Source organism: Chenopodium album, chromosome 14 (assembly GCF_948465745.1).
Source record: "Chenopodium album chromosome 14, dcCheAlbu1.1, whole genome shotgun sequence".
Lineage (NCBI taxonomy): Eukaryota > Viridiplantae > Streptophyta > Magnoliopsida > Caryophyllales > Amaranthaceae > Chenopodium > Chenopodium album.
The window spans coordinates 52,158,072-52,428,303 of NC_137847.1; the positions used below are offsets into that span (position 1 = coordinate 52,158,072).

Genomic DNA, 270,232 nt, shown 5'->3' on the forward strand with positions numbered 1-270,232 from the left:
AAAGAGCCGTTTTTTAATTTCTTCATCTCCAAAGATGTGTTATAGTGGAGGAAGTCCACTCACATACTCCCAAAAAAAAAAAAATTCTCCCAAAAAAAAAATTCACATACACATATATGATACGTGTACCAACCCAAAAAAATAAAAATTTTAAGAATATTAATATTGCATAGCGGAAGCAAAATTTTGAATCCCACCAGTGGGTTTAACTTTCTAACCCACCGGCAGGGGGGAAATTTTTGTAAGCGGTCCCAAGATTTAACCTGCTCTTGATACCATGACAAATTAGAGAGAAATAGAATAGAATGGCTTGATTATTATTCATCAATAGGTTGAGTATTTATACAAAACCTAAGCTCATAAGATAGGAAACAATCTTCCTAAAAGATATACATCTAACCATAAACCCTAAAGATATATTCTCAAAATAATATCTTAACATAAATATCCTAATTAAATATATTATTCTCTTAAATTTGATATCTACGGAAAATATATCACACATATATTTTCCGATATCTCTAACATCAATGTTTGCAAGTCTGTGGACTTATATATAACAAGCTATTAAATAGCTGTAGTGAAGTCGAAGAAGAAGTCTAATAATTGTATGTCACTCCTTAGTATGTGGTTCATTGTTTACTTAACGAACTATTATTAATTAATAACAAGCAAATGGTGATCAATAGATAATCACTAGTACAATATTTATTTGGAAAATTCTATTATGATGAAAACGAAAAACATTCTTTTTAAAGGAACAATAAATAAGTTGCATAACACATTATGCATATACCCATAGAATAAAACATGCTTTAATTAATTGACGATATCTATAGCCACGCATGACTATGTTGCCGATGCTTAATTAACGCTACCTTTTCATTATTACTCAGATAGCATGATATTCATGGATCGGAGATAATAAAACTATTGTACTACAACTTTTTATCGATTCACGCCCCTATCTCGGGTCCATTTCAGAGATAGAGACGCCATTCACAGACCAAGGCATAGAGGTGCTAGTTGACTGATCGGACAAAACTGAGCTTCCAAAGTTTGATCCTGTCCTATTTATGATAAAGTAACCCGGGTGTTGTGGTACTGGTAGAGAGACGGAGGAACTATCTAACATGAGGACTATTGTTGCCATTGTAGGCCTATTGTCAACTGACTCTTGAACACACAGCAAGCCAAGGTGTATGCATCTTAGGACTTCATTTACCGAGCACGAATCCCTTATATTTGGATCCACAAATTCCAAGGGTGCCCCATCATTCCTTTGCTTCCATGCCTACAAATTCGACAAGAGTGACATATGTTGGAATAATTGCTTGAAATTGTTAGTGGTTAGTTAACTACTAATGTATAGTAATATACTCTACTTTTAGTTTGTGTTAGTAGAGTCATAATAATAGTGGGTTAGTTTAGTGGATTAATGTTAGCATGATCAATGATCATGAGATCATATTCCTCACTTATAGCTTAGTTATTTTGTACTATATATATGTTATTATGTAGTACTTTTATCAATGGATTGAATACATAAAGTTATTCAGTTGTTTCCCTTCTCTCATCTCTCTCATTATAATTTTAACAACATATACTGTTGGAGAACAGGTCTCCCAAGTATCACCACATGTAAGTGTCCCACATTGATTGAAGAAAAGAGAGTTAAACACTTTATGAGGCTAAGAGGCTACTCCTCCTATTGCTATATGGTTTTGGGATGAAACCTTGAACTTGTGAAGTGAACTTTCTCTCTTGGTTTGCGGGTGCGGCCTAAACCCGTATTTGACATGATATTCAGAGTCAAGCTCGCGATATGGAACCTCAAATGGCTAAAGTTCAATGGGTCAAAGTATGTCCATGTGAGGGAGAGTGAAGAAGCACTCTAGCCCGAAAAATCACATGAGATAAATTATAAAGGGGTCTTACATGCATGTGAGAAGGAGTGTTGGAGAATGGTCTCCCAAGTATCACCACATGTAAGTGTCTCACATTGATTGAAGAAGAAAGAAGTAAACACTTTATAAGGCAAATTATAAAAACTCACATAGCCTAAAAGGTCTCGGGCCTCCCCTGATTGGTAGAAACCAACATTCCTCTTGCCACTAAGAATCTCCAACACTAGTACACCAAAGCTGTATACATCTGATTTGACGGAAAATTGTCCTTGCATTGCGTACTCTGGAGACTTGTAGCCACTGCAAGAAAAAATTTATCTACGTGTTAGGATTTATGTATATTAATTACACTATTATAGATCGTTTTGATTTAATCCATGGTAATTTGCATATGAATACATAATTGAAGAAATATATACTTACTAAGTTCCAACAACTTTGCTTGTGTTTCCTTGGGTTTGGTCTACTCCAAAAATCCTAGCCATGCCAAAGTCTGAAATTTTAGGATTCATATCCACGTCTAATAACACATTGCTTGCTTTAAGATCACGATGTATGATTCTAAGCCGAGAATCTTGATGGAGATAAAGCATTCCTCGAGCAATCCCTTTTATGATTTCATAGCGTCTTTCCCAATCCAGTGATGCTTGTTTGTCCGGATCTATTTGTATACAAGCAAGCAAAATACAAAACAATAATCAGTTTCATGCATTATTATCATAAAAATCTGACTTCATCTATATATTAGAGCATATAATATACAGGTCACAGAATATCATACCAAAAAGGAAGAAGTCAAGACTTTTGTTGGGTACATATTCATACACAAGCAGTTTTTCATCTCCTGCTATGCAAAATCCAAGTAACCTCACTAAATTTCTATGTTGAAGCTTGGCCACCAACAAAACCTCGTTCTTAAATTCTTGTACGCCTTGCCCTGAACCTCTTGATAACCTTTTGACCGCTATTTCTTGTCCATTTGATAGAGTACCCTGAACCAAAAAATCAAAAATGGATTACTAATCAACATGACAAGTCCTAGCGATTATATCCATACTCGTTCCATCCCAATTTAATTGTCAAGCCAACTATGCACAAATTTTTATGCGATAAGATATAGCGAGAGCCTATTCTGTACACGCGGGTAATTTACACATTAATTTTTGCTCATTTATTGAATGAGCAAAACTTAATGAGAAAATTAACCGGGTGTATAACAAATTCTAAGTTATAGCTTTTGTTTACATATGATCTTAACATAAGTTAGGGTCTCACCTTATATACACCACCAAATCCACCTTCACCTAACTTATTCTCATCGGTAAAATTCGTAGTTGCTAATTGAAGTGAACTCAAATCATATTGCAAGGAATCAACAGTAATGAAACCTTCATTTTCTGCACCACAATACAGTAATTACTGAAGTGTTACTATCACCAAAATGAATATTATCAACTTTGTTCATGTTACTTTTGTAGTGTTCTTACCATTTCGTGGCGGGAGAATACCATATTTCTTAGACCGCTTTCTAATAAGGCAAATTCCTAAAGCAAGTACTACCAATGATATAACAGAAACTGGAGCAACAATGCTGGCAATGATCCTGGCTGATATTTTTCTATGTCCTGCATAGATAAAATAAGCCAGTCCGATTAATTAAGTTATGTATGTACAATAAGAAGTTGTGTTTATAAGAAGTCTTGACAGTATAGATCCATTTCACTAGCTAATACGTCACTAATCAGCAGATTTTATAACCACGACGTACTTCCTCAATAAACATAGAGAACACTTCTTCTTAAGCTAAAACTTATTTGTTCGGTAATGGAAAATTTATTAAAAAGGTCATTTTAAGTAGGCATTTTTGTTGTAAAGGTCCTTTAATAAAAAGGGTGGCACAAAAGGTCCTATTATTGCAATTAGGTTGTGACGAGGGTTCTTTAACTAGATTTCGACAGTTGACTTTATTTGGCCAGGAAAAAAGTCAATGGTCGGAATCAAGTTAAAAGACCCTCGCCACAACCTAAGTGTGATAAAAGGACCTTTTGTGCCAACTTTTTTAATAAAAGGATCTTTACAATAAAAGACCTACTAAAAAGAACCTTTATGATCACAAATTTTCTTAAGGTAAAACCTTCATACCAGTGGGCCAGTGGTGGATTAATATGGTTCAGCTACTAGACTTTGGGAAAAGTTTGTAAATTTTGAAATAAAAACAAATTAAGTTATAACAAATTGCAAGCTATTTTATCTGTTTATGAAGTCCATTGGTTCAGGGGTCAAGTTGCATAAATAATACTCCGTAGGAAAATTAGTTGAAAACTACCTTTTTAAAACTAATTTTTTTTTTAAAAAATTTCCTCTTATAGAATATATTTTGTCAAAACTAACACACCTGTTTAAAAAAAATAATAAAAAATTGTTGAGTCCCACCACTTCCCGTAATTGCTTGAAGCAGAGGAGTTTCAAAGAGGGGAATGAATGGAGGGAAAAGGGGGAAAAAATAAAAGAAAAGTAGGGTTAAGCGGGTTACATGAAGTGCACATACTATTCAATGTCGAAAATGCAAGTTAATAGTCGGAATCTGAGGAGTGGTGGACTTAACAAAAAAATTAAAAGAGACGTGCTTTGACAATAAATAAAATAAAATTAGAAGATGATTTTCAACAAAATTTGATTTTTATAAGATAGTTTTGAACAAATTTTCCTAAATAATATACACACTAAGTATATCGTAACGAAAAAGATACGGAAGTATTAAAATTATGAGCATGCATATATTTCATAACGAAAACGATATTAACGTACCGCTTGAGTCACTTGCTGGAGATTCTCGTGAAGGTGCAGGGGGTTGCGATGATAAACTAAAGAACGGATATAACTCGTACCTGACAAAACAACTAGGCTGAAAATATCGTGCACCCTGAACCAACGTCGACAGTTTCGAAGCACCGTTCTCCAAGCACGACTTACAATCATTGGGGCTCAAGTCAGGCGTACACTGTCCCAACCCATATAATGTACCGAAGGCTGTGAAATTTGTGATGTATGTTGCGAATTTTTTCTGTGACCCTTCAAATGGAGCACGATTAGCAATCACAGACATCATGTTATTCACAAGCTCGGTATAATGGGTTATGTTCCCTTCTACATGGTCAACACTTTGCATTTGATCTGCCGGCATCTCGTCCAATTTACCAAAAAATGATTGGTTTGAATACCTTACCATACAACCTTCGTACCATAAAATGGCAACTTTACGATTGGGACACCGTGTCATAGGGAAGTCCTTGGTGGTGGCAGCGATAACACAATCGTAGCACAATCTAGGATCTAAGTCCCCTTGACAGAGAAAGTTACCGTAGATTGTTTCGCTTGAAGTGTTGCCGTTGTTAGAAACAGCTTCATAAAAGCCGGCGAGGTTGGTGGCGTTGCCAGAGAGATAAACAAATAGGGTATTTAGATTGGCTTCATATTGGCTACTGTTAGCAAACATGGTGTTGTTTGGGCAGTTAGATCTCCATAATATATCAACATTTACTGATTTGGAAATAACTGTCATATAGATTGAGAAGAATACTATTAAGCAGCTTATTTTTTTAGCCATCTCACTCTTTTTTTTTTTTATTTTTTTTTTTTTTGGGAGGAGGGGGGAGTGTGTGTGGGTGGTTTGAGTTTATGGAGATGGCTCAAAAAATAAGTTGCTTTATAGTATTGAGAAGAGTACCCTTCTTTTGTCTTTGAACTCAATTTCTTTAATTGCCACATAGTTTTAGTTAAGTTTTGGACTTTAATATATGGAAGGTGGGATTTTAAAAATTCAGTACGTGTATAAAAAGATAGTGTATATAATATCTAATAGCAAAATAAAAGATGTGAGAATGAACGAAATATGGAGTAAAAAGTAGTAGTGAATTTAACTGGGGGACTTCAAATGAAAAGAGAGATATCTCATGTCCCTTAATATTGCAACAATTACAAGACCACTTTAGAAAGTTACAATAAAACTACAACGTCACCTTATATTTAAATTACATGCTTTAATTTGGGAAATTCCCTGTTTCTCATGGTGAGAAACGGAATTTGTTTCTCATGGTGGCATTTTCGTAAATAAATCAACAACTTTTTCAGTATTGTGGGCCCCACAGTTAAAAAAGTTGAATAAAGTTGTTTTATTTACGAAAATGCCACGTGAGAAACAAAATTTGTTTCTCATCATGAGAAATCGGGGCATCCTCCTTTAATTTCTCTCTATTTCTTTCTGTTTTTGTAACATATTTTGAGCTTTAGGGTGGTGTTTAGGTGCATAAAATGTATTTCATGACTTAGCTTTTTACTCTATCACAGATACACCATCCATATTTTCTCTAGATATACATATATTAATATATACTTTGATATTAATGCAGTCCGGTATTACTCTATCACAGAAAGAAATGATCGATATAAAGAAGTTGAGAAGTAAAAGAACGATAGAGATCGAGATTAGTTAAGGTAATGGTGATAATTAATGCTTGTACTTCATTTTCTATGCAAATGACAAAGGAGCTGAGAATTGAAATAGCCGAAGAAATAATTCGATTTCATAGTTGATTATTACAAGTTTTTAGTTGCACAAGTTGAAGGGTATGAAATATATCAAGGATATTCAATTCGGAAAGAAAAAAAAGTTGTGGCCATATATGACAAGTTGCACCATTCTAGAAGAGTTCGAAAAAAACAAAATCTTTGATAATAATACGTATTGATAAGGAATCACTTAATATGATGTGAAAAAAGAGTAATGGTGAGAACTTCACCCCTTCTAATCAATGATGCTATTAAATTAATGGACATGAAAATGGTAAATTGGTCTCTTTCATAAAACCAATTTCAACCATACTAAAATTAAATGTAATAATAAACCTAGGTCTAATTTCTCTCTCAAAAAGAAAAAAAAATGAAATATTGGTAGAAGTATCTCAATACAAAATTATAAAATATGGTTGTCAAAAAAAATAAAATTAAATACGGAGTATATTATAATATAGAGGATCTTGCTAACGAACGCCCCTGGGGCGTTGGATAAACATTTAAAATATTGTCTAAAATGGTATTAATTTGGGAAATCATGACAAAATCACGCGTTGCTCGGTATAATTAATATTCATTTTAATTTAATCTTTCTACTATTAGTTAGTTTATCCAATGCCTCCGGAGCGGTCGTTGGCTTTTGCCTAATATAGATTAAGTACCTAGAAACAGGTTCATTTGCACGACAAGGGTGACAAGAGAGATTGAATGTAACATAATTGGTCATATTAGAAATAAATTTATGTAGGTTTCCAAAGTTGACCGTTGTTTGAAATTTCCACGTAATACTTTTCTTTTCCTTTTTTTTGACGGTATGTAATACTATTCTTTAGTTTGGGATACAAGGTTACAAATTGTTTAGAAATTTTGGGTTTTATCTTCTTTGGCTAACATTGCTGGCACATCCTTTGAAAAAAAATGTAATGGTCCATAAATCCATAATAGTCCGTGGACCAATATCATTATTTGGGCACATAATCAAATTTTGTGACTGAAAATAAAGATTGATGAGGTTGAGGTCAAATATTACATAGTGCAATTCTCAATTTCTCTTTACTCTAAAAATCCAACGAAAATTCTACTATGGTCCACTTTATTTGGACCATCACTGCATTGAATTATCATTGGCTGATTTTTTATTTATTTTTTTACCTTGGTCAAACCTTATTTTTAGTTATTTCCTTTTTTAATTCTTTTTTATTTTCCAAAATTTAATTACTGAATTTACGAAAATCATTTTAATTACATTTTCGAAATTTAATTATTAAAATCAGATTTTAATAAAATAAAAAAAACGATTAAATTATAAAAATCAAATAAAAAAATTGTTCATCAATGTTCTTCATAGTTCATCAATGTTCTTCATGTTTTTTCATTCATGGATGAGATTAAACACAAACACATGATCTATGTCCATTAAATTCACTTGCGCATCGAAAGCGAATAACAATATGGATCGATTCAAAAAGCAAATGCGAAATTTCAAGATATCAAAAAGTTGAAGTCGTTGCGAATTTGGGCAGCGATTTAAATCTCTAAATAATAGGTTTGGATTGTACTAAATCAGTCAATGTTTGCAAAAACGGTGATTTTATATAATCGAAATAACAATTTTTAGGTTTTACGATAATCGGGGTTTGTCATGAACATCATCATTATTTTTTCGAAACCTTGTTTGATCCAAAAAAAGGGAAATCGAAATTGAAATCTTGTTTGTGTAAAATGTTTTACCCAAATAAAGGATAGGACATTACCTGTTATGAAAATTGTAATTATTAAAAACATATGATGACATCAAGTTCTTTTGGACATTACCATTACTGATTTATAATTCATTAATATCTTGTTATTTTCTTAATTCGGTAATCTACTTTCTTCAAGATAATCTAATTAGAAAATGTATGATTTTCGAAACACTGTTTGATCAAAAAAAAAAGGAGAACGAATTCCAAATCGTATTTGTGTTTAAGGAATTTACCTACATACGGATTGGACATTACCTATTATATACATTTTAAATATTAAACGACTATGGTCATACGTTATGTTAGAAATAACCAATTATTTTAAAGTACTTTACGACCTTTGCAAAATATTTGTAGCTAAACATGTACAAAAATTAAAATGAATCTATTTTAATGATTATATATATAAAAATAAATATAATGGAATCAATATCTTTTAGGATATCTTTTAACATTAGAAATATTATTTAAAAAAATTTCAATCACCAATTATAATAAGGATATTTTTCTAATTTCTTATCTTATTATTATTGTATAGAAGATTTTAAAATCTGTATATTTTTCAAATTTCAAAAGATTATATTCTAATATAATCTAAATATTAGAATATATATCTTATTGATTTTGTCGACATATCTTATGATTTTGTAAAATTATTGATTTTTATCGCGCCTAGAATTATAGTAATATATATTTTTAATAATGCAATAAATCTGGAATGTTTGATAAACAATCGTGTAAAATGAATTTAAAAAGAGGATAAAATTTATTAAATGGAATATTAATAAATCTTAGGATAATAGATGATTTACTTTCCCTCAAATTTTAGATTTTCCTGAGATTTTGTTATTTCTTCACGCAATTTGATTAATAGAATCTTAACAAAATCTTAGGATAAAAATTTACGTACTTTCCCTAAAAAAAAGATAAAATTAGGACAATACCATAATTTAATTAAGGTTTATGATTTTAAATCTATCTTTTTTTTTCAAGGAAACACTTTAAGTCTTTTTTTTTCTAAAATAAGATCATATTTTCTGATTTTTTTGACATGCTTATCGTAAAATAAAATCAAAATGTTGGTTTCCCTCATCTCCACGTTAAAAAAAATCATAAAGTTGGAATTTTCACAATATCCAAAATACATATGCTCATTCTTCAAACTCAATAAACTTTGTTTTTTAGGTAATAACCAAAGTACACATAAGTTAAAACCTGAACTATAAACAGATCACAAAAATCACACTTGTGTTCTACGTATCAAACAAGGTTTATGAGAAGAATATTTTTAAAAAAATTGCGTCTTCTTCCTCTAATCGATTTGCTCATTATATATCTTTGTATCCTAAAATTGCGTCTTCTTCCTTTGACCAATTTGCTCATTATATAGGTTTGGACATTAATTTTTCTTTTTTGGTTTGTGTAATAATTTGAAATTTAAACCATCTTTCTATAAGGTAAAAAAAATCATATATTTAAAGCAACCAATCAAAATTGAAATTTAGATTAACAATGGAATGTGTTAGATTTAAGATCTATTTGAAGAATATTGCCTATATGATGGCTGTTGATTGCTTATTTTTAGGAAATATTGTTACTAAATGAAACATAAGTTATCCCATATAAATTCTCGTCCAAATCTTTTTCAAATATTCTATTATAGTAATTAATGTACTATTTAGGAAATAAATCAATGATATACAATAGTGTTGTTATCAATTAATTTTTATGACACATAAAATATAGACTATAAATTAAAAATAAAACTAAACTAATAAAAAAAAGATACTCGCGGAGTCGTAGTACTAAACATTGGGTAAAAAACAAAATACAAAAAATCACATTTAACATGTAACGCTATTTTGACAAATAGGAAAAAGAATATTTTCCATTATCATTAATAAAACTAGAATACATGTATATACAAAACAGAAGCATGATATGTCCTAATTATAAGGAAAAAACTAGCAATAGTAGTATGTATTTAGCCTAAATATAAGGGGTTGAATATTGGCTTTCCTAATTTATAAATACAAAAATATATTTACTATATTTAACAATTTGTCATTGTATTCTTTCCAAAAAAAAAAAAGTTTGCCATGTAATTGCTCATCTCCACATTTTTTTTTCATTTGGTTATTATATGGGATTCGTCCAATATTAGGATGTGACATTACTTATATATTTAGAATTGGTCTCAATCTCCTTAATTATTGTAAAATTATAATAATAATCGAAGACGGTTCATTATTTAAATTAATAACAAACTAGTATCCAAGTAATCCAACCATTGGGTCACACGATAGATAAGAAGATAATCATCTAATTTGACAATTAGGTTGTCATTAGAATAGCTCTAAAGGTGGTTTGATTGAGAGTTAAAATTTTGAGAAATATGCATACAGAAATCAAACCACAATAGCTGATATATAAGTGATCATTGATACCAAACTTGGTATATGTAAATTGTGACTTGGCTAGTGAATGAGAATTGAGGACCACGATCCTATTTGCTATCAATTAAGAAAAATATTAGGATACTAATGCATGCACAATATGAACTAATTATTAACAATGTCCAAAATAACGTATGGTCGTAGACCAAATAAACAATAATATTGCGTTTTATAGGTAATGTCCTATTAGCATTTGGGTTAATACCTTATATGCAAACAGAATCGAAAACTATATTTTTTTTTTCGGATCAAACAAGTATTCCAAAACAAAAATCGTTGTCTTCTCCAATTAGCTCACAAACCCAGATTTCGAAAAATTGTTAATTTTTTTTTTATTTTCGCATACATATATATAATGACCGATTTTTCATCCCTTGTTTGCGATTATCCAATTAACACTTATTGTTTTAGGATTAAATACATTCCCAGATTCATACATGAATCCAAAATTCGAATGAACTCTTCACATATAATATGTAAATCGATGCATATTTTCAATTTTCATTGATGTGCGAGTGTATTTACGGGACAAATTAAAGATTACCATAATGGTGGTTAATCTCATCCATGGATAAACAAACTTGAAGAACAATGATGAATAATGAAGAACATTGATGAACAATTTTTTGATTTTGATTATTTTAATTTAATGTTTTTTTATTTAATTAAAAACTGATTTTAATAAATAAATTTTGAAAATCATAAAATAATTTTCAGAAATTCAATAATTATATTTTGGAAAATAAAAATTGAATTAAAAAAGGAAAATACTAAAAATTGTGTTTGACCAAGGTTAAAAAAAAATTAAAAATTCGACCAATGATAATTAAGTATAGTGATGGTCCAAATAAAGTGGACCATAGTAGAAACATCCAAAATCCAATGAGGTTATTGCGAATTTGCGACTATGATATGTGAAAGTGATAATTGATATAAGTTGATAAGCCTGCCACTTTCTCTTGGTTACATTGGACTATATATCTGGAACGCATGTTTCATGTTGTTCCATACCCTCTATACGGCTAAAATACTTATTGGAATGTAACGTTAAATTAGCCAAGAGACAACACTGATGGTTGAGTGACTGTGTTCCAATCCAATTTGTCCATGCTTTTTTTTTTAACACTACCTGTCCATGCTAACTTACGTAGTATTATTCCAAAAATACGGATTACTCTTTATATACTTCTTCTGTTTTTCATTATTGTATTACCATAAAAATTAAGTACATTTTTTTTTGCATATATACAGTATATAAAGTAACCCCTGCCGCACCATATGACTTGCCACACTAAAAAAATACTTCCTCCGTTTCTTTTTACTTGCAACACAGCATTGTGGCACGTGTTTTGAGGTTGGGTTTATGCAATGTAAACGGATAAATTATTCATTATAATTTTTACAAATGATACTTAACCCTATTCTAATCTTCGTGTAAAAATTATATTGATAAAATCGCTCGTTTACCCTCACTAATCATCTCCTAAAACTACGTGCCTAAAAGGTGTGTTGCAAGTAAAAGAAAACGGAGGAAGTATCTATCTATATATAAAATTATAAAAAAATGAATGAGATAGGTTAATTAATCGCGAGGATACAAATTTGTAATCGTCTTATTTCCTGTATATACACTACCTAGAGAATCATTATCTTCTAAAATGTTAGTACCAAAGTAATTAGGTGGCTTCGGCTTTGGGAGACAAACGGCTTGGCCATTGAGGGCTGCAACAATGGAGCTCATTCTTGGCCTTAAGGCGGCATCATCTTGGATGCATAGTAGAGCAATATGGATGCATTTAGTTACTTCATCTATTGGAAAGTCATTTTTTAATGTTGTATCAACAAAATATAAGGTCCTGTTTTCATTCCATAACCTCCATGCCTATGCAATAAACAAGAGATACGTTATTGACATTTCAAAAAAAAAAAAAAAAAAACATGAACCCTTATAAAATAAAACTTACTCGATGTAGTAATGCCTCTTCAAGTTGCAATTGCTTGCAAAATCTATTTCTTTGACCGCTCACAATCTCAAGAACTAAGACTCCAAAACTATAAACATCTGATTTTACAGAGTAATGACCTGTTATTGCATATTCTGGAGCCATATAACCACTGTATTTCAAAAATAAGAAAATTAACCTAATTAATAAGATCATATTTTTTTTCATTTAAATTAAATATAAAAATCAACAGTTAAAAAAAAATTGATACACCATTAAATAATTATGAGCTAGTTTTCATTTTATATATATATATATATATATATATATATATAAAAGCACAATTCATTAAATGGAAAGTATTTGAAAATAAGTTCTTGTTCTTGAAATATAAGTGTAGAAAGATAATAATCATTAAGTTTTATACCCGTATATAAAAGTGGAAGGGACTATATAATTTAAGTGCTACTTACTATATTCTTTATCTATATACAAGATTATAAAAATTATGGGAAGGTTAGAGATCTTACTAAGTTCCGATAATCCTTTTAGTGTCACCTTGAATTTGACCAACTCCAAACAGTTTGGCAAGGCCAAAATCTGATATCTTAGGGTTCATATGTTCATCTAGTAATATGTTACTTGATTTTAGATCTCGATGAATAACCTTAAGCGGGGAGTCTTCGTGAAGATATAAAAGCCCTCTTGCAATACCAACTATAATATTGCACCTTATTTGCCAATTTAAAGATGCTTGCTTCTTTTGATCTGCATTACAAACAACTAATAATGAGGAGCCAATACATAAATTAACAATTATATATTGTTTTGTTTACTTCTCAATACTTCGTCATTACCAAATATAAATTTGTCCAAGCTTGAATTAGAAAGAAACTCATATACAAGTATCTTTTCTTCTGTTGCCACGCAAAACCCTAAGAGCTTGACCAAGTTCTTGTGTCGAAGTTTTGCAGCCAAAACAACTTCATTTTTAAACTCTACAGCTCCTTGTCCGGAATTTTTTGATAGTCTTTTGACAGCTATTTCGTGTCCATTCTCGGGTTTTCCCTAATAATAAAAAAACCTCAAATAAATGTTACGAAAAATGGGAGAATGACATATAGTTCAGAGGATGAATTCATCATCGAAAGTCAATACTTAATCATTCTCCCCTATAGATCAAGTTTGTAACGTGATAATCCTCAATTTAAATTGTACTTGTTTTCTTTTCACGGATGTGGTGGGTGAAAATTTAGTGATAATATTCACATGTAAAATCGGAATTTAGTAAGCATGTTTACAACTTTACATACTTACCTTAAATGCCACATAGCAAGCATGTTTTACATGAAAATATCATAAAAGTCTAATTTCTTTCATTTTTTTGGCTAATCAAATGACACAAAATTTTGGGATCATATAAAAAATAAATAAATAAATAAAATTGGGATCATGTTTTACATATTACCTTGTAAAATTCACCAAACCCGCCTTCTCCAAGTTTGTTTTCTGCAGCAAAGTTGTTTGTTGCTGTTCGAATCGTGTTTAGATCAAATTGCAATGAGTCTATTACAGCATTTTTAATCTCACACACTTCCACTGAACAGAGATTCAAACAATAAATAAACCAAAAAAAAGTTATCAAAGCTGGTTAACAATGTGCATGTCTATTGTCCAAGTTTAAGCCTTACATACAACAATTAGATATTTTGGTGGCCTTCCTCTTGCGCATACTAGTCCACACTCCACACAGCAACATAATTGATGTTGCAGCGAGTATTGGTAAACTAACTAAAAGAATAGTACGCTTCCTCTTGACATCACCTGCATGTTGAATTCACCACAATCACTGTATGTAACTAATGAGGATGTCAACTAACTTAATTGGTTAAATATTGTGATTCTCTCTACAATTTAAAAAAAAAAATGCATGTATAGTAATTGTGGATTGTTGAGATTAAACATGATGAAGTTCATATGAAATGAAATCACAACATAATGTTAAAGCAATAAAGCTACATTAGATTTCACTGATTAAGATTTTATAAGAGGTAAGTTACACAACGTAATAGAGTATCATTATACACAACAATTAAAGCTTGAAATATAAGATACCGTAATCGATCAGGTGCATTAGTTATTTATTTATGTACAGTCTCAATTGTACATAAAACTGATATATGTATGAGTGTTTTAGTTATTACCTCTGTTTTTAAATAAGAGTCTCACTTGATCTAACAGTATTGATTCTAAATAAAACTCTTATTATATTAATCCATTGTCTATTATTTGTTCACTTTTGATCAATTAAATCTCATAATCTTGGTATTTACTTTTCAATTATTCTAGTCAATCAAACCTAGCCATATTATTATTTCTATTCACATTTAGTCAACCACATCTAATATTATAGTTGATTGTTAACTTTATTCAACAATAATCTAATCAGCTTTCTTATTCTATATCCCTCAAACGTTTGCAAAATTCAAATGAGAATTTCAATTGCCAAATTTATGATACCAATATGCCATACGTATAAAAATTATTAGCAAGTAAAAATTTTAACTTACTCTTAGAAAGTGATGTTGTAGAAGTTGGTGATAATGAAGTTGACAATGATTGGAACGGCTCACACACCACCCTGAATAAAGTAGTGAATATAAATTACTAGAAAACAATTCATAGAACGTAGTCAATAAAATTGTGTTACCTACACTAGGACTATTTCTTTGGATTGGACTTACTAAATTAAATTTAATAAAAACATTAATGTATAATTATAACTACTTTGTTAAATGTGGTCCAACTAAGTTATTACAAAAATACTTCATATATTTAATAAACAATTTATTATGACTATTTCTTTAGACCTTTTATATTAAGCTTAAAATACATAAATCTTTATCTTTTAAAATTTTAAAAATCCAAACATATGGAATACACGTAACTGTAACTATGGAGTAATTCGTATGAAACTTACAAAAGAAAAAAAAAGACTATGAAGTATGATGAAATTAGCATATTATATGCTATAGTCCAACTTTATTTCTAATATCGACCTCGTCAAACATTCTACGGTATGAAGATAGTGCAATTATACCTTTTAAAAAAAAAATCATCTGTGTCTAGCTACTCATTGTTCCTCCTATTTGGATAGTTTTTGTAAAAAAACAAGTCAAGTAGAAAAAACATTCAAAGACATATAAAGTATGATACTCCCTCCGTTTTTAAATACTTGCTCCACTTTTTTTTTCGGCGGTTTTTAAATACTTGCTCCATTTCTTTATTTGGAATTTTTTTACAATATTTAATTTATTTCTCTCACCTAGTGGACCCAACATTAATCATATTTTATTAATTTCATATTCTCTTTCCTTCAATTATCTCCACTACTTTTGCTTTTTATAATTTTTTATTCTTCCACCTACCCCACTACCTCTATATTTTATTACTTTTTTCAAGTTCTCCTAAAACTCTGCGCATGCAAAAGTTGAGCAAGTATTTAAAAACAGAGGGAGTATTTTAGTAAAAAGAAAAAAGCAACTAGAAAAGTCATATGAATGCACCTGGCGAGGCTAGGTGACGGGCAGAACGTAACGGTATACGACGTCTGAGGGCTGGGACAGACGAAGGTAGAATTGGCAACATCCAAGGCATAATGGTAAGCGCGAGGGCAGCCCTTTTTGAAGATTAACGAGCCAGCCGAGAAGCTATTACGTTCACAGTCATTGACATTCGTACAACAAGACTCGTTTGTATGAAACGCGTCACACGAGCTTCTACACCCTATTACGGAACCATTAGTAATCACTCTATGATCGTTGGGGCATCCGTAGTCATAGTCAAACACGCAACCAGTCAACGCACAACGGCTTCCATTGCTACCTTGTGGAACCATCGTCACCGCGAGGTTGTACCCAGCAGCGACGTTAGCGTTATAAAAATCCTGGCTACCATTTTGAGACGTATTCAAATCAATAAAATTTACCGGGGATGTATATGACATGCCCTGGCATGCTATCTTGCCAGTGCCGCAATCGCCGGTGAGGCAAGAGAAATTTCCTGTCGAGGTGTTAGTGGTGCAAAGGGTTCGCCCCCAAAGCCGGCCCGACCAACCTGGCTGTATGTTAATCACCTTCGAATCATTACGTAGTAAAGAAAATCCATTCGAGACATTGATGTTTGAGCTAGCCCCGTTGGTTGTGATTATGACTGGCCACACTGTGTAGTCGCAGTTGTTTTCTACCTTCAACATGATTGCCACTCCTGATATAAATTCATTCCCTTAAAAATAAGCTTATTAACAATCAAAATGTACCAAATATATAAATTTGTTGGTAAAATTTAATACCTGAATATAGCTGAATCATCGCGACGACAATAAGTAGAGGCAAAATCGAAGCATAGTTGGCCATATAAAATTGTTGAATTAGATGAAATTGAAAGGTGTGTTTATTAAGTAGATTTCACAATCATATAAACGAATCACATATAATAGTAAACCGTATTTCAGAAGTTGTTAGTTGTGAAAGATGCCCGATACATTTGGGTCACCGATTATGACCGTTGGCTTAATGATCTGGGTCATACTTTTCTTAAGTCAACAATGTAGGGATTATTCTATTTATGAATTGATCCTAAACATATATTATTGATAGGAATTTGGGCTGATACAAACTATAGATTATTTGTAAAATAAACTTAAACTACGACGTACAATATTATTTTGACCTCTTCTAGAGGAATTTAGTCAATTACATTACGATTTGTCGATCATGAATAAAAATAGTTTTTGTTTTTTAAGATGTAATTCCTCCAATTTTTTTTATCGCAACGTTAAGAATTTTACTATATTCACATAAATTATTTTTATCATTTTTTATGATTTACTTCATCTGTTCAACAAATTCTGTAACAAAGATGAAATTACGGATCTTGAAGCATATTTTATGTATTAAATATCTATAATTACATAAGAGTAAAAATTATAAAAAGTTGATGTTTCGAAAGTATTTATGAGACAAATCTAATAAGACCTCATATGATTATAGTTTACTTTAGGTATAAATCATAATATATGGTCAAATAAAGCGTTATGAATAGTGTAAAAATCCAATTGTGGCAATATTATTAGAACAGATGAAGTATATGTTAGAAATATCATAACATACATATTCATATAAAGTTTTGTTAGACTCATAAACCATGTTTTTTTTACTTTAATTCGACTTATAGAATACACCTAATATATTACTTTTAAAATATTAATTTTTAATAATTTTTTGGACTTTTAGTAAAGAACTACCTTATACAAGTCAATTTTTTGTGAAAAACTATCTTATTAAAAAAAATCTTGTAAGAAACTACTTATTAAACAATAGATGTTGTAAGAAACTGCCTTATAAAACAAATTAAGGTTGTAAAAAACTACCTTTTGCCGAATTATTACATCTTATAAGAGACGTTTAATGACCTATTTTCAATTATTTTTTTCTCCTTTTTCCATCCAATTTTTCCATAGCCCTCTTATAACCCTTAATTCCCCTTGTCTATCATTGTTAAATTAAGCACATAGTAGCAACTTACAACATTTAGTTTGTATAAGGTAATTTCTTACAACAATTTTTTTTATAAGGTAGTTTTTTTACATATTATGATGTATTTAAGGTAGTCTTTCACAAAAAGTCCTAATTTTTTAAGATAGTATGATTATAGATATTAATAATATAAAATTTACATTGATAAATGTGAAAACCACTACTTTGCAATTACAGAGTAAAAAAAATAATGAAATTAAATCATTACATTTCCTCTATACCATGATGTAGTACATTTACACAATTTTTAAGACATGTTTTTACTATCACTAGTCCGTATCATTAAATAAATGATACCAAAAATTACAAAATGTTGATATTCTTTCTCTCCTAGTAGTACAATGTAAGGAAAAAAAAAATGAAAGAATGAAGCAGGCTAGTCGCGAGGATATAATTCTGTAATCGATGCAGTACCTGTGTATACATCTTGAAAATTATATTGCATCTCATTATCTTCTACATTATTATTAGTACCAAAGAAATGGGGTGGTTTTGGCACTGGAAGACTAATTGATTGTCCATTAAGGGCAGCAACAATAGAGGCCATTCTTGGCCTTGCGATGGCTTCTTCTTGAATGCATAATAGACCAATATGGATGCATTTAGTTACTTCGTCGATTGGAAAGTTGTCCATTGTTGTATCTACCAAATCTAAGGTCTTCTCCTCATTCCACAACCTCCATGCCTGTTCAGCAAGAGATTATTAAGTATGTGAAGATAGGTTAATGACCTTTCAAAACATTGATATTTTATATGGATATCATAAATCATCATTATAATTAAATATGTGAAGATATGTTCATGAATTATGTGTTAAATTAAATTAAAGTTCTTACTCGGTGTAGTAATGCTTCTTCAAGCTGCAATCGTCCAAAAAATTTATTTCTTTGACCGCTCACTATCTCAAGAACTAAGACTCCAAAACTAAAAACATCCGACTTTACTGAGTAATGTCTGTTGAAATAATAAAATAGAGATGAGAGAAGGGAAAGAATAATAAAAGTTGTACTCAATCCATTTTAAAATTGTACTACATTGCAACATATATATATAGTGCAAAATATAACTAATTAAAAATAAGGAACATAATCCCATGATCATTGATCATGCTAACATTAACCCCCACTAAACTAACCCACTACTATTATGATTCCACTAACATTAGGAGTTAACTAACCACTAACAATTTGAAGCAAATATTCCAACAATGTCCTGTTATTGCATATTCAGGAGCCATATAACCACTGCATTTCACAATAATAAATAGAGTTAATTACTAAAATACAATAACAATGAAATTTATCCTGAATACTAGCATGCTAAAATCTAGGTATAGTTTATCAACTAAGATTACAACAAAGGTGATAATTAACTAAATGATCACTAAAATAATGGTTGAAGTTTAGAGAATTTACTAAGTTCCAACGATCCTTTTAGTGTCACCTTGAGTTTGATCGACTCCAAATAGTTTAGCGAGGCCAAAATCCGATATCTTTGGGTTCATATCATCATCTAGTAATATGTTACTTGATTTTAGGTCTCGGTGAATGATCTTAAGAGGGGAGTCTTCATGAAGATATAATAGCCCTTTAGCAATACCAATTATAATCTTGAACCTTGTTTGCCAAACCAAAGATACTTTCTTTGTCTGATCTGCATGCAATACAAATATGTACACAAATTATAAATGAGTGCACAAATGAATTTCTTTGTTTAATTTATGACTTTAATGATTGTAATTACCAAACAAAAATCTGTCCAAACTAGAATTTGGAAGAAACTCATAGACAAGTATCTTTTCTTCCCATTCTACACAAAATCCCAAGAGCTTGACCAAGTTCTTGTGTCGAAGTTTTGCAACTAAATCAACTTCAGTTTTAAACTCTGCAACTCCTTGTCCCGAGTTTTTAGATAGCCTTTTGACAGCAATTTCCTCTCCATTCTCAAATTTTCCCTAAAAAAATCCCCAATGCAACTAGTTACATATATCTCCGTTTTTCTTTCTTTGGGCCACTAGATAAATAAGAATTCACGAAATTGTTCATTTTATTGAATGAGAAGTTATTTGTCCCCATATTACCTTGTAAACTTCACCAAATCCTCCTTCTCCAAGTTTGTTATTTGCCGCAAAATTATTTGTTGCAATTCCAATTGTATTTAGGTCAAATTGCAAAGAGTCCACTACAACCTTTTTGATCTCAGATGCTCTCGCTGTTATAAATTCAGATAAAAGAAAACATAATTATTATATTGAAAATTACCTTATAAAGACAAATTTTATAATAATAATAAATAAAAAAAAAACTACCTTATAAATAAATTTTTGCAAAAAACAACTATTTAAAACATAAAATATTGTGAAGAGGTCCACATTGTCGGATTTCAAGTGTTTGACTGTTATGGAGCATTGACTTTTTTTTTTGCCCTTTTTAATTATTTTTTCCTTCCGTTAATGGCCCCAAAGACATTCCTCCTAACTCGCCACCTTCTATTCTGACTCTTCTCATTCAAATAATAGCAAATTTCTCTTCTTAATCCCTTCATATTAAAAAAACTCATTAGCTTCTTTCTATCTCTTTCTTTATTATGGTTGGTCTTCTTCAAGGACATGGGAGGGAGCGAAATTTTGGGGTTTAGTGGGTAGTTTATGAAGGAATGAGAAGAACGACAGATGAGGGCTTTGAGATAGATAAAGATTTTGGGTGAAAATGAATGGGGAAGTAAAAGAAAAAAGACAATAAACAAAAAGTCAATGTGGGAAAATAGTCAAACTTTTGGAAACTGGCTATAGATATCTTTTTACGATATTTTATGATTAATACGGTAGTTTATTACATTTTTTTTTTCTAGTAAAGTAGTTTTTTCATAAAAAGAGATGAGTTAGTTTCCCGCAAAAAATTCTTTATAACGATAATCAACCATTTTCGGAATAAAACAAAAAATGGTTTCAAAGCTAAGGGAAAATTAGTCTTTTACTTACAACTATTAGTTATTTTGATGACTTTCCTCTTGAATATGCAAGTCATAACTCCATACAGCAACAAAATTGATAATGCGGCCGATATTGATAAGGCAATCAATAGAATAGTACGCTTCCTCTTAGAATCACCTGCATGTTTGTTGCTTTTATTGTTAGTTTTTTCATCATTGACTGTATGCAAACTTTAATTTGAGGATTGATTGTTTTGGAGCTTGTATACCTCTTTCACAATAGCCTTTTAGTTAGGACACCCAATAGAATAGTATACTTACTTCTCAAAATAAGGAACGGAGGGAGTACTAAAAAGTATAGGAAAGTAAAAATTTTAACTTACTTTTCAAACGAGGCTTCGTGGTGTTCTTTGGAATTATATTTGTAGGGGAAGAATTTGTTGTAGGTGTTGTAGGCGATGGCAGTGATGATGGTGATACTGGTGGCGAGGATGATGGTGATTGTAATGGTTGAGATACTGCACTGGACATATTAACGAAAGTTTATTTAAAAATAAGTAATTGATGTACATACATGAATTATTAGTGAATACTCTGATGAGTTTATCAATTAGAATAACAAAATACGAACTAAAGTAATATAGCGTTAAGCTATAAAACACCATAAGACTGTGAAAGAACCACTTTCTACGCCTAAATCCCAACATCTATCAATAGCCAGAACAGAATCCATGATTATTGGTCACATTGGAAAAGTTAGATTACTTAATAATATTGTAACTTTTAAAAGATTTTGTGCATTGCATTTTTATAAGTTATAAGTAAAGACTCTACTAAAAGTGCCTAGCAAAAGAAAGTTGTGGACAAAGATGAGAGGGGATGAGCCCGCCCACCAATGAATTCATGCATGATAAAACAACGCGTTTTTGTACAACTAGTCATATTGTGTGATTGCTAATAAATAACGGACTTTGAGCAACCCCTATACTATTGACTAAACAATCCCTTATATTTATTGAGTTACTCTTGAATAAGAAGTTACCCCTATAATAATGACATAGTAAAATTTGTATTATTACTCATTAAATAACCCCCCTAACTCTAATAGAGTAACCTTAATATAAAACTAATCAAGTTATCCCTTGATAGGTACGTGGCTACCTACGCAAATATAAAAGTTATTGTTTTAATGAATTATTCTAAGTTTGAAGATAAAAAAGGGAAAATAATTATACTTTCTCCGTTCTTTTATTATTGCACCACTTGCCTTTTTAGAAAGTTTCATAATTATTGCACCATTTCCTCTTTACGAAAAAAATTATTTGTGTTCACACTATAAATACCCAACATACCCTTGCTTTTTCACACTTACTTTTTAGTTTATCAATATGTCACATGGGCAATTTTGTATTTTTACCTTTCTCTCTCTTACTTTTTTCCACTACCAAAATGTTTGTACTTAGCCCCTATGGTGCAATAATAAAAAAACGGATGAAGTATATAAAATGGGGAGGAGGGGAGTTAAAAGGAATGTACCTTGAAAGGTTTAGTGACGGGCAGAAGGTAATTTCATACGATGTCTGATAACCGGGACAATCAAAGGTAGATGTTTGATCATCCAAAGCATAACTGTAAGCGCGTGGGCAAGCCTTCTTGAATATTAACGACCCAAGTGAGAAGCTATTACTTCGACAGTCGTTCGCATTCGTACAGCAAGACTCGTTCGTATGAAATACATCACACGGACTTTTACACCCAATCACATTTTGATTGTTGGTCACCTTTAATTCGTCAGGACATCCGTGCTCGTAGTCGAACACACAACCTGTCACGGCGCAGCGGCTTCCACTCCCACTACCTTCTGAAGAGGGAGCCATTGTCATCGGGAGGTTGTAGCCGTCAATAACGCTAACATCGTAAAAGTCGTAGTTATTAGACTGGACAGTAGCAAACTCAATCAAAGTTACTGGGGATGTGTAAGGCCTTCCCTGGCAGTCCATCTTGCCAGTGCCGCAATCACCGGTTAGACATGAGAAGTCTCCTGTCGAGCTATTTGTTGTGCAATTGGTTCGCCCCCAAAGCCTACCCGTCCAGCTTGAGTTTATGTTTATGACCTTGGTAGAACCATTGGTCAAGGAAAATCCATCAGCAGCAACGACGCTTGAGCTAGCGCCGTTGGTGCTTTGTATGACTGGCCACACAGTGTAGCTACAGTTGTTCGCTATTGTAAATTTAGCTCCTTCACCTGATCAAAATTCAGCCACAATTAAAAAAGAAAAAGAAAAAAAAACGAGTCATGGATAATGCACCTAGAGAACATTCAAAAATTAACATTTGCAGTTAATACGAAATACCAAAGAATTTCTTAAAAAAGAAATTACCTAGAAACAGGTGCATCTGTATTGCGAAGACGACGACAGAGAAAATGATAACATAATTGGCCATATCAAAAAATTTGATAAAGAAAGTTCTTGAATGATAATTTACGAAAGTTTGTATATTCATTTGGGTCGCCAATTCTGACCTTCGGTTTGAAACTCCGTGTAATACTTTTCTTTAATTTGGGATACAAGATTACAAATTGTTTGGAAATTTCGTGTTATACTTTTCTTTGGTCAACATGTTTGTTGGAGGCATTCGGTCAACATCTTTGGTACCCTATAATATGGTCCATCCATTGTCAGTATTTTGACACATAATCAAATTTTGTGACTGAAAATTAATGAGTGTTAAACTAAAGTCAATAATTAATTAACTAATCTGCCCTTTTCTGCCAAAAAAAAAAAAAAAAATCAATATAAATAATACTCTCTAATAAATGTGATCGCTTAACTAAAAATAAATAATTGATTCTTCTTATTATTTTTATTTTAGTACTAGATTAGAACCTATGCAATGCATGATTTATATAAAATCTATTTTTATAATTTGTACATTTAAATTTTTTTTCTTTGTGACAAATTTCCTTAGAATTATGCACCTTAGCTTGTACAAAAATAATTTTAAGGGAATTTTGACTTTTACCACCTTCAAATAACCACTTAATTGAATTTACCACCTCCAAAAAAAAAAATTTACTTTACCACCTCATAAAAAAATTAAACATCAGTTTTACCACCAATCACCTCCAACTAATGAATTCCGTCCATAAATCCGTTAGTGGGGCCTACCTTGCACACGTGTCGCCATATTATTGGGTAAGCTTTAGAAAAAAAATTAAAAAAAAAACAAAAAAAAATTAAAAAACCCCATCCATCAACCGGTGGTTGCTGCCACCGTCGAGACCCCACCACCGGACCGACTACGACCAGCCCCACTACCTGACCGCTACAACCAGCCCCCCCACCTAACCGCTACCAGCCCCCACCACCTAACCGTTACGACCAACGACCCCACCACCTAATAACTACCACCGCACCGCACCGCACAACCACCACACCGATTTCGACCCCCTTTCCACCGATTTCCGACCTCAAAACCCTAGCCACCACCTAATCACTACGACCAACGACCCCACCACCTAACCGCTAACACCGCATCGCACCGCACCCAGCCACAACCCCCACACCGGATTTCGACCCCCTTTTTACCAATTTCCGACCTCAAAACCCTAGCCACCAAATTCCGACCACCCATATAGCCCCCCTAATTCCGACAACTCTTAAAACCCTAGCCACCACCAAATTCCGCACTCCTAAAACCCTAACCACCACCTAATTCCGATCACCTCCCTAGGTTACACCAAATTCCGACCCCTCCCTTGCCCCCACACGAAATTCCGACCAACCATGGTGTGTTAATTTCGTTGTTGGCTGGGTTGATATGGAAATCGGGGAAGATGAAGAAGAACCGTAAAAAAGGTGGGCCCTACTAACGGATTCATGGACGGAATCCGTTAGTTGGTGGTAAAATCGAATTTTTGGAAATTTTGGTGGTGGTAAAGTAAATCTTTTTTTTTTTGGAGTTGGTAAATTCAATTAAGTGGTTATTTGAAGGTGGTAAAAGTCAAAATTCCCTAATTTTAATTTTATAATTTTAGATTTTAAAAAATCGAATGAAATAAATGTTTAATTATACTTATTCCCTTTATTTTAATGATTTCCTCCTACGTTACTCATTAATACTCGTAGCTCCCGACACAGTGGTAATGCATCCCTAGGAAGCTAGGAGTAAAGAAAAGGGATTTGTTCATTCGTGGTGAGGCTCAAACCTCGCACTCCGAGAATGCAAGGCGACCCCATAGTCATTTTTTTAATTCCTTTAGTTATATGACAATCTCAACCAAAAAGTTAAGCTGATTATAGAGGCGCAAGAATATGTTTTATACTATATCACGCCCCTTCACACAATACAGCCCGTTGGATTTGGACATCGGATGAATTAGAACCCATGACCTTTGTATCACGCTACCTCCGATACCATGTTGCAATCACACTTGATGCTTAATGAGTACTCGTGTGAGATGACGTGATAAAGTATAAAACATATTCATTGGCATCAACCACCAGCTTAAACGCATGATTGACTTGGTCCTTTAACATACAATGAACCGTCTTGTATTTATATACATAAATCTGATTTGGTCGTGTATGTGGAATTGCAAATTACAAACCTCATTGTCATGTTACGTCAAAGCTAGGTAATATATATTCACACAGCCTAACAGGTTTTAGTAATAGATAACGACATGTCCACATTTAAAAAAACTACTTTTCCACAAATTTGTCCTAACTAATTAAGTACTTATAAAGTAATATTTTAGTAATTTATCTCTAAAATTTATGCCTACCAAATCACAAATTAAAGTCAAAGCTTCTTGACAACAATAATTAACATAATAATGTTCATGTTAATACATATTATTGTCTCAAAACTATTTCTGATCTTAGCTCTTTCATCACTTATTTTTTCTGCATCGCTAATCAATAGTGATCCGGGGCATACCCTTATCAGATCATGGTGCTCGCCCGCCAAATTCGGTACTGATATCTCTTACAAGAGCAATCTCGATTTGTTGCTCAATTCCCTTCCAGCAAAGGCAGCCACATCAGGTCATAGCACTAATACTGAAAACTATTATACAAATTCCTCGACCTTAGGTGCAGGCAATTCAGAGGTAATCTATGGCCTTTTCCTATGTCGAGGCGATACTACTTCTAAGGATTGTAGCGGGTGTGTGTCTACCGCAACAACCAACCTACCTTCGAACTGTCCGAATGCCAAAAGTGCGGTAATTTGGTATGATAAGTGCATGGTTCGATATTCGAATGAGTCTTTCATTGGAAATGTTGATGGCTTAAATTTGGTATGGAAAAATAACGATGGAAATGTTCAAGCCATTAAAAGTTATGTGAACGAGAGTATGAAATTGGGGTGCGATATTTTGAAGGACATAGCGTCTCAATTGGGTTCGGCGAAGAATTATTCTCGATTGTCATGGAATGAGAAACGGAAGTACTATTCGACTAAAAATGTTTCGTTTAATAAATTTGTGAGAATAAACACAATGGCTCAATGCACGCCTGATCTTGCTCCTAAGGTTTGTGAGTTATGCCTTCGAATTGTAATCGATGAAATGATGTCGTATTGCAATGGGAGTCAAAGAGTTCGGATGTTGAATCCTAGCTGCAATATAAGGTGTGAAATATATCAGACTAAGGCCTCATTACTATTAGTACCAACACCTTTGCCGGTTTCTCAAGGTATGTTTGTGATTTTATATACACCGGTTGAACTATATTGATTCGTATAATATTGCGATTGTTATATCATTCCTTAAGGAGCACCATTTTACAACCCAAAGTTTTACATTTTGGAATAGTTATCAAATAAGGTGTATCATCTATTTCCTCCTTTTCTTTTTAGTTGACATGTTTCTTTAATCACGTTTGTCAATACACAAATTCAACCATTAAGATATTTAATTATCGATTACCAAAAATTATTAAAAATTGATATTTTGAATATATATATCTTGACGAATCTAACAAAACCCCACATGACTGTATTTTTCATACGTATAAATCACAAAACAAGGTTAAAACGAAGTGTGTGAATAATGTAAAGTCAAAACGTGTCAACTAAAGAAAACAGAGGGTAGTATTTTATTCAATAGCTTGTCATATACTTGTAGGAGTATTACATTATAAAATTACGTGAAATAACACCAATAAGTTCTTGGAAAAAGAAAAAAAAAATATTGGTTTATTGAGGGTTCATGTATATAAAATTAAAAAAAAGTTAATAAAAGAAATTTTAATTGAAAAAAAATATATAATATGTAACGGTGATGCTGATAAATTCTAATATGACGTACTTCCTAAGACTTGTTCTGTTCACTTTAAACAAGTAGATATGGTCTGATCTGATCTAAATATATTAAAGAATAAGTATTAAATATTTTAAATAAGTTGAAGAGAATAAGTCCTAAGTGAAAACATGACCTTAGATCTATAGTATTTTAGTCCATACATAGATGTGACTTTTCTAACAAAACAAAATACAAAGCACAAATGATATTGTTGCGTACATTTTAACACGTCATTCAGGAAAACACCACAACAATAAAAGGCCTTCTAATGATATTGATTGAATACAAATATTTATTCTTTTGCATATTAATTGATCAGTTATTACCAAGTGTGCTATCTATTTATCTCACTTTCACTTATTTTATTTGTAGTTATTTAAGATTTATTAACCTTAATATCAACTTTAATTTTTGAACATATTTTGTTTTAAACATGTAGATGATTTAAAAAGGAAGCGTATTTTACTATTGGTTATCTTACCGATATTGGCAGCCATATCAATTCTTTTGTGTTATGGAATTTGGAGTTGTTTGCTCAACCGGAAGGCAACGGAAACAGCTAATGGTAAACTATCTTTAGCATGACATCTTCAACACACAAAAATCTATAATATACATTTCGTCTGTTCTGCAATATATGGAATATTAATGTTTGCACTATCCATAAATAAATTCTGACTTCAAATTTTAAATAATACGAGTAAATAATGTTGCTTGATTAAGTTTCAATTATTTATATTTTCAATATATTGGGACAATTTTTACATTTATACTTATATAATTAGATATGTTAATTGTCAATTTAGACACTTTGAAAAGTAAAAATTCAAAATGTTGCAGATATTTGAATCATCAAAATGTAAAAGTCATGGAAGCATCAAACTATTTTATGATTTATCTACATAGGCCTATATAATGTTTTAATTTTGTTCATTCTCTTCTCTTTGTATATTCATTTCTTTAGTAGAAGCATATGAGATTAAAAAAGCTGTGGACTCACTCCAATTTGACTTCAACACGATACGGAAAGCAACATGTAACTTTTCTGCAAAGAACAAACTTGGACAAGGCGGATTTGGTGAAGTCTACAAGGTAACTAACATATATAGATAATGAAAATTATTGATCATGATGAGATTGTGACATATATATATATATATATATCAATCAATAATTAATAACTATATATTAAAAGACACCAACACTGACACATGTCATCTTCTGGTGTGTCCGTGATTTATTTTTTTTTTAATTTTTTTTTTGAAATTTTTTTAATTATAGTTATACAAAAATAATTTCTTATATAAGTTAAAAAAATAATTACCTTAAATAAAAAATATTGATATATCTTTCCACACAAACATTTATGACTATATAAGAAAATATTAACATAATTTGCGACATATTTTAATCTACTTCAATGAAGTATTCATATTTTTTCTCTAATAAAAATAGTTGTTCATTTATTGATTAGAATTCAAATCAAAGTAGTGTGTATATTTATTAATTTTTTACAAAAATTTAATTTTTTTGTAAAATAACCAATTATATTTAAAGGTTAATACTACGGGCTATTCACATTTACTTAATTTCAGTTCAATTCAATTCAGTTAAGCTCCAATCAGTTCAGTTCAGCTCCTAATTTCCCTCTCTCATAAAATATTCATATTAACTCAGTTTAGTTCAGTTCAGCTCCAATCAGTTCAGTTCAGCTCCAATCAGTGTAGTTTAGCTCAGTTCAGTAAGTGTGAACAGGCCCTAAGTAATATTATTTTTTAAAAATTATCGTGCGTGGCACGGGACCTAAACTAGTATCTTCTATGTATAGGCCCGAGATCACACGCATAAGCTTTACTTGGACGAGAAATTATGACCACATAAAAGCTAAGCCTAGCATGATGCAAACGCGGGATGATTACAAATAAATTTCAGATCAATTTTAGCATGATGAGGTTTTCTAATTACAAATTTACAAGATTGAAGTTAATAAAGAAATTATTACAATATCATAAGATATAGTAAAGTTTTATTCCTAATTCTTTTGTTGAATTTGTGGTTGGGGCATATTTTTTATCAGGGGAAACTTGATAATGGAGAAGAAATAGCTGTAAAAAGGTTATCCAAAAAATCTGAACAAGGAGCTGCAGAGTTCAAAACTGAAGCTGTTCTAGTAGCAAAACTTCAACACAATAACTTGGTGAAACTCTGGGGATTCTGCCTTGCAATGAATGAAAAGATTCTTGTCTACGAGTTTCTCTCAAATTCTAGTTTGGATCGATTTATATTTGGTAACATCTTCACAAACTTTTAATTTCGTTACATTAAGTACAAATAACACAATGGACGGTGTTATAATACATCTTAATTCTTACACCATGATTTATTGCAGATCAAAACAAGCAAGGGTCTTTAGACTGGCAAACAAGATTCAAGGTTATAGTTGGCATTGCAAGGGGTCTTTTGTACCTTCATGAAGACTCTCCATTAAAGGTTATTCATCGAGATCTCAAAGCAAGTAACATATTGCTTGATAAAGATATGAACCCAAAGATATCAGATTTTGGCCTTGCAAAACTTTTTGGAGTCAATCAAACTCAAGATGACACTAATCGAATAGTCGGGACATAGTATGATCTCTGCACTTCTTCCCCCTCCCTTCTCTCAAATAATTTTTGTATTACTCCATATTATATACTTTCCATGCTCAGGCCCGTTTCTGAGATTTTGGTGGCCTAGGGGTAAAATAAAAAAAAAAAGGGGCCCTAATAGGTTAATGTATTAGGAAAAAAAATCGGGTGTGCAAAAAAAAATAAAAAAAAATTATACAACACTTTATTTAATGCAATTTTTTTTTAGAGTACATAATAATAATTTCTACATCAATATGGTTTAACATAATAAAAAAATTAAAGAGTTATATCACCTTATCCCGCTAGTTAGAGCCAAAATCCATCAATGATTAAAAAATCAATCATGAATTTTCGATTACACTACTCAATTCAACAATGTATGTAGAATTAGTAATACCTAGAATTTCATACAAGTAATTTTTAATGACACAGATTAGACATTAAGATATAATTGAATATTAGATATTTAATTTTTAAAAATATACAAATAATTAAAATAAATCAAAAACACATAATTGTACTAAAAAAACAGAACATTCTTATAATAATTAAGCTTTATCATAATTCAAATAAAAATTGAAACAATCATCAATATCATAACAATAGTAAAATTGAAAATTGACAAGCAAAATAGCTGAATAATTCAAACAAAATTAGTAGTATAAAATTGAAGATCTTATTTATGATTTTTAACTGTAATTGCCGACGGCATCAGTAACATATATATTGTTCTTAGATGTGATAAAATAACATAAGCCAAAACGGTGAAATGAAAATTTGAGATGTAAATCAATTGAAAGAGTATAAATATAAAAATAAAAAAATAAAAAATAAATAAAAAAATTGTAAGTATTAAACCTTTTAATCCGTTGAAATTTATTGTGGAAAATATGTATGCAGGAGAATCCATCTTTTGAAAATAAAATTTGGGAAGGAAGATAAAAAAACATTATACTCCTTACGTGTAAAATTGAATTGATGAGTGGGTGAATTTATTTGAGATTATCTACTTCCCAAAATTGAAGGAGCTGTTTTCTAGGAGATGATTAAATGTGATTGAAGTTTCAAGGGAGTTAATTAATATTTGCACTTACATATTTACAATGTACGTACATAAATTAATTGTTTTTTTTTATTTTTTTATTTATTATTTGGCACTTGCATTAGCATATGTGGGCTTCAAAATTTGGGGCCCTGGGCGGGCGCCCCGGCTACCCTGGTCCAAATACGGGCCTGTCCATGCTACTCCCTCCGTTTTTAAATACTTGTTCCACTTTTCTTTTTCGGCTGTTTAAATACTTGCTTCATTTCCCTATTTGGAAAGCTTTTACAATATTAGAGACTTAAATTAACTGCATACCATTTTTAAATAATTTGTTACAATATGTACCATGTACCTTGCATTCTTGCTAATAATAAGGTTTTCCCATTCTACTTATGTATTGCAGTGGTTACATGGCTCCAGAATAATGTATGGTTGGTGCACCCGGGTGCACCATGCGCATAGTGCACCTGGAAAGAACATTTGGAATATTTAAAAGAACATGGGCGAAAAAAAGAACATTATAGATAATTATAAAGAACGTGAGCATAATATGTTCTTTAAGTTTGATTATTATGTTCTTTAATGTATGTACATTACGCACACACACACACACACACAAAATTCAATCACCCGAGTAACCAGGAAAAAGAACATGTTCTTTAATATATTATCGTGTTCTTTTTGTAAAGACTTTATGTTCTTTGGCTAGTGGTGATCAAAGTTAGACCAACCCGGCCCGATTTTGGACGGGTTTCGGGCAGAAAATTTTTCGCCCCACAAATCGGGTCAGGCCCGTAAATTTAATTTTTTGGGCAAGTTTGGGAATGCGTTTTTACGCATTTTAGTTGATTTTTTTTTACTCAGCCCGAATATCCTGCACTACCGGAACACTTTGGGCAGTTTTGGGCACAAAAACTTTGGCCCGACCCGAGAAGTGAGCTGCTTATTTAACCTTGGCTCGGCCCGCCCAATGGTCACCTCTATTTGTCGAACACAAACATGTTCTTTTTTGTCAAATATAATGTTCTTTTTCAAACACGATTAACCACCCGAGTAACCATGAAAAATAACATGTTCTTTTTGTAAAGATTTTATGTTCTTTGTAATGTCATGTTCTTGTCAAACACAAACATGTTCTTTTGTCAAACAAAAGGTATGTTCTTTTTCAAACACTAGCATGTTCTTTTTTTTTGCCCATGTTCTTTAAAATTTGTCTAATGTTCTTTCCGGGTGCACCATGCACATGGTGCACCCGGGTGCACTATACTATTTTCAGCTCCAGAATATGTAATAACCGGTCATTACTCTGCAAAATCAGACATATATAGTTTTGGAATCATTATCCTTGAGATAGTGAGTGGTAAAAGAAATAAATTTTTCAATGGATTTCAGCTTGAAGAGGCACTACTACATCGTGTAAGTTATTCCTACCTCTCTCTCTAATTAATGTGTTTGAATCATATCCAAATGTATGTAGTTAATTTAAGTCTTTAAAATCTTAAACTTATCTACCAGGCATGGAGACTATGGAACGAGAAAAAGGCCTTGGATTTGGTTGATACAACGTTGAGTAATAAAATTCCTATAGACGAAGTACTGAAATGCATCCATATCGGTTTATTATGCATCCAAGAATACGCTGTTGAAAGGCCGAGAATGGCATCAATTGTTGCTGCTCTTAGCGGACAATCTATTAGCCTTCCTCTTCCGAAGCCACCTCATTTCTTTGGTACAGTCAGTACTTCTGAAGATAATCAAACACTTGATGAGCAAGACTCTCCATATACTGGCACTTACAATATAACTGAATTGTATCCTCGTGACTAACGTTTTCCTTTACTAGATGGTGCACAGTGAATTCAAAAATATTGGATGGCAATTTATCCATGTTAGTGAACATTTCTACATACTATGCATATATAACAAATTTGTTTTATAGTTGCAATTTTTCAGAAACGGATGGAATAGAAATATATACAAGTTAATCACTGTCTTCAGGTGAATCTGTGGGTTTCATAAACTATCCTACTGACCCCATATTGCATATTTTGATGATGTTAGAGGGGTTGATTCATATAATAATATCTAAGGCCCTATTCATTTCACTTTAGATAAATAATATTAAGTAAAAATAATTCCAGTTCAGTAAAAATAAGTACAGTTCAGTAAAATTAATTTCAGTTCAATAAAATTAATTTCATTTCAGTAAAATTAAGTTTTCTTAAAAAAGAATCATAATAGATTATTATTAAAAATAATGTCAGTTCAACAAAAATAATTTAAGTTCAGTAAAATTAATTTAAATTCAGTAAAAATAATTTAAGCTCCGCAAATATAATTTTGTTTCTGTAAAAATAATTTCAGTTCGGCAAAAATAAGGTGAAGTGAATGGAGCCTAAATATAAAAAAGAAGTGGATTACTAAAGTATAACAACTAAAACTACTACGCTAGATTGCCGATTTTGCTTTTCACAATAAAATCAAAATTCCTTGAAATCATGCATGTATCTAGTTGAAAATTTAAATCACTATCTTTTATTAGAAATTATAAATTCATAACATGAGAATATTATTCTCCCAATCTTCGTGCATCTAATTAAAAATCACAACCGTTCAAAAAAAAATTAAAAATCACAAAAGATAATAAAGTTGAGTTTAATTTGTAAAAAATAATAAAAAGTCAAAACGTGACAACTGAGTAATGTTTTAATAATTTCAACTTTAATAACTTAAAACACCTTTGTGGATTATTAAAAAACAAAAAAAAAAGTTATTTAAGGTCGAAAAAAAAAATCATACTTAGGGTTAAAATTCACCAGTAGAAACCAAAGAATAAAGACTACCCCTGACATGGATGGGTGGTATGATAGATATTAGTTGAGTTGTCAATTTGTCATAGTTCATAACTTCATACTAGAGCCTCAACTTTTAACGAGGACAATTATAGATTGACCTCAAGTCAGCCAATACAACAAAACACAGTGCGGGTCACATACTCGTATGACTTATTGAGCCTAGCCCGTCTACTCTAGGGCTGGCAAAAACTGACCCGACCCGAATCCCGACCCGAACCCGACCTGAAAAAAGCGGGTTAGGGTTGAGATTTTCAACCCGAAAACTTAAATGGGTCGACACGAACCCGAACCTGAAATTAAATGGGTTAGGTTAAGGTTGAAAATCCCAACCCGAAAACGACCCACTTAACCCGAAAAAAAAATCAGGTCAATGTCAGGTCGGGTCAACCCGAACCCGACCTGATAACCCGAAATAATTTAAGTTACAAAAACAAATAAATCGTAAAAACCATCTAAATTTCTAAAGCCCAGCCAAATTCACTAATGAGGCTTTCATATATATTATCAAAACCCTAAAAATCTTATTCATTCCCCTCATTTCATTCCTTCAACCGTTTTAGAACTTCTCGCTCTTCAATTTTCTCTCTCCTCAAAAACTCTAAAATCCATTCACCATTTTTGAATCCGAGTACTCCACCATTGTTGAATTCGAGGTTTTCTACTATATTCTCACTCTCATACGGTATTTAACTATTTTTTCATGCTTCTTCTTGATAATATATGAATTTATGCGAATAGATCTTGTTATTTTACAAGTATACAAATTATACTTGTTAATTTATGAATTTATACGAGTTGATCTTGCTAGTTTATGTATTTTTGTTGTTTAATTATTTATAATTTATGTATTTATGCGAATTCGTATTGCTAGTTTATGTATTTTTGTTGTTTATTTTTAATAATTTATGAATTTATGTGTTCTTAAGTGTTAATTTTCATCGTGTTATATTCGAAATTGCTCAAGAATTTCCTTTATTTCTTGTGACTGAAATGCATGTTATAACATGAGGTTTAATTGTTCATTATTCTAATTTATGAAAACGCATGATATGAAATTTAATTGCTCTTTGTACTGTTGGCGGGAAGTAATGTCCAACCATGTTCAATTGGAAATGCTTTGTCAATTATGAAGCTTGAGTGGAGAACAAGAATGATACGCCCTGTCGCCCCATACGTCACCCGATCTTGATCCAATTGAAAGCCCTATTGCATCCTCTAATCTTATTTGAGAACTAGAATATATGAACTTGTGTATTGAATTGTAATTTGTTTGGTACACTCTTGGTTTGTAATTGATAATTAGGCACCTTACTTAGACTATGCGTTTTATTTTGGACTATTTGTTATGATTGAAGCACTAAATGTTTGAACCTTTGCTCTTGTTTGTTTGAAAAAATGACGGTTTGAAAATTTTAGGTGGTTTGAAACTTTGAAAAATTAGGTTGTTCATTTGTTCAGGTCATTTTCAGGTTAACATAACCTTATTAAAACCCAAACAAAAATTCAGGTCAAATAAGGTCATTTTCAAGTTGACCCGAACTTGAAAAAATCAGGTTCAGGTTGAGGTTTTCAACCCGAAATGTTAAATGGATCAGGTTCAGGTCAGGGTGTAGCTGACCCGAAATCAGCTGACCCGAACACGAACCTGACCCGACCTGATCCGATTGCCAGCCCTAGTCTACTCGTCTAGGACCCAAGGCATAAATTTTTTTTTTTTAGGAAATGGTCAAAGGCATTTTTTTTAAGGGGCCCAAGTCATAAATTTTGTTTTGGTCATTGATGTATTATTCAGGATACATTGTATTTTACCACCTTAAAACACCTAATATGGATTTAACTAGAGCTGTTAATTCGGGTAAATGGATCGAGTAAGAGTGGATCGGGTCAATTCGGATTAATTCCATAACCTATGCAGGTCAGGTTTGGGTTGGGTCATGCTTGAGTCGGGTCACGTCGAGTCATACTTCTTATCAAGTTTGGGTCGGGTTAATAATATGTTGGGTTACGTTCGGGTCGAGTGAACAATAAGTCGGGTTTAATTTGGGTTTTCACGGGTTAAAACGGTTTAGGGTTATTCTCAGGTTCGAGTCGGGTTCGGTTCAAGTCAATAATTTGCTGGTTAGAATTAGGTCGGGTCATTCACGGGATAACAAATATATACTATATTTAACTATTAAATTTGAGAATGATGCTCCTTTCTTTTGCTGGCCTAGACCGACTAAGACAAAATGCTTTGATCAACAATAATAAGGTGGCCTAAATTGCATTAAGTTGATTTGAAATCGTGTCAAGAACAATTTGGGTTGAATTTAGGTTGGGTCAATAACAATTCGTGTTAATTTCGAGTCGGGTTAGTAACAGATCGGGTTAATTTTTGGGTTGGGTAAGTAATATATGTGTGGTAAAATTCGGGTCGGGTTAATAACAAGTTGGGTTAGATTTGGGTCAGGTCAATAAAAAGTCGGATTGATTTCGGGTCGGGTTTGTAATAACAGGTTAGGTTAAATTCGGGTCGGGTTAGAAACGGGTCAGGTTCGTAACAAGTCGGGTTAAATTTGGGTTTTGACGGGTTAAAAAGGGTTTGGGTCAATTTTGGTTCAAGTCCGGTTCGGTGCAAGTTAATTAAATTAGCTGTTGCAAACCAGTAAATCGGTGCAAGTTGTAAACCGGTAAATTGGTCGTTTAAAAGCAAATTGAATGGTTCCACACACCTAATTGGACTTCCGGAGGATATTAGGGACCATGGTAAACATTTCGGTAATCTTTATTTACGGGCGAAAAAAAGTCAAAAAATTCCAAAATTGAACGCTAATATCCACGCTTTTTGAGAAATTTTGGAGGTTTCGGTGCCTGGTGTTGAAAAGTCTTGAAATTCTATGGGATACATCTCGGGGTCATATAATGTCGTTTGGAACCATATATGATCATGATTTGTTGTTATAAATGTTCGTGGTATGCTTGAATTAATGAAATCAGTGCAAGTTGTAAGCCGGTAATTAAATTGGTTGTTTAAAGGTAAATTGGATGGTTCCACCAACCCAATTGGACTCCCAGAGGGTATTAGGGACTATGAAAAACATTTCGGCAAATTATATTTCCGGGCAAAAAAAAAAGTCAAAAAGTCCAAAATTGAAGACTAATATCCACGCTTTTTGAGAAATTTTGGAGGTTTCGGAGCCCGGTGTCGAAAAGTCTTGAAATTTTAAGGGATACATCTTGGGGTCATATAAGGATGTTTGGAACCATATAGGATCATTATTTGTTGTCATAAATGTTCGTGGTAGGCTTGAATTAATGAAATCAGTACAAGTTATAAACCGGTAATTAAATTGGCCGTTTAAAGGTAAATTTGATGGTTCTACCAACCCAATTGGAGTCCCGGAGGGTATTAGGGACCATGAAAAACATTTCGGCGAATTATATTTCCGGGCGAAAAAAGTCAAAAAGTCCAAAATTGAAGACTAATATCCACGCTTTTTGAGAAATTTTAGAGGTTTCGAGGCCCGTTGTCGAAAAGTCTTGAAATTTTAGGGGATACATCTTGGGGTCATATAATGCTATTTGGAACCATATATGATAATTATTTGTTATCATAAATGTTTTTGTTAGGCTTGACTTAATGAAATCGGTGAAATTTGTAAACCGAAATTGGTCGTTAAAGGAAAATTGGATGGTTCTACTCACCCAATGGGACACCTGGACGATATTAGGGACCATAGTAAAATTTCGGCAATTTTTATTTCCGGGCAAAAAAAAAGTCAAAAATTTCAAACTTTAAAGCTAATATCCACGCTTTTTAAGAAATTTTGGAGGATTCGGGGCATGGGTTCGAAAATTCTTGAAATTCTAGGGGATACATCTGAAGGTCATTTAATTCTGTTTGGAATCATATATAATCATTATTTGTTGTCATAAATGTTCGTGGTAGGATTGAGTTAATGAAATCGGTGCAAGTTATAATCCGATAAATTGGTCGTTTAAAGGCAAATTGGATGGTTCCATCCACCTAATTGGACTCCCGAATGATATTAGGGACCATGGTAAACATTTCGACAATTATTATTTCTGGGCGAAAAAAAGTTTTAAAATTCCAATATTAAAGGCTAATAACTACGTTTTTTGAGAAATTTTGTATATTTTTGGGGCCTGGTATCAAAAAACCTTGAGAGTCTAGGGAAAATATCTCGGGGTCATGTAATCATGTACAGATCAAACCAAACGACTTATACCAAACGAGGAGAGTATATTTTTTGTTTCTCTGCTACCATTGATTAGTTAAACTTTTTTTTTTTTGAGTAAATTAAAAGTTATCCAAAACTATGAATAAGAAATACATATTTTTTGTAATTTAAATATTAAGTAAGCTATCACAAACATTGAATTTTGTTAAAACCAATTGGCCTATAAATAAAGGACTTTTTATGAAAAACTACCTTATATACATCAAATCTTGTGAAAAACTACCTTATAAAAAAATTGTTGTAAGAAACTATGTTATAAAAACTAAATGTTGTAAGTTGCTACCATGTACTTAATTTAACAATGAAAAAGAAGGGGAATTAGAGGTTATAAGGGGGTTATGGAGAAATTAGGTAGAAAAGGGAGAAAAAATGTCTGAAAATGGATCATTAAACGTCTCTTATTAAATGTAATAATTCAGCAAAAGATAGCTTTTTACAACATGCATTAATTGTTTTATAAAGTAGTTTTTACAACATCTATTTTTTAAAATGTAGTTTCCTACAACATTTTTTTAATAAGGTAGTTTTTCATAAAAAATGACTTGTATAAGGTAGTTTTTCACAAAAAGTCCATAAAAAAATGATCCCTTTCCCTAATTTTTTGTCTTATGAAGACAATGTAATAGTAGATGGCAACAACCTTAGTTTATTAAACCATGAAAAAGCTTCATAACAGAAAAGTATACCTTTAGGTACACATAGCTCATAAACCCTTGCAAAGTATAAGAATTTAACATTGAACCAAATGAAACTCAATAAGTTGAAGTTTCTGAACTAAACGACAACCGCATTGACTTGCTTGAGGATGCATCGATTTCAAGGTCCTTTATTTCAGCCCAATTTGTTACAAATAAACAGACCAGGTTCTTGAGGCGTAGGAAGTTCAGAATCACTATTAAGATTAATAGCTATTGAAGCCATAGTAGGTCTTCTTTCAGCATCTCCTTGAGTACATAATAACCCAAGTTGAATGCATCTTATAACTTCGTTTCTTTTGTAAGAATCTCTTAAAGATGGATCCACAACTTCTAAGGGATTTCCCTCTATCCAGTGCTTCCAAACCTAGGAAATATTACGAAGATTTTATTAAGAAATTGAAACGAATAAATTAGGAGAAGTAATAATTAAATCCAAATTTAAACGAACAAATTAAGAGGGATAATTTCTTGTACTCACATATGTAAGAAGTTGTTCGCTTGTCCGCGGTTGTTGAAAATTGATGCCCTTTCTTCCACTTATAATCTCCAAAACTAGCACTCCAAAACTATACACATCTGATTTTAGCGAAAACTCACCACTTAGCAAATACTCTGGGGCCATGTAACCACTGTAAAACAAACAAAATTTCATTAACCCAAGCACGTTAAATAAAATTGCAAATAGCCCACCTTCCCTTCACTTGAACTTGCCAAAGGTTGTCTTTGACTTTTAGCCAATTCGCGCATAAACCTAGGGCTTTTGTAAATAGAGGAAAGATGCATGTGTGTGTAAGTATTCTAAACTTGTTAGTGATGAATTTTTATCGTCTCACCGGCCTAGTCAAATTTATTAAGAAAACATACATATTGAAGATAGCTTACAATGTTCCCTCAATCCTGTTTGTGTTGGCTTGGCTTTCATTGACGTTGAAGTGTCTTGCTGAGCCAAAGTCACATATTTTTGGATTCATGTCATTGTCTAAGAGTATATTGCTAGCCTTAAGATCTCGATGTACAATTCTTAACCGAGAATCTTCGTGTAGATAAACCATCCCTCGAACAATGCCAATTACAATCTTGTAGCGTGTTGGCCAATCCAATTCTTCTTGTCTTTTGGGATCTGTTAAGTATGAGAACCCAAAAAAATCTAGTTAACATGACATAAGTTAATATTATTGTTGTTCTTTTGTTTTGTTTATTTTTACTCATACCAAATAGGATGAAGTCGAGGCTTTTGTTGGGAACAAGTTCGTAGACAAGCAACTTCTCGTATGCAGCCAAACAAAACCCTAGCAACCTGACAAGGTTTCGATGTTGAAGCTTGGCTACAAATACCACCTCGTTCATAAATTGCTCCACACCTTGATTAGAACACACAGATAATCTCTTTACTGCTATTTCTTGTCCATTGGGAAGTATACCCTGATGCAAAATGTTACATGTAAAATATGTTAAAGGCTTTCATGTTGTAACTTGGCTGAAGATTTGTAAGGTTTCTGAATCGGAGCCTGGGCTGGCCTGGTCACGATGTTCATTAAGACCGAGCTTCATATCCCAAATTAGGTAGATAGCAGGGGTGGCAATTCGGGTCAGTGGGTCAGGTTCGGGTCAGATTTCGGGTCAATTTCGGGTTATTCTTAGAAATAATCAAAAATAGTGCAAACTTAAAATTATTACGAAATATGAAATTTTGGTCAAATCGGGTCGAATTCGGGTTATTCGGGTTCGGATCGGGTCGGGTTCGTTCGGGTTATCGGGTCGGGTCAGGGATTGCCAGCCCTAGTAGATAGATTTACCAAAAAATCATTAGGGCAAGACAAACTTTATTAGCATATTATTAATTCATAGAAAAAAAAATACAATATATTAGAAAACATTATTAGTAGAGAAGTCCATCACCATACCTTATAAACTCCTCCAAATCCCCCTTCTCCTAGCTTATTATCATCCGAAAAATAATTCGTTGCTATTTGAAGTGAATTCAAATCATAATGCAGGGAGTCAATATTCGAAAACTCTTCACCATTTACTGCATAACATAAAGTATATTTCATAATATTATCAGTCTACAACATAAAAACTACATAAAATGAACGGAATAATTTACGAGTACTAAGCAAAATAACATTGAGGTATGTATATGTCTACGTACTGTAATTTAAACTTGGAATTTGATTTACTTGGTTTAGATTATGCAATGGTATTATTTCAGCTGCATCTCCAAACTTCTTCATTTCTCTCTTCCATAATAAATAGATACATATTGTGACTTGAACCACTAAAATGGCTATTAAAACCACAATTGCAATAGTTACATAATTTGATCTTTTCTTTCCTGCATAGGCAAATTACAAGTTAAATTTAACCACATTTTTAATACAACAATAATTTAACGCAATATGGTTTTTCACTCAACATTATTATATGGAAATTTTGATTTTTATCACCTCAAAAAGCCACTTATTTGCTTTTACCACCTTCATTAAAAAAAGTTTTATTTTACCACCATTTTAAAAAATAACAATTGGCTTTTACCACCAATCACCGCCAATTAACGGATTATGTCTATGAATCTGTTAGTGAGGCCTACAATGTCCACGTATCACCATATTATTGGGTAAAAAAAACACAAAACTTAATAATGTGGTGACACGTGGACAATCCGTTAGTTGGAGGTCATAGGTGGTAAAAACCAACTTTTATTTTTATATGTGGTGGTAAAATAAAACTTTTTTTTTATGAAGGTGATAAAAACAAATTTTTCATATTTTGCAGGTGGAAAAAGTCAAAATAACCTCATTATGCTGTACAAATATGAGATAAAGGGTTTCTAAAATACCTGTAGAAGACCGCGGGGGGAGATTAGAAGGTGTTTGAAGAGGTTCATAAAACCGGTAAAGTTCGTATCTAGTGTTACAGCTTGAAGTTAACACTCTAGCACCTATACTACTACTGCAACACTCAGGAAAATAATTGTTGGCCTTCCTTAAACATATCTGGCACTGATCTATGGAAAGATCTGGTGTGCATTGAGCTGCAGCATACACTGTCCAAAAGCTAGTAAAGTTTACCTCTTTGGTTGCATATTTCTTTGGAGATGTCCCAACATTGTTAGCCAATTCTTGCATGACTTCACCCACTACTTGATTGAAGGCGCTAATGTTCGTGATATTGTTTTCATAGTTTTTGTTAGTCATAAACAATGGTGGAGATTCGTCCACGATTCCGAAGAAGGACTCGTTGGAGTAACGGACCATGCAATCAACATACCTATGGTGCAAAATAATAATAATAATAATAATAATAATAATAAGGGACGGAGGGAGTAGAAACGTAAAAGGCCTTGAAAATACGCCCAAACATAAAATTGTACGAGTAACCATTAATCTACATATGTACTCCCTCATAATGGGTCATTTATAGGGGGCATCCTGATTCAAGCTAATATGGTTTACTAGGCATACTTAGCTTGATCAAATAAATACCTATTATTTATAAACATTTTACACAATGATTATTATTTTTTTTAATAAATTAGCAAAGAAAATTATAAAATTAAAAACTTTTGGTTTAAATAGTGCAAAGTCCATTTGTGTCAATTATTTTAGAACATATTAGTATATTGATTACTATAAATTCTATAACTTACCAAATGGTAGCCATGACAGGGCGAGTTGGGCATTTATCTGATATACTCTGAATGGCTTTCGGCACACATGTTTTGCAATCGTAGTTTGAGTCATCTCCACAAAGATAAAGGCCATATACATAGTAAGAACGACCATGATCGTACCGTATAACAGTCGTATTGAAGAATTTCCTTTTCCCTAGGCTTTTTGTTGCATTTGTGGCTAGAGAAGATAAAAGGGTATTGAGATTGGCCTCATATGTGCTGTTGGGAGCATAACTATTGTTGGAACAAGCTATTTTAAGTAAAGTATCGCCTGCGAAGCTTCTATCGATGTAGGCAATACAAAGCACAAGAAGCAAAAATGTATGAAAAGGCCTTAGAATGGCAATGTTGGTAAATCTAGGCATTTTTTAAGTGGTTTAAAATTGAAGATGATTTGTTCACCAAAGAGGAAATCCTACCGAAAGAGGAATTAGTAGAGTACATAGTTAGCTTTGGAGAGCATGATTAAGTAGCCTAATAAATTTACCTTTATGACTTCTAGGTCAATTTAGAATAATTATTACGTAATAACATTGGAACTTTCTTAAAATTAACTTTTTAGTGATCATAAATTCATGGTATTCATTCTTAAATTGTGATTAAACAAATAACAGGACTAATATAAAAAGAAAATTGGATTGATGGCAGTCAGCAAATTCCAGCTGGAGGAAACTTAAGAATGAAATTTGAGAAGGAAGAAACTTCATAGCTGGTGCATGGTGGCATAGGGTCCCCATGCAGGAAGACTCAAAGGTGAAGAAAGCAATGTGAAATGCTGAATGTTTAGCTTCACTCTAGACTCTAGTACGTCTTTTCCTGCCGTGAACCAATGAATATAACCCATCCTTTACATTATAAGTTTATAATGTCATGCTTTCATCGTTTTTTAAAAAACTACCTCTATTTCATACTTCCTCCATTCTGTTACTATTGCAACAAGGAGGAAATTACGCATCCCAAAACACATTTTACATGCTAAATATCTATAATTGTGTAAGAGTAAAAATTATAAAAAGTTGATTTTGTGAAAGTATTTTATGAGACGAATCCAACAAGATCCCACTTGACTATATTTTGCTTAACGTATAACTCATATTATATGGTCAAACAAGAGTGATGAATAGTGCAAAAAGTTCATTGTTGCAATATTAATAGAACGGGGGAAGTATTAATTACAATGATTAGACATTTTTCCCTCTCCATTTTATTTTAAATCACTCATTATTATAAAAAGGAAAATTTGCAAATTGCAGCCGTTTAAAGTTCGTATTTTGCTAATTGCAGCCATTTAAATTGTTTTAGCAAATTGCAGCCCAAAAGTTCGTATAACTTGTAAATTGCAGCCTGATTCAATTTTTTCATCGGTTTACAAGTTGAAAAATCTTCGATTAAGGTTTTAAGGGCCATTGTAGTACTTAGGGAACCGAATTGAGCTCTGAATTAGCAAAAAAATAACATCGTTTTGCGTAACAAAAGTGTATCGATTTGTGGGAAACTGTAAATATGAGACATTTACGTTTTTTTTTTGCTAATTCCGAGCTCAATTCAGGTTCCTAAGGACTTAAATGACCCCTAAAACCTTAACCGAAAATTTTTCAACATGTAAACCGATGAAAAAATTGAATCGGGCTACAATTTACAAGTTATACGAACTTTTGGGCTGCAATTTGCAAAAAAAAAAAATTAAATGGCTGCAATTTGCAAAATACGAACTTTAAATGGCTGCAATTTGCAAATTTTCCTATAAAAAAAAACAAGAGTAGTAATTATAAAAAAAATATAAAATTATATACGGAGTAATATAATAAGAAAAATAAAATTACAGGACAGGCTTGTGTAACGATTTAATATCCTAATACGAGTAGCACAGATTTACAAATCGAATATTTTTTTTTTCTTATTTCCACATTTAAACTTATTATATACGAGTAATGAAAAGTTTATTACTTCATATATAATTACATCATATAGATCATGGATCACTTTTAAACATATAATGAAAAGTTTAGTATAAGTATTACTATATCCATTTATTGGTTCAAATGCATAGTTAGTTTACTATGAACATTCTTATAACGGAAGTTAGAAAGATTAAGGAAATCAACGAATAACTAAATAATTACACAAATTTGATGTGGTTCGCTAATGATGATGAGTTAGCTACTTCCATTGATTGATCTTCTTGAGAATAATACAGAATATTACTATGTAATAATAGCTAGGTCCCCTAATGATAGCGATTTTATTGATCCATACATCACAAATAGCCTTTGTTTCTTGCAGAAGAATTGACTACATTTCGCCATCTCAGGACTTATTTGAGAATTATCATAGGGAGTCCCCTGCCCTAGGTGTGCCATCGAAGTGGACTATCAATTGGAATTTCATTTAGGATACTCTACATTGCTATAATTTTTTTTAAATCCATTTTCATCTATCCAATGGATAGGACAAGTATGTATCACCATTGTTATATCTATTTTTTTAGAATCTATGTCGTATAATACAAATTACCTAAACTTTCATATGTGGCTGGCCACACCGTACGGCCAGCCACGAAGCCCACAATTTTTAAAAAGTTTTCTCTCATCTCTGCTCTCACTTTCTCTTTCTAACTTTCCCTCTTTAACCATCAATGGCCGGAACACCGACTTTCATTGTCATCTTCATCTAGTTGTCGTCTTCATCTCACCATCGGCGCTGTCGTTGTCTTCGCAATCATTGGCGCTCCAAATCAGCCCAAATCTCCTCAAAGCTCCAAACCCTAACATTTCCCCCAAATTTCAATATAATAGATCAGGTACAAATTCCTTTTCTGGGTTTCGAAATGGTGATGGAATGCTTGTGGAAATGATGTGATGTATGTGGGAGTATGGGAGATGATGCATGGTTCAAGGTTTTTTTTTTACTACCTCCGTTTCTTATTAGTTGCAACTTTGGGGTATTATTTGTGAGATATAAAATATTCCAAAGTTGCAACTAATACGAAACAGAGGTAGTAATATTTTTGAAAATTGGGTGGAATCTAAAGGGGTGAGCTGAAGAAGAAAATCAAAAACGTGTGAAATTTAAACAAAAATCGGTTAACAGTTGACAATTGTTTAAATGTGGAACGGTAAGTTTAAGGGTGAATAGTGTGGTGGAGTTAGTTTGAGGGTGGTGCAACATTAGGGGTTACCGGGTTACTTCCTTGGTAAACGGTTACTAGGTTGGAGGGGTTATTTGGTCAGGGGTTACTAAATTGGTAAGGGGTTACTAAGTCGGAGGGGTTATTTGATCAGGAGTAGGTTACTAAATCGGTCAGGAGTTACTAGGTCGGTCAAGGGTTACAAAGTCAGGGGTTACTAGGTCAGAGGGGTTACTAGGTCAAGGGTTACTCGGTTAGGGGTTACTAGGTCGGAGGAGTTACTCGATCAAGGGTTACTTAGTCAGTCAAAGGTTACTTGATCAGGGGTAACTAGATTGGTGGGGTTACTTAGTCAGAGGGACAAAGGGGTTACCAGGTCGGTGGGGTCACTTTTGTCATGTGTTAGTTGGCCACACCATGTAGCCAGGCACACACAAAACCTCCTGTACAAATTAAGATGAGCTCTCTTGACACGAAAAGAATCATAAATAAATTGATGCTCCTTATCTTAACGACAAGTATGTTATTATAAAGATGATGTCATAGCTCATAGCATTCTCAACAAGTTCAATTGATTGACCCTTGATAATCATTAAATTAAATGAATAATTGGATAGTTACATGATACACTTAACTATAAATGTAGCACCCGTGTGCAGGATGCCTTAGAAAACTTGAAAAATACTTGTACAAGAAGTTCCAACGAAACAAACGAATAATTTGAATTTTAATTAGTCGAAGATTCCGAACAAAATGACAGCTGCATTGACTTGCTTGAGGATTCATCGGTTTCAAGATCCTCTATTTTAGCACGTGGTTCAAATTGATTGCAAACGAACAAACCAGGTTGTTGAGGTGTAGGAAGTTCGGTATCACTATTAAGACTAATAGCTATTGAAGCCATTTTAGGTCTTCTTTCAGCATCTCCTTGAACGCATAATAGCCCTAATTGAATGCATCTTATTACTTTGTTTCTTGTGTAAGAATCTCCTAAAGATGAATCCACAATTTCTAGGGGATTTCCCTCTGTCCAATGCTTCCAAGCCTAAGAAAATTACCAAGAATATGTTTTAAAACATTAATCGATACAATCTTATAATTAAAGAAATAAAGAGATATAATTACGCGTACTCACATATGTAAGAAGTTGTTCTCCTGTCCTTGATTGTCGAAAGCTAGTGCCTTTTCTACCACTTACAATCTCCAAAACTAGAACTCCAAAAGTATACACATCTGATTTTAATGAAAACTCACCATTTAGCAAGTATTCCGGAGCCATGTAACCACTGGAAAAAAGTAAAATGGTTAGAGTCCTTAAAACAAGTGTATAAAGATGAATAATTTTATTGATCAACATATAGATTGAAAATAACTTACAAAGTTCCGGCAACCCTACTTGTGTTGGCTTGGCTTTCATCAACATTGAAGGGTCTGGCTGTGCCAAAGTCCGATATCTTAGGATTCATGTCAGCATCTAGGAGTATATTACTAGCCTTAAGATCGCGATGCACAATTCTCAAGCGAGAGTCCTCATGTAAATAAAGCATCCCTCGAGCAATGCCACATATAATTTGTAGCGTGTTTGCCAATCCAATTCTTCTTGTTTTCCATGATCTGTAAGAAGTACACACAAACACAAAAGATCATATCATTTCAACAGTCTAGCAATTATGAATTAGCTAAAATTGATCATCTTAAGTATTATTTTTTAAGTACTCATACCAAATAAGAGGAAGTCAAGGCTTTTGTTGGGAACAAATTCGTACACAAGCAACTTTTCGTATTCAGCCAAACAAAATCCCAATAGCCTAACAAGATTTCGGTGTTGGAGCTTGGCTACAAATACTACCTCGTTCATAAATTGCTCTACACCTTGATTAGAACCCACGGATAACCTCTTTACTGCTATTTCTTGTCCATTAGGAAGTGTCCCCTGATTCAAAAACTCAAATTATTAAAATTATTTAATGTTCATACTAGAACCATGCTTGGCTATAATGTGACAAGATTTATGCGCTTGAGATAAGGTACAAAGTGCATTCAGACTAGGCTACATCCCAAATTAGGCGGCCGGTATTACCCAATTTGAACAACCTTGATGAACTTTCTTTTTATGCATACAAAGAACTATAATACTACCTCTGTTACATATTATTTACAACAAGAAAATTAATTATGTCTTACAAATAATACCTCTTTGTTGCAATTAATACAGAGGTTGCAATTAATATGATACAGAGGTAGTACATGTAGAAGTCCAACGATACTTACCTTGTAAACTCCTCCAAATCCCCCTTCTCTAGTTTATTATCATCGGAAAAGTTATTCGTTGCTATTTGAAGCAATTTCAAGTCATATTGCAGAGAATCAACATTCGGGAACTCTTCACCATCTACATTGCATAAAGGAATGTTCACAATATGATCAAACAAAAAACAGATCATTTTTGAAAGGAAAAAAAAAAAAAAAAAAAAAAAAAAAAAGAAGCTTTTAGATGTATGTTATTTACTGTAACTAAAACTTGGAATATGATTCACTTGGTTTTGATTTTGTAGTAGTACTTCAGCATCTCCCAACTTTTTCCTCCCTTTACTCCACATCAGGAAGATACACACTGATAATTGAACCACTAAAATGGCTACTAAAGCAACAAGTGCAATCGTTACAGAACTTGACTTTCTCTTTCGGCCTGCAAAAGCAAATTAAATTGCAAAGTTAAATAACCACTTTTCAATGCAAAAACTTTTTAAAGTGAAATGAATTATAAAGGGCCTGGGCCACACCTGTTACAACTGTTCATTTTATACGACCAAGGAGGTTCCACCTCAAAATCATATGACAATGAACAGAATAGCCCCTTAATCTTATAACGTGGACACAACTTTCTATTTATTTTCTTCAATATGGGATACACATTCCAATATAAACTTTCAATTATACACTTGATTAATGTGGGACAACACGTACACTTATACAGTTATACTCACATGTGGATTTTATCATGGACTCAACATAAGAGACTCAAATAATGAGAGTTACAAAATATAAGGATTTTGAAATTACCTTTAGAAGACATTGGTAATTGTGGTGAGTGTGGTGGAGTAGTAGTAGGCAAACTAGGCACCAAGGGTAGTGGCGGTGACGAGGACGAGGGCGATGGAGCAATTTCATAAAAAGGGAAGAGCCCATATCTAGCTTTACAGCTAGGAGTCAACACTATGGCTCCTTTGCTGCTACTACAACAATCGGGAAAATAATTATTGGCTGTCGTTAAACACCTTAGGCACTCCGTTGTGGAAAGGTCTGGTGTGCATTGAGCCTCGGCATACACGGTCAAGAAGCTAGTAAAGCTGGCCTCTTTGGTTGCATATTTCTTTGTAGATGTCGCGACATCATTAGCCAAGGTGTGCATGACTTCACCTACTAATTGATTGAAGCCGCTAGCGTTTGTGGTGATGTTATTACGGTTGTTAGTCATGTACAACGGTGGAGAAAGGTCCATAATTCCGAAGATGGACTCGTTGGAGTAACGGACCATACAATCAACATACCTATTACAAAAATGTCAATGCGTTCACAAATGTTGTTACCGTGTGAGAAAATTTGCATGGACCCATTGGGAGACTTGGAAGTAAACGGACCATACAATTAGACCTTCAATAAAAGTCAATCTTCTAAGCATAATTTGTCCAAAGTAGCTGGTCTTCAAGGAAAAACTCTGTTTTAGTGTTTACATGCATCTAAAAGTCTGTAATATGGACTAAAAGCATAGAATTAATTTAGGATCTTTTTGCTAGTAACTCCGTATTATACAAATTTTGCAATTATATAGCTACATTATAATTTAATTTTTTTTTTAAATAGCTATATTATACAATGTGGGTTGTTAGCACTATCTCTAAACGAACATCATTCAATATTCCGTTAAATTTGTGATGTTAGTAATGGGCCTCACTAACACAAATTGGATACTATAAGGTACAATACTTATCTGCATAACTTGTGTTATACTATAAGATAGTTGTCTGAAAAAAAAACCCCCTTAAATCTTATTAACACATCATGAATATATAATCTAAAATGCAAATTTAACAAATGAATTAAGCCGAATGAACTATGATAAAATACTTACAAATTTATTAATCAATTACTTCGCCTTGATTATTATTATTATAACTACTAGTATTTGTTAAAAAAAACTTTTCTCTTTAATATCAATATATGTATGACTTTTAAATAAACATTAATTTTAGATGGATGATATGTATAAATCTATAATTAATAAAGCAGTTAATCAGTGACTTACCAAACTGTAGCCACAACAGGCCGAGATGGGCATTGCTGTGATAAGCTATTAATGGCTTTCGGCACACATGTTTGGCAATCTTTGTTCGAGTCATCTCCACAACAAAGATAGAGGCCGAATACGGGGTAAGAACGACCATGATGATCATACCCTACAACAGACGTATTAAAAAATCTTGTATTGCCTAGGCCTCGTGTCGCATTTGTGGCTAGAGAAGAGAGGAGGGCATTAAGATTGGCCTCGTACGTGCTGTTCGGAGCATAACTATCGTTCGAACAAGCTGTTTTGAGTAGAGTATCGCCTGCGAGGCTTCTGTCGATGGTGTTGGCTATACAAAGCGCGAAGAACAAAAGAACAAGAAATGGCCTTGAAATGGTAATGTTGGTATATTTAGGCATATTTTCAAGTGGCTTGAAAATTTTGAGTTAATAACCGAAAAAAGAATTCCACAAATAGATGAGAGTAGCTATGGAGAGTATAACTAAGAGGTCAATTTGAAAACGGAGTATAAATTTAAGAGAGAATTCTTTGCAAAATTTAAAATGGAGTTTTCTTAATTTTGCTTAAAGAAGTGGTCAAAATTCTCATTCTTGCATCATTATGTCAACTTGACTTACAAAAGTAGTCAATAGAGTACTCAATAAAAAAACACGTCATGATGGAAAATTATAACTTTCTCTGTTTTTTTTTTTTTATTTTATTATTATTATTACACTAAGAATTTGGCAGTTTAGCATAAATTTTTAGAAAGTGGAAAAAGATGAGAGAGAAAAAGCTATAAATACAAAGTTGTCTACTAGTAAGTGTTATAAAGTAAGGCTATATTAGGTATTTGTAGTGTAAACACGAATAATTTATGACGAATATGGTGTAATATATGTGAAAGTTTCTTAACAAGCAAATGCTACAATGTTTAAAAAACGGAGAAAGTATGTAAATTCATGTTTTTGGAGCAATTAAAATAAGTGGACTTGATTTTAGTCAACAACGTCCAGCTATAGAAAATTTTGATTGAAAGAAACTTCTTGGCTCGTTCAAATTGTCACTGGTGGTCCATGCATAGAGTTCGATGGTGCAGATACAATGTTTCCTTAAATGGGCCTCTTCAGCCCAAGGTTCTAGATGAATGGTGGGCTTGATGTAGCCCTTCTCCGGCCCAAGTGTTTGTTCAGTTCATAATAAAGAAATAAGAGAGGAATTAATAAGTATGGTAGTTGATTTACTTGTATATTCTTTGTTACAAATAAGATAAATTTAAATGTAAGCCCTTATATCAAGATTATTATGAGGGTAATTTGTAAAAAAATATGATTCAAAACAGTTTTATAGTAAATTTTAGTAAGTGAAACAGGAGTGATTTACACTGTAATATTGTATACTCTATAAGACTACACAACAATTGGCAATTGCTGTAGCAAACCTGTGATTCTTTGGAATATAATCAATGTTATCTAGGAACTACAGTCGAGGTTGTTAGATCATTTACAGAAGAATTACTAGCTGCTATCATACGATCAGCATCATGTCTTACAGAAATCGAAAGCACATTCGGCTGAGGGAGAGTCAATGATTCACCACTGAGTAATGAAACAACAGTTGCCATAACAGGTCTTTCTGCAGGGTCCTCTTGCACACAAAGAAGCGCGATATGAAGGCATCTTAGCACCTCTTCCATTGAACATGGCATAGCTAGTAACGAGTCAACGAATTCTAACTCTCTGCCTTCATTCCACAGCTTCCATGCCTACAAAAACAGAAACCAAGATCAAAGTTTAGTTCATTCATGCTCAACTCTGTCTAATAAGTTCAGATAAAGGCGTTTTTGGTTAGAAGTATGAAGCCTTACATATGAAACAAGTGACTTGGAATGTTCTTTGAAGTATCGACTGCTTCATATCCCACTGATGATCTCTAGAACAATAACTCCAAAGCTGAACACATCAGATTTTACTGAAAACAGGCCTTCCATTGCATACTCTGGCGCCATATATCCACTTTCACATTAGACAAATTAAATGTCAGTCATAATTCAAGTCAGCATATATAGTTGTTGATCTTAAGTTTTGATGATGACTCAAGGAACCTAAGCAAACCCATAAGGGCTTTTAACTTTTGTCTATTAGCTTTGATGTGTTGACAGGTTTTGTATGCAACGAAGTTCTAGAGTCAGAATGGAGCATGGAACAAGGTCAAAGGAAGAGCTTTGGATGAGCATAGAAGACAATCAGAAGCCAAGTTCCTTGAGTGAGGAACTGAAGCTCCAGAGTCGAAGCTTCACTGAGTTCCAAGGAGTCTATTGTATCTTTATTGTTTATTTTAGGCTTCTTGTATATATGTTAAGTACTTTCATAATTGATAGGATTTTAAGTGGATTTAATTTCAGATTTTATTTACCTTTGTTTAAAAAGATTCTATTTTATTTTCGGAAAATTATCTTTTAAAACTATCCTATTTATTTAAAGATTTTCTGTTTTAATTTTATCCTATTATTCTGGAAAAACTGACTTGGTAAAAACTCTTTTGAAAACTCTTTTGAACGGATCTTTTACTTGGTCAAGGAGGTTGAGAAATTTAAGGAAGCAGTAAACCACTTTCTTCAGCATACTTCAGCTTGTTGCCCAAGCATCCACGAACTGCACTTCCTTATTTCATGGGAGTTGTGGTGTAGTGGGAGTTAAGGCAAACGTATAGGTTCAACTGATTTCCTTCTGTATAAATAGGATTAGTTTTCTGTTTTGAAAAGTACACTTGAGCATTACAATCTTCTAAGCTTTTCGAAAAGAGTCAAAAATCCACTTAAGTCCTTGAGTGTCTTTGTACTTAGCATCTTAGAGTTTTAATTCGAGTTGTATTGGGGTAGAGTTTGGGTAAACTCTAGAGTGTTCAGATTGCTTTGAGTGAAGCAAGGAGAAAGAGAGAGATTTGAGAGCTCAACTGATTGAGGGATCAGTTGAGGGGGAACTTAAGTTCGTAGAGGAACTTAAGGTTAGAGTCTTAATTTGTAATAGGTTGTTTGCCCTATTATTATTAAGAATTGTGTTTAAAATCCCTTGTGGTCATGGTTTTTCTTCTTGATTAGGGCCAAGAAGTTTTCCACGTAAAATCTCTCTTGCACTTTAAAGTTTTTGTTTAAGTTTCTTTTAGAATTCCGCAAAAATTACCCTAGTTCCTCAACAATACAATTCACCCCCCTCTTGTATTGTTCATTCGAGTTAACAATTGGTATCAGAGCTGGTTCCTCGAAGAAATCAGGAAACCCTAACGAGTTAAGTTCCTGGAATCAAGATGAACAATCACGAGAAACTGGAAGAAGGTTACTCTACGCAGCGTCCTCCTATGTTCAATGGGAAATTCTACACCTATTGGAAGAACAGGATGGAGATCTTTATCAAAGCTGACAACTACCAGGTTTGGAGAGTTATCGAAGTTGGTGATTTTGAAATTACCAAAACCAACAGTGAAAATGAGGTAGTACCTAAACCTATATCTGAGTTTGATAAGGAAGATTTTGAAAAAATGGAAATTAATGCACTTGCTGTTAAATTACTTCATTGTGGTCTTGGACCCCATGAACACAATCGTGTTATGGGTTGTAAAAATGCTAAAGAAATTTGGGATTTACTTCAAGTAACTCATGAAGGAACTAACGAAGTGAAACGCTCTAAAATTGACTTGCTTATGTCAAAATATGAACGGTTTGAAATGCAACCAAAAGAATCAATTCAGGAAATGTTAACTAGATTTACTAACATTATTAATGAGATTGTTTCTCTTGGAAAGCAAATCCCTATTGATGAGCAGGTCAGAAAAGTTCTAAGAAGCCTCCCTCAAGATGAGAGATGGAGAGCCAAGGTAACAACCTTACAAGAAACAAAGGACTTCACTAAGTTCAACATTGAGCAACTTGCTGGTTCCCTCATGACTCATGAGTTGCACCTAGGAACAAGCAACAGTGAAGGAAACCGAGGAAAAGGCTTGGCTCTCAAAGCTGGAGATCAAGAAGACTCTGAAGTCGATGAAGAAGAGGCTGTTATGCTGGTGAGAAGGTTCAAAAGAATGTTCAACAGAAACAACAGGTCAAGGAACTTCACCAAGAAACCCTCTACTTCAAAGGCTGACTCTGGTTGTCACAAATGTGGATCACTAGAACACTTCATTCGTAAGTGTCCACTTTGGGAAACAGAGAAAGGTAAAGGGAAGGCAAAGGAACAAGTTAAGAGCAACTACAACAAAACTCCTTTCAACAAAACAGACATTAGGAAGGCTATGATAGCTGCGTGGGGAGATTCTGAAAGTGAGGATGATGAGGAACAACCTGAAGAAGAAACAACTCATCTGTGTTTGATGGCCAAACGTGATGAAAAGGCTTACAATGATAAGCTTGCTAAAGAGGTATTCCTTGATCCTAATGTGCTTAAAACTTATACTAAAGATGCTCTCATTGATTTAGTGTTTGAAATGGAAGATGAATGGACTCACACTAGTATTCGTCTAGGTGAATGTCAAAGAGCTCTCAAAGTCTGCAAGGAACACAGTACGTGGATTGAAAATCAACGAACTGATGTGCAAAGCAGATTTTTTGAACTTTTTGACAAGAATCTTCTCTTAAAAGAAATGAATGAGAAACTCAAGTTTGAAAATATTATGGTTGATGTAGAATTGACTCAATACAAACTAGCTAATGCTGAAGTATCTCCAAGTTCCTCCTCTGAATCTTTGCCAAAATTTAATGAGGATTTTGAAAAATTAAAATTTGATCTTGATGAGTTAAAAATTGAAAAAGCAAAATTGGAGAAGGAACTTGAGCTTCGAAAAGAAAGATGCATTAGTCATGTTGGAATTCCTAAGTGGATTGAGAATGCTCAAACCAAAAGAACTGAAGGTCTAGGATTCATACGTTCTAAGCATAAGGACAAGAAAAAATATGTAGACCTGCCTAGCTATAAAGTATGTACCTTCTGTGGTAAAACTGGCCATCTTGTTGCTACTTGTAACAAGAAGGAACAGTCTGTTAACAAGAATGTTAGGCAAGTTTGGGTAAAGAAATCTGATATTGCTTCAACGTCCAAGGAACCCAAGGAAACCTGGGTTCCTGAATCTAACCAATGGGTTCTTTTGTAGGTCCTAGTGAGGGGGAACAACACGTGGTACCTCGACAGTGGTTGTTCAAAGCATATGACAGGAGACAAATCAAAGTTTCTCTCACTAGAGGCCTATCCAGGAGGAACTGTGACCTTTGGAGACAACAAGAAGGGTGAAGTAATTGCTAAAGGAAAAGTAGGAAGGTCCAGTTCTCATTCAATAGAAAATGTACTTTTGGTCGAAGGTTTGATGCACAATTTGCTGAGCATATCACAATTTTGTGATAAAGGAAACTCTGTAAGTTTTACCTCTAATTCATGCAACATCATTAATGATAAAACAGGAAGGGTTGTTCTTGAAGGAACCAGAAAAGGGAACACATACATTGTGGATCTGAATTCCGTTCCGAGGAACAACCTTACCTGCCTGAGTGCCATTAATGATGATCCTTTATTATGGAATAGACGTTTTGAACATGCTAGCTTCTCACTCATGGATAAACTTAGAGCAAGGAACTTGGTTATAGGGCTTCCCTCAGTCAAGTTCCTCATACAACATATCTGTGATGCATGTGTGAGAGGCAAGCAAGTCAGGTCCTCTTTCAAAAGCAAAAACATGGTCAGCACCACAAAGCCATTGGAGCTAATCCATATGGATTTGTGTGGCCCCATGCGTGTTCAAAGTAGAAGTGGAAAGAAATATGTTTTAGTTATTATTGATGATTTTTCTAGATTTACTTGGGTGATTTTTTTGTCGAGCAAGGATGAAACTTTTGATGAATTTGTGTCCTTTGCCAAAAGAGTTCAAAAGTCAAGTGGAAATCAAATTATCCACATTCGTTCAGATCATGGAACAGAGTTTGAGAATTCAAGATTCGATGACTTTTGCAAAGAAAATGGCATGGATCATAACTTTTCAGCTCCAAGAACTCCTCAACAGATCGGAGTTGTTGAAAGGAAGAACAGGACTCTAGAAGACATGGCAAGAACTATGCTCATAGCAAGTGGTCTTCTAAGGAACTTCTGGGCTGAAGCTATTAATACTGCTTGTTACATTATTAATAGAGTTATGATGAGACCAATCATCAATAAGACTCCTTATGAATTGTTTAAGGGCAGAAAACCCAATATTTCTCACTTTCGAGCTTTTGGATGCAGGTGTTTTGTCCATAATAATGGGAAAAGGAACATAGGAAAATTTGATGAAAGAAGTGATGAAGCTGTGTTCCTTGGCTATGCATCAAATAGCAAGGCCTACAGAGTTTACAATAAAAATACATTGTGTGTAAAAGAAAGCATTCATGTGATATTTGATGAATCTAATATGTTTATGAATGTACAGGAACAAGACAATAATGATTATGAAATTGGAATGATTAGAGACAGGGAAGAAGAGGAAGAAGCCTCCAAGCAAACCAAGGAAGTAAGAGAGGAACCTGAGCAAGAACATCAAGAAAATGCTGAAGTTCCTAATCAAGAAACCCCGGAGGAACAAGAACATGGAGAATCAGGCAACGAGGAAAATGCAGAAGAAACTGAAGAAGAAGTGCCTCAAATTGGAGTTCCTGCTAGAAAGTTTCATCCAAAGCCATTCAAATATCAAGGCTCTCATCCAACAGATCTTATTATAAGTGATATTGGTAGAGGAACTCAGACCAGATCACAGATGAGGAACTTCTGTGCCTTCCAAGCCTTCTTATCCTTAATTGAGCCAAGAATCATGATGAAGCTCTAAAGGATGCTGACTGGATAATTGCCATGCAAGATGAACTCAATGAGTTTGAAAGGAACAAGGTCTGGCATCTTGAAGAGAAACCAGAACACAAAAAGGTTATAGGGCTCAAGTGGGTATTCAGGAACAAGCTGGATGAATATGGAACAATTGTGAGAAACAAGGCCAGACTTGTTGTGAAGGGCTACAATCAGCAAGAAGGTATTGATTTCGAAGAAACTTTTTCTCCTGTTGCTAGATTAGAAGCTATTAGAATATTAATTGCTTTTGCTTCTTTCATGGGTTTCAAATTATATCAAATGGATGTTAAATGTGCTTTCCTAAATGGTTTTCTTGAAGAGGGGGTGTTCGTGGAACAACCTCCTGGTTTTGAAAATCCCCAATTTCCTAATCATGTCTTTAAGCTTGATAAAGCTCTTTATGGGCTGAAACAAGCACCTAGAGCTTGGTATGAAAGGCTCTCTAAGTTCCTTCTTCAAAATGATTTTAAAAGAGGAAAAGTAGATAAAACTTTGTTTTTAAAATCTGAAGGAACTGACTTACTAGTTGTTCAAATATATGTTGATGATATTATTTTTGGAGCAACTAACGAAAACTTGTGCAAGTACTTTGCTGAGCTAATGAGTGGTGAATTTGAGATGAGCATGATGGGGGAACTCAACTTCTTTCTTGGACTACAAATCAAACAAACAGAAAGAGGTATTGCAATTCACCAACAAAAGTATGTCAAGGAACTACTAAAGAAATATAATCTTGACCAAGCAAAGACCAACCATACACCAATGGGAACAGGCACAAGGTTAGATGAAGATCTACAAGGAACTAGTGTAGATCAAACTAGATACAGAGGTATGATTGGATCTCTTTTATACTTAACTGCTAGTAGACCTGATATTGCATTTAGTGTTGGCTTATGTGCAAGATTTCAATATAATCCTAAAGAGTCACATCTTACAGCAGTGAAAAGGATCCTACGATATCTCAATGGAATTGACCATCTTTGTCTCTTCTATCCTAGAAGTGATACTTTTGATTTAAAAGGTTTTTTGCAGATGCTGACTATGCAGGGGATCTGGTGAACAGAAAAAGTACTTCAGGAATGATTCAGTTTCTTAGGCCATGCCTAGTTTCTTGGGGATCCAAGAAACAGAACACAGTGGCCTTGTCAACTGCTGAAGCTGAATATGTGGCAGCTGCTGCCTGTTGTTCTCAAGTACTCTGGATAAAACAACAACTAAGAGACTATGGTATGAAGTATAATTGCATTCCTATCTATTGTGATAATACTAGTGCCATATGCATTTCAAAAGATCCAGTTCATCATTCTCGTGTGAAACATATTCATATAAGGCATCATTTCCTTAAGGATAACGTGGAAAAAGGCTTAGTTAAATTAGATTTTTGTGAGACTGAAAATCAAATTGCTGACATTCTTACTAAGCCTTTGAGCAGGGACAAATTTGAAAAGATGCGCATGGAACTTGGTATGATACAATTGAGTTAGAAGACCTCAAGTTTCCCCAAGGTATAAGTCAATCGTGCATGCATTATATGTGTCTTACACAAAATGTATGTGTGAAAACATAGTCCTGAGTATTAGAATGTATGGCAATGCATATGGGATTGTGGCTGTATGTGAAGAAATCAAATTGCACTTGCTTATCTATATTACTAACAAGCTATGTTGATTTGTTCCAAGTTCCTCCTAATATTTTCATAAGATTTCGTTCTATCTCTTCTTGAATTAATTAGCTAGTCAGTTAATTAATTTTTATCTTCTGAAAAAAATCTTATCTTTTTTATTTTTGAATTAATCTCTCAAGTTTATCTTTTTAAATTCAAATCTATCTTCAATTAAATACCCTAGTCTTTTCGAATTCAATTCAAGTTTCTGATAAAAAACTTCTCTATTTAATCAAGACCCTTCATGTCAAATCACATTAATTGAATCTTCCTTTTTAATCTGACCAAGTGAAAAGTAATTTTTCTATCCTTCTTCAAACGACACATACCCCATGCAATTAACCTTCCACACTCTTCCACCGTCTCCCATTTCCCTAGAAATTACCTCCACTATAAAATGAAGCCAAACTCTCCAAACCCTAATCACTGTTCTTCACCTACTCACTCCGTAAAATACATACTACATTTCAACGATTCAACTTACTCTCCCATGGATATTTCACCAAAAACTCAGATAACTCCACAAAAAGACTCACCCATGGAAATCGAGCAAGTAATTCAAACCAAAGCTGTCCCTGAGAAGCCAAAGAACTTGCCAGTAGATAGAAGTGAATCGAAGAAACGCAAGCTGGAGGAACCCGAGGAACTAAGCTGGGTAGAGATGGGAGAAAAGATACTGCTAGAGAAATCTCCCTCTGTCAAGAGAATTGAAGCAAGCTCTGATCGCTTCATTCATGGTTTTTGCATCAATTTAAATTGGTGTGAGGCTAGTAAGTACACTGAACTCCTTGAAATTTTAGAAGCACAAAATTGGATTCAATTGTTTAGTGAAAGTTATAATAATGTGCTTGCTCATGCTCCTTTGAAAGAATTCTGTGCGAATTTCAAGAACTTTGATGGTGTTTGTGTTTCTAAAGTTAAAAATAAGAAAATTAGTTTTGATGATGATTATCTGAGTGCTATCTTTGGAACTCCGAATGAGGGGTTTGATGAATATTTTAAGGATGCAACAGAATTAGGTGTTGGTGATGTGTCTATTAAAGAAATTGTGGAATCAATTGGTGGGAAGCTGTCTAAAGTACAAACCAATCATAATCTGTTTTCTCCCCTGCAAAAATTGCTGTTCATTTTTGTCCATCAAGCCATTGTCCCTAGAACTCAGCATAGGCATGAAGCAAATCATCTAGATGCTATGCTCATGTATTGTCTTGAAAACAAAATCCAAATCAATTTCCCATCTATCATGATAAAACACCTTACTCACTGACTCACAAATCACCTGAAAGTTGGCTATGCAAACCTGATCATCACTCTCATAGAGAGTTTTGGTATTTCTGTGGAAAACTGTGAAAACCTCAAACTTCAAACAAATCATTTTGTCCAACCCCGAACCCTTGAAAGCAGGAACCTGCATGTTGTTGATGGTGTCACCTAGTTCCTTCCTAAACAAAACCTATCAAAAGCCAAAGAGGAAGTGAAAGTAATGACAGAGGATGAGGAGTTGGATAAGTGGTTAGAAGGAGAGGATAGTGAGGAAGAGGGAGAAAAGAAAGAAAAAATGAAAGGAGAAGATCCTGGTTCTGAGAAGAAAGAAAAGAAGAGCAATACGCCAGCTGCAGGGAAGAGAAAGAGCACTAGGTTGGCTGTGAAGCCAAAAATGAAAGTGGGAGCTCCTTCTTTTGTTGATCTGAGTGAAGAGAAAGAGAAAGTATTGATTCAGGGGGAACAGGGCACCTTTACTGAGGCTACAGTTCAAGTAGAAGATGAAGTGGGGTTGACTGGTCTTGGTTCTGTCAGCTCTACTCTACAATTGAGGGCTCTTAAGGACACGGTGCAAAAGCTTGTTGATGCTCAACCTGCTCTAATTCAGAGAATTGAGACCTTGGAGAAGATGGTGTCTGACTTGACAAAAGCTTCTACAGAGCTCTCCTCAGCAGTTCAGTAGAGTACCTCCAGCATTTCCCAAGGGCAAGCTGATATTCTGAAGAAACTGGAGGACTTGGTGCTTGAAGAGGTGCCAATTGAAGATGCAGGAGAAGAGCACCAGTCCACTGCCCCTGAAGCCTAATCCTATTTTCTTTCTGTCCTGTTTATGAATCTGTTTGACTTTTGAACTTGGTCTGGATTGAAAACTTTGTTTTATTTTGCTTCTTTTGGTCTGTAAACACTTAAAACAGGGTATTTTTTATTTTTTTATGCTCTGGAGGAACATCAGTTTGTTTATATGGATGTTGCTTGCTTGCTCTATGACTATTTGCATACTATTTCTGCCTATATGTGCTTTGTTCTATGCTTTGGACACAAACCATTATCATGGTGCTGTGTTTAGATATATATATTTGTGTGCATTAATTTTGATGAACGCCAAAAGGGGGAAAAGAAGGCAAACTCAATTGTTGACAAGCTCTCCATCCATCTAAAACTAGAAGGTATAATTTTCATTCAGTTCCTTGTTAATTTTTAAAAACTAGTTCATTTTTATTTTAAGTTTTTCTTTTTCTGATTGTCTTTCAATTTTAATTTATGAGTTTGCTTAGGTTTGTCATTCATCAAAAAGGGGAAATATTGTTGATCTTAAGTTTTGATGATGACTCAAGGAACCTAAGCAAACCCATAAGGGCTTTTAACTTTTGTCTATTAGCTTTGATGTGTTGACAGGTTTTGTATGCAACGAAGTTCTAGAGTCAGAATGGAGCATGGAACAAGGTCAAAGGAAGAGCTTTGGATGAGCATAGAAGACAATCAGAAGCCAAGTTCCTTGAGTGAGGAACTGAAGCTCCAGAGTCGAAGCTTCACTGAGTTCCAAGGAGTCTATTGTATCTTTATTGTTTATTTTAGGCTTCTTGTATATATGTTAAGTACTTTCATAATTGATAGGATTTTAAGTGGATTTAATTTCAGATTTTATTTACCTTTGTTTAAAAAGATTCTATTTTATTTTCGGAAAATTATCTTTTAAAACTATCCTATTTATTTAAAGATTTTTGTTTTAATTTTATCCTATTATTCTGGAAAAACTGACTTGGTAAAAACTCTTTTGAAAACTCTTTTGAACAGATCTTTTACTTGGTCAAGGAGGTTGAGAAATTTAAGGAAGCAGTAAACCACTTTCTTCAGCATACTTCAGCTTGTTGCCCAAGCATCCACGAATTGCACTTCCTTATTTCATGGGAGTTGTGGTGTAGTGGGAGTTAAGGCAAACGTATAGGTTCAACTGATTTCCTTCTGTATAAATAGGATTAGTTTTCTGTTTTGAAAAGTACACTTGAGCATTACAATCTTCTAAGCTTTTCGAAAAGAGTCAAAAATCCACTTAAGTCCTTGAGTGTCTTTGTACTTAGCATCTTAGAGTTTTAATTCGAGTTGTATTGGGGTAGAGTTTGGGTAAACTCTAGAGTGTTCAGATTGCTTTGAGTGAAGCAAGGAGAAAGAGAGAGATTTGAGAGCTCAACTGATTGAGGGATCAGTTGAGGGGGAACTTAAGTTCGTAGAGGAACTTAAGGTTAGAGTCTTAATTTGTAATAGGTTGTTTGCCCTATTATTATTAAGAATTGTGTTTAAAATCCCTTGTGGTCGTGGTTTTTCTTCTTGATTAGGGCCAAGAAGTTTTCCACGTAAAATCTCTCTTGCACTTTAAAGTTTTTGTTTAAGTTTCTTTTAGAATTCCGCAAAAATTACCCTAGTTCCTTAACAATACAATTCACCCCCCCTCTTATATTGTTCATTCGAGTTAACAATAGTCTAACACAAATTTATCCAGGAAATTGTAAGAACTAGGAAGTCTACTTACTATGTTCCAACAACTCTCTTTGTGTTAGCTATATTTTGATCAACACAAAAAATCCTTGCTATGCCAAAGTCTGAAATTTTCGCATTCATATCTTGATCCAACAGAACATTACTAGGCTTCAAATCCCGGTGTATGATCCTTATCCTGGCACCATCATGAAGATACAGAAGTCCTCGAGCAATTCCATTAATGATGTTGAATCGCGCCTCCCAGTTCAAGTCTACACGCTTCTCTGCATCTGAAATTTTTTTCAGTTCAGCACTAAGATAACAGCAGATAACTATACAAGCCTAGTTGTATATGCAGCATCTTAAGAAATATGTAAATTATACCATAAATATACAAGTCAAGGCTTTTATTTGGCAATAATTCATATACTAGAATCTTTTCTTGGCCTTCAATTCCACATCCCAACAGTCTGACAAGGTTCCTGTGCTGGAGATTTGCCATCAATATGATCTCGTTTTTTAATTCTTCTCCTCCTTGCCATGTCCTTCTTGCCAGCCTTTTCACAGCTAGCCTCGTTCCATCAGGAAGACGGCCCTGTAAACTTTGTTTAGTTTCTTTTCTAGCTAAAGATTATAAGGCTAAATGCACTGACAAACACGAGTAAGGAAACGTTTAAACCTCATAGACAGCGCCAAAACCTCCTTGTCCGAGCAAAAGTTATCAGTGGCATCTTTCAGAGTAGCTAAATCCATAGATGTCAATCCTTCGGTACTTACTAACTTACCTTCTTCTGTTATCACCACATCTTTAGGAATGGTTAAGGCCGACATCATCTCACTTTGATTCAAGTCATTACCTGTAAGAAATGTATTGTATCACAGTAAAAAGAAGTGTGGCCTGATACACAGCACCATTTCTATATATCGAAAACTGAAGTTGATACTTACCCTTTTGTACCTTCATCCGATAATAGACAGCAAAAAATGCAGCGATAACTATAACAAGTAATGTTGGAACACCAATTGCTATGATCAGCACCCAGGTTCTGCTTCTGCTCTCGGAAGGAACGAATATCTCTGCTTTGAAATAAAGTTCATCAGATTTAAAGTTACTCCTCAAATCATGAAGTTTTTTTTTTTTTTTTTTTTTTTAACAACAAATCATGAAGTTAAATATAACTAACTTCAAACTTAAAAGGACTTAATGAAAGAACTCACCGTTGACAGCAGTGGCATTATAAAAGCGGTATGCCTCAAATCTCATACTACAACTGAAGCTAAGAATTGATCCTCCTTGATGCAAAGAACAACATCCATCGAGATCTCCAAATGCAGAATTCAGACAATTGCTGCAGTCATCAGGGGAGATATCTCTAGTACACTGTACTAGTCCATATATCGTGTTGTCTGAAACTTTCGTCTGTCCAACAGCAAACATTTGACTAGAAGAATTAGAAGCAGCCTCAAAGGACAGTTCATGCATTAGACGCGACAAAACTTTACTAGATAAGGATTGACAGTATGATTCTCATTTTCGTACTTTCCACCATAAGTCATGGAGGAGAAAAACATGTAGTATGAGTAACGAACTTGACATAAATCGAGCCATATTGTTGCTTCTATTGCTTTACACTGTCTGAAAATTTCAGAGCTTGCGATCTGAACACAAAGTTCACAATCAGATGCTGACACATCTCCCCTGCAAAGTGCTTGAGCATATACTTTGTTAGGATCACTCCCTGCAGAACCATTGTAAAAACCTGAAATGGATGTATTCGAAGGAAGAGAATCGAGGAGGGTTCTAAGATTATGTTCAAACCGGCTATTTGCTGTATAATTTCCGATTTCATTTTCAGTACAGGAAATAGAGATATGATCTGCACTAAAGACAGTTGCTGACAGAAAATACAAAAGTAGCAAAAATAGATTAATTGATAGTATTTCGCAATTCTTCATGTTTATTTAAGGAAATGTCAAAAGGATTTACATCTTTAGTAGAGATAAAGGTTTTAAGCTTTCAGATAAGATAACAGCTGCCTAGAAGTTGGTTCTAAAAAAAAAAATCACTCGAATTTTCAAGTTGCTGTTAATTCTGCATTGAAAATAAAATCAAATGTTCAAAGAGTTGACTAAGCATATTCCTTCATAAAACACAGAAATGTTATATTTTATATACCAATTGAGCTGGATGCAATGATTTTTGTGCTTTATCTAGTTTATTATTTGTATGTATTATTTTTATGATTTTTAGGAGATGTATGATAAAATCCTGTAAACAAACTCTAGTCGTCGTGTAAGTTGTAATCAGTATTTCTCAGACTTTACATTCTCTACTAATGGATGTGGCAAACAACCTAACACATTATCAGTGAGCCACAGAAATTCTGTACGTGTGTTGTTCTTTGCTGTTTGTAACCACTTATTAAGCTATATCTTTCTCGCACTTGTTACAATAATGATTTCGACATAATTGTGGCCCCTGTTGTTAAAGATGCCCAACTGCACATGGTTGCTTGCTTAAACAATGGATAACATCAATTTGTATTTGTTTAATGAAGACAGTTTTAAACAATAATTGGAAAAACAGAACCTGTCAGATTTCTGAAGTCAAATCTTCCTTGTTAAATTTAAATCTAATGTTTTAAAGTCATCAGGGAAGTACTCCACATTAGCTCAATCTACGTAGATGCACTGCATTTACAAAAGCAGTGACGTCGATCTCTTAATCTAAGTGTCGTAATTGTTGTCCTATTGTATGATACATTCCGTGTATTTTTATAGAAGTGAAGTCATACATTGAGGACATGAAAATATTGTGCTACTAATCTATCGCGGTCAAGACTTGATACTCTCATTTTTATATAAGGATTTAGTTTCAGACAAAGATTGTACAATTGAGAAGAAACAACTAATACGTACAATCAAACAGAAAATTCTTTACAATTTACAATAAAATATAGCTTCAAAAAATTGTACATTTAATCTATGAGTCAACTATTCAACTAACTAAAGCCATATATAGGACTAGCTAGCTATATCAGTGAGCAAATGCATCACGAATCATCGAGCTGAAATATCTGAAAGAGCAAAGCATCTTAAAGGGGTTGGTGTTCTAGAACTTGTTTCATAGTGATCACCAAATCTTCCAACAGTAAAGGCAGGTTGTTTTGGAGAGTGCAGATTTACATTTTCGTGTTTTAACATGTGAACCACGAATGACATTGTGGGGCGTTCAGATGGATCCTCTTGAACACATAGTAATCCTATGTGCAAGCATCTTAAGAACTCGGTAGTGACATCACACGAATCATTACTTGTTAACATTGGCTCCATCAATTCTTTCCACCTTCCTTGGATCCATAATTTCCATGCCTGCATTTTCGATAAAATCTTTTGAGTATCAAAATATTAACAATAGGAGATAAGAAGAAGCAGGACATTTTGGTCACTTACATAAGCTTGGAGGCTAGGACCATTTCCAGTAAAATGAAATCCAATGCTTTTTCTTCCTGTTATCATCTCTAGCAGCATAATTCCGAAGCTGAAAACATCAGATTTAACAGAATACATTCCTTCCATTGCATACTCCGGTGCCATATATCCACTATTAATTGTAGCATTATCAGTAAACAACAGCTAGTACTGCTAGACAACTATTAAAAATGGAAAAAAGATCGAATTGTTAATAAAGAACTTACTATGTACCAATTACTGTAATAGTGCTTGCTTCATTTTCTGTTGTTCCATAGATTCTGGCATTTCCAAAGTCTGAAATCTTAGGATTCAGGTCAGAGTCCAACAACACATTTCCAGGTTTTAAGTCTCGGTGTATGATTTTTAGTCGCGAATCCTCGTGCAGATACAGGATTCCTTGAGAAATCCCATTTATAATCTCAATCCGTTTGCTCCATGTAAGCTGTGTACTCTTCTGTGCATCTAAGATCAGAACAGAAGTAAACAAATTTCAAGCAAACTTAGTTATGCTAAAATTTTGAATTTCTTTAATTAAAGAACTAAAAGATCTTTCTTGTTGTTGTACCATAAAGCCAAGAGTCTAAGTCACCAGACGACAAAAGCTCATAGATAAGCAGCCTTTCAGCTCCATCTACACAGAATCCCAACAGCCTGACAAGATTCTTATGTTGAAGCTTCATGATTAGCAGAACTTCGTTTTTGAATTCTTCCGTTCCTTGATCAGATGTGTTGGAGAGTCGTTTGACAGCAACTTTAGTACCGTCTTTTAGGACACCCTATAGAGTTAAAACAAAGGCAAAGGCTTAATTAATTCGCTTCCAAAATTTTGAACTGTCAGACCATAGAAACAAGGATATCTGTCTTTTTTCGTATGCTAACCTTAAAGACAGGACCAAAACCGCCTTCTCCTAGCTTGTGTTTTTCAGAGAAGTTTTCTGTTGCAGCTTGAATACTTGCCAAATCAAACAAAGGACTGTCCATTCCTCGAAAGTTTTTAGCTGCATATAATATGAGACTGCTGCTTTATCTGGCCGAACAATGAGTATGTGGACAGCAGGCAAAATTTAAACTCTTACCTTGACTTTTACGCCTTAGAATGATGTAGAACACACAAGATCCTACAAGAGTTGCAAGGGCACAAGCCAACCCAATCGAAAGAATACGAGTTGTCCATTTCTTACCTAGAACCATTAGCAACAAAAAAAATTCTCAGAGTTAAAAACAAATTGAGCTACTTGACTTAACAAAGTATAACTGTATACAAATTCAGAACACTTACCCTGAATTGCAGGATCTTCTGACGTTTCCCCTTCATAGAAAGCGTAGAACTCATACCTAAGATAACAACTTTTACTAAGAAGCCTTCCACCTCGAAATTTATAGTTTTCTGAACCAAGAACATCTACAATACCCTTATGCAAACATCGTTGACAATCGATTGGAGACAGGTCTAGAGTACATTGCACAAGACTATATACATGCTGTGCACCTGAAAAAGGCGTCGACTGAGTTGCATACATATGATCCAAGGAAGTATTATTATAAGCAGCCTTCAGAGCAAGTTCATGTAAACTGGTGTTTACAACTGCTCTAAACTTCTCTGGTTCTGATACATATTTTTTGTTATACTTGTTGATATTTCCTGTCATATCTAAATGGCCGAAGAATCTTTGATTCGATACATGAAGCAGACTTTGCTCACCCCAAACTGTTGCATCAGATGAATTCGGACAAAGTCTACGAATTGCTTGTGTTGCCATGATCATGCTTGTCCTGCAGGTCTCGAGTGTGACATAATCGTAGCAAAGGTAAAGCCCATATGATGTAACACTACCATTTCCGGAAGATGTGTTGTAGAATTTAGAGACAGAAGCATTTGAAGAGATTGTTTTAAATAGAAGACTGTCAACATTCTGCTGGAAAAAACTTTCTGATGTACTGTTGTTACTGTTAGCATCAGGGCAATTCCAGTATGGTGGATCAGCAAGAACAAGAATGTTATTAAAGATGTTGATCATAAGAAAAATACAGAGCAGAAGATTATGCATTTTAGCTTAGAGATTGTATGAAATATGAGGAAGTACTTTAATAATAATCATCTAGTTTATGCATAATAGAACAATAGCAATACAATATCTGAAGACAGTAAGACTTTTTTTGTTGACAAGCAACTAGACTTTAATCAAAGACTCCCCATAATCCAGACTTTAATAATCAAATACAAAGTATATTGATTTAAGATGTCCGAGAAAAAATTGTCACATTTTCGATCTAAGCACTTGACTGGATTTTATAAATCGGGCCTTAAACTATGTGATGAGAAGATGATAACAATGACATAGCAAAGGAGATAACTACATGTACTCCGTAATCATATTATATACGGAGTACTTACTAATACTATGTAAATATTATTATTATTTTTTTTTTTTTAATTTGAGATACAAGGGCTTAGTATTACATCTCAAGACTTTACCAACTAAGTTAGCCGATATACAAAACCAAAATCTAATGTAATATTGTTTACAATTACCACTGTTTAATAATCGGTGATATATGTGTAAGATAGTTATCCACTTATGTGATAGTTAACTACTCAATTTTATTTATTTTTTTCAAGTAGCTTATCAATAGTTGAATTTCTTATTAGATGGTACAATTTTCCGTAAAACGTTTGACTTAGGATAAAATAATGGAATACAAGTAGTATACTCTTGATCGTTGTATTATTTTATTCCATACATTAAACTTCCATGAAAGATTGTTTAATTAGTCAACTTTAATAATCTTAGGATGTGATCAGTTGTTGGCTTGTTGCCCAAAGAATAGACAATCAAGATATCATTCGTAATGCAACGAGTAGACAACCGTAATAACAGCTACTGATATACTTGTAAAGTTGTAATCTTGTACTTGTATAGTATCTTCAACTAATTTATGTGTCAAAAGAGCTATCAAAAATATAAATAAATAAATAAATAATAAAAATAATAATAATTTATGTGTATGTGGTTCAAAAAAAAAATTAGGGGTAAAGATGGGCATGAGTCATGCTGTATAGGGCCATATGCGGATCTAGCGTGCTCATGTTCAAATGGGTCATTGTTGAGACAGGCCATAAAAATTCCTATTTTGCTAGGCTCATGCATAGCTTATCCGGTGTGTTGTGCCGGGTAGAGCTATGCCAATGTCCCCCTAATAGTTTTTTATGTTTTGTTAAATTGATAAAAAAAAATAATGAGTGAGTCAACAAGCAAGCTGGCACGTTGTGCTCGTGTTGGATTCGTGCCAAATATTAAAAATGAAGCTCATGAACAGCCCATGGTCTACCGGCATTTCTCTCGTGCCATTCCGGTTGACAGGTTCAAGTCGTGTCGAGTCTTTTTTCGTGTTGTGCCTAACTAGACCTTCTGCCTAGGTGTCGTAGTTTTATAGTCACACTGACCAATTTGTGGATTCACTAATATGTTGCTCAAGCCATGCACAAATTAGATGCACTATTCCTTGTATAGTTGTATTCTCTGAGGCAAACAAACAGAAAAATTTTACATACACCTGAGTACAAGATACACTCAATGTTATTTTTTGGTTTATTTGATGATTAAATGAGCTTTAATTATCATATAAGCAGGGGGAAAAAAAAAGGTACCTTATATTTTTAGTGCTTTTTGTAGACAGATTGTATCATATGGTTGCTTGTAAAAGAAAAAAGTAATCATTAAAACACAGATCGAGTAACCCCTAAAACACTAATCGATAACTCCTGTAACACCTGACCAAGTAACTCCAATAACACTAACAAAGTGCCACAATTTGTTATTCTCATTAGCTGTCATGTTGCTCAATCATTTATTAAACCTAAATGATTACATTAAAGTATAAGGTGAAGTCCGGTGAACCGAACACACCCTTAACAAATTACATTAAAGTAAATTAAAAGTCATTATTAAACTTAAGTACATACTCCGTAACCCAATAAAAGTTAAGTCTTCTATCATTCTATGTAGGGAATTTTGTCAATAACTACCAATTAAATCGTGTGTTTAAGAAACAACTACCTATTGATTTTTTTTTTTTTTTAAGGAATTACCCTAAAATTGTAAAAAGTTTAAGTAGCATCACTATTCTAAGAATTCCAACTATTCGGTAGGTAGGTTCCATATTTTACCTTTACCTCATAAAATCATCATCTAAATTGACTAAATTACCCTTCATAATAGTAAAAAGTGCAACCTAAATGTCAGAAATTCTAACCAAAATTATTAGAGTAATTTTTTTAAAAAAAAATTAATATGTAATTGGTTTCAAAACACGTGTTTTAATTGGTAATTGTTGTTTTCTTAAGTAGTCCAAAACCAAAAACACGTTACTCACATGTTTTCGTTAGATGTTTGTGTTTTTCATTTTTTTTTTAATTACTTTTAGTTCTAGGTTGTAATTTGCCCTTTATTTATATAGTTTTCTTTGTAATTTTTTTTTTTTTTTTAATAAAAATCCAAAACCAAAAACAACCAAGGGCAAAGGTTCAAACTTTGAATCTTTCAAAAAAAAAAAAAAAAAAAAGGTTCAAACTTTGAAAACTCTAAACAATTTCACGAAGAGAGAAAAACTCAAGATCATCCATGGCATACTTGGTACGAAACTTGAAGTTGTTGATCACCAAAATCTCATCTTCCAATTCTTCATCATCTCAAATTTTTCGAGGAAAAACAAATTTACAAAGTTCTGCTTCACCAATTAACACATTTCGTTGCCTCAATACGTTTCGTTCTTCAACTTGCTCGTTTCGTTCCTTCGGATCTGCTGCTTCTGAATCTGGTAATCCTACTACTTCATATCTTCAATACCCATGTTCTTGTTTAACCACTGAAGTAATAAGGAATCTTAATTATACTTCAATTATAAGATGCACTCCAAGTGTTTGTGAAAATGCCTAAGTAACCAAAAAGTTATCATTTTGGAAATTTTTTTGCTACACATTAGTAATTAAGATATTGTATATGTTTTACTTGATTGGCCATTACGCAATTGTACAGTGTTGATCTTCTTTGGTTTGGGGGTAAAGATTGTGTAAAGTTTGGCTTTCCATTCATAGTTAAGGCCTTTAAAAGTAATTGTGCAAATGTATTTGAGATGACAGATTTTATGTTGCTTATTTGTATGTTATTTTATTATGAACATTATGTTATAGACTTATAGTATGAATGAAGATAATTTTATTGTCTTAATTTGACTTGTATGTGCTTTCCAAAGCATGACACATGGTCTGGGGTGTAATTGTAGTCAAGACTTTTAACACTTGTGTTGTTGGTGGTTACAAAACCGGAACTTGATATAATTTTATTACGCTGTTCAATTCAACTAAATTGATATTGTGGATACATTGTTAGAGACATTATTGGGTAATGGTTAAGAGAATGATTGTATTATATTCTTCTTGTTTTGAGATTAGACTATGACATGGTGAATCATCAAGGGTTCCAGATGTGGAGTAATGGAGGTGGCTTATTTCACACATCAGCTTGTATTGATCCGACAGTAGTAGTCGAAACTGGTGCTGTTGTCCACCCAGAAGCTACTTTGGGTGCAAATGTTCATGTTGGATCAGGCGCTGTTATTGGACCTAGTGTTACAGTGGGACATTCCACTACACTTGGGTATGGCTTCTTTTTTTTTTTTTTTTTTTTTTTTTTGTGCCTTGTCGACTTAAATTCTAGCTGTTTTCCTTAGCCTCCATTGTCATTATTCTGTAAAACTTGTGGATTTTATGCTTTCTTTATTTCAATATATATTTTAAGTATTCAGTTAAAATTATGAGAACATAAAGCTTAAAGAACACCATTGATAGATCTTCACTACTCCAACCTTAGATACCGATCTCAGGCAAATTATAACGAAAATTTAGAGATAAAGGTAATGGGTTTAGAGGGAGAAGCTATCTTACAGCTTTTCTTTATTAAAATAAAATATAGCTAGCTATCACTATTTATAATAAACTCTAAACAGAATGGCCTAACAGTAGCTAGAAATCAGGAATTCTGTTATGCTGTAAAAGAGGTAGTTATTTTGTTCTTTGTGCACGGTGTCATGCCAACTCACCTTCAATATACTTAATATATCCTCATAGGCTTGTTTATATGAGTATTTTCAACTGGAACACAATTTCAGCCTCTTTTTCATGTAGAATTTATTGAGGTGTGTTTAGGGCGAGAGTAGTATTATTATTTTACTGTCGAAGTGTCCAATCGTTCCCTATCTCTACATCAGACTCCATCAACTACTATGTGATCAAAATATCAACTTCTTTCCAGGTACAATGTTGCTCTGAGTAACTGCTCCATAGGTGATTTATGTGTTATCCACAGTGGAGTATGCATCGGACAAGATGGTAAAACTGGATTTTCAATATGCCTGAAACAGTTCATAGCTTCTTAACTTTCATTGTCATCATTAATTATATTCTGGGCAATTAAACTTACTTTATGGAATTTGATTTGTGGCTAAAGTGATGTAAAGCTCTTCTGGTTGTTTGACTTTGTGTCGAGGCAAGTGTGTCTTCTCTTACCCACTTGCCCATTCCTACAACTACAAGACTGGTGTCCGTGAATGATATCCTTTTTAATACTTTGCAGGATTTGGGTTTTTCGTAGATGAACATGGTAACATGGCAAAAAAACCTCAGGTTGTATTCCTTAAAACTCAATCACCGTCATTTGATTTTTGTCTATATATGAAATTTTTTTGTCCCTTTTTAGCAATGTTTTATTATTATACTTATGTATGTCAAAATATAGTCTTTGCTGACACTCCTACGCCCTTGTGTATGGATTTACCTGTCATGAAACTGGTTCTGATGACCCTATTAAGTTGTGGTTGTAGTCTTCTCTTGTGCAGCCACTCTATTTTTTCACCCTCGTATAGTGGTCATGAAGGTTTTGAGATAATCATGATATTATTTATTGCTCAACTGTTTTAGTGATGCTCAATGAACCACATGAAAATCTTCTGAGGTATATAATTGTGGGAATATCTCAGTATCTCGGTCCTTGGGTTGTAAGTTGCACTGAGTTGGCCAAAGCTACAATGAGACTGTGAGTCTTGAAATATACCTTCAGACCTAGACCCTGCCAATGGAATTTGAAGTTTGATCTGACTTCTTTTTTATGGCACTTTGTTGTTGTAATTGGTTCTTAAATTTTCTACACTTTGACTTATGCTAATGCTCATCAACATGTAGAATTTAGTCTGCAATGTGCATGAGTTGATATACTGTCCAAGACGCTTCCCCTCATCGGCTTGGAACACTATGTTTTTCTGTGGTTCGTGTTACAAAAGGGAATTAGTGTAGTATGTTAGATATATTTGTAAACTTTTATGATTGATGATGTAATGAAGCCTGGCCTACAGTTATTTTCTGCACTTTACAATTGTTTTTTTTTTTTTTTTTTTTTTAAAAAAAAAAAAAAATCTAGTTTAGCCCTTTCTAAATCCGCCTCAACTCTTTTCCAGACACTATATGCAAGAATAGGAAATCACGTGGAGATAGGTGCAAATTCATGTGTTGACAGGGGAAGGTGAGTGTTCCTTTAATGTCAAACATAGAATGGGATATATATATGTATATTTTATGGCTGATATTTTAATGTAGCTGGAGAGACACTACAATAGGAGATTATACCAAAATAGATAATCTAGTCCAGGTGCGTTGTTCTGCCCCGTCTGAATTTTAGCATTGCTCTTTGAAACGTTCAAGTTTCGTGATTAAACTCTTCTTTTGTAGATTGGCCACAATGCAATTATTGGCAAGAGTTGTATCTTATGTGGACAGGTTGGAATTGCTGGTTCAGTGACGTAAGTTTCTGTATTCTACAACTGTTGCTTTTTATTTTGGATGGTATTCCCTGCCATCTAGATAACACTCTGTTTTTGGGTGAAGGTTTAATCAATGAATAATGTTGTTGTTGTTGCTGCTTCCCCCCCCCCCCCCCCCCCTCTCTTCCTTAGGATAGGTGACTATGTTACATTGGGTGGCAGAGTTGCAGTTCGTGATCATGTCTCCATTGTTTCAAAGGTACATGTATATTGATTCAATTCTTTGCATACATAACTTAGTGGATGTCTGTCTTCTCAAATTTAAAATTTAAAATTACCCTTTTACTCATTGTCATGGGTTTTGTAACTTTTGATACACTTGAAATCAACTGCAGTGAGGGCTGCTTTAAGTTTTAGTGAAACTTCTTTTTTTTTGACTTATTATCAAAATGAGGTTTGGTTCATTTGTTTAACTACTGTATTTAACTTTCTAGCATTAGATTCCTAGATTTTCAATTGAAAACTCATAGATGTACGAATTAACTTCTTGGTCTTTTTAGGTTCGCCTTGCAGCAATTAGCTGTGTCACAAAGGACATCAAGGAGCCTGGAGATTATGGTGGCTTTCCTGCAGTATGTTTCTTTAATTCTTAAAACCAAAAAATGAATTAATCAAATATTATGGTGGCTTTCCTGCAACATGTTTCTTTTTGAAGTGATAATAGCAATTCAAGTTAATTGAATTGTTTTTATCTGGGAACTGAGATTACTCTACAGGTCCCTGTCCAGCAATGGCGCAGACAACTGGCCTCTCAACGTTGGAACTGTAAGGGCATAAAGAGCTCTTGAGACTATTAACAGCTGCTTTCTTATGATTTCCTGTGTTCTTGGTTTGAAACTTGAAAGAGCTATTATGGTTACAATTATCTGTTATTGTGACCTCCTTGGTGAAGCTGCTAGAAAGATAAAAGAGTTTCAGCTGTGAACAATCCTTCTGATGCAATTGCTGCTTTGAAGTTATATTTTGCTGATGCATGTTGGCTGTTAATACCTATTTCTCGTATGAAGCATGGAACTAAATATTTGAGAAGATTTTAAGATGCAACTTCTTGAACTTCTGAAGGGAGCAGCATGCAGTCTACAATTTGTCAGATTACCAAATTTCTTTTTCTTCAGAGGCTTCTATTTATGACAGTGCTCAAAAGGTACCGTGTACATTTTTTCTACAAATGTACTACATATATTTTTTCTACAGCAGTGAAATCACAATTCACGAGTACGTTGAATATTTTAGAGTCTGTTTTAAAGAGCTTGCTTACAGGCATACGACACTTAAATTGATTACTTTAATAAAACTGTAAACTATACTCCTTAATTAAAATGCAATGTTTGCTATACACGAACATTTATTGCTGAAAGGATAAATTCAATAATTCTATAATTACTATGTTTCCCCTGTTATCATGAACGGATAATTACTATGTTTTCCCTGTTACCATGAACAATGGAGTTGTAAAAGTAAGGATAATACTTCATACATCACAAATTAGTCTTCTTCATAGAATGATTTGGAGAAGTTATTAGCATGAACCTTAGCTGAGCTTTACCTTCTTTTCCCCTGAAATCTTTCCATCTGATCCAATTTTGAACTGACCTTGATATCTTAGATTAAGTTTCCTACTGGTACGACCCAGATCGTGATAATGAAATTCTGTCTTGAGTTCAACCTTCAACATTGCTTCAGATGAATTTGATATTGCCTTTCGAAGGACTTTCCATTGATGAACATCAGCATCAAAATGATCAGATACCATGTTTGTTTTGTGTTTAGGTAATTGAAACCCAGGTGCGATAAGATTATGTGTCTGTCCCAAAGTATGTTTATCGTAATTAACAGTGAATAGACTGTTATTATAGATAATGCCGTGAACTTTGTTTGGATTTTTTACGGCAAGTTGTATATCAATATTAAGGTGATGTTCTGAGTCAGCTGATGTTGGCACAGAAAAGTTAACGATGGTGAATGTAGGTGTTTGTGGACGCAAATCTAGCCAGAGAGCTAGTGCTAGGAGACCTAGGAGGGCGAAAATTGCGAAAATCCAAAATTGAAAGCTTTTGAATAATGCCATTTTTCCCCCCTCTACTATGTGAATGAAAAGTTGCTGGTTGAAAGTTGAAGATGACAAAATACACAAATTACTATTCTAGCTTATAATAAAGCAAAACTTCTATATTACAATATGTAGTATACTTGCTGAAGTAAACAATCAATTGACGAAAACTTGAAAAGTGGATTCAGGGAATAAAAACATAAAAATTAAATATAAAATATAATAAAACTTGTAGATTAATTTTTGGCTTGTTAGTCGTTAACAAAGATGAAGCTCCTCAGTGTAACTAGAAACTAGTGTTTTCTTTCTACATGTTAATTCGATTGTGCATTGCTATGAGGTTGGCATGCTTGATGAAGACTACATCACAAATAAGTCGGCCTCACGTTAATTAGTTTCGTCGACATACATGATATCACTCATTTGAATTGGGAAGTCGTTAGTTCCTTTTCAAGGAAGCATTGCTCAAATGAATGAAAATGGTTTACCTAATTTACACTCCCTAAGGTGCTTTAGTTGAATTTATAACAAAAATTTTTACCTGTATTGTAGACAGAATTATAACATACTTTATATCTAAGATGTGTTACTTCATTTAGGTCTTAAATTGTATGTATTATTTACTTTTATCACAAAAGTTGTGTACACAATGAGGGTTTATTCTCTCATATCAATTGGTTTGACTATACTCTTTAAGTGTGCAATAAACGATTTCTACAGCAGTTTCAGATTATCAAGTTTCTTGTTCTTCAGACTTTCAGAGGTTGCTATCTTTGTCTGTTATCTGTTATCTCCGTTCTGAGTTCATGTCTGTAATCTGTTATCTCCATTCTGAGTTTGGAGATACAGAGTTCGGGTAACATAGTATAAAATAGTTGAGTTGATACTTTAATAAAGCTGTAAACTATACTCGGTAATTAACATGTTTGCTATATCAACATTTATTGCTGAAAGGATAGTTATACAAGGCTAATACATCACAATTCACAAAGCATTTAATTTCATCTACATAGGATAACTTGGAATGCAATTTAGCATGACTTATTGCATAGCTTTAACTTCTTTTTCCCTTTCCCTAAAATATCTCCATCTGATCCAATTTTGAACTGACCTTGATATGTAAGATTATACATCTTGCTCTTATGGCCCATTTCTTGATACCGAATTTCTGTCTTGAAATCAGCCTTCAAAATTTCTTCTGACGAGTTTGATAATGCCTTTCGAAGGGCTTTCCATTGATGAAGATCAGCTTCAACATGATGAGATACCACTTCTGTTGATTCTTTAGATTTTTGAAAATTAAGTTCGACAAGATTTTGTGTCTCTGCGAATGTATGATTACCATAATAAACAGTGAATACATTGTTATCATAGATGATGCTGCGAACTTTGTTTGGGTTTTCTACGTGTAGATGTATTTGAACATAAAGGTGATGATCACTATCAGGTGATGGTGGCACGGAAAAGTTATAGATGGAGACTGACGGTGTTTGTCGGCGCAAATCTAGCCATAGAGCTAGTGCTACGAGACCCAGGACAACGAATGTTACGAAAATCCATAATCTAAAGCTTTTAAATAGTGTCATTTTTTTTTAATCACTCTACTACTATCTGAAAGAAAGGCTGGTGGTTGAAAGGTGAAGATGGACAAAATAAACAAATGGTTATACTAGCTTATTATAATAGAGCAAAGCTTCTCAACTACAATATAGAAGTATACTTGCTATTATAAGCAATCAATTGATGAAAAGTGGATTAAGGGAATATAAACATAGAAAAACAATCAATATAAGATATAGTAAAACTTCTAGATTAATTTTAAAATGATGCTTTAATTTATGACAGGAAATTTACCTGTTCTTTATCTCTAATGTTATACTTGTATTGTATATGTGCTCACTTTTATGACAAAAGTTGTGTTCACACTGTTAATTTACTCATCCTCGTAAACTTGGTTTGACTACACTTTCAGTGTTATATGATAATAGATGAACTGTTTCTACAAAGTATCAGTACACTTGAAAAACTAACAGTTACATGCAGGTCTGCTTTCAGAGAAGCTTCTTAAGAATCTAACCAAATTCTGCACTCATCACTTGTTGATTTGCAGCTAGTTTATCTTCTGATCTTGAGCTGTAAACTGTGATCGATACCTGTTTCCAGGAATAGCTGTATACAATGCGAGGATTGTTTAAAAACTCGAGCAATACAACAGTACAATATGTATTATTTCTCTGCTGTACTGAATGAGTGAATGTTTCTAACTTATCTTTGCTAAAATATTAGTCATTAACATGAAGTTAATGATCTTTTACGAGCTTGACCTTCTTCTTTTTGCCTAAAATCTTTCCATCTGATCCAATCATGAACTTACCTTGATACTTGAGATTATGCTGCTTACTAGTATGGCCTAGATTATGATATCTAATACCCGTCTTAAGCTCAACCATCAACATAGCTTCTCCTGATGACTTTGATATCGCCTTTACAAGGACATCCTGCTGCTGATCATCAACTATTACTTGACAGGTTACTGAAGTTTTTTTGTTTTTAGGTTGGTGGTTGATTACTATATCCGTCTCACCTAAAGTACTTTGGGCGTACTTAACAGTCAATACACTGTAATCATAGGTGATGCTGTAAGCATTGTTTGGGTTATTGACATCGAGGTCTATGTATATATCAGTGTGTTGAGGACTGCGGCCATTTGATGTTGGCACAGAAACGTCGACAATGGTAAATGATGGAGCTTGGTGGCGAAGATCTAGCCATAATGCTAGTGCAACGATGCCTAGCAAAAATAAGACTATCAAACCCCAAATATAAAATTTTCTGTTTACTGTCATATTTTCGGGTTTTTTTTACTGCTACAGAGAAAGGTTATTGTTTGAAGATTTGAGAAGGTTAAACATTATTGTTATTGTATTTTTATAATGAAGTCAAGCTTCTAAATTACGGTAGGAAGCTAAGTATACTTGTTGAAGGAGGCAATTAGTTGATGTAAAGTAAGTTAAGGAATAAAACTACAAAAATGGCAACCTTTTGTTTTGTACCAAAGATTAAGATTATCAGATTGGCAGAAAATTTGTGCTTTTCTTCTTACATGGTTTATTCGATTGTACATCGTTGCAAGGGAAATTGAAATAACCACTTACTTTATTCTAATGTACATACATATTGTTGTAAGGAAAAGCATAAGATTGTCCATGCTTTTAAGTTCATGAACTTTTCTCCTTTTTTTCTACCTAAAAACAAAAAATACTTTTTGCCACTTTCAAATTCTATGTCACAAATGTTTAATCGTTCTTCGAGGCAGATTACTTGTATTATTCTACTAAGGACGTAAAAAATCATTCATTAAAAAAAAAAGGTAATTTATGTCATATATAATTGCATTATATCAGATCAATAAACATGCTCGCTTTCTTAGCTTATAATTCTATTTTAAATATAACATAAAATGAGTTTCTCCACTTACAAACATTTTCTTTTGATTAGGGAGCCAAGATCGAGCTAGATTCTACTCTAACTAAAAGGGGAAAAACAACTATGTACCCTTCTTACCTTCTTTCAAAAAATCCCTTATCTTTTCGGATTTTTCATAAATCGTAACAAAGATATTTTGGAATATGGTTACCGATATAGTAACCACACATTGTTTACTAGGGTTTATGTTTCGAAGGCTCGAGCTTTATTCCCTCATCACCCAATTCTACCTTTCCACTCACATCAATGGGCACAAAAGCTTCAAGGTTAAGGGAGTGTAATTTTGTTGTACTTCCAAGTATAATGTATCTCACCTTAGTTTCCAACCCAATCTTTAAAGTGCCACTTTCATTTTGACCTCCAAATTTTATCTTCTCATGGTTGAAATTCACAAGCACCAAATATGTATTATTGCTCTTACCACTTTGAAAGAAACCTTGCAATGTACTTATACCAACCAAAGAACCATTCTTGTACAAAGTAATCTTGGATTCATCATAAACAATTTCTTTTGCTTTGTTCGAGTTTGTAATCAACAACGATAAAATAATCGTCGAGTTCATCACTGGCTTGACTTCATCGAGATCTTGCATCGACAAGGTGGTGTTGTTGTGTAGGGTGCCGGGAATAGCGAGGTTTGTGATAGTGTATGTTGGAGGCCTTGGAATTATACACAATGTTATTACAACACAACAGAAAATAAGAACAGTAATAACTTCAAGGAACCAAATGTAAAGAGGAATTAGAGAAGGATTTGTAGTTTCTTTGGAGATAGCCATTTTTGAAAATGAGTGCGCATACAATATGATGTTGCATGATGACTAATTTCATTCATTATATACATATTGCACGCAATATTGACATAACTACCACAATACATATTTTTTTTTCTAAATAAGAAATGTTTTTTTAATTTTAATTAGTATCCAAATAAGAAAGCACTAACGCGTTTAATTATGTAAATAAAAATAAAAAAATAAAAAAAAGGCACTTTTTTAATTGCAATATTCTTTCTTGTTGATGAAAAGTTTTTGTAGTGGAGGTGTTCTGATCTTCTTTACTTGTTAGATAAGGGTTTTAGATTCTTTAACTAGCTGTAATTTTCATTCTTCTTAGTTATGCAAGTATTTTCACCATTTTTTTTATTTTTTATATTCTCCGTTCTTTTTTACTTAAAACGTAGTTTTATTTGTGAAGTTATATAGAAAATGAGTAATTGCGATATTACTTTATTAGAACAACAAGCATGTTTATATCATCTCTTTCATTATCGCATAGATTATCATTTTATCTTTATTCTCTCGTTAATTACCATGCATTATTTCTTCACTATGCAACTAAAAGAAAACAAAAGGAGAAATTTCTGTTATTTACAAATGGAATAATCCAAATAACTAGAAGTTAGTTAACCGTGTTAAGATCGAGTAGGGAAAGAACAAAGAAGATATTCGTTTCAAATGTACAAACTTTAATTTATTCTGCTTAATTATTGTGTATTGCATACTACTACCGTCCTACGTTTAAAAGAAATAAAGGAAAATTACTCCATAATTGTATGAATGTGGGTTATATCTTGCATTGTTTAGTAATAATAGGATAATAACACAATTAATTAATTATTAGAATTAACATGGAAAGTGTGCTTTCTATAAAGTTAGTTGAACATAAAGAAACAATTTAGAATACGTGGACTTAATGAAAGAGGTATGAAGAGGACTTGATGAAAGAGGTATGAACGAACAGAGATACGAAATATGATTTATACTACAAATAAAAAAAAAATGGTCAGTTTCAAATCTTAAAAACCTCAAAAATTATGCAATTGGAAAATCTGACGTTGATATGACTTGATTTTTTTTTTTGGGATTTGAAAAAGGTTTTTCATCTTAAAATCGAAATTAACTTGGACTTCGAAAAATTGGTGTAACAGCTTAGGTAACGTAACTCGCTGGCTTAAATGAGAAAATAATGCTTTAAATGTTTGAACACCTAGCTTAATTAAAATAAATGAAAAGTTCTTAACAAAGAAAATAATTGCAACTCTTTTCTATGTCTCTTTGATTTACATAAACACGGTTATTTATAACATGGATAACATCTTACTACTAATTAGGGTGTTATTCTCTCTCACTTATAACTATCTCCAAATAAATTTGGGAGGCCTCTTCTCAAATAATTAATCTTTCATATGACTTGCAATCTAAAACTACTATAACTAAAGTAAAAACCAATTATATCATCTATGTATATGTGTCATTATTCATGAAAAAATTTCCCACTAAAATTACATATTACATCATCTTTTATCATTCCTATTCTTTGCTCTCCCAAATTCAAAGATAAAGAAAATAACAATTTTTTTATAAAAATGACATTGTGAATATCAATCAACCAAAATCATGTTAATGACTTTTGTTTCCTTAGCTTTCTCAAAAACTATCTTTTATGTAGGTTATGTATTTGTTGCAAAATTAATTAGTTTGCAACATTTTAATGAATTTTTTTTAAAAACAACTATATTCTAAATAGTGCAATGCTGAGTATTAATTAATATTCTAGTTAACAAGGGTGGCCTAAGGTAATTAAATAGTTTGAACTATTCAGATCAAGGAATTAAAAGGATGTATAGTCGGAGTTGTTATTTTCCAAAATTAAGTCGGGTAATTTAAAACCTTAAATTGTTGTGTTTATTTTACACTATACTAATAAAATCAAGTGAGCCATACACAAGAACTTAAACAAAAGAAAATGCAAGTATGAAATAAAATTTTATTGCTTCTTTTGAAACTCATAAACATTACTATTTAACTTGCTTCAAAAAAAAAAAAATCAATTAAGGAGCAGAAATATTACGTACAATTGACAACATTCAACATCACAATTTCTTTTAAAGGGGAAAAAAGAAACAACCACTAATTAGTAATTACAATAGGCAAAAGACCTGTCAAAAAAAAAAAAAAAAAATACAATAGGCAAAAGAAGCCTCCAAAGAATTCCCAAAAATATACTAAAATACATAAAATAAATTTTTTATAAAAATAATTACATTTAACCATCAAGTGCCATCAAACATTACAAAAAAATAATCAAAAAAATAAATTAAGTAAAATAAACAGGGCATTTTGTTCCGACTAAATGAGGCAAGAGCAGACCATTAGGACCAACTTGAGCAACACAATTAGCATGCATTTTATGTGTTTTACTCTTTGTACCCCAAGATAATATCTCGAATTTAAAAACTGATGTAATTTGAAGTCGAAATGGGACGAACCCAGCCGTTAGATCTTTTTGCATCTCCGCCCACCGTTGAATCTTGGCCGTCAAAGTGGGCCCTCCTAAACCCGTTTGAAGTATTACTGTAGATTTGGACTCTTGATCAAACTCACTCGTTACCAATGGGATTCCACCAATTTGTTGTTCTTTGTAGAAAACTGCACATTCTATTGAATCATAGTGGACTGTAACCTGGAAATCAAAAACTTTTAAGAATTAAAAGAGGTGATCATGGGTCAAGTTTTATTTTCCAAATACGTTTCAAAAGACTGGATAGCAACATCGTCAATTCGAGCTGACTTGGATTTGACATGCCCCAGATGGAGCTATATGTAGTATGATGCGCTAGATTGACGTTAAAGATTTTTAATTTAATATGCTTTTTTCATCTGAATTGATATAAATTAAACTTATCAGACCTGATTATTTCTAATTTAGGTCACTCATAAACAACCTTGATAATAAGACCAATAACTTATTTTTGGTATAGTAAACATAACACACCCATAATATTATGAGGAATATGTCAATATGAAGTCACGTATAAAGGACCAGGGTGGGAAATTAAACTTGCAACTTAAGCAAGATATATGCTTGGTGTAGTTTAACTCATCTCATTCTAGCTATCTAGATTACTAGCAAGATTACTTATTTTAGTAATCAGCAAATAAGATTAAATCTAGCATTATGGGGCAAAAAAACAAAGATTACACTACATAAAATAAGAATTATGCTTTTAATTAAACAAAAAAAAAATCAAATTTGTAAAAAAAAATGATTATGTATAGACAAATTTTATAGGTAACACTCAATGTAACTATATACTACTATGTATGTAAAGTAGTTAAAGTAGAAACTTGAGACCTTAACTAAACATAATTATCATCAATTGACGTGTAATTTTATCATAAGTTTTTAGCTAATGTTGTTTTAGTCACTTTTATAATAAACGGAGTATAATTTAATACTTTTAATTAACCCATTAGAGCTACGTAACTACTGTAAGTTCATTAACGCTATTATGGATTAATTATATGGACAATACCTTATGATTGGGATTGCGGATTGTGACATTGAAATTGACAGCAACACTTTCCGGTGGCGCAGATTGTTGGGCCTGGGCCAAAGCTGGAATGGAAAACTCTTGAATGTGAAACCTGGGCCTATGTGGACGGAGGCCCAGCCAAATGATAAAGGCGATTAGGCCCGCAATAAAGAAGATAAATAAAAAGATGGTGCATATGAACTTGGAGACTCTTGTGCTTAGGCTCTCCTTAACCCGGTGGGCGTAGTACCGGACCGTGTGGGTACGGTGGTAGTACGGTCGTTGTCCGTTATTTTCTCCGTGGATCGGGAGGTGGTCATGGTTGGGGTGGTTCATTCCTCGCGGTTATTTGTTTTTCGTGTTTTTTATATGGAGTGGTGAATTGAAGGAATGAGATGGGTTTTTAGTTTGAATAAACACATTTACACATAGGTGTTTTAAGGTTTTAGGTGTATATGTAGAGTAACACTTGAAGTATAGGATTGTTGCATGTAGAAAGAAAGGAATATGATAGATTGTAAAATGAATGGAAGTTTGTAGCAAAAGCTAGAGCCTAAAGATATGTTTTCTTACGGGATCTTGGGCAAGCATTATGTTCGTTCCAATTCTAAGAATAATGATTTCAATATTCTTATATATAAAAAATGTACGTACATGTTGGCTTGTAGAATTATAAAGGGGGGGGGGGGGACAATTTATGACTTTTTATAAAAATATACGGAGTATATACTTGAACACCAAACATGGACTATGATATTCTTTAAAAAAATTATATACTCCTTGCCCAAACATGGAGTAGAAAACATTCAAATACAATTCAATCCTTTGATGATACTTTTTTGGGTTGGTAAGGAAAAGGGCACTGTTAGACCGCGAGCTAAACACTTTGGGAGTGGGCGAAAGGGTATAGGAATCTCTACGCCAAAGTACCTTTAGTGAGATTTGATGTCACAACTTTATATTTATAAGGTGCAAAGTTTTCACTCAATCAAATCTTACTCAATATTCGATCATTTGATAATATACATACAGTTATCTCTAACGAGTACATTTAGCGGCCTATAATTTTTTTACATATGCGTATGAAATTATGTCGTTGATATTGGAATGAGACTATTCTTAAAAAATATAAACGATCAAACGAGTACAAAAGTTCATTAATAATACGAAGAATCTCTCGATCCATATCAAGCTAGTTAAAAATATAGCTAGATCTAGTTTTAATAATGTGTGTTTCAAATAAGCTAGCAAGCGGAAATAATAGTGTTTTGTGTATGATTACTTTAACAAAAATAACACAACTACGTTGATGATATAATTATAAGGTGAGAAAAGCAAATAGAATTTTATTCAATTCATAAAGTATTGAAAGGTACATATTTATAACATATTTGTTGTTGCCTCAAGACTTGTTACATTTCTTATGGTTTGGCATTGGTGAAATTCCTTGCGGATAGTTGAAAACGTTACAAGGATCAATTATTGTCTTGGCCTTAACTAATCTCTCGTAATTGTTAATAAAGTACTTCTCACCCCAAGATCTTTCTTTCTCAATTCTAGAATCAACATCATCATATTTCTTTTCTCCAAGATCTAAATCTAAGTAGTTAATGTAAGTTGCCCTAGGATTAGACGAAACGAAGGGAGTCATGTACTTGTATAACCCCCTTACCCAAGCTATATATCTATCGTTGTTCACATCATCCTCTTTACCCCAAACCGCCGAATATTGGATGTTGAAGAGATTACCTTCTCGATGAGGAAAAGCAATCGAATCGTTGGCTATTCGAGCCATTTTACCTCCGTAAGGGTCCATCGTGATATGACCCTTAGTCTCCTTGGTGAGTATGTTCATGACACCACGTACACCATCTATGGGAATTGGTGTTGTTACATAGTCCGACTTTGCTTTGAAATAGATTTTATTCCGTACAAATCGATTCTTTAGATCATCGATTGTGCCTCGTTCACCAAGGCTAGTGAAGTACAAAACCGAATTTATCCAACTCATATATTTGCACTCATTTTCCTTGATACTCAACTCGGGAAACAATTCGTTCATTATAGAGATTGCTTCAAGTTTTGGTCCGAGGTATTGCCCAAAAATTAATGCAACAATATTATTAGTATCATTTTTATCAGTATTATTGGCTTTAATAATAACCGAAAGGAAAAATTCATCTGGTAAGAAAGGCCCTACCTTTTGCCATTTGTGCACTAATTGAGAAATTTCATTGACTTGACCATTTCTTAAGACTTTAACCGTAGTTACCTTAGGAGGCACCTTCACCAAATTAATCTTCCAAGCATAGACAATTCCTAAACTACCCCCACCAACACCGCGAATGGCCCAAAACACGTCCTCCCCCATGGCAGCCCGGTCCAAGACTTTACCGGTTGGGCTCACGAGGAGGGCGTCGACCACATTATCTGCAGCCAGCCCATATTTCCTAGACAAAAACCCGAAACCACCTCCTAATACGTGACCACCAAACCCCATTGACCAGCACTTATTACCACCAGAGAATCCATATACCCCCTTAGATTGTGTTACTACGTTATAATACACTTGACCTGTGGTTGCACCACCCTCAACCCAAGCTGTTTTCGATTGTAAATTCACCTCAACTCGATCTAAATTCATCATATCAATGATCACGAATGGTTTCCCATCAGTTGAAACGGATGAAATGCCCTCATAACTATGCCCACCACTCCTAATCCTAACCTCATAACCATTTTTCTTAGAGCAAAGAAAACTGCTTACAAGTTGTTCTTTGCTCTTAGGGAGTATAATAACAGATGGTTTCGGGGTTTTAAGGGTCGAAATTCGAAGATTTTGGAGAGAAAAATGGAGAAGATTGTAGTAAGATGTTGTGTTGAAATGACTATGTGAAGTTGGTAGAAGAGAGAAATTTGTGACACGGTTTTTACTTAAGCAAGAAATGATCGATTTTGATGGTTGTGACAAGGAAACAACACAAAGAGAAGCTAAAACCATTAATATGAGTCTAATAAGATTAAAAATAGCCATTTTTATTATAATCTTGTCTAAGAAATGTGTTATTAGGAATTGATCGATTTACTATACCAATTTATAGAACAGCTTTGTGAAGAAAACTTACAAGATGTTCAACATGCCTAAAACTCGTGAGCCACTTTTATTTATTTAATGCTGAATTATGTAAAAGTTTTTCATGTGGACATGGTCAATTGAATAATTAATGTCATAAGACTCATAACCTCCTAGTGAATTATTGAGATGTATTACCTTATAAAACAAATATACATGTACTACGTATTAAATATCAATTTTAAGGGAGATATATTTATTTTTCTTAACAAATCAAGTGAGATATACTTCCTCCGTTTTGTCTTTAAAAAAAAAAAAAATACTTCCTCCGTTTTTTTTTAGTTGACACTGTTTGACTTTTACACTATTCACACAACACACTTTGACTCGCTTTTGTGGTTTATAGATACGATAAAACATATTCATATAGGGTCTTGTTTGAACCGTATCAATGTATGTTTTATTAATATCCACTTTTTATAATTTTATAATGTTAATTATTAGAGATATTAATCGTTAAAAACATGCGTTGACAAGCATGATAATAGAAAGGTGTCAACTAAAAAAAACAAATGAAGTATTGCCTAATACTTCTTCCATTAGCACCATTTCCACATTTGACACTATTCACACGTCTTTTTTAATTTGATATTCAAATCAAGAAAAAATAATTAATTTTTTTTTTGAAAGAAAAAAAATTAAAAATAAAAAAATAGTTATTATGGAGTCTTGTTGTTGCTTTTACAAGGAATTTTATAGCCAAAATCTAATAATAATAATAATAAGGGGTTGTCTGACTTCGTTCCTGGTCGTGTCAGCAGAGGCGGGACAAGTATGGGGCGCGTTGCAGGGCTATTGGCTATGGTTTTCTTCCTTTCTCCTTTTCTTCGTTGGGGGAATTAGAGAAGGATGATATTGCGTTGCTGAAGCGGGTTCAGACGTTCGCTAAGGCTCAAGATATTGGTGCTCGTGCAACTGCTCACATCTTCAACAGTATTGGGTTCGCTATAGCTAGAGGGGTGGGGGCTCAGATTGTATCTCGGCTCCCCACCAATTTCTTGTAAATTGATTGACTTTGTAGATTTTTTGCAATTTTTATAATAATAATAATAATAATGGGCTTTGCAAACTTCACCCTGGCCCATATCTTTGCCAATCTTTTTAATAATAAAGATGAGTAGACTATCATTAACCACAAATACCTTTGTGTCTTCAATTTATAAAGTGTTAGCTTTACACTCTGTTAACGTTATGTTTTTCTCTGTCTTATTCTTGTATATTTGATGTGAACTTATTTTATAATTTGATCTGATGTAGAGCATCAACAAGCTGAGCATTCAAAACGATATAGGATCACAATGACTACCTCATTTTTGTTAAGTTAGCATAAAGAATACCTTTTCACTTACCAATCATTTACACACTCACAAATTTCGGATTATAGTTTGAAATTAGTGAATAAGGTAACACTTTTTGTCTACTCCCACCATACCATATTTTCTTACTTTGTATACTTGTCTAGTTGATTAGTTGCATACAAAACAATAATAAATTTCGGATCACAGATGCATATGATCTTGATGATAATTGATCTCAAACAACATTGGATTATTCTTTCTCATTTCATCAAACATATTAATGTACATTTGATTCACAACTCATCATGATATTGTACACTAGAAGAGGGAATCCCCTGTATATGATTGAATACATTTTGTTGATCAACAATGGTCTTGACTTTAACCAATCTATCATAGTTTCCCAAGAAATATTTCTCCCCCCAAACTCTAGCCTTTTTATCAATATCCTCATCTTTATCCGTAAAATCGATTGTTCCAAGATCAAGGTCTATGTAATTTACATAAGCTGCCCTAGGGTTAGAAGCTACGAAAGGTGTCATGTAATCGTAAACTTTCCTAATCCAACTCAAAATCCGATTTTCATCATCTTCCTCTACCCAAAATGAAATGTACAAAATGTTATATAGGTTGTCTTTTCGATGAGGAAATGCTATCGAATCATTGCTTATCCGATCCATAACACCTCCATAAGGGTCCAAGAGTAGAAGTCCCATAGGTTCTATAGCAACCATTTCAAGTGCGCCCTCTAGTCCCTCAATCGAGATGGGTTCTCGAACATAATCAGACTTAGCCTTGATGTAAGACTTATCTGTCCAATACCGCGATTTTAAATCATGGGTTGTACTCCCTTTAGGAAGGCCCGAGAAATACAAAACAGACTCGATCCAACTCATTTCGAGGTACTCTTCTTCACTAATCTCCAACTCCAAATAACGTTGGTTAACAATTGACATTGCCTCAAGTCTTGACCCTAGATAAAACCCTTTAAAAGTAACATACACTTGTTTACTTGTGCTAGAAGTGAGATAGATTGAGATATGAAAATCATCCTCCAAATATGGTGCAACAAATTGCCACTTGTATATTAATTGGGCCAATTCATGAATTGGGCCTTGTTTAGTAACACTAAAACAAGTAACCCTTTTAGGAACATGGACTAGTTGAACCTTCCACCCATAAACAACCCCGAAATTCCCGCCACCACCGCCTCGTAAAGCCCAAAACACCTCCTCCCCCATCTCAGCCCGGCCCATAACCCGGCCCTCAGCATCAATCAAGCCCACATCCAACACATTATCAGCTGAAAGCCCATACTTCCGGCCCAAAACCCCAATCCCACCACCAGAAAAATGCCCACTAACACCAACTGTGGGCCCTAGCCCAGCAGGAAACCCATAATAACTACTGTGTGCTGCAATAGCAGAGTATAATTCCCCTAAAGTTGCACCACCTTCAACCCAAGCTGACTCAGATTCAAGATCAACAATCACACGGTTGAGATTCATCATATCAATGATAACAAATGGGTTTTTGCCACGTGGAATTGAGGATATACCTTCATAACTATGACCACCACACCTGATTCTAATCTCTAGAGATAATCCTCTGCAGCAGAGTACAGAGTTAGCTAGCTGCTCCTTACTCTCTGGTAAAATTATAGCCGTTGGTTTTGGGGTTGAATCTTTAGCAACCCTTAGATTTTGGAGAGAGAATTTGAGAAAATGATTGTAGTGTATTGAAGAAATGTGGGTTGAATTTGGGTGTAAAGTAAAGTTTGTGATTTTATTATTATCAAAGCAATTAATTATGGGAAAATCTGTGGTTTGAGAAAGAATATTAGTTAATTGACTAAGAAAGATGAAAATTTGAAGAAAAAAGATTGGATCTTTATGAAATTTCGACATTGATGAAAGGAATTACAAGTAGTGGAAAGAGATACTGTAACACTGATGCTAGTGAAAGGTGTTATATAAAAGGAAATTTATGCCAAGTGGTTGAAATTTGAGAATATCACTATCACGTGTTTCATGGCGAAAATATTTTTAAGTCAGAAATTTTGCTACCTGACCTGATTCGAAATCGATACGAAAAATATTCGTCTCAGCTTTAGACTCGCATGAACATAATAATATAGCATGATTTAACTTTAAAAATTGACCCAATCCAATCATTCGAATTAACGCCTCTAATTACTAGTCGTGGTAATGTACATCTATACATGATGGTAAATCTAGTTTAGGTCTTGGACAAATTTTTCTTACTCTTCGTTAACACAAGAGGGCTACTAAACCACATCCACATTTTATCAACATTCATATTTTAACATTAATGAATGAATTTACCTAAACATGTTTTTCATCTCCTAACTCACTCTAACATTCTTTCCTCTCAACAAACCACCACAAGTGCAAGCTCATCACCAGCATTAAAAGTCTTTTTTTTTAAAATTAAAGCAGAACGCCTAGGATTTTCAAACCTCTTAAGATTTATGGAGTAGTATCGTATAAATATCTTTCATGTGTTAATTAATAATTAGTTAAAGCGATTTTACTTCCTTAAAAACTTTTTGCTTGAAACTCATTAAATTTTTATGTGAACAATATTGTGAGACATATGGATAAATAATTGATAATCATTGAATTGAATTGTTTGATAAAATCATGTAGGACTAGTTTTAGAATTAAAAAATCTTATAACTCCACTATCATTCCTTGGCTCCGCTGTCAAAGAAACAAAAACTATTTGTATGATGATTCCCTGAGCAGGTAAAAGATAATGGCCTATCGTACCGACGAAAGCACAATATGGACGTCATTCTTTTGTCCATGAAATGGCCAATGTTTTTTTTTTTTTTTTTTATTGGAAACGATATAAGATACAGCAATTTGTGACAAGATTGAAAACTGAAGGACGTATGCTATACAGCAATAATGTTGTTCAGCCCTTTAATATATATATATATATATATATATATATATATATATATATAATGAGTTTTCGTATTTTTAATAGTAACAGGACTAGGATTTTAATGTTGGTAGGGCACCACTAATCCAATATAAGCACATTTTGACAGGAAAAAAAAAAAAGCAATTAGCATACAATACCATTAAGAAAGAACTATCTAATGAAGTAATTATCCATTTATCAGTCATAGAGAAAGTTATAAACCAAGTAACATTCCAAAATGTGTAGGATGTAACAATTGGAGGTAGGCATGTACTATTAAAATTACAAACAATCATGTGTAAAACCCAAAAAAAACAAATAAGGTACGTACGCGGTTACATTAATCGAAGTCGAACTAAAGAGAATTGGTTAGAAACTTATAACTAGCTAGTTAGATCTGAAATTCAGGATATAATATGTCACGTAGCATGTATCGTCCTTATATTAAGAGACCACCACCCTTTAGTTACCTGAATTTCCGAGACTCAGTTAAGTTATATCGCTTAAATTGTAAGCTAGGACGTTCATATTTGATCACCCAATGTCATGAAATGAACTACTGTATTACTTGGTATTATAGTATGATGAGTATATAATAATGGATACCGTTAATCTTCTCCCCCATGTGTTAGATAAGCAACACTTACCCAACAATAATAAAAGGTTGGTATAATTTTATTTTTATTTATTTATTTTTTTTTTTTTTGAGGAAAGAAGGTTGGTATAATTATTTATTTTTTAATCTATGTTAGTTTGGGGTTTGTAGTAGTTCTAAGTGAATGCTTTATGTATGTAATTAAGAATAGTATTACTTTAATTTGTCTGAAATTAGTTATCATATTATTTGAATCCTTAATGTCATTCATATGAAAATGTATGAACTTGAATTATTCAATATTGTTTATTCTTCATTTTTCGTAATAGCTTAATTTACGACTGTGACTAGTTCTAGATATATAAAATATAGTGAGCATACATTTACTTTTTAAAGGGTTTTAGCCTTCATTGAATAAAAAATTGTTTATAAATCATGAAGCTCAAGTAGATCAACTATACTAAGTGACAAGAAAATCATGTTCATTGGAACAAAAAGAAATATTACTTCAAGTAGCAATAACCGAATGGCAAATAAATTATAATAAGTATGTTAAGATATATATAACTATATAAGAATGAGATCATGTTTAACCCATAGCAACACGTACAATTTACAAAGCTACTACAAACATACACAAAGCTAAACCTTGTAGTATTAGAAATGGCTAGTCTTAAAATTATTACTACTCTCTTCCTTCACTTGGTGATAGTTATGCCATTCATCCTCCACGGCGTAAATGGCTATGGCCTACATCCAGGGTTTTACGCGACATCATGTCCACAAGCGGAGGCCTTAACAAAGAAGATTATCAATGAAGTTATCGCGATTGCACCATCACTTTCTGGCCCTTTGCTTAGAATGTTCTTCCATGATTGCTTTGTACGGGTATGCATCTTGTATATAATCATTTCTTATTATTGAGAATTTTATTTTTAGCAATTTCCAACAAAGGAAATTATATATATGTACGCGTTTCTAAAGTAAAGGTATCTAATTTTCAGGGTTGTGATGCGTCTATTCTTTTGGATTCCCCAATCAAACAAGCAGAAAAAGATGCACCTCCAAATCTAACTCTTCGAGGGTTTCAAATTTTTGATAGAGTTAAAAATGCATTAGAGCAAACATGTCCTGGAATTGTTTCATGTGCGGATATAGTTGCCATAATTGCAAGAGATGTTGTGGCCGCGGTAACTATACATACACTACTACTTCTATCCCCTTCTTATATAACTTAATCATGCATCTAATTTTATTGATTTACCAACTTTAACAAACATTATTGATTTATCAAGGTTTCTAGTGATATAAAATTAAAGAATTGAAGTATGAATTACAATATTGTAATTGTAATAATAACAAATTTAAGTTATACTTGAACATATATATATAACAAGGAGCAATACATTCATATTACACCTTAAGAAAAGGTTTTTTGACAAATTAATAGTCAAATTATACATTGTTTAAATACCAAAATTAAATATCATTTCAAATGAAAAGAAAATGAATACTATTATTCACCTTAGCTTGAATTTATTAATTAAATATTGTTATATATGTATTAATGTATATTTACCTCTTTATATATAGGTGGGTGGACCATATTGGGAGGTCGAAACTGGAAGAAGAGATGGTATAATATCATCCCTCAATGAAGCCCTAATTAGTCTTCCATCACCCTCATTAACAATAAACTCTCTTAAAGCAAGTTTTCAACAAAAAGGACTTACTACCAAAGATCTCGTTGTCCTTTCAGGTACTCGCACTTCCTATATAATTAAATTAACTAGAGTGTATGTGTGCTAACATACAGTATATATATAACATGTAAAATAGAAAGAAAAACAATAGAAGATATGGAATTAATGGAAGTAATTAAAAAAATGGTGAAGTAGAAGTTATTTAATTGGAGATTATAGCAAAAAAAAATGCATAAGATTTTAAAATTGGACTTTTGAAGAGTTGTGGTTAAGTGTTGAAAAATGACTCTGCAATAATATAAAATACATCATATATACTTCGTATATGATTCATATCTATAAGCATAATTTTAGTATCTTATAATCTTGTTATTACGTACAATGTTGCAGGTGCACACACAATCGGAATATCACATTGTTCGTCTTTCATAGATCGACTATACAATTATACTGGTATAGATAACACCTCGGACCCAACCCTAGACCCCGAGTACATGGCTAGGTTAAAATTGAGTTGCACAAAAAATGGTCCAAATGTATTGGTGGAAATGGACCCTGGAAGTTACAAGACTTTCGATGTGCACTACTACGAGCTCGTGTCGAAGAGAAGAGGATTATTTCAATCGGATACTGCTTTGCTCGATGATCCTGAAACCAAAGGTTATGTTGAAGCACATAGATATGATAATAGTAGAGAAACTTTTTTCCATGATTTTGTAACGTCAATGGTTAGTTTGGGTAGGGTTGGAGTCCTTACTGGTAATTTTGGTGAAATTAGGAAAGTTTGTTCCAAGGTTAATTCACTCTAATTTCAACACATAGCCAAATGTTAAACTTTTCCATTTTTGAATTATTTATTAATTAATACTATTTTCTTTTTGAATTTATCTTTTTCAATTTATCATGTTAATGTGTAAAATCAAATTGTTTGAAATTTTTTCCTTGTGTAACAAAAAATTGCAAGTCAGCAATCGTGGTACACAAAGGCCCAACGTACTTGATATTACAATTCCCCACTTAACAATTACCTCTTTCATTGTCATAATTATTCAAAAAAGCTTTTGAATTCCGCTTTGGGTATTTTAGTAATTTATATGGAAATATCTTCGACCGCAAATCCCCCAACATGAATGACAAGTCTACAAAAGGTGTCAAAATCTAATCTGGCTTATTCGACTCGAAAAATATTCAATTTAAATTTCGACTCACATAAACACAACAGTTTAGCATGATTTAAATTTGAAATAAGACCCAACTTAACCTGACCTTACCAAATCCGAATAGACCTAATCGACATGGGTATTCAAATTTACACTTTAATTAAATACAAGCAAGGACAACCAAAAAAGCCTTAGGGCCTATTCTCTTACGTTGAAATTCAGTTCAGCTCCTAATTTCCTTCTCTTATTTCAGTTCAGTTCAGTTTAGTCAATGAGAACAGTCTCTTAATTCTAATTTCTAATTCCAATTTCTAAAGGATATGTTGTGAATTTGTGACTAGCAATGCTTGGTAATAATGATGAATTGATGATGGTTTGTTTGTGGGTACACTGGGTAGTAGCTTAACATGCACAAAATTGGACCTTGAATCGGAAGCATAGTGCTGAAAATTTGGATCTAAATTCCAAATGTCAAGTTGTGTAAAAGGCCCGGCCCAATAGTTTGAATGACCTTTTAGACAAGCCCTTTTATTGTTTTCGTCTGTGCCTCTGTGAGTCTGTGGTATTAAAGGCATGTTCGAGCAAACAACCAAAACCTTAATTCTATATTCTATTACTAGTGAGAAAAAAGAAAAAAAATAAAATAAAATTACTTGACCCGCTTTGTCTTTTACACTATTTACCACCTCTTCTTTGACCATCTTTTGTTAATTATATGTAAGGAAAAACATATTCATGTGAGATTTTATAAGAATTGTCTCAGTTAGTACTATCATAATATATAATTTTTATACTTTTAACTTATAGAAAATTAAAGATATTGATTGTTAAAAAGTTACATTGGTAAACGTGATTAATAAAACAGGTCAAGTATAAAAGAACCAGGGAAGTATGAAGTATTATTTAAATGCACTCAAACTATATTTGGTGTAGTTGAAGCTAATTAACTTTTTTTAAAAAAAAAATTATGAGGTGTATTCTATTAAATTGATTTTTACTTTTCCAGACTTAACTAAACTTATTAAAACTTTTTTATTTGTAATTTGTAATTTATCAAAGTTTATTTTTCTTTAACTGAATTTATTTGAATTTAAGTGTACCTATTAAACCAAAAATAAGTCAAAATAAGGTGAACAAAATCGGCCCTTACTTTATATTTCATACAAATTATAATAAAGTTTATCAAATTTTAGTTAATTGAAATCCAAAGCAATGCTAATGAATTCAGGCAAAATAAAATAAATTTAGCAAGAATACTTTCAATTTTAAAATAAGCTGAGATAAAAGTTCAAAAAAAAAAGGTGGATTAATTAATTTTAACAAATCTGTATCAGGTATTCAGGGATAACATTTCATAGTCTTAGCCAACTATTAACTACAGTACTATACTATGAGTAATATTTAACATTTTAACTAGAGAAAATCGATCAAGATCTGATGAGCCACTTTTTAATTTGGTTCTTTTTATATCTAGCTCTTACCTCAATAAATATTACTCATAGTATAATCTTCATTGAGACATAGCTTGATTAATTAACAAACTATTTTGAAAATCAAACCATCCCTATTAATTAATTAATTAATAAGTTAATTGTTGTATGAATATTGACCTTCACAACTCATAAATGGTGATTATTGATCGAATACATCGTTTTATAATATTATATTATATAATATTATAAGGAGAATGAAATGAAAGTTGTGAATCAAAGGGCAATTAGGATGTTTTAATTTGCATGCATGCATGTGGGATGTGATCATAAATTTTCATGAGTTCCAGTCAAATCTTTACACTGCATCCTACCCTTATTTCATGGGTGCTCAATACAATATTCAACACCTTTTACATAACAAACAAACCTGCCGCTTATTCTTCTTTCTTTTTGTTTACGTATATAATGATTGTTCATTTATTCACAAACGATAACCTTGTTTGGCTTGTTTTATTTTAAATAACATGTAGTAGTAGATCATAACTACGCAAATGCGCAATATATATCTATTTACAAAAAACATAAATCTTGATATCAAAAGGAAAATTTGTTGAAAGCTATTAAGTTATTAAATATTGGAATAACTACTCCTCTATTCATACGAAATTGTCGAAATATATAAATTACATATAATAATAAGATATTTTTGAAATGTAGTACGTAAACAATAATAGAAAGTTGCCAGCAGAGATAATAGAAAGTACTGTATGAAATTTCCAATATTCATTTGGAGCTATATATGTATTGATGATATTATTTGATAAAACAATAATCGATGAAATTCAAACACCCATTTTTGGAGCTATGCATTGATATTTTGATAAAGCAAATAATGTCATTTTTTACAACTTCCTCCTATATTTTGTCTTAGCCCTAGTTTGCTAGTTTGCATTTGGATTTTTAGTTGTAATTTTGTTAACATTTGAGCTTCATCTGTCCCTTCAACCCCCCTCCCCCCCCCCCCCCAGATTATAAAGACAAGTAACACTAATTTATAGGTTAAATATTTAACAGCTACCGTATGAAATTTTTGGAGAATCATAATATATAATTAAAATTGAGAATTACTTTGGAGGGCAATTTTACAATGGCTACAATAATTATCGTATTCATGATTGGCATGACAAGCTTGGTGTGTGTTAATGGCAATCTGTTATTTTGCATCCTAAATAAATTTATTTGATTTATTTTTAAATATATTTTTAAATTTCAATGGGATAAACAATCAACATGAGCTTATGTTTAAAAATTTTAGAGCACATAAGTAAATAAAAAATAATTAAAAAAAAAAAAAAAAAGGTTATAAGCTCCTACTTTACTATTCATATCTTCAATTCCTTTTTATTTTAAGAAAGGTAATTTCTATAATAAAAAGTTTAGAAACTAAACTTGGATTGATTTTATTAGTTTAATCATTGAATATTTATCTGAACCAATACAATTTTATATTACTTTTGACGAATGTAATTGCTTCATTCCAATTGGCTCTCGATTTACAGTTTTCAGTTCTCATATTATTCAGTATTAAATTATGAAATATGTATATACCAAGTTTTATGATTGTAAGGTTATAATATAAGATCAAATCTTACTGGCAAAGTTGGAGGAATACTTCGGGTGTAGTGAGATTGCCTTAAATTAACGTACCCTCACGACCTCACCTCCAATATGCCTTGAGTCAGTGTAATGTGCATACTAGATTAGTAGATTGTAATTAAGATGAGTGGATGGAGACTTAGGGTCTGTTCACATTCACTTAATTTCAGTTCAGTTCCAATCAGTTTAGTTCAGCTCCAATCAGTTTAGTTCAGCTCCAATCAGTTCAGTTCATTTCAGCTCCTAATTTCTCTCTTTCATAAAATATTTATTTCAGCTCAGTTCAGTTCAGTTCAGCTCCAATCAGTTCAGTTCAGTTCAGCTCAGCTCAGTTCAGTAAATGTGAACAAGCCCTTATAATTGTGCCTAAAATTATAAAATTACACACAAAAGGAAAGAATAAAATACCTATAATTAATGAATAATCTAATAAATAATTTTAGGTGTATGAAAACCTTCATCCGCAACCATACTCATAGGCAGACCTATTACGAGTACAAGTTTAGAAACGTCACCAATAAATATATCCTAATTCTATGACAAATATTATCACAATATAATATCTATCTTAAAAGAGAAAAAGGAAATTTCATTACTTTTAAATAGAACAAAAAACAGAATAAATACCCCAAAAACTAACACTTACTACATGCATCTCAATTCAATTATTCTTAGCTCAATACAATACATAAAATAAAATTGTTTCTTGATTATTCTTAGAATTCTGGATCCACTACCACGACCAATCTTAATTCTTACATATAATCATCATCATTCACGAATTATTGATATATTTAAGTTTTTTGTTCTTTATGTTGTTGAAGGACAAAGTTCATTAATTAATAAGAATCTAATAAGCATTTCTCTATCTCCATGATATGATTCTAAACTTTTCTTTCTCCTTTTCAACTTTTCTTTTTGTCATTTTATGAAGTGTCCAAAACATCAAACGTAATTTGTCTTATAATAATTCAAAAATTAAAAATATCAGTTATATACACAGAATAAATTTACTAGGATGTACATGTACAAGAAAAACAAAATTATTGTAAAAAAATATGAAGATACACTAATATGTTTATCCCGTGATATATGGTTGGTCAATGTCCTACAAATACATATATGAAAAAAAAATAATAATAATAAAAAAAAAATAAAAAAAATAAAAAAAGAGATCTTATACTACTTTATTAATCAAATTATAGAGCTTGTCATTACCCTCTAACTAACCCCACCAACCAGATGATTCATATGGTACGCATAGCTGTGAATTTGTTTTTGTAATGGTAATTTTGTACCTTCCTTTCAATCATAATCCTGTAAACTAAATCAGTCTCCAGTACTTGGAAATCTCTTACTATACTACACTATATTTTTCTAGGGTTTTGCATTTTGAAAATCAATGTGTATAAGCATTTTAGCAAGGATATACTCCTTGGCCTCGGATCCTTCATTTGTTTGCATTTTGCATAGTTTTAAATGTACATATACTGCGTCTTTGAACATCAATATCCTTTGCATAAATATTTTTGGTTATATTGACACTGGCTCTATTATCTATGTACGTACTATCCTTGTCAAAAGTCAAAATGTATATCATAAATTGTGTTGCAATGTTACTCAAACTCTTCACTTTACCTCAAATACTCATTGTGGATCCTCGACACTATGACATGGATATAAACACTAACACTTCATTTTGGATGAAAATTTACTCAATTTAGCCAAACTAAACGCTTGGACACGTACTAGCTAGTGTCTGATACTAATACCCGAGCTCATGTAACATAGGTTGCAAATAAAAGAAAAGGGATGAACTTTAACTACCAAATTAAAGGCAACCAAAGTTTTTAATGATTGGTCATGCACATAGATAGTAAATGAGAAGATTAAAAAAAAAAAAAAAAAAAATAGTATAAAGCAATTATGGCTTTTATTGTTGGTAAATTAGGTGTATCAAGTATCACATCTATAAACCCTTTAAACTTAAATTGGGCCTTAAATCTAGTATGGCTTAATAATTAGGTTTAATTATTGTTCGCCTGTGATTTGACCTAACTATTATTGGTTGTATGTTAGTTCTAGTTATTGACGTTGGTTAAAATGAATTCATGATTAGCATTTTTGGATCACTTTGTTCAACATTGCAGTGGATTGGAATATATCCTTTTTCGTAAAGCATAATTTAAGGAGGAATTGGAATAAGTTCAAGTGTCTATAACTATTGTTGGCTACGTAGTTTGATGCACTGTTTATCTTCTAGGGCCGGGCGTGCTCGAAACACGGCCTACGGAGAAGATAGCCATAGCCAAGCTAGCCAGCTTTCTGCCGGCTACTAGCCTAGGAATATAAATGATTGCAGTAATGGTGCCTGGCTTGAAGATCTATCACTAGCTACCCTAAATCTTCCAAATTTAGGGTAGCTAGTGGCGGAACCCTACCTTCCTTAACTAGCTTAGAAGGTGGCCTCTCCCTATTCTTAGGTTGTTTGTACAATGACTTGTCATTTTTGTAGCATTGTATGCTCTTGATCAATTCGGTGTTTCAATACACTTAACTCTATTAAAAATGTACAGAATATATATAATATAACGTGTCTAACACTACTAAAATTCGGTCAAATTACGACCGTTTTTTTACGACCGTCATTAAAACGGTCGCAAAATATAATAATTGCGACCGTTTTTAAGGCGGTCGCAGATTTGCGACCGTTTTTACGGCGGTCGCAGATTTGCGACCGTTTTTAGGCTATTTAACGGTCGCAAAAGTATTTAAAATTTTTTTTAAAATAATATAAACGTTAAAAATAATTCTAAATTTAAACAATTTTATTGCGACTGTCAAAAACGGTCGCAAATTGCGACATTTACGACCGTTACATAAACGGTCGCAATTTGCGACCATTTGCGACCGCCAAAACCAGTCACAAATTGCAACAATTACGACCGTTATAGAAACTGTCGCAATTTGCGACCAATTGCGACCGCTAAGGGCGGTCGTAATAAAATAATGATTTTTTTTAATAAAATGCAGTATAAAAGTGCTGCCAACCCACCCTAACCCTAATTTTTGTGGAAGCAGCCGTTTTTCTCATCATTTTCTCTCTCCTCATTTTCTCCATCTTCTCCTTCCTTCTCCCTTCTCACGCCCTCCTTTCTCTTCATCTCCTCTTTCTCTTCTCCTCTTTCTTTCTTTCTCATCTCCTCTTTCTTTCTTTCTCTTCATCTCCTTTCTTCATTAAATCACATCAGATCAAGCCCCACAGTCACAGCAAGCAACGAATGAACGAGATCGACGCGCCGTCACCATCCTTTTCAAGAATTTCGGTTTTCATGGTCAAATTCGACCATGAAAACTCCAGATCTGGAGTTTTCATGGTCGAATTTGACCATATAAACCCCATGAGGAAGAAATATTAGGAAAGGTATGTTGATTTTCTGATTTTTTTTAAAATAATTTTGTTTTATTTTCGATTTTTGTTGTTTTATTTCAGTTTTTGTTCGAATTTTTGTTTGAATGTTGGTTCGAAGTTTTTTTCAAATTTTGTTGATTTGTTTTTCGAGTTTTGTTCGTAATTTTTTGTGATTTCTGTTCGTTGTGGGTTTCAATTTTGCTGGGTTTAATTTTTTTTTTATTTTTGTTCAAATTTTAATTAGTTTTTGTGGGTTATATTTTGTTCGAATTTTGATTTAATTTTTGTTACATTTTCGGTTTGATTTGTGTAATTTTGTTCGAAATTTTGTGGGTTTTTTTTTTTGGGGTTGAATTTTTTTTTATAAATTTATACAATTTTTGGGTTGAATATGGGTGGTGGTTAAAGGTGGTTGAGGCTGGGCGGTGGTGTTTTAGGGTGGCCAGTGGTGGTGGGTAAAGAGGGTTTGGGTGGGAAGTGGTGGTGGGGTAGGCTGCGAAGTTAAGGAGGTGGCTGTGTTTTTTTTTTTGTTTTTTTAATTTTTTTGCGACCGCCTAGGACCGTCGCTAAATCCATATTTGCGACTGCTTTTGTAACCGGTCACAATTTGTAAAATTTGCGACCGTTGTCTAACCGGTCGTTGAAATTAATAAAAACGGTCGCAAAAAATCTGCGACCGCCAAACGGTCGCAATAATGATTTTTTGCGACCACGTGAATAACGACCACCACCTTACGACCGTTGACGGTCGCAATTACTAATTGCGACCGTTTTTACTATAATCTGCGACCGTCAGAGACGGTCGCAATTTGGCCGAATTTTAGTAGTGTAACTTGCTAACACTTCATATCTAGTACTGCATTGACTACATTACTAGCAATTCGGGTTCATTTTAGCTACGTTAATTGCAGTTAACAATTTTTTTTTTTTTTTTACAAACAGTGTAAAAAAAGATACAGTACTTCGTACTTTGTATGATTTCAATCTCCCAAAAAAATCAGTACATTCAAATATGTGATTGTAATGAATCGTGGAAAAAAATCTCACTAGCAATCATCTCTTTTAACAGCATAACTAAGTTTCTTTGTATAAAGAGTAAAAACAAAAATATACTCCGTATTTAAGAATATAATCCGTTGAGATCATTGAATATATCGAGTTTAAGTAGTCAAAATTGTCACACTGTAAATTGCAAAAGCAACCGGTAAACCGATGCATAAACAATAAAGTCTTTTAAGGATGGTTTAAGAAGAATTAACTATTACTTCATCATCAAGTTATGTACAAGTGTATAAAATGAAAGTAACCCTGTTATTATTCTTCAAAAATTAAACCCACGTGCGGTAGAAAGATAGAATTGATTTACAACAACATCATTTTGCAATAATTTGAAATTCTTGATTATAAAACACACAACAAGCACTCCAAGAAACCTATCCAAATCAAAAATCAATTGAAGAATTGCAACATCACGATATACAATTAATTGATTAAATAATTAATTAATTAATAATTGAAAATAATTAATAAATTAAAACTTTTAGTAGGGTCTAAAAATATTAGAGAACGTGAAGGTGAATGAAAGGAATGTTGGTGGCACTTCTCATTCGGTTTGGAATGTACTTGTAATCGTGTATTTGTGGTGCGGATCATTTGCCGACCTCAACGCCCCCATAAAATGTCACTATTTTAGGGTCTTCACTTCAACTCCATCACTTTGTGTTAAGGCAATGAGTCAAATTTTTTCTTTTTGTTTTTTTCTTTAATTTGGTTATAGATTGTGTGTTTTAATATTTTTTTAAGGCTCAAATACCAAAGAGAATGATCTTTTTTTTTTTTGTTTTCCTCCTCTAATTTCTTCTCCTCAATCACCACATTCTCTAAAATTATTGGTTCAAGAGAGGTTGTTATTGGATATTGGCAATGGTAAGCATCTATCTTGATATAGATTTTTTCAATTTTTTCATTATTTTTTGCTAATATATAGTTGTCGTCTAATCTCTTTGAATTATTTTCTTTCAGCTAATGATGATTGATCTAGACTTGCTCTAATGAAGAGTATTATTCACCTTAATTGTTCAAATTATTGTGTGACAAGATTCTCATATTGATTTTCTCTTTGTGGCTTGATGGGGTACGACTTGTTTGCACCATTTATCGATTAGCTCCCAAATCTGCCCAAGCTTAGGCTTATAACAGAAGAATCGAAGATATTTGTTTGATATTTTCGTATATAATTTAAATTTAATGAAGATCATATCTGTGGTCTAACCTATTACCTATACAACATAAAAATCTGTTTTTTCTCTAACATTATGTATTCCTTAAACACTGGTTTTAATTAGTGGGGTCACTTGACACCTTAGATTTCAAAATAGAAATCCACCCTTGAATAAATTTTACTTTTTTCTATGAGTATATTTTTACGGTTCTGATATCATATAAAACTAGGTTAGCCCCGTGTGATGCACGATTTTAAAATAAGAAATGAATTATAGACTCTTTAGAGCATGTTGAGAGAAAATAACTACTTTCTCTGTACTACTTTCAAATTAAATATGAAAATACAATTTACAAAAATCAATTAAACTATATTATCAACTATTTTTAACACTATTTGTAAATAATAAAATAGCGTAATATGCGTAGAAAATCTAAAATTTACAATTCAATTTGAATTTAATTTTCAAAACAATGTTAAATAGGGTAGTTCAAAAAGGGGAAAAAAATAATATGACATCATCCTTGCATTTTGGCGGAAAAAAAATTAAATAAGAGAATGACACGTAAGCAACGTCAGCGGTAGTTACTTTAGTAATATTTATAGATTAGAAACCTTAAATTGGGAGTAAAGCCATCTCCATCATGGTAATTTTTTTACTAAATACAAAACATTTGAACTTCTTCGCTCATTAAATATTAGTCATTTTTTTAGATAATTCTCTTGCAAATAAACTTTAAATTCACATATAATTTTCTTAATTAGTACTCTAGAATTAGATACGCTTTTTGGGGTCCTTTAACTGCCCTAAGAAGCATCTCGATATACATAAACTTGTCCAATCTTAAATTATTGTTTGGAGCCTAAATTTGAAGTCTATCATCCAAAAAATTGGGTCATTTTAGAAGATTTTCAAGAATCAATGTCGAAAATTCAAATAATGACGGGAGATGCGTCCTCGGTCAAAAAGGTTGTTTGAAAATATACACACCCACTAATCAATCACGTAAAGGACTGTGGCAGCCTTAATTAGAGTCAATAACGGGAGGCATGCCCTTATATGGTTAAATGGATAATGAAGAGACAAAGTAGATTATTTCAACCACCTAAGTGACCTCTCAAACTCTTATGAATCCATGGGGAGCACCTCAATCCCTTTCCTTTTCGGGTCCTAAATGGTTGAAAATTTTCCGAAAGTAAAGGCTATAATCCACAAGATCGAGCCATTTTCAAAGAATTCAGGACCAGGTGTCAAAATTTCAAGTGATGGTGGAAGATTATCCTACAGTGATATAATATTGTTTGGAACCATATATGTCAATAATCGGTTACATATAGACTCAGAATGACTTTAACTAGCTAAAAAATTAGTTAAAATTCATATAATGTAGACAAACTTTAATCATCATATCTATCTCTAAAAAATTTAAGTACCTAATTAAACTTTTACATCTCCCTTTCTATAGCTAAAACTTGAAAATTATATTTGTACTACCCTATTAAAAAATTGAAAGATAAACCTTGAAATTATTAAATACATGCAAAGAATTCAAAATCTTTCTCTGGATATATATAATTATAAAACCCAATATTTTTTAAAACGTGATTAGTTTTAAAATAGGTTTTAAAAAGAACTTCAAATGTTCCATTATCATTTCTTCATAATTTAATGGTAAAACGTATTGAGGAGATCATAATGATGTCTTATTGTTACAATTAGTTTACAATCATAATATGGCCTTAGAAAGTTATGGTGGATGTCAAGTTATGTAGCTCAATGATTAAATTAATAGGCCATCCCACTTCTAGAGGAGTAATCGATCGAGATATGCCATTTATCATTTAACTATTAATAAACTTATTGATAGTGACCCCAAAATTATCATTACCTTGTTGAATTGATCGATCATATTCATATATACTAGCTACATGGTCAAGAATAACATAAATAAAAACTAAGGTGCCAGTCTGCCAGATAATAAATAATTCTAGAATGACATTTTTTAGGATACATATTGATGATTAATTACATGAGGTGTCAAACAGGTCTGGGTCACACCTGTCACAAGTGTCCACTTTACTCGATCAAGGAGGTTTCACCTTAAAACCATATGGCAATGAGGGGAGTAACCCCTTAGCCTTATAAAGTGGACACAATTATCTTCTTTAATTTCTTCAATATGGGATACACATCCCAATACAAACTTTCACTTATACACTCAATTAATGTGATATAACACACCACTCACATGTGGGTTTTTTTATGGGCTCAACACTTCCCCTCACATGTGAGTTGTCCATAATATTGGCCCATGTCATAACCCAACTCAACCTAGCTCTGATACCATGTAATGCGTCGATTGTTTGGTTGATTAATAAAAGTTAAAAATCAAACTAAACATAACATTAGTATGTACTTTCTTCATTTCTTTTTAAGTGACACTTGCACATATCCTAATTAATTAGAGCTACTTAAATTCAATTTATAACTAAAATTAATTTCAACATATAAGTTCATATATGTGAAATTCAGATGAACAAAATATAACATTGCACTCTCTTATTCGCAATATATCTAAATGTTTTTCAAATATTTGCATTGTACCTTTCAATTCTCAAGATATGGAGATCAAGAGCTTGTTTTTGGCTGCTTCTTTATATATGATCGCATGACTCTCAGGTCTTGCACTCACTCATGCCCCATAAGTCTAAAGGTCAAGTAGACACGTGGCACTTGCTACAAATTAGTGGCCAAAGTGCATGTATTATTTGATCGTATAGTTTGATTTCAAAACATAAATGGGACCAAAATGCGCTGCAAATTTTGGTGGTCTCTTGTAATTGCATTGAAACTTGAAATATGGGGCCAAAAAGTACGTTGATTTTTGATAGATTTTTCCCTATAGGTTGCACTCGTGTTTAGGCTTCCATGCAAATGAAAACTACTTCTTTCAAGAAAAAATCAAGATAAGTAAGTTAAGATCTCAAGATAAGTTATTTTCAGGATAATAAGCTCAAATGAATTAATACTATGGCCTTGTATTGGCACCCGAGAGGTTAAATGCTAGCCGGATATGTTAGTTGTTCACTTGTTTGTATGATGATCGGAGCTGATTTGAATAGTTTTATGAGTTAATATTATATGTTTGTGCCAAAGTGTTTAGTAAATACTGTAGTTATTAACCGATAACTACTTTATCAAGTAACTAGGTTAAGTCCCGTGCCATGCACGGTGATTTTTAATACATATCATTAGTTTAAGACTGCTATTTAATTATAAAAAAAAAAACCTAATTGCAAAATAGGATGAAAGTTCTGTAATTACAAAAAAAATTAATTAAAAAATTTATCACACTAAAGAAAACAGAGAGAATAATATATGCACGACTAATAAAAATAACTCTAAATTACATTACAAAGTTATAGATAGAAAACTATTATTGCATATAAATAAGATATACTTATCATATAGGAAGTGAATTATTATTGTATAGTTTGTATTAAAATTTTCTCTAAGAAGCTTTGGCCAAAAAAATAAAAAAAAAAAAAAAACTTTTGGAGGGAATATTTTTAACCAGGAAATGACATGTGTCATTCCTGGTTTCGCCTTTAGTATAAAGTTATAGATATGACTAATAAGAAAATATGCGTAGCCAGTTGAATGCTTAGGAGAATGGTATTCCTTTCATTTTTTTAAGTATCCTATTGAGACTTTTTGCACTATTTACTTGTCTCACTATAAACAATGTTTATAAATTGTACAAAAGAAAAAAATATAATCTTGTAAATACTTGTTGGAATCGTTTCAATGAAATATTATTAATATTCCATTGTTATAATTTATACTTATTCATACTTAAATATACTATTAATCAAAGTTTTGCATCGGCATGTGTGCCAAGTTCCAAAACAGAGAGAGTAAAATTAAAGATGTCTTATGTTTTGTTTCACTAATTTTCACTTATCAATGAATTAGATAAAAATGTACTCCATATTTTCCTAAAATAAAATCGATACTTTCTATAAATCAATTGAAAAAGTATTTGATTCATAAAAGAGGCTTAAAAAAAAATCAAAATATGGTATGGAGCATAAATATTACAAGTGTACTATATAATTAAATTCTATTTCAGAAAAATTTACTAATATCCTTGAAAGATAACAAAGATATACAATAATTTTATTTTTTTTTTGACAAAACAAAGATATACAATAATCAAAGGTTAATTGCACCTAAACCTAATAGGGTGAGATGGGGATTTGCACTTTAATTGAATCACATAAATGTATTAAGGATCATTATATATGTAATATCACTATTAATCAGTTCTTAGTTTGCAAAAATAATGTCATGTTCAACGTACATAAAAGTAATGTTTTACGGAGTTACTTCTTAATACCTCACCAACCAACTAAACTCATTGATATCCACAAGACCTTAACAAAACAAGACACAAAAGTATACACCGAACATGAAATTTTGACATGTTCATGACTTCGTTCCATGAAGAGACGAGGTAGGCATAAAACTAATACCTACTTAAGGTTTTGTACTTTAGTAGGTAAGAACTAGGAAGATCTAAAAAATACTAATATTGCCCGTGATTGGGAATTATCCTAGAAGATTATAATCACACAAATAAAATTAAATCCGTATTATTATTCGTATAACCTATAGTTTTTTATGAAATTATAAATAAGACCAACCTTCCTACTAGCCACTTACATCATCACAACCTTTGCTTCACTTTCTCTCTCCTCAAAAACAGAGGCGTAGCAGTTAGCCAGTTACACACCAAGTTATAAAAATTCCACCCTACATTTCTTTTTTATTCAAAAATTTCATCTTTCTTCTTTAAACTTTGACTTACACAAATCCAATCAACATCATAAATTACCCATCACCAATTTTATTTTTTTTTTCATTTTTCTCTACATTTTATGATATATTCTGTGTAAATATATTTCTTGATAAACCAAACCTAGCCTAAATTCTTACACAGAATTCTCATAAAAATTTGACTTTAAAGTCAGTTTCGTTCTTTTGTTCTTGAATTTTTATAAATATCCAGATTATAACTCTTGTTTTACGCTAAATTCTTCAATTTCTCCCTTATTTTGGGTTTTCCGGCAATCAAACAGGGCAAAAGCGGATTATCCGAAAATGGTAAGCATTTTTTTCAGAAAAAAGAAAAGAATACTATTTTTGGATTAACTGTTTTATTGGGTATTGTGTAAATGTGTAATCAATCATTTCAATTTATTACTAATATTCCTCCGTTTTTTCTTTTTTTTTTTAATTTATCTTTGTTTTGGAATTATTTTAAGGAATTGAAGGCTGAATTTCTTGGAGAAAATTCATTGGGCAATAAAAAAACAGGGGTTTATGATGATCAAATGAATGGTTTTAAGTATGAAAATGGCGGTGATAAATCTGATTGTTACATAGTTGACTTAGAGAATTTCTCCAATTGTGGAATTGACAAACAGAACTCAACTACTACAAATTCATCAAGAATTACTGTAAGTTCGTTTTCTTTTTCTTAATTTCAAATAGCAGTTATTGAAAGAATTGACATGTGTTTTTGTCGTACGTTCCTAAATTAATACATACTCGTATATTTTTTAAAATAAATACTTTTTCATTTTACGTTTATCTAAACCGTTTTATTATGTTATTAATTGGTGGTTGGATGGTTTCTTATTATGAATATTAATCCTACTAGGTCCATATTATGGTGTGATTATTGATTTATATGTGATGTCTACCTTTTAACTTTCGGCCATTATTGGGATAAGATTTTTTTTTTTTCCTTGGAATTTTGTCATCAATTCTATCCACTTTATTTTCCCATATTTTTTATTTTTATACTACTTGTTAAAGTTACTTATATTCCAATGGTGTATTTGAAAAGCAACATAATAATGTCAATACTCAATAGTCTTTTTGACAAACAATACTCAATAGTCAATCTTTAATCTTTGTGTATAACTCACTTATAAGTAGATGCACTCATTCAAGATTGAAGAGATTATATGTTACATTTTTGTAGTTTTGAATTTGATTTAAGGTTGCATTTATGAAATTATACGGTGTGTCGTCCTACATAAAACTTAATGTGTATCCAAGCTTTTAATTACAATAGCAACAACCAAGTATGTTGGGGAATTTGGTTTGTAACTAGTTATGTATTCCTTTTAAATTCCATAAATTTGGAATTACATGTAAAGTATAAAATTTTATATGGTATGTCCTAAAAGAGGAAAGATATGGTTAGTAAAATTTTGTAATGTTTGCATAGAAAAATGGCATTTGGCAAGGACTTGTAACGTGGGCTACTTTTTGTGTGTTTTGTATTGAGCGGTTGAAAGTAGAATTGTAAGGATTTTTAGGTGTATTTTTATTTTAAAAGTTCTAAAAAAAAAAATTTTAAAATACATATAAAAAAATTGAATAGTTTGTTATTATGTGTTTGGTTTAGGTGAATCATACCATTTGCTTGCTAATGATGTTTTCTTTTTATTGATTTTGGTTTTATTTTTTAATATGTGGACGTATAAAAGTTGCAAAGAAGCCTTTCTAGAAAAGTTCCTCAGCGTGGTGCCGAGAGGAAGCTTAATGATAGAGACACCCTTCCTCCTGCCTCATCCCCTAGAGGTATGGCATTATCTTATATCTTTTCCGTAGTTTAATGTTGAACCTCTCGGTATGTTACAGTGCACTAGATTCTGACTAATTTGAAATTGATCATAATATATGATGTATCATTGACTTAATTGTATGTTATGTAGTTTAATCTTTGATGTGACATCATAGTTTTGATTAAGTTGATGATTGTGAATATACCTATCCTTTGATGAGCCTGTCCTAAGTAGCTTCCATTGTGGGCCCATAGTTCTTACTACATCATTTTCATACAAGGGATGTGGGATGGGCAAGGACACTTTGATTGAATTGGTTAAAACTAGATAACTCCACTCCTTAAACTGTTATGATACGTGTCATAAATAAAACGTACACACCAAATGACTTGTTTAAAAGGCGATAATAAACGTAACGTAGGTAATGGTGATGAGTTACAATAATGTTAGTATGATTTTTTTATATTCAATTTCGTGTTAGATTTGAACGTTTGTAGTAATAGCTAGCACAATTTTGGCCTTTGTGGTATATTAGAGAACTTGTGTAAATTAAAGTATGTAGTTGAATGTTTTTTGGTTTAGATGAAAAAATTTAAGAGAAATGCTAATGCTCCGTTTAAAGAGGAGCTTTATAATGATTAACTTATAATTGATTTTCAAATATAAAGAATTGTTCTGATTTTTTTATACTGTAACGCGGGATTTGATCAAATTTATTATTTGATTTTTGGTAAGTCTTCTCATTTCTCAGCTGTCAGACAGTTCGAATTAGCATACTTGAGTTATATTAGAATCTTAGACTAATTAGCTTAGTATTACTAATTTATTAGGAATAAAATACATTTTAGGGGATTTACCTTCCATACTTTTCATCCTTTGGGGATTCACCTTTCACTTTTCATCGTTTGAGGATTGCCGGTAGGTATTAAGCGTTTTCCGGTGAAATATATATATATATATATTGTACAGCTAAATAAAAATAATTCCTACTACCTCCGTGTTTTAATAAGTGTTATAGTTGGACTTTTTTCACTATTCACATAATGGGTTTGGCTTGATTAATTTACTATATAAAAAAAACAAATGTTATTGTATAATACATTGTTGGATTCGTTATAACGTATACTTTCATAATATCAATTTTCCTATAATTTTATTAACATATGATTAGATAAATTAATGGTCAAAGTCGTGTCTCGGTATGCGTTTTTGGTCAAAATGTAACACTTATTAAAACATGGAGGGAGTAATAAAATAAAACACTCCTAATCAAAATAACCTAGATTAGACTAAAGTCAAGCAACTTGTAGTCCTGTATTTTCTCAAACGAGCAACGCTTCCATAGTAGACGAAAAAGCTTCTCCAACACTCTTCAAAAATATTCCATTACTCTTCATTATAGGTATATATTGAATAATCTAAGTAATATTGTATCTAAAAATATTGGACCTTACAACCACAAGGCACAATCTCAATCAATTGTATAAGAGAAGTTACATAATAAATCAAACTTGAGGTAAACCCACAACTTTGTACAATATATGCTATGGGTTTTTTTTTTTTAACAAAATATTATTGTTATTAAAAATAATTCTCATTATTCATATACATTTTTAATTATTTATTTTTTTTATTTTGTTTTAATTTTTTTTTTGGCAGAAATGTTTAACATTTTGGGGGTTATCCAGTTACAATTTTACCATTTCGGGCACTGCATGATCTTTTAATATTTTGAATTTTATCTCTTTGAGAGTTGTAATCAACAAATTTAGGGAGAATTTTTTATGAAGTGACCGGATTTTTGAATTCTAGTGACCGATAATCCCCAAACGATGAAAAGTGAAAGGTGAGTCCCCAAATGATGAAAAGTATAGAAGGTGAATCTCCAAAAATACATTTTACTCAATTTATTAGGTTATTAACATACTTGGATCTTCTCCAGTATTTTAGACAGCCGGGTTATGGGTGGAATTGAGATAAGATGGTCTAGTAATCGTAGAGAATCCTTGGTATGTTATGTCCTCGTTAATCCGTATACACGTGTCCTTCGAAAGTGGTGTTTAACAATGATATTATCACAGTTGGCATTAGGATTATGAATACTATCATCATCATGATTATCATTGTCATTATCTTTTCCCTTATTGCTGGTGCTACTTGTTTAGTTGTTTTTGCACGTAACCAAAAGTTTGTAGTCAACAATTAATCAAACATTAAACATCAAACATGACTAATTACAATTGAAAGATATGTTAGGATAACGCCTAAAGCACTACTCATTTAATTTTTGTAAAAATTTTTTGTATTATCAGACTGTACTTAGTCACATTGCACATCAATTTAGGTAGTGGCTTAGTCGTCTCTGTGCCAGGTAGCTTTATAGTCATTCTAGTTAATAAAAATTGAATTACTTAATCAAATATTTGATTTATGTATGCAAATTGTGGGGTTGGTCCACTCAAATATTTTGCAATGGAATTAAACCACTTGCTCAGCTGTATTATGTCTGAGTTGTTGTTTTCAGGCCTCATAAATAACATAGATGTCAAAAGTTGACCTTTGGATTTTTAATGAAATTATAATGCAGTGACGGTGTATGTCAAAGATGTGCTATGTTACTTAAACTCGGGTACATGTGTCACTTACATGTACATGTCTGGATGTTCTAGTGTCGGATTTGACTATCTTATGAAATTTTTTCATATTTTAGGCTCAAAATGATAAGTATTGTGTCAACTCGCACTAGTGCTAAGGCTCTAATATAGGCCAATTGAAATGAATAGAAAAGTTCCAGTAACGCAAAGTGTATCAATATGGTTGTGAGGTCCATAATTGTGTAAACATAAATTGAAGTTTCAGGACAATTCAACCTTAATAAACTTTTGCTTTCTTGTTTTCTTTTCTGGTGGTAGCATTCACAATTTCATTGATTGTATTGTTAATAATGCAGAAAATGTATTACTTGTATATTGTACCGCTTTTATACCACCAATGCAATGTTTGTGTTGTGCACTTCTGAGGGAACATTGAATAATTGAAAACTTAACTACTGATACCATATTTTCCCCAATAGACCAATACACTAAAAGTTCCTTTAAATTTTGCAGCTGCTCAAGTTATAAGCAGTCTAAGCACGCCAGAAAAGTGTCCTCCTACACTACCGATGGGGTCCCAAGATCACGCGGCTAACAATCACCAGCAGCAACCGCAGCATCAGATCACAATCAAAACAGGCGGCGTGAACACTATGGCAGATGGTAGAATGGGAAAGAGATCGAGTTTCAAACGATCTTCATACAGTTGGTATTCTGATCCTAAAAGAATCCTCCTCCTCTTTGCCACTCTGTAAGTCTTTTTAGTTATTCTGCATTCAAATCCACTCTGTTTGTCAGACTGATACTGTCAACTAACGCAATATTCTGAAATTCTTCCAACAGATCAAGTATGGGAACGATGTTGCTCATTTACTTCACGCTGTCTACGAGTAAGGCTGATGGCATAGAGGGTGTCTTAGATTGGCAGTAATGATTCAACACCAACACAAATGAGAATTGTACAGAGTATTTTGTCAGAATTTGAAACACAGTATGGAAAAGTTTCGTCTTTTTTCGTTAAGTTGTGGCGTAGATTTGAGCTACACAGATGGAATGTTGGGAACTGCATGAGTTGTACAGCAAAGAATAGCACTTTGAAAGATTCATACTTGAATTCATACGTTATTAAAGGGAAAAGCAACATTTGATATATTTGTATAGTTTTGGTCCATGCTTCTTACATACAAAGAATATGTTATAGAGAATGTTCAGAAAGCTATAATAACTTTAGCTTTTTGCTGATCTTAGCAGCCCCATTAATCTTCCTTTTAACTTTAATTTTTTTGTACTTTTGATAGTTAAAAAACCGCACCAAATTAGCTTTTTGTTATGTGTGGGTTCATGTGAAGAAGTGAAGGAATAATTTTGTGTTGTTTAGCTCTTGCAAGTTGCAACAAGAAATTCCCCCTATTGTACTCGTGCGCTTGGATGCGTATTGCTTTCTTTTTGTCTGTTTGGTAAACACTTGTATCAGTTGTATACTAGTATGTATCCGAGTGCACCTAGAAATATTATTTTCATTTGATGATTTTTGAATGAGCAAAGAATACTTTTAGGTACACTTATCTCTGGAATTAAAGTTTCGTGTTTTTTTTTTTTTTTTTTTCCTTTGTGACATTTTAGTGATGTTTTGGGTGTATTTTACTTTTAATATCCATGTGTTGAGTAGTAGGCACTCAATTTTATTCACTTAGATATGCCGTTTAACCTTTGTGCTTGCAAAAGCAACATCATTACTACTCAATATATACCCTTCTCGCTAGAAAAAGTGGGCTTTGTTTTCCCCTTGTTACTTTTTGTTGGGGGCTGCCAAAGAAAAAATAAAGTTGAGGTTACTTGTACTCACATTTTTCTGCTATTTAGAATGTTTAGATAATTAGAGAAACAAAGATAAGACTAAAACACCTTAATATATATATATAAGAAACCTACGAAAGGTATAGTTTGCAAGTTGCAAATTCGAGCCAGTAGATGAAGGTGGAAAATATGTAGAGGGATTTTTGCACCAACGGTTGTACAACCTCTATCCCTTAAGGCTTATTTTCTCTTAAAGTCGATGGAGGAGCTTTGGTTGATTAAAGGTAAAAATAAAAAGAAAGATAGTGAAAAGATGTTAATTAGGTAAATCAAAGGAAAAAAAATAAAAATAGCGGATTTGATACTTTGATTGAATAAAGGTGAATATGAAAAGAAGGCAATGAAAGAAGTTCGGTTTCCATTTGTCGGGGCGGGAATACTAATTTTGTAAAGAAGGCTTTTACTTAGAGACTGACCGTAAGCTTGAAAACATACACAACGTGTATACAATTATATAATATCCTCAAATATTTCATTTGATATTGACCTATAATTTACTAGATAACTTAAATGTAATATGTTTTTTCCTTAAAGTTTATTGAAATGTACTCAATAACGCAAATATTTATCATACTATCAGTAAATAACCAAGTATGACTCGGAGCTATTGATATCATATCACTCCATAATATTTATGGGTGTGCAAACGGTAGGAATAAGACCCTTAAGAGATAGATTCTTAAGTCATTCCATAGTATAGAGAGCTACGTACACCCAACAGTATGTACAAGTGGTATTGCCCATATCGGCCGTAAGACATACTTCATAGCACTTTGCAACATGAGGTCAATGCAACTACAAGATATAAAATTTCCACGAGACACGGGGGCTGAAGAGATAATGGTAGTTGTGCTTGTGCATCAAAGGTACAACACTGATAGTCGTATGGTAGAGATAGTTGTTAGGGACTTAGGCTACAATAATTGGGACTATAGGGTTGGTGGTTGCTTATTCACGTTGTTGGTAGTTTGGGAAGGAATGAATGATAAAATGAAGGGCCACTTTTTAATAATTTGATTGATTCCTTCATTAAATTATGTTGATTCCTTCTTAGATGATATTTGGTCTATATGTTTCTTTGGGCTAACAGATCCACTGCTAGGCCCATGAGTCAGAGTCCATTTACGCATGCGGGACCAAGCAATGGTCCAAAATACATGGTTATCTTATGGCCCATTGACCCATTTCAAGGCAATAGCCCCCCTCAAACACATTAGTATTGTACAATGTTGGTGTTAGTTGTGTAAAATGACAAATTCAATCAGATGACAATTATTATTAGCAACTACGACCTGAAATGAAAAAACAGCGATGGAGTATTTCCCCTAGAAATGTAATCCTGTTGAAAACATGCAATTAATACCACACTGCATATTTTTAACAGTTCACGGTCGATCGACGATACATATATTGACATCTTGTTATCGTTATGACTATACAAATATTGATAACAACCAAGTCCTCTGATCCAGACAATTGATACTAATATTTAACAGCCATATACAGATTATACACATAGCATGATAGCAGTACTATGGCAGTTGAATCTGATGATGAAAGAATGCCAAAATTACGGACCATATATACATAGGACTATATAGGAGTAGAGACTTCAATGATGTGCTGATGATATGTATGGATATGCAAATATGCCAATCAGCTTTGTTAAACAAGGGTTCAATGTCTTACTCTGCCTCCTTATTCACACATCGGAAACTTCAGATCAAGATCGGTAATCAACTCAACATCTCTAATAGCGTTTTGATATGCTGGGCAATGATCGCTTCTGCTTTCTGTCAGAATATAACCTCAAGATAACAGCTGCCGTCTCTTCAATGGCTTTGCTAGTCACCTCTGTCAATATTTAAACTTAATGTCAGAATATGGCTGATGCTGAAAGAAGTAAATCATCAGAAAAAAAAAAAAAAAAAAAATACAGTGCAATCCTTTTTACTCCTCGAAAAAGAAATATGCTAATTAACACGAGCTGTAGGCCTATCTGAGTACTTACCAATTACAGGCCAGCTGGGATTTTGTGCAAAAATTTTACCCGCGTGCTCCAACTCCTTTTTCACATAACCCATCTGTGCATAGTTGTGTATATCATGTTCAGCTATGCCCAGGGTCTTGGCTCGTGATTTTCTAATTGTTTGCAAAACAACCGGATCAATAGTCAAACCAAAAACTTTGTGTGGGTCTATCTCAAATAAAGATTTGGGTAATTCCACACCCATTACAATAGGAACGTTTGCTACTTTATATCCTTTTTGAGCAAGGTAAATTGACAGAGGAGTCTTTCCAGTCCGAGAGACACCAGTGAGTACAATATGAGCCTTGCGCAAGTTCTGAGGTAGAGCCCCATCATCTTGTTTTATGGTGAACTCAATGGCTTCAATCCTTTGGAAGTAGTCTTCACTCAATAAAATTCTACCTCCCGCACCACGGGGAAGCCCTGAAGGAGAAACTCCAAGGTGAGAAGAAATTGCCTCAGTTATTGGGCCAAGGACATCGGTGCATGGTACACCCCATAACTGGCAGGCTTTTCTTGCAGCATCAGCCATTGAAGGATCAGCAAGTGTATAGACAAGCAGAGCATTTTCTTTTGCAGCTTGTCTCACAATTTCTATAAGTCGCTCAATGTCATCTACCTGCTCAAGTATCAAGCACATATAATCAGGAAGCAGTATAAAGAGATAACTAGAGAAATCATTGGCAGGACAGCAAAGACATTGTTTCCACAATCTTGTATGTTGCTATAATTACTCAGGAAGAAAAAAAAAAAAAAAATCACCCTTTTATAATAGATAGTCATGTTTGACAGAAATAATTAATTAGAGAGATTATCTTACAGGTTGTAAAACAGATCACAGGCAGAACACATCTACAACAGCAACAATCATGCTTGCAAAGTTCAAATTACAACCAAAAGGTTTAAGAAAATATGGGCAATTTTCAAGTTCACGTTTAACAATCTATCTTACTCAGAAAGGTCATTCACCAAAACACTTCAACATGGCCTATTAAAAAGACACAAAACTCGTAATGTCCAGCAAATAGAATAGAAAACCATGGCAACCTTACCTTCCTTGCAATTAATAGCACACATGGTATAAAGAGAAGATCACACCTTCAGTAATCCAAGAATTGCAAATATCACTCATTAGTAACAAAAGAAAGCGCTAATTAAATATTCTATCAGCAACAAATTCATTTTTTCACCTCTATGTAATTCTTCCATACACCAGGAGGATCTGAGGAAAGCTACCCTTGAGGTTATGAGCTGTCTAACAAAGGTCTAGAGATCAGAAAATAACATAAATTCTTGTAAAATCCTTAATCTAATGATCTTTACAATTAAGGTTACTCTAACTTCCACTTGCTTAACCAACAGAATCTTAACTGTCTAAAGACAACACACATTAACATTCAACAACTAACAAAAACAATACAAAGATACATACACACAAGTACACGACACCATCGTTGCTGAACCAATGTTAATCAGATGCAGATGCTCATATAGGATTTACAAGATATATTCACACTGCCAACAGAATTTACAAGCTCAATTAGACATAAATCACAAGCTGGTTGAACACCAACAAACATAGTTATTGTGAAGACCGCCTTTTTATTAAACCTTACACAATGCCCACACCTTGTGGCACGAAATGTAACTTACTAATCTGTTATAACAGTACAAACTATTGTTCAAAGATAAATTGATGCTGTAGAACACATTATTTCACTTCAAGTATCCATGTCATATGCTTTACATTGAGTATAGACTATAGGCACTTCAACAGACCAAATTCATAGAAAATTTCATATCTCATGCAAGTCATATACTTAACACTTGAACGCGTACCCATATCCGACACGAATAAAATTAACTCATTGAACCCCGAACAACCACTACCCAATACAAAAAATGACAATTGAGAGCTTAATTTTAAAAAAAAAATTAACAAATGTTTCAGCAAAACTTACCCCAGAAAACAAGTGAGTACTAACAGAACAACCATGATCAACTAAACAATGATCAAACTGCCCTAACGCCGCACTAACGGAATGCTCCGCCGTCCAACCAGTGCCATCAGAAACCATGTATATCGTTTTTCCCTCTTTGTCATCTTCTCTCTCCGAATCAGATAAACCATCGCCGGTTCGAAACGGAGCTTCAGCAACCGGCTCCGTTGCCTGAACCGGTTTGTCGGGGAAATCCAATTTCCGGCCGGACCGGATTGATCGAGCTCTGGACCAGAGGTTGAGCTTCGCGCTACCCTTTAGTTTCCGAGGTTGAGGTTCGGAGGAGAGAGAAATGGTTGGTTTGGGTTCAGGTGGGCTCGGGCTCGGGTTTGGGAGACTGAACCTAGTCGCGGCTAACATTTTTTTTTTTGTTTTTTCTAAGCAAAAAAGTAAATATAAAAACAATTAAATTAAAAATTGACGATATTTTTTAAGGTTCTGTTGCACTTGCACAATTGGGCTATTTGGGCCTTTCAATCCGGGTGAATTGAATAGGCCTAAATGAGATCTTCATTTGGAATATTTTTAAGGAAAAAAAAAAAAGTTGAAATGAAAGTAGGAAAAACCAAAGGAATACAAATAGTATTGAAAATTTGAAATGAGAAAGGTAGTTAATGCGCGCGTATCACACCATAATTAGTCATTTTTAAGGGAGCTTTTTCGATTATTAGCAACATAATAAGGGAAAATATGTTTTTAAAAAATATATAAGTAATGTTGTCACACTATTCTTAAAATTTTTTTTAGAAAAAACAATTCACGATAACGATAGTAAGTAACTAAATCAATAATTTAGAGGGTATAATTGTCTTGACACTATTAATAAGAGTTAAATCATTAAATTATACAAGTAAAAGCTTCGAACCAATTAACATCATATATTAGGGATATATAAGTAAACAAACATTTTAAACATATAATTGTCCTCACGCTATTCACAAGTGTTTTCTCATAATTTTTAAAAGGTAGGGATTATCATATCATAAATTTGTTTGAAAAACAATAAAAAAAAAATATCAACATGAAGACATAAAGTACATTTATTTATTTTTTTATTTTATTTACGAGTAATTACATGAAGATATGAAGGACATGAAGATAGATAGGTGGCACATGAAGTTTGTACATTGATACATAAATAGCCTAGTATGTTATCCTTCAACTCCTTCAACGTGGACATTTATATGTGGGTTTTAGTTACAAATGAGGAAACGAGAAAGTCCTATCTTATGACCAAATTCTTTAACATCTTGTTGAACTTGTTGTCTGTACTCTCCAAAGCTAAACTTCCTATAAATAGAAGGCTCTTTGATACTTTGTATAACTGCATCACGTGATGGACACAAGAAATACGCAATTGAAAACCTTTCCACTCTTGGATTTGCAACAACTCGATGCACCACACTCTTATACACACCATTGCTCCAAGCCTGCGACGAAATTTCTAACAAGTTGAATGTTCTAATCGTGTTTGGTTCAAATCACATTTGCCAGGGCTAATCATATTAAACTCAATTAAATTAAGTTATTTCAAGTTAAGTATGTTTTGATAAGTACATGAGAATTGAAATCAAAAGGATAAGTTACCTGGAATAAATCTCCAATATTGACAATAAGAGCCTCGGGATTTGGTCTAATTGAGATCCATTTTCCATCTTTGATAATTTGCAATCCACCAACTTGATCTTGGTATAAAATTGTGAGGAAGTCACTGTCTGTGTGTGGCATCAAGCCAAGAACTTGAGAATATTTAGGGCATGGAGGGTACCGATTCATTCTTAGGTAGCTAGTAGTTGACAAACACTTGTTCTCAATACAGGTCAATTCATCATGCCCCAGTTTTTCAGCTAATATATTTGCCAAATTATTTGACAATTCAAATATAATATTGGCAAACTGTTTCACCGTTGAGCTGCATAAAAGAGAAAAGAGAAAAAATATATATACATTGATGTTAGTTTTCTGATAGTCAAAGAATTATCATTTAAGGCCATTCAAATCTATCTTATTAATAGTTTTTTACACTAATATAATACAAGTAGTTATTTTACACTAATATCATTACCTAAAAACAGAAATTGAAAAGGACACATTTAAAATGCTTTGGATTGGATTTTGAAAGCAAAAAACTGTGGGCCCAATATAAGGGCCTACCCTTCTGCTGCACTTGTGTACTTCACGTGGCTTCACGTGAGGCCCAACCTTTCCCTGAGGCCCAGGCCCACTTCCAAGCCATTTATCCAGTACGGAATACATTGAGTAATACTACTCCGCAGTCCATACGAGCATTGGTGTTCCATAAAAGGATAACAAAGAATTGAACATAAAACACACAAAAATGAGTAAGAATGATAAAAGGGGGTGTTTGGCAAACAGCTTATTGGGAGTAAATTAGCTTATTTGACCTACTTTACCTGATTGACTAGTTAAATAAGACAATGCTAGTGTTTGGTGGTAAGGTTATTGGAAGAGATGATTTGCTTCAATAAGCTCTTTTACAAAAAGTTGGTATGAATAGCGTTTTGCAAAGAGATGATTTGGTAGGATGAGTTAGATTACAAATTTGCCCCTTATTTATTACCTAACTCTTATCACAAATTTACAACTAGCACAATTTAATTTCACTCTACCTCGTCGTTAATGTCATGGTGGCATGACACTACCTAACCACCTACTTCGAGTTCATGTAGTACCTATGCCGCTATGCGACTTTGGGACTTTCAGAATGTCGCAGTACAAATCATACAAAACCCATGCTTAATACTTGATTAGTCACCAACACGACCCAATATCAACTGTACCATATACTATTTCAGTCTTGTTAACTTTGCCAACCTCAAACCAGCTGGTCACAAGATGGTAGGAGGACTTGGGACTTGGGAGTGTTAACATCCTAACAATAACATGTGAACTTTTTTCACAACATAGTGTCCTTTGATTTTGGTTATAAACCGCTAAACAAGTAAACAGACATGCCTACAACATGTGTTACAATGTCCACCTCCTGCCAAAAAACATTAAGGTACGCGTCTAATGCCACATTCTCCCTTGCTAAAATCTATACTTGGCTGATTGTTTAAGATTAGGGAGACGAAGTCTTTTACAACGTATAGAACAACTGCAAACACCTATCGCCTCCGTTCCAAAAATATATCATAGTTTATTGGTAAAACATTTAATAATTAAAAACGTGAATTTAATTATGGGACGGGGGAGTAGCTAGTTCGCTAATTACACGAACATCATTATATCCATAGTGCTTTATACATTTGTCTTTCGAGTTGTAAGGGTTTTTAGGTTTTCTTGTTTGAAAGTCTCTTTCATTTTCCTTTATTATATTTTTTTGAGTTTCATTTCACATTTTCATGGTTTAATTATAAGTAAACTAAGCTTTGATTATTCTAATTATTGCTCAGCTCTTTTTTCATTTCACTTTTTAAGTTGTTATTCTCTTTATCTCTCTCCTTATCGCATGAATTTCTATCTTTTACTTCACACTCACTAACAAAATTGTGCGATTCTGCCTCAAAGTTTATGTCAATATCTTTGTTGCACATAATATCAATATCTTTGTTACACATTCTGCACTAACCCCTAAAATCGAGGTATAAGCCCTCAAATTTTCTTTCCTCGGAGAGAAAAAAAAAGGTGTGATGCTTTAGCCTTTAGATACCAACAATGGCCCTCTTTGAGACTATTCAAAACATCATCATAGTGTCTTCCAATACTTAATACATTGAAGATGGCTTTAAGCTGGTTAATTTGTCGTGTCCCACAATTTGAGTTCGAACTAGTTCCATGTACCCTACTAACAATATATTGACATGAACACCTACACTGTAGGCCACCTTCTTTACTCAATTGAGTTGTTTGCCGACTACTCAAAATGTAAGCTAAGGGACCGATGGAGTTTACAATGGAGGTACCCAACAAATTGTTTTATTTGTCCGATCAATAGCATTGTGCCACGAGGATTTGAGGAAATTCATTTTAATTTTTTTTTTGAATTTTGTTTTTAAAGTTAAAACCTTTATAAAAAAAAATTAAAAAAAAAAACATTAATTACGTAGTATATAAACCCTAATATTAGGTGAATTTATAGATAGGTGTGTTATTCTAATATAAAATAAACTAGATCAGATCCCGTGCAATGCACGGGTTTAACAAAATTTTATTTTGAATTATTACAATCTTTGAAAAGTTATACAATAATTTACACAAAAGAGAGAGTTATAGTTTCTTTTTTTATATATAAAAAAATTGCTTAGTTTTATACCAGTTCTTAATTTAACAAAGACACCAAGGTTAGTGTTTCGGGGTTTTTTGTGATTCCCTCGGATACTGGTCACGCTCTGCTGGCAATGAGACTCGGACACCTGCAAAATAACGAATATTCCGGTGTACGGAATATTCGCCTCCGACGCTCAAGTTAGTGAACGGAAACGGAAAAGGCTAGAGAGAGAAAGTAGAGAGAAGTTGGAGCTTTTTAATGCTCTATATTTATGTTATGTCGCAAATCCCCCTCCCATCATAAATGATTGGGGTATTTATAGGGGTGAGAACATGTACCCCTCTAGGGTTTATGCCCTAGAATTTCGTGACATGATTGGCTGCGCAATCAGAAGTCGCCACGTGTCGTAGGGGGCGCCGTTTTACGGCTTTCAAGGTTTTCTCGGGATTTGGGCCTGAGGTCATCAGGGCCCTTTTCTCTTTCTGATTTCAGCATTGGGGCATTTAGAAATGGCTGACATGTGTCATCATGACTAGTGGACACGTGTCTTAATCTCATAGGGACACGTGTCGCCTGTTTATTGGGCCACGTGTCACTATAAAATTGGGCCACGTTCCTGGGGTATTTTTACCCTAAACATTTGCCCCTTAGAGGGGGTGGCTCGTACACTTACTGGCCGCCTCCTCTGGTTTTGCACTCTGGACGTCCTGGTACTCTGGGTTGGGTTCGCTTCCCATCTGCCCTAGACGTCCATATACTTGTGATTCAAGGCTCTTTTTGCTACGTGGACGTCCATATATTTTGCCCTGGACGTTCTCGTAGCCTGGAATGAGCTTGGCTTTTTGCTTATCTGGACGTCCAAATTTTGTACTGGACGCTCTCGTACTCTGGAAGGAGTTGATTTCCTAACTGACCAGAACGGCCACTTTAGTGGGACTGGACGTTCTGGTACTCTGGGAGGAGTTGATCTCCTAACTGACCAGAACGGCCACTTTAATGGGACTGGACGTTCTGGTACTCTGGGAGGAGCTTATCTCCTAACTGCCCAGAACGGCCACTTCAGTGGGACTGGACGTTCTGGTACTCTGGGAGGAGCTTATCTCCTAACTGCCCAGAACGGCCACTTCAGTGGGACTGGACGTTCTGGTACTCTGGGAGGTGTTGATCTCCTAACTGACCAGAACGGCCACTTTAATGGGACTGGACGTTCTGGTACTCTGGGAGGAGCTTATCTCCTAACTGCCCAGAACGGCCACTTTAATGGGACTGGACGTTCTGGTACTCTGGGAGGAGCTTATCTCCTAACTGACCAGAACGGCCACTTCAGTGGGACTGGACGTTCTGGTACTCTGGGAGGAGTTGATCTCCTAACTGACCAGAACGGTCACTTTAATGGGACTGGACGTTCTGGTACTCTGGGAGGAGCTTATCTCCTAACCACCCAGAACGGCCACATATCTTCTTTGGGGTAATCTGGGCTTCCATGATTTCAGACGTACTTCCTGGCTTTCTAATCATGCTTTGTACGTCTGAGGACTGGGCGGACGCTTTTCCTCTTAGATTTTCTCAATATTTGGAGACTAAGTGCTGAAGGTGTAAAATTCTTGAATTTTCCACTTATTTCGATTCACTTTAACGTGCCGTTAATTGTTCGTCTGGTCTTTTTCACAAGTTAACAGAACCCTAACGTCGTCCTGGCCCTTTCTTCGAGTAATTTCTCAAGAAATTACCGTTTGGATGTTTAGGCGGGAAAGACGGTTTTACCATTTTGCCCTCATGAATTCACTCTATAAATATGGGAGGTGAATTCTCATTTTCACACTTTACCCAATTGTGAATTCTAGAGAGAAGTCAGAGCGTTCTAGTGAGAGAAAGTTATTTTTCCCTTAATCTTCAAGAGCGCCGCCATGAGTTTGAGTTTTCCGGGCAATCTTCAAGAACTTCACCACCATCTTCAGAACGTACAGAGGTAGGCCGTCTACATTTTCTCTTTTACTCGTTTTCTTTTTGTTTTACTTCAATTCTGGATCCATACTCGGCTTCGTCCGACTCTTCTCATGAGGCCGGCCGTTCGCCTAGGACTGAGGAATCTAGAGTGGACGGAGAAGAGTTGTCTCCTCCTTGGAGTGAGTCTATGTCTGATGCGTACATACTCACCCCCACTTATTATTCTCTGTCCCAACAGGCAATGGCGAGAACCATGCGTACGCGTGAGCTTCACGCGGCCAGGAACCCAGACGGAAGTCTGGTTCATCCTAGGGTCCCTTATGACCCTAGTGATCCAAGTACAATGGTGGAGACTGACTCCACCACCCAAACAACGACCGCCTCCACTGGCTCTCATCACTTGGCCGTGGAGGTCACTTCTTCCTTCGAGGAACGCCTTAGAGCTGAAGGCGCCTCGTCCGCACCCGCTCCGGAACTTAGGTTCCCTCAATTTGCCAATTCAGTCATGGATGGGGCTGAACTGGTAACCTGTATGGACAACCCTTCCAATCCTGGGGCGGACGCTTCTGGTTCGTCCGTCCCTTCTTCTCAACCTCGGCCTCAACTGGGTGGGGCGGACAGACCCTTAACAGGAATCTCAATCCGTGAACCGTCCGCTCTGCCTATTCGCAACGCCCCTCCTTCGGGAAATGGGGCGGACGCTGCCAAGGATAAAGGCAAGCGTCCAATGGTCGAGGAGGACGTTCCTTCTTCAATGGGTGTTCCAAGCTCAAGGGGCCGAAGCTCGGCCGAGGCAGCAGATTTGGACAGAGTGCTGTCTTCAGAGTTTGGGAGTGCCCCTTCTCACCAAGTGGAAGAGGAGGAAGTTGAAAAAGAGGCCGTGGGTGAGACGGCCGAGGGCGAGGAGGCGGCCGAAGAGACCGTCGCCAACATTGATAACTTTAGGGACCCGTACGCCTGTACGGTTGGGGAGACAGCCCTAAAGTTTTTAAAGAAGGATTTTGAGAAGTATAAGGAGTCCCTCCATTTGGGGGAGGGATTCGAAATTCAAGTCCCCAGGAAGGCCATTGCTGTGGCTATCTGGGATGAGGAGAAGCCGCGCAAACGAGCGTTTTGCGTTTACCGGGCCGCCTTTGATGTGGGGCTCCGCTTCCCTCTTCACCCATTCGTCCGGACTGTCCTGGACGAGTACGACATCGGCCTCTTCCAACTGACGCCAAACAGTTGGTTGAACATCTTTGGGTACTTAGTGACGTGCATCGCTAAGAAATTTACACCAGACTTTGCGGTCTTTTGTGAGATGCACTCACTTACTCGGCTGGAAAAGGAGGTGGATGGTTGGCTTATCTTGAGTGCAACTAGGGATTACATGGTCGTGGTCGACCGTGTCAGTAAGTGGAGGGACTGGAAGCACCGCTTCTACCGTATCAAAACTCAGGACGCGGAGTTCAACCTCCGCATGAACAGGTGCCGTCCAGAGCCTATTCAACTCGGACGCGGAGACCTCAAGCCTGACAAGCCGCCCATCCACCCAAGCCACGAACACCAGCTCGAGTACTTCAAAGTTAATCGAGTCAGGCGGGGCAACAAAACTGAACGGGTTCCTAGCCATTGGGTTCCACTTGCCAATTGGCTTAGGGACCCTATCTTCATGTCTGCGTACGGCCTGTACCAGAACATGCCCCAAGGTGGGCACCTAGATATATAAACTTTTCTGTACGCACATAGAATTCTTCAGAAAAATATTCTAACACTTTTGCTTTCTGTTTTTGCAGCGGAGGCGTACGCTATGCTTGACTCGGCCCAAAAAGCGGAGGTTGAGATGTCCGAGGTGGACTTGGCCAGATACAAGGCTCGCTTCAAGATGTACGATCAACTCAAAGAGGTAAACACTTAGCTTATTTTTTGAATTTCTCATTTCTTAATGCGTCCGTTCTGCTATATTGGAAGGAGCCTGCTTCCTGAGTTTGCACGGACGCTTTATGTCCGTTCATGCATGCTGGAAGGGAGCTCCTTTCCCAAATCGCACGGACGCCATCAAATTGTTCTAACTTGGTGTTTTTGCAGACCTCCTCTTCCACCCCGAAGGCCAGGCGGAAGCAGCCGGCCACGTCCACTCCTGATGCGAACGCATCCAAGAGGAGAAAGACGGTTGCTTCCAAGACGTCTTCTCAAGCAGCGGCCATGGCAAAGTCGCAGACTGCTACAACGCAGTCTAAAGGAGAACAACCCCGGCTGACACAAAGCGGGGCCTCCAAGCCCACGGAACCTGTTGCTGGTCAGGTCCGTGAGGAGTCCGTCCCTTCGGACGGTGGGGATAGGTTAACCCCAGAACAAATGACCGGTCGCTGGATCGGGACGGTGCTGGTCAACCCGCCGTCCAGCGACGCTGAAGGGAGCCGTCCGGAGGAGGAGGAAGCTCCTTTACCGCCTCCTCCCGCCAATCTTTCTCCTCCAACCTTCTCCACTGGTTAGCCATCTTTTTCTCACTTTTTATAAGTCTGTTGAAAAATTCAGCTAACTTTTCTTACACGGTCGTCCGCAGATATATCAGAGGAGATGCAGTTGAAGGTACCCGGCCAGTCACTGACTGGCGCGGACAGGAAGGCCATGCGCGAGGCCATGGTTCGCGCGGTCCCACAAGCGCAGCGTGATAAGCTGCGGGGGATCAATGAAGGCTTCCTCGGCCCCATGCTAAACTGTAGCGCCGAGGTATACTTCTATCTCCTTATGTTTTTGCTTTCCAACACTTAGCCAACTTTTCCATATTTTTGACTAAGTTTCTTCCTTCTGTCCGCAGCTCTTCCTCCGTTTGAACGCCTTCCTAGATTGGAAGGACAAGGAGAACGAACGGTTGAAGAACGCTTGGATTGAAATCAGGAAAGCCGAGGACGCTGTAACTGGGACGGCTGCCGTCCAAAGGGTACACTTTGAGACCCAAATAACCGCGCTGTCTGACAAAGCGGCGCGGCAAACAGAGGACCTGGTCAAACTGGGCCAGGCACTCGAACAGGAGTCCTTGGCCAGGGAGGCCATGAGGGTTGAAAGGGACGAGGCCGTCCTGGAAAAGGAAAAATGGAGGTTGGGCTTCGAGGCGTCCGAGGCCCTGAAGAGCGAGCTGAAGATGGCACAAGCCAACCTTAAGTCTGCGCTAGATGAGGCGGACGCGCTGAGGGCCGAGGTGGAAACCCTAAAGAAGTCCCTTGCGGACTATGAGGAGCAACTTAAAACTCCTCGGCCGATCAGCGTTGAAGAAGTCATCCGCATCGAGCAAAATGCTGAAGACAGGCTTAAGGCTTACTTCTTTGATGCCTTCAACTTGATGGTGGACGAAGGTGAAGCCGCCTATTACGAGGAACGCTTCAAGAAGCGGCTTCAGTACGTCTGCCTTAAAGAAGAGGCAAGGAAGGCCGGCATGCCTCCTCTAGACCTAGTAGTTACTTCCCCTGAGTCTGGAGGGGAAGGGGATGAGGAGGAGGAGGAGGCGGCCGAAAAGGATGCCCCGGCCAAGGACGAGAAAACAGCGGAGGAGCCTGCCACAGATAATACGGCTAAGTAGAGCTCAGGTCCTCCAGCAGCCGTCTGCTCAGCTTTCCTTTTCCTTTCAGCTTACTATGTACTTAGTTTATTTTGTACTACTCTCTTTTTTTTTGTTCCTCTTCTGAGGCCGCCTGTATAAGCGGTTATGTAAACATTTCGGCCGCCTTTGTGCGGTCTTATTAATGAAATTTTTGTCCGCCTTTTGGCGGCTCTTACTTCTGTTTCATACTTAACAATTTTTTGCAAATTTTATGCTTTTTGCAAGTTTTCCGTACGTCTCAGTATTATGCCTTTTCGTACGTTCCTAGGGGTATGCCCCTTTATTCGGTGTTCGCCTAGTCCATTCTTTAAGTGGTTTGATTAACTTGGTAGTTTTTATGCCTTAAAAGGGCATGACGGCTAGCAAGTTAATCAAATCATAGTAATGATTGCCCTTGGGCTAGGTGAAGCACCGAATTAATTTAATTGGCCGTTCGGCTATCATTGTACGAGTAGTCCGTTGAATCTATCGCTCGGACGTACCCTAGAAATCCTAAGTATTATTTCAACTCAACGATTCCTTGATTGGCCGGGCTAAATGCCTAGGTATGCCCTTGCCCTATTTGTAAAGGACACTTATTCTCTGTACAAGTTCGGGATACCTTGCCTCAATCGTCCGCCTAGATTTGGGCGGACGCATTGATCTCTGAATTAAATCAGTTTTTTTTTTTTTTTTTTTTTTTTTTTTTTGTGTGGCCGAGTTGCTATATTGGGAGCAACCCTGCTTCCTTTTAAGCTCGGCCATTCAAAAAGAATGATAAGCCGTGTTACTATATTGGAAGCAACCTTGCTTCCTTTTAAGCTCGGTCATTCAAAAAGAATGATAGACCGCGTTACTATATTGGAAGCAACTCAGTGAAACATTTCATTCGGCCATTAATCATAAAAACAACAAATAATTCAACAATGCCTGACTTCATTAATTTTTGTCAAAAGTACATTGTTGTGGTCGTACGGCTTTAATTACAAGGCTCGGTCAGTAGACCTAGCTGTATAAACAGCTTTTCAGGTTAAAGAAACTAAGCTCAAACATGATACTTTTTCAGGTTATCAGTGTTCCATGTCCGTGGGATCTGACGGCCATCAATTGCCTCAAGGCGATATGTGCCGTCTCGGACTTCTTCCCTGATTCGGTACGGTCCCTCCCAGTTTGGAGTCAACTTGCCGTCCTCATTGGCACGGCCAACAGCTTCCATTTTTCTCAACACTAGATCCCCCATCTTGAGCGGCCGCTTAGACACTCGGCGGTTATATGCCCTTGTCATCCTTAAGCGATAAATCTCATGCCTAAGCGCCGCATTGCCCCTAGCCTCCGGAAGGAAATCTAGGGCGGTCTTCATGGCCTCCCAATTGGCCAATTCATCATAAAGCATTACCCGCAAAGTGGGCTCGTACATTTCAATTGGGAGTACAGCCTCAGCTCCATAGACCAAAAAGAATGGAGTCTCCCCTGTAGAACTCTTTGCTGTTGTCCGTATGGACCATAGCACATTGACCAGCTCGTCTGCCCATAGGCCGCCTGCCTTTTCAAGCTTGCGCTTGATCCCATTTGCAATCAACTTGTTATAGGCCTCAACTTGACCATTGGCTTGTGGTCGGCCGACCGAGGCGAAGCAATGGGTAATGCCTTGGTCTCCCAACCACTCTTTGAGTTGACGCGTCTCAAACTAGGGTCCATTGTCGAACACCATTGACTGAGGCACCCCATACCGAGTGATTATGCTTTTCCAAATGAAGGCTGACACATCCGTCCATTTAATGCCCCGGACGGCCTCAGCTTCAACCCATTTGGTGAAGTAGTCTACTGCCACTAATACATACCGTCTCTGGCCGGATGCAGGAGTATACGGTCCCAAAATGTCCATGCCCCATTTGGCAAAGGGAAGTGGACTACTGATGGCTGATAGACTATTTGCTGGGCGATGAATAAGGGTTGAAAATCTCTGGCACTTGTCACATTTTTTCACCATTTTCATGGCGTCCGATTTTAGGCTCGGCCAGTAATATCCCAACTGTGTCGCCTTTTCAGCTAAGGCTCGGCCTCCAATATGCGAACCACAATGCCCCTGATGAAGGTCATCCAACACATCATGCCCTCTTTCAGGAGTTATACATTTAAGGTAAGGCTTCACAAAGGCTCTTTTGAATAGTTCCCCATCCTTCATCTCAAACCAGGCCGCCTTTCTCTTCAATAGCCAACTCTCTTTCGGATCGTCCGGAAGTATTCCGTCCCTTAAGTAGGAAATAATTCCGTCCATCCAGGTTGAACTTCTATCTATTATATGACCGGGCTCGGCATCAATGCTCCTTTTTTCCTTTACTTCCCAAAACACTGATCTTGGAGTATCACATGACGCCGAGGAAGCCAATTTGGAAAGGGCGTCCGCTTGATGATTCTCTGAACGGGGAACTTGCTTGAGAGAGAAAAGCTCTAGGCCTTCGGCCTCATTTTTAACTAGCTGCATGTACTTCATCATGGCCGGCTCCCTGGCCTCAAAGCCACCATTGACCTGATGGACTATTAGCCGGGAGTCCGAGCATACTTCAATTTTGGTTGCCCCGGCCGCTTTACACATCCTTAGGCCGGCCAACAATGCTTCGTACTCAGCTTCATTGTTTGACGCTTGGAACTGAAACCTCAACGCGTACTCATACTTGTCTCCCTCAGGAGATTCACATATAATACCAGCGCCACACCCGGTCGCTGTTGCACTACCATCCACAAACACTTTCCAAACTTGGTCCCCGGCCGGCTGAAGATCAGGCCGTGTCATTTCAGCCAAAAAATCCGCAAAGGCTTGCCCCTTGATTGCCTTCCTTGGTTCAAACACAAGGTCAAAACCTCTGAGCTCTAAGGCCCACTTGAGCATGCGGCCACTTGCCTCCAAAGTTGAGAACGGCTTCTTCAAGGGTTGGTCCGTATAGACCACGATTGAATGTGCTAAAAAGTATGGCCGCAGCTTCCTTGATGCCATGTACAAGGCCAGGCCAAATTTTTCAATTGGGGGGTACTTCAGCTCAGCATTGTGAAGTACGTGACTGATAAAATACACCGGGACCTGATGGCCGTCCCTTTCAGCAAGAAGGACGGCACTCAGAGAGTGTTCGGAGATGGCAAGATAGATATATAACTTTTCATTCTTGAGCGGACTGACGAGGCGAGGCAATGTATGCAAGTGATTTTTCAACTGTACGAATGCTTCCTCGGCCTCCTCTGTCCACTCGAACAGGGCTTTCTTCTTAATGGTTTGAAAAAAGTAACGGCACTTATCCCCTGATCTTGACAAAAATCTTCCAAGGGCTGCTAAACAGCCGGTCAGTCTTTGTACTTCCTTTATTGTTCTTGGAGACTTCATGTCAAGGACGGCTTGAATTTTTTCAGGGTTGGCCTCGATTCCACGTTGATCAATCAAAAATCCGAGAAACTTGCCGGACTCAACACCAAATACACACTTCTTTGGATTCAACATCATCTTATGCCGCCTGAGTTCGGCGAACATTTCTCGTAGATCCTTGAGATGGTCGGCCGGCTCTTTTGACTTGACAATCATGTCATCAATATATGCCTCCATGTTCCGGCCGAGCTGGTCTCTAAAGACCGTATTAACAAGCCTCTGAAATGTAGCAGGAGCATTCTTGAGGCCGAATGGCATAACCTTGTAACAGTACAACCCCTGCTCGGTCACAAACGCTGTTTTCTCTTGATCTTCTTCCCACAAAGGAATTTGATGGAATCCGGAGTATGCGTCCATGAAGCTCATAAGGGCGTGTCCGGCCGTAGAGTCAACCAAACGGTCGATCTTAGGCAAGGGGAAGCTATCCTTTGGACACGCCTTGTTCAAGTCCGTGTAATCCACGCACATCCTCCAAGTCCCATTCGGCTTTTTCACAAGAACTACATTGGCCACCCAATCTGGGTAAAAGCATTGCCGAATGAAACCGGCGTCCAGCAGCTTTTTTACCTCTGCTGCGGCCGCCTGATTCCTCTCTTCTCCGTGATTTCTCTTCTTCTGGCGGATAGGCTTTATCAAAGGATTCACGGCCAACTTGTGCACGGCCAGGTCAGGACTTATTCCTGGCATTTCACCAACTTCAAATGCAAACACATCTTTGAATTCTCTTAACAGCCGCACTAACTCATCCCCAAGCAATTCCAAGGCTATAGTGCCGACACTAACTGTCCGTTCTGGGTGGTTGGAGTCAAGCACTATATCCTGGTGGCTGCCGGCCGGCTGGGGCCTCAACATCTGGCCGGCCGACAGTCATTAGTTGCTAGGCTTCCTCTGTCCTGGTCGCCTTACGCTTCTGGCCGACCTGGTATGCTGGGAGTGAGGTTCCTTCCTCCTTTACCTCGGACAACTTTGGGCCGCGTGCGGTTGGCTTCACGGCCAGCTGATTACATTCCTTGGCCATTTTCTGACTTCCTTGAATTGTTCCGATTTTTCCGTCTGACCTTTCAAACTTTAGCAACATCAAGTGGGGCACTATGACCGCCTTGGCTGCATTGAGAGTAGGGCGGCCAAGGATTACGTTGTACCCAGTCAATTCTTTTACCACAAGGAAACGGACGACCATGTCTCTTCCTTCCCCCTTCTGCCCGAAACGGATGGGAAGGTCAATCCGTCCGACTGGATGAATGATATTCCCCCCAAATCCTACTAAGGGGTGAGTTATATCTTGAAGGGCATCTTCTGAGAAGCTTAAATTCCTCAAGGCAGAGAGACTTATGATATCGGCCGAACTGCCCGTATCAATCAATATCCGTCCCAACTTCAAATTTGATATTTTCATTACAAAGACCATGGGATCATTGTGCAAAGCTCTGACCTCACCACGGTCAGCCTCACTTATGATCACTTCAGGAAATGGCTCGGCTTTAACAACGTCCGTTTGCATCACATTTGACAGGTTTCGGGCGTCCTGCTTGATTCCTTTCATGGTAGGGCCGCCTGAAGCAAAGCCTCCTGATATGACGGCCACAAAACCTGAATCAGTGCTATTCCCATCATCTTCCTTGTCATTCTTCTTTTCGCTTTGTTGCTTTTTCTCGGACGTGTTGTCTGTCCGCTTGAAGGTGAATTTGGACTTGGTCACATAGGGTTTCAGCAGACCCTTGTCGGCCAACTTATCCAACAGTCTCTTCAAATTGATACACTCATTCGTGTCATGACCCACATCCTTGTGGTAATGACAATACTTGTTTTTGTTTCTGTACTGGGCTGAGCCTCTCAAAGGCTGAGGCTTCTCAAACTCAAACTTGTCTTTTATCTCCATCAAAATAGAGTACCCATCCTTGTTGAACTCATACTGAGGCTCGTATGTCCTGGTTTTCTTTGACTTGGGTTGCTGGTCATCAGCTACCCAGATTTCTTTTCTTTTGTTTCTTTCTTTCTTTCGGCCGGCCGAGTCTTGCCGAGAATCTTCTCGGCCCCCTTGGCCGGCTGTTCTGATTTGGTGAGCGAACAAAAATCCGCGGCCTCAATATAGGCTTCGGCTTCCCGCAATACACCTGCGTATGACCGAATCTTTTTTCTTACCAAATCAAACTTAAAACCATTATGCCTTAATCCCCGGAGAAATTCTGAGTAAGCCATTTCATCCGAAAGATTATGAATTTGGGCTTTTTCTTGGTTAAACCTTTGGACGTACGAGCGTAGTCCTTCATTCTTTTCTTGGACAATTGTAGCCAAGTTGAGACTTGTCTTTCTTGGTGGGATGTTGTATGAGAAGTTTCCCACAAACAACAAACTGAGGGTGGTAAAGCAATTGATGCATCCGGCTGGGAGGCTGTTAAACCAATCCTGAGCTACCCCTTTGAGAGTGGCCGAGAAGCATTTACACCATGTAGCATCATCTACACTTTGCAAGTACATCAGATTCCTGTACGAGGTAACATGCTCTTCTGGGTTGCCCGTACCATCATAGGCACCCACTAGTACACTCTTCACTTTTGCTGGTTGAGGAGACGCTAATATGTCTTGCGAAAACGGAGGCGGCTTATCTCCCAAATTCAACAAACGCATCTGCCAATCAATGGGCTGAGGCTGAGCGGACGTTTCAGCCAGGTAGGGAGTCTGGCCGAACATCTGACCATACGGCCCGTATTGCCCAAAAACTTGGGGAGTTGGTTGCATCAACCCATTGAGTACTTGAGGGGGCTGATATGGCAACGGCTGAATTGGTCGGGGAGTAATAGTATGACTCTTGCTAGAAGCAGCCGTGTTGGTGTATTGGGAGAAAGATTGGTTGGAGACTCCCTCCGGCATGGTTGGGGTAGAGGCCGTGTCAGAGTATGCGGCCCTCTCCCTTTGTTTGTGCCGAATGTAGTCCCTTGCATCCTTAAAACGCTGGGACGGTTCAGCCTCTACTCTTTTTGGCTGTCTGCCCTTCCCCCCAGCCGACTGTGTTTTCGCCAGCAGGTCAGAGAAATTGGTCTGTGGGACTCGGGGAGACCTTCCGTGCGGACGACGGAATGGGGTATTACCAGCATCGGTTGCATTGGTCTTGTTGTTGGCTTTCTTAGAGGTGCTTCCTCCCCCTTTTTGCTGGACAGCCGCTAACTCCTTGCGAAGCTTAGTCAGCTCGGCCATTAAGGCAGCTGGGGAAGGTTGTTCGGCCTCTTCAAATGAGGCAGTCAAAGGATTGCTTGAGTGTATGGTAGTACATATGTCCTCTACATATCCATCCTCGCCTGGACGAGGTCCAGGATTAGGTGCCTGATCGTCTATTGCCATAACGGACGAGTATCCCCACAGACGGCGCCAAATGTTTCGGGGTTTTTTGTGATTCCCTCGGATACTGGTCACGCTCTGCTGGCAATGAGACTCGGACACCTGCAAAATAACGAATATTCCGGTGTACGGAATATTCGCCTCCGACGCTCAAGTTAGTGAACGGAAACGGAAAAGGCTAGAGAGAGAAAGTAGAGAGAAGTTGGAGCTTTTTAATGCTCTATATTTATGTTATGTCGCAAATCCCCCTCCCATCATAAATGATTGGGGTATTTATAGGGGTGAGAACATGTACCCCTCTAGGGTTTATGCCCTAGAATTTCGTGACATGATTGGCTGCGCAATCAGAAGTCGCCACGTGTCGTAGGGGGCGCCGTTTTACGGCTTTCAAGGTTTTCTCGGGATTTGGGCCTGAGGTCATCAGGGCCCTTTTCTCTTTCTGATTTCAGCATTGGGGCATTTAGAAATGGCTGACATGTGTCATCATGACTAGTGGACACGTGTCTTAATCTCATAGGGACACGTGTCGCCTGTTTATTGGGCCACGTGTCACTATAAAATTGGGCCACGTTCCTGGGGTATTTTTACCCTAAACAGTTAGTACCATGGAATACTCTAAGGGCATGTTCACATTTACTGAACTGAACTGAACTAAACTAAACTGATTGGAGCTGAACTGAACTGAACTAAACTGATTGGAGTTAAACTGAACTGAACTGAGCTGAAATGAATATTTTATGAGAGAGGGAAATTAGGAGCTGAACTGAAGTGAACTGATCGGAGCTGAACTGAACTGAAATTAAGTAAATGTGAACAGGCCCTTAATTACAACCTTTAGTTAGTTTTACAATAATTTACAAAAAAATAAATAAATTAAAGACAACCATAACATTTATGCATAAAATAATATGATTTTTTTAACCAAATTTATATCTAAGAACAAAGACATCCAGGTTAGTTATACAACACTCTCCCCTTATCAATTTAATTAGTTGACAAACTTTGATCGACACATGGTTTGGGCAATAATAATGAATTACCTTATATAAAAGGTATAAAAGATATGGAATTATATATATATATATATATATATGAAGATTGTTTAAGAAGATTTGACAAAAAACTAAAAATAAAAAGAAAAAACATTTTGGAGGAAAAATACAGCATCAGGAATTGACACGTGTCATTCCCGCTGTATGTTTTAGTATTATGTTATTGATTGATTGATTATTAATGGTACTGTATTTTTTTTTAATTAGCTATTACATGCTGTCCTTTTTATTTAAAAATGATTAATTAGTTGGACACTTGGATGGTGTAAATTATTTAAAGCAATTACTGTCCAAAACATGCACTTCCAATAATTTCTTACTAGTTTTTAATCTGTGCACGCGATCCCGCCGATGCGTGCGTGCACTGGTTGATTTTTGAAAACTTAAAACATTTTGTGATTTAATTTTGACCTAAGACTTTAAAAAAAAAAAAAAAAAACAAAAAAACAAAAAACCACATCTATTAATTGTATCAGGTGTAAAAAAAGCAAAGTTACGAAAATGAAAGGGAAAGAACGTTAAAAATAAAATGGAAAAAAAAAAAAAAAAATTGGTTGGAGCTAAGGTTAATGGGGATGCATGTAGTTCATACTATCTTCATTTTTATTTTTTTAAAGATAACTATTTTCAATTCGTTATTAAAAGATATTCTTATAATAAATCTTCACATATACTTCGTATATTATTCAAATGCAAATGCAATCCATTATTCGAGCGAAAATTATACTTCTAAGAAATAGCTTATCATGTCTATAGGTGATACATTCTCGTTAAAGAATGTTATTACTAATGTTAAACTCTATGGAGTTTACATTTGTCATACTACTTGGTTTTTTTCGATCTTTTCAAAAATGTTTTTTTTTTTTATTCAAAGTACTAATTTTGCTACTTTATTAGAAACCCCTTTTTCATTAAATTTGATTGATTGAATATTTGAAGATTTTTTTCTTCTAATTTTCCTATTAGCCTAATTGGATTCATTAATTGGAATATTATATTAACATTTTTAACTTGGCCAATTTGGGTAGTTCAAAAATTGGACACTGACTTTTTCACTATTTCTTCCCCCCTTGACTCCTTAAGGCCTTGACTTATACTTCGTATATAATAATATAGTTTTAAAACAACACTGTGTATATTTTTGAAGATGGGTACATTATGAAGAAGCTTACTTTGCAGTTTGCACTTTTGTAATAACAAAAATTAATCAAATATAATTGATAAAAAAAAACAAAATTATTGAAAACTTTGACATTAGAAATCGACAAGAGAATAACTAGAGTAATTTATTAGGTTGCTTTCACCACTTGATCACATTGACATGATCTAGGTTTGAAAATTAATTATGAGTTTTAATTTGGTAGACGTATTGAACTTCAATTCAACTAATAAAAAAATTAATTTTTGATCACAATCAACAATATAATGCTTTTAAAGTTTAAGTCATGACTTTGAGAAAATTGCGTAAAAAGGGGGTTAAAATTAAAAGTCGTGCTTCTATATCCTTTATTTTACTTATTCACTTCATTAAAATTTATAGCTGTAAAATAAAATTTTATTAATATGAATTTATTCTTATATGAAATTATTATATTTATCAAAACTTATTTTATTTTATTAAAAAAATAAATAAAATGAAAAGTACAATGATTAAGGAGTACTTTATTTTATTAAAAAATAATAATCATAAACCCGTACAGATATAGCTTCAAGAAATAAGGAAAACACTTTTGACAGTTTGTCTCATCCATAAAGCCTTTACAAAAAAATATTGTCAAATTCTTCATCAAATAAAATACTTGGGACATTCATTGCTCCTTATCTTAACCTACAATGTCCACAGGTAAGAATATTCAGTTTGATTTTAATCATTTGTGAAGACAAGCCCATCCATTGAAAAGATGAACGTCATATCGCACAATTTGTGGTTAGGATTATCATTTTAAATGAGATGAGAATTATCCAACACCTAACCTAATCAATAAATTTTGTACAAGGCGGGTATACGTTAATTTTATTGTAAGACAGTTAGTTTGATGGTAATTTTAACTATTTTCATGGTAACTTTAATCCCTTAAAATAAAGGTAATTTTTGATTTATTGTTGGTTTGGATGTTATTTTAATGTACTACCTTTGTTAATTTTTATGTGCAATTTTGGGGTATTATTTGTGAGATATAAAACATTTCAAAGTTGCACATAAAAATTAACGGAGGTAGATAAATTTTTTTTACATTCATGATTACATACTATAAAAGATAATATGATTTATTTAATACCTTATAAGTTTTTTGTAAGATCATATTTAATATTTGAAAAATAATGACTTTTTTAGTATAAAGGATAAATTTAAATACATTAACTCAACTTTAACCCGTCTTGCAGTAAATTAACAAACAACCGCCTTTTTAGTAAATTTGTGAACCTAACCTTCTATCACTAGAAAGATCATCATATGTAATTATACTTAATGTGCAACTATTTTTGGTTTGTGAATTTACCTATCGACAATATATACTCTACAAACTTTTATGTAGCCTCGGTTTAAAAATTAGAGATTATATGCTAGTCGTTTGATGTTTGAGTTAGTTGCTAACTTTTAGCGCGTTAATTGTGTTAGCTGGTTATAAAAAATAAAAATATAAAAATAAAAAAGTGAAAAAAAACTCTTAAATATATATTTTGTTTCGTTATAGTCGTCACATTTTCATAAGCATATTTGTTAATATAATGTATACATTATTATTAAGACGAATTTTACAAGAGTACAAGACTGATTTGTTCTTAAGTATAAGTCACAAAATGAAGGAAAAGTTTATTATGTGAATTGTGTTAGGCCAAAACATGTCAAGATTGTCAACTATAAAAAATAGAGGGAACAATTTTTAGTTGTTTGCTAGCTACTTTTAAGAAATAAAATGACTTACAAGGATATAATATGACTAATATAGGATAGGGTATGTTAATCACTTTAATTTTTTACCCATACATTCAAATTCCTCTCTTTCAAAATATAAAGCTATATATACAGCTAACTTTATCATAATTAGAATTTTGAGCTCAAACCTCTGATCTCTTTCGATTCTCTAAAAACAAAACGAGCCCGGCCAGTCGAGGCTAGGACAAATCAAACCTCACTTATCTTTTTGCTACTATCTCTCTTTTTACCACAATCCTTCCTCAAAGAATTTATAATTTTTAAGGGTTTAGTTCATGCTTACCTTAAATAATCATATGGAATTATCTTTTTAGTTCCTATTTAAACTATTAATTACTTATATTTTTTTTATTTGAAACCAATTAAATTAATTACTTAACTTTGGTGAACTAATTAATTTTATTTTGAAATAATTTAATGTAAGTTGTGAAGAAATTGAGCAATTTTTATTTTCTTTAATTGGACCTATCTTAACTTGGGTTAGTATGGCATCGTTATTTTGTTTCTAGTTTCCTTTTTTTAATGAAAACTAAAAACTAAAAACGGGAAATAAGAAAAAGGTGTTTTCACTTTTCTGTTTTCAGTTGTCAGTTTTCAAAATTATGATGATTTTAATAAGTTTAAATAATTTTTGATTCCTTATGTGACATATATCATATGATTTTAAAAAAACAAAAAACCAAAAAATAGAAAAGTACAATAGTGCCAAACGAATCCTTAGGTTTCTAAAACTTAATTATTTGAACCAAATATTTAATGAAATAAGTAAATTTATGGTAAACAGAACACAACCTAAAGCCACAACTACACATTATAAATAAATAAACAACCAAAATGATCTGATGTGAATGCATGCATGAACATGTACCAATAACGTACATGATCATGAATCTTGTAAGGTAGCACAACACTAAGAAAAGGTACGCTACCTAAAGAGAAATAGTTAAGAACGAAGCAATAGTTTTAGTTACGTACCATAAATTACTAACTTGAGGATTGCAATAATTGCCGATATTTGTTGAACCAGTGTTGCAAATATCAGTCATAGGAATGTGAAAGGCTTCAGACCAAGATAATTGTGTCAAGCAATTTGGTGTAGGAGAGCCCCAACGGTAACTTCCAGGAGATAGCCTTAAGTTCATACAATTATCTTCTTTTTTCTTGTTGAATGGTTCCCTAAACACCTTCACTTGCTCCTTGGTCATCTCCTCCAAGATATGGCGCGATATCCCATGGTTCACCACTTGGAAGAACCCCCACTCCCTTGAGGCTTCCGCGATTGCTGCCTTGCATTGTTCTCTCTCTTTGGCCGTGCCAGCCACCAGCTGCCCTAAGTCTATTAGGGGTAAGTCGTGCACTTTGATTGTCTTGGTGGTGGGGGTGGTTATGAGTGGTTTAATGTTGTGTTTCAGGAAGAGGTTCTTGTATGTTTCTTCAAATGGAGGGTCTGATGATGACCTATTTGCATTACGGTCCATTGTTGTTTGCTGTAATAAAGGAGGATTAATTACTTTGTTCATATATTCAAATAGAAAAGTTATGGAACGCAAATGAAAAATATTTCGTGTCGTGTTATATTTATTCCTCACTAAAACAAAAGATTGATGATGATGTGAATTTACAAAATCAAAAATATGGTTTTATCAACTTTTTTTTAAGTGATGATATATATACACCTTAGGATTACAAATAATTAAGTATAAGGATCTGTTCACATTTAATTAAAATAAGATATATGTTCATGATTAAAAATAAAGGCATGAGTATATATATTTTTTTGGGTTACATCTTCTTAACGACTCGAGAGTAAGGCCCCGTTCACTTCACCGTATCAATGCTAAATTGAAATTATTTTTGCTGAACTAAACTTATTTTTAATGAACTGAAATTGTTTATGCTTAATATTATTTTTTTAAGGTGAAATGAACAAGGCCTAAGTTTAAACCAATGTTACAATTATAGCTTGATTGAAGAACATCTTATATATATTAACAGACGAGATAATCAAATAAGTTATACAAATATTACTTAAATGAACCTTCCCTAAGTGTCAAAATTATTTTGGCAAAATTGTTGGTTCACTTTTACTAATTACCTCCCAAAACAACGCATTTTAAGGTTGTGTTGTAAGAAAGGAAAAAAATGGAGGAAATGACGCATTTCGTGTTCGATTGAGATTATACAATGTAAATGAACAAATGAATTTATTTTATTTTACACATTGGCTAGCTAATAATCCTTCCCTATTGCCAGTGCTCAAATTGTTTTGATATAATCAAGCGTTTACCTCCGTAATAGTGTCCGAAAAGTGTGTATAAAAGTTGTGTTACGATAAAAGAAGACATATGTGGGAAGAATTACTAGTGTTCCGTACAAAACCAAGTTTAGAACATTATAATTTGACAAAATAATAAATATTTATTTTTTCCAAAGAAAAGTTTTAAAATGGGAGACATCAGACATGGTACAATCAAACATCCTTTGAATAAAAGATATGCTTGTCTGCAAGATTATATCTACTACGTATGATCTTAGGTCGAACATGTATAAATTACATCCAATATATAAAAAGTCATAGTGTACGGAATAATGTTTACCATTATCCCTAACCTAGGCTGCGAGAAGGGCCTGCTCTACTAACAACATATTTAGCAAAAAAATCGACACATGTACTTTTGTAACTTGCTTGTATTAAATATCAACAATTTTATTTTATTTTTGGTTCTGGAATATGCAATCACAAACACACTAATGCACGACCAGAAAGAGTACTTGTTCGAAAATGCGAATCAAATGTCACATAACTCTTCTATTTCTAAAGAGTAGCCCACAAACACTATTTGTAATCAAACCTTGTTAATTTGAATTACTAGTTTTGCCTCATTTTGGATTAAGAGTTCAAGACACTTACACCCATGCCCTATGTGGCACGTCCATGTTTGGGCAGGTTTAGGGGTTTCATGTGGATTTTATTTCCTTATTCGTAGGATATATATATATATAATATATATATTTCATGTTTTAAGAACTACATATATATGTATATCCTTTCTTACGGTTAATCCTGGCTGATATAAACTCCAAAATCTAAGAGTTCTACTATGTTGTATGTCCTATCTGTGAGTTTTGAGATAAATAGCATTAGAAGTCTGAGAGTCATCACTCTGTTTTTGTTGATTGTAATTTGTTTTCTTTCAAGATCAATAAAGCTATTACTCTCTATCGTTTGCAAATGGACGTAGTCACCGCGTTATTGGTGAACCACGTCAAATATGTGCATGCTTTCTTGTTTAATATTTTTACTGGATAAAAATTTGTTCTTTCTCAAATCCCGTAGAACACATGATTTATTATATAATGAAACAACACTAGTACATAATATCTAAGAAAATTAAAACCAAAAATGGCTAAGGAAATAGTGCGAATAAAATTAATAGGACCATATATTCCTTTTACACGCTGTTAAATTTCGAAACAATATGAAATTGGTCTGGGCCATCCGAACAAGGAGGAGGAGAGTTTGGTCCACAAATAAGGCTTAGGAGCTTCCATACTAAAACCAATTAGCAATAGTAGGAGCTACTCCTCTACCTTATAAAAGAAACTATGTCTCTTCTTTCTCCAATGTGGGACACTCACACATGAGCAACAATAGGTTTCAACACCCCCCCCCCCCTCGCTTGTGAGTGTCCTTAGAAATTCATAGCTAACTGAATAAGGCCAGATTAATAATCCTCTTAGGAGTTGGACATCCTATCGAGGTAAATAGTGATTAAATACCCAATTTAAAAGAGACCCGCAACCTGGGCTCTGATACCATGTTAAATTTTGAAACAATATGAAATTTGTCTGGGTCATCCGAACAAGGAGGAGGAGAATTTGGTCCACAAATAAGACTTAGAAGCTTCCATACTAAAACCAATTAACAATAGTAAGAGCTACTCTTCTACCTTATAAAGTGAAACCATCTCTCTTCACAGCTAATTGAATAAGGCCAAATCAATAATCCTCTTAGGGGCTGGACATCCTATCGAGGTAAATGGCGATTAAATACCCAGTTTAAAAGAGACCCGCAACCTGGCTTCTGATACCATGTTAAATTTCGAAACAATATGAAATTTGTCTGGACCATCCGAACAAGGATGAGGAGAGTTTGGTCCACAAATAAGACTTAGGAGCTTCCATACTAAAACCAATTAGCAATAGTAGGAGTTACTCCTCTACCTTATAAAGTGAAACCATCTCGCTTCTTTCTCCAATGTGGAACACTCACAAATGAGCAACAATAGGTTTCAACACACGCACGTACCAAAATCATTGAGAAAGACCAACAATTTTAGGCGCAATTAATTGTACTACTACAAAGTTATATCCACTATACCCATAATAATATATCTTTCTTAGCGTGTCTGGCTTGAACATCAATAATAAGCTAAGAGTTCTTTGCCACACCTACGACAAAAAAAAAAATAAAAAAAAATCGAGTTTTGGTAGTGTGACTAATCCTTACGTACGTACCACAATATACTTCGTATAAAACTTATAATCTCCTCAATCTATATACTTTAATTTGTATATGAAAATTATTACTAGTTGCATATAAGGAAGCGAGAAAGTCCTATCTTATAACCATATTCTTTAACATCTTGTTGAACTTGTTGTCTATACTCTCCAAAGCTAAATTTCCTATAGATTGAAGGCTCCTTGAAACTTTGTATGATTGCATCACCAGATGGACAAAGGAAATACGCTGTCGAAAACCTCTCTAGTCTTGGATTAGCGACAACTCGATGCACCACACTCTTGTACACACCATTGCTCCAAGCCTAAAAAATAATTTACATCAATTTAATTAAAATGTATTTGAATTTCATATTAGTGGATAATATTGGTCATACAAAGTATCCAAGTATCTCATATCAAGTTCTTTCAAGGTGATCAAGTGTGCTATAATTATTAGGTTTTAGGAGAGAAAAAAAAACCTGAAATAGATCGCCAATATTGACAATAAGAGCCTCTGGATTAGGCTTAACTGAAATCCATTTTCCATCTTTAACAAGCTGCAATCCACCAACTTGATCTTGGTATAAAATTGTGAGAAAATCACTGTCTGTGTGTGGCATCAATCCAAAGACATGGGAATATTTAGGGCATGGTGGGTATCTATTCATCCTTAGGTAGCAAGTATTTGGCAAACAATTGTCCTCAAAAAAGGTTAGTTCTTCATGCCCCAATTTTTCTACTAGTATATTTGTTAATTTATTCGCCAATTCAGAAACTGTGATGGCAAATTGTTTTACTGTTGAGCTGCAAAAGATAAAAATAAAAATTAAGAAATGCAAATAATGAAAGATATTCTTATATCAATAAACTTGCTTTTTAATTGTTGTTAAAGGATATGAAAGTTGATTCGTTATAATGTTGACACAGTAAGTTGAAATATGAAGTTTAACTCGTCATTCGTGAGCTATTATATTGAGCACATTAATTAAAGTTGTGTATCTAATTGACCTAGGTGGCTATGTCACCCCATACTAGAACTTAAAAAATGGTTCCCAAACATAACTTAGGTTAATTCATTGAAAACAAATTTGTTTTTTTGGGGGGTAAAAAATTCAGCTGGGCTCAAGTCAATGAAAAAATGAAAAGGACACGCATTCTAAATGCCTAAGATCTCGAGAGCAAAGTGTAGCTGGCTGTAGGCCCAAAGCTAAGGCCGGGCCTACAAAGTACTTTTTTATTTTATTTTTTCTGCAATCCTTGTGAAATTCACGTGGTTTCACGTGAGGCCCAACTATTGGAGTGGTGAGTATCACGTGAGCCCAAGCCCACTTTCCAGGTAAAGAGTAAATCATGATGAAGATCCTACTAGTTTGGAGTTTTTGACCTGACCAGCTGTTACTAGACAGTAGAAAGTATTTTTCATCTATATAAAAAGCTAATAATAATTACTTCCTCCATTTCGATTATATTGCAACAATGGAACTTTTATACGAGTACTTTTTATTACTCTTATTTGACCATATTATATAATTTATACATTAAACAAATGGTTTTTTCACCAAATGCCCTTGACCTTTTCAAAAATTCACCAAATACCCTCAAGTTTTTCAAAATTCACCAAATACCAGTGACGTTTGTTATTATTCACACCGTGACCTCAAAATACCCCTGACGTTAAAGGTCCGTTAGCAATAAAATTTAACTCACCAAATGCCCTAACTTTGTTAAATAATTACACAAAATACCTCTATTTTTTTAGGTACAACGACTAGTTTGAAATTTAGAAACTAACCGTTAATTTTGGTTTTCACCCTTTTTTACATAAATATTCAACACATAGCAGCCCTCTTATTTGCTTAACCACAAATTTTAACATCATGAGTTATATGTCTAAATTCTCTTCCTCAATCAAAAAATACTTGTACATTACAAACAATTATAAAGTACATCATGTTTTCTAATAGAGAACATTATTAAATCACATATAGAACATCACAGAAAATTTATATATACCAACCCTAAAATGAATATTGTAACTATATGGTTAAAAATATGAACGAAATAAAAAAAAAATTGAAAACTAAAATTTTGAAAATGAAAATTATAAATTTAAAATTTGAAATTTTAAAACGAAATCTTAAGTTATTTTTAGGTGAAATAATTTTAGAAATTAAAAATAATTTTTTTTTATAAAAAGCATTATATAGTCATATAAAGAACCTCATAAAAAGTACATAGAACAATCATTAAAATAAATATTATAATTAAATATTTTTTAAAATTGGTGAAAAAATATGAAAAGAATATTTTTTTTAAAAAGAAAGGGAACGAAATATAGTATTTTGGATAATAAAATTTTGAAAATGAAGTTAAAATTTAAAATTTTAAAATTTAAAATTCAAAACAAATGCATTTTAATTCAGGTGTACCATGTGGGTGTAGGAACCACGTATTGGTGGTATTGACATAATCTATTTGAGGGGAGTCTATCGACTTTTAAAAAAAATGTATTTAACCAATTGACTCGTTATCATAAGAAGAAATGAGACTGTTGTTTAGAGAATACAGTATAAAGGAGATAGGAGTATTTTTTTTATGCGCTATGATGTTAACTTATCTACCCGATAAGAGAAATATCTAGTCTAGACTTAAAGAACAAAGTTCTATATAAACAATTGATTTACATTTTTAAAGCAATTTTCTATTACATTTAGCTTATGATTTTTAAGTGTCGACAAAAATTTTTAACTTTGGCACTTCAATAGCTCATGTGATAGCGTAATATGAAATAAATAAAATATTCATAATATTGTCACCTCATCACCAAACTTTTAAATGTTTTTTAAAAAATTTCCTTCTTCCACAATATTCCAATAACAAATGTAAATGAAGATTAATGATGAAAGTGAGAAGCTTAAAGTGAATTAGCTTCACCATAATTCTTAAGACAAGATTTTTCTTACACATTTACGTCACGAGTACATTTCTTGACCTATCACCTAGCTATTAAACAAATCGTGAAAATTAAATAAAAAAAAAGTTGTGACTTTGATACATAGGGTGTTAATATTGGTTTCAAATCAACGTAACTTTTGTGTTCAACAAGAAAGCAAGCCACACAAATGAAGTTTCTATAATAAAGTAATCCTTTTTGGTAAGTTTTCTTGTCATCCACAAAAGGATAACACTTTAGAATTGCCCACAATACGATGGATATTTTTCTTGGTATGTTCATCAAAGAAATTCTTGTGGCATTCTATCTCCTGCTTTTCTTATCTTATTAATCTACAAAGTCCAAGGATAAGAAAATTCTCTATTTTTGGAGGCAAACCCCAGCATTGAAAAGATGAACGTCATTTCGCATAATTTGTAATTTGGAAAAATAATAATAATTAAATGAGGTGAGGATTAAGAACACCTAACCCAACTTAGAATCACACAAAGAATATCATTATGCCTATTAGTATCTTGTGTGTAATAGTACATAACTTAGGTCATAGGGCTAAATTTCATTTCACTTGATTAAAGTTTTTCCTAAGGCCCTAATAGGATATGTCCACTTATTTTAAGAAAAAACAAGTTCAAATACAGTCTAATAAGTTTAAAAAAGATAAATTAAAGAGAAATAAGTTCTAAACTTCTAATAATAAGGATTAATTAAGTTACTAAAAGTCAATTTACAACTAAAATAGGTACAAATAGTTCGTATGAGTTTAAGTTAGTTTAGCTAATAAGTTCTATGATTGAAAATCAAATTCACACCCTTAATGAAACCATAAGTCTTAAGTTTTTGACATGTCTTCTAATATCAATGTTAAAAGAACTTAAAACCCATTGTAAATCCACTTATGAGGAGAAATGGTTACACTTTATAAGGTAGTTACTAATATTGTCACCAACTGGTTTAGTATGAAATCTCATAGGGCTTTGTGAATCAAACTCTCATTATCCTCGTTTGGATTGTTTAGGCCCATTTTATGTTATTAATAAACACATGTATACATTAGGGTATGTTCACTTCAGCTTAATTTCAGTTTAGTTCAGTTCAACTCCAATTAATTCAGTTCAGTTCAGCTCCTAATTTTCTTCTCTCATAAAATATTCATTTTAACTCGGTTCAGTTCAGTTCAACTCCAATCAGTTCAGTTCAGCTTAGTTCAGTAAATATTAACAAAACCTAAGTTCAACTATTATTATCTTTAATACTAATATTAGATTGATATTACCTACAAGAACTTGAAATTTTTAAAAATCTATGTTGAGACAAATCTAAGAAATTCTCACTTAACTTTAATTTTTATGTAGCAAAAGCATTAAAATATTATGTAGCACACGACAAATTAAATTTACAAAGATCAATCATAAATTCATAACTATGCATTTCTTTATATGTAAATTATTTTAGTGTTGATAGTCACAGAGCTATGTATTTTCTTGTTAAATATGAATCAATAAGTGCTCAAAGTAATTAAAATAAATATAAATAGATTGAATGATCAAAACGTTGCAAATAAAAAGAAATATCCTGAAAGGCAAAATTTGTCAAGGTGCAATGCAACACTACAATTGTTACGTACCATAAAGTGCTAACTTGAGGATTGCAATTGCCAATATTTGTTGAACTAGTGTTGCAAATATCAGTCATAGGAATGTGAAAGGCTTCAGACCAAGATAATTGTGTCAAGCAATTTGGTGTAGGAGAGCCCCAACGGTAACTTCCAGGAGATAGCCTTAAGTTCATACAATTATCTTCTTTTTTCTTGTTGAATGGTTCCCTAAACACCTTCACTTGCTCCTTGGTCATCTCCTCCAAGATATGGCGCGATATGCCATGGTTCACCACTTGGAAGAACCCCCACTCCCTTGAGGCTTCCGCGATTGCTGCCTTGCATTGTTCTCTCTCTTTGGCCGTGCCAGCCACCAGCTGCCCTAAGTCTATTAGGGGTAAGTCGTGCACTTTGATTGTCTTGGTGGTGGGGGTGGTTATGAGTGGTTTAATGTTGTGTTTCAGGAAGAGGTTCTTGTATGTTTCTTCAAATGGAGGGTCTGATGATGACCTATTTGCATTACGGTCCATTGTTGTTTGCTGTAATAAAGGAGGATTAATTACTTTGTTCATATATTCAAATAGAAAAAAAAAAAAAAAAAAAAAAAAAGAGCTATCTAAGGAAAGTAAAACAAAAAAAAATCTAACCTAGTAGATTTGGAGAAGAAGCTTACTAAAATATGAGGTAATTTAAGTTTTGTGTTATGGATAGCGTGTGAAAGTATAAATTTTTTTCATCAACAACGATATATATATTTATACTAGGTCATGAGAAAGAAGCTTTAAAATGATATTACAATTGGTTATAGCTCATTAAACAGAGTCAATATGACAATATGGTTTTTGTGAGCCAAGATATAATTGAAAGCGTGTCGTTACTTAATTGCCAATCATCTTGTATAACTCATGACTATTCATCACTCTAACTAGGTCGTCCCTGGCTACACACATGATACTTGGCTAATATTTTTGGATAAAAGTGTTAAGAGCATATTCATTAATATAAAGCATTGATAATAGAAGCAAATAAAAGTGATTTTGCAAACTACTCAAAAGTCATGCGCAAAGTCATACTTCGTTTTGAATACATGTATTTCTGGTTAGAAACTAGGATTGGTCGCTATAAATATCAAGAAAAGTCTAGTGACCAATTATATTATTCACGTGATAAGTTGACAATGGCAAATAGGTCCTTACCAAACATTACCTCGTTTTAAAAGTGAGAATGCAAGAATACTAGTTTATAAACTTTGCCTTGAGCCCTTTGCCTTGAGCCCTTGACATAACTATATGACACGTAGTGAATATGTTCAGACACAATAATAGACATACAATGCACACGATTATCGACATTCATTCATTGAGATACATCTACAAACATAAAATAATGTGAATAAGAGTAATCCAATATAAAATATTATACTTCTGGACTTCTTGTATTCGTTGAACTTTTTTTCTACTTATTATCACTTCCATCCATTTTCATTTCCAATTTGTAAAGGATTTTTCCTTATTTATCTGTCATGGACCTCATGGTCCTATTTTCAGTCTACTGTAATTCACACTTTCTTTTCTTTTTCATGAAAAAAAAAAAAATCTTAAATATATACATAGCATAAAAATTGACACACACTATATTACGGAGTACAATATTAGCATAGTTATGCATTACACATTTACACTTAACAATAATATAATTTCTGCTGTTGAGTGCAGTAACGTACTCCCTAAAGAGTTTGTTTCTACAGCCAAAGTAAAGTTGGTATCATAAAAAAGATTTTTTATTTTTTTATTTTTTTTTCCCTTAGTGACATAGGATTCAATTATAAAAATTGTACTTTAAAAAAAATAAAATAAAATAAAATAAAAATTGTATTTTACAACTTTAAAGTTATGGAATTAAACCTTAATTGATACATGTCAATAGAACAATATCTCTTACTCCGTATTACCCACATACTTGTATATATAACCAAAAAAATTATTTTTGAGTATTATTCAATGAGATTGGGGTTCAAGTTCATAGAAAAAGGCTTTCGGGAAAGGCATTCCTTTCCTAGTTTCCTCCATTGAATCTAAACTTTCAATAGCCTAATTTCGATTTAATTGAGAAGCCCCATCGTTGGGGCATCCAACATTCCAACACACATAGATAACTTTGTTTTTGAAAAATATGTGCTAAAGCAACTTATAATTTATAGTTTATGCTATTTTATTTTTAACAATAAATATAACATAAAATTAGTAAAAATAAATTTTAATAAGTAAAAATAAGATAAATTTAACGTCTTCCATGTATTTAACTCAGTATCGTGCGTGTGTTAGTTATGGTTACTAAACAATTGATATTTTAGGGCGAGTCGATCTTATAAGTACTTTGTTTTGTGTAAACCACACCCCATATATAATTTTATATGCTGAAGCAAGGCTTGTTTAATTGGTTGAGAATTTACTTGGGGTAATTAGTGCGAGAATTTTAATTTATTTGAATTGTCCCTATAAAGCCTTTTTTCAAGGATTGTTTCCCAACAAATCACATACAACTATACAAGTACCTTAAGGTGGTGAAATTTTAATGTCAAGCATGAAGCATGTACTTCGTACTATGTCTAGCAAACACACTAAATAAAGCCACCTTAAACATCTTACATTTTAAGATGATGAAATGAATTGAGATGTTATTTTGAGAACCCATCTAACTCTATTTTTTTTATTTAACTCTGTAGTTACTAATTGTAGATCGATGTTGCTTTCCAGATTTTATTATGAAGTCAAAGGCGTTTATTAATTGTAGATCGACGTTGCTTTCCAGATTTTAATTATAAAGTCAAAGGCGTTTTTAACAAAACCCTACCAGCTTTCTTCAAAACTAAATTAATATTTCCTTCGTTCCAAATTAGATGGCACAGTTTGACTTTGTGCACTATTCACGTAACTTGCTTTGACTTCATTTTGTGATTTTGTGATGAAAAAAACATAATCATCATATAGGGTCTTATTAGATTCGTCTCAACATCTATTTTTTAAACTAGTTAATACTCGAGTCATGCTCGGATTTAATTAATGCAGTGATATTTAATTAATACACATTGGTCATCTATTTCTTTTTTTCTTTTTTTTAATATAATACAATATTTAGTACTAAAAAAACAATAATAAAGAGAAATACGGTCATAAAAATATGGATGTAGTTCATAATATAAAGTATTCAATAATTAATAATTGAGATGTAGTTAGATGAATAATATAATGTTGCTATACATGCTTTTTAGAAAATATAAATAGATTTACTATTTTAAAAATCAACTAAAAATTAATTAACAAAATATTAAAAATAAAAAAAGAGATTTAGAAAGGAAATTCCCTCGAAAAAAGGTATCACTTTAGTACAGTAGTATAGATCAAATATCAAATTTTTGTAATTTTTGCTAATATGTAATAAAGGATATACATTATAAAGTATGCATTGGCAAACGTGACTAATGAAATGTATCATCTTATATGAAATAGAGGTTGTATAAATGAAACCCTAAACCTAGTATATAGAGAATGATTTAAAAATTCAATAGGGCTTTTTTTTTTGAGAAAATGGGGAGAAATATTTATAATCACGTGTTATGTGTAGCTGATTACACCATGTGACCGCTTATAAAAGAACAAAGTGATCCTTATAACACTGACTGAGTGACCGAGTAATCTTTGCAATACTGACCGAGTAATCCCTATAACACTGACGAAGTAACTCTCATGACGATTGGCCATATAGTGTGACCAGCCACATACCAAGTTTGTGAATGTTTATATCTTAGTAAAGAAATTGGTTCAGGATTTAATTGAAAATAGACTGTTGATATACATTACTCTAATATTCTACAAGCTAGTAATAACAAGAAAATGGGAAAATGATTCAAGTGTATTACCTGTTTAACAGCATTTTTCCTGATGTGCTCCACTACCTTAGCAGAAGCCATTTGATTCTACAAATATACATAAATTAGTTTTAAAAAAAATTTACCACACAATTATAATATAATGAAAGTATAACATCCAATAATCTATAACAAGTACTCTTACAGCATATAACTTTAAAAAAAAAAAAATCACCGTCTAATAACAATTAATCATCGGATCTTGTAGATTTTGCTCATTACTTTATATAATTATATATATTTTCTATAAGGTTTTGCTCTTATTTCCTACAAAGTTTTAATTAAAGTTTGCAGCATCACAAAACCAACAACAATAAGCTTATGACGCTAAGGTTCTTTTATAGATGTGTCTAACCATATTTCTTCACATCATAGTTCATACTATACTCAATTTACTGAATTTATTGTCAAAGGTACTAATTTTCCACTGAAAACAAAATGTAGCTTATTATTTACTTTGTCATAGAAGCTTCTTCCAAAGGTATACCTATCACATATGTCTAATATAATCTAGACTTTGAACAAGCACAAAAATTAACTAGACATCACCGACAATATTTTATTACATTTTGCAAAAATAACTCATATTCATCTTAGGCCCAAAAAATCAAACTTCAGAACATAATCCAAAAAACCAACGTGTTTTTAGTCGTTATTAGGTGTAATCTAGTGGCCTTTAGCCACGAACTTTTGTTGTTTATACTTTGTACCCTATTTTCAAGTATTCAAGTCACATCCCTCCCCTTCCCTCTCATATACTTTTGAGTAAAAGGTTATGTTAGTGATTCACTAGGATAAAAAAAAAAATGAAATTATGAAGAAATACTTGAGCACAGTACCTTAAAACGCATAAGAAGATTTTTCATACAACAATTATACCATATGACGACAAAAAAACACATGGGATTCGATTGAATCTGCTATTTATTCATCACTCGTACTATATATATCTTCATTAGTATGCTAGCTATATGCATTCAACAAATTTTGAATACTCTTCATATTTTCACGTTGTGAATCATAATTTTACATTCAAATGAGGACAAAAACCGTGGGGGGAGAGAGAATCTAATCTAACTAATAATGATAAGAAAAAAAAAAGGTCCTACTGTAATGTCATTGTTGCATGAAAAGAGGCCACCCAATGAGGAAATAAAAGAATGAAAAAGAGAGAGATCACAGAACAATTAGTATTACAATCATTACACCATTAATACCGATCCAAATATTTACAAATGTTACTATAATAAGAGAGATTTCTCTTTTCTGATTTAATATAAAAAAGATAAAAATAAACATAAAAATAAACATAAAAATAAATACTTCGTAATTAAAAAAGAATAGCATTTTTTTATTACTTTTAGACAAAAGCAAGAATTTAACTAAATTCTATTTGCCCCATGTTTCACTAAAAAGAAAGGTTAAGAAATTAAATATAAAATGGTAACAATAATCATACCATCCTACCTACTACCTACTCTAAACCCTTAAATTTGACTTTTCTGTCAAGAATATGCTTGTTTTGTTTATATTCTGACTTTTCATTCATAGATAAGTCAGTTTTGTTTATGAACCTTTATAGAACTGAACACAGACTAGTATTGTTATAGTTTAAATTACCAAAATGAGTTTTATCATTACTTCATTAGTACTCTGTATTATCTTTTTATATGCTCTACACTTTGTTATAATTTTTTTTTTTTTTTTTTTTTTTTTTTTTGACAAGACACTTGGTTATACTTCTATGTTTATGAACCCTATAGAACTGAACGCGGGCTGGTGTTGTTATACTTTAATTTACCAAAATTTTACTCCATAAGAGTTTTATCATTACATCATTATCTTTATATATGCCCTAAACTTAATTATACTTCTATTAGTACTACTTTACTCACTTACACCATTTGTCACCATATATCATATAAACAACACAAAGGTTATCAACAAAAAATTGCAAAAATATATGAGTAAGTTTAAAGAAGAAGCTGGAATCATAATGGAAAACTTACATGAATGGAGTAGTATGTAGGAGGAGAAGAGTTGGGCGAAAATTTCAAGTGAGTAATACAAGAATGATGTGAGGAAATATAAAAACTATGTATTATATTTATAGAAAAAGGATTGGTTATTATTATATACAGAAGCTAAGGTTAGATATTTCTTTTAATATACTATATAAGAAGCAAGGAAAAGAGACTATATACAGTGAATTTAAAATAGGTGATGCAAAATCATAGAAACAAGGATTGAGGGTTTATGAATATAAGAAAGAACACGCGTCTTTGTACGTGATCATAGAAAATGAAAATGAAAAAACTTTAATTTTCTGTAGGTTGTAGCTATATGTATGTAAAAGATTGCTAAGTTTTTATTTTTTTTCGAAAATTTTTAAATAAATATAGTACTATAATTCGGTTACCTATGTTTGGAATTAGATATATGAATCGTTGATATAGTGAGAATTATTTTCACTTTATTTGTAAATTATAATTATGGAGGAGAGAGAGAGAGATCCAAGGAAGAGGGAACATGAGCACTATGAGAGGGAAAAGACAGTACCCTTGCAAAGTTCAAATGGTGTGAATTGAACCAAGTACTTCAATTCTAAACCAATATATATTGTGAATATTCCTTTTCTTTCATTTGAGGTTGTTCTTTCTCTCCCTCACACCTCATCTACCTGCACAGCACACTTGTACTACTAAGAAATGGAAAATGGATTATTAAAATTAAAGATGGCACTAGATCAGACCGAGTTAACATGAAAAAACCACCATACGACATGGATATGGACACAGATAGAGCATGTAGGCACGGTACGACATGCTACTATATATGTGCACATGTTGAGCTGTGGGATGGGTCTATGTCACGTTTTTATCACAGGGAATCACGGCAAAGTATAACACAGCCCGACACAACAATACTTGATTAAAAAATGGGTTCATAAGGGGGCTGAATCTAACCGAACCCAAGGCACGAACCACGACTCAACACAACACTCAACTCATGTACATGAATAAGTAACTTATAAACAATGCAAAATTTGCGAGACTATCTAAGTAGTTGTTGCAATATTGAAAATAACAAAGTATTTAATTTTCATAGTTTTCACTCTCTTATTATGAGTTGCTTTTAATTCAAGGGTAATGATATATATAGCCTTTAGGGTTATGTGTAAGTATTAAGTATACTTCCCAAAATTGAATTAAGTTGAAAATTTATGACAAAATCACGCGCAAATCGGTGTGATTAATGTAAATTTAACATTAATATTTCCTTTTTTAGCTCATTATACATAGCCCTAAGGGCTATAGGGCTATGTTTATCATTTTTCATAATTCAAATCGATTAGAAATTTACCAACAAAATACATACACCCTCTAGCATTTCTCTCAAAAAAAAAAAAAAATTTAAAATATAATGCGTTTTTTGAATTGGTATAAAGTAAGTATAAAGTTTTAATTTGGAAATGTATTATGAAATACCATGTCAATGTAATTAATATTTGATTTGGTTTAAAAGTCCACTTTCCACTTATTATATTTTCAACCTATTATATACGGATTGGAGTAGTTTTAAGAGCAAACCCAGCTATTAACCAATTGGCTTGGTTATGGGGAGAGATAAAGTGAAAAAATATTAAAAAAATGAAGAGAAATGAAGTTTTGTTGAAAAAAAGTAATAACCAGGTTATGCAAATAACCAGGTACAAGTTTTGGTTATGGATTAAAATAATATCCACTTTTTGCATTTGATGGGTGTCCTTGGTGATGTGGTAAATGTATATGATAGGATTTAAATAAGAGATTATATGATGGAGTTGGGTAAAAGTAAGAGAGAGAAATTGTATAACCAAAAAGTTGTGGTTAACTATTGGGAGACATTGGTTATTAAATGGGTATAAGAGTGGTTATAGGTGAGGTAGAAGAGGTAGAAATTAATAAAATAAGCAATAACCACAATGGTTGTGGGCAACCATTGTGTTTGCTCTAAGAAGCTCGGTGCATATCATTTGTTTAATGAAAAAAAAGTAAAAGTATTCTCAACATAGACATCATTGTCTTAATTTCAAGCTTTTAAAGAAAATGAATCAATAATGCCTTTCTCGATTAACCTCAAACGGATGTATTTAGATCAATAACTAGTACTCCCTCCGTTTTTAAATACTTAATTCATTTTCTTATTTGAAAAGTTTTTACAATATTTAATTCATTGCTCTTAACTAGTGGATTCACCATAAATCATATTTTATTGATTTCTTATTCACTTAATTACTTTTGCTTTTTACAATTTTTTATTCTTCCACCCACCTCATTATATTTATATTATATTACTTTTTTCAATTTCTCCTAAAACTCCGCGCATGAAGTAATGGAATAAGTATTTAAAAATGGAGGGAGTAGAAGTTTTAAAAAAGAAGAGAAAAAAAAAAAAAAAAAAAATCTATCACTTGATAATCTAGATTGTTGTACTCCGTACCAAAAAGGCAAAAGTTAGGCTCAAAAATCGAAACCAACTGAATTCATTGAATTATGCCAGCTTGTGGGAATTTTTATTATTCCGTAGTTAAAGTTTTTTTTAGACATAAAAGTGTTAGTTTTGGCGTTTTGCACCTTAAGAAACATAAAGTGATATTATTATTACAAAAAAAGGTCGTACTTCAATCAATGGCTTAGGGCAATAGCAATAGGTTTGTTCATCTGCCACATCATCATTACATAAACCTCTCCCCTAACAAACCTCTCACCAACAATAGATGAACCTGCCACAACATTTCTTTTCTTAAAAAAAAAAAAAGAAAAAACCCCAAAATTTTGCCAACTCACATGATCAAACCGGTTTGTATTTACAAACCTCTAAAATACAAACCTTTACCCACAACAAGAGGTTTGTTGACAAACCTCTAAAAAATTCCAACAAACCTCACACAAACCCCACCATTGCTATTGACCTTAGGAGTTGTTCTCTTCAACTTATTTCACATACTTATTACTTATTTTTTAATAAATTCAGATTAGATTAGACCAGATTAGAAATATTCAGATCAAACCAGATAAAAACTTTTAATTATTATTTACTTATCGTTAAATATTGTTAACTGCGTATTTAAAAAAAATTATAAAAATTACATATTTGAAAAGTTCATAATGAGACAAATCCAACAAGATCCATTTTGATAATGTTTTTCTTTGTAGATTAGTATTAAAATGCGATTAAAGTTTAGTCAAACTGTTAAATCAGATCAGATCAGATCAGACCAGATAATAAAAATTCAGATCAGACCAGACTTGTTTCAGGTGAAGAGAACAAGTCCTTAGTGCTTATTTGGTTATGTATAGAATGTACTAGGAAATTGTTTCTCACATGCATATAATTTCATATGTATGAAGGATTAAATTTGGTTTGATTGATTATGTTCACAAGTTGTAAGGGTCTAAAAAAAGTTGCAAATTCTTGTGTTTTTACCAACTATGAGTCATGTGTAAACTCTGTGTAAAATGTAAATCTTCCTCTAGAATACGAAAGCTAGCCCTTGCCAACACAATTAAGTAATTAAGTAAAATTCTAATGTCACTTAGCTTCAAAATCAAAGTAAACCACTTGAATACTTAGCATGAAAAGGAATGAATGAACGGAGCGGGTGTTTCTCTCATTGCTTTCAATTTGTTTACCAAAATTATCAAAAAGTGTATAAAAAAAAAAGAGTACTGGAAAAAAAAATAAAAAAAAGAGTTCAAATTAGGTTACACATTAAAAGGTTGCTCAGTTACCAAGCTAAGCTTGGCCTTGTTTGAAAGATTGTACTTTTCAATTTTGAGATAGAGGGCTTAATCTCTATTAGAGACACTTTGAGGGTGAAATTCCTTACCTTTTCCCCCTCATTCTATAAGTGTTTGACTCGCAAATACCAAACTAAAAAAATTGTAAGGGTTGAGGTTTTGTCAAATTCCTTCTCCTTACCTTTTAAAAATAAATAAATCAAAGTTGGCTCATGTGGGACAAAGTGACTTTACATTATTGTTTTTGTTTTTATTTTACTAGTTTTACCCTTTAGGGTAATTTGAATTTGGGGCTCAGTTATAGAAGATTAGGTTCTCCCCTCTCAATTGTTACACGCGATTTTCCCTATTAAATACAACCCCAATTACTATTCACCAGCAACGAACTGGTACTTTACATTATAGATAGTTGTGATAAGATTTAATTACTATCATTTGTTCGAAGCTTAACTCTTGTTATCTGATCATGATTAAAATTCAAAAATAAAAATAACTCTGTAATTTAAAAAAAAAAACAAAAAAAAAAACAAAAAAAAAAAAAAAAAACAAAACCTTCACGAAAGTTTTAATGAAAAATTTTGATTTACTTCATGAAACAAGCAACTTTTTTTTTTTTTTTTCCTTCTTTTTGACGAGGTGTCGAGGCCAACTCTCGTGTAACAAACAAATGTAATGAGAGTATGAGACTAATGAGAATAATAACCACTCAAAGTCTCAAAATCTTGTACACTCCGTAACTATTTTCATTTCTTAGAGAATAATTGAGGATTTTCTTATGTTTTATAACTGAGTCAATTGGTGGACAATTAGAAGTGCTTCTATTGATTAGCCTAGCCAATTCAAACTAATATGTAACACCACTTGAGAGATTTTGTGAGATGGAGAGCATTGTATTTCATTTTGTTATATATCTTGTTTATCCACCATGAAAGCTACAAAATAATAAGAAAATATTATCCCTTACTCTGTAGACATAGGTCATGTTGACCGAATCATTGCACTAAAATCTATGTGTTTATTTCATCTATTTTCTACTTTACTTCTCAAATTTACGTGTTAATTTTGTTGTCTATGTTCCGTGCACACTTACCTAAATCAATCAATCCATGTTAATATTTTAACAGTTCCAATGCAATAATTTTCATTTATCAAAATATTTACATATTCCCAAATAAATTATTTGCATTATACTTACAGTACTTTCAAAGTTATTTTTCTGATACACGAATAATAACCTTATAAAAGTGACCAAAGAAGTAACAATACCTCACTTGTATATTTTTTTTAGGGTAATGTTATATGTAGCTCTAAACATTGAATACACTCTTAAAGATTCTCCTCCATATAAAATTAGGAATTTATGACAAAAACACGTGTAAATTAACGTACTTAGTGTTTATATTTTATGATTTCCTAACTGTGTACGATTTTCTAGTGTATATTTATACATAACCCTTGTATAACATTATCTATTTTTTTAAACAAATGAAACAATTTGCCTAAAACACAAGTACGAGTAGCAATTATTATAGGATCTCGAAATAAAAGCTAACCGACTTTCCTACAGTTTGGCGTGTGGGTTAATCATTCATCTGTGAGACTTGTGAAGGAGAAGGTCAAAAGGACATAGTATTGTTGGAGCCAATTAACCAAATTAAATGGCCTGCTCCACAGGTAACGCGTAATCAAAATACTACATGCAATTTAGTTTGTTCTTGCAGTATGGCCGTAATGCCGTATGACTGGATGGACTACGTTTCTTCTTCCTATTTTTCAATAATAAATTAAAGGACATTATATCTTATTTTTGCTGAACTTAAATTATTTATAATAAATTGTAATTAATTTTACTGTACTAAAATTATTTTTAATGAACTGAAACTATTTTTTTTTTACTGATTTTCTATTATATTTTTCTATAAAATTTCTAATGTTTACTGAACCGAAATTATTAAATTAAAATTAATTTTACAGAACTGAACTTATTTTACTGATATGCAATTATATTTATTGAATATTATTATATAAGATCATTAAGGTGGAAGTGATAAGAGCCCAATATTATATTTTTAATAATATTTATTAATTTTTAATTATATATATTAATGGTTAAGCTCGTGTATTCATATGTATATCAAATTATACTAATGTCAATTTTTATAAAAATCGAAAACTACTTACATTTAATATGGAGTAATTATCAAATTAGACAATTTTAAGGAGACGAATTTTTTTTTATATAAACTCGGGTATAAGGTGCATATAAGGGTATTTTCTGTTCATTTAATTTGCTCATTTTAAAATCTTAAGAGAAAAAAAAAAACAACAAATGAGCAAAATACAACATTGGATAATTGTATATCTTTGTTTGCACCCTAACAATGTAAGTGCCCCCACATCAGTAAAAGAAGATAGGGTTAACTACGTTTAAGGCTAAATGAGTACTCTTTCTATTGACATATGATTTTGAGATGGAATCTTATTAAATCTTGTGGAATAGATTCTCTTGACAAAGTATACATGCTTTCTCCGTTTTTTTTATTGCATTATATGGACTTTTACACTATTTATTTAATTGTTCTTTTACCATTTTTTATGATTATCCATTAGAAAAAATATAATTATGTAGGGTATACTTAGATTCGTCTCAAAATCTATTTTATCAATTTTTTTTTTATAATTTTTATAAAAATATAATTATAAATATTAATAGCCAAAGTAATATATTGGCATACGTGAAATCCTTCGTAATGCAATAGAAAAAGAATGGAGGAAGTGTAAAAGTTTTGGAATTTCACGGTGAGAACATATGATAAGTATGAACTTCACATAATTACATAAATTATACATATATGACCCTCTGACGATGACTTTTTTTGAAGCTACGTCGATTCATACAATTATACACGTACTTAATTGACTCGACGGTTGCAGGCAGTGGACATACAGAGTGCAGCGCTAATATTATTTGTGCAGACGTGGTGACTGTCTCACAAGAAAGGGACATTTTTCTCTTTTATATACTCCTTTATACATACATGTATAATGAATTCAATACCCCGTGTAATATCGTAGTCGGCAGAATACATATTTAAATTTTTTTTTTAAAAAATGATAGTGATCATCATAATAATTGTTTTAAAGTGTACATTTGTGGGTGATAATGTGTACAGTTGAATGACTTGTGAATAATCCATCACAATCGATACAAAAGTTTGTGTCAGTTATTATTACTTATCAATCTTGTTTGGCTTGGCCCTCATTTGCTAAAAACATACTCCCTTCATTTTTAAATACTTACTCCATTTTTCTATGTGCGGAATTTTAGGAAAATTTAAAGAAAGTAATAAAATATAGAGGTAGTGGAGTTAGTGAAAGGTAAATTGGAGGAGAGAGAATCTAAAAGTAATAATATTTGGTTCCGTTAGTTGAGAAAAATAAATTAAATATTATAAAAGTTTTTCAAATAAGGAAATAGAGCAAGTATTTAAAAACGACCGCAAAAGAAAAGTGGAGCAAGTATTTAAAAACGGAGGGAGTATACTTCCTTCATTTTCTTTTGTTTGCTCCGTCTTGTAAATCTATTTTATTAAGAAAAAAATAAGAGAAATATAACGGGAGTGGTACTGGTCCCTTGTCAATGTAAGTAAGTAACAATTATGACCCAAAATAGAATGGGGTAATTAATAAGGGAAATTCATTATAATGAATGGAGCAAATAAAAAGAAATAATGGCGTGAGTACTAGTACTTACTTATCAATTATCCATTTATTCCCCACTAATTTTGACATTGCTGTTGTAATCTACTAATCTAGAATAGATCGTGGTGACTATTGATGATTAGGGTTAAAGCAGTCGGCAATGCAAATAATTATTAATATTAAAGGTGTGTTTTGCTTACGTGATCTAAATTGATCTACTCATAATTATTAAGGTGGCTAATGTACTCGCGTAATAGTTTGACATATTCGAAAAACTTTTCAACGATTAGTAATATGAATGTGGGAAAACATAAAATTAAATATTTTTAAAGGTATGGATATACGCACGCTATTCTTAACGTCTCAAAAAAGAGTTATTAACATAAAGAATACCTAAAATTAAGAATAAGTTATATTCCCTAAAGGTTAATTTCGTCCCCCTACCGTACACAAAACTTTCAGAAAGTACGTACTCCGTAGTATTTTCTTTTACGAGTACTAATCGTCAGAGTAGAAACTACGTAGTACAAAGTGCAAGTAGTTTTTATCACTTTATGGATGGAATTTTGTATCATACGGCTATAGGAGTAATTAATTAATTAATTAAAATTTCTTATCTGGATGACGGTCCAAATTTTAACGCAGATTCTTGTACATGACTCCCCCACAACAGTGGCAGGGGCAGCCGATTGAAATTTTGATTTCTGAAATGAATTTATGTACAATGTACGAGTGCGACACTACTACAATTTCTGAGGAAAATTGTTGCCTATGTCATGGGCCTTTTTGTGAATTATTACTAGTTATCCCTTTGCAGTGCCACCACTCTAGTTAGTACTTACTGTACTACTTAGTAGTGGCACTCTCCGCCCGCGGTATAGCATGAGTAAGACCAATTCTGATTCGTACCGACTTACGCTATCTAATACGAATACTACTGGTACCTTCCTAGGGATGGGTTGGGCGATGGGCAAAGGGCAATGGGCAATGGACGATAAGAGAATATACATAATATATGAAGTAGTGAAGAATCATTCTAGTCCAAAAAATAAAATAAGACAAGGTTAAAATGGACCTTATATGTGAAAGGAAGTGTTGAAGAATTGACCTCCGTAATATACTACTGCAAGTGATTGTGGAGATTTACAAAATTGATCTAACAGGTTAATTGGACAAGAAAAATTTTAACCCGCGCAAACTTACTCTACCATGAAGAGAAAAGAGTGTGGCTGTGTGGTAAAATGAATCTACCATGCATGTTCTATATTCCCTTTAGTCCCAATTAAAGAGTAATTAGGCATCAAGTAAGATTTTCAATCGGGATACACAACTTCCTATAAGGTTATTTTTAATAAATTCTGTCTCTACTATCTACTCTCTTGTCTAAAACTCTAATTTGGATAAAATCTAAAAATCGAACTGAACCGAGTTAAGTAAAATTTTTTGTTTTTTTTAAAAAAGGCTACAAGTAAAATTTTGGGGGGGGGGGGGGGGGAATGCAAATAAGGACTTATAAGGTTCGTCTAGGATTAATCTATAACCGTCTTAAAAAAAGTTTAATCTTTGATTAGATAATAGTGTGTTACATTTAAATAATTTTTACTTTTTTTTTTTCAAAACCATTTAGAAGAATTGTTATATGAACTTAATTGAAAATATGAAATTGTCTTAAATTATTTAAACATATATTTGTCTTTTCAAATTTATCAACTACTCATCATAAAAGTTAAGATCAATAATTAAATAGATAGCACCCTTTAGTTGAAATAAAAAAAATATATTTGTAAAATATCTTAATTAGTAAACTCATTTTTTCCTCTATTTACTTGCATTTTACGCGATCACCAATACACATATTTGATCAATTATATCTTTAATTATTTATTAATGTAAATTTTAAAATTTTAATGTTTGGATATCACGCGATGCTTTTTGTTTTGGTGACTTGTAAAATTAAAACAAATCTAACAAGATTTCACGTGATGATTTTTGTTTTGTATGTAATTAGCAATAAATAACCAAACATTTTTTTAAAAAAAAAAAAAATTGATTCAATGAATAGTAAGTGAAACGGGTGTAATATTTGCTACTCATATAAATGTGAATCATATCTGGTACAAAGTAAAGAATATTTTTATTATTCTTTTATCACTTTGTTGGCCTTGCTATTTTTTTTATGAAAGATAATAATAATAATAATAATAATAATAATAATAATAATAATAATAATAATAATAATAATAATAATAATGACAGTTTTTGTTTACAAGACGAAATAATATCATTAATAAATAGTCATACGACATCTACAATAATAATAAAGATTTGTAAACCACAAATTTAGAGATTTTAACATAACTTTTACAATCAAAATCATAACTAATTTGCATATTTGTCATAGCTCATACACCACTGTTTCAAACTTGACATGAACGGTAATTTTTTATATCTTTACATCTTTTCAAATAGAGACCTTTGTAATTTACGCTAATGTTTTGATCGTAGAGTTGATGACAAACCTTTAATCTATATGAATCCAAATCATCTTTACTATTTTTATCAGAACCCTAGCTAAAAATAAAATTCTCATCCATAGATAAAAATTAAAAAACCAAAAATTTGGAAAAAACCAATAAAATTAGGACAAACTTTCATAAAGCTAGGGAGAGAACAAAACAAAGCAAAGGCAAGCAAAGAAAAATATTGAATTAAATTAAAGGAAAAAGGGTCGGTACTAGCTTATGAGGTCATGTCTTGTAAAGGTAAAGGTGACCATTTTCATTGATAATCTGTTTTCTTTATTTAATCACGGACCAGGCCCACCTAATAGATTCGTCCTTTACTTTTCATTAAGAATAGCGTATAGCCTTAACATTGTCAAGTTATTGATCGTGTTTGGTAAAAACATGAAAAATTGAAATTCAACATGTTGAAATCTGTTTTATTCATTTTATTTTCACTCATTTTATGTCTAATAAATTAGATTAAGTTCAATTCTAGAAAAATAAGTTAGGATAAAGTTGTCCAAATTATTAATTTTACAACTAAATTAAGTTTTAATAAAATCTTTAATAAGTTTAGATAAGATCAGATAAGTAATAAAACTAAGTGAAAAGAACACTCCGACCCCTTAGCCGATTTAAACTAATTGATTGAATTAATTGTATAATTATATGGTATATAACAAGTTATATTTCATAAAATAGTTTGTGCTTGCAAACATTGATACTCCCTCCGTTTTTTTTAAATGCATCAATTTGATTTTTGCACTATTCACATAATATACCATAGTCGACTTAATTTTTTCACCTCTATAAAATAAATAAATATTATTATATAATATATCATTAGATTCGTCATAATGTCTAGTTTCATAACATAATTTTGTTATAATTTTTACTAATTAACAATTAAAGCTATTAATGGTCAAAGTTGTTTCTCGGCAAATGTGCCGGTCAAAATGATGCAAATAAAGAAAGAACAGAGGTAGTATATTTTATTGTGATCGGGTTTTGGTTAAATGAGTGTATAATTGTCATTTCACCTTAAAATATTTGAATAAGCTAGTGAAAAACTCCTTTAAACAACTTATTGAAACTGAGCTTATTTTGATGGAATTTATTCTTTGAATCACCAAGTCACCAAACACTCCAATTAGCGTTTAGTAGTGGTCATGGTCTAATATTAGTCAAATTAGATCATCTTATCTCGTGGTATCAATTCTTTGAATCAACTCATCACAAAACACTAATATAGCAGGCTTGGTAAGGGTGTGTTTTTGGTTATATCATTACTTATTTATTGTTAGTGTTTGGTTGTAAGGTTGGGTAACAATTAAAGGCAAGGGTAATGGTTTCCATCTATTTATTACATTTCTAAAACATAAGATAACAATTTCCCTTATCATCCTCAAACAAAAAGAAAGAGAGTTAAGCTTAGTGATTCATTACCATGATTAAACCAAATTAAACAAATGAGAGTTACTTACATAAGTTCATCCCCCCCCCCCCCCTTTTTTCTCTTCGTTCCATTTCCAATGTTTGTACTAAATGTCTGTTCCATTTACTTAAAACTCATGACCCACTTGATTATACTCCTAACCTCTTAACCCTATTTTAAGTGTATTATATTATTTATATATATATATATAAGGTCCACTTTTCTTAAATACCATGATTAAGAGCATGTTCTAATTTAATGAACTGAACTGAATTATTTATGAGAGAAGGAAATTAGGAACTGAACTGAAATTAAGCTGAAGATAACAAGTCCTAAGTGTGTGTTGCAATTATAAAGAAACGGAGTGTATTAAATTGTAGTAATTATGCGAACAATTCTCATTTTAGGAACAATCAGCCTCAAGGTCACACCACTCATAAGTAGAGTTTTTCATCAACACCATCAATAACCTTGTTTGGTTTGGAAAATCTCATAATAGAGTAAGATTTTAAGTGTATAGCAGCTATGCGTTTTGACGGTTGCTTTTATGCTTGGCATATATGAGCATCACTACCACTTTCTAATCCTGGTCCCCATTGCAATAAAGATGCTTCTTATACTATAAAAGTCTCTCTTGATAGGTCAGATACTCATATGATTGGGTTTATTGTGTCTGCCCTCCTAGTAATTGGACGGTGGCCAAATATTTACTCAATCAATTATGCATTAATTTGGCTCAAGCCTTCGTTGAAGTGTCGTCCCACACTTATTTCAATATTTTCTATGTACAATGTATTGTGAACAACGCTGATTATTATGATTGATTTAATGATTGCGATATATGTATTTAGTTATTTATAAAAACTAATATATTTCACATTATGTGAAGTGAATAAGTAAAAGAATTCACTTTTCACTAACTCTTTCAATTTTATCACGCCTCACAACGTGTGTTTAAAAATGAGAATTTCCTTACTTAGTGTTACTCTCAAATGTTGACCTGCATAGATGGTTAGATTGACCTTGTATTAGGAGGCTTTCGTTCGTTAAGTAGTATGAGCTTAGAATTAAGAAAAAAAAAGGGTGGTGCAATTTTTATTTGATACCTGTACGTATGATATGAATCATACCCTCCATCTTGAGTATCTAAACCCTATACTTTACAGATTTAAAATGTATGTTCAGAAATTAAAATTATCATAAACAAACACAAGATATGAGTTTCACCTAAACATGCCTCATTCCAATCTCCAAATTATGAGAACCAATCACCTCAGACGTCACCATTTCGATTAGATAGGGTTTATCTCCTCATCGAAAAAAAAGCCTCAAGGAAATTCCGCGAAAAACTAACATATAAATGACGAGTTTTGAGAACAACTACCATTTAAAACTTTTTTTTTTTTTAAAAACTACCTCAAAAAACATAAAAAGTTTGAGTAGCACTACCTTATCAAGTTTTCTGACTATAATCTCCGGTTGTGAACCCTAATCTATTTATTTCCATCAATTTATTAGGGTGAGAGAAGAAGCAAAATTGTTTGGCGAACACATTGAAAATAATGTATATCTAATTTGCTTTGTAATTGACACAATTTTTCAATTGAATCTTCAAATTAGGGTTAATGGTAAAAAAAATTTGAAATTGGGGTTTCTAAAATAGGGGGATTTGAGGCAATTGTTCTGTATTATCCAATGTAGGGTTCAATACACATTATTTGTTAGGTATTTACGACAATTAATTGACTTCAACCATGAATAGATTAGGGTTTTAATTTTTTTTAACATAAGAAAAAAGAGGGAAACGAAGATTAGAAATTATAAATAGAAGAGAAAGAAATAATTTTAGGAGAGAAATACTAATTGGTGGGCCCCACAACCGGAGATTCTAGTTGGAAAACTTGATAAGGGAGTGCTACTCAAACTTTTTATGTTTTTGTGGTAGTTTTTTTTTTTAAAAAAAACGTTTTATATAATAGTTCTTCTCCAAACTCATCATTTAAATGGTAGTTTTTCACAAAATTTTCAAAAACCAACGTCATACAAGTAGAACACCTCAAAGTCCACAATCCTATGGGTAAACACCAAGTAAGTCCATAAACAATATCCCAAGTAGTTTAACCAAACCCGGCCCAGTTTTACTCAACGGCCCAATCCTAAATCAATCAAAACAAAACTGCATTAAAACCAACTACCGAAAAAAAGAAGGAAAAAAAAAAAGAGTTGAAAATTCAATTCTTAACTGTATTTGCTTGTGTTGTTGTTAGCTTTAGCTTCACTGAAAGCGAGAAGAGAGAGAAAAAATGGCGTCGCCGGCAGTGATCCGGTGTTACGCACTCACATTTACACTCTCACTGTTTCTGCTCATCACACCGTCCATTTCCATCTACTGTGATGATGATGATTGCTATGATCTTCTTGGGTAATCTCTCTTTTTCTCTTACTTTTTTTGTTTTTATTTTGTTTTGTAGTGCGAATTAATTTCTTGATTTTTGGTATAATTTTTTCTAGGGTTTCTCAAAATGCGAACGCTTCGGAAATCAAGAAAGCTTACTACAAGCTCTCTTTGAAATAGTAAGTAATTAAATGAATTAATTGCTTTTATTTAGTTTGATTTGATTCAAATTTTGATTAATTTTGGGTTTTTTGGAATTTATTTGTAGCCATCCTGATAAGAATCCAGACCCAGAATCTAGAAAATTGTTTGTAAAGGTTGCAAATGCTTACGAGGTATGATTGATGATTTTTTTTTTTTTTACAGAAATCTTTACTTGATTTATTGAAATGCCTTTTTCGTTTTTGATGTACAATTGGAATATTCGATGTGGATATTAGCTAGTTTAGCGGGTAAAGTTTGGGGTACTTATGACACGGGATTGAATCCCGTCTATGTCATTGTCCTTTGTGACTTCCGAGCACAAGAATTGCAAATATAATTGTTCATTGGCTTTCGAGCACAAGTGTAATATCTTGCTTGCTCTGACTTGAATTTATGAGATTTAGTGTTCAATTAGGTAGGAAAGTTTTGCTAATATCTGCGCCGATAGGTCTATAGGAGAGTGTGGTATTGTTTCTTTAGGCAACGAAATTTAGCATTTGGTAGCGCTTAATGCTTGCCATTGTATGGGGATCAGTAAGTGAGAGAAGAACTGAAGAAGTGTGGGTGCATGTGGTTAATGTCGTGCTGATTACGCAGGCTTATGGATTAAATGGAATCTTTTTTTATTTGAAGATTGAGAATAATTCTTGTTGTTCACATCAGTCGTCATGTATGAAAGGTATGTGAAATTATTGAATATCCTAATGCTGTTGTTGGGTGGGGCGATGCGGGGGGAGGGGAGGGATAAAGGGAACACTAGTTTTGGTAATCTTTGATAGCTGAAATACAATAGTCCTTGTGGATATCAGTTAGCTTTGTTAGCAACATTTTGGGGTGCTACCTGCTAACTACAGAATGGGATCGAATCCCATTTATGCCATTTTCCTTTTAGGTTCCCTATACATCCCCTTCGCTAAAAAAAGAGGTCAATTGCACTAGTTCATTGGTTGTGCAAAGTATAGTGGTTATCTTACTCTGACTAGATTTTGAGGTTTTAGTGCTCAATCAAGTAGGAAGGTTTTGCCAATAATCTGTACCTTTATTAGAGCTTAGTTTTGTGAGTATATTTTCTCTGGACAATAAAAATGGTGCTTGGCAGTGCTTAGTTCTTAGTGTTGGCACTCTGTCAGCCTGGTTAAAATGCTAGATACGACGATTCGTAGGCTTTTGGATTAAATGGAGTCAAGAATCTTAATTATTTGAAGGGATAGAGATTGATGTTGTGTTTCACATCCATATTAATGACACGGGTTTAAAGCTTTTTCTTCTTAGTGGAACGTGAAAGGTCAATCCCCTAAAACTAAGAGTGACATGGTTAATATGGATATACTCCTGGTGTTGTTTGACAGGGTGTTTGAGGGATAGTGACTGTAAAATTATGTAACATGTAAGTGATACTTTTCCATGTTTGTGCATCCAAAAGATGTCAACACTCGATTAATTTGTATGAATGTAAGAGTGTATATAATGGACTATTGGTCTCTAATATATTATACACGTTTTTGGTAATGAGAATTCTAAAATATTTATTGTTTAATGTGGAAAGTTTATAGCCATTGAGTTTACCAAGGTGAAAAACACTCTTTCTTGAACAAATGAAATCTATTCAAATCTAGATCAAAAACATTGAGACTATGTCAGTAGGTATATAGTTTTAAACCTGAAGTAATTTGTATGATAATGAAGAAACGTGTCATTGTCATTATGTATGTAACAAGCTAAAATTGTGATTGAGAAATCCATATCAGTAGAAAGGAGGCAAGAAACATGTGCGAGTAGTCAGACTACTGTGAGAGCATGTTAACGAATTGGAAATTATTTTGGAATCACTGTCCCTTCTTATTTAAAGAGTTTGGAAAGGAGAGCTTGAGTAAGGTCCAAGAGCAAGGATGCTTTTTTAAGTATTTATGTAACTTGTTAAGTACCAGTATTGTTCACTGACTTATGTACTTCGGATGCATGCTTGCCTTATTGTCTGCAGATTTTGAAAGATGACGAAACACGTTCACAGTATGATTATGCTATAGAGCATCCAGAGGAGGTAATTTGTATTCCACTCTTTTTCCAATTACAAAGAGAAATTAGAGGCTGAATTTGTGCTGATGATGATCTAGTTGTGTCATTAAGTCATGGTAAAAGCTACTGCATGTGCTGAATATTAAGTTATATTATACACTTGTGAACGACTGTGTTCTCTCTTGTCTGATTGTTTCATTGCTACGTGTTATAGAAAAATTATTGGTTCATAATTAATTGGTTAGAGGTGGCTGTCTCCATTTCTGCTCACTGCTGAACTTTAAAGATATTGCATTGCAATGCTATGCTGTGCACTGTCTGGATGCTGACGGGTGTTGGTGATTGCCGTACTCAATTGAAGCATCTTTGTTCTGAAAATCTTTATTCTAAATTAATATGTTTTTAAAGTAAATTAATTATTGTTTCTAACCTCATGTGCTTGTCTCCTTGATGTTCCAGTTTTTCTATAATACTGCAAGATACTACAAAGCTTACTATGGTCACAAGACGGTAAGAACTACTTTTAAGTCATCAAGTTTTTCTAGATTTGGATTGGTATGTTATATCTAGCATCTGATGATGTGGTACTCTGTAATGATAGGATCCTCGAGCTGTTCTAGTTGGTCTTCTTCTTATTCTCTCTGGATTGCAATATGTAAATCAGTGGACAAGGTACAATCAGGTATTATTGTGTACGCTATACTAAAACCATGTATTGTCATTTCATCTTATTTTTTGCAGCAGCATATTATAAGGGGTGCAATTGGTATTAGCTTTTATCTTTTTGAGTCTTTGACAATGTAACAGATATGGATGAAGAAATAAAGTAATATCACATAGGTTTTGTAGAATCTAGGGTTCTTTACGACATGTAATCAATGAACTTTAAACAAGGTACTTTGAAATTGCTGATAGTTTAGGACAGGTTATGGTTTTTTTATGCTGCAGTGTTATGCAAGAATTTTATCATCCATTTCAATTTTATATTTAAATATCTTATACGTTGCCTAATGTATGATTATTTCAATCCTTTACAGCTGTACTCCAGCAATTCTACACAACTTTCGTATTGCAATCTTCCTTAATGACTGATTCTTAAGCTGTTAAACATCATTTTGATACTTTTGAAGTCGGATAGAAGCATCAGTTGTATATTTTCCATCTTTGCTTGTGTATTAGTTGGTTTTGGTACTATAGTGAGCGATAAGTTGATCTTTGAATTTTCTTTTAGTGTTTAATGTTATAATGATGTTCGTTGTTGCTGTATTTCTGAATTTCTCCTACGAACCTTCTTTAGGTGATGTTACTAAGTCTCTAGCTTGTTTCTTATTATGTCATTTATGTATTCTCATATTCCAATGGGCCATGTGCCTACGAGTATGTTTTGTGTATATTAAAAAGACTTAATTTTTGACCTTTTCTTATTGCTTACATAGATTTCCAATTCCTGCAGGCTGTAGAGATGGTTAAGAAGACACCTGCTTACAAAAATAAGCTACGGGCATTGGAACTTGAACGCTCAGGAGGAGTATCTAATAGGAAAAAGAATATCAAAATGAACAAGTTTGTACATGACCTCATTTCATATTATGTCTTTGGCTTATTGATCTGATCCTGAGCTAATTCCTATCATACGAATGGGTTTAATTGCAGGACAGTACAAGAGGATTTGAGTAAAGAGCTTGATTTACAAATTACAGGAGCTGAAAAGCCGTCTGTATGGGGCCTAATTGGTGTTCGAATTGTCCTTTTACCATACACTCTCATCAAGGTCATACATATTCCTCAGAAAAGATTGAGTTTTTTCGTCTGGTATAATATTTTCTGTCTTGATTTTGACATATTGTTTGTGAATGTCCTCACAGCTTCTTTTGTGGCATGGGTGTTGGTTTTGGAGATACACCTTTAAGAAAGCTCCATATTCTTGGGAAGATGCCTCATACCTTACACTTAGATCACTTGGTGCATCTGCTGATGCATGGAGGAATCTTGGTAATAGTTGTTTTCTTGTTGTCTATCAATTACCAAAAAACAATTGGGTGTTTGATTGCTGATTTTGCTTGGGGTTTTGGGGTTACTCTTAGGAAATTTGTTTTATGTTCCATTGTTGGAAAAGCAAATTACCCCTGAACTTATGTGAGGGCAGTGAATGTTTTGTCTTATGTGAGGGCAGTGAATGTTTTGTCCCAGGGACAAAATTGGTTGTCAGAATTTAGATTCCCTGGGTTCTCCAAGAGGTTTTCTTATATGCAACTAATGCAAGATGATTTAAAATCTCGATTCATCAGGGCTCATCTGTTTATTGGACATGATGTAGCTCAGGTTTGATACTGATATCATCCTTGTTACCCTATTTCCTCACCGAAACTGACCTTTCCATCAAAAACAACTGCAGTCCTGTTCCATGGTCTTGGATCTTCTCATCTGAAAGTTTTGCTTTATTGCTTTAGTTGTTTAATTTGTCTCTTGAAATACTTCTATTAGCTCAATGGCATTGCTCTGGTTTGCCTGTTTGAAACTCTGTGCATCTTGCATTTTTGTTCTGCATGTATCATATACTTGAGTTCTGATAGAGGTTTTGTGTTGCTGGTTCATAGATGAAGCGACCAAGGATGATCTTGTTAAGAGAAAACTGTGGGTAAAATCCAACATGGACAGCTACGTATCGGAGATGCGGAGAGAATCAAAGCGTCGAAGATAGCTGATATTCTTTTGCTGACAATTTTGTTCCAAAATATGCCGAGATGACATTCTTTTCATTCAGTGATGCAAACCATTCTCAGTGGAAGGGGCAGGAAATGACGGTCAAATTAATGGGATGGGATTTTCTTAATGAAGTTGTAATTCGAGTGTAGATCTTTTGCGTAAAAGACTTGCTCCATCTAAGAACATGGAACGAGATCTAGAACATACTCACACCGGCAAAGTGAACTTAGGATAGTTATACATTTAGGTCTTCAATTTTGATTCTAGTAATATGAACACAAGATATTGCATTTTTACAAAAGACATTGTGATAAATATACTCACACTGGCATATACTACCAAACAAGTATTCTGTTTTTGTCTACAGTTGGCAGGTTGTGGCTCTATTAGCTGGAGAGTTTCATCTTAAGCAACTCAAGTATTCTGCATTTCGTAATTTTGCTTATTTTCGCAGATCAATAATCAAGACTTTTACAAAAGACTCTCAGGTGGCCCATGTTTGGGTAATTCCACTTTGGCAAACCAAAGTTGATCTTCCAGTCGAGCATAAAGGATTGTTTTGACAACATAGTAATTGTAAAAAATTTGTTAAAATCATTTTTAAAGATGTTAATCACCCTATGCACGCTGCCAAGCCAATCCCCAACAAAAATTAATACAATTTGTTGATCTAACAATATAATTAGCTTACAATAATATTAGTTTAATTATTTCATGCTCATAATAACTAAAGAGCAATTTAATTTAATTAATAAAAAATTATGCGAGGTTGGCATTGTACCAGAAATTTAATGGTGGTAGATAACTTAAGTCATTGATCGACTCTAATAATGTCCATCTGTAAAATTTGTGCTTATTTGATAGTATTACCATGGTATGAAAATACGGAGTACTTCTTTGTTAATACAAATGAAAAATGTAAAGTGAATTTTACGCTTGTATCATTGTGTGCACACATGTGTGTTTTTTAACTGTTGACTTATTTACCATGCTCGTAGCACACCTGCGTTTAGCTGCCCCACGGTGTCCAACTGATGGACCAAATTGCACCAATAACAAACCTGCCGCAACATAAAGGCGCAAAGCCTGACAAAAGAATACACAAACACTGAACAGCCCCAACGCCCCCAACCCAAGTATTTCAAACTTAGAGCATTGCCACTAATGGGCATTTTTTTGGTTGCCCAATCTCTCTCTAACCACTTTCTCACTCCTCCTCCCCATAGCATTTTCTTGGTCATTTTTATTCTACACCAATGGTCAAAAATTATAATCCCCACCATTCTCTCTCCTATTTTTAATCCTATACCCCACCAATATTTATCTCTCCTACACATCATTAAATTTGTAATTTAGTATTTCTTAATATTATTGTTAACAAAATTTTGTATTAATTTATTTATTTATGAGAGTAGTACAATATTAATTATTTTTAATATTAATTTATGCAAAATATATTTTTTAATAAAATAATAATATTTATTCTTAACTAATTATGAGGGAGAAATTGAGAGAAAATGTAAATACAACAAATTTATGTGAATTTTGGAAATATGAAAATATAGGCAAAATGGGTCTCTATTTGTAGAGAATTTTTTTTTCTAGCCGTTGGTAATTTTTTTTTTTTTTTTTAATTTTATAAGCACAAAATACCCGTTACAAAATTGTTACCGTTGCAATAATCAGGAATTTCCTGATTGGTCCAACTCGCCTGACAGGACGCGTGTCAGCATCTGATTGGCCGTGCTGACGCGCCTGTCAGGGCTGCACTTATATTTTTTTTTGCTTTTCCTACCCTCAAAACGCAGCGTTTTGAGGTGAAGCAAAGCAGACGCTTCCTCAAAACGCTGCGTTTTGAGGTAAGCTTAGCAAAAAAAAATTTAAATGAAACTAGCACGTGGGGCCCACTTATTCTTGGTCAGTTTTTTAATTTTGCCCAAACTTTGATCAAAAATTGATTTGCCCATGGGCATTTTTAATTTAGACCATTGATGGGGAGTAATTTTTTTTTATTTAGACCCCAAAAACTACCCATGGGCATTTTTCTCCCCATTGGTGGCAATGCTCTTATTGCTTCTTCCTGGCTAGAATGCTAGTGCAATTACAAAACCTTGCCACTTTACCGGCAACGATTTGATTTCATATTCATAAGCGTCGCTTCACTTCACTTCGCCGGAATTTCCACTCTCATTTCTCACCTACATTTCCTCTCTTTCTCTCTCCTAGGGTTCCAGTTCCATTCTCTCTCCTCTCCGCTTCAGTCGGAGCTTCTTCTTCATCTTCAATGTCGTCTTCTCAGGTATTTCTCTCTCTAACGTTTCCTCTTTCTCTCTCTTAATTTGAATTTTTGAGACATTTTTGTGCTTGATTTTCTGTGTGAAGGTAGGAATTTTGATTCCGTTGAATAAGAGCTTGGAGAAGGAGAAATCGTTGCCGGAATTGCCTGTTTCTGAAGGTGATAATGTGATCGGCCGTAGTAATGTTCCGGTGACTGATAAAAGACTTAGTCGCAAGCACCTCATTTTGTCTGCTTCTTCTGATGGTTCTGCTGATTTGCTTGTGGTATAGTTTTTTGACTTCCTTTATTTTTTGAGATTTTAGTTTGTTTTATTTTTATGCATTTTGCATGAATTTCTATTGTGATGTGTGGTTTTGGTGTGTTTCCTTTTGTGCATATTGCCATTATTTCTCCTGTGATATGCAATTCGAGTTGTATTTAGATAGAACTTGTATGACTTAGTTGAATTTTTAGAATTAATTTTTGTTTATTTTGGAGTTGATTTTTTTCTGTTGGAAATTTACGTTTGTTTGCGCAAGTACACAGTATTAAATGGAAGCTAATAGTCCATATTTTTGGTGTACAAACACGCAAAGCATAGTCTTCTAATATAAAGAGAACCGCCAAGTGCAGAGTGGACTCTCACACTAAGAATGCTAGAATTTGTTATGAGAAGTGTCTATATGCAATATAAAAATTAGGAAAGAAAGTTAACATGAAAGAATACAGTTGCGTGATACCTTGAATCAAGGTGAGAGTGCGATTCATGTCCTCAAACTGTCTCTTATATGAAATGGTAGTGATGATATTAGTAATGTTTGGCATTAGCTGCCAACACTTTGTTAGAATTTTGAGGACAATGCCTTTTCCATTAAGGCTGAAGTAATGAAGTTTGACTGGTTCGATAAGTTCTTGAAAGTCGGCTAATTGGACTTGGTTAGTTGTGCCCGATTCAAGAGGTATTGTGAGGTGTTTGAAGGGTTAGTTCAAGTTATGTTGACTGATGTTCTTTATATCTCTTTGTTTAATAGGGATGTACTATTGTGAGACTGTTTGTGTATTCCAAGGATTAATATCATCATAATGGCTTGTATAAATGGAAATAATTTGTCCAAGTAACAATGTATCTCATTTTTATCTTAGGTCTTTACTTATGATCTGGCAGGAAGGAATGAATCCTGTGGTGGTTAATTCTGGCGGTCAGAGGAAGGTTTTGAATTCTGGAGAAAAAGCTTCTGTTAATTATGGTGATATCTTAGAATTGATACCAGGGAGTCATTATTTTAAGTATGTAGCCTTAAGTAACCAGAGAAACACTGATGCTGTTAGCAGAGGGAGTAAAGGTGCTAGGGAACGGACAAATCTCGGAGATGGTAGGAAGAGAGCACGAGAAGACTTGAACTTTGGAGCTTCTACGGGACACTTGACGGTATTCTCTGCTATTTGGATCCTCATATATATTGCTCCCTTTATTGGTACTTGCTATCTATTTATCAGTGTATATGCCATGGATGTAAACTCTGTTTGCCTTTGAGCATAGTATTGTACTTCCTCCATTTCATATTAGTTGACACATTTCTTTTAGGCGCCTATGTCAATGTGTAACTTTGAATTAATAAATCTTCAAATAATTAAAACAAAATTATAATAATTTGATACTTGGAAAATAAGACTTTGAGAGGAATTAACAAGATTCCACTTGACTATTTTATCTTAAGAACAAATCACAAAAAGAAGTCAGATTATCTAATGTGAATAGCTGTGAAAGGCAAAACATGTCAACTAAAATGAAACCAAGGATGTATGTTCAATAGCTGGATATTTGCAAAAGATAGACAAAACTATGGTTGTAATTTAATAATCTTCAATTTTTTTTCATCATTATGCTGATTAGTGGTTGACATAAGGGACTCTTACTATCTCTCTTTTTCTCTCCCTCTTTTATTTATTTATTTTTTGTTTTATTTTAATAGAAATTCTTATAAATAAGATTGACAGATGTTACCTGCAAATTGCAAGCAGTGTAGAACTTGTTATTTTTTCCTTACCTGCTTTTTTGCTTTGTGTATTTGTACAGCTTCAGCACGGGATTGGAAGAAACGTAAAAGAAAATATTGATAATGTAAGTGTTGAATCTAAAAGGCAGAACCATTCAGTGTCCAGAAATACCGAGGAGGCGCTACGTGATTTTCATGTGTCTAATGGTAGTCTGCCATCAACATTTCGCCTTATGAAAGTGCAAGGGCTACCAGAATGGGCGAACACCTCTTGTGCTTCTATTGACAATGTGATCGAGGTAATTTATGACTGTGAGGTTTATACTCTAGCGTGTCTTTTTTTTAACCATCTATTTATTGTTACCATACGAAAATATATTTAGGTACATCTGTTTTTGCTGTCTGTTTTGATGCTACATCTATCTTAGCATGCAAATTGAACTGGAACATATCTTAATCAGAATATATCCTAAAGCTGGAAACATACTTCATGAAGTGATCTGGCTGATTGATTACTGGTCTTTCCTATAGGGGAATGTGATTGTTGCTGTACTTTCAAATTACATGGTGGACATAGACTGGCTGTTATCAGGTAATTACCTTGTGAATTTACATCTTGTACCGTGCTTTTTGTCATATCATGTATTACAAAGGTTAAGATATAGACAGGTTGCGTGTTTGTTATGTATCTCTTATAGTAGAGTTGGGTCACATAGAGCATATGATATTATATTTTGATGTGGTGTGGGACTTTATTTTTGAATATGCATGGTTGTCTCTTTGCTGCTATGCTGTATTTATGTTATAATATTAATGGGTTATCACCATATGGATCTAATACTGTTATATGTAATCCTATGCAAGTTTAATTTTTTTTGGATCTAAGGAGGCTCAGAATTTAAATAGTTCAGCATTCTTCCAGTAATTCTAGTTGTGTTACAGTGTGCATTTGCTATCTTATATACTATCTCCGTTTCATAAATATATATATATATATGGTCAAATGAGAAAGGTGTTAAAATGAGAAGGATGAGAAGTAATCTGATCCGTTCAAATAAAAAGATCTAATGGCTTTCATTACATGCTTCATTAATGGCATAAATGTAAATATCTCTTTTTCCTACTTCCCTTTCTATTTTCCCCATTCTTCTTCCTATTTCTTCCATTTTCTTCTCTCTTCCCATTTTTTTTTCTCTTCGAGTTTAAAAAATGCTCTAATGGTGACTATTGAGTGAAATCAAATAAAAGTTAAAATTATATATGCTTAATTTTACTAAATCTGCATTATTATTGTATAACCTATTCACATTTCTTAATTGATATGTGCATATTTATTGAGTTGAATGTGCAAATTTTTTTTTCTAAAGGTGCAAATTTTTTAAATTAAGTGAATATTGCTGAAAATTCTACAACTAATTAATCCTTATTATAAGGTTTACAAGTTGTTCATGATCATAATTACTTTCTCATCTCTAATAAAGTAAAGGTTAGAACTCTGATAAGCTTCAATGGCAAAGAGAAAGAAAGAGTGCATCACAACAAAGAGGAAAAACAATGGAAAAATGAAAGTAAAAAAAATAATGTGCATATTTTTTGAGTCAAACTTACATAGTTTTTTAGTTAAATGTGCGTAATTTTTAGGGGAGAGAAAGAGAGTTAAAAGAATGAAAATGAATCTGTTAAAGAGAAATGTCGAGGAGGAGAAAAAGTGAATATAAAGCTGGAAAATAAACGTGCATAATTTTTAAACTAATTGTGCAGATTTTTCGTATAAAATGTGCATAATTTTACAAAGATGAAATTTGATCGTTGGATTATATTAAATGGTCAAGATTCCTTCTCATCCTTCTCATTATAAGATCCTTCTTATTATAAGATTCTTCTTATTGGATCTCAACCCTATATATATATCCTCCGATTTTTATTATGTGTAACAATTACCATAAATGGGTGAGTTCAATTATGTGCAACAACCCATTTCCTTCCTTTTTTGGCAAATTTTTTAAAATAAAATTACATACATACCCTTTATTTAATATTTCATCTAATTACAAAACTAAATGATATTAAATTAAGTAAATTACCTAACTTAATTAATCAATAATTCTCATCCAATTACTTCCCCTTACTAACCCAATTTGATTTCATCTTTCTTCATCTTCTCAATTCATTTAACCTTACTCATCTTTATCTTCTTCGCCATATATTTCTCTATCCTCTTTCAATTCCATTATCTTTCTCCTGTCTTCTTTGTCTCCTCTTTCAGATCTTCTTTCTCTCTCTCTTCAATTTCTGGTTTGCGGTGGTGGTGTTCATGGGTTTGCTTAGTTTTGTGAGTTCGTGGGTTTGCTGGCTTGGTTCGTGGGTTTGCTCGATTTGTGGGTTTGGTGGGTTCATGGGGGTGGTGGTGTTCGTGGTTTTGGTGGGTTTGTTGGTTTGTGGGTTTGGTGAGTTCGTGGGTTTGGTCGGTTTGCAAATTCGTGGGTTGGTGGGTGTTCTTGGGGGTGGTGGGTTTCTGTCTATGTGGTGGTGGCGGTGTTCGTCGCGGTGGAGGATTTTGGCAGGGGGAAAATTTAGTATTGGTTTTTTTTTTTTTTTTTTTTTTTTTTTTTTTTTTAATTTTTTTAATGAGAGGATTTGGATGTGATTATTTATTAATGACATACCCTTCACATGGGTTAACTTTTCCTGATCACCCATTAAAAATTTTGCCTAGGCATTTGTGCAACCCCTCTTTGTTGCACATAATTAATCAGAGGAGGTATATATATCTCACAAATACTACACCAAAGTTGCAAATAATATGAAATGGAGGTAGTACATAATTTTGATGGTGCTTGTGGGCTTGAAAATACATTGGTTGTTTGATACCTTGGTTACTTAAAGGCAGATTTGTAATAGAGTTACAACTTTCGTTATTTCAAAAAGCTATTCCTTATCATTTGTCATACAAAGATAGTGCAAAGTCCAGCATAGGCCCTTATATTACCACACTCGCTATTTTATCTTGTTATTAAAGCCAATATCTATGCGATTGACACTATTAAAAGGTACACTTTCGAATTTACTTTTGTTATTACTATAATCTAGTGAGTAGTCCCCCAGGTTGTTACTGTTGTAGACTTGCAATTGATACATTTTATTATTAGCTTTTTTTGTTATCAAACCTAAATTGAGTTATTATTTGAGTATCTTTTTTTTTTTTTATTTTTTTTTTTATTTTTTTTTTAATTGAACTTTGTGGTTTGTATTTATGTAAAAGTTTTTACATATTGATAACATACTCCCTCCGACCCATAATATAGTTCCTATTGTGTTTTTTTTCTTAGTATTTAAGAAATGGGAGGAGAAGTGGAAAAAGTACATTAAAAGTGGGAAAAAACTTGACAAAAGTACAAGGCAAGTGGATAATTTAGGGGGACAAAAGTGAAAAGTATAGTTATAGACAAAAGTAGAGAGAGAAAGTGGAAAAAAGTACAATGTAAGTGAATAATTTAAGGGTAAATTAGGAAGATCAATGAATAAAGTCATAAAAATGAGGGTATAATAGCCTTTACATACTGCCGAAAATAGAAACGGCAACAACATTTTGGGTCTCCAAAATAGGAAAACAGGAACTATATTGTGTGACAGAGGGAGTAGTTGATATGGGCTTAGATAGTTAAATGGTCATCTTTAATATATAAAGTTGAGGGTTCGAATCTTTTTATCCTTATGTTTTTATTCGAAATATTATTGGTTTCTTTGTGACGTGGTGTTGTTTAAGTGATGATGTGGTACTATAGATTTAATTTCTTGGTGATGTGGCGTTGTTTGAGTGATGATGTGGCGTCATGAGATGTTTGAAAGGTGACGTGGCATAATGAAAAGAGAATACATGGCACATCAACGTTTTTAGAAACGCCTTTTATTATATTGGTGTAGATGTTGACTACCTCTCAATTCTTAGCAAAATAACAAGGTGCTGGAAAGTATATGTTAAAGTATGATAGATTTCATTCAAATTATAAGAGTAATGTTCAAGTAAAGAAATTTCAACTTATCAAATAATGCTGTGGGGACCAATCTTACCATGACACAGAATATAATACCTGTGTGATGCTGTCTCTGTAATTCTGTGAGCATTATTGCTGTCATGATTGTAGCTGTAGGTTTTTCTAATTTTATGTGCTTGTAGAATCCAGTTATCTGTTCTTTCCCTGTTTCAACTTTCAAGTGCTTTTCTTCTTAACTGCTGCTTTGGATTTAAAATAGAGCTTGTGTAATTTGTTCTTAGGTGCTCCTTTTTAATTGTTGGATAATTTTAATTGCACTCCTTATCTTAACTCAGTTGTGCACTTCTTGAAAATATACTGTCTCTACCTCTGGTTCCCTCTGTAGCATGCCCAATGCTTAGAAAAGTTCCTCAGGTGCTGATTGTACATGGAGAAGGTGACGGTACCGTTGAATACATGAAGGTGTGTTGTGTGGATTAATATTGAGACTTAGCTATCTTAGATGTGCTCACGTTCTAACTCTGAATTTCTGATTGATATACTTATTGAGCATCAGATATTTTATTTTTATTCTGTAGAGGAACAAGCCTAGTGATTGGATTTTGCATAAACCACCATTACCTATCTCATATGGGACGCACCATTCGAAGGCTATGCTTCTTTTATATCCCAAGGGTCTGAGGGTCATTGTGCATACGGCAAATTTGATTCATGTTGATTGGAACAATAAAAGTCAAGGCTTGTGGATGCAAGACTTCCCTTGGAAAGACCAAAATGCGACAAGCAAGGGGTGTCCTTTTGAAAGTGATCTTATTGATTATTTACAGGCTCTAAAGGTATTAATACTTTCTATATGTTGTGCACTATGTGTTTTGGTTTTCTAATTCATTTAATTCTTTATTTATCGTTTTACTTCATGTTTCTATTTTTTTTTTTTTTAATAATTGTTGAGTTTTGACACTATATTCACATGCTTTGACCTTAGTTTTTCCAATAATATATAAAACAATTAATTAGAATGTTATTGTACCTACCACAATGTATATTCTCAAATTATTAAATTTTTTAATTATTTTGCTTTTGTATCATTATATTTATTAATGATTAAATGTGTATTGGGAAATTTGAAGATCAATATGGAAATAAAAATAAACAAAACTAACGGAGTATTTTATTTTTCTTAAGAAAAATTTCCTTATCTATGTTGGAGTGGAAAGTGTTTACTTGCTCTTTTTTTATATTTAGACCGTGGACCAATGCTACTCCCATTATATGTTTTTCTATTATTGTTTTTACGCTAGTGTTGTAGACTCTTTATCATAGGAAAGTTTGAAAAAGTGGTTGTAACTTGTTCTTTTTGGTAATGAAATTTCTATTTACAAAAAAAAAAAAAAAAAAAAGGGGTTTGAAAAAGTGAGTAGTGTAAGAAAATAGTGGATTAAGTAAGAGAAATGTAGTAAAATAGTGGGTGGGACGAGAGAGAGAGAGAGGCTTAGTTTACATAGTTTTTTTACTACTCTCTTATAAAAATAATTTGTTTAATCATCTTACTGAAATTAGGAATTTGGAAAGAGTGACAATTGCAGTTTTGTACTTATGTCCTTTGGTTTGTATAAAGTATAGAAATAGAGGTTTAAGGAGTTTATGGCCTTTCACCTGATTAATTTTCTAATTTACTCTGTGACAAGATTATGTCTTAGGTGTTGGCACTTTGGCATATCAACTTGGGATGGTGTTATCTAAACATGTCCTAAGAAGCAAAGTTCATTTGTAGCTGGTCATTATATTTTGGATGTCGCCATTGTTATGAGATGGTGGAAGAAAATGAAGTTTACATATTCAAACGAAGTGGAATAAGAAAATGGGTAGAGTACTTACATGTCGTTATAGATTCTATTATGATACTAGAAAGAGGAAGGTGGGATTAGCCAAAAGGAGTAACACCATAAAAGTTAGTTGTAGAAAGAGATGATGTAAAGGGAGTGGAAGTAAAATAAATTGTAGAGGTGAGAGGAATTAGAATGTTTCAATAGTAAATCCTTGGTAACGAGTTCACTAATGGAAAACCATTCTACAAATTAAGAAAAATGTGTCAAAAAAATCTATTTAAGTAAACATTTTATGAAAATTTGTCACTTAATAGAAAAATAGTATTGTGAATGAAATTGCTGTGAGACGGGACTTTTTGGCCACATTTTTGACCTTTGATTGTCAATTTTTGGCGTTGACCCTCACTTGCTAAGCATGTGACTTAGCTTGATGTTTGTTGGAAAATTTTCCTTTCTCCTACCCAAGTGCCACACATTACCATCCAACAACCCAACATCTTCCGATATCATCCCTTTGATAATCATCTCTTCAAACTTTTGTCTTTCCGCCACTAAAACTCAACCCAACCCAAATAAAAATTAATTGAATTTGATGAAACTCATTTTTTTAAGCTTTATGATGGCCGAAGGGATATTCGATCCTTGGGAAAACACCCTAGAGTCAAACTACCTAACTACCAAATGAGTATAAGACGAGTAAAGGATCGTATCCACGTGTAATGACTAATGAAAATACTAAAAGTGTAAAACAACTATAAGCTAACTCGGTCACAAGATTGATTTTTGATAAATTAATTACTTCTTTCGCAATTAAAATAAACTAGGGGGTGATATTATGGGAGATAAACGCTAATGGGAGACGAGATCGAACTTGGGTGATAGAATGGGAACTCGCCTTGTTTCAAAGCCATAACACTAAACATTTTCTAGACTAAACAATTAACATGATAAGACACAAAGTCTTAACAATAGGAAGTGGATTTCTAACTCGAATCGGTCTTTTGATTGTTTCAAGATAACATGAAACAGAAACAATTGTTATTTTCACCTAATTACCATACTAAAGCATCCTAGATTCCTAGTCATTGAAACTAGGCAACCATAATCATGAAAAAGATATAGTCTAATTGAACAAGAGAATACTCATAACCAAACTTCATTTCTTTGAGAGTGAACCACATGAGCATAAAGTTATCACCAAAATACATGTGCAAACAATGAACTCATGAATAAACAAACATCAACCTAATTAGAACATGAAAACATCCTAATTTAATCAACTCATGGCTAGGTTGGGCCTCTACCCAACCCTTAGCTAAGGGACTACTCACGATCTATGGCTATGACGAGAAAAGTAATGGAACAGAGGTAGATTGAACATGCAAGAACAATTAACAAGAATTAAGAGAAAATTACCATTCACAAAACATGTAAAATCTGAAAATTAATAACGGTGGAAAAAAATTACTAAAGTTTAGGCTTCAAAATTGGAGTAATAGTTGAAATTAAGAGAACAAACTTGAATTGATTTTAAGGGAATCTAAGCTAATTAAGAGGAGTTCTATGCATTAACTAAGAGAATCAGGGTGTAAAAGTATGTATGTACAAAATGAGCTAAGGGGGGTATTTCTGACCCCAAAATAAAAAGATGGAGAAAACGAGAAAATGGCCCGTCTAGGTAGTAGCTGTTGATGAGACGTGTCGAATGTTGCAAGGACGTGCATACCTTGGGTGAGAGCTGCTGCTTGCCACTGTTCTGCTCTATGGCATGTCCGTGCTACTTCTTCTTCCTTGCACTTTCTCTTTTTCCTTGCTTCATTCATCGAGTCCCTTTGCTCCATACCTCTTTCTTCCTTCCTTTTTCAATGGTTCGATCATTCATCCTTTGTGCTCTTTGTCCAAGTATTCCATGGCTTGGCTAGAGCTTCAAAAAAGACACCAAAGAATGATTCCGTGAAGCTTGGGATGCACAAAAATTGCATAAAAATAGAGTAAGTAATAAACTTGGATAATGGTTTCTCACAAAATGAAGGTTAAAAACCACCCTAAAATCATACTGAATAGCTAGTTATCACATGAATATTATGTTAATACTTAAAATTTTAACCAATGGAGATAATAAAAGGACAGAGATAGGGAAAGTTGCGAATTGCGGTGAATTGCCAATAGGTGGCAAATATAGGAGGTTTGAGGTGGGCTTTAGGTGGCTATGGTGATGTTTTTGGTGGATGGAGAGAGAAAGAGAATAACGAGAGATATGAGAGAGAGTGATAAGGAAGAAGGGATATGTGGGTGTGCTGACATTTGGGCTGTAATGGGTAGTGCTTGGGTGGCACTGTGGAATGAAGGAGTGTATCAGGCAATAATGAACAAACAAGATTGCTATAAAATGCTGGAAAATGCAGAAGTGATGAAAATTATGAGAAGTGTAAAGAAGCTAGAAAAGAAGCGAAGAAAGTTGTACGCGATGCGAGAACGAAAGTGAACTGAGACCTTTATGCTAGCTTGGATACAAAGGATGGAGAAAAAAGCATCTATAGGCTTGCTCGTGTTAGAGATTGGAAGACGCGGGATATTAGAAAGGTCAAATGTGTGAACCATAAAGTTCTTGTTACAGACAAGGAGATAAAGGATATATAGAAGTCTTACTTTGATAGTGTATTCGATGGAGGTCAAACTCAAGATATTGGTGATACAATTGTTCCTCATGATATGGTTAATCGGGAGTTTATGCGGAAGATTCAAAAGGGAGAAGTCAATATGGCATAAAAAAAGATGGGATTGAAGAAAGCGGTTGGACCTGATGGCATTCCTATTGAGGTTTGGAGATGTTTGGGAGAAAGAGGAATTCAAATGGCTGATAACTTTTTTTAACAAGATTTGAGGATGTAATAAGATGCCTTTGTATTAGAACAAAGGTGATGTCCAATATTGTGCTAACTATCAAGGGATTAAACTAATGAGTCATATTATGAAACTTTGGATGGTTAAGGAGAAGTGTGAAGATCTCGAAAAACCAATTTGAATTTATGTCTGGAAGATCGACTACGGAGGCAATCCATCTTATGAGACAGCTAATAGAGATCTATCGAAAGAAGAAGAAGGATTTACATATGGTTTTTTTTTATTGATTTAGAGAAGGCTTACTATAAGGTACCAAGGGAGATTCTTTGGTGGGCTTTAACATGTATGAGGGAGCTTGCACAAGTGTGTGGACCACTATTAGGAAGATTGAAGAATTCCCAATTACACTTAGTTCATCAAGGTTCTGCACTTAGTCCTTTTCCTTTTGCTATTTCATAGCCGAATTGACGAGTTTAGTTCAAGATGATATACCATGGTGCATGATGTTTGTTGATGATATTGTGTTGATTGATGAGACGAAAGAAGGTGTGGAAAATATGTTGTTGGTTAGGGTGGTGTGGAGGGAGGAAATTCACATCAATGACGTGTTGTGATTATATATACTTTCTAAATTTATTTTCATATTTATTCTTATTTTTAGCTCATTAATGTTTTATGAATTGTATTGTTTTCCTTTGCTAAAGTTTTCTTAAACCTGTATGTTTTCTATTTCAACGTTTTAACCTCTCGTTTAAAATTTTATTCAATTTTGTTCTTGGTTTTCTTCTAAAACTCTCTTAATTTTTCTTAAATGCTCTTTCGTTTACTCACATTTTCCAAACTCTTTTAAATGATGATTTTGTTTTATCCTTTTCTTTATATTGTACGATTCCTTATGACGATTCATGTTAGCCGACCCCAAAAAACATATTGGGACTAAGGCTTTGTTGTTATTGTTGTTGTAGTTGTTGTTGTTTGATCTAAATATTTCCCGTCGAATTTGATCTAATCTATTATTGACAAGAATAAGTAATAAGTTTCTGAAATAAGTTGAAGAGAACAAGCCTAAAGACTTTCTTTATCTCGTGACTTGTTGTGAGGTTAAAATTAATGTTGTTCGTTATGATGTTAATTTGCATTCAAGTTTGATATTATTTTTATATGTTTTATTGTTATAGATTATAATTTGCATGTGTAAAAGTTATAGCAAATGGATGTACAACATCCTTTTTCCATTCTATATCTTCTTCCACTTTTCTTTACCAATGATTGTTGATATATCTTCTGGCTGCTGTTTATACTAAACCATTGATTGTATTTTTACAGTTGCCAGAATTTACTGCCAGTTTGCCAGCCCTTGGTAGAGTGAAAATAAATGCTTCCTTCTTTAAGAAGTTCAATTATGAAAATGCAGCGGTATAGTTGTTTCCCTTTGAATGGTTAATGACTTCTAGTTTCCTGGTGGTATTTCTTTTTTTCAGATAATTTGCTTTTGAAAGTAAATTCATCTGGTACTGCTAAAAGAATATGTGATTTATTTACTCCATTGTTTTTTATTTCCCCTACCTTCTTTTTGTTTTGAGTTGTTTTGTTGTCTGTTTTACCATTTCTACTTTATTCTATATATGGAAAACACCTTTTACCATCTCAACCTTCTTTCACTTTTACACTCATTCTCTCTTGTTTTGTCTACCCTTTCCACACACCTACCTTTTTACTCTTTCTCTCTTATTTGATACTCCTTATATTTACATCCACCAACTCACTTAGAAACAAGAGTCTACCCTAGATGAGTAAAAAAAAAAAAAAACAAAAACTCGGAGGGAGTTCAATGGTTCCTCGATGTATGCTCAATTATCCCTTGAAGTATATGCAATAATTCACTTAATGTATCTACAATGATTCCTAAATAATTTTTATCACCCAACGTTCCTAAATCCTCTCCCTTACATACATTTCATTGATACAACTTCTGTAAATTGTGTTCCTTTGAGTTGATTACAATTACTATTTGCACAAAGGTTAATTTGGGGGGGGGGGGGAGAGAGAGAGGCAACTAGCAAGCGAGTCATGTGAAAGAAAAAGTAGAAGAGAATGAGAGATGGTTTGTAAGTGAGGTTTATGTAATAAAAAAAAAGAGAATATTATATGTGGGGTTATGTAAGAAAAAGTAGGAGATACATTGTTCATATGGGGTTGAGAGGGGCGAAAATTAAATTAATCTTCACCAAAAAATGGATGAGAGAGGAATTGCTACCAACTTTAAGGAATGGAACAAAACGGAAACTGTAACCAACTTGAATTGTATGTTCAAATTGTTACAATATTTTGTATTTGCTCTTCCAGGTCAGATTAATTGCATCAGTTCCAGGATATCATTCTGGATCCAGTTTAAAGAAGTGGGGTCATATGAAACTACGTTCTATCCTAGAGCAATGCACTTTTGACAACAAATTTAAGAAATCACCTTTAATTTATCAGGTAATGCCTGATCATATTACTAGTCAACTAATTTCTTTGAAGCTTTGATTCATGCTGGTGCATCCAATTCCTAAATTATTTTTTATTTGATATAGGGTAAGTTACGAATCAATCATTAAAGATTTGATTACAGAAAGAGGACAAGGTGTCCTCTAAGAGAAATTGATCTCATAGACCATCAGTTATCATTCTTGTTTGCAGGTTCAATAATATTTGAGAAAATTGAAGGGGGGGGGGGGGGGGGGGATGGGGGGCTTAAATAAATTTTGGAGGCTGGAGAAGTAAAGTATATAAAGTGTGGTCATCTGGTATGAAGTACATCCAGTGCAGCGGACTTTTTCTTTTTGGTTCTGAATAAGTTCAATTACATATAGAGCGAGAAAGAGCAGATAGCTGTTAATTTTTTAATTATAGGTGATGTTCAAGATTAGATGATTTATTGATATGCAATGTTTGATATAAGAAGATTTATTCTCCTTTCCTTACTCCTTTTCTTCTGTCTTTTCCTCCCCTCTGTTTTTGTTGCTTTTTAATCTGCTATGGCTATGGACTGATGGAGCCCTATCCCAAATTCTCCAAAAGTTTTCAGAGATAATTTTGATCAGACTAACCTTAGGCTATACACTTATACCTAATTACCTACAGGCTACATCAACCAATTATAAGTGTATTATACTTTGGTATTCTGATGTAGTCATGAACTCATTATAGAAGCTATTGGGAAAGGTGATAAATAGGTGTTTGGGGATTGATGCCTTGCCTGAAACCCTTGTCATTATCCTAGGTGACTATGATGACTAACCCTAACTGCAGACTGTTATTACTCCTAGGTTGTGGCCTTCACTGGAGGCATCACTCCGTGCTTAAATAAAGTTGGTGTTTTTTGGTCATGGATAATTGCTTGGCTTGCAATGATTTGGGTTGTTGGTGACCAATTGACAGCAAAAATGTTTGGGTTATTTGATTTTATTCTTTTTATAATGGATCATTGATGTAATAGGAATTTAGACAGGAGAGGGTCCCTATCTGCTAGAATTATTAGTTTTGGGGTGGGAGAAAGTGAACTTGGTGGGGGGAGAAGGGGGGAGGGGGCTATTGCGTATAAAAAACTAAGGAGATAGATGGGGCCATGTAGTTTGTTGCCTACATGAAGTTACCGGGTGCTGTTTTGCAGTTTTATAATTTCACCTTTTATAACAATGGTTGCTTCACAGGCATCTTTCGTTCTCACCAGAGTTTGTTTTGGTTTAGTTTTCCTCTCTTGGTTCGCTGGATGAGAAGTGGATGACTGAGCTAAGAACTTCAATGTCATCTGGATTGTCAGCTGATGCATCCCCCCTAGGTTTGGGCGAACCACTGATCATATGGCCTACTGTGGAAGATGTCAGATGGTCACTTGAGGTAACATTTAAAGGATTCACTTTTATTTTTGGTAATTGTAGTAATAGCATGTATATTTTTGCTCTCTCTTGCTGACTTGTTTTTGACAGCTTGACATTTAATTGGTTTTCACGGTTCATTTTCCGCAGTTGTATTTATTTTAATTTACTTTGTCTTTGCAACAGAGTAACATAAATACTATGGAGTTATATACAGTTATTCATGCTTCTTATAATTCTGTAAATTGATCTGTAAACAGCAATATTCTTTGCATCTTTATCATTTAAAATTTTCTCCAATCTTGAAGTTAATCATTTCCCTTGTGACTCTGTTGTCTGTTGGAGCTTTTATCAAGTATTGACATGCAATTAGTAGTATTGTTTTGTATGTAGTATTTAAGATAGGGTTATCTGGACAACCTCTTGAACTTTCAGGCACATTTGGTAAAACCACCTAATTTTTTTTTTGGGTCTTTCATTGTCATATACTTGTTTCTGTATTCTTTCCTGAAAGGCTATGAGATAGACTGGGAATTTAGACAACAATATTCAACAACACTACAATAGAAATAGGATGATAGCTTGACTGGTTGATTAATAATCAGAAATAACAGATACAAGGGGAATATAGCTTGAAGTTATAACTCTCTTTTAGTAGCTTGAGGCTACAACACCCTCTTAGTAGCTTGAGGCTACAACACCCTCTTAGTAGCTTGAGGCTACAACACTCTCAATATAATGAACTCAAAATTCACATGCCATTTTCCTATAGTTCTATTTTCCATTTTCCTATTGTTCTATTTACCTGAGAAGTCTGTAGTGGAAAATGAAAGTCTGGTAAATGGAATAACTTAGCTTCTATCTCTTTGCTCAGTCCTTGCAACTTATTGTATAATGGGTATTTGTGGCCATTGATTGTAAAATATGGAGATTGTAAACTGATGTGAATCTGTGCTGTATATGTATATGGGTGTAAGTAAAATAATAAAGATTCTTTATGATTTTAATATTAAATTACAAGTTGCTCACATTTTTTTTCCATTTAGGGGTATGCAGCTGGAAATGCTATCCCGAGTCCACTTAAAAATGTGGAGAAAGAGTTTCTGAAGAAATACTGGTCGAAGTGGAAGGCTACCCACACGGGTCGCAGGTGCCATCATTTTATTCTGTTCACAAACGTGTGCTTCATTTGTTTTGTGCTCTTAGTGACTTGGTCTGTCAGCTGCATAGCATGTACAAAGACTTCAAACTGTAATGATTTGTGGTTCTTATGTATGCATCTCTAGAAATATGGGTTTAGAAGTTGCCAATACTCCTTTTGGTCATTTTCCAAGTGTTTTGACACTGGATCAAGCGGTGCGTTCTTGCCTTTTTTGCGGCAAGCTATGTTAAACTCTTCACTGTGCACTCGGACACTTCCATTAGAGTAGAGAGGAAAAAAGAGGAGAAATATGAAAGAAAAATACATCTTGTTCAAAGACCACCATTGATATAGAGAAGATAGAGAGAAGAAGACTGCCACTTATTGGGAGAATTTACCGAGGAAAGAATTAAAAAAAATAAAATAGAGATGGACTTGATAAAAAATTTAAAGCTTTTGTTATGTATAATTTATTTATAAAATTTAAGTGGTGTATTAACGTGTCCCTATACCTGTGTCTAAATATCGGATAGAGTCCTGGTGTCCTAAAATTTTGGAACTTGGCAGACATTTGTCCGTGTCTGATACTTGTTCCGGAAACCATGTAACATAGATGGCAAGGATACAAGCCTTGTGTAGAAATGGGGCTTTTAAGCAGAAAGCAACACTAGTGGGCGTCTAGATCTCAAAGGGGCACTCTCATCTTTTGGCGATGGAGTGCAAATGATTGGGGCTTGTGACAGATAAGCAGGTAAAGGACTAAAGGCAGGCACAAGCGGGATCGAATTATGAGTTTCTTATAGCGTCTAGTGAGTTTGGGGTGCTAATATGCATGTGATAACACAATATCTATTGAGTTCTAACAACAACACAAGCATAAAAGTGAGACACCATTGGGTAGAAGGCCTTTGGATTTCATTTTTCACTTGCCCTCTAAAGAGCGTCTAGAACTTAGGAAATTTAAACAAAAGCCTAGAAAAAAGAGGTTGGATTTTAACACAAGGGCATTGTTTAAGTGTTAAACTTAAACCTATCAAAATGGCCCTCCAACCGTTTGCATTTTTTATTCTTTGTTGATCTACCAATGAACCTGTGAGCTTTTATATGTGGGTTGTAGACTTGTAGTATCAGCGTGCTTCGCGGTTTGTCCCAGACTGTGCCTTTTTTTTTCCTTTTTTTTTTTTAATCTGTTTCCTCATCTAAAACATTAGTTTGGTAGTTATCAATGTCGTCAACTCAACAGACCTTGATATGTTATTGTTGAGTTCCCATTCTACTCATCTGCCTGATGTTATCAATTAGTTCCTTTGTCAGATCCCCTCAAACTTTATCCATGACAGTATAAGTGTTTCATTGGCTTGTTTGATAGATGCACATGCTATACAAATCTAGGCTATACACTTAGTGGGACCAACATAGTCCTAGAGTTTCCAAAGGTGAGAAGCGTTTGCTCATTTCAGAAGGGAAGTGGAAATGAATTTTTGTTCCCTTCCTCCCTTAGTGTGTTTGTCATTTACAATTTTACACTGATATGTTTTGTTAATTGTTAAGAGTGATTGTGACTTTTTTTTTTTCAGCCGTGCAATGCCCCATATAAAGACATTTGTTCGTTATAATGGTCAAAATCTCGCGTAAGACCCTTCAGCAGTTTCTTTATTAAGTTTAATTTCATTTTCAAGCAACAAGGTTTTGACATGTGTTCCATACATTCCAAAACAGTTGGTTTTTATTAACTTCAGCAAATCTCAGCAAAGCTGCCTGGGGAGCCCTTCAAAAGAATAGTTCTCAATTGATGATCCGTTCCTATGAGGTATTCATCAATTTCACTGTGTATGAATGAGATATATGGTTAGATGTGGACACATGATAATGTTAAGGATGCATGGTTACCTGCATGGCTGCATTAGGTATTTGGAATCACATCATAAATGACATCCTTTTTTTTTTTTTTTGATGGAATCCTAAATGGCATCCTTAGTGCAAATTGTATTTGATCTTTTATTTTTATTTATTTATTTTATTTTATGTTGTTAAAAAAAAAAAAAGGTTTTATTGGTTGATATGATAAAGAAACGGAGGGGAATATTAAGCTTTGAATATTATTTGAATTAGGTGAAGCATGGCTTATTTAACCATATTAGGAGTGGTACGCTGTTTTAGACCTGAGATCTATTGTTTGACACTCTATTAGTCTATTAATACATAATCCTTTTCTTGACATAGCCACTTTACATTGTGAGGTTTTCTTTTATTTGATGTCCACTTGTACTCTATTCTATTTTGGAAAACAATTTTATTATCTTTCCCCCTCATCCTACAATACTTTCACCGAGTTACACCCTCTCTTAGTTAATTCACCATTTTTTTTACACCTACTCACCTTTTTACATACTCTCTGTCTCTCTTACTTCATTCACCTTACTTACACGGTTACAACCCATTCACCTCTCCTAGAAACAAGAGTCTATATAAATTGGGTATGTTAAAACGGGGGGAGTATGTATAAGTGCATAGTGGCATTTTAGGAGGTGGCATGAGGATAAATGTAATCTTAATTTCTCTCTCGAGCAAAAATCAATGATAAAGCAGTTTTTATTATAATATACACGTCATGGTTGGAACCTTCTAGTTGCTTTTACAATTTTCCATTGTGCATAAATATTCACTTGCCTTGGTTTTATAAAGCTTGTAGAAGCATATTCACAACTTCCTCCTTTGTGCTTATATATAAAGGTTAATTAATATCCTCTCATATTCTTTTGACTTTTGAGTGTACAGTGATGATGTTAGTTGATTTTGTTACTTTCTCTTGCAATCTGTAGATTCTGTACTCATCTCGTGCTTTTTGTTGATTATTTATCTCATGCTTACTGCTTATTATGTGTGAATAACCCAGCTTGGCGTGCTGTTTTTGCCTACTGTTGTTAAAAATGATTTTGGATTTTCTTGCACAGATGATAGAAGATCTCTAAAGGTATTTATATATATTTTTTTCTTTCTGTTCTTTAGATAAAGTTTATGCAATTTTGTTGTAGTTCGTGTTGTGTATTCTGAATTTAGGATGACAATGACAGGAATTAAGGGGACCAACAGGTAGCTCTGGAATTCGAAAGATAAAACTGGTTACTCTGACTTGGCCAGGAAGAGATAATGATGATTCTGATTCTGAAATAGTTCCTCTTCCTGTGCCATATGAACTTCCTCCAAAGCTGTACTCCTCTCAAGGTCTCATTTCTTTGCCCTTTTCTGTTTGATATAGTTTCTCCCACTCTTCCAGAAGGTTATTTCTTCATTTTCTTGCGTCATTTCTTGTCCAGTCTGATGCCCTTGTACAGGCATGTCTCTAAATTCTTCTTTGTATGCAGATGTACCATGGTCTTGGGACCGTGTATACCGACAGAAGGATGTATATGGTCAAGTTTGGCCTAGGCAGGTCAAGCTTTATAGCTCTCAAGATGCTTAAGTCAGCTCTTATTACTATTAAGTGGCATCTATGCTCTGACATTGTGAAACTACTTCTGGAAGGTATGTATTGCCTCTCGAATCCTTGTAATTATTCAATATGTTAGTAGTTTTATTTCTATGGATTCGTCAAAATTCATGCATAGCTTCAATTTCTGCTTAAGGAGTTTTATTTTTTAGTTGATTTGTTGTCTGCATTGCTGCAATTTATTTCATGGCTTCTCTCAATGTAGTGGTAAAATATCACAAACCATTGGCTCTTGTGTCCATGAGTTCTGCCTGGTTTATCAACTGAAGGTTCAATTATAAGCTTCTGAAAACTTTGACCCATGAACTGCTATGAATAATGTTTATATAATCAATCAATCAAAGTCTTAATCCCATAAGTGGGGTCGGCTACATGAGCCAAAAGTGATTATTCCATATAGGCATCCACATAATTATCAAAAATGTTATAAAAAAAAAAAAAAAAAAAAAGATAAGAGGAATTTTCTCTCTTTATTATTATTATTATTATTTTTTTTTCCTTTCCACTTGTGTACATTGAAACAACTAGAAATTATCAGAAAATCGCGTGGCTTGAATTAATCTGGGTAACCTTCCTAAGTAGAGTTTCTTTTAAGGGTTTATAAGTAGTAATTAGACCAATTCAAGATAAGGTCCCATGGTGTATGTTGTTCGCGGATGATATAGTTTTGGTGGATGAGACTAGGGATGGGGTTAATGCCAAGTTGGAGCAATGGAGGCAAAGGTTGGAATCTAGAGGGTTTAAGCTAAGTCAGAGTAAGACTGAATATTTGGTATGTCGTTTTGGCACTCAAAGGGGGACAAGCAATGAAGTGGTGAGTTTGGATGGAAATGATTTGACCATGAGTGAATGTTTTAAGTATCTTGGGTCGATCATCCACAAGAATGGTGACATTGATCAAGACGTGGCCCACAGGATTATGTCAGGGTGGCTTAAATGGAGAGCGGCCACGGGAGTGTTATGCGACCGCAACATTCCCTTACAGTTGAAGGGAAAATTCTACCGGACTGTCATATGACCAGTGTTGCTCTATGGTACAGAATGTTGGGCTTCTAAGAAAGAGCATATTAAAAAGATGGAGGTTATGGAAATGTGCATGTTAAGGTGGATGTGTGGAAACACTTTAAGAGATAGAATCAGAAATGAGGTTATTCGCAATAAAGTAGGTGTGGCAGGCATTGCATATAAATTAAGGGAAAATTATCTGCGTTGGTTTGGACATGTAAGACGGAGACCCGAGGGTGCACCGGTGCGAAGAGTGGAAGAGTGGGACCATGGAGGGATTAAACGAGGAAGAGGGAGACCAAAAATGACTTGGTTGGAAGGAGTGAGGAAGGATATGAAGTGCATGGATTTACGTGAGGATGAAGTTTTGGATCGTAAGGGATGGAGGAGAAAGATTTATGTTGATGACTACACGGAATAATCAAATTTGGTTCATGTTAGCCGACCCCACTTTTGGGATTAAGGCTTTGATTGATTGATTGATTGATTTATAAGTAGTATGATGAATAATTAAGAAAGTTATGGTATGGGAATCACTTTGTAGTATGATGAATTCATAAGAAAGTATTGAACAGTCTTAGAAATTACATGTGGATAGGATTTTTCTGATAGGTTACTTAAGTACTCGACCCAATCAGTAATGTTGGGCCAAGTCATATTTGACTGTTCCGGGTTTTATATTTGGGTTTCGAGGAGATAAGTATAAGATTGGGGTAACATTTATCATTTTTCACCTTTTGGGACCTATCACTCTTTTTTTTCACCTTTTGTGATATATACCCCCCTTTTTTGTCCAAAACCATACCAAAGGTGAGTTAAAAACTCAGTTCCTTTGTTAAAAATTTAGTCCCTTTCACTCCAATTTTTTTTAGGAAAAAAAAAACCATTGATTTCTGCTTTAAATCCCATGAATATCTGCTTTAGATCCCATATTAATATCTGCTCATTAAACAAAACCCCATTATTAAGAGAACCCATTTACATGGGGTTTTGCTGAAGATGCGAAAATTGATTTTATTATATTTATTTATTTTTAATTTTTAGGTTTCTTTTGATGATACTACTGCAGACCCCATCTTCTTCTCCCCAATCCTCCTCATCAATTCATCATCATCTTCTTCAATCTCTCTTTCACTCTGCAATCAAAAATGCAATTCCCAATTATTTAAATTAATAAAAAAAACCCATCAAAACCTTCGATTTCTTCTCATAATAATGATGAACTTGAATCCACATCATCCGATCATAGTCAGCCCTCTTCTCAGGATTTGACAATGTACGTAAGCCTCATGAGCCTTGATAAACTCATCAGCTGATGATGTGGCATGTTTTAAACCCTTTGACGTGACAAGAACATACCAGGATGAACTGATGAAGAACTCTAGCCTATTTCCTATATGTAGCCAAGATGTCTTTACCAGAGGCACCAGCCGGAACCCCAAAATCTTGTAAAAGACAAGGTTTGAAGGGAGGTCCTTTTAGAAGCTACCCCTATGGAAGAGGTGGAATAACCGCCTATGGTGTAGAGTGTAGGCGGCGGAGATGGTGGGGAGATTTTGTCAGAATGAGAGATGAGACAACACACGAGGATGATAGGTGGTGGAGGAGAGAGAATAAGTTAAGGGGTTTGATGGAAATGATGGTGTTGTTGCAAATGCAATTTTTAGGAGGATGTATTTTGTATTGGTGTTCAATTATGATGGTTGATTTAGATTTCGACCATTGCTGTTTTCTCTCTGTTCGTTTTTTCCTAGCTTGTTTACAAATTGTTTGCAAGGGAGTAAGTTTTGGAATTCAATTCAAGGACCTAAGTTTTTGGAATATGACATGTAATTAATTGCAAGGGAGTAGCATTTGCTCTGGTGGGTTAATGTTGAGTTAAATGGCCAGATTTTTAACCCCAGGTCCCAAAGGGTGAAAAAAGGTGGCAAGTCCCAAAAGAACACCATTTGTTGGTTGTGTCTTAGTTGATTAAAATTTATTCAGCAATACAGTTGCCATGTCATTGCCTAGTGGCGAGTGCTATGTATGAGGTCATGTGAACAATAGTTACATAAATAAGTCGATAGTATGGATAAGATAACTAGACAAAGGCTAATGTTTAATTATTTTTTTTAGTAAGCTATTCAAAGAGTAATTTTACATAAATCTTGAATTTCAACGATAAAGACGAGTTTTGAAATAAAAAGTTCAAGGGCGCAATGCCCGCGAATTGCCGCGAAGAGCATTTGGATATTCATGAGATGTCACTTTTCTACCATCAGTATGATTGGGACCGCAAATTAGCCTGAAATTTTTTTATGTGAGGAGAACCCTGTTCTGATGCAATGGGATTTGTTATCTGTGAGGGTGTTGGATGTTTTATATAGCTTGAGTGAGATCCATCAGAAGCTGAAGAGGCTGTCTGATCATTTGAAGAGTGGCTTTTGGATGTAGTCGTTGGAGCTTGCTCATGGAGAAAAGAGGCTGGCAATTGGCGAAGAGGGAGGTAGTTTGTTGTCTTTGTAGAAGTAGTCTCAAAAAGCTTTAATTCACTTGATTGATATAGACATTGATGTGACTTGTAGGTTGACTGGTATATGTCCAGCAAAAGGGGGTACTGCTGTAAGGCAAAAAGGGCAACAGGTATTGAAGCAATTACGGCAATAAGAGTAGGAGCCCATTGTGTACCTTCTTGAAAAGTGATAAAGAATGTAGCAGTGAAGGCCACTATCATTGTTGCTATTGAAATGAGCAGCAAAATAAGCCCGCTCATGAGTTTCATTGGCAATGATACTAGGAAGTCACTCTCTGCGTATCTTGAAGTAAGGATTGATAAGAAGATCAATATTGAAGCAGTAGAGGTTAACAACGATACTCCATTTGACACTGAGAAAACCACAAAACAACCCCTTTTTTGTAGGACTGGATATCCTTTTTCATTAACTCCTCCAGGTAATTGGAAGGCTGCAGTGAACACCATGGTAGCAATTAGAGTTGCAACTAGAGCACATGATTCTGCTGTTTTCTTCATCCAATCCTCTCCTTTTGTCCTTAACCTTTCATGCTCTTCACTAAACATCGAGTGAGGTGTTTTATGATCATTGTTTTCAGCTTCAATGTACTCAGGCCTCACTATCCTCTTCACTGCCTGCAAATCAAACTCTTGTTAGTTCTGTTGATGGGAAGTCTGTAGAATGTAAACAACTCTTAATGCTTTTAGCCTTATATAGAATACCTTGAACCATAAAAGCTCTCGCTGCATTTGCAAAGTTGCCCCAGACACACAATTTAGCCGATGAGCAGGTGCCAACTTAAGCCAAATGCAACATGTTATTTCCATCATCATCTTTGTATGTAGCTATCAAGTCTTTGATTGCTCCAATTTCATATATAAGTTTGAATATCTCCTCTTGGCGGTGCTTTACTGCTATATGAAATATAGTATACCTGTTTTCATCTACCTTCCATATTAGATCAGGATAAGATTGGATCAACGTTCTTAAGAATTCGACCTTCCCCAACTTAGCTGCAACAAACAATAGCAGCCATGGGTAGCCAATCAGTGCAGATATATCCTCTTCCTTCTGTCTGATGACTTCATCCCAAAGGCGCTGTATCAGGTCAATTGCAAGTTGTGGTTCCGTGTTTTTACCTTGATCTATAGCGGTCCCTGAAAAGAATTTTTGTACGTCATGTATTCATTTTTATCTTATTGTGAGATTGACTAGGTATGTGCCTTGGAAGTTACATTGCAATGAGAACCTAACATTCAGTTTTCCATCAACTGGCTGTAAGGGTTTCCGAGCCAATGCATGTAATGCGGTCTCGTTCTTTGCATCCCGAAGAAGGGCCAAGTTGCGGTGGTTGCTTAGAATTTGCAATGCCACATCTGTACTATGAAACATTTTCAAATATAGAGTTAGAATTAGTACATGGAAGCATATTGCTTTTACCTATATGTCATTTCGCCTCAATTAAAAGCATTAGATGAAGGGTGGGTGTTTAGGGTGTGACACTGCCAGTGGAAGTATCAAGTAGTATATGTGTCCGAAAAATAGAAAATATTCAACATGAGTTGTTGAGATGAAAAGCTAAGTAACTGGCTATTGTTGCCATTGATATAGGAATTTTAGCTTACCGAACATATTGGTGTTAATCGAGCTGGTAAGTAACCCTATTCTATCTTGGTCTGTCATCTGTTGATGGTCGGTGACTTGAAAAAGGTACCTCACCATATGCTGATGGCCTAGCAAGACTGCCATTTGGAGTGGAGTCATATTTTGACTGCCTCTGATGTTTGGCAGTATTTTGTTTTTTTCTACCATCAATTCTGCAATTTGAACCACCCCGGAAACAGCAGCGAAGCAGAGAGCTGTGTTTCCGAGTTTGTTAGTTAAAGCTAGAGAATCTTCATCCATAATATTAACTAGCTCCTTAACAAGATGGAGATGCTTGGCTGCTGCTGCTATGTGAAGAACTGTTTCCCCGCCTTTTGTGATCTTTGTGTGAATCCATAGAGGAGATGCACGGGCTACATGTTCTATTTCTAACCAGTCACCTTTAAGTGCTGCTCGATAAATTTTCACTCCGTACGCTAAGAAATCATCACCTATTACGTATATGGATGTAGCCAAACATTACTCGAGGACATTTATTACTCATCTGCTAATTTTTTTTTTTTTTTTTTTTTTTTTCCATTTTGCTCTGTGTTTTACCTACAAAGCTCTTTTGAGATAAGAGATTGAAAAGTTATCTAGCTCCTCAATAGCTTTGTGGCTGCTAGAGTGCCTGGATTTGAATCTCCTGTTAACTGATACCTTTGTTTAGATTAGTACTTTGGAAATACAGGAGAGTTGGCGCCAAAACTAAGACTTTTTATTTTTTTATTTTTTTTTATTTGAAGGTGAAGGAAAGGTATTGGGACCAGAAATTTGTTTGTTGTACTGTCAAAACTCAAAACAGGCTTTTTGCACTTTGATTTTGCTTGATTAGTAGTTTGAACGAGGGGGTTTGAACCGAGTCTGATATCAAATTATTGTTGAATTATCCGCTGTCAAAATGTTTATTGCTTTTTCAAAAATTCAGGCTTGTTCTTATTAATTGTATTGCAGACAAGTAATAATATCATTTGGTGAGTTTTCAGTAACTTGTCAAAATAAGGGCATGTTCTCGTTGACTGAAATGAGTTTGAACTAAATTGAACTGAACTTAACTTAACTTTTTGATTAGTGATTTTTAATTACGGATTAATGATCTTTGATTATTTATCATTATATATACGTGTATATACAAATATAAATATTAAAATATTTATGAAAAATATACTATATAATTAAAATATTTATGAAAATATGTTAAAAACATGGAACCCTAAAACATCTTTAAAATATATAACAATAATAATAATAATAATAATAATAATAATAATAATAATAATATTATTATTATTATTATTATTATTATTATTATTATTATTATTATTATTATTATTATTATTATTATTATTATTATATATACTTAAAAGTATGAAATTTGGCTTTAAATCATTAGCAATATCATTAGACATAAACTTATTAAAGCTGAACTGAATTAAACTGAAAATAATCTAATGAGAACAGACCCTAAGGCTCTGTTTGTGTTTTGTGGAAAACATTTCCATACAAAATGATTTTCTTCTTTTCTTCTTTTTCTTTTGTTTGTTTTTGTAAAAGGGTGGAAAACAATTTTCTTGGGTGGAAATTTACTTTTAAGAGAAGGAAAGACATTTTCCTTTTGTAAGAAAGATATGCCACATTTTCCTATTACTCCTCTATTTTCTGTTCTCTATCCTTCTCCTACCTTTACTTCCATTTCCCTTTTTCTCATTAATTTTCCTAATCAAACAAAGGAGATTATTTTCCCCAATCATGTTGTCCATTAATTTATTTATTTTTTAAAAATGATTTTCTATGAAAGATGTTTTCCATCAAAACAAACGGAACCTAGATGATTTTGCTTGAAAAGGTCAACGTTCCTGCAGTGATGCAACTAAAGACCTTAAGCTAAAAACAATGATAATTTGTGGGTCTTTTGTAGATGAACTCACCAGGTTGCTTAGCGGGAGGAAATGGTCCTGCAATTGATGTTGGTGGTCGAGGCAGAGGAACAGGTTGAGGATGCGACGAAAATACATCTGTCTGCCGTGAACTAGTCATTTGCTGGCTTCTTTTTGTATCTTTTGCTGCAAACTTTTAGGTATCAGACTTTTGTGGTTTAATCTTTGATATTGTGATTCTGAAGACTGTTACTTATCACCGGAAGGCAATTTTAATCCAATTGCAGTGGTAATACTAGCTTACTAGGTACATTTTCTTCCTTTGAGACAAGAAAATGTTGAAATCAAATTCCGAGCTGGTGAAAATTTAAAATATGCATGGGAGAATGATACAAGTCAACTCAAGTCCATGTCCACTGTCCTTTGTGCAAAAGTAAATTTCGTTCCGCTTTCATATTGAAGTAGCGCTTTTATTTCATGATTTATCTTTTAAGTCAAAACGTGTGGGAACTACTCCAACTGGGAAGGAAAGGGAAAGAGAAGCATTCTTTACTTGGTGGCTGTACAAAATATGTAGAATTTGTTATATACACTTGGGTGTACCGTTCACCCAAATAACCTAAGAACCCAAGGTTAGTTTTTATTTTTCATTTGATGATAAAATAAAAAACAATCATTAAAATGAGAATATATACTCATGGGTGTACGGTACACCTAGCCTGGGTGTATGTAACAACCTCTCCAAAATATAAGTATATTGTATTACTCCCTCTATTTTTTATTACTTATTCCACTTTTATTTTTGATTGTTTTTAATTATTTGCTCCATTTCCTTAGTAATAAATCTTTACAATATTTAATTCATATTTCTCAAATCTCTATAAATCATATTTTATTATTTTTAGATGTTCACTAGTCTCTCCTCCAATCCTCTCAGTTATTTTTGCTTTTTACAATTTTTATTTTTCCACCAATCCCATTACCTCTATATTTTATTACTTCTTCAATTTCTCTTAAAACTCCGCGCATGGAGAAATAAAGCAAGTAATTAAAAACGAAGGGAGTACCTCTGTTAACTTATAGTTATAACAAAGAGGTATTATTTATAATATATAAATAATACCAGTTTGTTATTGAATTTGGTATTTTCTACATTGTATACAAAATAGCTTTAACATTTTAAGATTTTGACCTTCAATTGATCGGGCTTGCCCTAGTTCATCTTCTATGTAAACATTTGATGTTTATCATGGGGTAAATGTGTAATTTTCTATATAAAATGAAGGATATTTTTGTAATTCACACTCTAGTTCATCTTCTTCCTGTTTTCCTTCATCGGTTCATCTGCTCCTCAACTAGCTTACTTTACCCACCTCCATTTTCTTCATGGATCCCCTCCATCCTCTTCATTTGTTTCTTTACACTTTCATCTTCTTCTTCAAGCTATTTCAATGGAGATTTATATAACATCGACACCACCATTTTCGGTGGCTTTGTCGCTCAATTAACTGAAAACCCTAATAAAAAAAAGGAGAAATAAAGGTTTGATTAGCCCTAAAGGGTAGGTGAGCTTTCCTCCTCCATTGAAGCTATGGGTGAGCAAATCGGAAATTTTAGGATCTGGATTTGGAATTGGTTGGGACCAGGTTCTAACTTTTGGAACTGAAATTGGAATTGGTTTCACCGGGTATCGGTTCCGATTCGAGTACCTACTTTTATACATACTTGCTGATATAAAATACAAATTATAATTTTTTTTGGTTTATTTTCATTTTTAACGTTTAATACTTATATTTTTATATGCATTAAGCTATTTAATTTATGTTAGATATTAATATTATTTATTTTTATTTTTTAATTAGATACATTCAACGTTTTTTTGTTTTTTTTTTTTGTTTTAAAATATATTTAGTTCAATATATATTGGGTAACCGAGTACCCAACCTTTTTCGAGTTCCAAAAAATTGAGAATTGGAATAAAAATCGGTTGCAACCAGGTCCTTAATTTATTACCCGGAATTGGAACCACTAATTCCGATTCCGGACCCGCTAGTTCCTAACCAGTTCCGATTCCAATTTCAGATATCCAGAATTTTTGTTCACCCCTAATTGAAGCTAAGCTTTTTATCTTCATTAATGGTGAAGCAAGCACTTCGAAACTCAAGTCAAATGTACCAGCAGTGAATAAATTGATTTTTTTTTACACAAATATCAAAATAATTTAATTACACAATTGCTAGTTTGCCACTAGATAAACATTGTTTCTTTATCTAGGAGATAAACTTTTATTTTCCTCGATATTATTGAATTTTTTGTTATGTGAACCCAGTATTAAAACTGCAATTGGATTAAAATCTGAAGTGATGAATTTCTATTCTGTGTATTGATTCAAAGATTTAGGAGTAGATCTTTACAGATGATGCTAAAAAAAAATGAAATGAACAAGCAATAAGAGGCTATAAGTGCGTGTTTTGTACTTTCTTCGTTTCCATATAAAAAGTTTCATTTCATTTGAAAAGGTTGTCCTTTATTAAAATTTCAAATCACTCAAATCTTGCCACTCCATATTTTCACCTTTAAGCAATAAATTTCACTCTTTTTATTCACTTTCGTAAAAATGTGTGCAAAACGTAATTGAGATTTTCGTTTGGGGCATTGGAAATGTTATACTAACTTCATTTTATATTTTTTGCAACTTTGAAATTTTTTATATCTCTCAAATAATAGTATAATATCCCAAAATTGCAAAAAAATATGAAACGGAGGTAGTAATTGAAAAAACAAACGATTTTATAAGGCATTGGCATGATAATCTGTTAGATGATTATAAACAGTTTCATGTTTGCTTAATTTGAACATCAGCACCATATATATGTACATTTAACTAATGTAAGAATCAGAATTCTTCACTATCATTATGACAGTACTTTAGGATTAAAAACAGATGAATAGCTAAAAGAATAATGAATTATTAGTTCGTTAATAACATGAATTCAGATGAATAACTAAAAATATGGTTAAATGAATAGATGAATAGCCTAATGGACTAAAAATTGATAAGAGTATAGCTCAAAGCCTCTGGCGGATCAAATAAGCTGATATGAATAATTTTCCTTGCCAACTTTAAAATCCGCTTGAAGGATCAGCTTCTGAAAACAAATCATTTGAGGAATAAAATTTGGGGGTGTTATTTTCTGAAGCACAAGGTGCTACTTTCTACGAGGGAGTTGTGGCGAGGGATGTTAGAAGTTAAAGAGGTTATTAGATGAATCTTAAATGGATGTATGGACACCATTGATGCGGTATTTACAATGAGATCAAGCTGAGAAGAATGATTGAAACATTTTGTTTTGCTTGATTCGAATAGAAATTGATGAGACTTGTAAGTTGAGTGATACATATATCCAACAAGAGAGGGTACTGCTGCAAGGTGAAAAGTGCAATAGGAACAAATCAGATTAGGGCAATAGAAATAGGAAGCCAATTCACACCTTCAATAAAAGTTATGAATGTTGCAGTGAAGGCCAGTATCATGGTTGCAATTGAAACGAACAATAAGGTGAGTCCCATCATGAGCTTTAAGGGAAGTGAAATTTAGAAACATAATGCGAAGTAAGAGTTGATAAAAACATCAGCACAGAAACGAGGGAGGTGAACAACGATACTCCAGTCGAGGAGGAAAATACCACAAAGCATAGACTTTTTAGTAAGACAACACTTCCTTTATCGTTAACACCTCCTGGTAGTTCGAAGGCAGCTGAGAATACCACAGTAGCTATAAGAGTAGCAACAAGTGCACATGATTCAACAGTCTTCTTCATCCATTGTTCGCCTTTGGCCCTTAACTCTTCACGTTCCTCGCTAAACAAGGTTTGAGGAGTTTTTTTATCCATATTTTCAGCTTCAACATACTCAGGTCTTAATGTCTTACTACGTTTTTTACTGCCTACAACAAAGCAAGAAATCAACAAGTTTAGTGGCTGTTTGGTTAGATGTGTACTTGTGTAGCAACTGGCAAGCGCCAATTTTTGTATGGTTCGATACAAGACTTCCTACTTCCTAGTCGAAGTTATAGGGGAACTAGATAAGCTTTAATTTACGGGAAGTATATCAAATTGTTATTGTCAACTATATAATGTATAGTTATGCTATTTTTAGGAAAAATTGAAAAATATAATCTCACCTTTGGCACAGCTGTTCAAAATAAAAATAATCCAACCTTGTATCCCCATCTTCTCAAAATGATCATTTTATCGGTTTGTGAAATTGGTAACCAGTTTTCGAAGGTGACTTGACACTTGTCACCTTCTAATTGGTCCTATTTTTAAATAATTTTTTTTAAAAACAAATCAATTAAAAAAAAAAATTTCCTAGCCACACGACCACCCCCTTCATTGCCGGACTAAAACGGCCCACCACCATCACAACCCTCTGCCGTTGCCCCTTACCACCATCACAACAAAGTCTCACCTTCCTCTGCAGTTGCTGCCACCACAACCCTACTAGCTACCATGGTACCCACTACCCAGCTACCACGAAACCCGAAACCCAGCTACCATATCTGGACACCATTCGACCTAGCCACCACCACAAACGAAACCCCACCAATTCGAACACAATTCGACCATCGAGCCACGACCACAACACTTCCATCACTTGCCATCGAAAATCGGCCAACCCTAGTGCTTAGCCCACAAATCAGCTAACACCTCCCTCACACACCTTCGCAGACCATCGCTTTCTTTTTCCTCTGATTCCGTTGCGTTGTTCTCTGCGTCGTCGGTGGTTGTGGTGTTTAGTGAAGGGATGGGTTTAGGAAATTAGGGGGTTTCGGGATGGGAGACATCATGTAGGGGTGGGGATGGTGGCTATTCAGGAGAGTTTTGGGATTTGGGTGGGGGTGGCTCAGGCGGCAAGGGGCGGGGTTGGGGTTGCTCAGGCGCGATGAGGGATGGTGGCTGCACAGTTGTGGATTGCAGGTCAGGTGGTGGTGTGGAGGTGGTTACGGTGATCGACATGGATGCAGCCATGGAGGGGGTGAGGTGAGAGAAGAGGGATTAGAGGAAAATTAAAAGTAAATAAATAAAAAAAAACCTGTTTTACAGGTTGAAGGTAAAAAGGATCATTTTGTGAAGATAGGGATACAAGGTTGGATTATTTCTGAAATACGCAAAGGTGAAATTATTTTGAGTAGATGTGCCAAAGGTGGGATTATTATTTTTAATTTTTCCTTGTTTTTATATGTTAACCAACTAAAGCTTATATTTATAAAAAAAAGAAATGGATTATAGAATTTTCATTGACATAGAGTTATTATTATCTTGATTCACAATATTTCGCGTTGCATTTGCAAAGGTGCTCCTGACACAGAGTTAAGTCGGAGAGGGGGTGCTAACTTGTCAGCCAAATGCAACAGCATGTTATTACCATGATCATGTTTGAATGTAGCGATTAAGTCCTTATTACTCTAATCTCATATATTAGCTGAAAGATCTCCTCATGACGATGCACGATCACAACGTTGAAAATAGTACGCCTATTTTCATCTACCTTCCATATAAGATCAGGATAAGACCAGATTAGGGTTGTCAAAAACTCAACCTTCCCTAATTTCGCTGCAACAAATAATAGCCTCCAAGGAGAAGCTATCAAGTTTGATATATCCTCCTCCTTCAGTTTGATGACTTCGCCCCAAAGGTTTTGTGTTAGTTGAAGTGCAAGTTGTGGCTCTACCCTTTTCTCTTGATGTATACTACCCACTGAAGTAGATGGAGTGAACATCGATTAATTGATCAATTTGACACTAATTGGCAAATATAGAGAGCAATTTTACATACACAATTAACAACTTATTTAATCAATCGATCCATTTGGCATTAATAAGGAGGGTAAGGAGTGTTTTTAAACGCACTTTTGATTTTTTACAAGGTACTGGATTTTTTTTTTTTTTTTTTTACTTAAATAAAGTCTTATGGATATTGTTAAGGTTGGTGAGTGCACAACAGAAGCATATTAAATTCCTCTATCACTCTTGTATACATAATATTCTAGAATGTTCACGAGCCATGTATTCTAGTAGCTTCCAAGAAATCTCTAAATCATTTTAGGGACTTACATGATAAGCTAGCTAGTAGAAAAATCTAGAGAAATGAGGAACAAGACCAACCATGCTACATGTATTCGAAAGCTTCTAGAACATGAACAAATACGTACTCCACCAAACAATAGGCCTAGAAAATTTGGGCCACACCTAATAGATATTGTGGTTAGAGTGTGCTTTGATCAAAATACTATTAAACGAGATCCTTAATCCTTATTAAAGTCGTTTTGAGGAGCCATTTCCAAAAATTTCCAAATATCTCTTGTTTATTTGTCTCAGATAAAGTTTTTCAAAAAATAAAATCTTAGATAAAGATAATTCATGATATGTAAACCAAAAAAAGAATGCTTAATTATTTTAGTTGTGGAGCATTTTATTATGCAAAAATTTTTGCATGCCCCCGGTTTATAATAATTTATTGTAAATCGGGCGCCGCCACACATGCCACTTTATTTTTTTTTTATTTTTTTTAAATTTCATAAAAAAAACGTCGCGAAAACTGAGAAAACTCTTACCTTAATTTTAGTAATCGAAGAGCAACAATGGAGGAGAGAGAAACTGAGAAAACGTAGAGAGAAAACGCGAAATTGATTACCTTAAGGATTCGATCGATTCGATCATTAATGGAGGATTCATCAGGAAACTTCAATTCATCAAATTGCAGTAATTTGATCCACGATTTTCTACAACAACAGAGGCAATTTCAAACACCATTGTTAGGTGATTTTCGACCTAAATCGCACAATAATAGAAGATGAAACAGAGAATTTTGTAGATGATAACATAGAAACTACTCGAATTGATGATGAACACAAAGAAGCGCCATTAATGAACGTGGATAGAGAAAGTATAAGCACGAATCAGGACAATAGAGGTAATCAAATTGATAACGCAAAAGAGATAGAAAATCAAGTGGTTCATCGTAAGTCAATTGATTCAAATTCAGCACAAACATCCAAATAAAATGAAACTGAAGGTAATTTCGATACAATCAACCTTCTAATTGGAATGAAACTGAATTTTGAAGTTAATGTGCTGAATTTTGTTACTCTTTGTGTGCACAAATGTTACCCTTTTTATGCATAAATGTGACCCTTTGTACACACAAATGTTACCCTTTTGTAAACTCACATGTTACCTTTTTGTAATAAAATGTACAATCAATCTTGTAATTATTATGCAAAAACGTTACCCTTTTTATGCACAAACATTACCCTTTTTATGCATAAAGGTGACCCTTTTTATGTATAAAGGTGACCCCTTTTTATACACAAATTTTACCCTTTTATATACTCACATGTTACCCTTTTTGTAATATAAAGTTACCCTTTTTATGCGTAGATGTTATCCATTTTATGCATAAAAGTGACCCATATAAAACATAGTATTTCTCTAAACAGAATGATATGTTGCTACTGTTTATCTGATATGACAGTGTTAAATCACATATGCAAATCCAATTGATGCTTCTGGTTTAGATCTTAGAGGATCATTTGTTGGTGTGGTAAGACACAATTTGAATAAATCTTGGAATTGTAAGAAAAAGCATGCTGCTATACTCGGTTTTTCAATAAGATAGTAAGTGAAAAATATTATGTGTGTTCTGCTGAAGGAAAGAGAAATTCAGGTGACAAGAAAAAAAAATTGGTTGAAATGATTGATGAAAAGAATGTAAATGAGAAAGCAAGAAAGCAAAGACAAGTAGCCATCACACGATCTGATTGTAAGGCAAGCATAAGAGCAAAACTTAATAAAGAAGGACAGTTCGAGGTGGTGTCACATGTAATACGACATAACCATGAGCTAACAAGGTCACAGTGACATTATCTGCATTGTCTGAAAGAAGAAAAAGCTAAAGCAATCAAAACAATGAAATCTTCAGGTTTGACTACAACGGACAGTTACAATTACATGGCTACTGAAGCTGGAGGAGAATAGAATATAGGACACAATGTTGTAGATCATCTAAATTTCTGTTCAAGGTTAAGAATGGAGCAAATTGAGGCTGGAGATGCTCAAACTTTAGTGAACCTTTTAAATCAAGAACAATCAGAGGATCCAAACTTCTTTTTTAGAATGAAGTTTGACAATGAAGGAAGAATTTCCAATATCTTTTAGAGAGATTCGATGATGCTAGAAGACTATAGAATATATGGAGATGTTCTTGTCTTTGATACAACATACAAAACCAATCGATATAATCTTATATGTGCTCCATTTGTTAGCATAAACAATCATTGGCATAATTGTATGTTTGCATGTGCTTTTATTGGGGATGAAAAAAACTGAATCATTTGTGTGGCTACTAAATACCTTCTTGAAAGCTATGGAGGGTAAAACACAAACTTCAATATTCACTGACCAGGACCAAGTAATGGCAAATGCAATTGAGCAGGTAATAAGTTTATATTTATTGCATAAAGTGACCCTAAGTAATAAGTTACACTTTTTAGCGTATAAAGTGACCCATTTTACTGCATAAAGTGGTCATTTTTAATGCATAAAGTGATCCTCTTATTTTGAATGTAGGTGCTTCCCAATACAAGGCATTGACTTTGTATCTGACATTTGGAACAAAATGCAATAACCAGTTTTGGGGCTTTAAAAAAAGACAAAGAGTTCAAGTATGCATTCAACCAGTGCTTAAAATGGTGTGTGACAGAACAAGAATTTGAAGAAAAGTGGCAGACAATGATGCAGAAATATGACTTGACAGCACACTCTTGGTACAATAGAGTGTACGAATTGAAAAAAGAAATGGTGTCCTACCCGCAGTAGAGATTTCTTTTCAGCAGGAATCTTGTCATCACAAAGGAGTGAAAGCACTAATCATGCTATAGGATTCAAAGCAAGTAAAACAACAACTTTGACAGAATTTTATACCATATTTAAGAAGACAACCAATCGTTGGAGAAGCACAGTGAAATATGATGAGTTTACCTGTATCAAGTAAATAGCATTCACTTCATTGCCACAGTCCGGAATGCTAAAGCATGCTGCACAGGTAAAAATTTCACTCAAAAGTTCATAAATAACACAAAATATATAACAGCTTAAATCTAGCTACATGATTTTGGTGAATAGGTATTCATTTTGTCACTATTCAGGGAGTTTGAAGCGGAGTTTGGATACTCTATGACAACAATTGTTCAAATGATAGGGACAACTGAAGAATGCATACTTTATTAAATAACCCTAGAAGACAAGTCATGGTCTGCACATCAAGTAAACTATATACATGAGAGGCAAAGTGTATGGTGTACTTGCAAAATTTTTGAAGCATATGGATGGTTATGTTATCATTGCATCAGAATTCTACACCTACATTCGATAACAAGAATACCAAACAAGTATGTTACAAAAAGATGGACTAAGTTTGCAAAAACAGAGACATGGAATAGGTTGAAGAGTTAGGATCCTACATAGCCATATATACTATGGAGGCAAACAATGATGAGGAAATACTACAATCTAATCTTAAAAAATCAATAAAATAAAGAAACAAGAGCATTTATGGAAGAAAGTTTCAGAAATAGTCTAAAAATGGTGGAAGACTTACTTTCTACTGCTGCTCAGAAGCTGCTTCTGACATTTCTGATGTGGTAGACAGCACTCAGAACAATGATGTTTCTTCGGTCCAATACAAGCACAAGTGTACCAACAATACTTGATCCTAAAAGAGCTGTAACAAAAGGAAGAAGCAAGAGAGCAAAATGAGGACTTGAAAAAGGCAAGAGAAAAAAGAAACCAACACTGCCACCTTCTCATTCAGAATTTGGATCAAAGACACCTAACATACGACTCTATTAAAAAAAATTATTACCTGCTTTAGAACATTTTTTTTTATCAGTGTTATATTACTTTGTATTGTTATACTTTTTTTTATTTATTTTTTATTTTTTATTTTTTAATTTTACTCTATGACTAGTTTGGTTAAAATTTGAATGATACTCTTATTACTTAATTAGCACATGTTTAGCTTCCCTTTTTACCCACAAAAATGACTTAATAAGATTCAATGAATTTAATATGTCCAATAATATTTAGATAATTCATGCTATGCTTGGGTTATTTATTAAAATTTAAGATAAATTTTTTATCTTTATACCAAGTTTTAAAATATATTATTGATACGGAGTAGTAATTTGATTAGAGAATAAAATTTGAAAAAATAAAAATAAAATATCAAAATTTGAGTTATCTCATGATCTGGCTAAAAGTTTAGCTTTATATATAATAGTATTATTAAAACTCAAGGGAAGGATTATCATTCCGCCATGTGTCACTCCTTTTTCCACGTGTCCTCTTAATTTAATTGACAAAGGGCCATATAAGCGATTATATGTCAATGTATAATCGTAACAATATTCCCATGAGCTATTTATTATATTACTTGATTCATTTATTATTCACATTCACATAGTGAATAAAAATTAATAACACTCCATAATTGGTTCTAGCAAAATAATATTGTTTTTTCCTTGATTTACGCATAATAATTCAATGGTATTAATAAATTGCCCAAAATTTATTTATAATTTACATTGTCCATAATAACATAATGGAAAAGCTAATTAATTTTCCTCATACTAATTTGTAACTGAAAAAATAAAATCTGACATTATATCATTATTTCACCTTCATATGTAGTATTATTATTCTTGGTTCTTTGTAGTTTTAACGTCAATGGCATCACCAATTCTAACTCATACTAATTAAGTTTGTAACTGAAAAATTAAAATCTGACATTATATCATTATTTCACCTTCATATGTAGTATTATTATTCTTGGTTCTTTGTAGTTTTAACGTCAATGGCATCACCAATTCTAACCTCATTAAATTATTTTATTTTCCCCTCAAATAAATGTTTAGAAAGTTATAACTCTTTCATATAAATAATCCATTGTATGTCAAATATGTCCTTACTAATCACCCCTCTATATTCCAATTTAGAATAGAATATGTTAGATTCCATTATTGGAGCTGAGAGAGATCATCAAGAATGGTCGATCTACTTTGTAGTATTTTGTGTGGGTGTTGTTATGGAGAGGAAGATTGGATATACATCACTAAAAGGATGGACGAAACAACCATGCAAAAGTGAAAAGGTAAACAATAATAATCATCCATATTATATCCAAATCTTAACTGATTTCTTTAATCGGTTGTTATTTTTTGTACGTTCAATATAAATCAAGTACCTATAATGTCACTTCAACATGTACATGATTCTTCGTTATGTTGTAGGATGAAATTATTAACCTCTTTGGAATAAATAAAGAGAGAGGATTATGTGGAAGAAGAAGAAGTGAGCATTATTTACAAATTAAGTTAGTGGAGTCGAAAAAAAAATTAGTATTAGTTGTAGCATGTACATCGAATTATATATTAAGACTTTAGGGAGGATTAATGATGAACATTAGTGTTTTTATTTAAGTAGAAAATTATTAAAATTTATGGATCTAATACAAATAATATATCATCTTATTTCTATACATGTAGAAGAACTCCACAATTTAACAATTTGCTTAACTCATTTTTTATTACATCAAACATGTAATGATCCAGAGCAACACCCGGGCCAACAACTAGTTAGTTATTATATATGATTAGAAACTGTTTAACGTCTGTTTGGCCTCCTATAAGATAGCCCAAAATTACATCATGTTGATTTTCATCTCTAGATATATTTTCGAAGTCATTGTCTCATCAACACATATAATAGGAGGAACATCTATAATACAAATCTGGTTCAAAAATTTAAGGTTTCTCTTGCATCTTTCGCCAGGATGTCTGCCACCTTGTTCTTCCTTCTTTCTCCATAGTAAAGCTTCATATCAGTTAGTTCCTGAAGCTGCAGCCTGCAATCATTCAATAAGGTTCTGATTGCTAGAAAAAAGTTGAAGTCAAAAAAACCAAAAAAGTCAACTTTAGACTTCGTCACAAGGCTTGATGGCCCACACATCAAATGTCAAATAATACAAAAATTATTAGGAGTTCTAGAAAGTTTCAATGGATATATAACATATATGCTCTGTTCTAAATTTGTTGATACACTTTGCCAATGCATGAATTCCATAATTGATATCTCTAAATATCATTAAATAAATAAAGATTGTAAAAATTTATATCATGAAAATATGCACTAAACTAAGACATTTTTAACAATATTTCACATGTTGATATTTTATCGTAGTCACAATTCACAAAAGCTAATACAAGTAGATTTTGTGAATAATATTAAAAGGCAATATGTGTCATTTAATTTGTTATAGAATAGATTCATATAATAATTCAAAAAAAAAAAAAAAAAAAAAGAAAGAAGACTCCTATAATTAAGTAATTTATAATTTCTACTCGTGCATTTGTCTATATGAAAATGTAAATTGACTTAATCAATTAGCAATGGTTTACTTAATTATTGCATAGAGAAAAATTGAATCCATTTCCACACCCTGTAATAGAAGCAGAAGAATGTCAAATGAAAATGGGGCTACAACTGTCAGACAAATGACTCCAATACAAGAAGCAGATGCATATACTTTCCTACCACCATCTCTACCACTTGAATCATGGGAATCAGAACCTGGTAAGTTGAAAATCCTGACAATATTACGAGTACTAGTTTCTTACTTCATAACTTTATAATTAGGGCTCAAATTTACAAAACTGTTAGTTGAAATCCTTCTACACTTAACAATATCAAATTAATGATCTTTGTGTAATGTTCTGCACTTAAAAACCCATCATTTAGTGTTTGAATAAAGTCTACTGTATATCTATCTGAAAAACTCTTTATTATTTATAATGTTACAGAATTTCTACGGTACAATCACATAATCATAGGTGCAATTAACTTTCACCTTAATCACTCGCCAAACCTATTTTATGTCTTGTGTGTACAATAATACGGAGTATTACTGTACAAGCTTTATAAATTTATATTGAGGTAAATTTGTTTTTTGTATATATATATATATATTGTATCATTTGTTTTTTTTTTCTATTAGGATGGCTTTTAATCACATTTACGGTAATTTTTACCCATCTTTAGAGTTTGTGAATCACATGATGGGTAGGCTTAGGCCTTCTTATGCAACCCATTTTATGTTATTTTTCTGTTATTTATGATCTTGTAGTAAACTGTCGTATAACAAGTTGGGCAGGTAAATTTAATCCATTGTCATTGGACTGACAGATGTCACAAGCGAGGAGTTCTTGCAATACGGTGTTACTCTATATCAAGCTGCCCTGAGTGGTGATTGGAGAACTATGGTAAGTATCTGGATAGAGTCTCCACCTTGGATCTTCACAGGCATTACAAAGGGAGGTGAGACAGTTCTTCACATAGCAGCCGCTGCCAAACATGTTCATCTTGTAAAGGAGATGGTTTGTTATATGGATGTTGATCATCTTTGTCTAAGGAATAAACTTGGTAACACGGCTCTCTGCTTCGCTGCTGTCTCTGGGGTGGTTGAGATCGCAAGAGTCATGGTGGAAAAGAACAAAGCATTACCAAATATCAGAGGAAGCCAAGGAATGACGCCGCTTCATATGGCGGTCTTACTAGGCCACCGGCATATGGTGGAGTATCTCCTTGGAGTAACTGATGATGAACAACTATCGGACCATGAACGCATTGAGCTACTCAACCGTTCAATTGAGACTGATTTGTTGGGTATATTATTAACTTTATTTTAATTTAATGAATGCTGCATATTGCTAGCAATTTTTGAATTTATCACTGATTTATGCGCTGCAGATGTCGCATTGTTGATTCTAAATTCAAATCCAAAATTGGCTGTTCTTCGGGATGGAAAGGAGGAGACTGCATTGCATACGTTGGCTCGAAAGCCTATAAAACCTGCAAATGAAATAAGCATGTGGCAGAGCTTCAAATTGCCATGTTGGTTATTTTACTATATATAACTTTTGTTCTTCTTTCAAGTTAAATTCTAGGATCTGAAAGACATTTTACTTGCTCATTTGACCAATCTTTATTAGAGGTTTTATTATTATTATTATTTTTTTTTCGAAAATGGGGCAAGTAAAATGACACTAAGGGGAGTACAAATGAGTTGGTTGATTTAGTTGGTAAAATTTTCGATCCTAGCCATTTTCTTGAAGGGTGGCTTTCCTTAATAGTTTCTCCACCTCTTCAAGGACCACACCTAACTGAAAAAGATGGATCAGGTTAACCGTCTGATCCAATCTTTTAGGGTCGTCCTTCATCTTACGAACCTGAAATTAAATAGCTTGGCTAACTCATTGATATACATTCAGGGACAGGGATGACCGAAAACAACAGCAAAGAACCTCAAGCTGTGCTTAAACTAGCAAAAACCCTTTGGAGTGAGATGTTAAAACAAAAGCACGAGGATATATCTAAATTAATCGGCTACCCCTGGCGCTTGTTATTTGTTGCAGCAAAGCTGGGGAAGGTTGAGTTTCTAATGGTGCTGATCAAATCATATCCTGATCTAATGTGGAAAGTTGATGAAAACAGGGATAGTATTTTTCATATTGCTGTCATCTATCGTTGTGACGAAATTTTGAAGCTAATGTATGAGATCGGAGCAATCAAAGATTTAATAGCAACATACAAAGATGATCACGGAAATAACATGCTCCATTTGGCTGGCAAATTAGCACTTCCCAGTCAGCTCCACTGTGTTTCTGGAGCAGCGTTACAAATGCAACGTGAGATTCTATGGTTTGAGGTAAACATCAACCAGACTTTTTTTTTTGGCATAAATTATACTTCGTACAATGCAACCTGAATTTAATGAATTTTCAGAGTAATCAATCCCGAAGTTTTTAGCACATCAGAGTTGTTTCCATTGAGTCACCTGGGATTTTTTTTTTTTTTTTTTTTTTGTATTACTTCGTAAATGAGATGACACTGTCGTCCTCTTTCTCCTTATCTCACCATAACAGTAATGACATGTGATGCTGTAAATCCTCATTATTTGGTCTCATTATTTTTCTTCAGGCAGTTAAAAAGATAGTGAGGCCAGAGTATACAGAGGCCGAAAACGAGGACCATACAACACCTCAAGCCTTGTTTAGTGAAGAGCATGAGCAATTGAGGATAAAAGGGGAAGTTTGGATGAAGAAGACTGCTGAATCATCTGCTCTTGTTGCAACTCTTATGGCTACCATGGTGTTTTGTGCGGCATTCCAATTGCCAGGAGGTTTCAATAATAACACAGGAAGTCCGGTCCTAGTGAAAAGTGCATCCTTTGTGCTCTTTGCCATGTCAAATGCAGTATCATTGTTCACTTCTACTGCTTCAGTACTGATGTTTTTGTCAATTCTTACTTCACGATATGCAGAGAGAGATTTTCTCATATCTTTGCCTCCGAAGCTCATGAGTGGACTCATCTTGCTGCTCATCTCAATATCAACAATGATAGTAGCTTTTACTGCAACATTCTTCATCACTTTTCAAGAGGGCATGAGTTGGGCTCCTATTCCAATTGCTCTTATTGCTTCAATTCCTGTCACACTCTTCATTTTCCAACAGTTTCCACTTCTCACGGACATTTATCATTCAACATACAAATCAAAGTTTATGTTCCAACCTAGTAAACCAAAGCTCTTTCAACCTTCTTCTCAAAATAACTTTGCTCCTCACATACGTGGTGATGAGACAAAAACTCGTTTTCCTCAGCTCAGTTTTACATACCTACATCCAGAAGTTTCTATGGCTCCTGCATCATCTAACTACCGTTCACGCTGGCAGTTACCCTCCACAATTGTTGATCCATTTGCCTCTCAATTTCCGTCTCACGCCTCCGATCAAGGAGCTTCTACACAGGAAGAAGCTGAAACAAGTTCGGACCCTTTCCAAAGATAAAATAAAAAGAATGTCCTGGTGCTGCTTATATCTGATATTCAAAGTAATATATCATACTAGTTCAGTTTGAGAAAAAGGGTTTTAGAGCATGAAGAGTCCGACTGACAAGAGCAATCACGCAAAGCAAATTAAAGCATCAGGCAAAAATATAGACCTATAGAAGTACATCAGAACATCTCCTGGCATCAGATCAAAACATGTTTATTATGAAAATTGTATAATCAGAACTTTGTGCAGTTTTTCTTCAACCTTTTGGAATGTGAAATTTGATGTTTATTTGAGGACTATGAAAGTTTACACACAGGTTCAAGGAATTTGAATCCGCTTTCTTTTACTGAAAATTTAACCATACAATTATACAAATGACATCTACATTAGAACCAATTATTCTACTTTTGGAATAATACACATCTTTTGGAATAACCCTTGTTATTTCATATTATTACTGTAAATCAGTAAATGTAATGGTACTGAAGTCGCTTCTACAAACTGTAAGCTACACAGAAACTAATTGTGCATACTAAAATAATATGCTTTATCAAAAAAAAAATCTTTTATGGGCACACAAACACATGATGGATGATGCAATAATTAAAATTCACAATCATGTTTGCTTAATCAGAACATCAGCATCATATATGATACCTTTAACTATTGTAAGAATCAGAAGTCTAGGATTAAAAATAGATGAATAGCTAAATGAATAATGAATTATTAATTCTTTAGTCACATATGAATTCAGATGAATAACTAAAAGAATGATTAAATGAACAGATGAATAGCCTAAAAATTGAAAAGAGTAATAGCTCAAAAAAAGACGAGCTTCTGGCGGATCAAATAAGCTGATATGAATAATTTTCCTTGCCAACTTTAAAATCCGCTTCAAGGATCAGCTTCTGAAAACAAATCATTTGAGGAATAAAATTTGGGTGTGTTATTCTCTGAAGCACAAGGTGCTACTATCTGTGAGGGTGTTGGCCTATGGGAAGAGTTGTGGCGAGGGATGTTAGAAGTTAAAGAGGTTATTGGATGAATCTTAATTGGGCGTATGGACACCATTGCTGCGGCATTTACAATGAGATCGTGCTGAGAAGAATGGTCGAAAAGCTTTGTTTTGCTTGATTCGAATAGAAATTGATGAGACTTGTAAGTTGAGCGATATATGTCCAACAAGAGAGGGCACTGCTGCAAGGCGAAAAGTGCAACAGGAACTGATGAGATCAGGGCAATAGGAATAGAAAGCCAATTCACACCTTCAATAAAAGTTATGAAGAAAGTAGCAGTGAAGGCTAGTATCATGGTTGCAATCGAAACGAACAATAAGGTGAGTCCCATCATGAGCTTTAAGGGAAGTGAAATGTGGAAGTCACTTTCTGCATACCGCGAAGTGAGAATTGATAAAAACATCAGCACAGAAGCGAGGGAGGTGAACAATGATACTGCATTCGAGGAGGAAAATACCACAAAGCATACACTTTTCAGTAGGACAGCACTTCCTTTATCGTTAACACCTCCAGGTAGTTGGAAAGCAGCTGAGAATACAACAGTAGCTATAAGAGTAGCAACGAGTGCACATGATTCAGCAGTCTTCTTCATCCATTGCTCGCCTTTGGCCCTTAATTCTTCATGTTCCTCGCTAAACAAGGTTTGAGGAGTTTTTTTATCCTTATTTTCAGCTTCAACATACTCAGGTCTCACTACCTTTTTCACTGCCTACAACAAAGCAAAAAATTGACATGCTTAGTGGTCGCTTGGTTAGAATGTTAGATGTAGGCAGGGCCAATTACTGTATGGTTAGATAAAATTGTTATTGTCAACCATATAGTTATGTTGTTTTTATATATTAACCAACTAAAGCTTAACATTATGAAAAAGAAATGGATTTTAGAATTTGCATTGACATGGAGTTTTTCTCACCTTGAACCACAATATTTCGCGTTGCATTTGCAAAGCTGCTCCGGACACAGAGTTAAGTCGATGAGGGGGTGCTAACTTGGCAGCCAAATGCAGCATGTTATTTCCATGATCATCTTTGAATGTAGCTATCAAGTCCTTGATTGCTCCAATCTCATAGATCAGTTGAAAGATCTCCTCATGACGGTGCATGATTGCAATGTGGAAAATAGTACGCCTGTTTTCATCTACCTTCCATATAAGATCAGGATAAGATTGAATGAGAGTTGTTAAAAACTCAACCTTCCCTAATTTCGCGGCAACAAATAGCAGCCTCCAAGGGTAGCCTATCAAATTCGATATATCCTCCTCCTCTAGTTTGATGACTTCGCCCCAAAGGTTTTGTGTAAGTTGAAGTGCAAGTTGTGGCTCTACCCTTTTCTCTTGATATATGCTGCTTACTGAAAAGGAGTGAAACATCGATTAATTGACCCGTTACTAGTTGGCTAAGTATAAACTATAAAGAGCAATTTTAAATACGTAATTAGCAACTTACTTAATCGCTCCATTATCACGCCCCAAATACTCGATTGATGAGCTATGGACTTCAGAGGTTTACTAGCTAGCGCATGCAGTGCAGTCTCTTTCTTAGCATCTCGTAAAAAGGCTAAGTTCCGATTCTTGTCAAGAATATGCAATGCAACATCTGATTCATGCCACAAGAAACATAGAATTTGTTGAAGTTAGAACAAATAATATTATTTTGTGATGTAGGTTTTGATTGAGCTAGTAAATAATACTACTTCCGTTAAATGTTATGTGCAACTTCGGGGTATTATTTGTGAGATATTAAATATTCTTTTCCTTCCCTTACCTTTACCCAAACAAGCTTGTCTCAAGAATATAATGTAGGTTCTTGTGGTGAAATGAAGATTCCGAGCAAGAAGTTAACAATATATAGGCAGTTATTAGTAGAGTGCAAGTTAATTACCAAACATATCCGTGTTGATTGAGCTAGTAAGTAATCCAATGCGGTCTTGATCTGTCAATATTTCATCCTCAGTGACGTCGAGGAGGTACCAAACCATATCCCGGTGGCCTAGCAAGACGGCCATGTAAAGTGGTGTCATCCCTTGACTTCCTCGGATGTTTGGCAACTCGACATTCTTCTCCACCATCACTCTTGCAAACTCAACAATGCCGGACACGGCCGCAAAACAAAGTGCTGTATTTCCAACCTTGTTTGTCAAAGCTAGAGAATCGGAGGACATAAAGTGTACGAGCTTTTTAACAACCTCGACATGTTTTGCTGCTGCAGCAATATGAAGAGCTGTTTCGCCTCCCTTGGTAATCTTTGCGCGGATCCAAGAAGGGGATTGACGCTTAATCATGTCTATAGTCAGCAAATCACCTTTCATGGCTGCTTGGTATAGTCTCACACCATATTGCAAGAATTCCATGCTTGTTTCATCTATATTTTCATAATATAAATTGAAGCATCATAATATGATGGCGTAGTACCGGGAATCCATTGAAATGGTTCCACTTGATTTTTCACTATTTAAAAGCCCACCTAGCTTTGATTAATTAAACGCATACTTTGTTTATTCATTTTTTTTTGGTGCTTAAAGAGAGCCACAAGGACAATTGATGAGAATCGATCATAAGATTCCTTGGAACTGAGGAAGGAGCTTTAACCACTTCAGCTATTCTTCACTCTCAAACTTTGTTTATTCTTAACAATGTATTTTATTGTGGAATGTTCAAAGTAAATTATTCTTTCAAATACTCGATGAGATTAATCATACAAGACCTTACATATATATAGTAATATTATTTTAATGTTTGTAATATTGTATTAGTGATACTATTTAATCAAATTTTTCATACTTTGCGTAGCCATTTGAATGAGACTAAGGAGTAGATATTTCCAAAATTTAGCTATTTATTCCTATGGTCTCCCTCAAAAAATAAAAAGAACCGTCAAGTCTTCTAAAAGCATAGAAATCGCCACGTCGGTTGGGGCAAGTGTGCAACGATGACTTGATGACTTGACTATAGGCATAGGGATAAAAATTATGTTATTCGTTATTTGGTACGATTTGGAAATTAGTTGTGACAAATAAAAAAAAGTACTTTATTTCCCTTACTAACTTACTTTTCTCCTCCCTCTTCCTCGTCCCCTTTATAAGGGTATTTTTTTTTAAAAAAACAAAAATCCTTTTATTTTATCCTCATCTCTTATAACATTTCTCCTAATTATTATTTTAATCGAATAACTAGCTTTTTTTTTTTAATACCTATCCCCATCCCTTTCATTATCCCCACTACTCTTAACAAACAAAAGAACTCTCGCTCTTGTCCGATCCCCCTCTTTTACCCCTTTAAAATTTCTAGGGTGGAGTCCAAAAGAAGACTTTTTATAATATAAAGTATTGTTGATAGGAGAGAGAAATAATAAAAAAAAAAAATAGTAATCCCTCCGTCTCTTTATTAGAAACCTATTTCTAATATTTATTACTCATATAATAAAGAGAAATAAATTTCTAATAAAGGCACGGAGGGAGTATGAGTGGAGTTGGTAGGAAAAATAAATAATAAAATATTTGTGAAAGTGGGGTTAGTGGGAGAGAGAAATTATAAAATAATTGTGCGTCCTTACCAAAAATAGTAGTATTGCAATTATTATAAAACGACAGAAATGAAAATTGTTACATTTAATATGAAACGAAGGGTGAAATTACCTCGTACTCACTTAATTATTTAACAATTAAATTAATTAAAAAAAAAAACAACCACTCTTCCTTTCCCTTTACCCGATTAACCACCACGACCATTTGAAAACCCTAACCCCCTATTACCCTTTCTCCTCCTTTCCCTCACCATGACACAGCCCCGTGAAAAGCATAGCGTCTCTAGGAACAAGTAGCGTGACTTGGAGGGAAATAAGAAGAAAAGGGGTGGGATTAGTAACAAAATGACTATGTGCATGTTACATATATAGAGGATTAATGTCGGAAAGAGAAATTACAATTAGATTTTATATTTTCAAGAAATTTTTAAAAGGTTTTTTCAGACAAAAAATTGCTTTAAAAGGTTTTTATGACAAATTTTTCTATTAATTAACATGTTTTAATGTTGAGTACGATTGTGAATTGTGATATTCATTTTGTAACCTATATTTGGATTTTGAAATACACATAATTAAGCGGCATATTGTAAGATCGAATATTATTATTGTATACTCTCTTCATTTCTATTTGATTTTTTCATTTGTAATTTTTGATACTATTCATAAGGTGAAAAATCTTCTAAAATTTTCTTAATATGAAATATAATATAGTCATGTTGGGTCTTATTTAATGGACAATTTTCAAATGGCTACAATAAAATTGTGGCCATTATAAGTGAGTGAATCACAACCCTCCAATTAATAAAATTCATCATATTCATTCATTTGTTGACTTTAAAATACACTTTATCAACACAAAAAAATAAATAAATAAATACTAGAGGATTTGGTCGAAGGATATGGAATTTATAATTTATCTTACGAGATGTTTTCATTTTTTTTTTATCTTCAATGTGCATTGATTGGTTTCTGGAAAACTAGAGACAAATTTCATAACTTTTTATCATCTTCTTCGTTTTTTCCTCCCTTTTTCTGGTTTTCTTTGATGGAGGATGATTTATTGTTTGATAAATTTGATGAAAGAATTATGGACATTACAATATATAATGCGGTAGACAGGTTTATTGTTAATAAACTATAATTTAATGGAAATGGGACAATCATTTGAACTTAGAAATTGCAAGATCGAATATGCATCAATGGCAAAGTTCAGAATTTTTGTTTTAGTAACTGTTTTTTGTTAAAAAAAAAAAACTCATAATCAAGAAAACGGCTTTTTTATTATTTTTTTTTCATTTCTTATTAAAAATTAAAGTCAATTGGATAAATGGACAAGATTAAACATTAAAAAATATAGGGCCAAGATTAAAACTAACTACAATAGCTACAATTTTATTGTAGCCATTGAATAGTCTTCCCTTATTTAATTCGATCGCCTTAATAAATATGTTATTAATATTCAATTGTTATATTTTTCGTCATTGATAAGCAACTAACGATATTTATGATTAAAGTATTTTATTAACAAACGAACACAGTCCAGATGTGAAAAGGATCAAGTAGGGAGTATTTTCCAAACGTGTTTTAACAAAAAGTCGCTTCTTCCCATAATAATAATAAATAATAAATAAACAAACAAATAAATAAGTCGCTTCTTCCCATAAAAATATGTCCCACAGTATTAATTATTTATTCATGTAATAGCACGTAAATATACAAAGTTATTGGGATAAAAGAAGCTTTAATTCAATCAAAGCGGACTTGGAACTGGGTCCGTAAAGTCAACTTTTGTCTCCTTTGACAAGCAAATCATTGAAATTGTGAAGCTAGAATTGCTAATAAGCTGCTTTAAATTATTTACTACCTACTTATGTGTAATTTTAGGGTATTATTTATGAGTACTAAAATATTTCAAAGTTATAAATAACATTTAACGAAGGTAACTTTTTTTTTTTTCTTAAGCTTTAGCCAAATAGCCAGAGGGTATGCAGTATGCAATTACATATCAGGGGCGAAGCCAGAAATTGAAATATAGGGAGACCAAGATTAATTAAGTACTTGTCAAAAAAAAAATGGATTTATTAAGTAAAATAGTATTGTATATCTATAGTTTTCTTATTGCACAATATATTTCTTTTGCGGTATTTTATAAAGCAAAATAAAATATTTTATTAAAATAATCAACATTGCAACCTATGAGGTCTCTTTATTGGTTAAAGGGAAGTTTTAATTTGTGTACAATACATTGGGTATAGGCTTGATTTCCTCCTATGTCCTCACCGTTTATATTTTGTATTGCTTTTAACCTCTTATGGTTCATTTGCACAAAAATAAATAAAAATAAATAATAGAATAATTTTGTTAAAATGTAAGTTATACTATTTACTAATTTAGTAAATTAGAATATAGGAAAAATAATAAAAGAAAGTTTGAAATCAAAACGATTGACTAACTAATAAAAAGAAAGATTGAAGGGATAAAGAAATATAGATTAAAACTAATAGTACTAGTAATTTCAAGTGAAAAAAATACTAATACTTGTAAATAAAATACGAGCAAGGACTAAAATTGAAAAGTAAAAGGATTTTTAAAAAAGCAAGCAAATAACACCCACAGGAATCGAGCACTTGACCTATGTGCTTGAAGTTATCAAAATCTACTCCAACTACTAAACTGTACACTAGAATGTTAGACATAAGTGCAACTTAATTTTATATGGGTGTCGGCCTTCAAAATAAAAAGATCACTAGTTAGGCCACGGGGCCAGGCCTCCACTAGCCTCTCCCTGTGGCTCCTCCCTTGTTTCATACCCTTGGACGTATAGTAAATCCACCCATGCACGTAACTCAACTTTTAAAATTATTTCTTTACCATAAACGAAACACTTACTTCTTATTTGATATCATTTTTTGTTTTTAATTTTCTGTTTTTTAAACATAAAACCAAAAACAAGAAATAAATAAAAAATAAAAAAAATAAAAAATAAAATAAGAAAAAAATAAAAAAGTATTTTTACTTTTCAGTTATCAATTTTCAAAATTATCTTTTTTTTTGTTTTTTTACACAAATCCAGAGCAGCACTTTTATTAACACAGAAGAAAAGTCAAGTTACATCAAAAGCAATAGCAGGAGCAACATTAGGGGAGCTTCCTCAATCCACACCCTTAATTCTCTATAATCTCTACTAACATTTGCTAACTTATGAGCAACACCATTCCCTTTTCTCCCCACATAAGAGAAGTCAAAAGAGAGACAAAGCTTGGCCAAATGTAAAATATCACTTGTAATAGTGCCAACAACTATGATTTTAAAGAACAAAAAATCAAAAAACAAATTTTTAATATATTATATCATGATTTTAATAAATTTATCTAATTTTACATATATTATATGACATATATTACATGGGTTTAAAGAATAAAAAACCAAAAAAAAAAAAAATCACAGTGATGCCAAACTTTCTTTAATCATTGTTCCAACTTTGATAGTTATTATTGTTTCAAGGTAAAACTTGGAAAAACTTTTAAAGATAATGGATCAAGGGGATAGTATATTTACTTATTTAGCTCAAAGAATTTAAAGCTTTAAGATTTTTTAAATTTGAAACTTTCAAATTTTTTTATAAGCTCGTATAGCAACATCAAAAACAAAGTTACTCATTAGAGCGTTTATAGTTTTTGTTGGTGGAGTGGAGACGGGCGGTGAAAGGAGAGAGTTTATATATAATGACATTTTATTTATTAAAAATTAAAATTTATGAATTAAAGTCGTATTTTCTTCACTTGATTCTTATTGAACTTAAAAACAAATTCTATGTTTTTAATAGAATTTTACTAATTAGAGCTTATTTTAACTTGTTGCAACTAATTTTCTCTAATTAGAACGGATTTTAATTTTACTCAATTTGAAACTGAATTTCACTCTTTTACTAAGTTATTACTATAGTTTTAAAATTACTGATTTTACCATATTAAAGATAACTTTTAGTGATTGAAGCTTTTTATATTACTATTTCTGAGGTGAAGATATCAAATTTAATAAAAATAAGCTATTTTTAAGGAAATACTCCGTACTACCTAGACCAAAACAAAAAGATACTACAAGCAGTACGAAGTACTACTACAAGCTAAAATAGGAAAGTGTGAAAAACAAAATAAAATACCACGAGAGTAACTTTTTTTTTATTTTTTAATTTTGTTGAATTGTTAATTGTTGCATTATTATATATATATTCACCTAAATTGTTGAACTATAATAAGTTGTACTTTAAAAAAAAAAAAAAAAAAAGAAGCTCCTCCTGCCCTCCTTACCTGGTAAAAAAATGGGTTGAAGCTGAGATCCAAATTGAGCACCTTCTCGGGCTAAAGTGTCCAAATTTGGGTGTGGTTCTCCATTTTCTCCCTCCATCAATTTCAAAAAATAAAATTTTAAGAAAATACAAAAAACCAAGAAGTATATGAAGATTTTTAGCGATTGTGTGGCCATTGTCATGGATAAGAGCAGTACATATAAGGAATATAAGTCAACGAGAGAAGTGTTTCCAGCTAATTAACCCCCGTTCTTTTGAGCTTCAGGGCAGAGCAGATTGAAGCAGAGTAGAGCCAAGTCGAGCAGAGAGCAAATTTCATTATTATGAGCAAAAAGCAGATTTCATTATTATGAGCAGAGAGCAGATTTTATTATTATTATTATTATTATTATTATTATTATTATTATTATTACTACTACTACTACTACTACAATTATTATTATTACTATTATTAATATTATCGCATTATTATTATAATCATTAAATATTATTATTAAATATTAATTATTATAATAATAATTATTATTATTATTAAATATTATTTAATTATTATTTTTATTATTATTATTATTAAAAATTTATAATTATTATTTTTATTATTATTATTGAAAATTAATAATTAGTATTATCTTTAAATATTAGTTTTTATCTTTAAATATTAATTTTTATTATAAAAAATAAATTATTATTATTATTATTATTATTAAATATTCATTATTATTATTATTAATAATATTATAATTATTAAATATTAATTATTTATTATTATTATTATTAAATATTAATTTTTAATATTATTATTATTAAATATTAATTATTTATTATTATTATTATTATTAAATAATAGTTATTATTATTATAATAATTCAATTATTGTTATTATTAATATTAATTATTATAGTAATTCAATATAAAGTATTATTTTTAAGCAGAGCAGAGCAGCTCTAAAGGACGAGGCCTAAAAGTGCATTCTAAAAGGTTTCTATTTCCTCTAATTAAAAAAAATTAATAATCCATAAAATAAATGACATACTCCATATTTCACAATAAGCAAAAGGTAAAGATTTATTCCCTTTTAAGGAAAAAGATATAAGGGCTGCATATAAGAAGCTAAAAAGTGAAAAGAATTGACAATAAATAAACAATTATTACACCGATTTACTCGTGGATTGTCGATCAATTCCTAACTTAATACTAAAAAAGGAAAGATATTAGGGCTGCATATCCATTACCCTTTTTCTTAATACTGTCTTCATGTTTCAATAAGTCTTATACTCCGTATACTTGGACGGCACATCGTTTTAGATCGGAAATGTTATACATTTACATAATAAACTTTACATGTCTCTTTCTAATACGAAGTATATAAAATTACGTGTCTTTAGAGAAAGGGAAGACTATTTGGAAAAAAAAAAAAAATACAAATTACGAAGTATGTTATTATTTCAATTCACAAAGTGTAAATCCCAATTTCATACATATAGAATAGGTTTTTTTTTTTTTTTTTTTTTTTGACAAAGGATACAAAAGTTACATATTAATTACTAAAGCAAATAAAATTAACCGCCGCTTTTCCCGCGATTTGATGAGCTCGATGAACGCGCAGCCGATCCGCCTTATGTATATTACAGTACTGAAAGGTTGAGCCAAGCTGTTTAATCTTACGAATGAGCCAAAGATAAGCGATGTTACCATGGCCATCCCCCCGAAGAAGGGTAACAAGATTATATGAGTCAGTAAAAACCGTGACGGAGTGAAACCCTCGATCCAAAGCCCATTGTAATCCATACATGCATGCCAAAGCTTCCGCATGCAAGGCTGAAGTATAAACCCCAAAGTTACTCCCACCAATAATCCGAGCATCCAACAGGTCATCATTATCCAAGCACCGTCCCATCCCTGCTTGTTGAGAATCTTTGAACCAAGACCCATCTATTTGAAGAGAAAGTAAAGCACACCCCTGGGAACCCAGTCCAAGCTGAGCTATGTAAAACCTAGGCGGAGGAGAGGAACCACCAATACCCCCCACAAAATTAGGGGTGCTTGCAGGAGCATCCGAGTTAAGAAAGACAGAATGTGTGTCCTTTACCTCCGCAAACTGAGAATCAAACGGCCGGGATGCCGAAGAATCTGCAAATATTCTAGAATTCCGACACAACCATAAACTCCATAACGTACCAACGAAGGTACCTAAGAGAGAACTAGAAGGCCTATCCTGACTAATAAAAATTTGGATATAGTCTTGGATTCAATCTGAGAGAGAAAGGTCTCCATAAAATTTTGAGCGGATGCCAAGGCATCCACCCCTTCAAACTGATCGTGCACTAAAGCACATTCTGAAGAGATGCTATAAATCCTCTGGATCTGATCTACAGAGGTCACATAACACATCCTGAATCGGAACACCTCTATGATGGAGTTCTACCTGAACTGCAAGAGCACGATGTAGCAATTTCCACAAAAATAACTTCCACTTAGGTTGTAACTGGAGAGACCAAAGAATTTTCCAAAAAGAATCTATTTGTGGAAAATTTTCCAAAAAGAATCTATTTGTGAAAAAGAATTTTCCAAAAAGAATCTATTTTTGGAAAATTCTTTTTCACAAATAGATTCTTTTTGGAAAAATTTTCACAAATAGATTCTTTTTCACAAATAGTTACACAAATAGAATTTTCCAAAAAGTAGTTCATTTATTGATTAGAATTCACATTAAAATAGTGTGTATACTTATTAATTTTTTTTAAATTTTTAAATTTTTTTGTAAAATAACCGATTATATTTAAAAGTTAATACGAAATATTATTTTTCAAAAATTAACGTGCGTGGCACGGACCTACACCAATACCAGTGAGCCTATATATATATAAGACCGTAAGAGAGTTAGAGGACTACAAATCCTAATTTTCTTCCGATTTAATATTCATTGCTTTGGAAGATCATGCAATATTTTGCTCGACGTTTTGCTATTTTAGACTTTTCCTTGGTAGGTTGGCGGTACCTTTGTGGCTTTGTGCATAAGAAAGTGCCAAGTAGTTCGTAGTAATTTCGTGGAATGTAGCACCATTCCACAAAATATACTTATATAGTCGTGGAATGTTCAACTCATTTAGGCTAACGTGGCCCACGGGAGCTGTTTTTTTTTTTTTTTTTTTTTTTTTTTTGGTTTTTGGGACAAGGTTAAAACAAATCACAAGCTAGTATTACATAATATCTCCAATTTTTTTTAGTTGTAATTTTAGGGTATTATTTTTGAGATATAAAATATTGTAAAGTTGTAACTAAAAAAAATCGGAGGTAATATTAGCATTACGAAGTACTATTAAAGCATATTAACTTCTACCACAATTTAACACGCTGTCTATTAACCTTGTGTATATTGTAATGTTGAAATATTGATTTTATGGCAACTGAAAGGGAATTCTTCACTATCATTTCAAATATTCATTTTATTTTATATATTGTTACAATTGTCATAATCGGCTGGTATTTTTGTAAGTGTTAAATTTTATATTTGACAAAAATATAAAATACTACTTTCTTTATTTCACAAAAGTCGTATTATATTGAATTCTTACACTATTTTTATATTTACTTTGACCATGTTTAAATACTACGGAGTAATAGTATGAGTAAATAACTTTATATAAGCTGTGACCTGTGGTGGATTAACTCAATATATGTTATTAAAATTTACTGTAATTGTTTATGATTTTTATTGGAATATAACTAAAGTTAACTTAGGCAAAAGTAATGCTTTGAAAATTTTTAACGTGTGCATCGTTATTTACTTTGACCATGTATAAGTTTGGAAGTTTATTGAAATCTTTTACAGTATTTTATTGAAATACAAATAGATTTATTTTCCTTCACTACGGAAGACCTTATATACACAAGTATTTCAAACAAATTCATGAAAACAAACCTTTAATTTTACATTTGAAAAAATTTGGAGACATTGAGGACAAAAATGAAGCACCAACTACAAACAAATTATGTTCACCCTTTTTCACGTATTTCAAATGTAATAAGTTCAGATAAGTTTTGTTAAGTTCAGATAAGTTCAGTTCAGGTTTAATAAGTTGGGTTACCCAAGTACAAATTACAACTAAAATAAGTTTTAATAAGGTATAATAAGTTTAGATAAGTTCAGATCAGTGAAAATTAGATAAATAGATTACATTAATACCTAAAAATTGGTAAATTTGATCAGCAACATAAATTGTAATTAGCCCATGACTTTGTCGTAAATGGCATGTTAAAAATAGCCTTGTATCTGACTAAAGTTTCAAAGTAATTAAGATAGCAACCAACCAAAATTCCCATGTCATCCCATCTAATATAGGCTCCATTGTTCCATGAAAATCCTCCAAGCTTATCTTACCATCACCGTCGAAATCAAGCTTGCGAGTCACACGATCGATCACTTCATCCGATGGATATCGACCAAAGATGGCAGCAAACCTACGAAGATCAGTAGACGAGAGGAATCCATCTTCGTCTTTGTCCATTAAAGAGAAGAACATTGACGGGTTTTGCTCTCCTAGAGCGTCAAACATTAGAATACGCAGCTTTCCAAACAAATTTCGACGGTACAATAAATTGTACAAGCTCGACCAAGAAATAGTTCCATTGTAGTTTTTTATGATCATATTTATAAGGTCTCGCACATGTCTCTCGTAAGAATTACTTATTTTCCATAATTTTATGAACTTCTTCACATCTTTTGTGGTAAGTCCATGGTTTGATGAACCCTCCAAAACACCGAAAATGCTATATATTCCAAGGAGCATTATTCGAGATTCATCTCCTGTTCCAATCAAAGATATTTAGAACGGTTAGTTCAAGTCACACCGGTCCTTAGGATTCCGAGACATAGCCATTCACAACTTCACAAACCTAAGTTGGTCCTGTGACGGACCTTGACTGATCAAGGTCCGTCTTAAAAGGCTTTACAACTACAAGCAAATGAATGAAATAATATAGAAAGCTATAAAAGAAATCGTATTTCTCACCTAAATATTTTCCTTCCAAGAGTTCCCTAATATAGCAAGAAAAATGCAGTGATGAAAGCAAGTTATCTTGATAACACTTGCTTGCATGCCTTAATATACTTAGATTAGGCTCCTTCATGTTTGCGAAACTTATTGTTGAAGCAAGAAGAATTTGCTTATTTTCAGAGTTCATGTTAAACATCCCACGTTTGTTCGGGTCAAGTTTTTTCACAATGCTCAGAGCACTTGTGTTCTCAACATCATAGATGTACATGATGGCCTCAACATCGGCCACAGCCAGAAGCTTATCTTTGCGAATTTGATAAATATAATTGATGTTGCCAGCATAAGATACTCGGTTTTTACCTACATAAACAAGAGGAAAGGGAGCTCAACAAGTGAATACATGATCTTATATAGGTTCTGTATTTCAGAATAACTGATTTAATAGACAATGGCTTACACTTTCTTTTGCAATACGAGTAATACGACACATTTATATAATTTTAGGACAATATTAGTAACCTTTGAGATGTATCAACCAAAGGAAATGTTCTTACCTGAAGGTGGAGCGCTACTAAGAACAGAACCCCAATAAGTTGTACCATTATAGGCTGGTAGAGCCTCAGCAAATCCATCCCACCTTGGACGTTGCAAGAATTTCACTTTTCGTCGAGCAATTTCTGAAGCAGAAGCCGCTTGGACACTGCCACTGGCCACATCTACAGTAGCATTTGAAGACACTACTTTTTGGATGGCAATGCTGCGAGCGTTGTTAGAGTTTTCTGACTTCTGATGAGAAGTAGAATAACTGGTGGTTTCTGATGGTCTCCTGCAAGAAATGTCAGAGGCCACCAGATTGTTAGACAGCCCTATAAAAGAATTCCAAGTGGAGGCATTCCGAGGAGCCAGTGAGGCAGATGTATTGAAAGCAGAAGGAACAATGCTGTCCTTCATATGAATCATATCTGTAGTGCTAATACTAGTAGCATCACATACTGATGCATATCTGGTGGCAATGTTATCAGCATTGGAATAATTTGGCCCTGCCTGAGAAGTAGAATCAACAGTATATTCAGATGGCCACCTGCCAGAAATGTCTGAGGCAGTTGGATAGAGAGATGGGTAAGGAAAAGAGTCCCACCTGGAAGCATACCGAGGTGCCGGTGAGCCAGATATACTAACAGAAGATGGAACAATGGAGTTAATCTTGAAAGAACGCCAACGGCTGGAACATGGAATTTGGGGAGGATCCATGGTTCGGGTTGGGCACAATGGTAAATACCCGGCTTTAATGGTTTGTAGTTTCTGAGTAGAAGTGAAATGAATATCAAGGTTAGAGCTTTAGCCTTTGGAGTTGACTCAATAGTCAACTGAGTCAACTCTTCTCTTCAGATCAATAAATGCTATGAAATTAATAAAAGACTTCCTAAAATTTTCTCCACCGCCCTCCATTAAGGTAGTAGAAGAAAATGGTCAGGAGAGTTGAATTTTGAGTGTATGATGGATTACAAGATTTAGTCGGTTTGGTTGAGATGGATTGTTACAGAAATTCAAAGTCTTTTTCAGAATGAACCTTCCTCTTTCCCTTCCCCTTTCCCCTATTGTCAATTTCGGCCTGCATTCGTAAAAGTCATACTACATCCATGCTCGTTGTTCGGGTTATCAACACGTATCTCCCTTAAGCTGCAAATATAATTGATAGTAAGTTTGAATGACATTATGTCACACTAAATGTAATGACAACACGCCGATTTTGCAAACCATATTCTGAGCTCTCATGACCTGAATGTCTACTTCTGAAAATTAAGATTAAGTTGTTATATAGTATGGAAAATGTTAGCCCTTTAATGTAAAGCTTAGATAGATTACATTCCTTCGACGTTAATCATCTTATTATTCACATTTTTAAAGGGAAACATGAAAAACAGAAAAGTAAAGTAAATGAAGAGTTTACAATGAGAAGAAACACCTCTGAATTGTTGCAAATATCTGTTCATTCAGCTGTACTTCATCACTTATGTTGAATAACTTGGGAAAAGCTTTGGTTTAGTAGGTTGAAACAAAGACCACGATCTGTAAGTTGACTGATATATATCTAGCAAGAGAGGATATTGCTGGAAAGCAAACAGAGCAACTGGAACTGCAGCAAAGAGCGCTATGGGAATAGGAATCCAATACAGACCTTGGCGAAAGGTAATAAAGAAGGTAGCTGTGAAGGCTGCCATCATAGTCACTATTGAAATGAACATCCCTGTTAATCCTAACATCAGTTTCAGCGGCAATGACTTGACGAAATCATGCTCCGCATAGCGAGAGGTCAGGATTGACAAGAACATCAGTAATGAAGCAGAGGAGCTAGACAATGATAGAGCATTACAGATGGAAAAGACTATAAACAATGGCCGATGCACAAACATTGGGGCTCCTTTGCTGTCATTACCACCGGGCAAGGTAAATGCCGCTGCAAAGACTACTGTAGCGATGAGGGTCGTGACTACAGAACAGGATTGTGCAGTCTGCTTCATCCATTCTTCTCCCTTGATCCTTAATCCTTCATGCTTTTCAGTGAATAAGGCACGAGGAGTCTTGTGGTTATTATTCTCAGCTTCAGCATATTCTGAACTTACAATCTTTTCCACAGCCTATTATCAATAGATATGCTAATCAGTAAACTTAAGAGTGAAAACAAATTCCTGTGCAAGCACATATCAGCTCAGTTAGTTGGTCCTCTAAGCTAGTTTGATAGCAGAAAGTGTGGATGGGAAGCGGGAAAAAACTGTTTGCATGATGTGATTTGGAATGTAGACATTGTGAAATAATCTGATATCACTCAAATAGAAATAAATCCTTTATTTTTCTACCTATTAAAGATAATATAGGGTTATTATGCCATTAGGCATTAGCTTACTTTCTGTTCAAGTTTCTTAAGTTGGTCTGAATTCTGAAAGTGAACCCAATCATTTCGAAACATAATAACATACGGTGAACATTTTGACAAGGACATTCTTCAGGGTGTGTGTAAAAGCAAAGAAGCTGCTGTTAAATAATCTTAGTAATTGCTCCTCCTGAAAAAATTAAGCTTAATAAAGAAGGGAATACTCAAAAATGAAGTTACCTTAAACCACAAAAGCTCTCTTTGCATCTGAAGAGCTGCTCCTGAGACACAATTGAGACGATGTGAAGGAGCTAAGGCACCAGCCAGATGCAGCATATTATTGCCATTTCCGTCCTTGTCAACAGCTATCAGGTCTTTAATTGCTCCTAATTCATATATCAGCTTGAAGATCTCTTCGTGGCGATATATAATAGCAATATGAAAAATACTACGATTCTCTTCATCAACTTTCCATATTAGATCAGGATAGGTTCGTATAAGTGTTGTTAAAAACTCTACATTACCACATTTGGCAGCAATGAAAAGCAGTCTCCATGGAGAGCCAATAAGGAACGAGATTTCCTTATCTTCTTGTTTGATAACTTCATCCCAAAGCCTCTGTACTAGTTGTAGCTCTAATGGCTGTTGTGTGACCTTTCCTTGAGCTAGCTTACCTCCTGAAATACAGTTATAATTCGTACTTAAAAATTAAAAACAAGCTCGTTTACTCCAAGCCAAGTAGCAATGATTACCTAGTCCAACAAGTGTTTTCCATATGCTTTGTTCATGATAGCTTCCGGACCTTACAGGCTTCTGAGCCAATGTATGTAACGCAGTTTCTCCCTTCCCATTACGAAGAAGTGCCAACTCGGGATGCTTATGCAGTAAATGATTCGCAACATCTATTTGCATACAAAGGTCAAATTAGATCCTTCCATTCCAGCTATTATAATTTAGCTCAAGGGGAACATACCAAACAGATTAGTGTTAATGGAACTAGTAAGCATTGCTATGCGATCAACATCAGTCAGTTTATTGTCATCAGTGACAGTGATAAGATACCACACCATATCCCTGCGCCCTAGCAAGACCGCCATCTGAAGGGGTGTCATATCTCGACTACCTCTGATAATTGGGAGCACATCATTCTTGTCCACCATCACCTTGGCAATCTCAACAACCCCAGATGTTGCAGCCAATCAAAGAGCTGTGTTCTTGGCATCATTGCTTAAGGTCAAGTCATCTCTGCTCATGAGCTTCACCAGCTCTTTTACAAAATGGGTGCGCTTGGCTGCTGCAGCAATATGAAGAACTCTTTCTCCTCCTTTTGCAATTGGCTGCCGGATCCAATCAGGAGATTGATGCAGGATTTGTCCCGCAGATGCCCAGTTGCCTTCCAAAGCTGCTTTGTAAAGTGGCAAGCCAAATTTTAAAAAATCCTCTCTGCTGCTGTTTCTGATATCTGTAAGATCATGCAGTTGCAAAATCAGAGAAAATTGGGAGACAGACATAATTAGTACAATAATAATAAATAAAAAAATAGATAAATAAAAGTATTTAAACTAGATAAATACTAAGTATATATTACTGTACTGTACATACTCTGTACATATTAACGTAGATGCATCCCGTTTTGTTTGTGCCGGCCACATCATGTGACCACTGTAAAATAACAAAGTAACTCTTATAACACTAACCGAATACCCTTTATAACACCAACCGAATAACCCCTGGCCACACAATGTGGCTATCCCACATATAAGGCCCGGTTCACTTCACCTTATTTTTGTTGAACTGAAATTATTTTTACTGAAACAAAATATAATGGTAGCATGATACAGTAAAAATAAAATATTCTAAATATTCAAATCAAATAATAATATTCAAATAATAAAATAAGATACAAAATTTTTGTATTCGTCTATATAAATAATAGTCATGGCCATAGACTCATAGTCATATAAGTCTTTACATTTTTCATTTCAAGGTCATATTATATATCTATATTACCTAAAGGTTAATATATTGTTCTTCAGTATGACATTCACACATTTGACCTCGCCCCTCCTAAAGAATCATGGTGAATAAATTAAATTAAATTAAATATATACAATCCGAATAAAGATATATACAAATTAAAGTGAAATAAATTAAATTAATTTAGATTAAAAAAATATAAATCTAATGTAACTTTTTTCCTAAATTGAACAATATTTTCCTAACAATAATTATGCCAAAAATTTATGCATATATAATAATTAAAGATTCCGTACAATTTTAAAATATTTTTTTATTAAGATAGATTTCTAATGAAATTTATATGAAGATCGAATATTCTCATTTCTATAACCATAAATTTTCATATTTTCGTACTAATGTAATGCTAATATTCAAAATTTAAATAATTACAGTATAAGAATATATGTCTGTAAAAAAAAATATATTACATACATGATTGAGTAGTTGATGAGATTTGTCTTTTATTCTTAAAAATCATAATAAATATCTTTTATTCGTATAAAAATTAACCAATATCCATATCTATATATTTGTGTTGTATATTCTATCAGTTGTTGCTTGGTTGTATGGATATTATGTAATTGTTTTTGACACAATGTTTTGCTTTAAAAAATGTATATAGTTGTGAGTCATATACTTCGTATAATTTTTTTATTGTGTTTAAAGATTTGGTGAATACGATGGGTAAAACAAATATTCGATTGTATAGCTGCTAAAGTGAATGGTATGGTAATAAAAATTTTGTTTTTATCTATGGGAGATAGGAAATGATTTAGTCTATTTCTCTTATATAATTATGTGGTGTATAATTCATTTATTTTTCAATTAAAATTTTAACATTATAAAAAAAAATAAAAGGGAATAAAATAAATCAAATACCAAAGACATAATTAATTTGTTAGTGAAACAGAGCCCTTTATTACTAAATTGAAAATTATGTTAGTTTTTTTTTCCCTACGCGATTAATAATGTTTTTTTCAAAAAATTAATAAGTTGATTTATAAACCATGCACGGGCACTAAGCTAGTTTGTATTATACGAAGTACATTACACAGGATAACCAAAAAAAAATATGCCAAAACCAACCAGTAAAATAAAAGGTTGGGGAAGTATAATGGTTTCCGGAAATAAAGGAAAAAATAAACAAGATCTATAGATTCTACATTATTTGCCAAAACAGCAACCCAATAGTTACATGATTTGGTAATAAATTTATTACCCAAAAGAAAAACAGACCATTATACACCCAATTGAGTATAAATCAAATAAAAGTACAAAACAAGACTGATTATTTACATAGTTTACTATACAAGCTAAACAGTGAATTAAAAATTAAAAATGACAAGAAAAAAAAACTGAAATTATTGGGCAAGAATTTAATGGGAGTTGAAAAGACACTCACTAGCTGATAGTGGTGGTGGTGGTTGTGAAGGCGGCGGCGCAGCGGTAGCGGAGGATGATTCCGGTAAAGGAGAAATAGAAAGTGCTACATCATGCCTGCTTGACGATGATGCTGCTGCTGCTTGGGTAGGTGGTGGCTGTCCGTACATTTCCTCCAAATAAACTTGTCAAAACCAAAAATTACCAAGTATACAAGATGTAGACATGTAGCAATCTCTCATACAGTCATAAATTATTCTTTAGTTGGATGCCCACCAAAATTAGCGATTTTAAAGTATTGGTCCCTCCTTAATAATTGTTGAGAACTTTAGATATTATGTGTCGTGTCCAGAGGTGTTAATTCGACGATCGGATCGGATCTGATGAGATCGGGTTGAATTAATTTTTAAAATTGAGTTATATTAAATTATTATGTCCACACGAAACCGAGTCTCATATATTTTTCGGATTGAGTCGAGTCGGATATGCTTTTGACACCTCTAATCGTGTCTTCGCTTTAAAATCTTATCGTCTTTAACATGTCTTTTATCGTCTTTAAAATGTACTCGTATTAAATTATTAATTTTTTTATTTTTAATTAGGGGTGTAATTTGGACAATGGGTTTTATTTCGATGATGATTAAAGATGCTTATCAAAACATACTTCATACTAAAAAAAAAACATACAAGTAGTATTAAAATGGAATAAAAATATGTTAGAAAGGGTAATATGGAGTTTAAATTTGGATTACTCCATTTCAATATATCTCAAAATCAAATTGAATTAATAAAGTGAACTGCTATTTGACGCCCGCAAATTACTCAAAACGCCCGCAGAATTACAACGAAATTACCACTCTACCCTTGAACCACTCTACCCTAAACCATTCTCTTCAACTCCCTTCAAACCAAAAAAACAAAAAACCACCACCACTTTCACCAACACCCAACCCCCTTACCACCACCACCACAAGCACCCAAAAACACCACCGGAGAACCGCCAAGATGCCGAGGACGAAGAACGTCGGACGGTCGAGGGAGGAAGACGGCGTGCCGGAGGAGCAGGTTCGGTTTTTTTTTTTAACGCTTGACCGAATCGCCCAAAATAGGCGGTTTAACCATGGTCAAATCGCTCAAGATATCCAGTTTGACCACGGTAAACCGCCTAGTGAAAACGGTTTGACCATGGCCAAACCGGATTCCCTGGGCGGTTTGACCGTGGTCGAAACGGATTTCATGGGCGTTTTAACCATGGTCAAACCGCCCAGGAAATCCGGTTTGGCCACGGTCAACCGTTTTCACTGGGCGGTTTGACCATGGTCAAACCGGATATCTTGAGCGGTTTGAGCACTGGAATTTAAATTATTATTTTTTTTTTAATTTAAATTTATACTAATAATATATTTGTTTATTAATTGTTTAGATTAATTTTAATATTTGTTTAGTAAAAAAAAAATATTTATTTGAAGTTCACGTTTTATGTATAATTTAAAAAAATATTAATTATATATATTTGTTTAATTTAAGTTCACGTTTTATGTATAAGAAATTAAATAATATGTTCGTATATGTTTAGCTTTATTAATTATATGTTTAGGAAAAAAATAATATTGTATATGTTTGTTTTTTGTGTAGCTTTATTAAATTTATGTTTAGAAATAAAATAATGTATTTGTGTATTTGAATTTTAAAATAATTAGGTGTATGTTTAGATAATCAACTAATATAGTTTTATATTTTACGTTGAGTTTAATTAATATATTTGGTAAATTTTAGTTTATATATTAATAGCATTATATTTAGGAAATTAGATAAAAAAAAGTAATTGCATTTATATTTCTATATATATTAAATTTATTGAATCGTATACCAATTACATTTATTAATTAAATAACAGCCACGAAACATGAGGAGGTTAAACATCGAGTTCACACATGTCGAAGGATCAGGTCCTCGACATACACGATCTCGAGGTGTTGATGCTTCTGTTAGGAGGGAGAGGGCAGCTTCTCGAGCGGCGGATGATGACATGTACGATTATGATCCTGATCATGACTACATGGAGGATACCTCGACTTCCGCAGGAGGCGAGCACGAGGAGGCGCCATCAGGGGTTTTCGTCATGCAAGGTAGAGGAGGGAGGTTTGTGGCTTCTAGTAGTGCGAGTACGAGCACTGGCCGTACTCGTAGGTCTCGTGCTGCTCGAGACGCGGATACGACTTGGCTTGTTCAGGAGGCGATGCCGGGGGGTCCAGTTGATGGGAGTCTTATTCCCAGCTACGCGGCTCATATTGCGTCACGTATTTGGGTCGGACAGGATCGTGAGCCGTTGAGGTACCACAGTAGGATTCAGTGGTGCAAGTCGCTGCAGGAGTGGGAGACAGAGTTGAGTGCTGATTTACGTGAGCGCGTTAGTGTCACTGGACTACGACACTTGCCGTCTATCATGCATTCCCACATTGATTGGCCTCTGATCTCAGCGTTCGTTGAACGGTGGCAGCCGGATACGAACACTTTTCACCTCCCTTTTGGTGAGATGACCATCATGCTACACGACGTCGCTTACATTCTTGGGATCCCCGTTGACGGGGACTTGGTGGACATGGTCAGCGACAGTGCATCTCTCCAGGCTGATTTTCAGGAGTTGTTGGGGTTGAGTAGGGATGAGCTGTTGGTGAAACCAAGAGCAGTTTGGGAAAACGGTGCTGTTGCGGTGACTACCATTTATGAGCGGTGCAAGTTGTTGGATCGGGTTCCCGACGTTCAGTTCATGGCTTTCTTTGTTACACTCTTCGGTAGCACCTTATTCGTTGACAAGAGTGGTAACCGCCTTCTTCCCTCCTGCATTTTGGAGTTGAAGAAGTCTACTGACGATCTTGACCGTTACTCTTGGGGGTCAGCTGCACTTGCTTTCCTTTATCGTCAGTTGGGTATCGCCTCCCGTGTTGAGTGTAAGGCCATTGGTGGTTGTCTCACGCTTCTCCAGGCATGGATATATGAGTACTTCCCATCCTTTCGGCCATGTCAGGGAGCTTTGGTGGTACAGCCTGGTGAGGCTCGTGCCTCGATGTGGGATACTAGAGCACAGTCCAGGGATGAGCACCGACTCGCATCATTTCGGGCCCGACTTGATCAGATGACTGATGCTGAGGTATGGTTATTGTTTTATTAAATGTGTAATATTGTTTAACGTGTTGTCATGTAACGTAACATTCTTATTGTTATTGCATATGCAGGTTAACTGGCGGCCCTACTCTCTCACCCCTGCGCAGGACGTCCCGAGGACCACTTACATGGGCTGTATACAGTGTCGGGACATCGTCGAGCCGTATAACCCAGACAGGGTCTTACGGCAACTTGGTCACGTGCAGGGGATACCGCTCCCTGGTTTTGTCCCTAACGAGGCGTATAGACCTGCTAATGTCCGGTCGTACAGCGTCACTTTTCGGGGTCAGGTCTTATGGAAGAAGTTCGGTCCTGGGAGCTGCTGTCTCGGCTTGCATGTCCATCCACCTCTACTAGATGAGATTCCCACATGCTCACCTGACTATTTGCCATGGTTTTTTACGTACTCCCATCCTCGGCTTATCTGCGATACTGCGGAACTAGCCCCTCCGGCAATTCCAGAGAGGACAAACACTGATTACGTAAGTATTTTATGAAGTGCATCATTGTATTATTTTATTATTGTACAAAATATTATACGTTATGATTATTTGCTTTGTATTTTGCAGTGGATGGGTCGTTCCATGCATGTGATTCGGCGATTCATTGCAGACACGGGCGGTGAGGTCACCCCAACAGTGGTTGAGGCCCAGGAGCTTATTGCGGCGTGGGATGCAATGATGAGAATGTAATAGAATTTAATGTAATTTTTAATTATAACTAAAATTGTAATTAAAAACTAATTAAAACTGGAATTTAAATTGCGTTTTTAATTACAAGTAGAATTTCTATTAATATTATGCCATGTTGCTATCCTACTTGCATATCGTTGGTCCCAATCTTGGACGCTAAATTCACGAACGTCGTACCAAAATCCGGCTATTGGGGGAACAGGGAAATTAGGAGACATTTGCAACCGCACGTAGTGATAGTTCCCCACCGTTAGTAGTGCAAGCTCCCTACTCGGGCCCGTGGAAGTGGACGGGGCACTCCACGGTAACACAGTGATGCATGGATACACACCTACACCATCAATTCCTGTACCAAATAGCATAATGACAGCGTTGAACAGATTTGCGATCGGGAACAAGTCTTGAAACACTGCCATCCAATGGTCGTCTGTGCACCTACCACCAGTCCACGTGATACGACGAACCTCATTTTCCAATTGATCACCGTAAATGTGAGAGTAGACGTTAGGATGCCTGGTTATCTCATTCGCAATCACAGTCCTGGCCAATATCCATTCCTCCTGGTTACCCCAAAAGAATTCTGCAACACAACGAAATCCGCAGTTGCCATCACCGATAGGGTCTACCCATCCTTCCAAATACGGCAACATGACATTTGGAAACCAATCGACGTACAAAAACTCGTCGATGTTCATCTGATTACCTGTAAATACATCATAAACGCATTAATTACATATTCGCCATTCATTACGTAATGTACAAAAATATTAATAATAATAACAATTTATACCAGGTGGCGTCCTCATGTTTACAGATTCATTTGATATTCCACGACCGGAGCTGGATGTAGAACGACCCCTGCTTCTACCACGACTTCGCCCACGAGCACGACCACGACTACGACTGCTCGGAATGTGCTCGAACCCACTTGCATCCCGTCTAGTAGACGAGGACCACTGTTGGCCTTGTGGTCGACCCCTGGTTGTCTCGTTTATCTCAGGTTCTTCGTAATCTCCTTCTTCAGGGTGAAGCTCCGCAAACAACACTCGGTTCACACTCCGCACAAAACCGGGGTCGCGTTGTAGAACCTCATCAACTAGGGATCTAAATTGTGCAGTGTCCTGTTCCGACTCATCAGCAAAAGTATGAATGCCTACACCATCCCCAATGACGAGAGTCTTCCAAAAAGGATGGACCTGATCCAAATATAAACCCGTGCCACCCTGAATCGAGGTATATATGGTACAAGCACATGGTAGGTCGTGTGTCATCAACAACGCACAACCACATCGCTCGTACACATCATCAGATAACTCTCTCATCCTGGTCACCTCATGCTTCAGAATTTTGAGACCGTGGAAGGACATATGGCCACTGAGATTGTGCAATGGCATGCCCCTATACTCCACTCCAATTCGTCGTCTGGAGTCCTCCAAATGATGACGAATTCCAATAAGCAGACCCTCTGTGGCGCGGTGCACACGACTGAATATTGAATCCAACGACCCTCTGGAACTACCGAGCCATTGTTTGAGCACAAAATGTTGGCTCTCCACCCTACACGTGTTCACGTTGCCAAAGTGCAACACCTGATTCGTCCATGCCAAGATAAACTTCTCCTTGTGTACAAGCCAAGTTTTTTCCACATAATCCACAACGGTACGCCATGATCTTCCCCAAGTATCCCTCATTTGACGCAACTCAAATTCATACTCAGCCTCAGTTGTTGCATTCATGAGTTTTGACCACCTCCCATTTCTAAATTTCTCAGCTAACACCATATCTTTCTTACACAAATGATATACCTTGGCCAACACATCTTTGTTGATATGCCATCTACATAACAAGTGAGCTGTGTCTGGGAATACCTCTTTCACCGCCTTCAACAGTCCCAACTCTCGATCAGTTAGAATCGCAGTAGGAGTCACTTCAAAACCCATATACAACTTCAATTTCTCCAACACTCACTTGTAACTCTCATAAGACTCTGTCTTCATTAAAGCATACCCGATCAAAAAGTTTTGGTTTGTCGGTGTGACCCCAACAATCTCGAAGAACGCCATGTTGTACCTGTTTGTCTTGTATGTGGAATCCATCCCTATGACATGTGGATAAGTCCGCAACATATTCGCCATCTCTGGATGTGCCATAAAGGCATGGGTGACAACACGTGTGTCGGGGTCAGCAGCTACCCAACTAACGTACTTGTGCTCGTTGGCCAAGTGAAGAAACTGGTTTACGACATCTCTCCCTTCACTATCATCAACCCTTAAACGACTTCTGAAATTATAGATGTGCCTCATGTTAGGGTTCTCATTGGGATACGCATCTTTCACAGCTGCCATTATGTTACTAGGTTTTGCACATGCTGAACTCATTTGTCGAACCAATTGCTTCGCAGCCGGACTTAAACCACTCACTTGTCTATGACCCTCTCGATAAACCATCATAGGGTGGTTGTGCATGCCATTCAAACCAGATACAGGAATTATTTGCCACCCAAGATCATCTACCACACATGTGATCTTGATCCGAAAAGGACATTTGATACCCTTTCTTTTTGTGTTTTTTCGTACAGCATTCTCCATATCCCTGTCTTCGGCTGTATTTCTATGGGCACGATCGCACTTCAGATACTTGACCGGCCGACCATCTCGTTGTGTCTTATACGAAGACTTTGTAAGGAAAAAGCCGCAACCAATAGAGATGTTTTGAGCCCATTCAAAGGCCTCTTCAAAAGTTGGGAACATCGTTGACGTTATAAAGACTGCACTGTAGTCAACTCCATCACCCCCATAATCCGGCAATGACGCCTAAACAAAGAAATAACATGAAATTTAGCATAATAACCATGATAATAATGGAAATAAAAAACATAATAATCACAACAATGATCACAACTTAATTCTACTTATCATAAAAATAACAATAATAGTAGTAGAAATAATAACAATAATAATAATAATAATAATAATAATAATAATAGAAATAATAATAATAAAAATAAGAAATAATAATAATAATAGTAATAATAATAATAATAGAAATAATAATAATAGAAATAATAATAATAATAATAATAGTAATTAAAGCAAAGATTTGTTTAAAAAAAAAAAGTACAAAACCGCCCTAGAAAAGCGGTTTGACCATGGTCAAAACGCCCAGGAAAAGCGGTTTGACCATGGTCAAACCGCCTAGAAAACCCGTTTTGACCACGGTAAACCGGTTGTCCTAGTCAAATGGTCAAACCGCTTTTCCTGGGCGTTTTGACCATGGTCAAACCGGTTTTTTCGGGCGGTTTTGTACATTTTCGGCGAGAAAAATTAAAAATTTACCTCACCAAGTGGGTCCAGCGGGGTGAACACCCTGCTTTCCGCCTCCGACATGTAACCGGGTGGCGATAGTGGTGGTGCTGGTGGTGGTGGTGGTGGTGGTGGTGGTGATAGTGGTGGTAGTGGTGTTGGGTGTTGGTGGTACTGGCGGTGGTGTTGATGCTGGTAACCGTGGCGGTGTTCGGTGGTGGTAGAGTTTACTTTAGCTCGGTTTTGAGAGTTAAAGTTATGAAAGGGATGGAAGATAAGAAATAGAGTTGAAGAGGGTAAGAAATAGAGTCAAGGGTAATATCGTAATTATTTTGTAATTTTGCGGGCGTTTTGAGTAATTTGTGGGCGTTAAATAACAACCCCTTAATAAATCCGGTACTTATGTCTTCTATCAAAGTCCATTGTGGGATCCATCCACTACCATAAAATTATTCATGTAAATGAAAGTAAGGAATATTAATTTACTACGTATTTCGTTTGGTCGTCAATCCAACCTCTTATTTTTATATCCACTTTTCAGTAATTCTTCTTCAACTGGAAACTTAGTTTCCAAGTATGGATCACCCACCAACATCATTTTCCGGCCGCAGGCGCTCTTCCGTGATCGACCCCAACGCTCCTCCGTCGATAACATCGTCAGCTTCACCAACACCTCGGAGGTCCTCCGCATGGGATACTACTCCGATGCAATCCATCGCTCCTATGGCTTCCGACATCTCCAGCAGGAGAGCGTCGGAAACCACTGAAGCTTCTTCTAATACAACGTCGGGATATCCCGACGCTGTAAACATTGCAGCCCGAAAGGCTTCGGCTTGGGATGATGAAGATAGTACCGCTTCTATGAGCGGTACTACTCGAGGTTCGGTATCGGATATTGCTGGGCGCAGAGCTACGGCTTTGGATCGGCCACCTTGGGATGTGTTTTCCGGGGCTCCGCCGGGCAATGAGGGGTCCACCTGGGGTTGGATGTCTGAGATTTTTGCCATGACTTCTGGTACAGGACTACCTCTTAGTGGTGTCGGTCCTACTTCAGGTAACCAGTATCATTACTTAAATATATATGTTTTTTTTTTTTTTTTTTTTTTTTTTTTTTTTTTTTTTTTTTTTTTACTTTTGCATTTTTATGGTAAGATGCGGAGGGGGCCTCCCCTATAGAGGGGACGGATTAGAGGGACTTATCCCTTCATCCAACTCCTAATAATCTAAACTTGTTATGCTTTTTTTTTTTTTTTTTTTTGGGGTAAAGTAAATCAAAATGAATGAATAATAAATCCAATACCTTGCTTCAAAAAAAAAAAAAAAAAAAAAACACATTACCCATTTATTGATGTTTTTTTTTTTTGAAAAATTGTAGTAGTGGCATGATAGGGAGTCAAGCAAAATATTATGAGTTTTGAGTTGTAGAGTGGTGGTATAAAGTTTTGGTATGTAAGTTTAAGTTTTTGGTTGAAACGTTTTTTTAACAAGTTGAAAATGCAATAATGAAATAATCGTGATTATATGGGCTTTAAACTTATTCCTAATGCAAATAAGGCTTTTCATTTACTTTGTATGACTCAAATTAGCCCAAATATAGGATGGGTTTAAACCATTCTTATCTCCTATCTCATATCTAGATCTCGTGAACTAAATATTTCTGAAGGTTTGATAAACTGATCATTTAGACTTATATAACATTATATAGTGGGGAAATCCTACTTCTTGATAAGCTTAGACATTTATAACATAGTAAAGAAAGGTTACTCATTTTTGCCTCTCGGCTCTCAGCTCTCAGCTCTCAGCTCATTCCTATTCTACTGGTAACATCAACTACATCTTCTGCAGAGAGAATCCGAGTATATTATACTGGTAACATCAACTACATCTTCGAAACCCACAACGAGCAGAGTCTGACTATTGCTAATGTTGAGGCTATAATGTACGCCTATGGAATTGATAAGGCCTGTGCTAAAGACATCTTGAGCAAAGTTGACCCCCGAAAAATTGGGATATTCAACGTTAACTCTCAAACCAAGCAAATTCTAGTCGCCTCAACCATCAACCTCACTCCGCCAAAGGAGACACTTAGTAATCTTAGGCAAGCTAGCAAGTGCTTTCGCGAAAACTTGCTCTCACCACTCCATTTTGCTGCCTACATTTTCGACGTCTTGAAAGGAAGATATATAGGTGAGAAATACTACTACTTTCGCTTCAAATTTCATTACACATGTTATACTTTGTAAGTGAAACAAAGATATGACCAGTTAAGTTGCCTAAATACACTAGGCAAAAATAAATTACCTCATTTTGACCAATTATAGTTTGTAAATGAGTATATATATAACGAGTTGTTTGGATCAAGTTTGTATCAAGTAACTTTGCATAAACTTTATGTTACCTTGAAGATAATTTTCTTCACAAAATTCAACATAAACAAATGATTAGCTTTTTCTTTGGTCCTAGGTACTAGTTAGGCAAAGACTCATTAGGCTTGAATGACTAATTAACGAAGCTATTATCACAGGAAATGATCCCCGATTCATGATCCTGGGAATGTATAGCATATTTGGAGTTTTGGAGGGTTCGACGAAGCGTGAACTTACCACCAAAGATGTGGAGAAGTTTACAAGATTGTGGAAAGTAAATAATTCAGACGAAGTACAAGACCTTATGAATATGATCAAAGATGATCATAATGGCTCTATTTCTTGTTGGGACTTTTACAATTTATTGTACCGTCGAAACATGTTTGGAAAGCAACGAATCGAAATGTTTGATACTCAAGGACAGCAAAACCCATCAATGTTCTTCCCTCTAATGGACAAAGACGAAGATGGATTCCTCTCCTCTATGGATCTCCGTAGTTTTGCCGCCATCTTTGGCCGATACCCATCAGATGAAGGGATTGACCGTGTGATTCGCAAGCTTGATATCGATGGTGATGGTAAGATCAGCTTGCAGGATTTTCGTGGGAAAATGGGGCCTATGTTAGATGGGATGGCATGGGAATTTTGGTTGGTTGCTATCTTGCTTACTTTTGAGCTGTAGTTACTTTCACATGGGATGAAAGTTGAGAATAAGTTCTTTGTCTCAATATTGCATTTGTTAGTAGGTTAATCCATCGTGTGTTCGATATTAATCTTCTTGGAGAAGAAAGAACATAGAATAAGACACATCTTATGGATTCCGATAATACTACCTTCGTTAATGATTATCTGCAACTTTAGGGTATTATTTGCGAGACATAAAAAATTCCAAAGTTGCAGATAATCATTAACGGAGGTAGTATAAATATTCTAAGAATTGAATATGTAAAATAGTTGAATCCTTTTACTCAATTGGAATAGTACATTGTATTGCTTAAAATCTAAAGCTTAGTATCCACTGTCTAGAACATGTTTGTCACACATTGCACATAATACCAGCCCTGTATGATGAAGTCAACGACATTTAAATGGAAAAAATTAAGGATTGTTTGGACGGAAAGACCTCTAGAAAATCGAACACGTACAGAAGCTTCTACGCTTGGCTTGGCCTGATGACCTAATTGCAGGACTTCTTGCATAACAGTGTGACCGGAAGCAACTTGTGATTGATGTTTCATTGTATGAGCCTAAATGGCTCGGTAGCACAAACTTATGTTCACGAGTTCGATCAAAATTCAAAATCCTGTACTTTGTAGCTATCTAACCCGCCAAGAACTGAATGAAGGCGTGTCAGAGGGTTCAGGATCTACTATAAATGAGGCTGCTCGGTTCCATGAAAAAGAGTTGTGAGTATATTTCAGTATGTGATCCATAGATGATTCAGGAATCATGATCGTAAAAGGGATATCAATTCTGCGGGATTTTGAATCTACTTGTCCATGGGGGGAAATCTTGTTCTGCGACGAAAGTTTAAACAGCTTTGGTTTACAGGACTGGAATATGGACTGAGATTCGTACGTTGAGCAATATATGTCCACCAAAAGAGGGAATTGTTGGAAGGCAAAGAGCAGAACAGGTATTGAGGCGATCAGAGCAACAGGAATAGGAGCCCATCTAAATCCTTGTAGGAAAGTCATGAAGAAGGTAGCAGTAAAGGCCACTATCATAGTTGCCATTGAGATAAGAAGCAAGATGAGCCCCCACATGAGCTTCAACGGCAAGGATGCAAGGAAATCTCTTTCTGCATACCGAGAAGTGAGGATTGACAAGAACATCAATATTGAAGCAGTAGAAGTGAACAATGATACTGCATTAGCCATAGCAAAAACCACAAAGTATGGCCTTTTCACTAAGACAGGGCTTCCTGTGTCACCGTTTTTGCCTCCTGGCAGCTGGAAGGCTGCTGAGAAGACCACAGTAGCTATTAGAGTTGCAACAAAAGCACATGATTCGGCTGTCTTCTTCATCCATTGTTCGCCTTTCATCCTTAATCCCTCATGCTCTTCACTAAATAAGGCTTGAGGTGTTTTATGGTCCTTATTTTCAGCTTCAGTGTACTCTGGCCTTACTATCTTTTTCACTGCCTGTGCATTATGTCAACAATCAGCAAAAAGATGCGCCGAAAATTAAAAAAGAAACAATGAGGGCTCCCGGCATAAACAATTATATTTGCAAAGTATATTGTATTCAATTGTAGTTGCAACTAGCAAATTAAATACCTTAGTCTATGATAGTTACCTCAAACCATAGTAACTCACGTTGCATCTGCAAAGCTGCTCCCGATACACAATTAAGCCGGTTGGGAGGTGCCAACTTGCTTGCCAAATGAAGCATGTTATTTCCATGGTCATCTTTGTAAGTAGCTATTAAATCCTTGATCGCTCCAATCTCATGTATTAGCTTGAAGATTTCTTCATGGCGATAAATGACAGCAATGTGAAAAATGCTGTATCTATTTTCATCCACTTTCCAAAGTATATCAGGATAAGATTTGATGAGCACCATAAGAAATTCAACTTTTCCCAACTGTGCTGCAACAAATAATAATCGCCAGGGGAAACCAATCAATTTAGATACATCCCCATGCTTAAGTTTTACGATTTCATCCCAAAGTGTTTGTGCTAGTTCAAGCACACCGCTGGCTCTACATGATTTATGCTACAACCTGCATTCAAACTTACTAATTAACCATAAAAGTTTTGTATCATATTATGAGACAATTATGTACACATTTCTATCAATCAAAGAACCCGCATATATAGTGTCACCTTCTATACCCCTGCACTTCCTAAAGAAGACATATTCACATAGTAAAAAAACCAACCTTGCATTTTAAACCTCTGCCACATGCTTAGCTGATATCTATCAAACCTTGGAGGCTTTCGAGCCAATGCATGCAAAGCGGTCTCCTTCTTTCTACCCCGAATGGTAGCCAAGTTTCTATTGTTGCGTAGAATATGCAAAGCTACTTCTGCAGTACATAAAAACTTTTTGTTATGTTAACTAGTTATTAGATCCAGGTGTACATAAAATTATTTGTTACCTAGTATATATACAAACAGAAAATACAAGTTTCTCTCAGTGATAAACTAAAACTGTATCCAAACAGTTTTTGTTAATCACTGAGAGAGACTTGTATTTTCTGGCAGAAAAGCAGAGTACTTAGTTTGTATGGAATGGAAGAGTAGAAAAATTACCGAACAAATCAGTATCAATCGCATCAGTGAGTAACTCCATGCCATCTTCAACTGTCAGCAAGTTATAATCAGTCACTGACATGAGGTACCACACCATATCCTGGTGACCCAGGAACACCGCCATTAAAAGAGGAGTCATATCCTGACTGCCTCTAATATTTGGCAATGTTCTACTTTTGTCTACCATTAATTTAGCAATCTCAACAACCCCCGAAACAGCAGCAAAACAAAGCGCGGTGTTCCCAACTCTGTTAGTCAAAGCCAGAGAATCATCATTCATAACATTAACTAGCTCCTTAACAAGATGCAGATGCTTGGCTGCTGCTGCTATGTGAAGGACTGTATCACCTCCCTTCGTAATCCTTGTGTTGATCCAAGCATTATCTGATCTCCAGATACTTCCCACAGTTTCCCAATCACCAGTCAGTGCAGCTTGGTATAGCCTTATAGTTATGCTTGAATGATTGAATTCGTCATCACCTATTACATCTACCAAATTGAAGCAATGAAAGTTTTATCAGAAATATTGCAACTGAATTAAACAGAGGAAGTACTTCACAGGAGCTTTCATCTTACCAAACTCATCTTCTGAAGTTAGCACCTCAGATGGTAGTGATGGTGGGTCTAAAGGCGGATACACAAAACGATCACCTTCGTGTGAGTAAGTGTCAAAACTGAACTCCCGGTAGATAGTTTCACCAGACATTATTTTTTTTGGTGTAACAGAAATTGTATTTCAGTATTTGTTATGGACTTGTGGTTGTGATTTGTAATCATGATTTGTTGCTGGTCTAAATCAATATTATTATTAAGTTCAACTGTTTGACGAAGACAGTATAGACTAATAATGTAAACGCAAAAGTGAGTCGAATCTGTCAACTGACAGAAACAAATGATGCTGCCACGAAACTTACATCATAACTACCTCCAAATTATCAAATGATCTTATATACTCCCTCTGTCCCTTAAAAATTGTCTCATATCTCAAGTTACAAAGATGTAGGGACTAGGGAGTAGTTCAAAACAGTTTGATTCAGCGGCCATCAATCTTTTGTCGTACGGAGTACCAAAATTTATTGGTACGTATTACGTAGGTATGAACGCGGTATTCTGTATATTTTGACCTACGATAATAGGTCACATTATCTTTTTAAGTAAGCTTCTCTTTTGAGGAAGCAATTCTTTAAATTTTAATTGATAAATTTAGTTTTTCTAATCTTGTACGAATTGCCATCTATACTCCCAGAAGGCCAGAAGTCACGGTTCGAGTGAGTACTTCCCCTCAACAAAATCCATCTTATTTTCGGGTATGCTCATTTGTTCAATCCTGCTTATTATAAATCATCAAAACAAGCAAGACTGATCAATGAGCATGCAACACCGTTGAATACAACTAACACGGATCAAATACTACCAAATGCAGCTATTGCTTAACAGGATTACTTAAAATCAATACATTTGTTAACCGAAAAAAAAAAAAAAAAAAAAAAAAAAAAAAAAAAAAAAAAAGGAAAAAAAAATATATATATTTACTACCTCCGTAACTTTTTAGTTGCAATAAATGAATTTTTTGTTTCTCATATAAATAATGAGTATCCCTTTGTTGCAAAAAGAGACGGAGATAGTACAAGATTACCACGGAGATATAAAAAATTTACCGATAATAGAAAGAGGAAACTAGAAAGCAAATGTCATGAAATTTCTAATGTACTCCTGTCCTACAGGGGCTACAGCCCTACGTAAATACAAGGTGCTGAAATTATTTGATGGTTAGGCATCGGACAAGAACTTTTAAGAAATAATTAGAAGAGTTACAGTCAACACAACACTAATGAGATATGACATAGGTTATTTAACAAAGAAGGAACACAGCACAAACAAACAAAAAAGAATCCAAAATCGACATGATTTCACCAACTAAAACTACATCATAACTTATTTTGACTTATTTCATACAGATAATAGACAAATGAAATAAATCTAAATAGACTAAAGTTTCAAAAAAAATATGTAGAAGTATATGTTAACAAATTTACACTAAGAAAAAAAATTAGAGAAGTGAAGTCTGAAGATAACACGACCTTAATGCATATGTTAAATGTTTTAAACATGGATCAAATTAACAGAAATAGGCTAGGTAAAAAAAAATAAAAAAAAAAAAAAAAAAAAAAAAAAAAGAGCCAAAAAAATTAGTCAGATTATTGACCTTTCAAGAGTTGGCTATTTAAGAAATTGCAAGTTAAATTCAATTAGCATCATACATTGTTTTTTTTCCCAGATTTGATATCAAATCTTTAATCACCTCCCCTATTTAACGGAAAATTAGTTGATAGTACATATACACAAAAGCATTTTTCTGCAACAATGATCGAAATAACAGAAATGAGCTGAGAGCTCAGAATATCACCCCGAGATGAGTCCAATAAGCATCATACATTACTTTGCTTGTAATGCTTGGTATCCAGCACTTGTTTACCACACATAGCACATACACCTAGAAAAGCACAATGCATTTTAGAAAAATCATCGTGATAATAAACCATAATCGTTGCTAGAAAGAAAGTCTTAGACATAGAGTGAATTTTTATTTTTTTTCTTGTAGATAAACAAAGTCAGAACAAAACTGCGGAATACCTTTACTATAAGCACAAGTATGACAATACTTGCCATTCTGGTGTACTTGCTGCTTGCATATGATGCATTTAGTGTTTCCATAAGGAGTCCATTTGCAAAGTAATCAAGTAGACATAATTGTGAGAAATACATTACTGCACAGAAACAATCAAGGGAATATGGAAGAGAGGACAAACCAGACCACTATAAACAATCTACCAGCATACACGAGCAAGCATACAACTATGTAAGCAGTAAATCACAGCTTACTGCAATGTATATATTTTGTGATTCTGTGAATGTCACATGTATATCAAGCTATCAGCATGCATGTATGTCCATCAACAACATTACAGCTCCCACCTTAGGGAAGTTTTTAAGGACGTCAAGTATACATAACTTATAACTTTACTACTATGTAGTTAAAATGTCATTTCAATTAGACCCTTGATCCAATGCTATTTGTTACCCCTATATTGAGGGGTATATATTACCCCCTTACAATTCAATCTCCAATTTAAGCAATTCAAAACATCAAATTTTTCCTCGCTTTACTTTTCCTCCTCTATTACTAGCTATACAGGCAGGCAGGCATGCCCTTAAATGACTTTGTAAGGGAATACAGGAGCAAAAATCTTGCAAGAGTACATGAAACCAGCAGGATTTAAAGTAATTCAATAGTCCTAGTGAAAGAAAGCACAGCTAATGATGGCATTTCAATGCTACAGACTTCCGGAGCAATCATTGCTTCCACCTGAAACAAAACCCCTGTCTTTTCACTCCTTCAACCCAATAAGCTTTTACCAGAACCAGATCCACATCTAAATAACCTGACAAAGAAAACTCTACAACTAGGGGTAATATGGTATGTTCTAAGGTAGTCCATCCCACCGATCATTCCCTATGGGATATACGCACAGCAGGTTTTAAAACTTTGCTATCTGCAAAAAATGCTAATTCCTCAACAATTATCAACCCAATTTCCAGTCAAACAAAATACCAATCATGTTGCAAGTAGAGGACACTGCAAGGCTATCTAAATTTACTAAAAATACCAGCTGCTTGAAAATATTGCAAGGGATCAACCCAAGCCTGGTATCCGTTTCACTTAGGCAAGAAGGCCCAAGAATACTAACAATTGATGAGAGGGGAGTTGTTAAGAAATCAGTTTTGGGGAGAGGGTAAAGTAGTAATTCAGGAATAAGTTAGTTACTGAGTTTGTTATTTTGATCCTTTTGCTAGCTGCTTCTACAGTGTTGGCTAGCTTCATTTTTGGGTATTAATAGGAGTTTGGGGTCAAGGGGAAGGCATCAAAGAAATTAATTGAGAAGTTTGTTTTGGGAGAGCACCTTCCTCTCAAATGAAGGCCCTGTATTATTGAATACTCTGTTTGACAATACAATCTATCCCTTGGCTGCCATTTTCTCTCTTTCTAGCTTGTAATCTTACTGTTTTCATACTAATCTCTAGCAAATATATAGGGTTTTGTGCTTAAAGGTAAACCCTACCACTTATCATGCCACAAGGAAAACACGCCCCACTTCTTCCCCCACTGAGTGCACCACACTTAAGAGAGAGAGAGAGAGAGGGGAAAAAAAAGGTTTGGAAACATAGCCAATCCTTCATAGCTTTGCACCAAAACTTTGAGAGTATATATAGTAGGGAGTCCACAGTCGAGCTATAAATAAGTCGCAAATACCAGTATATCACACTGCTAAGAAGTGTAAAAGATATAACAATTTCCAGCACAGAAGCTGCAATCTAGCAATCTCCAAAACCACTAAACAGCACTCTGTGTGTGTGTGTGTGTGTGTGTATAATGGTGTCTGATTATTAAGTCCATTTTTAAGCATTCCACAATAGATGTATATTAGATCTCAAAGCCAAAACAGATTTTTCTTGGTGAAGCAAATGTCACCTAAACTATAATGAAGACTGAGACTTATTACAAATAACAAAACAAAGAAACAACGAGAGAGAACAAAAGAGGACTTGAAAGGACAGCCAACAAGTTCTTACTTCATTACACTAGACTTTTGTATAGCTAATATAACAGGTGCAACTCAGCTTATGAGTTATTACATTGTTCCCTTGCAACTAATCTACAGGTTGGACATAGTTTAACTTATGTCCATTCCCAATGGAGCCTATATATTCCTAACTTTTTACTTACGGTTTGTGCAAGTCTAAATCATGATAGCAGTATAGCACTCTTTAGTACTTGTGCTTTTCTCCAATAGTGAAGAGGTGATCAGGTTTTATACAAAGGAACTTCAAGTAATGGCAAAGGGATATCTCAAAAAAGGGGGTCAGGCCGATCAGCTACAAAAACCAAGATTTTATCTCATGTATTCGCCAACCACAACCCACTCTTTCTAATTCTTTATGTCCAACAATGGAAAGAGATTCCCATATCATGCTAAGAATATCTAGGAATTCCACGGGTGAAAAACTTTGATGAGAGATCAAAGGGATTGTCTAAATCTTAATGCTCAATGTGAAGCATATAATTGAAGCAAAAAGGATGGAAAGAGAGAGGAAGTAATTTGGGGTGGGACTTCAGTCCTTTAGATGATACTCACTCTTTCCCTTTAGGACTAAGTCCTTTAGATAATACTAACTCTTTCCCTTTTTGTTCAAAAAGGTAAACGAGTCCATCAACCATTGCTCACATGTCATACAGAAAGGTGAGTTCTTTTTAAACATTATTGTTAAAACATCTTATGTTGAAGAAGAGAACTAATTCAGCAGTAATTTTAAACTTTTAAAAAAAATATTACATAAAAATTGTCTTCCTAAGTAGGTTGTGACGTTGCGTGCAGACAACCCCATTTACAGAGTAACCCTACAATGGAGAGAGCCTCTTTAGTCTTTAGATGTGTACGTATATAATTAAAGTTGATGTTGAACACTTTTTGCCTAAAAACAAAATCTATCGATCTAATAGAGTGATGCTAACACCAAAATGGTACTTTAACATATAATTCCCCTACACATTACCAGGCGATAATGCGATACAATATGTTCAAGTAAGTGTCTCATTCTAAAAATAATTAGAGCTTATCCGAGTTCTTAGACATCAAGTGGCAAAACAACCTATATGAGCGGCAATAAACAGATTCATCAACAAATATGATACTACGATTTCAGCCCCCGATTATAAGGTAACCAATCAAATAATCACAGACACCAAATGCTTCCATATAACCGACAAAGACGAATTCTTCAACATAATATGACTACTAAGATCTCAGCCCTCAATTATAAATTAACCAAACAAACACCCCCTCTTAAGCACCAATTTCATCTTTAATCAATCAATTCAATATAGTAAGGAGATTATTAGCTCAATTCAGTACCTACAACCAACCCATCAACAATACGGATTAATTTTAAAAACCCCAATTAATTCAAATTCCTATAAAAAAAAAAAAAATAAAAAAAAAAAAAAAAATAAAAAAAAAACCATAACTGTAGCACTTAATTCATCAACATACCATATTTTTTCTAAGAAATCACAAATATTTAGAAATTTTTTTTAAAAAAAAAATACCTGGTTTTCTTGGAGAGGAGCTTGTTTTCATTGATCTTGCGGCCACCGCTTTCGTTGGTGTTGCTGGCGCCTGCTTTCCATTTATCTGGAACTATCACCTTCGCTAACTTCTTTTCACCTGCAAATTGAAAATAAAAAACCCACCAATTATTCACAACTTTAAACCACAAATATTTAAGAAACTGATCAACAAACAGTGCAATTTGAATAAGCATAAAGCTCTGTTCTTTATTTTTAATCAAAGATCTAACAGTATAATTATATCTAAAGGAGGAAGAGAAAGAATTAATTACACTTTTCGCACACCATTGTTTATTGGAATTATAAATTTGGTTTGTATTTGTTGTTGTAGTTGTTAAGTGCTTTGCTTGTTTCTCTCGTTTATGCTCGAAATTGAAATTAGACGGAGCCCTAGATTTTTAAATAAGGAGTTTTTCTTTACTCGATTAGTCGGTTGGGACTTGGGGGAATAGGGAGAGAGAAAATTTGGGTAGATACATATCACTAATACTACCTCCGGTAAATATTAGGTGCAATTTTAGAATATTTTATATCTCATAAATAATAGCCTAAAATTACACATAATATTTAATAGACGTAGTATATAAAACCGATCTTACAGTCAGGTCACGAGATAGATGATAAATAAGATGCTAAATAATTGAATTAGGTTAGATTTTTGAACAAGTGGGGCTTACTCACCGGACTTTAATGCCGGAAAGTTGAAATAGATAGTGCTACTTTAAGTTTTTAAATTTAGAGGGTAAGTTTTTTTATGAAAAATTTTTAGCGAGTATTTGTTCACAAATACCCTTAATATGCGTGTAGTTCCCGATAAATTTTCCTATTTATAAGGATATTTTACTCACAAATGCAATTAGTAAAAACAATATTTAAGAAACAACATTTTAGTTTCTCAAAAAAGGACAAATTGTTTTATATTTCACAAATAATAGCCCAAAATTGCACATAATATTTAACGAAGTTAGTATATAAAACCGGTCTTACACCCAGGTCACGAGATAGCAGATTGGCTATAAAAAGATGCTAAATAATTGAATTTGGATGGATTTTTGAGCAAGTGAGGCCCACTCACCGGAGTTTGTTACCGGAAAGTTGAAATTAGTAGTGCTAATCTAAGTTTTTAAATTATGCTTATAATTCCTGACAATTTTTCCTATTTATAAGGATATTTCACTCACAAATGCAATTTGTAAAAACAATATTTAAGAAACAACATTGTAGTTTCTCAAAAAAGGACAAATTGTGAGAGTATCGCCATCAAAAGTGTTATTTATGTTATTTTACGCAAGAACTTGTTACAAAATTATAAAGATTAGGATAATGATAGCTACAATATGTTTTCACGAGGAATACATTGATTATACACATTCATAAAACCTACTATAAATGGTAAGACCAACCTAAATAGGAAAAGCAATTCAAATTTCAAATTACAATCCAACAACGTTTTTGGTGAGTGCTAGTGTGCCACCATAAACCTTGCAACAATTGAATGATGAGACCAACCTGAATAGGAAAAATAATTCAAATTGTACAAGAGAAGGATAACACTGGCAAGACACAATAGTACATGAGTACATCATCTTCTACCATGATGAAACCAACTCCATTCCAACCAATTCATACTTCTGCAGTTCCGCCAGTCATCATTCTATTTGTTCCAATAAGACTAACAGCTTCTTTGGTAGCCGACTAGCCGGTTATAAATTGTAGTAATGGAAAAATATAGGGTAAATTAGGAAGAAAACCAACATTTTTTCCATTGCAATGCAATTAAAGGTAAGCTAACATTACTGTGAGAATGACTCTTTATTTTCCTCGCAAATTTACATATAGATTCATTCTCGTTACCATCTTTTGTGGCCACCATTAAACGGATCATAAGTGGTTATTTGGATAGTTTTCTTTGTTTCACTCACCCATTCTTTATTTGGATACTAATAAGTACAGCACCTTACAAAAAAACCAATCCACTCTAGCCATTAAATCATTAAAACTTGCCACAACAGAGAAAAAAAAAAAAAAAAAAAAAAAAAAAAAAAAAAAAAAAAAGTAGGGTATGATAATCCTTGGTAGTATACTGGTATCAAGCCATAGAAAGCTTCATTTCTCTTCTTCCAATTTCCTTCTCATAGTATGAATAGTCTTCTTGTTTGTGTCCCAACAACACAATAAATAGCACATCCCCTGGTGATGCATATATAAATGTGCACATATAGAATACATGACACTAATTTCATTCAACTACTTAAAACCTCACTCTGATTCATAATGTTATAGCACTTAAACTGTAAATCTTCACCAATGTATAAAAATGATAGTCATGCCTTGAGCGTAATCTCATAAGATCATCCAAATGTGTAAATTCAGTGTATTTGTTTAATCTAAGACATTAATGTTCACTTATGTGCTTCGCAGCCATGAAAAAGAATATGGGTAAAACATTTTTTTAAAAAAAGGATTATGCAAAGTTTAAAAAAAATTGGAGCTTTTAGTTCTTATTTGCTGCCCATAAAATTAATTTTACTATGATAATTTAGAAGGTTTGAGCTGTAATATAACTTACTAAGCACTGGCTACGGTAGCTATAACACCTTCAGAGTCACCCATCTGTACAAATGCTTTGTTTGGAACCCACATCTTCAAGGAGATAAATAAGCACACAATGGTAGAACCGCAGACTCCATGCAATGCAGAAAGCTTGACTTAAGTAGAGGCGGCTCCCTGACCAGCTGCCAATCATGCCCATCACAATCAAGTTGGGTTCAAACTTATTGCTAATTTGCATGCAACTTAGGTCAGCGGGAAGTTCACAATAAGACACTTGTCTGGTTAGTCAGTGACTGTTTAGTTAAGCCAGTTCAACCAAAGTCAACAATCACTGACCAAGCAATGTAATACTAGTATTATGAACTCCCTACTAGAGAGTGAGGGATAGCTCAAGTGGTTAGAGCTTTCCTCCTGATTCTAGGAAATCCTGGGATTGATTCTCACCCCCGCTCTTGTGGCTCTCTAAACACCAAAAAAAAAAAAAAAAAAAAAAAAAAAAAAAAAAGAACTCCCTACTAATTCTGAAACTGCTCACAAATTACCATTCTTAAATTTGACCAGAAATTTTAACATTGATTGGGTGATTTTGTTGGTCATGAGCATCCTCTACTAGAAGCACACCTTCTCATTACAAGCACGAGGTCTGTTGTTCTACTACCATGGACTTATTTATGCATTCTTCATCCTCCACCATTTTCCCTTCCACCTTATTCTTAAAGGTTCTTGAAGACACACTTTTGACTTGATTCCCGGTTCCTACAAAGGTATGCATTATAGAAATTCAATTAAAAAAAATATACTACACAACTGTATACAGAGTAAAAGCGTAAACTGTAACACAACAAATCAGTTCTTTCACAAATTTAGATAAGTTTTTAACTTGCTAAATTATTAAATTCGTTGACTAAATGAGCAATATTGTTAATACAGAATTCCTGATTCCTAGAGAAACACCTGATTCCTAGAGAAACACCAAAAGCAAACTTTTCTAAGACTTTAATAAAAAAATTCTTAATCCCATCGTAATCTGGCAGGGAAATGCTGAAACATCAAGAACAGCTAAACATATATCTACAAAAGCTCTTGAAAGCTATGTTATCACCTAATAACTGCAGAGAGTGAAATGGAACAAAGCTAAAAAGCCAAAAACTTAAACTCTTTCAACTATTTTCCCACATTTGCAATACCTAAATTACTATATCATACATGAGAAAGAGTACAAAGGAAAGGAGAAGACAATCTTGGTTCCTGGGCAATGTTTGCAAAAGCATAAGGCGATACAAGGCCCTAAATCCTAAATGCAAGGCAAGAGGACAAAGCGTGTGACTTGCTAAATTAAGGAGCTACTTTCCAAACCAATTCTGATTGTGACACAATTTCAAATCTTAAGCTAAGACATTGTTTACATAAAATCAATTTTCAATGGAAACGAAACAATCACCACTCTTTGACTTTCAATTATACGGAATATGCAATAAACATTGAATAATATGCTCTTGTTCTTACTATCAATTACTAGATCATCATGTACTTCAAATCAAGGGTTAACAGGATACAACCTTTATTATTGTATAAGCATTGAGGATTTAAAGTAATGTTGGGTAATGGTAGATCAACTGGATATCATAATAACCCATCTAATTGCTATGCTAAAGGTGGAATCTTTATCGACCAACATCCACTAATTACAAGGGCTAAAGTAATTTCTCCACTAAAATTCACATTTTTACACATGCAAAATCTCAAATCATATCACAAACTAACTAATTACACTTCTATTTGAATTTCTAAAGAAACCCATATGAATTATGCAGGTATCACTCACAAATTCATATTGGAAACACCCAAAAATACCATATTCACAATAGATGATGATAACTGCAGTATAATTGGATATTAGAACTTTCATTCCTTCTCAATTTTCCAATTCAAAACTACAGTATAGCAAAATTATCTTGCAATTGAATAAAAATAGATAAGAGAAAGATGATTACTTACATAGTTACATTTCTTGGCTACTAGAGAGAGTTTTGGTTTGTGCCCTTAAATCAGACAGAAACCTAGAACTAAAATGTTTTTGGAGCAACTTTTATATATGGAACCAATTGAGGATCCGGCATGGTAGGAAAATGGGTAGGGTTTGATTTAAATAGTACAAATTAAGTTTGAATCTGTACATAGTCCAGAGGCCCATGGATCAATATCTTTATGTGCTTAGCCATTCAATTATGAATCACAACTCCATTTAGATTTTTTTAGACATGATTTATGATTTGTTTTCTTTAACTTATTTCAGATGTTTATTACTTATTTATTAATAAATTCAGATTAAAAAGATCCTGATGAGACCATATCAGAACTTTTGATTATTATTTACTTACCGTTAAATATCGTTAATTGCGTATTAAAACTTTTTATAAAAACCACATATTTAAAAAGTTAATGATGAGATGAATCTAATAACATCCATTTTAATAATGTTTCTCTTTATACATTAGTATTAACATGCGGTCAAAGTTAAATCAAATTGTTAAATCAGACCAGATCAGATTTTAAAAAATTCAGACCAAATATACTTGTTTCAGGTGAAGAGAACAAGTCCTTAGATGGTTTCGGCCAGGTTTTGTAGAGTCTAAGGTAGTTTACAAACTTAATAAAGCATTTTAATGTTTAATTTTGTCATGTCCATTGTTATAATTCTTAGTGAATCATCAACTATAAAATTGAGAGGATAAAAAAAATAGAGAGAAAAATATAATTTATTTCATCGAATGTGAAAATCTGATTATAGCTAAGTAGAAAAAGAGAGTTATTTGTATTTGATTACATTAATTCAAAAAGTGATTTAATTATTATTTAGGAAACTTGTTATAACATTATAACAAAATCTTGCCAACTCAACATTTTGACAAGTTAGCAATTGAGGGGTGAAGTGGATATTTTCATTCACCCAATCAATCCAAAACTAAAGGTCACTGTCTCATGGTTATAAAAGTTGATTTGTGGTTACAATAAACCTACTAATTGATATATAAATTTAAAGTCTTGCGAATGATTTTAATTTTTTTTTTTTTTTTTTTTTTTTTTGGCTATTTTGAATACTTACCTACCAACATAGGTAGGTTATACATGAGCAAATTGGTTAAGAAATATATGAAAATGCCACTACTACAAAATTAGCCAAAGAGACCCGTCCAAATTAGGTCATGTTCCTTTGAGTTTCTGGGCAGAGCATAGCAGAGCAGATTTCAGCAAAGTAGAGCAGAGCAGATTTTATTATTATTACTACTACTACTACTACTACTACTACTATTACTATTATTATGGTAATAATAATAGTAATAATTATTATTATCATTATTATTGTTGTTATTATTATTATTATTAAATATTATTATTATTATTAAAAATTATTATTAAATATTATTATTAAATATTAATTATTATTAAAATTATTATTATTATTATGATTATTATTACTATTATTATTATTATGATTATTATTACTACTACTATTATTATTATTAATTTTTATTATCTTTAAATATTAGTTATTATCTTTAAATATTAATTTTTATTATAAAAAATCAATTATTATTATTATTATTAATTATTATTACTATTATCATTATTATTATTATTACTATTATTATTAATATTATAATTATTATTAAATATTAATTATTATTATTAATACTATAACTATTAAATATTAATTATTTATTATTATTAATAAATATTTATTATTATTATTATTCAATATTAATTATTATTATAATTATTAAATATTAATTATTTATTATTATTATTAAATATTAATTTTTAATAATATTATTATTATTAATTAATAATTATTATTATAATAATTCAATATTAATATTATTATTAAATATTAATTATTATTATTATAATAATTCAATATTAAGTATTATTTTTAAGCAGAGCAGACAGCAGAGCAGAACAGTTTTCAGCAGAGCATGGCAGAGCAGATTAAAGTAGAGCAGAGCAAATTTCAGCAGAGTAGAGCAGAACATGACTCAGTAGAGCAGAGTAGCTCTAAAGAATGGAGCCTTAATCAAAGAGACTGTCTTAGAGGCGGTCTCTAGTGCAGCGATCTCTTTGCCGTCTTTGGCAAAGAGACTACTTGATTAAAGGAAATCTCTAGAATTAGAAATCTGAAACCCACCTCTTAAATATAAGCTGTCTCAATTTTAAGAAAATTGAGACTGCCTTTATAAGAAAAACGGTCTTTGTTTTTAGAAAACTGGTGTAACACCCCGAATTCTCCCTCTACGGAAATACTAGTATAATACGTATAATTATACCGTAGAGATAGACTTAGGAGTGTTACCGCCGCGTGATTACGCAAGGCTACTCAAACACTTAACTCAATAACAAAACTTGCAGCGGAAACTCAACTTTCTTTTATTAATACTTATAAAAATAGTAACATTGTTATGAGTACTCAAAATAAAGATGAGACCAACATTTTTAAACTAGGTGAAACCATTCCCGGGACTCCATATGCTCAATTATTGACTCCACCTGAAATTAGTCAACACTGCTTACCATTACGGTAAACAGGGCGGACCAAAACAAATAGGAAATACGGATTAGCAAAATATGCTAAGTACGATAAGTGCAAGATAATGTAAACTCAATTTATTTGCAAACATGCTTTAAAAATCAATTGCAATTATTAATCCAATAAATTCCAAATTCATTATTCCAAAACCGATTCCAATGATTCAATATTCAAAATAATAGTTAATAAAACCAATTCCTTTATTAAGAACCAATTTCTTTTAATCCAATTCCTCACCCAAGTGTGCACACCCCCTAAGATAGTCTCCTTATATTACAAGGCTATTCTTGAGGAAAGACCTGGTCATACAAAGTCCAAGGCCTTATCAATAAACCAAATCCTCATAGTGGGATTACCAACATGCTTATAAAGCATTAATAATAATAATTCAATGGTTCAATAAATCCTTTTAATATCCAATAGTTCCAATATAATTCAAAATCCTTTTTATTAATTCCACATGCTTTCAAAATCAAACCTTGTAAATAAATACTTGAGAATAAAATCTCATGTTAATAACTTTTCTAAAATCAATAACTCTTCCTTTGTAATACCCCGTATTTTATACGTATTTTCCTAATTAATTAATTAATTATTATTTTCTAAAAAGGGTATTTTAGTAATTTAACTTACTATTTAAATCTTGGAGCCAAAACAATATTTGAATTTTGGCGCTAAAAGTATTTTAAAAACAAATTATTATTTTGGATAAGATTTATTATCCATTTATCCTATTTTAAAAACCGGATTATTTATATATTTTGGATATTTTAATTAAGGCAAAAGCTATATTTTATTATTATTTTAATAAGTCCAAAAATCCCATTTATTTGGCTAATAAATTTCGGATTTTCCTAAGAGAAAAATCTGATTTTATTAGTTAAATTATTTGGTGAATATTTGGTATTTTATTATTTAATTATTTATTACAATAAATATTATTTACACAATTATTTTAATTCCTTAAAACTAGCAAAATAATTTCCTAAAGTACTAAATAGGAGGGCCGAAAATATGAGCTTAGGAAAGCTCAAAAATTTTGGCCATCCCATGTAGATTTTGGGAAAAATATTTTTGGTAAATTGTATTTTTAATTATCTCCTTAAAATCTCCTATTTTCCTTAAATCTAATTCTCCATCTTTTTAGTATCCAATCATTATATTTTCTTGCCATCTATTTTTCTTAATTATTCCCCAAGTAATTCCAATTTCCTTAATATTTTTCATGACAATCATACCTTCCATATTCAATTATACACAATCTCTTCAATATCAAAACTTTCCTTAAATCTTTACTCACTTCTCCAAGTAATCTCTTAAACCCTACTTACCATAATTCTTCCCAAATTCTCTTACCATAATTCTTGCATGAGCTAGCCTATAAATACCCCTCCATACCTCTCACATTCTTCACACCAATTCTCTTCTTTTCTTCTCCTCTTTTTTACACAAATCATCCCGTTTATCTTTGAAGCCAATTTTCGGGCACTTCTGGTCAGTTTTTGGGGTATTTTTGTTTCACAGAAGATTGTTCCTCTCGAAAAATCCTTGAGGTTAGGCTCAAGAATCACCCAATTCGGAGTTATATCGAAGGAGTTATAGCCTCTGCAAGTTCTGCCTATTCTTTCCAACGAAAATCCAATTCTTCTCTTTTCCTTGGTTTCTTATCTTTTCTCTTTCTCTTCTCTTATTCAATTATTATTATTATTATTATAGGGGATTTATAAAAATTATTATGAGTAGTTTTAATTATATAAATTAGATTTTTAATGATGTTTATGAAAATTAATTTAAAAGGTTCATGTACATATAGTTGGGGGGTTTTAATTTCATTGTTGTGATTATTTGTTAACCTTATATTAATTAGGGGCCGTTTGGTTCGCACGAGGGAATCGGAATGGAATGAACAAAGGGAAAGGAGAAGAATGGAATGAAAATACCCTTTTTTTGCTTTGTTGTTTGTTTTTAATACAAGGGAATCAATCTCACCACCACACCACCACCACCACAACCACCACACCACCACACAATTCATATAGTTTTCATCATTCCCAGCCACGAAACCCTCGCCGGCCCTCCCCCTCCCCTCGCCGGCTCTCCCCCTCCCCTCGCCGCCCTTCGCAAACTCTCCCCCTCCACTCGCTGGGCCCAAAACGACGAATCTCACCCTCGAAAAACCTCCCTTAGGGTTTTCGGAGGTTTTTCGAGGTAGGGGAGGGGTTTTTGGGCGGCGAGGGGAGGGGGTTTTGAGCGGCGCGCGTTTATCGGTGGGCAGCGAAGGGAGGGGAAGGGGCGGCTAGGGTTTCGCGGGTGGTGGGAGAGAGATCGGGGCTAGGGTTTTGCGGGGCTAGGGGTGGTTTTTGCGTGGGAGGGGAGGGCAGCGAGGCTTGGTGGAGCGGCGGCGGTGGTCGGGCTGGTTTTCCGGTGGTGTTGGTAGGTGTGAAGGTGGTGATGTGGTGGTGTGAAGGTGGGTAGGGAAAGGGAATGGGAAAGTCTAGGGGGGGTGGGGAATGGAGTTGGAAGGATTTGGGGTAATGGGGAGGGTAATGAGAATGATTAAAAGTGCTAAACAAACATCAACAAAGGGAATGGGGCCAGTTGATTCCCATTCCCTTTCCTGATTACCCCCAACCAAACGGCCCCTTAAGGTTATATTTATTTGTAGGGTGTTTTTGATCAAGCTACTTGAGAGTTCTTTTGAAGTGTTTTTGGCTAAGCAAGGATCAAGGTACGTTAGGTGGCTAGATACCTTGAAAGTGATCGATTTGAATGAGCATGTTTGAATGATTTTATGGTGATTGAATAAAATTGACTTGAATTATGGATTATGAAATAAAGGTATGTTTAAAAGATTGGTTTTAATAATTAAATTGGAGTATTGATTTTTATAACATGTTTTGATTAATTAATTTATTATTCATGTTTAAAAAGGATTGGTTTTGAAAGCTTGTTGGATTTATAAAAAAAAGGGAGTTTGAATTATTATTATTAAAGGTTGGAATTATTGGATTTAAAGAGGATTTATTTAATCATTTAATTAAATTTATTATTTATGCTTTATAAGCATGTTAGTAATCCCACTATGCGGATTTGGTTTATTGATAAGGCCTTGGACTTTGTATGACCGGGTCTTTCCTCAAGAATAGTCTTGTAACATAAGGAGACTAGCTTGGGGGGTGTGCACACTTGGGAGAGGAATTGGTTAAATTGGTTTAATTGGTTTTAAAATAATTGGAATTGGTTTTATTGATTATTGAGATTTGGATATTGAGAATTGGTTTTGAATCATGAGTTTGGAATTATTGGAATAATTATTGGAATTGATTTCAAAAGCATGTTTGCAAATAAATTGAATTTAATTATCTTGCACTTACCGTACTTAGCATATTTGCTAACCCGTACTTCTTATTTGTTTTGGTTCGCCCTGTTTACCGTAATGGTAAGCAGTGTTATTTCAGGTGGAGTGAATAAATTGATGCATTGGAGTCTCGGGATTTGGTTTCACTAATTTAGGAATTTTGGTCTTGTATTTAAATTGAGTACTCATAACATTGGTTTCTATCTATAGTTATTATTAATAAAGAAGAGTTTTGAAGTTTCCGCTGCAAAGTATGGTTTTGTTAGTAAGTTGGGTAGCCTTGCGTAATCACGCGGCGGTAATACGCCTAAGTCTATCTCTACGATATAATTATACGTATTATACTGGTATTTCCGTAGAGGGAGATTTGGGGGTGTTACATCCTTGAAAACCTTTTATTTAATTCAACAAACCTTTTAAAATCAAATCCTTTATTTAAACATGATAAGTAATCCAAACCATTCAAAACATGATTTAAAAATCAATCATTCAAAATACTTTTATTAAAATCAATACCTTCAAACATAATTTATTTCAAAATCATAATTCAAATCAATTTAATTCAATCACCAATCAAATCCTGTAAAACATGTTATTCAAACCAATTACTTTCAAAGGTATCTAGCCACCTAAACGTACCTTGATCCTTGCTAGAAAAACCACACAAAAAGAACCTCAAGAACCTTGATTCCGAATATCAATCAACACTTCGCACTTTCAAAGTTCAATCACGAATACACCTTGCAAATAACATAACCATAAGGTTATCACAACATAAACTCAAATCTAATGTGCATGAACTATAAAACTCTTTTAAAATAATACTTTAATATAAAATTATAGCTTTGAAATAGGTATTTGTATTTTAGAAAACTAACCATGAAGTAGATAAGGGAATAAGATTAAAGAGAATCGAATTTTCGTAGGAAAAAATAGGCAGAACTTGCAGAGGTCATAACTCCTTCAATATAACTCCGAATTGGGTGATTCTTGAGCCTAACCTCAAGGATTTTTTGAGAGGAACAATCTTCTGTGAAACATCAATACCCCAAAAACTGACCAGAAGTTCCCTAAAACTGGCTTCAAAGATAAACGGGATAATATTTGTATGAAAAGAGGAGAAGAAAAGTATGAAAAGGTTTAGGGAAAAGAAGAATAAGAGAGAAGAAGAGAATTGGGTTTTTGGTGTGAAGAATATGAGAGGTATGAAGGGGTATTTATAGGCTAGCTCATGCAAGAATTATGGCAAGAGAATGTGGGAAGAATTATGGCAAATAGGGTTTAAGAGATTACTTGGAGAAGTGAGTAAAAGAATTAAGGAAAGTTTGGATATTAAGGTGATTGTGTATAATTGAATATGGAATGTATGTATGTCATGAAAAATAACAAGGACATTGGAATTACTTGGGGAATAATTAAGAAGAATGAATGGCAAGAAAATATGATGATTAGAAATTAAAAAGATGGAGAAATAGAATTAAGGAAAATAAGAGATTTTGAGGAGATAATTAAAAATATAATTTACCAAAATAAGTCACCCAAAAATCCATCATGGTGGCTTTAGATATATAGGGAATTAATTTGCTAGTTTTAAGGAATTGAAAATAATTGTGTAAATAATATTTATTGTATAAAATAATTAATTAATAAAATTCCAATTATTCACTAAATAAAATAACTAAGAAAATCAGATTTTCTACACATAGAAAATCCGAAAATCATAGTTAATAATTTAGGAATTTTCGGCCCTTTTAAATAAAAAATAAAATATAATTTTGTTTAATTAAAATATCCGAAATATATATAAATAAGCTGGTTTTTAAAATAAAATAAATGGATAATAAATCTTATCCAAAATCCAAAATCCAAAAATAATAATTGAGTTTTAAAATACTTTTGGCGCCAAAATTCAAATATCATTGTGGCTCCAAAATTCAAATAGAAAAATAAATTACTTAAAATACCCTTTTTAGAAAATACTAATTAATTAATTAATTAGAAAATACGTTTCAAAAATACGGGGTATTACAACTGGGACCGCCTATCTTAATTAGGCATTTTCTTTTTTGAGAAAATTGAGAGCGCTTTGAACAGGTCACTTTGGTTTCATTTTAAATAAAAAAAATAACATATTTAATTTTTATAATTACAATATATCAGCTTATTTAATTTGATTTATTTTTCCATTATTAAATACGGAATAGATAGATAAATCTCGTATTTCAACACCTCAAAATTCATGTACACAATACATATATTTATTAAATTCAATACATAAAAAAAATGATAGATATTGAACTTCAAAGTTCTTCAGTTACAAATTCTTCAGTCCAAACTTGAAACTTGAGAGATTGTTACCTAAGACCGGTTATTTTAAATGACGGGTTTCTTGGATATTACTTGAGACTCGTCACATTTCTCTCTATATTTCTCGATTTTTTTAAATAATTCCAAGAGACCTATTTTCTTTAATGACAGGTCTTTTTGATATTTCGAGAGACCTGCCGTTAAAGATAATGGGTCTTTCCTTTAAAAGAGACCCATTATGTACTAACCGGTCTCTAATGTTGGGTCTCTTTAACCATTTTTGTAGTAGTGTACATAGCCAATACATGTTTTCATGGTCAAAATCACAAAACTTGATTAGCCAATACTAAACATCTTGAAAAGTGTTGGTTTTTAGCCTTTTTAAAGTTATTGAGTGTGCAATTATACTGAAGTAAATTTAAGATGTAGAGATTGAGATATAGAAATAAGAAGATAAATAATAAAGGAAAATACAATTTGCTGCTATTTATTTGATGCGTTTCTTACAATTCGATGCAAATTAAAGTGTGTTTTCACTTCTTATAATAGAAATAATTAATTAGCAGGGGTTAATAATTAATAATTAAAGTGTGTTTTCACTTCTTACAATTTGCTGCAAATCAATCATCTCGCCTTTAATCCCCAAAACCCTTATTCAACTCATCACTCATTCCACCGTCATACATTCTCTCAACCTACATCTCCCTCTTTCCTCAAATTTGTCATTCTCACCAGCGCGACTTCAACATCTCAGTCACCGTCGTCCTCACCGGCGTTGCTTCGATGTAGGTTCGTTCTCACTCACTGTAATTCTTCACCGTTGGCGCTTCACCTTCTCTCCATCATTATTGTCGATCTTTGCGGTTGCGTTCTCCTCCAAATCTTCTCTTTGTCCAGCTCTTCTCCATGGATCCGTTCCAAGTAATCTCTCATTTTTCTATTTAAAGATTCAATTTGCTATTTTTGAACATGTTTGAAGTTATAGGGTTAATTGATTTGGTGGATAAAATTGGGCTGTTCATAGTTAATTGCTTCTAATATTGATTCATAAAAAGATAATTTAATTAATAAAATTTGAAAGTTAGATGGATGGACATGGACTCCACAGCTGCATATCACGCCATCACCCTTTACACAATGAGGGAGAAAGTAAATTAGGGTTTTTGCCGATAAATTTCGTCCAATTTAAAATTGATTTCTGTTGTCTCTTAATTGGAATTTAATTGATCAAATTTCATACTGTGGTGGAAGAAAAGACACGATTTTTCTCAATAAAATTAGGGGTTACCTCTACCAATTCTGAGGATATTGCAAGAGATATCTTACTCAAGGTAACAATTATTCATTGTCTAATTGAATTTATTTTTGGTTTGATTGTGTTGTGCTTTAATGTGATACTCTTTATTTTGATGCTTAGTTCAAGAATCCCACTGTTGGTGTTGGTGTTCAGGTCTGATAGTAGATGATTGGCCATGTAGTGATAAATTTAGCTTCAGTCACTTTTGCATTTACATTAGCTTCAGTTACTTTTGCATTTACATTAGCTTTAGTCACAAAAAATGATGTGAACAATCACCAGGATCATC

The 270,232-nt window shown here is 33.8% G+C and overlaps 22 protein-coding genes, 2 long non-coding RNA genes and 7 pseudogenes across 36 annotated transcripts; 9 read left to right on the forward strand and 22 right to left on the reverse strand.

Annotated features, from left to right (window-relative positions):
* Positions 1-581: 581 nt before the first annotated feature.
* On the reverse strand, positions 582-5,571 carry LOC145577506 (cysteine-rich receptor-like protein kinase 7). Its single transcript, XM_081634991.1, has 7 exons — positions 4,716-5,571; positions 3,395-3,532; positions 3,183-3,304; positions 2,689-2,899; positions 2,331-2,568; positions 2,057-2,207; positions 582-1,294 (listed from the first exon to the last, which is right to left on the reverse strand). Exons 1-7 carry the CDS (start codon positions 5,512-5,514, stop codon positions 965-967), a joined length of 1,989 nt encoding a protein of 662 aa, XP_081491117.1. The 5' UTR covers positions 5,515-5,571; the 3' UTR covers positions 582-964.
* An 8,618-nt stretch (positions 5,572-14,189) lies between these two features.
* Positions 14,190-16,432, reverse strand: LOC145577526 (uncharacterized). The gene is made up of 3 exons (XR_014098818.1): positions 16,190-16,432; positions 14,319-14,447; positions 14,190-14,222 (listed from the first exon to the last, which is right to left on the reverse strand). It is a non-coding gene; the product is annotated as an uncharacterized LOC145577526 (long non-coding RNA).
* Positions 16,433-18,399: 1,967 nt separating this feature from the next.
* Positions 18,400-23,893, reverse strand: LOC145577508 (PR5-like receptor kinase). Of its 3 annotated transcripts, none has more exons than XM_081634992.1 (9): positions 23,533-23,892; positions 22,688-23,396; positions 21,535-21,674; positions 21,201-21,329; positions 20,301-20,431; positions 19,964-20,174; positions 19,636-19,873; positions 19,057-19,464; positions 18,400-18,905 (listed from the first exon to the last, which is right to left on the reverse strand). In XM_081634992.1, exons 1-8 carry the CDS (start codon positions 23,654-23,656, stop codon positions 19,389-19,391), a joined length of 1,758 nt encoding a protein of 585 aa, XP_081491118.1. In that variant the 5' UTR covers positions 23,657-23,892; the 3' UTR covers positions 18,400-18,905; positions 19,057-19,388. The 3 variants fall into 3 exon arrangements, with proteins under 3 accessions (XP_081491118.1, XP_081491119.1, XP_081491120.1); XM_081634993.1 differs by having other exon boundaries at positions 19,664-19,873; positions 23,533-23,891; XM_081634994.1 differs by lacking the exons at positions 18,400-18,905; positions 19,057-19,464 and having other exon boundaries at positions 19,670-19,868; positions 23,533-23,893.
* Positions 23,894-25,903: 2,010 nt separating this feature from the next.
* On the forward strand, positions 25,904-31,737 carry LOC145577511 (cysteine-rich receptor-like protein kinase 25). The gene is made up of 5 exons (XM_081634998.1): positions 25,904-26,853; positions 27,901-28,026; positions 28,426-28,553; positions 29,539-29,749; positions 29,851-31,737. The coding sequence occupies exons 1-5, from the start codon at positions 25,992-25,994 to the stop codon at positions 30,087-30,089; spliced, it is 1,566 nt and encodes a 521-aa protein (XP_081491124.1). The 5' UTR covers positions 25,904-25,991; the 3' UTR covers positions 30,090-31,737.
* Positions 31,738-31,762: 25 nt separating this feature from the next.
* On the forward strand, positions 31,763-33,139 carry LOC145577525 (uncharacterized). The gene is made up of 2 exons (XR_014098817.1): positions 31,763-32,552; positions 32,652-33,139. It is a non-coding gene; the product is annotated as an uncharacterized LOC145577525 (long non-coding RNA).
* Positions 33,140-39,063: 5,924 nt separating this feature from the next.
* On the reverse strand, positions 39,064-42,968 carry LOC145578347 (cysteine-rich receptor-like protein kinase 25). The gene is made up of 8 exons (XM_081635682.1): positions 42,580-42,968; positions 41,770-42,200; positions 41,111-41,265; positions 40,835-40,996; positions 40,142-40,352; positions 39,813-40,050; positions 39,409-39,559; positions 39,064-39,294 (listed from the first exon to the last, which is right to left on the reverse strand). Exons 1-8 carry the CDS (start codon positions 42,966-42,968, stop codon positions 39,064-39,066), a joined length of 1,968 nt encoding a protein of 655 aa, XP_081491808.1.
* Positions 42,969-46,272: 3,304 nt separating this feature from the next.
* Positions 46,273-50,434, reverse strand: LOC145578348 (cysteine-rich receptor-like protein kinase 25; annotated as a pseudogene).
* A 1,049-nt stretch (positions 50,435-51,483) lies between these two features.
* Positions 51,484-64,226, reverse strand: LOC145578349 (cysteine-rich receptor-like protein kinase 15; annotated as a pseudogene). Its single transcript, XR_014098854.1, has 7 exons — positions 63,489-64,226; positions 63,219-63,347; positions 62,950-63,127; positions 62,655-62,865; positions 62,323-62,560; positions 51,883-52,030; positions 51,484-51,780 (listed from the first exon to the last, which is right to left on the reverse strand). The product of XR_014098854.1 is annotated as a cysteine-rich receptor-like protein kinase 15 (transcript).
* A 1,081-nt stretch (positions 64,227-65,307) lies between these two features.
* On the reverse strand, positions 65,308-67,792 carry LOC145578350 (cysteine-rich receptor-like protein kinase 10). The gene is made up of 7 exons (XM_081635683.1): positions 67,024-67,792; positions 66,821-66,925; positions 66,624-66,742; positions 66,310-66,520; positions 65,969-66,206; positions 65,724-65,874; positions 65,308-65,642 (listed from the first exon to the last, which is right to left on the reverse strand). The coding sequence occupies exons 1-7, from the start codon at positions 67,790-67,792 to the stop codon at positions 65,331-65,333; spliced, it is 1,905 nt and encodes a 634-aa protein (XP_081491809.1). The 3' UTR covers positions 65,308-65,330.
* Positions 67,793-70,216: 2,424 nt separating this feature from the next.
* LOC145577517 (putative UDP-3-O-acylglucosamine N-acyltransferase 2, mitochondrial) lies at positions 70,217-74,834 on the forward strand. The gene is made up of 10 exons (XM_081635003.1): positions 70,217-70,562; positions 71,197-71,401; positions 72,056-72,132; positions 72,377-72,426; positions 73,254-73,318; positions 73,393-73,444; positions 73,525-73,595; positions 73,749-73,815; positions 74,117-74,188; positions 74,333-74,834. Exons 1-10 carry the CDS (start codon positions 70,367-70,369, stop codon positions 74,402-74,404), a joined length of 927 nt encoding a protein of 308 aa, XP_081491129.1. The 5' UTR covers positions 70,217-70,366; the 3' UTR covers positions 74,405-74,834.
* A 7,158-nt stretch (positions 74,835-81,992) lies between these two features.
* Positions 81,993-84,034, reverse strand: LOC145577520 (NDR1/HIN1-like protein 26). The gene is made up of 2 exons (XM_081635006.1): positions 83,471-84,034; positions 81,993-82,617 (listed from the first exon to the last, which is right to left on the reverse strand). The coding sequence occupies exons 1-2, from the start codon at positions 83,804-83,806 to the stop codon at positions 82,252-82,254; spliced, it is 702 nt and encodes a 233-aa protein (XP_081491132.1). The 5' UTR covers positions 83,807-84,034; the 3' UTR covers positions 81,993-82,251.
* An 838-nt stretch (positions 84,035-84,872) lies between these two features.
* Positions 84,873-86,471, reverse strand: LOC145578351 (berberine bridge enzyme-like D-1). Its single transcript, XM_081635684.1, has one exon. The coding sequence runs from the start codon at positions 86,469-86,471 to the stop codon at positions 84,873-84,875; it is 1,599 nt and encodes a 532-aa protein (XP_081491810.1).
* A 1,659-nt stretch (positions 86,472-88,130) lies between these two features.
* Positions 88,131-89,811, reverse strand: LOC145577509 (berberine bridge enzyme-like D-1 pseudogene; annotated as a pseudogene).
* A 2,267-nt stretch (positions 89,812-92,078) lies between these two features.
* On the forward strand, positions 92,079-93,960 carry LOC145578352 (peroxidase 27-like). The gene is made up of 4 exons (XM_081635685.1): positions 92,079-92,336; positions 92,453-92,638; positions 93,042-93,207; positions 93,542-93,960. Exons 1-4 carry the CDS (start codon positions 92,112-92,114, stop codon positions 93,958-93,960), a joined length of 996 nt encoding a protein of 331 aa, XP_081491811.1. The 5' UTR covers positions 92,079-92,111.
* Positions 93,961-107,848: 13,888 nt separating this feature from the next.
* Positions 107,849-113,687, forward strand: LOC145577521 (uncharacterized). Its single transcript, XM_081635007.1, has 5 exons — positions 107,849-108,200; positions 108,362-108,556; positions 109,598-109,691; positions 112,783-113,020; positions 113,113-113,687. Exons 1-5 carry the CDS (start codon positions 108,198-108,200, stop codon positions 113,198-113,200), a joined length of 618 nt encoding a protein of 205 aa, XP_081491133.1. The 5' UTR covers positions 107,849-108,197; the 3' UTR covers positions 113,201-113,687.
* Positions 113,688-115,401: 1,714 nt separating this feature from the next.
* Positions 115,402-118,542, reverse strand: LOC145577512 (putative pyruvate, phosphate dikinase regulatory protein, chloroplastic). The gene is made up of 3 exons (XM_081634999.1): positions 118,117-118,542; positions 116,138-116,774; positions 115,402-115,980 (listed from the first exon to the last, which is right to left on the reverse strand). The coding sequence occupies exons 1-3, from the start codon at positions 118,513-118,515 to the stop codon at positions 115,877-115,879; spliced, it is 1,140 nt and encodes a 379-aa protein (XP_081491125.1). The 5' UTR covers positions 118,516-118,542; the 3' UTR covers positions 115,402-115,876.
* Positions 118,543-119,253: 711 nt separating this feature from the next.
* Positions 119,254-140,111, reverse strand: LOC145577516 (gibberellin 2-beta-dioxygenase 8-like). The gene is made up of 3 exons (XM_081635002.1): positions 139,609-140,111; positions 119,743-120,067; positions 119,254-119,585 (listed from the first exon to the last, which is right to left on the reverse strand). Exons 1-3 carry the CDS (start codon positions 140,109-140,111, stop codon positions 119,349-119,351), a joined length of 1,065 nt encoding a protein of 354 aa, XP_081491128.1. The 3' UTR covers positions 119,254-119,348.
* Positions 140,112-143,208: 3,097 nt separating this feature from the next.
* Positions 143,209-151,967, reverse strand: LOC145577513 (gibberellin 2-beta-dioxygenase 8-like). The gene is made up of 4 exons (XM_081635000.1): positions 151,603-151,967; positions 147,714-148,222; positions 143,616-143,940; positions 143,209-143,459 (listed from the first exon to the last, which is right to left on the reverse strand). Exons 1-4 carry the CDS (start codon positions 151,651-151,653, stop codon positions 143,223-143,225), a joined length of 1,122 nt encoding a protein of 373 aa, XP_081491126.1. The 5' UTR covers positions 151,654-151,967; the 3' UTR covers positions 143,209-143,222.
* A 15,285-nt stretch (positions 151,968-167,252) lies between these two features.
* Positions 167,253-172,720, forward strand: LOC145577518 (chaperone protein dnaJ 50-like). Its single transcript, XM_081635004.1, has 10 exons — positions 167,253-167,457; positions 167,547-167,609; positions 167,699-167,765; positions 169,616-169,675; positions 170,110-170,160; positions 170,252-170,332; positions 171,104-171,213; positions 171,304-171,421; positions 171,516-171,642; positions 172,248-172,720. The coding sequence occupies exons 1-10, from the start codon at positions 167,339-167,341 to the stop codon at positions 172,349-172,351; spliced, it is 900 nt and encodes a 299-aa protein (XP_081491130.1). The 5' UTR covers positions 167,253-167,338; the 3' UTR covers positions 172,352-172,720.
* A 1,705-nt stretch (positions 172,721-174,425) lies between these two features.
* LOC145577504 (tyrosyl-DNA phosphodiesterase 1-like) lies at positions 174,426-201,617 on the forward strand. Of its 4 annotated transcripts, XM_081634987.1 has the most exons (18): positions 174,426-174,655; positions 174,739-174,918; positions 175,800-176,063; positions 176,712-176,930; positions 177,163-177,223; positions 181,012-181,088; positions 181,205-181,462; positions 186,626-186,715; positions 187,646-187,780; positions 189,032-189,181; positions 190,206-190,309; positions 191,878-191,931; positions 192,020-192,110; positions 193,197-193,274; positions 193,375-193,525; positions 193,666-193,825; positions 200,853-201,011; positions 201,099-201,617. In XM_081634987.1, the coding sequence occupies exons 1-16, from the start codon at positions 174,641-174,643 to the stop codon at positions 193,761-193,763; spliced, it is 2,025 nt and encodes a 674-aa protein (XP_081491113.1). In that variant the 5' UTR covers positions 174,426-174,640; the 3' UTR covers positions 193,764-193,825; positions 200,853-201,011; positions 201,099-201,617. The 4 variants fall into 4 exon arrangements, with proteins under 4 accessions (XP_081491113.1, XP_081491112.1, XP_081491115.1 ...); XM_081634986.1 differs by having other exon boundaries at positions 200,853-201,617; XM_081634988.1 differs by lacking the exon at positions 174,426-174,655 and having other exon boundaries at positions 174,778-174,918; positions 175,778-176,063; positions 200,853-201,617.
* Positions 196,710-200,979, reverse strand: LOC145577503 (uncharacterized; annotated as a pseudogene). Its single transcript, XR_014098815.1, has 5 exons — positions 200,863-200,979; positions 198,916-199,386; positions 198,526-198,666; positions 198,013-198,447; positions 196,710-197,925 (listed from the first exon to the last, which is right to left on the reverse strand). The product of XR_014098815.1 is annotated as an uncharacterized LOC145577503 (transcript).
* Positions 201,618-203,934: 2,317 nt separating the features above from the next.
* On the reverse strand, positions 203,935-206,592 carry LOC145578354 (uncharacterized; annotated as a pseudogene).
* Positions 206,593-213,387: 6,795 nt separating this feature from the next.
* LOC145578355 (uncharacterized) lies at positions 213,388-216,772 on the forward strand. Its single transcript, XM_081635686.1, has 5 exons — positions 213,388-213,502; positions 214,112-214,591; positions 214,676-214,819; positions 215,197-215,633; positions 215,906-216,772. The coding sequence occupies exons 1-5, from the start codon at positions 213,388-213,390 to the stop codon at positions 216,770-216,772; spliced, it is 2,043 nt and encodes a 680-aa protein (XP_081491812.1).
* A 706-nt stretch (positions 216,773-217,478) lies between these two features.
* LOC145577524 (uncharacterized) lies at positions 217,479-220,132 on the reverse strand. The gene is made up of 4 exons (XM_081635010.1): positions 219,657-220,132; positions 219,218-219,371; positions 218,690-219,119; positions 217,479-218,485 (listed from the first exon to the last, which is right to left on the reverse strand). Exons 1-4 carry the CDS (start codon positions 220,123-220,125, stop codon positions 217,655-217,657), a joined length of 1,884 nt encoding a protein of 627 aa, XP_081491136.1. The 5' UTR covers positions 220,126-220,132; the 3' UTR covers positions 217,479-217,654.
* A 9,609-nt stretch (positions 220,133-229,741) lies between these two features.
* On the reverse strand, positions 229,742-232,710 carry LOC145577510 (uncharacterized). Of its 3 annotated transcripts, none has more exons than XM_081634997.1 (5): positions 232,570-232,710; positions 231,742-232,283; positions 231,158-231,429; positions 230,619-230,963; positions 229,742-230,413 (listed from the first exon to the last, which is right to left on the reverse strand). In XM_081634997.1, the coding sequence occupies exons 2-5, from the start codon at positions 231,852-231,854 to the stop codon at positions 229,884-229,886; spliced, it is 1,260 nt and encodes a 419-aa protein (XP_081491123.1). In that variant the 5' UTR covers positions 231,855-232,283; positions 232,570-232,710; the 3' UTR covers positions 229,742-229,883. The 3 variants fall into 3 exon arrangements, with proteins under 3 accessions (XP_081491123.1, XP_081491122.1, XP_081491121.1); XM_081634996.1 differs by having other exon boundaries at positions 231,158-231,647; XM_081634995.1 differs by having other exon boundaries at positions 231,158-232,283.
* Positions 232,557-237,163, reverse strand: LOC145577507 (uncharacterized; annotated as a pseudogene). The gene is made up of 5 exons (XR_014098816.1): positions 236,897-237,163; positions 234,449-234,937; positions 234,228-234,377; positions 233,716-234,152; positions 232,557-233,242 (listed from the first exon to the last, which is right to left on the reverse strand). The product of XR_014098816.1 is annotated as an uncharacterized LOC145577507 (transcript).
* Positions 237,164-240,808: 3,645 nt separating this feature from the next.
* Positions 240,809-242,671, reverse strand: LOC145578356 (uncharacterized). The gene is made up of 2 exons (XM_081635687.1): positions 241,522-242,671; positions 240,809-241,434 (listed from the first exon to the last, which is right to left on the reverse strand). The coding sequence occupies exons 1-2, from the start codon at positions 242,669-242,671 to the stop codon at positions 240,809-240,811; spliced, it is 1,776 nt and encodes a 591-aa protein (XP_081491813.1).
* A 24-nt stretch (positions 242,672-242,695) lies between these two features.
* LOC145578357 (protein FAR1-RELATED SEQUENCE 5-like) lies at positions 242,696-244,117 on the reverse strand. Its single transcript, XM_081635688.1, has 2 exons — positions 244,067-244,117; positions 242,696-243,544 (listed from the first exon to the last, which is right to left on the reverse strand). Exons 1-2 carry the CDS (start codon positions 244,115-244,117, stop codon positions 242,696-242,698), a joined length of 900 nt encoding a protein of 299 aa, XP_081491814.1.
* A 414-nt stretch (positions 244,118-244,531) lies between these two features.
* On the forward strand, positions 244,532-247,812 carry LOC145577527 (uncharacterized). 2 transcript variants are annotated; one of them, XM_081635011.1, is made up of 3 exons: positions 244,532-245,087; positions 245,822-246,220; positions 246,558-247,812. In XM_081635011.1, exons 1-3 carry the CDS (start codon positions 244,610-244,612, stop codon positions 247,079-247,081), a joined length of 1,401 nt encoding a protein of 466 aa, XP_081491137.1. In that variant the 5' UTR covers positions 244,532-244,609; the 3' UTR covers positions 247,082-247,812. The 2 variants fall into 2 exon arrangements, with proteins under 2 accessions (XP_081491137.1, XP_081491138.1); XM_081635012.1 differs by having other exon boundaries at positions 244,533-245,087; positions 245,879-246,220.
* On the reverse strand, positions 247,716-250,389 carry LOC145578358 (uncharacterized; annotated as a pseudogene). Its single transcript, XR_014098855.1, has 5 exons — positions 250,233-250,389; positions 249,657-250,145; positions 249,284-249,430; positions 248,698-249,124; positions 247,716-248,543 (listed from the first exon to the last, which is right to left on the reverse strand). The product of XR_014098855.1 is annotated as an uncharacterized LOC145578358 (transcript).
* Positions 250,390-251,879: 1,490 nt separating this feature from the next.
* LOC145577528 (uncharacterized) lies at positions 251,880-256,270 on the reverse strand. The gene is made up of 4 exons (XM_081635013.1): positions 256,116-256,270; positions 255,823-255,940; positions 252,291-252,382; positions 251,880-252,150 (listed from the first exon to the last, which is right to left on the reverse strand). Exons 1-4 carry the CDS (start codon positions 256,129-256,131, stop codon positions 252,086-252,088), a joined length of 291 nt encoding a protein of 96 aa, XP_081491139.1. The 5' UTR covers positions 256,132-256,270; the 3' UTR covers positions 251,880-252,085.
* Positions 256,271-270,232: the final 13,962 nt, after the last annotated feature.

What these genes read in the sequence shown, in the direction of transcription:
- LOC145578350 (XM_081635683.1), bottom strand. Translation starts at nt 67,792, where the DNA reads ATGCATAATCTTCTGCTCTGTATTTTTCTTATGATCAACATCTTTAAT. An exon ending in GTTTTGGTCCTGTCTTTAAG is followed by an intron (nt 66,521 to 66,623) that starts GTTAGCATACGA and finishes TTAACTCTATAG; the next exon opens with GGTGTCCTAAAAGACGGTAC. An exon ending in ATTACAGTAATTGGTACATA is followed by an intron (nt 65,875 to 65,968) that starts GTAAGTTCTTTA and finishes TACAATTAATAG; the next exon opens with TGGATATATGGCACCGGAGT.
- LOC145577511 (XM_081634998.1), top strand. Translation starts at nt 25,992, where the DNA reads ATGTTCATGTTAATACATATTATTGTCTCAAAACTATTTCTGATCTTA. An exon ending in ACCTTTGCCGGTTTCTCAAG is followed by an intron (nt 26,854 to 27,900) that starts GTATGTTTGTGA and finishes TTAAACATGTAG; the next exon opens with ATGATTTAAAAAGGAAGCGT. An exon ending in TTTGGATCGATTTATATTTG is followed by an intron (nt 29,750 to 29,850) that starts GTAACATCTTCA and finishes GATTTATTGCAG; the next exon opens with ATCAAAACAAGCAAGGGTCT.
- LOC145578352 (XM_081635685.1), top strand. Translation starts at nt 92,112, where the DNA reads ATGGCTAGTCTTAAAATTATTACTACTCTCTTCCTTCACTTGGTGATA. An exon ending in CAAGAGATGTTGTGGCCGCG is followed by an intron (nt 92,639 to 93,041) that starts GTAACTATACAT and finishes CTTTATATATAG; the next exon opens with GTGGGTGGACCATATTGGGA. An exon ending in AGATCTCGTTGTCCTTTCAG is followed by an intron (nt 93,208 to 93,541) that starts GTACTCGCACTT and finishes ACAATGTTGCAG; the next exon opens with GTGCACACACAATCGGAATA.
- LOC145578356 (XM_081635687.1), bottom strand. Translation starts at nt 242,671, where the DNA reads ATGGGTTTTGAAGTGACTCCTACTGCGATTCTAACTGATCGAGAGTTG. An exon ending in AAACATGAGGACGCCACCTG is followed by an intron (nt 241,435 to 241,521) that starts GTATAAATTGTT and finishes ATGTATTTACAG; the next exon opens with GTAATCAGATGAACATCGAC.
- LOC145577524 (XM_081635010.1), bottom strand. Translation starts at nt 220,125, where the DNA reads ATGGAATTCTTGCAATATGGTGTGAGACTATACCAAGCAGCCATGAAA. An exon ending in AATCAACACGGATATGTTTG is followed by an intron (nt 219,372 to 219,656) that starts GTAATTAACTTG and finishes GGCATGAATCAG; the next exon opens with ATGTTGCATTGCATATTCTT. An exon ending in GCGAAATATTGTGGTTCAAG is followed by an intron (nt 218,486 to 218,689) that starts GTGAGAAAAACT and finishes GCTTTGTTGTAG; the next exon opens with GCAGTGAAAAAGGTAGTGAG.
- LOC145577521 (XM_081635007.1), top strand. An exon ending in CAAATTCATCAAGAATTACT is followed by an intron (nt 108,557 to 109,597) that starts GTAAGTTCGTTT and finishes GACGTATAAAAG; the next exon opens with TTGCAAAGAAGCCTTTCTAG. An exon ending in CTCCTCCTCTTTGCCACTCT is followed by an intron (nt 113,021 to 113,112) that starts GTAAGTCTTTTT and finishes TTCTTCCAACAG; the next exon opens with ATCAAGTATGGGAACGATGT.
- LOC145577518 (XM_081635004.1), top strand. Translation starts at nt 167,339, where the DNA reads ATGGCGTCGCCGGCAGTGATCCGGTGTTACGCACTCACATTTACACTC. An exon ending in GATTGCTATGATCTTCTTGG is followed by an intron (nt 167,458 to 167,546) that starts GTAATCTCTCTT and finishes AATTTTTTCTAG; the next exon opens with GGTTTCTCAAAATGCGAACG. An exon ending in CTATAGAGCATCCAGAGGAG is followed by an intron (nt 169,676 to 170,109) that starts GTAATTTGTATT and finishes TTGATGTTCCAG; the next exon opens with TTTTTCTATAATACTGCAAG.
- LOC145577512 (XM_081634999.1), bottom strand. Translation starts at nt 118,515, where the DNA reads ATGTTAGCCGCGACTAGGTTCAGTCTCCCAAACCCGAGCCCGAGCCCA. An exon ending in GTACTCACTTGTTTTCTGGG is followed by an intron (nt 116,775 to 118,116) that starts GTAAGTTTTGCT and finishes ATACTTGAGCAG; the next exon opens with GTAGATGACATTGAGCGACT. An exon ending in TCCCAGCTGGCCTGTAATTG is followed by an intron (nt 115,981 to 116,137) that starts GTAAGTACTCAG and finishes AAATATTGACAG; the next exon opens with AGGTGACTAGCAAAGCCATT.
- LOC145577504 (XM_081634986.1), top strand. An exon ending in GTACCGTTGAATACATGAAG is followed by an intron (nt 181,089 to 181,204) that starts GTGTGTTGTGTG and finishes TTTATTCTGTAG; the next exon opens with AGGAACAAGCCTAGTGATTG. An exon ending in GCTACCCACACGGGTCGCAG is followed by an intron (nt 190,310 to 191,877) that starts GTGCCATCATTT and finishes TTTTTTTTTCAG; the next exon opens with CCGTGCAATGCCCCATATAA.
- LOC145577528 (XM_081635013.1), bottom strand. An exon ending in CTCCTCTCCAAGAAAACCAG is followed by an intron (nt 252,383 to 255,822) that starts GTATTTTTTTTT and finishes ATTACTTTGCAA; the next exon opens with ATGGACTCCTTATGGAAACA. An exon ending in TACTTGTGCTTATAGTAAAG is followed by an intron (nt 252,151 to 252,290) that starts GTATTCCGCAGT and finishes GTGCTTTTCTAG; the next exon opens with GTGTATGTGCTATGTGTGGT.
- LOC145577506 (XM_081634991.1), bottom strand. Translation starts at nt 5,514, where the DNA reads ATGGCTAAAAAAATAAGCTGCTTAATAGTATTCTTCTCAATCTATATG. An exon ending in TCCAGCAAGTGACTCAAGCG is followed by an intron (nt 3,533 to 4,715) that starts GTACGTTAATAT and finishes TTATCTATGCAG; the next exon opens with GACATAGAAAAATATCAGCC. An exon ending in GATTTGGTGGTGTATATAAG is followed by an intron (nt 2,900 to 3,182) that starts GTGAGACCCTAA and finishes TTTTTGGTTCAG; the next exon opens with GGTACTCTATCAAATGGACA.
- LOC145578357 (XM_081635688.1), bottom strand. Translation starts at nt 244,117, where the DNA reads ATGTCGGAGGCGGAAAGCAGGGTGTTCACCCCGCTGGACCCACTTGGT. An exon ending in CGCTGGACCCACTTGGTGAG is followed by an intron (nt 243,545 to 244,066) that starts GTAAATTTTTAA and finishes TTCTTTGTTTAG; the next exon opens with GCGTCATTGCCGGATTATGG.
- LOC145577517 (XM_081635003.1), top strand. Translation starts at nt 70,367, where the DNA reads ATGGCATACTTGGTACGAAACTTGAAGTTGTTGATCACCAAAATCTCA. An exon ending in TCATGTGTTGACAGGGGAAG is followed by an intron (nt 73,319 to 73,392) that starts GTGAGTGTTCCT and finishes ATTTTAATGTAG; the next exon opens with CTGGAGAGACACTACAATAG. An exon ending in GGAATTGCTGGTTCAGTGAC is followed by an intron (nt 73,596 to 73,748) that starts GTAAGTTTCTGT and finishes TCTCTTCCTTAG; the next exon opens with GATAGGTGACTATGTTACAT.
- LOC145577516 (XM_081635002.1), bottom strand. Translation starts at nt 140,111, where the DNA reads ATGGACCGTAATGCAAATAGGTCATCATCAGACCCTCCATTTGAAGAA. An exon ending in CCTCAAGTTAGTAATTTATG is followed by an intron (nt 120,068 to 139,608) that starts GTACGTAACTAA and finishes TCTTTTATGCAG; the next exon opens with CTCAACGGTGAAACAGTTTG. An exon ending in ATATTGGAGATTTATTCCAG is followed by an intron (nt 119,586 to 119,742) that starts GTAACTTATCCT and finishes ATTTCGTCGCAG; the next exon opens with GCTTGGAGCAATGGTGTGTA.
- LOC145578351 (XM_081635684.1), bottom strand. Translation starts at nt 86,471, where the DNA reads ATGGTTTTAGCTTCTCTTTGTGTTGTTTCCTTGTCACAACCATCAAAA.
- LOC145578347 (XM_081635682.1), bottom strand. Translation starts at nt 42,968, where the DNA reads ATGCCTAGATTTACCAACATTGCCATTCTAAGGCCTTTTCATACATTT. An exon ending in AACAGGATTGAGGGAACATT is followed by an intron (nt 39,560 to 39,812) that starts GTAAGCTATCTT and finishes TTTGTTTTACAG; the next exon opens with TGGTTACATGGCCCCAGAGT. An exon ending in GCGAACAACTTCTTACATAT is followed by an intron (nt 39,295 to 39,408) that starts GTGAGTACAAGA and finishes AATATTTCCTAG; the next exon opens with GTTTGGAAGCACTGGATAGA.
- LOC145577510 (XM_081634995.1), bottom strand. Translation starts at nt 231,854, where the DNA reads ATGGATCCTCCCCAAATTCCATGTTCCAGCCGTTGGCGTTCTTTCAAG. An exon ending in TAGTAGCGCTCCACCTTCAG is followed by an intron (nt 230,964 to 231,157) that starts GTAAGAACATTT and finishes TTGTTTATGTAG; the next exon opens with GTAAAAACCGAGTATCTTAT. An exon ending in CTTGGAAGGAAAATATTTAG is followed by an intron (nt 230,414 to 230,618) that starts GTGAGAAATACG and finishes TGATTGGAACAG; the next exon opens with GAGATGAATCTCGAATAATG.
- LOC145578355 (XM_081635686.1), top strand. Translation starts at nt 213,388, where the DNA reads ATGTCAAATGAAAATGGGGCTACAACTGTCAGACAAATGACTCCAATA. An exon ending in AATTGAGACTGATTTGTTGG is followed by an intron (nt 214,592 to 214,675) that starts GTATATTATTAA and finishes TATGCGCTGCAG; the next exon opens with ATGTCGCATTGTTGATTCTA. An exon ending in GTGAGATTCTATGGTTTGAG is followed by an intron (nt 215,634 to 215,905) that starts GTAAACATCAAC and finishes ATTTTTCTTCAG; the next exon opens with GCAGTTAAAAAGATAGTGAG.
- LOC145577527 (XM_081635011.1), top strand. Translation starts at nt 244,610, where the DNA reads ATGGATCACCCACCAACATCATTTTCCGGCCGCAGGCGCTCTTCCGTG. An exon ending in TGGTGTCGGTCCTACTTCAG is followed by an intron (nt 245,088 to 245,821) that starts GTAACCAGTATC and finishes CTCGGCTCTCAG; the next exon opens with CTCTCAGCTCTCAGCTCATT. An exon ending in CTTGAAAGGAAGATATATAG is followed by an intron (nt 246,221 to 246,557) that starts GTGAGAAATACT and finishes CTATTATCACAG; the next exon opens with GAAATGATCCCCGATTCATG.
- LOC145577520 (XM_081635006.1), bottom strand. Translation starts at nt 83,806, where the DNA reads ATGAACCACCCCAACCATGACCACCTCCCGATCCACGGAGAAAATAAC. An exon ending in TCCGCAATCCCAATCATAAG is followed by an intron (nt 82,618 to 83,470) that starts GTATTGTCCATA and finishes TTTGATTTCCAG; the next exon opens with GTTACAGTCCACTATGATTC.
- LOC145577508 (XM_081634992.1), bottom strand. Translation starts at nt 23,656, where the DNA reads ATGAATATACAAACTTTCGTAAATTATCATTCAAGAACTTTCTTTATC. An exon ending in CCGTCACTAAACCTTTCAAG is followed by an intron (nt 21,675 to 22,687) that starts GTACATTCCTTT and finishes TAATATGTCCAG; the next exon opens with TGCAGTATCTCAACCATTAC. An exon ending in CACGAAGCCTCGTTTGAAAA is followed by an intron (nt 21,330 to 21,534) that starts GTAAGTTAAAAT and finishes ACAAACATGCAG; the next exon opens with GTGATTCTAAGAGGAAGCGT.
- LOC145577513 (XM_081635000.1), bottom strand. Translation starts at nt 151,653, where the DNA reads ATGGCTTCTGCTAAGGTAGTGGAGCACATCAGGAAAAATGCTGTTAAA. An exon ending in GGAAAAATGCTGTTAAACAG is followed by an intron (nt 148,223 to 151,602) that starts GTAATACACTTG and finishes CCTTTATTACAG; the next exon opens with CAAACAACAATGGACCGTAA. An exon ending in ATATTGGCGATCTATTTCAG is followed by an intron (nt 143,460 to 143,615) that starts GTTTTTTTTTCT and finishes ATTATTTTTTAG; the next exon opens with GCTTGGAGCAATGGTGTGTA.